This window comes from Pelobates fuscus, chromosome 7, assembly GCF_036172605.1.
Source record: "Pelobates fuscus isolate aPelFus1 chromosome 7, aPelFus1.pri, whole genome shotgun sequence".
Classification (NCBI taxonomy): Eukaryota; Metazoa; Chordata; class Amphibia; order Anura; family Pelobatidae; genus Pelobates; species Pelobates fuscus.
The window spans coordinates 63,679,579-63,923,371 of NC_086323.1; the positions used below are offsets into that span (position 1 = coordinate 63,679,579).

General features: G+C 41.2%; 1 protein-coding gene across 3 annotated transcripts; it reads left to right on the plus strand.

Moving 5' to 3' along the window:
• Positions 1-116,070: 116,070 nt before the first annotated feature.
• Positions 116,071-242,755, plus strand: ARHGAP29 (Rho GTPase activating protein 29). Of its 3 annotated transcripts, XM_063428349.1 has the most exons (24): positions 116,071-116,244; positions 138,233-138,573; positions 185,475-185,618; positions 200,454-200,550; positions 201,612-201,684; positions 212,214-212,277; positions 213,299-213,436; positions 213,605-213,669; positions 218,999-219,109; positions 223,918-223,998; positions 225,819-226,007; positions 227,490-227,627; positions 229,143-229,321; positions 229,930-230,099; positions 230,541-230,669; positions 230,788-230,886; positions 231,007-231,170; positions 231,426-231,614; positions 235,468-235,605; positions 238,905-239,134; positions 239,522-239,816; positions 239,922-240,027; positions 240,268-240,360; positions 240,598-242,755. In XM_063428349.1, exons 2-24 carry the CDS (start codon positions 138,312-138,314, stop codon positions 241,479-241,481), a joined length of 4,038 nt encoding a protein of 1,345 aa, XP_063284419.1. In that variant the 5' UTR covers positions 116,071-116,244; positions 138,233-138,311; the 3' UTR covers positions 241,482-242,755. The 3 variants fall into 3 exon arrangements, with proteins under 3 accessions (XP_063284419.1, XP_063284420.1, XP_063284421.1); XM_063428350.1 differs by lacking the exons at positions 116,071-116,244; positions 138,233-138,573; positions 185,475-185,618 and adding an exon at positions 189,413-189,499; XM_063428351.1 differs by lacking the exons at positions 116,071-116,244; positions 138,233-138,573; positions 185,475-185,618; positions 200,454-200,550; positions 201,612-201,684 and adding an exon at positions 211,392-211,443.
• The last annotated feature ends 1,038 nt before the right edge of the window (positions 242,756-243,793 follow it).

Below are 243,793 nucleotides of genomic sequence, written 5' to 3' on the forward strand. Positions count from 1 at the left end.
TAGAGGATCGCTCAAGGAGGTGCAATGTCCGCTTTCGTGGGATACCAGAGAGTATTTTAAAGGATCAACTTTCAGAATTTGTTACGACACTATGCAGGCTACTGGTCCCAGATCTCGCTGAGACAGATTGGTTTATGGACCGAATTCATCGATTACCAAAACCACAAAGAATGAGCTCTGAGATACCACGGGATGTAATTGCACATTTTTTGCTGTACAAGTCAAAGGAAGCACTGTTTAAAGCGACAAGGAACATACAAAGCTTACCTGATCCATATTCCAGCATACAATTATATGCTGACCTCTCAGCAGCAACTATGATTAAAAGAAGAGAATTCATCAACGTAACTAAGATCCTTAGAAATAATGCTATTCAGTACCGATGGGTGTTTCCAACTAAACTCCTCATTTGGAGAAATGAGAGATCATTCAGAATAAATGAACCGGAGGAAGGTATGAGGCTGCTAAAAGAGTGGGATTTAATCCCTACAGAGATTACGAGCGATATGGCAGGAGCCACTATGAATTCGAACCCCTTGCAAAAAGAATGGCAGACGGTGGGATCATTATCAAGGAGGAAGAAAGAATGAAGTGAAGAAAGAATGAAAAATTTCCGCTATCTACAAAATGGATTGTTGGCTCACTGACCTGGGACATTTGAATAATTTGGGATATATAGAACTCAAACTTCCAGATATCCATGTATCAAGGTCGTGAGTATATAAATGCAGTAACTAAAAGGGAAAAATAAGAAAAAAAAAAAAAAAAAAGGGAAAACTAAATAATTTCAAAAAAAAAAAAAAAATTTACAAATGACTAGGGGGAAAGTGTAAAATGGAATGTGTAAATACGATGTTAAAGTGGGAAAATATGTGAATATATTTAGCCACCTAATTGCCTAGTTTCAGTTCAATAAGTATCCCACAATAAGATGTATAAATATAAAGCATGGTGTGAAAATGCGGTATGGGATGCTGGAAAAATTTAAGTGAGCGTTATAATAAGGTGGATATTTGTAACAGTATGAAGGGAAAAAAGAAGGAAAAAAAAAAGAAAAATATAAAAAATAAAAAATAAATAAATAAATAATTTTAAAAAAAAAAGAAAGAAAGATATAAAAAAAAATAATAATAATAAGGTGTAAATATAGAGATGATTGGGGTAAACATCGGATAAATTAACTGGTACACATATTATATGCATTATAATGTGAATCATAAATTAAATGATTACACAACAATATTAAGTTCCATATATATAAGGTCTAGTGCATTACGAATTGGTTTAAGCAAATAGATTATTGCTATCTGGAATAGTTAATTAGCTGTCAATATAGCAGTGCAATATACTGAAGGAAATACGAATATAATGCTAATAATGACTATAAGGGATAACAAGGAAGTTGGAGATGTTTAGTTGCTGTTAATATAATGCTGTTAATGATTATAAATGGAAACAAGGATGTAGGTGCGGTTTAGTTGTTGCTAAGGATGATAATTAGTGGGAATAAGGCTCGGTTTGTAGATAAATTTGGATTGCAGCCTACTGTAGGCATGGTAGATTTAATACACTATGAATTAACTTAAATGAGAGTGATTATTGCTATTTGGAACAGTTAATTAACAGTATCAGTTAAGCTAAGCTATTAAGAAGTAATGTAATATATGGACGACACTATCAATATGACGCTAATGATGCCTATATGTGGATGATAACTAGTGAAATAAGGTTTGGTTAATAGATTAATTTCAATTGAAGCATTATGTAGCTTATTCGCTTAAGTTACTGCATAAGTTATTAAGCTTAAAAATTGTACAATTATAAAAGTATATATAAAAAAAAAAAAAAAAACACAACCAAAAAGCCGGGCAGTTACTTTGCATAATAAAAGAGGTAGCGGGATAGGGACTTGAAATAATACATAATTAACGGTTACATGTATTTCGATCAGTCAGAAGACACGCCCTTGGATGAGGAACAGGTCGGGAACATTTTGCCCGCTTAGACTTCATTCAGGTAGAGCGCTAGGAAATATGGCGCTGTGTATATACTTGCATATTCTTTTTTTGTTTTTTTATTTTATTTATTTTTTTCTTAAATTTTTTTTTTTTTTTTCTTCCTCACCCTGCCCTTCCCTGGGTCACCACATTGCCTGGAGAACCAACCAAATATTACGTATCCGTATATGTATAAGGGTATAATGGATAATGAGGAATAATTGAATTAGGAATATGGCCAATTATTTAACTATACTTACTCTAAACGTTAAAGGCCTAAACAGCCCTCATAAACGCAGAATGTTAGAGCATTAAATGGTGAAATCAAAAGCTGCAGTGGTATGCCTTCAAGAGACACATTTGTGTCCACCTAAATTTAGAATCCACCTAAATTTAAAATTAAAGACTACCCCCAAAGTTTTCACTCTATGTTTACGACCAAAAGTAAAGGGGTATCAATTTATTTTCATTGTGATTGGGGTTTTATTCCTGATAAACAATATATTAGGAATGATGGGAGATTGCTGATTTTGGTTGGATTACTAAACGGATTACAAGTAACTATAGTGTCACTATATGCACCAAATGATAAGCAAAAATCGTTTCTCACTATGACCTTTCGAAAGATAGAGCAATATAGGGTGGGGCATATATTTATCTGTGGTGATTTTAATTGTGTTCCAGACCCCTCTTTTGATATCAAAAGAGTAGAGGATAAATCACCGAAACAGTCATCAGTCTACCTTGGTAAATACTTAAGGAATTTATTGCATGATTTTGATTACTATGACCTTTGGCGTAATCTTTATCCAAGTGAGAGGGACTTTACTTACTATTCAACTGCACATAAAACTTTTACTAGAATAGACCTATGTCTGTTGGACATTAAAACCTTGCCCTTTGCAATTAGCGCACAAATAGGTTCAATAACGTGGTCAGACCATGCGCCTCTAAGCATTAAGATAAAAGTGCCATTTTCTGTAAGGGGGAAAAGTTCTTGGCGCCTAAATGATAGCTTATTAGATAGTGAAGAATATCTCCCAAAGTTGCAATCTCAGGTAGAAATGTTTTTTTATAAATCATGTTAACTGCCAGACTAATGTCACTACTCAGTGGTTAGCCCATAAGGCAGTTATAAGAGGCATGTTAATACAGCAAGGAGCAAGGGTAAAGAGATTACGGTCACAGGAAATGAGCAAATTAGAATTAGAGTTGACTAAGATTGAGGCCACTCATAAAGCTGCCCCTACTTCACGCTCACATTCACAACTGATGGTGATAAAGTCAGCTGTACAAGATTTACAACTATTAGAGACAGGGAAGCATATGAGACTATTAAACCAATCGCATTATGTTATGGGGAATAAAGCGGGTAGACTTTTAGCTAATAAAGTAAAAAAAAAAAATTACAAGTTAAAATCCCTTATATAGTCTCAAAAAGGAATGATAAATTATATACCATATATACTCGAGTATAAGCCGAGTTTTTCAGCACATTTTTTGTGCTGAAAAACCCCAACTCGGCTTATACTCGAGTCAATAGTCTGTATTATGGCAATTTGCATTGCCATAATACAGACAGGGGCTGGCAGAGAGTTTACTTACCTGTCCTGCAGCTCCTGTCAGCTCTCTCCTCCTCCGCGCCGTCCGTTCAGCACCTCGGTCAGCTCCCAGTGTAAATCTCGCGAGAGCCGCGGCTCTCGCGAGACTTACACTGTGAGCTGGCAGAAGAGCTGAACGGACGGCGCAGAGGAGGAGGGAGCTGACAGGAGCTGCAGGACAGGTAAGTAAACTCTCTGCAGTCCCCCACTGAACTACCAATGCTGGACCACCAGGCAAGGAGAGCCCCCCTCCCTGCCATATATCAAGCAGGGAGGGGGGACGAAAAAATATAATAATACAATTTTAAAAATAATAAAATAATGAAATTAAATAAAAAAATAATAATAAGAAATAATAATAATAAAAAAATATTAACATAATTAAAAAAATAATAATAAAATTGCCTACCCCCCACCAAGGCTCTGCATCACACACACACACACACACACACACACACCACATTCATACACACGCCCTGCATTCATACACACACACTGCACTCATACACACACTGCACTCATACACACACATACTGCATTCATACACACACACTGCACTCATACACACACTGCACACATACACATACTGCACTCATACACACACTGCATTCATACACACACTGCACTCATACACACACACACTGCATTCATACACACACACACACTGCATTCATACACACTGCATTCATACACACACTGCACACATACACACACTGCATTCATACACACACTGCACACATACACACACTACTCATACACACACGCTGCACTCATACACACACGCTGCACTCATACACACACACTGCTTTCATTATACACACACTGCATTCATTATACACACACTGTAAATAAATATTCAATTACTATATTTTTTTTAGGAACTAATTTTATTTAGAAATTTACCAGTAGCTGCTGCATTTCCCACCCTAGTCTTATACTCGAGTCAATACGTTTTCCCAGTTTTTTGGGGTAAAATTAGGGGCCTCGGCTTATATTCGGGTCGGCTTATACTCGAGTATATACGGTAATCCTCAAGATATAGCAAATGAACTGGCAAATTATTATTCAGAGCTCTATCAATTAGAGAGAGATACTAATACATATCAACCAAAGGAGGAGGAGATCAAATTTTTTTTGGAGAAGGCAAATTTACCTAGGTTAACACCACTTCAATGTACCTCCCTTGATAAACCATTTGAGGAAGAAGAGGTAGCAGTTGCAATAAATTCCCTCACTAAACATAAGGCTCCCGGGCCAGATGGGTTTTCAAATTATTATTATATAAAATTAGTAAAACAACTGATCCCTACTCTTACGAAACTTTTTAATTTTATAAAAGATACTGGTGCCATTCCCCAAGAAATGTTGGAAGCAAATATTGTGGCTTTACCGAAACCTAATAAACCGCCTACACAGAGTGAAAATTTAAGACCGATATCCCTACTTAATACGGATATTAAGATCTACGCTAAATTGATAGCTTCACGAATTAAACACCTCCTCCCGGATCTTATCTCAGAGGAACAAGCAGGGTTTATACCTGGAAAACAGATAGGGGATAATACTAGACATTTTGTGAACTTGGTGGAATGGGCAAACACTTCATCACAACAAGGATTCATTTTAGCTTTAGATGCTGAAAAAGCATTCGATCGTTTACATTGGGGGTATATGTCACTTACGCTTATTAAAATGGGTTTTCCATCAAATTTTTTAGCAAGTATATTAGCACTACATCAAAATCCTAGTGCAAGAGTGCTTAATACTGGCTTTTTTTCGGATAAAATAAAAATAAGTAACGGCTCTCGTCAAGGCTGCCCCCTTTCCCCTCTTATTTTTATTATATGTATGGAACCTGTAGTAAGGATTATTAAACAAGATAATAATATTAAAGGGTTGACTACACCAGGGGGTATTAAAAAAATAGCGTTGTTTGCGGACGATATTCTGCTCTTTATTAAAGACCCAGAGTCTTCCTTACCAGTACTGATTAAACTACTAATAGAATATGGGCAGGTATCGTATTATAAAAACAACATAGCTAAAACACAGGCGCTACCTATTAAATTACAACAAACAGTAATAGATAAACTGAAGCTACAATATAAATTTGATTGGCGTACTTCATTTATAAAATATTTGGGAATTAAACTTACTAAAGCAGCTAAAACATTAATTAAAGTAAACCATTACCCAATGCTTCAACAAATTAAAAATACAATGGCAAAGTGGGAAGGTTTGGAGATTTCATGGCTGGGACGCATAAATCTTATTAAAATGATGATACTACCTCAGATACTATACCTTTTTAGAACATTACCCATAGCACTCTCTAACAAATTACTTAAACAGATTCAGAGCACTATAAATGCTCACATTTGGAAGAGGAAACCCCCAAGAGTGGCACGAGGGAGTTCAGGTCTTTCATATGTAAAAGGGGGTCTGGGAATGCCAGACATTAAAATATATTATAGAGCATTCTTTTTAGCAGAAGGGTTTAGATTACTTAGAATGAGAAAAACCTCTCAATACCCAATTTGGCTAACATTTGAAAATGCATGCTTAGATACAAATAACATAACATACTACTTATGGACATGCTCGGTTCCCCAGTCTCCTTTAAAACCTATGTTACAAAGCACAAAACTCTTACTAAGATTATGGAAAAAATGGTGTCCATGTGTAATAAATCTTAATTTGATGTTTAAAGCTGCACCAATAATGGCATTAGCAGCCCTTTCTTTGGACCTTCAGATGAGAAGGTGGCAAGAGAAGGGGGTAAGACAAATAGGCAATTTAATGACCGGGCCGCAAGTAAAATTATTTCCTAATCTTCAAAAAGAATTTAACTTAGATACTAAAGAGATGTTTGTATACTTAAGGATTAAGAATATAATAAAGGCATATGCTATGGATAATGCAGATAATGAGCCAAATATCTTACCCTCACCAGAATTTATTTTGTCACGTAAGTCTATTAAACCATTTTCTTGGTGTTATAATGCACTGATTGAAAGCGAGGCACCAGAAAAATTAAAATATATGAATAAATGGGAGAATGAAATTGGGAAGCAATTTTCAAGGAGAGATTGGCACTTAGCTATGTTCAGCACCAAGCAAGCCTCACGTAGCTTATCGTTATGGGAGGCGTATTGTAAGGTGACAATGAGGTGGTACTTGGTACCGCAAAGATTAGCACATATGTATGCTGACTCATCAAGGTTGTGTTGGAGGTGTGAGAAAGAAGTTGGTTCTATGCTGCATATTTTCTGGGATTGTCTATATTTAAGAGAGTTTTGGAAGCGAATTCAGAATTTAATATATGAAAAAACAAAGCTTATGATTCCATTGCATGCGGAGAAATTCGTACTTCATATTATTCCTGGGATTAATACACATGCTCACAGAAAGGTAATTTTAAATATCCTTACGGCAGCAAAAATAGCCCTAGCAGGCAATTGGAAGCAGAAAGGTATTCCTTCAGATGAGGCAGTATATGCTAAACTGAACAAGATTAGCTCATATGAAAAGATGGCTAGTGAAGTTAATGGTTGTCTTGACAAGTATAAAAAAGAATGGTACAGTTGGATAAAAAGCGACTGAATATGCTCTTTATATAGATATAGAGGGATTAAATAGAGTACATAAAGGTAATGGGTGACTAACCAGGGTTCGGCGGGGTGAATGGTGGTAAGGTGTTTGCAAAATTTCTTTTTTTTTTTTTTTTTCTTTTTTTTTTTTTTTTTGGTTTTTGTTTTTTCCTTTTTTTTGTTTTCTTTGTTGTTGTTTGGTTATGGAAATTAAAAAACTTAAAATTAATTGATACTGCATCAAATTAAAAGGAGTATATTACAATTTTAAGATAGATGAGAAAAAGATAAGATAAACCAGAAAGGAAGGCATTCACTTTTCTCTTCTTTTATATAATAGGAATATAATATGAATATAAATGATTACAATGCTAATGAACGATATAAAGGCAATGTTATAATGTAATGATTACAATATTAATGAATGAGATAAAGGTAATGTTAGAATGTAATGGGGAAAATGTGCTATGCAATTGTGATGTACTGCGTGTTAATACTCTTTTTGGAACTAATAAAAACTAAAATGTAAAAAAAAAAAAAAGATATATATTGTTACTGCTTTTGGCAATATTGGCACCATGGTTATAATCATGGTAATTTCTGACTTGCAAAGCCCAATGTATTTCTTTCTTAGTAACTTGTCTGCCTGTGATCTCTGTTATTCTTCTGTGGTCAACCCAAAATTGCTGCACGATATGTTTTTGCAGAATAAATCCATTTCTTTTATTGGATGTGTACTTCAACTGTATTTTTTTGTATTATTTGCTTGCACTGAAGTTTACATATTGTCGGCAATGGCATATGATCGCTATGTAGCCATATGTCACCCTCTTCTGTTTATAGTAATAATGAACAGGACTAGGTGTATATTTCTTGTTACTGCTTTATATGCTGGTGGATTTCTCACTGCAGCAATTCACACCTCTACTACTATAACTTTGCATTACTGTGGACCTAATATAATCAAACACTTTTATTGTGATACCCCTCCTCTAATGGATCTCGCTTGTTCAGATCCATATATCAACAAGACCATTATTTTTGTTGTTGATTTAGTCCTAGGGTTTGTTTCAGTTATGGTTATCTTGGCTTCCTATACTTACATTTTTTTTACAATTATCAAGATTCAATCCGTTGAAGGCAGACAAAAAGCTTTTCTGACTTGCACTTCCCACCTTTCGTGTGTTTTCTTGTTTTATGGGACAGTTTTCTTCATATACCTTTCTCCAGCCTCCAGTCATTCTGATTTGCAAAACAAGGTGGTCTCTGTTTTCTATACAATGGTAATACCAATGGTAAACCCAATCATCTACAGCTTACGGAACACTGAAGTAAATGTTACTGTTGGAGCTTACATTAATAAACTATTCTCTTAATTGTTTTAATCACTTTATTAATGTATATGATGCGATGGCCACAATGTTGTGCATTATACTTTATAGATACAGTTTGGAATAAGCTACATTTTTATGAATTTTTGAATGAGTGGAAACAAAAGAATACAACTTTCCTAGCTAAACACGGTAGCTCCTCCTTAGCTGTTAGGACAGGAATGATTAGAACTAGGTGATACAAGCCCTCTGCCCCTGAGGTCCTCAGTTTGTTTCTTGCCCTAACTGAAAACCTAAGGATGTCTTATCTCTCTTAGATAGTGTTTTCTTTCTTTGTTTCACCTAATATCTTTAACATGGGTTATTCCATGAGAGTTCAGCCTCTCCTCTCGAAGGAACCAATAAATAAGACTAGGAGATTCAGTTGGTGCTTGATAAGATAAAATTACTTAACCAATCAGCCATTATGTATTAACTTTCCATCATGAGATTTACTGCTTGTTGCGGTTGCCTCCAGGCTGGCTGGAAGTTGGACCGTAGAAAGGATGCTCATAGCGCTCACCAAAGGACCATCAGCACCGTAGACACCATAACTACTGCGTAGACACCATAAGTACTGCAGACTCCACGAACCGCCGCTGCTGGGCTAGTATCTCGCCATCTGCTATCCATCCTGGACCTACGATCAGGCTCCAGGTTCCAGTAGTTGAACCTCTTCTTTTTGTAGAGCGAAGCAGGATCAGGAACAAGAGCTCAGTAGCTAAGGGAGTATGAAGAGCATAGCAATCCCTGTAGTGATTATAGCCGTCCCCTACAAACATGAGTCAAGGCTGCAAGTTAGAGGGTCAAGTCATTCTGTTTTATTGGCACCCAAAGGGCTTTCTTTTATGCAGGCTTCCCTTAGATAGGACCACCCACAGGGTTTTACAGAACAGCCAATAACACACGCACATTACAGAAAACACTCCCAGCAATTACACACAAAATCCTCCCCCTCTGCCTGTAATATAATTATGGTACACAATGCTTAACATAATTATCACAGGCAGGAAAAATACAGTTTTGATACACATACTATAACTTTAAAACCATACATCCAATCTCCATAAAATATTTAGAATCAGCATACTTTAAATATAAACATAACCAAAAATCACACAAATCCCTCCAGTGGATAAAAAGTTAGACGGAAGTCCTTTATGACCGACCGCAAGCACATTTTCCTGCCCAAAACAGTTCCATAGATTTGGGCTGTGCGGCCAGTCAATTTTATGCGGGGCCGTTCGTGCATTTGGCTCAGTATAACAGTGAGTTCAAACTGCCGAACGGGACTTAGTCTCTGTAGCTGAAAACGGAGTGTAGGAGAAGGTAAGGGTCAGCAGTGTTCGTTGAAATGTGTAGCTGATTTCAGTTCCATGAATTTGGCTACACATACCGCTGACCTCGTTCGAATGAACAAAGATGGCCGCCGCCACGTGTTGGTTTGCACGAACTGCGGCCACCCAGCGTTCGGCAATTTACCTCCAGCAGGCTCCTAGTCTGGGAGGTAAATTGCCTGCAGACTTCCACTTCTGTGTGGTACTTGGTTCAGTAAGCCCCATTTACTGAACCAAGTGGGAGAAAGCCAGGAACACAGTATATTAAAGGTTTGGGGACACCGTCTTAAAGGGGCATTGTTCAACAAAGTCACTATGTCTCCAGATGGTTATTAAAGGGCCATACACACCCAATAAAAGTCCATAAGTTTTCAGGGGCACAATCTCCCAGGTGCCATAGTCAGGAGGAAGGAGGCTGGCAAATAGGCTTCTCCACAACCCAGGGAAGCGGGGCAATTTGTCATTTAAAGGGCCAGTTACAAATGGCAGTTTGTAACACTGCTCATAATTACTTAAAAGAGAAATATATATGGATAACATTTGTATAGTAAATGAAGAGACTGGAAAACGGGATTACAGAAAGGTCCTCCCAGTTAACAGTCCCTATACCCGGAAGAGAGCTGTTCATTAATCTAAGGCAGCCAATTGCCAGTATAGAACATAGGTGAAATATATGAAATAATAATACATTTTATTAGTTCCTCTTGAGGAGAATAAAATGAAATAAACAAAGAAATATAGTGACAAAAGTGTATAAAAGGCGCAATGCTGGCGCCAAAACACGCATTGAGCTTTACCATAACCACTAGGTTTTTAACATAGGACGTCTAACTGCTTCGTGTGCACAGGAATAGGAGGGGGTGTCTGGAATACTACTATTAGGCTTTTAGCCTGCATTATGATAAATCATACTCCCAGCCTTTTTTTATAGCAATAATTCGTTACAGACTATAAGACAAAGTTGTATTAGACTTAGTATCTGCTTGATAATCAGATGTGTTTAACCTATCTCCAATCAATCGCTATACTGCTAGATTGGAATACTAGGTCCAACATTTGTATTGGGACTGCAGAAGGGTCCTACTGGCTCATATCCTGACTACTTAGCTAGATCAGATACCATTGCAGCCTCACCTCTGGCGGATCAAGTCTATCGCTACACTGCTATACTGGGGTATTGGGGGGAATTTTTATTAGGACTACAGAAGTGTTCTATTGGCTTATACCTTGACTACACTGTTAGATCAGATACTATTGCAACTTCACTTCTTTATCTCCATTATACACCCCCAACCCCTTGTAAGACTCTGCCTTGCTTCTAAGCATTATACCTTATAGGGACATAAACATCTGTCCTACTTTATTGAGGTCACTGTATTTCTAAGCTCATTCTGTAACTCCTCTTACTCACACCACGGATAAACTGATTAATGAGACATTGTTGCACATATTAGCAACAATCTATATCTATCTCAGTTATCAATTAAAGAGCACACTGGTGTGCTGTACACACTATTTAGATAGCAGGAAACTAGACGGTTCCTATATACTGTATATATTTTTTCACTGTTTATACACTTTTGTCACTATATTTCTTCGTTTATTTCATTTTATTCTCCTCAAGAGGAACTAATAAAATGTATTATTATTTCATATATTTCACCTATGTTCTATACTGGCAATTGGCTGCCTTAGATTAATGAACAGCTCTCTTCCGGGTATAGGGACTGTTAACTGGGAGGACCTTTCTGTAATCCCGTTTTCCAGTCTTTTCATTTTCTATATTATATCCCTTGGGTTATACCCTGCAACCTTACCAACTCCAGTGAAGGATTTTCTTTTCTAACATTGGAAGTTGTCTCTTTTCTTTTAGAACATTTCTATAGTATTTTGAGTAAATCTGATCTTAACAGATGTTTCCTTCAGAATATTAATACTTTCAAAATAAGGAACTTGCCAAACTGCAACTCTTCCTGACCTTTTTGCTTATTTTGCTAAGTTCGAATTTAGGCAATGAACTATTAACAAAACAGGTCTCGAGACATGGTAATATTTGACAATTATCCAAGTTTAAAATAATGTGATGTAATGTGACATGATGAGAGGCCTGTATAATCTGATGTGTTATACCAATAAACTTAGAGTTGATTTGGACCTCACACTCATGTCCATTGTTGGGCTTTGGGTTGTAGGTCGCACCAGATAAGTAAAGAAGCCAGGTTTTGGATTCCAGTCAGCCACACATCAAAACTGTCTGCTGCCAACTTATTTTTCTTCCAGCTGGTTGGTGTTTAATCTGCTATATTTGCATTTTATAATGTTGTTTGCTCTGCCACAGACACCTAATGTTGTCTTCACATAAAAGGGATTTAATATTTTTAGTATGAGCTCACAGGATACTAAGGTTGCATGACCCAACACAAGATAAAGTATCTCACCCCTAATGATGTTCCACTCCAGGGCCGGACTGGGAAAAAAATTCGGCCCGGGCATTTTTCAATCACAGCGGCCCCCTGAGAAAGGGGCGGGGCCAGAGAGGGTGTGTTTTGTCATCACTAATGACAAGCACGCCCCCTCTCAAAGTGAGCATATTAGTGCAATGCGCAGAGCCCCGCTGAGGAGCTCTAGCATTAGAAAAAGGCCCTGTATTTGTTCTGCACAGTGCAAGCAAATTTAATAACAAGCTTGCGCTGTGTTTGCTTTTAACTTGTCTCTGGTGTCTCCATAAGTGGGATACCAGAGGACAAAAGGGCCAGAAAAGCGTATGGTGCATGTGTTTGGAGCCTGCTTGTGGGATTGCGTGTGTGTTGAGTAAGTTGATTGTGGTGTGGTATTGTGTAAATAGGTCAATTTAATTCGTGTTTGTGGTGTAATATGTGGGGCTAGGGGCTGTAGCGAGTGTTTATAGGGGGCATAGTGTGTATAGGGGATGTAGCGAGTGTGTGCATACGGGCTGTAGTGTGTGTAGGGGTTGTAAAGAGTGTGTGTTTAGAGAATGTAGTATGTGTTTGCTTACAAGGAATGTAGTGTGTGCATAGGGGATCCAGAGTTTGTATGTCAGGAATGTAGTGTGTGTAGGTGGTGCAGTGTGTGTAGGGGATCTTGTGTGTAAAGGACCCAGAGTGTGTATAGGAGATTGTGTGTGTGTGTGTGTGTGTTTGTATAGAGGATTCAGAGTGTAAATAGGGTAAGGGATCTAGCATGCATCTGGAGCGTAATGTGTGTAGTGGTGCTGTAGTATATAATATTGTAAAGCGCTACAGAATCTGTTGGTGCTATATAAATGGCAATAATAATAATATTACGCATGCTGCACCCTTCACACATACGCACAGCACACCCAACACACTGCACCCTTCACACAAACAATACGTCCAAACACATATATATATATATATTTGGACGTATTGTACGTGTGAAGGGCGCAGTGTGTTGGGTGTGCTGTGTGTGTGTGTGAGGATTGTAGTGTGTGTGTAAGAGGGGTGCTGTGTGTGTGTGAGGGTGTTCTTATCTACTGTCACATTCTATGTTTCTATTTTTTTGTCTGTTAACTTACTGAGTGTTATTTTATATATTATACATACGTGTGTGTGTTGTATATGTGTGAGAGTGTGCTGTGTGTGAGTGTGTTGTGTGACTGAAGGTGATGTGTGTGTCTGAGGGTGCTGTGTGTGTGTGTCTGAGGGTGCTGTGTGTGTCTGAGGGTGCTGTGTGTGTGTGTGTGTCTGAGGGTGCTGTGTGTGTCTGAGGATGCTGTATATGTCTGAGGGTGCTGTGTGTGTGTGTGCGTCTGAGGGTGCTGTGTGTGTGTATGAGGGTGCTGTGTGTATCTGAGGGTGCTGTGTGTGTGTCTGAGGGTGCTGTGTGTGTGTGTGTGTGTCTGAGGGTGCTGTGTGTGTGTGTGTGTGTCTGAGGGTGCTGTGTGTGTGTGTCTGAGGTTGCTGTGTGTGTGTCTGAGGGTGCTGTGTGTGTGTCTGAGGGTGCGTCTGAGGGTGCTGTGTGTGTCTGAGGGTGCTGTGTGTGTCTGAGGGTGCTGTGTGTATCTGAGGGTGCTGTGTGTATCTGAGGGTGCTGTGTGTGTGTCTGAGGGTGCTGTGTGTGTGTCTGAGGGTGCTGTGTGTGCTGTCTGTGTCTGATGGTGATGTTAGTATGAGTGTGCTGTGTGTGAGTGCTCTTAGTGTGTGTGTGTATAGCACAATTATTGAATAAATATGTTTTTTTATTATTATTATTTATAAAAACTAAAATGATGTCTCCCACCCCCTCCCGTCTTACCTTTAGCCTGGGAGGGGGTGGGAAGCCGGGTTTCCATAGGGGGGTGCCTGGTGTCATGGAGGGTGCCGTTCTGCCTGATCCCTGGTGGTCCAGTGGTGATCTCGCGAGATCTAAGCGTTGCCGCGGTTACCGCGGCAACGCTCAGACCTCGCAAGAGGACCCGGCGGAGCTGCTGGCTAGAGCTCCGCCAGTGTTCTCTCTTCCTGCCTGCCTCACTCCCCAGCACCGGCCACCTGTAACAGTGCCTGTGGGCCGGTGAGGGAGATCTTTGATCTCCCCACCGGCCCATGGAGACACACAGCAGGGCCGGCGCTCGGATAGCGCTGGCCCTGCAGGGGCCGGCAGGGGAGATCCTGTGATCTCCCCTGCCAGCCTCGGCCCCACGGCCATCGCGGCCCACCGGGCATTTGCCCGGTATGCCCGATGGCCAGTCCGGGCCTGTTCCACTCAGTGCAGGTAATACAAGCGCAAGTAATGTCAATCCATCTCCATTTCCAGGTGAAACCCTAAAACAATTTGTAAGTAGAGTTGCAGAAGGTCATTATTCTATTCCTTTTATTGATAATATGTCTAGATGGACTGGGTGTATGGGGCAGACTTTCTCTTTCCCAAGAGATGGAGGTTTTTGCTCCTTTTTAAAGATATGATCAGGGGATTATGTTTGATTTAAATATATTTGAAATTGTAGAGACATATGAAGAAAGTTATAGCCTTTCTGTCTGTATGAGCCAAAGAAGACATATTCACACCTCCCCCCTGCCCTAGCCCAGTGCCACAAAAGTATATCATGCTTCACTATATCTTAGTTGTAATGATGATGATGATATTGTGATTGCTGCAGGATTTAATCCTCCCGGTGATATACTTCACAAAAACTAAGGTGCAATTAGACATCTCCCCATTTGAGCCCTAATGCCTATGTGCAACAAATGCCATATATGTTGGTAGAAGATAAGGTGGTCCTTAAGGTGCCTGATTCTCAACATATTTCATCTATACAAAAAGAGACATATTTAAGTAACAATGGTGCTAATAAACAGACCAAAGAAACATTCAAATGAAGCTGCACCTCACACAGTGTGTAAACCCAAAATGACACTCAGCAATTCTCCTTTCCTCTCGACCCATCACTTGCCTGCTCAATCCTATCCCATCTCACCTTATCAGATCTCTCTCCCCTTGTCTTGCGCCTTCCTATCTTCAACTGCTCTCTCTCTTCTGGCATTGTCCCTGCTGACCTTAAACAGGCCACTGTAGTACCTATCCTGAAAAAAACATCTCTTGACCCGTCCTCAACCCTCTAACTATCGTCCCAAATGCCTGCTCCCTTTCTCCTCAAAGCTTCTGGAAAGACTTGTCTTTACCCATATGTAATTCCAACTCTCTCCTTGACCCACTTAAATCTGGCTTCCACCCTCTACACTCTACTGAGACTGCTCTTATCAAAGTTACTAACGACCTAATGACCGCTAAATCCAAAGGCCCCTACTGCTTACTAATTCTTCTTGACCTCTCTGCTGCCTTTGACACCATTGATCATACTCTCCTTCTTCAAATTCTTCAATCACTCTCTCTGTGACTCTGACCTCTCTTGGTTTTCCTCTTTTCTCTCCCAACGCTCATTCAGCCTCTTATTTTCTTTTTTCTTTTTCAATTCTTTATTTTTGAGTGATCGTCTTAAACATAACATAACAATGTTTCAAGCAATTACAGTATGTAAAGTCTAATTCAACATACAAAGCAGATTGTAAAATGTTATGATTTACATATCAAAGCTATATTGTATGCGACCCTTTCCCTACATATCCCGGTCCATGACTTATCACATTTTGTGGATACAATGCCATGTGTAATTTAAAAACGTATAGAAGCTATAATGTGAGATTGCTTTATCTGACAGTGCTGCAGGTGGCCGATCTTGTGGTTAGATAGGAAATATGTTCCTTACCAGGTGAGGCCTTGAGTAAATAGTGTACAATATGTATTTGAAGGTGATCACCGTTCAACTTCTTCCTATCTAGAGAAGTGAGATACAGAAGAAATGACAGAGGACGAATAGAGCGATTAGGATAGAAAAGAATGGAAAAATGTGGCTATGGTGTGTAGATCTACAAGAAGTCCAGAGTGGCCGGGTGTAAGGGTAAAGGTAGCCCTCCATTGAGTCCCACAGTTTCCATCATCGCATACTATCTCCCCGGGCAGGGTCTTTTAACCTGAGTGCTTTGTGCTCACCCTAGTTTTTATTTTGGGGTGGGGTCCTACTTTAACTTATAATTCAAGATGCCCCAAGCGCTATATCCCTGTTAGTCCGCTAAATTGCAGTTTATCCAGCGTTTCCATATTTTCTCGTTCTTATTTATGTATTTATTTTTTGTGTGGAGCCCCTGACTTGGGCGGTCAAGTTGTCCATTAAATGAGTATTCTTTAACTTGGTCAGTACATCTTGAATGAGGGGGAGTTCAACTTTGAGCCATGATTGGGCCAATGCCCTCCACAAAGGTAACTTTGTGGAGTAATAATTGCTCGTGTCTTGACCATCCCTCCAGTGGTCTGCTCAAGAGGTACATCCATGGGTAGTGATGTCGCAAACACGAAATTTTCGGTTCGCGAACAGCGAACGGGAACTTCCGCAAATGTTCGCGAACCGGCGAACCGGGCGAGCCGCCACTGACTTCAATGGGCAGGCGAATTTTAAAACCCACAGGGATGCCGGAGGGGGATCCATGGCAAAACTCCCATGGAAAATTACACAGTTGATGCAGAGTCTGGTTTTAATCCATAAAGGGCAGAAATCACCTAACATTCCTAAATCACAATGGATATGGATTGACACCTGACATATGACATATTGACACCTTGACATATGGATTGACACCTGTCCTCAGAGACCCTGATACACACTGACACAGAGCAGAATAGGGACTGTTCCTCCTACATAGGGTCACTTGTCAGATATGGATTGACACCTATCCTAAGGATCCCTGATACACACTGACACAGAGCAGAATAGAGACTGTTCCCCCTACATAGGGTCACTTGGCAGATATGGATTGACACCTGTCCACAGGGACCTAATTGTGTAATAATGGTAATACTATTATCTATTATATAATATTGGCAGGGGCAAGGAAATTCCCTCTAAATAGATGGGTATAGGCAGAGAGTATGGAGACCGGAGTGATAAAGTGTCAATAAGGTGATATAAAGTCAAATGTATCACAGACACACAGCCACCCTTTCTCTTAGCTAGTTTCCAGAAATGATGGATAGGTAGAAGGGCTATAAAGACCCAGAGAGGTCTAAGAAGAATCCTCTAAACTAGCCCTAATCTCCTTAAACACCTTCAAGGTTGTTCTAAGCTAAAGCTCAATCTAAACGTTTAGATGACTGCCTGATTTCCCATCACAGATGCTGGCTAGGAATAACAGTGTGCAAGACAAAGAGTGGGTCTAAGTGCCCATAGTGCAGTAAAGTGTCCCTAGTGAAGTGAAAAAGAGAATAACGAGCTGGCGCCCAAGAGAATAAGGAGCTGGCGCCCTATCAGGGGACGTGTATATGACATCGATTTTAGGAACCGGGAGATGGAAAAAAATGCTTGGTCGGTCCTCCTACTTCAAATTTGGGGCACTGCGCGTGCAATCTAATGTGCCACCAGATAGGAGTGGTGTGTTAAGTAGTTCTATTCCTATCAGTTTAATCCCTGTTATGTGCCTTTTTTTTGGTTTGGTTTTTGAAGCCACAGTGCAGCACCAGAGGGCCAAAAAATTAGGCATGTACACATGCCTGAAAAATTAGGTATTGTTGCAGCCGCTGCTGTAGCAGCGGCCATAAAAATTGATGTTTGTTTCCCAGGCAGAAAGTGCCCTAAAACATTGCGGCTTGAACCCTATGTTAAAATACAGCATCGTGTGGACCATTTTTAGCCCAAGGCAGCTCATCTCATCAGGCCTTTTTTAGTCGAATGTATCGCCCAGTGTCAGTCCCTTCGGGATCCATCCCTCATTCATCTTAATAAAGGTGAGGTAATCTAGACTTTTTTGACCTAGGCGACTTCTCTTCTCAGTGACAATACCTCCTGCTGCACTGAAGGTCCTTTCTGACAGGACACTTGAAGCGGGGCAGGCCAGAAGTTCTATCGCAAATTGGGATAGCTCAGGCCACAGGTTAAGCCTGCACACCCAGTAGTCAAGGGGTTCATCGCTCCTCAGAGTGTCGATATCTGCAGTTAAGGTGAGGTAGTCTGCTACCTGTCGGTCGAGTCGTTCTCTGAGGGTGGATCCCGAAGGGCTGTGGCGATGCGTAGGACTTTAAAAGCTCCGCATGTCCTCCATCAACAACACGTCTTTAAAGCGTCCTGTACTTGCCGGCGTGGTCGTGGGAGGAGGAGGATGACTTTCACCTCTTCCCCTGTTAGATTACCGTTGTGCTGTGACATCACCCTTATACGCTGTGTAAAGCATACTTTTTAATTTATTTTGCAAATGCTGCATCCTTTCCGACTTGTTGTAATTCGGTAAAAATTCTGCCACTTTCTGCTTATACCGGGGGTCTAGTAGCGTGGACACCCAGTACAGGTCGTTCTCCTTCAGCCTTTTTATACGAGGGTCCCTCAACAGGCACGACAGCATGAAAGACCCCATTTGCAAAAGGTTGGATGCCGAGCTACTCATCTCCCGTTCCTCCTCCTCAGTGATCTCAATGAAGGTATGTTCTTCCCCCCCAGCCACGTACAACACCACGGGTACCAGATAGGTGACAACGAGCACCCTGGGATGCCATTTGTGGTTGGTCTTCCTCCTCCTCCTCAAAGCCACATTCCTCCTCTGACTCCTCTTCCTCACAATCCTCTTCCAGCATTGCCGCAGGTCCAGCAATGATGCTGATAAGGCTGTTTCTGGTGGTGATGGTGACCACAACTCTTCCTCTTCCTCTTCCTCTTCATGCTCATCTACAGCCTGATCCAGCACTCTTCGCAGGGCATGCTCCAGGAAGAAAACAAATTTTTATGATGTCGCTGATGGTGCCTTCGGTGCGACTGACTAGGTTTGTCACCTCCTCAAAAGGACGCATGAGCCTACAGGCATTGCGCATGAGCGTCCAGTAACGTGGCAAAAAAATTCCCAGCTCCCCAGAGGCTGTCCTAGCACCCCGGTCATACAAATATTCATTAACGTCTTTTTCTTGTTGGAGCAGGCGGTTGAATTCCAATGTGTCGGGCTGTCGCAAAGCAAGCGCCTCACGGGCATGTTGTTTCGCCACTGGATATCTGCAAAGTGCGCCATGGCCGTGTAGGAACGCCTGAAATGGCCACACACCTTCCTGGCCTGCTTCAGGACGTCCTGTAAGCACAAAGCGTTGTACGATCAGATTACACACATGTGCCATGCACGGCACATGTGTCAACTTGCCCAACTTCAATGCCGCCAACAAATATGTTCCGTCTTCACAAACCACTTTGCCGATATCCAGTTGCTGCGGAGTCAGCCACTTTTCCACCTGTGTGTTCAGGGCGGACAGGAGTGCTTGTCCGGTGTGACTCTCTGCTTTCAAGCAAGTCAAACCCAAGACGGCGTGACACTGCCGTATCCGGGATGTGGAATAGTACCTGGGGAGCTGGGGGTGTGCCGTTGATGTGGAGCAAGACGCAGCAGCAGAAGAGGACTCAGCCGAGGAGGTTATGGAAGAGGATGGAGTAGGAGGAGTAGAGGAGGTGGCAGCAGGCCTGCCTGCAAGTCGTGGCAGTGTCACCAACTCCTCTGCAGAGCCACGCATTCCATGCTTGGCAGCCGTCAGCAGGTTTACCCAATGCGCAGTGTAGGTGATATACCTGCCCTGACATGCTTTGCAGACCAGGTATCAGTGGTCAGATGGACCCTTGCCCCAACACTGTGTGCCAGACATGCCATTACTTCCTTTTGCACAATCGAGTACAGGTTGGGGATTGCCTTTTGTGCAAAGAAATTTCGACCGGGTACCTTCCACTGCGGTATCCCAATAGCCACAAATTTTTTGAACGCCTCAGACTCCACCAGCTTGTATGGTAAAAGCTGGCGGGCTAATAGTTCAGGCAAGCCAGCTGTCAGACGCTGGGCAAGGGGGTGACTTTCTGACATTGGCTTCTTACGCTCAAACATGTCCTTGACAGACACCTGACTGTGGGCAGATGAGCGGGAACTGCTCAAGGCGAGAGACGGAGTGGCGGATGGTTGAGAGGGGGCAAGGAGGACAGCAGTGGTTGATGTGGCTGAAGATGCTGGACCAGGAGGAGGATGGTGGCTTTGAGTTTGTGTGCTGCTTGTACTCATGTGTTGATCCCATAGGCGTTTGTGATGTGCGATCATGTGCCTACGCAAAGCAGTTGTACCTAGGTGGGTGTTGGACTTCCCACAACTCCGTTTCTTTTGGCACCGGTTGCAAATGGCATCGCTGTTGTCAGAGGCAGACACACAAAAAAAATGCCGCTCTGCAATGACGGCATTCTGGTGGTGGACACAGCATGCGTTGATTGGCGTGCTGTCGGGCTGACCCCGGGTGCCGATGCATGCTGTCTGACTGTGCCACTAGCTCCTTGCGACGACCTCCCCCTGCTTCCAACTCGTCTCCTCCTCCTTCTCTCTGTCTCCCCTTCTGAACTTTCGTCCTGTTCTTCTTCTTGCCAAGCGGGCACCCACGTGACATCCCATGGACGCATCGTCATCATCAACCGCTTCACTTGTATCTGACAACTCAGCAACGGAAGCAGCAGCAGGTACAACATCATCATCATCATCATCATCACACCGTATGTCCATGTGTGTAATGCTGCCTGCCTGAGACATATCCCTGTTATCTACATCCTCTGGCAATAATGGTTGCGCATCACTCATTTCTTCAAACGGATGTGTAAATAACTCCTCTGACATACCAAGTGAAGCGGCTGTGGTGCTAGTGTTGGCGGTGGTGGCGGGTGAGTGGTATCTTGAGGTGCCCAAACCTAAGCTGGAGGAGGATGGTGCGTCAAGGTTCCTGAAGCGGAAGCTGTAGAAGATTGGGTGTCCTGTGTTAGCCAGTCAACTATGTCCTCAGAACTTTTCAAGTTCAGGGTACGTGGCCTCTGAAAACTGGGCATTATTCTAGGGCAAAAGGGAATCACAGCACCACGACCACGATGGCCCCTGCGGGGTGGCCTGCCTCTGCCTGTCATTTTTTTTTTTGGATTAGTGGTACTATGCGTGCAAGCTACTGTGAGACCAGATATGAGTGGCCTTGTGCACTGGCAGAGGTTGGCAGAGTACACGCTGTAGGCCTGACACCCGCTTGAAGACAACTAACTGCTATTCAATCTATAACAGTGAAAAACTTTTTTTCTTTTTAAATGCACGCTATTGTGACACCAGATATGAGTGGCAAAGTGGACTGGCAGAGGTTGGCACAGTACACGCTGAAGGCCTGACACACCAGCTTGAAGGACACTGACTATTAGCTTACAGTGAAAAACTTTTTTTCTTTTTAAAGGCACGCTATTGTCACACCAGATATGAGTGGCAAAGTGGACTGGCAGAGGTTGGCAGAGTACACGCTGAAGGCCTGACACCCAGACGCTTGCAGACAACTAACTGCTATTCAATCTATTACAGTGAAAAAAATGTTTGGGTTTTTAAATGCAAGCTTAAGCTATTGTGACACCAGATATGAGTGGTGGCACTGGGCAAGTGGGCACAGTATCCACTGTGAGCCTGACACAGAAGCTGGCAGGCAGGCAACTGCAATTACATTACACAGAAAAAAAAAAGCAGACTGATGTTCTAGCCAAAAAAATGGCTTTTTGGGGTGCTGTCCTTACAGCAGAGATCAGATGAGTCCTGCAGGACTGTAGTGGACACTGAATACCCTAGCCTAGCTATCAATTATCCTAATAAATAAGCAGCAGCTACACTTTCCCTCCTCTATCTAAGAATGCAGCTTCAGAATGAATCTAAAATGGATGCTGTACAGGAGGTGGGAGGGTCTGGAAGGGAGGGTCTGCTGCTAATTTGCCGGAATGTGTCTGCTGACAGTGAGGCACAGGGTCAAAGTTTACTCAATGATGACGAATAGGGGACGGATCGAACTGCGCATGTATTCGCCCGCCGTGGCGAACGCAAACACGCTATGTTCGCCAGGAACTATTCGCCACCGAACAGTTCGGTACATCACTATCCATGGGGTATAATCTGGCTTACGTTGGAAGATTTGACCAATCAGGTCCTGTACCATTTTCCAATATTTTTGATCTTGGGGACATTCCCACCACATATGTACATCGGAGAGTTGCTGACCGCAGTCTCTCCAACAAGTATCAGTCAGCGATTTTTTTTTTTCATTCTATATAATTTCACTGGTGTGGTGTACCACCTGAACATTTTTAAATGACTGTTCCTGCAACGTCACACATATGGACACTGCGTTGTTGGCCTCTCATATGTCTTGCCACTCCACTCCTAATGTTTCCCCTAAGTCTGCTTCCCACTGTTCCGTATCGGTGGGGTGAGAGGCTAACAGCGAATTTGGCTAGTTGCTGCTATTTTTAAAGTGTTACAATCAGGGCTGGATTTAGATGAAAAGAGGCCCTAGGCTATTCCAATTATGAGGCCCTTTCACCTCCCATTTTTAAGTTTGTAAATTACATGAGAGACAATAAAATACATAATTACTTTGATATATATCAATATGTTAAATGAAACATGTTGTGATTGGTACTTACCTTTATAAAAAATGTGGCACAGATATTAAATTAAAAAAAAAGTCAAAATTGAGGAGGGGGGGTGATTGTGAGAGGGAGTGGGGGTGATGAGGAGAGGGGGGATGACTAAAAAAATTTCCTTAAATCCCTGGTGGTCCAGTGGGGGCTGCCTGGTGGTCCGGTGGCCCTCATTTCCGGTCTGCAGCTCCGCAGAGCTGCAGACCATGGATCTCGCGAGACCCAATCAGAGCGTTGCCGTGGTAACCCGTGGCAACGCTCTGATTGGGCAGTGCACGCGAGATCCATGGTCTGCAGCTCTGCAAATTGCGGAGCTGCAGACCGCCGGTCTCGGCGATCGTGGCAGGAGGGGCATTGCAGGCTGCGCCAGGCTCCCCCCTAGTAAGTGGCACCTGGGGCGGACCACCCCCCCCCCATCCCCCTCTTAGTACGCCACTGGTCATATCATATGCGTAGAATTTCTCCTTATTTTCGTTTTAGTGTTCACTGTTTTTAGAATAGTGTAATTTTAATTTTGCTAACAATTTGAATGTAGGCCCCTCTTGATCTTGAGGCCCTAGGCTGAAGCCTAGTTAGCCTATAGGAAAATCCGGCCCTGGTTACAATAAAGATTGATTTTTTACCACAACAGGGTCTATAGTGGTATATCCTAAGGATTTACAGTTAGAGCAGGCTCCTCTGCTCTAAACTTGTGAGTGTTCCCTTCTGAAGCTTAAATACCTTTGTTAATTTACTGTGCAATATTGCCCTATGAGGTTGTTGTTTTTTTTCATTTTTTACACGTGTGACTTCTATGTGGAGTCAATTCATACTACTGTGTATTGTGTGTAAGTAAAGTGTCACTTTACACTGCTGCTTAGCACAAGAATTGCAGCACTTTATTGTTATCTATTTATTGCACTGGTGCACATTTATTTTTGCACGTTAAGATATATGCACTTTAGCAAATAACATTTATACAAAGATTTTATATATTTTACAAAGTACACATCTTAAAGACACAGCGCACCCTATTTCTTTTTAATATTTCATCTTTAGCTAAGGAGTGACCTGATCCAGTAAAACACATTGTTGGTACTATACATTATTTGAGAGGGGCTACTACCGGCATGCAATTGAGTGGATCAAATAGTAGATTTTTTTTTTTTCTTAATTGTGTTACTATTACTAAGTGGTAGGATATTGATTGAATGAAAAAAAAGTATATTCTCATCTGGAAGCACAAAATGATAGTGCTGAACACCAGGATAAAATTTGGGGTACATGCAATCACTCATAATGAAATGGGGACTGCATGGCAACATTACTTTGTAAACCAATATAAGAAAACAAACTTAATGTCTAATATGCAAATACAAAAATTGAGAACGTGTTTGTTAAAAGGTTTAAGAAATATTCCCTCAACACCATGTCTGGTATTCCTTAAGCTCAAACGCATCACACTGAGACACCAACTCGATAGATGAGGTTGGGAAGCCTTCACATAGCTCCTCACACTCCTACATAAAGCACTATAGGTCTATGATCACAAATCTGATGAATCTGAAGAGTCACACCATGAAAGACCCATAAAGTCAGCCTGTACATCTATAAAATACACCAAAAAAGTGCTTATTCAAGACTGTCACACAACTGTTGAAACTATGCCTGTTTTTCAAACTGTCTACAACCACTATTGTGGTATTGTAAACATGTACCTATTGATTGCTGCACAAAAAAATAAAGAATAAAAAAATAAAATAAATATTGAGTGAGAGAGTATTGTTGTTTGGGTAATTAGGTGCCAGACATGTTATGGTTCTTTATCTAACACTGCCTTGCTAATATGAAGTCTACTTACAGTCGCAGTGCGCGAGGGAGCTGAAGAGGAAGCACTCAGGGGAGAGTGCTCCCTCGCGCGCCCGCCAGCCTGACTGCCCGCCGGGTGTAAGCAGGGCCAGCCTCGGGGGGCCCGGAGGTGGCCGGCTCCTGGGCCCCCCAGGAGAAGAGGCTGGCCCAGAGCGTACATACCGGGTCGCAGGGGCGGCCGGGCCCCCTGGTGGGCCGGGCCCGGTCGCAGCCGCGACCCCTGCGACCCTGGTATGAACGCCACTGGCTGGAGCATTGCCTTACAACCATACAATTTTTTGTCCCGGCAAACGAAACTAGAAACTTAAAGACTCAGTATTCTCAGATCATCCCCAAGCCGACTCATCTGGATCTGACCGTGTCTGCCGAACTATGGATCAAGGGAGGAGCCATGTGAAGAAACGCCAAAAAACTGGCTTGTGACAGGAGTAATTGATATACTATACTACATACTATGCATTGTTAATTGATAACTTTGCTGACTGAATAGAAATATGTACCTTTATATAATACCAGTATGTAAATTAGGACAACCAAATAAGTAGTTCAATGTATATATTATTGCATACCTAACCTTTCAATCTGTTTTAATCATATAAATTGTGCACGATACTCTAACATTACATATACTTTTCAAGCTTATATAATGCCCTATTGTGGTCATGTTGTTATTCGCTTGTTTCTTTATCAAACGCACACCAAAAATAAAGAATGTCACAAAAAAATTATATATTACCCGAGAGTCTCACCCTCTCCGCCTGCCGAGATCTAAGGCGTTAGCTTGTAATAAATATAATTAGCTCTACAGATAAACGCTAAGATACGCCAAGGGGCTTGACTCTCTGGACCACGAAATTAAACAAATCGTGCAGATAGATGTACCACGTCACTTCACTTTAACCCAGTGGGAACTCACAGAGCAGGGAATAGTGAGGCCTAAGGGCTGGAATGCTACTATAGCTGAGTGGGAGACATAACCTGAGGGAGATATGCCCTCCCGATGGCTAACTGAGGTGGATAAGGACCAGCGAGTCCATTAAGAGTCTGGGCCTGCAGGCCACCATGCTCGCATAGATTATGACACTCCCCCCATGTGCGAACTGACTATATTTTTGTCTACTAAAACTATTATGCTTAAAGAGAACTGTGAGTCTCATTGTTACATCCATATACATAACGCAAGTAAAAAATACATTTTTACAGACTGAATACTACAAGGGACCTGCATGTCCATCTACAATGTGGGCCTGCGAGCCCGGGTGAATACCTACCATTCCTGAAACCAGTTTTCGCACGTGTCTTGCACCTGTTATCGAATTCAATTTGCCCATTAGAGATCTGCGAGTCTCACTGTTATTGTTATTTGATAAATGATACACAAATAAAAATCAGATTTACAAAATATATATATATATATATATTGTTTCTTTTTAGTGTGTTTGAAAATGTTATATGTTTTAAATAGTTCATGTACTAATTATAATTGCTCATTCTCTATTTTCTGTATGTTTGTATTTTAATTGCTTTTCACCACATGTTGAAGGACAAATACCCAAAGGCTCATCCTTGTCCAAACTAAAGCATTGGTGTTAGCTCCTTTTGGAACTGTGTGTCCTGATTGATTTATTCAGGGATCCCAGTAACAGAGTATTCGGACATGTTGGCTTGCTGCTTAATCCCTGTATCCTGTAACAAGTTAAAAAGAGAACTAGGCCTGTAAACCTCAAGCACCATTTAAAGGCAGTAGCTGATCACAGTCTAGGTGTGGTGGAATCTCGGTAAAAATAAATTTAGTAGGCCGAGATTACCACGTGTCATGTGTACGTGCATATACTGGTGTATCGGTCGGTTGGTTGCACGTGGCAAAGATACAATCAGTAGTGTACGAAGCATGTGCGAGAATACAGGATGTAGTATTCCCCTCCTCCATTGTGCTGGGCAAGCCATGTGGTCAAACAGGAAGTTAGTTCTTGTTCGATTGATTGGGTAAGAGTATTTGTGGGTGGAGCTAATTATGGGTGGAGTTACATGCCTATATAAGGAGCCTACACTATTGTCCGGGGCTCAGATCTTGTTGTATTTTGGTGACATTAGTCCCTCTGAGTCCCGTTCGGTGAATCGAATAAAGAATCTCTTCCTTCCTGAAGAAACCTGTGTCCATCTCTCTGTGCTTGGCTTCCGTCAGTTTCTCCGGTATCATTTGGTGCATTGGCCGGGAAGCTCATCGTTCAACGGTAGCTGAGAAGCAGAGGCGTGAGACGGTCTATCTTTGCCCACGTTCTCTACGGCTGCACCCCTGAACTTCTGCGTGGACCTCCCTTCGTCTCGGCGCCACTGATTTGTTGTCCAGGAGATCATCGGCCTCTACGTAGTAAGTGCTGTGGTGTCCCCGTCGATGAGTGTGAACTCAGGTTCAGGAACGAGGAGGTAAGACGACTGTTTTAGACGGCGGACCCACTAGGGGTATTGGATACCGATTGTGCGGTAGGCCCATAAGGGGTTATTTGGAATCTGCCCCCTCCAGTGGAGGGAAGGAGCGAAGGTGCACCGCTCAATTAAACGCCCTGTAGTCAGCCCGTTTCATTTTGGTTTGGAGTCAGGCGGGGTTCTGGTGTAAATAGCCCTAGCCGGACACCGGTGTCTTGTCTAGACTAGCGTTCTAGGGTGTATAGTACGTACGCTAGGTCTGAGGGACCGAGAGACTAAGCGGCGCCTGTGTAAATTCGGTTCGCTAGATCTCAACCTATCTTGGCTAAGTGGGAAGGTGTGTAAATTTGGAACCCACTAGACTATCGATAGAGTAGATAGACTAAGAGGGTACTGTTGTAAATTCCGCCCTCTAGTTCGCTATATGTGTCGCTTGGGCAGTGTGGCTAACCAAAACGTATGTAAATAGTTTTAGGTAGTCCATCAAGGTACGGGCCAATAGATTAGTTGGGAATTGTAAATGTGCTAAAGATTGTTGTAGTAGCGTGTATATCTTGCTAGATAGCGTGAGCTCTGCCGTCTAGCGAGAGTGTGAATAGTGTGTAACTGTATTATAGCGCTGTAACGGACCGTTTCACTTACAAGAGGATAACCCAGTTTAGGCGATATCCCCCTTTCCAGATACACAGGCAGCTCCTGCAAGCACCAATCTCCCGACTGGAAACACACGAACACTGGAATAGCTGAACAAGAAAAGCATACGAACAGCTTACACTCCTGGCAGTCAGCATACACTCCAATTCCCCCCAAGAACGAGACGACACATCGGTTTGAGGGTCAAGCAGAAACTCTGGTCTGGAACACCCAGCCTGCTTTTTATTACAGTTGTGCACATACAGGACACACCCAGGGGGAGGCATAAAACAACCAATCAAGTAACAGTACAACTCACACATCCCCTCCACTCAGATAAGCAATTAACATAATTACTACATACAGTAAAAATACAGTTTCCACACATACTCTGTAACTTTAAAACCATACATCACATTCACATAAAAATACATATCCACAATCAATCCATTCAGGGGAACAACATATTAAAAAATGGCATGAATCAGACCAGGGGTTCAAAAGTTAGTAAAAGTATATTTTGTTCCCCCTGGCTGGTAGTATTTTAATCTGACTCAAACAGTAAAAGTAAAACATCCCCACAATGCATCATGGCTTCCTCCCTTCTGCCCTGGAGATAATTGGAGAAGTAATCCAATTATCTCCCAGGTCAAAGACAAAACTCCATTACACATGTGGGGACCTAAATACAGGATTATGTTTTAAAATGTATAAAGTTACTTTTTATACATTAAACACAGACATGTTACATATTCCCAGATAGCTCAGGTCTGCGTGCACATTATTAGGTGAATGGCACGCAGACCACACAAATACAGTTTAATTGCCATGGAGCCAAAGTCTTTCCCATAGTCTTTCATTATATGAATAGGCTCCATGGCATAGCTATCTGGGGGTATCACTGCTCACACAGGGCAAGTACCGAATGGCCCCACTGTGTTTAAAGGGCCAGAATGAGTGACATGCACTCTGTTAGGGCCGAATACGTTTTGTAAAAGGGCCCAATCTCCCAGGGCCATAGTCCAAAGGCAAGAGGCGGGCAAGCAGCCCCCTCCAAGGACACGTGGTGAGGTCGGTTTTGCCACAAGCGCACGGTACCATAACCATGTATAATTACTGACACTGTAAATAAGTACTAATAACTGTCGTCTATGTTGTATGTTTAACACCATAACCACTACTAATTGAACTGTGACTTTAAATTGTACTCTAACCAATGCTAACCGTACTATAACTACTGTTTGTAAAGACGATGTTACTGGGGTATGTTATAGACGGGTAATTCAGATATAGGGAATTATAGTGTGGGTGACCGTATAGTTTCGCCAAAGGGCACAGTATTAGTTACTTAGTGACTGGTGTAACAGCTGTGTGTACGGGAATTCCCTGAGTGTTTTGTTGTGTGCGTTTCGCGTAGTAACTGTACCACGTGGTGCTGTTGCCGAGGGAACGGGTGTGACCGTTGGAAGTGTGTTTGTTTAGTTTCTGTTGGAGACGACGCTTCATTGTTAAGTATGGGCGCGTCAGATTCAACGATTTTGGATCCCTTAGGATGTATGATAAAAAACTTTAAAAAGGGATATACTGTATGTGATTTTGGGGTAAAGATGTCTCCAGCACGCCTGACTACTTTATGTAGTAGGGAATGGCCTACTTTGGTTGCCGCATGGCCACCATGTGGCAGTTTGGATCCTAATCTGGTATAGCATGTACACGTGGCTGTATCAGGTAGGCCTGAACTTTACGGCCAGTTTCCATATATTGATTGTTGGAGGCAGGCCGTAAATGACTCGCCAAAATGGATCCGAGTATGCCACGAGGAACAATGTCGCCTCATGGTGGCCAGGACTCGCTTGTCCACTAAGGCCATAATCACGCCCATTTTGGACACGCCCCCTGAGTCTGAGATCCCCATGTCGCCCCCTTACTCCTCCTCCACCGGAAGAGGAAGAGGAGGTGCTGTTGGAAACGCTCCTCCCCTTGCCCCGTTGTCCCCACCTACTCCCTCCTCTAGCTCAGAGCCCAGCCCTCTTGTTTCAAACCCTCCCCTTCCGGTACCTACCTCCGTTAACTCTACTTACCCAGATCTGGCGCCATATCTAGTTTCCGGTCAGGCTCCTCCTAGCCCGGCCCGGAATATTCTACTCACCAACCTTCCCCTTAGTAAAGCGTCCCCATCCCCTTGTCTTACTACCCCTCGACCGGAACTCCTAACTGACGCATCTCAACGAAGCCCCATACTAACCCGACAAATGACTGGTACCCTACAACCCCGACATTATCAGATGCCTCTTTGATTGACTCCTGGCCTGACACACAATAACGGTGACGGCCAGATACAATATGCGGATCCAGCCTTCATCTATGTCCCTTTTACAACCACTGATCTATTTAATTGTAAAACCCATAACTCCTCTTACACCGAAAAGCCTCAAGCCATGACGGATTTGTTTACCTCAATAGTCCAGACACACAATCCCACTTGGGCTGATTGCCAGCAATTGTTGATGACATTGTTTAATAATGAGGAAAGGACAAGGATAAATCAAGCGGCAATTAAAGCGCTGGAAGAAGTGGCCCGTACACAAAATCAGGTCAACCCGGCAGCATGGGCCGCAGCCCATTATCCAAACACGGATCCAAATTGGAATGTCAATGGCGCAGACATGGTCCATCTAAAAGCTTACAGGGATGCTATTATTGCTGGCATGAAAGCTGGAGGAAAGAAGGCAATTAACATGTCTAAGACGGCTGAGGTATTACAGAAATGTGATGAATCGCCCTGTGTCTTTTATGACCGATTATTGGAGGCATACCGTTTGTATACCCCCTTTAATCCGGAGGCTCCTGAGAATTCCCGGATGGTTAACTCTGCCTTTGTCAGCCAAGCCTAGGGAGATATAAAGCGCAAGCTACAAAAGTTAGAAGGGTTTGTAGGGATGTCCATAACCCAACTAATGGAGGTAGCAAATAAGGTATTCATGAATAGGGAAACAGAGACAAAGAAGGAGGAAGAGCGTAAGATGCGTAGAAAAGCAGATATGCTAGCGGTAGCCATCGCAGGCGTAGATAGAAGGGAAAAGGAATAGGGAACCCTTGAGTAGGAACCAATGCGCATATTGTAGGGAAGAAGGGCATTGGAGAAGTGAGTGTCCACAAAGTGAGTGAGTGTCCACAAAGGGAACAGTATGAGAGAGACAGGCCTAGGTAATTATAGAGGTAGAGCGAGAGGTAGAGAAGGTCCTGGAGGGAATAGTGGTAACAATAGAGGAAATGTTAGTGGAGACAGGTACTATCCAGCAGCGCAGAGACCCCGCGATAGAGAAGATAGGGACTTTGTGGGGTTGGCTGACACAGTCATGGAGGACTATTGATACCGACCAGGCTCCATCCCCCTTGGCCGAGCGGAGCCTATGGTCGATGTAGCAATAGGGGGAAAAAGGAGTGCTTTCATGATTGATACTGGTGCTGAACATTCGGTGGTGACTGACCTAGTTGCTCCTCCATCTGGAAGAACTATCACCGTAATAGGAACAACTGGAAGGAGTGCTGCTAAACCGGTTCTTAAAAGTCGACTTACATTGGGAGGCCACGTAGTGAAACATCAATTCCTTTATATGCCTGAATGTCCAGTCCAACTGTTAGGACGTGATTTGTTGTCAAAATTACAAGCGCAGATAACGTTTCTACCAAATGGAACAACATCTTTAAAGTTCAATGGACCTTCAGGTATAATGACAATATCTGTACCTAAGGAAGAAGAGTGGCAACTTTATACAGTGTTGACTAGCCAAAACCCTAAGAGTGATGAATCCTTGTTCAATATACCAGGAGTGGGGGCAGAGAACAACCCACCAGGACTTGCTCGCAATATTCCACCAATTCGAATTGAACTGAAACTTGGGGTTTATCCAGTGAGCTTAAGACAATATCATATCCCACAAAAGGCTAAGAAGAACATACAATCATATTTGGATAAGTTCATAAGGTATGGTATCCTAAAATTCTGTACTTCCCCCTGGAACACCCCATTGTTGCCTGTTCAAAAGCCCGGTACAGATGAGTATCGCCCGGTGCAGGACTTGAGAGCAGTCAATGATGCGGTCGTAAGTATACACCCAGTTGTGCCCAATCCATATAACCTGCTTGCTTTAATTCCGGGCGGGGCTACCTATTTTACTGTCCTAGATCTCAAAGATGCCTTCTATTGCCTTCGAATTGCTGCGGAAAGCCAGTGTATCTTCGCATTCCAATGGGAAAATGCTGTAACGGGCTCGAAACGCCAGATGACTTGGACAAGTCTGCCCCGAGGGTTTAAAAATTCACCTACCCTATTTGGATCAGCTTTAAGTCAAGACTTACTGGATTTCAAGTCCATCCCAGGAGAGTGTGTACTATTGCAATACGCAGATGATTTGTTGATAGCGGCAGTTACTAGAGAAATATGTCAGCAAGCAACACATGATTTACTACACATTCTCTGGAAGGCAGGATACAAGGTGTCCAGGAAGAAAACTCAGTTGTGTCAGCCAACTGTCAAGTATCTGGGATTCCATATCTCTGAAGGTCAAAGAATAATGGGGCCAGAGAGAAAAGAAGCTGTATGCCAAATACCAATACCCAAGAATAGAAGACAAGTGCGGGAATTCTTGGGGGCAGCAGGCTTTTGTAGGATATGGATTTCCAGTTATGCGATATTGGCGAAACCTCTTTATGCAGCTATAAAAGGTACAAAGCACGATCCCTTCCTGTGGACCCCTGAACAGCAAAAGGCATTTGAAGATGTGAAGAAGGCTTTGATGAGTGCCCCAGCATTAGGTCTACCTGATCATACACGCCCATTCTACTTATATGTACACGAGCAAAGAAGAATGGCTGTGGGAGTATTGACACAGTACTTGGGATCATGGCAACGACCTGTTGCATATATGTCTAAACAACTGGATGCAGTGGCCAGTGGTCTTCCACCTTGTCTTAGAGCCGTAGCTGCCGCCGCCCTGCTGGTAGCCGAAGCTGATAAACTCACTCTGGGTCAGGAACTCTATGTGCGAGTCCCGCACGCAGTACAAACGTTGCTAGACTATAAAGGCAATCATTGGTTTAGTAACAGCCGCATGACTAAGTATCAAGCTATGTTATGTGAAAACCCAAGAGTGCATCTAGAGACTGTTAACACCTTAAATCCAGCTCCCCTTTTGCCACAACCTACTGAGAGTCAACGTGATTGTCTGGGGGTGATGGATGAAGTGTTCTCAAGTAGACCAGACCTTCGTGACTTTCCCATTCAGAACCCTGATGTCCAGTACTATACGGTCGGCAGTAGTTACGTGAAAGAAGGAATACGCTATGCAGGATATGCAGTAACAACCATAGACAAGGTGATAGAAGCTCGGCCATTGTCAAAAGGAACATCGGCACAGAAGGCAGAACTAATTGCACTCACACAAGCGTTACAATTGGCTGAAGGTTTAAGAGTGAACATCTACACGGACTCCAAGTATGCGTTTTTAACCACTCATGCCCACGGAGCTTTGTATAAAGAAAGAGGACTACTGAATTCAGAGGGTAAAGAAATCAAGTACGCAGCTGAGATAATACAACTACTAGAAGCCCGTGTGGGAACCGAAAGAAGTTGGTATCATACATTGTCGGGCGCATCTGAAAGGTGATGGTGATGTAACTAAAGGAAATCGGATGGCAGATAATGCAGCTAAGCGTGCCGTTGAATCAGGAAGACAGGAGTATGTGGAACATATAGCTGCTCTTATACCGACCCCACTGTCTCAATGGACTCCAGTTTATACAGCTCAAGAAGAAGAGTGGTTAAAGACTGAAGCTGGGAAGTACCTGGAGAACAATTGGTATCAGTTAGAAGATGGAAGAATAGTTATTCCAGCATCACTAGATGTAGAAATTGTCCAGAACTATCATAACGGGACACATTCTGGAAGAGATAGTATGGAAGAATCTCTCAGGAAACATTTCTACATACCAAGATTGTCCAACCTGACTCAAGCCATTGTACGAAGATGTGTGATATGTGCCAAGAATAACGCAAGGCAAGGACCAGTGAAACCACCGGGAGTACAGTATATGGGGGGACTCCCTATGACCGATCTTCAAATAGACTATACGGTAATGCCTAAATCCGGTGGACATCGCTACCTACTAGTAGTTGTGTGTACCTACTCGGGTTGGGTAGAAGCATGTCCTACTCGTACAGAGAAAGCAGGAGAAGTTGTGTGATTCCTGTTGTGAGAAATAATACCCCGATATGGACTACCATGTTCTATAGGATCGGATAATGGTCTAGCCTTTGTTCACCAGTGCCTACAACAACTGACTCATATGCTTGGTATTAAGTGGAAGCTTCATACGGCATATAGACCTCAGAGCTCTGGTGAAGTAGAAAGGATGAACAGAACTATTAAGAACCAATTGGCAAAGATGTGTCAAGAAACTCAGCTTAAGTGGAATGTTCTTTTGCCCATAGCTCTGTTGCGTATTCGTAGTACACCTACCAGAAGGATGGGTCTCTCACATTTTGAAATCATGTATGGGCGTCCACCTCCCGTACTTGGTAACTTAAGGGGGGATTTGAGTCAGTTGGGAGAAGGAATTACTCGGCAGCAGGTTGTAGAGTTGGGTAAAACTATGGAGGAGGTACAGAAATGGGTACAAGATAGATTACCTGTGAATATTTATCCCCCTGTTCATAGTTATCATCCAGGAGATCAAGTATGGATTAAAGAGTGGAACAGTGTACCGTTGGGGCCTAAGTGGAGGGGTCCTTATGTTGTTCTTTTGTCTACCCCTACAGCTATAAAGGTGGCTGAAGTGACTCCGAGGATTCATCACTCCAGGGTTAAACCAGCAGCAGTAGATTCTTGGCAAGCTACAACAGATCCAGAGAATCCCTGCAAGATCCGGTTAAAGCGCACGACTCAGTCGGAGTGACGAGGAGATATCGGGATTTCAAGTGTGTTTAAGAGATCAGCAAGTGAGTGTTTTGACGGCCATAATAAAGCCTGACCACTTACCCACGTGACATAGCCAGAGTGTCTTGAAGGGAGCTCTGTGAAGGGAAGAGAGGACCTGAAGAACTCCATTCCTTGCAGCCCTTACATCCTGGAAGCTGAGGTGCCATCGCACGGACGAAGAATGAGGATGAAGACGTTGAAAGAAATGCACTTGATAATGTATATATTTGTGTTTTTAATTATTCAGGAAGGTAGAGGTACCGACACACCTGGCTGTGAGGTTTGCATTAAGACTACTAAAACAGGTAATCATATTTCCCAGACCCTTATTTGGCATTCACAATATGAGTGTAAAGGATATGTATCTAGGTGTAGATACTTAGGTATAGAGTATAGTGTATGCCATTTAGGAGTAGGAGAACCTAAGTGCTTCAATCCAGAGTATCAACCCTGTATAATTTGGTTGACCCTCCGGAATGGAGACTCACAGGGGACCCTAATAAATAAGACAGTGTTAGAAACCGTACATTCTTCGGGTGTTCTGCTATTTGATGCATGTAAGGCGATATCAAGTGGTAGGAAACCGTGGAATGTATGCGGGGATCTTAAATGGGAAAGAGCGTACGGGTCCAATGATAAGTATATATGTCCCAGTAGTAAAAACAAGTATGTAAATCCAAAATGCCCAGATAGGGATTATAATTATTGTCCATATTGGTCTTGTGTGGGGTGGGCAACTTGGGGACAGACAGTAGATAGGGATATGATTGTTACTAAGTTGCCTACCAAACCATATTGGAAGTCTATGGAGTGTAACCCAGTCCATATACTTATTAATAATCCTGAACAATTTATAGATAAGTTCGGAAACTTATTTGGGTCCCAGATATATGGGACGGGTTTGGATCCTGGGACAATATTATTTATAGGGATCGAGACCGATACCGTAGCATCCAAAACTCATCAGGTCTTCCATTCTTTTTATGAAGAGATGAGTGTAGAAAATAAGATCCCCCATAATGCTAAAAATCTGTTTATTGATCTAGCTGAAAGTATTGCTGGTAGTCTTAATGTGACCAACTGCTATGTGTGTGGAGGTACTAACATGGGAGACCAATGGCCCTGGGAAGCAAAGGAGGTAATGTATTCTGGTTCTGAGACAATTGAACAAATAATATCTTCTCAAGCCGATTATCAAATGAGTGATAGAGGTAAATCTGAGTGGCGATTAAAGACCTCCATTATAGGTTATGTTTGCATAGCAAGGAAAGGAATAATGTTTAATACATCTGTAGGAGAACTGACTTGTCTAGGGCAAAAAGCTTATGATGATAATACAAGGAATACAACTTGGTGGTCGGCTTCAAATGTCTCAGAACCACCTAACCCGTTTGCAAGTTATGCCAATTTAAAGGACGTGTGGTTTGATCTATCTATTACATCTAGTTGGAAAGCCCCAGCAAATTTGTACTGGATCTGTGGTAAGAAAGCCTATTCGGAGTTACCACAGGACTGGGAAGGGGCATGTGTGTTAGGTATGCTCAAACCATCCTTCTTCTTGTTGCCTATTAAGACAGGAGAGACTTTGGGAGTTAAAGTATATGATGTGAATCATAGGAAGAAAAGGGGACCCCTAGAGATAGGTACCTGGGAAGATAATGAATGGCCTCCCCAGCGTATTATAGATTATTATGGGCCAGCTACGTGGGCAGAGGATGGTACTTTTGGAAGTAGAACCCCAATATATATGCTCAACCGTATTATAAGGTTACAGGCAGTGGTTGAGATAATTACCAATGAGACATCGCAAGCGCTCAATCTCCTAGCGAAGCATAATACTAGGATGAGGACAGCCGTTTACCAAAATAGATTAGCTTTGGATTACCTATTGGCAGTAGAGGGAGGTGTATGTGGGAAGTTTAACCTAAGCAATTGCTGTCTTCAAATAGATGATGAAGGGCAAGCAATAGCTGAGCTTACTAGCCATATGGTTAAACTAGCGCATGTGCCTACTCAGGTATGGAAAGGGTATAATCCAAGTAGTTGGTTTGGTAATTGGTATGAGCAGTTTGGAGGACTTAAGGTATTGGTAGGTGGAGTCATACTAATCTTAATGCTGTGTCTTCTTCTACCATGTCTTGTTCCTTTGGTAGTTAGGTCTGTGCAGGGCATTATAGAAAATATAGCAGAGAGAAAGGCTGCTGCACAGATAATGGCCATATATAGATATGAGGCTCTAAATCAGGGAGAACCAGTACAGGAAGAGGAATGTTGAGGGATTCATGTCTTTAGGGAGTCGCAAAGTCTGGTCTGGTTCATGGCAACCTGAGGTATATGCAAACTATGGTTGTGATGCCTCTGGAATTGTGAAAATATCAGAAGCATCAAAGGGGGAATGTGGTGGAATCTCGGTAAAAATAAATTTAGTAGGCCGAGATTACCACGTGGCATGTGTACGTGCATATACTGGTGTATCGGTCGGTTGGTTGCACGTGGCAAAGATACAATCAGTAGTGTACGAAGCATGTGCGAGAATACAGGATGTAGTATTCCCCTCCTCCATTGTGCTGGGCATGCCATGTGGTCAAACAGGAAGTTAGTTCTTGTTCGATTGATTGGGTAAGAGTATGTGTGGGTGGAGCTAATTATCTGTGGAGTTACATGCCGATATAAGGAGCCTACACTATTGTCCGGGGCTCAGATCTTGTTGTATTTTGGTGACATTAGTCCCTCTGAGTCCCATTCGGTGAATCGAATAAAGAATCTCTTCCTTCCTGAAGAAACCTGTGTCCATCTCTCTGTGCTTAGCTTCCGTCAGTTTCTCCGGTATCATAGGCATATATGTATATTCCTGCCTGGGAGAGGAGATGAAGAGGCAACGACAGAGGGGACGATACCTGTCTGCAACAAGAGCCTGGTCAGGTAGAAGAGTTCCTGAGATCGTGAGAAACCCCAGTCAAGCTACAGCGACTGGGGCTGAAGTGTTCCAGGGTCTCTGAAAGTGGCAAGGAAGCGGACTAGGCAGAGGTATTCAGTCGGAGTACAGGATCTCCGTCACAGCAGATAACAGGAAAGAGTGGAGGGCAGCTAACGGGAAAGATCCGATAGCTTGGTCCCTGATTATGCAGAGCATTTTAGGATTGCAGGCCTATCTTGAACAGTGTATGCCGTTTCATTGGTAGTCAGTGCAATCTATGGAGGATAGGCATCAAAAGGCACAACTTTAACTGACCAGTTAGTAGTCTCTCTGCAGTGTTTTGTACCAGCTGAATGTGATAATTGAAAATAGAACTGTAGGAACTATTATACAGTGTGAATCCCCCATGCTTTCCTTCCTCCTCCTACAAGGCATTTCCTTGGTGAGAGGCTGTTTGTTGGCAGATGGGAAGTGATCCCTTCCACTTCCTGTCCGGCCTCACACACACACTGGAAATGCTGGAAAATCACTCAGTTTTACAACCTCTATGACTGTTCATGCAGCTCTGCTATTCAGCATAGGAGGTTGACTGGACTACAGAGGGCACAAGCCAAGGCTCTTGGTATGTATCTCCTTTCATTAGCCTACCTAAGCTACAAAAAGACACTAAGTGCTGTAAATAGGCCCCCCTATAGGGAGATACCTATTCTGCTCAGTGGGAAATCTGGCCTTGGCTGCCTTGCAATATTTTCCACACAGATATTAAATACTGCAGTTCTTTATTATTCTCCATGTTATTCTCTGCCCTCAATATGATGAGAGTATGCCCCGTAAAATGAGTCGGATTGCAACTTTTTATTGAGTAAGTATATTGAATTTTTTGGGTGACAGTGATTATTTAGTACGTGAAACATACTGATTGATCCAGACAGAGTAATCCATGTTCTAGTTAAATACAGGTCAGGACACAGACGTTTAGAAGATTCTTAATATAGTTTCATGTTTTGCTACCAGTAGGTGGCAGCATTATTCCATTTTCTAATTCAATATTAAAAGGACACACTAAGCACCAGAACTGTTAGGTTCCAGAAACACCTGGAGATTGAGCGCATGAGAAAACCTGATGACCTCTACACTAACAGAGAGGTGGGAATATTTTTTTTAAATAAGAAAAAAATATAGCCAGAGTTTAAGAAATATTTATTTGAAGAGTATATTGAGGGTTGTGTAGTTCAGTTCCCCAGAACCCTCTCCCAATAGTTACCAGGGGAGCACCACCATCTTTCCTTAAGTAGCCTGATGGAGCACTATACTAGTAGGCTACTTTAAGAAGCAGCTGACTGTTGTAAAATAAAAAGCACTAATATTCTCTAACCATCTCCACCAACTGTAGAAATCTAGGGCTAAAGAGGGGTCCATCCTCTCACCAGCAGTAAGACCAAAAAGATTTCCCTGCTTGGCCTCCTCACCTGATCGAGGGAGTGTTGTGGTCTGCTCCAATATCAGGCGTAGACCACTTTAACCCCTTAAGACCGCAGCCAAATGCACAAGTTGTGAACGAAACAAAATGTAAACAAAACCTGGCATTTGCGCTATATGTCTGTCCAACCGTAATTCACCTCTTTCATATTAAATGCACCCCCCTTATTATATATCATTTTATTTGGGGGAAACAGGGCTTTCATTTAATATCAAATATTTAGGTATGGAACATAATTTAATATGAAAAAAATGGGAGAAAATAAGATTTCTTTTATATTTTTACTTCTACATGATATTTTAACTGTCAATGTCATAATACTGTTTGCTTTTACTGCAATAAAATACACATATTTGTATTCAGCAAAGTCTCACGTGTAAAACAGTACCCCCTATGTACAGGTTTTATGGTGTTTTGGGAAGTTACAGGGTCAAATATAGCACGTTACATTTGAAATTGAAATTCGCCAGATTGGTTACGTTGCCTTTGAGACTGTATAGTAGCCCAGGAAATAAACATACATCAATAATGGCATACCATTTGCAATAGTAGACGACCCAAGGTATTGCAAATGGGGTATGTCCAGTCTTTTTTAGTAGCCATTTGGTCACAAACACTGGCCAAAGTTAGCGTTAGTATTTGTTTGTGTGTGAAAAATGCAAAAAACGCCAATTTTGGCCAGTGTTTGTGACTAAGTGGCTACTAAAAAAGACTGGACATACCCCATTTGCAATACCTTGGGTTGTCTACTATTGCAAATAGTATGCCATTATAGGGCTACCATAGGGTCATAAAAGCAACGTAAGCAATCTGGCGAATTTTAATGTGAAAAAAATGAAACACAAGCCTTATATTTGACGCTGTAATTTTTGAAAACACCATAAAACCTGTACATGAGGGGTACTGTTGTACTCGGGAGACTTCGCTGAACACAAATATTTGTGTTTCAAAACAGTGAAAAGTATTTCAGCAATAATATCGTCCGTGTAAGTGCTGTTTGTGCGTGAAAAATGCAAAAAACTTCACTTTTACTGGCGATATCATCGTTGTAATACATTTTACTGTTTTAAAACACTAATATTTGTGTTCAGCGAAGTCTCCCGAGTAAAACAGTACCCCCCATGTACAGGTTTTATGGTGTCTTGGAAAGTTATAGGGTTAAATATAGTGCTAGCAAATTAAATTCCCTATACTTTCGGCATGGGTTGTCAGGCAGGTCCCGCTAATTGTAATTAATTAGGATACCTAATTATGTAAAATTATTACATAAATATATGTGTAGAATTAATATATATATACCGTATTTATCGGCGTATAACACACACCTCATTTTCAGAAGGAAATTCCATGAAATTTCCACCCCTCCCATAGTATTCCCCCCCCTCATCCCATAGTGTCCCCCCCCCTTTCCATAGTATTCTCCCCCCCCTCCCATAGTATTCTCCCCCCCTCCCATAGTATTCTCCCCCCCTCCCATAGTGTTCCCCCCTCATCCCATAGTGTCCCCCCCTTCCATAGTGTTCTTCCCCCCCTCCCATAGTATTCTCCACCCCCTCCCATAGTGTCCCCTAGTGCACGTTCCCTTTTGTCCCATATTTACTTACCTGTCTTGAAGCGTGGGCCGGCTTCACAGTGCGCACCGCGGTACTGGAACTTAAATTTCAGGTTCCGGTTTCCGGCGGGACTGAAAGGAAGTGTGCACACAGTGTGCACAAGTATATATATTATTATTTTTTACACTTATTTTTTATTTGATTTCAGCCAGCAGGGGGACTAACTGTCATTACAGTTAGTCCCCCTGCTGGCAATGCACCAGGCAGCTATCCCGGCCATGTGATTGTGAGGTTCTCGCAAGGACCTCACTCTCACATGGCCCGGGGGGGCTGAAGAGGATGGAGGTGCCGCGGGGGGCTCCCTGGGAGTCCCCCCAACCGTGATCGCCGGCGTGGGATCGCCGGCGACCGGGTAAGAAAAAAAAAACGGAGGGCGTACTATTACGTCCTGCAGCGTTTAGAACCGCTTTAAAAAGGACGTAATAGTACGCCCTCCAGGCTTAAGGGGTTAAGAGCAAGGGAGATACTGATACTGGTGTAAACCACAAGGTTCCCACACAAGACCACCAGGGAAAGGTAACAGGTCAGGTAGGGGGCAAACACTCGGAAAATACACACACACACACACTGAGCACCAACATACAGCTCTCAGACTCCTCTATACACACACACACACACATATATATATATATATTGTAGATTGGATTAGCCATATTAGTCCGGTAGATAAGATGCTAAAATACCAGGGTATTGCAGTATGCAATGATAACTTTTTTTTTATTGGGCTAACATAATATTTCAAAAGAGGAAAACTCTCAAAAGCTTCTCTTTGAAATATTATGTCAGTCCAAATAAAAAAAAGTATCATTGCATACTGGTATTTTGGCATTATATATATATAGAGAGAGAGAGCCACCACACACACAACACTCACAGAAACAGAGCCCAGGGCTCTAGGAGGGGGCACCAGTTTGTCAACCAGTATGGGCAACCTTAAACTGGCACTGCTGTCGGGTGTAGTGTGTTTAGGTTAGCTGCAGATCTATAAACTGCCTGCAGGTGGCATTGGCAATGCAGAGTACTACCATTGGCTGTTCTCTACAGTTCATTGCACTTTTTCAAGGTCTCAATCAGACAAAAGTCCATTTATATGTGTTAGTTTAGCTAGCTTTAATCCACATAAACAAAACATCGTAACCTCACACAAAACAAGTTAGTCAATATCTCAGTGCAGTGTCCTATTACAATACCTCTTCTTGAAACACAGTATTAGTCTCAGTACTGGGAGGATGTCTTGGCAGAATGCTGGCTGTTGATACTAACACTTCCTCCAAGCACTTGTAATAATCCCAGGCTTCAAAGTATTTATTACTGCTATGAGGTTAACCAACTCCTTATTGATTAATACATCACTTCCTCAGAGAAATTGGAACCTGGGGCCTTTATCCACTTCAGGAATATGTATGAGGATGTAAAGTGCCCTATCTCTAGCTTCTAAAGTAAACACACTGTGTTTGAAATAATCATTTTAGGCCCTGTCCATTGATTGTATTTTTGTGGTTTTTATGCTTAACCATTATCAATATAAACTCATCCCGCCTGTACAGTAATGATAGGCTGAGAGCATCAGGTATACATCCCTCCCTCCCACCCCCCTACCTACGTAGCTGCTGATATGTACTCGTTATGCTGCTCACAGTCAGTGCCCCTTTAAAAATACTACCTACCTGAAGGTGAACTTGCCATTTCTGTATATTCTTATTCAAGGGTTCACTTAAGTACACTTTGTACTTTCCACCAGGCACTTTAATAGTGATATTGACTTTTCAAATCACTATAAACATGAAGTGTAAGCAAACAATAGGTGATTAAATAGTCTCACAAGTGCAAATCCTGACATTTACCAGTTCATCCTAAAAATACATTTCTTATCTAAAGCACTCCCAGAAACAACAAACCCCAATTAAATAGCACTCGGCACTCTTTTCATCTTTGAATACTGCACTGCCAGAGCCATAAAAGCTGATAGATTTGTTTCATTTACTTAAAAAATGTAAATGGAACTTTACTGACAGTACTGTTGAAATGTTACAAATAACTATGGGTTATGCTGTTTGTTAATGTGAAATATTTGAGTCCAAAAAATAGCAATTCAAACTAGAAACAAGATACAATGCCCTTCATATGAATGTTTCTTAAAATACTTTGGTCATATTTTGTTATTATTTTAAAAAGATTGCTTGGAATATAACATCTGTGTGTGTTTGTAATACACACGAATAAGTAAACATCTATTTTCAGTGCATCTCCTGTTTCTCCTTGTGTTGAGATGGCCTTCAATAAGTATTTAAACGGACACTATTTGTGCAATGTCCCTGTCCTCTTAGCCCTGCAATGCAAAACATGCTTCCCCACATTGATGTCATCATTGGAGGATTTTATATGCAATATTTTATGTTTAACCCCTCTGTGACACACCTTCAGTTTGATTGTATTGTACTTAAAAGGATACTCTAAATTAATATTTATTTTTTAAATCATTGTTAAGTAGATATTTCAGTGTGTCAGTGAGTGTGTTTCAGTGTGTATGTGTGTCTGTCAGTGAGTGTATCTGTCACTGTATGTTTGTGTGTATGTGTGTGTGTCTGTTATTGGGTGTGTATGTGTGTGTGTGTGTGTGTGTGTGTGTGTGTCTTTCAGTGTATGTGAGGGTCTCGTTGAGTGTTTCAAATCAGTGATAGTGTGTGTCAGTGTGTATGTGTATGTTTGTCAGTGAGTGTTTAAAATCAGTGAGAGTGTGTGTCTGTCAGTGAGTATCTGTGTTTGTGTATCAGTTCGTGTGTGTGTGTTTCAGTGTGTATGGGCAGGGCATTGTATGTGCACCCAACTGTACATACAAATAAATTCAACCACAAACACTAAACTCAAGTACACCACCGCTTTTGAATAGCAATAATACATAGACACTTACAATTGCATTCAAATGCACATTCAAACACTACACCCAAGAATTAGCCTTACAACTAGAGGGACAAGCTGGATGGGGTCTAGAGGAGTGGTTTATGGGGGGTGAAACATTTTTTTTTTACCTGGGCGACCGTAACTTTGGTTACGCCACTGAATCCAATGCTCCTCATAAAAAATCATTGGGGACTTCTGATTTGCATACTTTCCTATCAAGTCTTTAATGCTTTCCTATGAGTTGCATTAGGTGAGTTTCACTCAGTTGTTGTAGAAGAGGAAGAGCCTCTAGTGGCTGACATCCTGGTGTGTAAACATTGTACTTTCTACAATTGGGTTGAATTCACTAATTGAGGTACATGAGGTGTTTTAAGAGGAGTTAAAATAGGATTAAACTAAAGGTTTTGTTTCAGTTCAGGCTTTGAGTGCTTAAATGAACATTCCTCTACAACTAGATGTCGTCTGCAGCCTTTGAAAGCCATCCTCTTCTTCTCCAGCCCAGACTTTCTGTAGCTGTCCAATCAGAGATTTCCCAATGCATCTCGATGAGAAGACTTTGCAAGGCAGGTGCTCTGAGCAATTGTCTGCTTCTTGAGTTTAGCTCCATTGAGCTAATCAACCAGGAAGTAACAGAACACACTCTGACAAGTTGAAGTGCTTTAGGTTTCTGGTGTGTCCCTTTATATTTGGGACTAACGAAAATGTTATTTTAGATTTTGTGAGGCATTAAATTTAGGGTTAGAGTGTTGGGGGGGTAAGGGGTATTTAGGAAATGTGGAGATTGAAGGGTTATTTGCAAAGTACTCCCCCTCCTATGTCTTCTGTAGTCCAGTCAGCCTCCTATAATTGATAGTAAAACTGCAGGAGCTGTTATACATTATTCACCACTCAGAGTTTCCCCTGCTCCCTATATGACACTCTCTTAGTGGGCAGATGGGAAGTGATCCATTCCTCTTTCTGTCCAGCCTCACACACAGGCACTGTAGGAGCTGGGACAGCGCTGAGTTTTACACCCCGTATAACTGTTCCTGCAACTCTGCTATTAATCATAAAAGGCTGACTGGATTACAGATAACAGTGGTTCTCATATCAACCCGACTAGCTAGCCTAAGCTCCAAAAAGGCACATAAGTGCTGTAATTAAGCACCACCTACAGAACGTCTGCCTGTTTCTCTGCCTAATTGGAAATCCGGCCCTGTGTGTATGAGTGAATCACAGAGCTCCATCATAAAACTAACAGTAACGTGCAGTATGTTACAGTGAATCACAGAGATTCATAATTAGAAATCTCATAGTAATGTGACGGGCTATTAAGCTATTCTGGCAGAACTGATTTGAAGACACATCAGTTCTTGGTAGCACTTTGCTACAGACAACGAGATTTTTGATAAAGTGCAAAACAAAAGATGACAGTACTTTTGCTCTGTTGTAACGTATGAGCAGGACTAGGCTGTACATCAGGTTAGCTAAGGATTGTCAATGGAAGGATTATCTTGAATATGTGTATCTGGTATGAGTGTCACTCTCCCATAATACTCATTGTCTTTTTGTGGTTTTGCCCATGGGATGCTAGCAGAAATGACTGGGATTCTGTAGAATTGTGGAAAAACTTGTTTTTCCAGATGTGTGCCTTTACAGTTCTACGACATGGGCTTTCTATTGATTTAAATTCCCTTATATTGAATATAGAAAATGACTGTTTCTGTCTCTGACTTGATTATTTACTGAATAAATAATTGAGAAAGGAATAAAATGATCTGCAAATGTTAACTCCTTATGGGTGGGGGTAATTGTTTAAACTGAAACTTACAATTTGAGTTTGTTCCACTGTAATTAAAGGGTTTCTCTTAAAGTGCCCCTATATTCATTATTTATCAAGTTTAAAGGACAGGAAAGGCTTTCCTAATATGTTAGACATATACCTAACACAACATTAAGTATGAATAAAATGTTAAAAACGGGAAACACAGCATTTGTCACAGTTTTGCCTATCCATTTTTTACACATCCAGTGCAATTAAATAAAAAGAACGTAAAATAGACTCACATATCAGTCCTGCTTGTTAAATGCCTAATATGTGTTAGGGTTGGCTAGAGGATCTTCAGCAAGGTGAGAGGCAGCGACCTTACAAAGGCAAGACAGAGGGATAAATGGGCATTTCTCTTTAACTAGATCTCATCTGCAGCCTTTGAAAGCCTTCATCTTCTTCTCCAGCCCAGACTTTCTGTAGCTGTCCAATCAGAGATTTCCTAATGCATCTCAATGAGAAGTGTTTGCAAGGCAGATGCTCTGAGCAATTGTCTGCTTCTTCAGTTTAGCTCCATTGAGCTATGCTAATCAACCAGGAAGTAACAGGTCCGGTTGTCTGATTGACAGCCAGGGGGTGTAACAAGGTTAATGTATAAAATTGCCAGTTTTATTGAAATCTGCACATCTTTGTGCCAAAGGTTGCCTACACTATCCATAGCCCTAAAACCGCATTAACCCTTAGTTTATCCTAATACTAAATACAAGAAAATCCTCTTCTAATATCAGTACTGCCTAGTTAAAACAGAAGTGAGCAATATGTTGTTGCCATCTATTGGCTGTTTTCAGTATTACAGAACGATTTCCCTGTAACACTGAATCAAACATGCTTACTCATTAGTGTTGGGCGGGGCCGGCCTTAGGTCTTTAGGTGCACTGTGTTAAAAATCTTTGCAGCGCCCCCCTCCTCCGGTCATACCTCTTCATCCATGTATATTGTGTAGTGTTTGTATTGGGCATGTAGGAGTGGTTGTAGGGCAGAGGCACTCTAGGAATAGTTGGGGGGCAGGGGCACTTTAAGAGTAGTTGGGGCAGTGGTGCTGTATGAGTAGTTGGGTGCAGGGGCGCTGCACGGGTAGTTGGGGCAGGGGCACTGTAAGAGAAGTTGGGGGCAGGGGCACAGTAGGAATAGATGGGGAGCAGAGGCACTGTACAAGTAGTTGGGGCAGGGCACTGTTGGAGTACATGGGGGCGGGGCACTGTAGGAGTACATGGGGGCGGGGCCCTTAGGAGTACATGGGGGCAGATGCACTGTAGGAGTAGATGGGCGGCAGGAGCACTGTAGGAGTAGTTAGGGGGCAGTGCACTGCAGCAGTAGATGGGGAAGCAGGGACTCCTTCTTGCTTCCCTCTCACTTACCAGGCTGCTCGCTTAGCTCCACCCCGCCATCTTAGCTCTACCCTGCCGACCGCTTAGCTCCGTCCCCACTGCCTTCACTGATAGACCCAGGTAGAGGATAATTAAATCCTCCACTCAGGTGCTGCGCAGCCACGCTACGTAGTGCGACCACACCTGTCATACTGGGGATGTGCAAGCTGTGTTGGCCACATGGCAACGCCTGCTGCCATGGCACCCTGTGCGACCGCACTGCTCGCACACCCCTAAGACCGGCCCTGATGTTGGCCAGTTGGCAAAGCTTAGCACCAATCACAATCAGCTTGAGGACATTCAGGGAGACCCTGTCATGGTATGTTCAGCAGCCTGAACCTTAAAATCAAAGCAGTTGAGCTCTGCATACAGATCATTTGTCACAAAAAAATGGCCCAGCTGACAGAGGGGAGCCCCAGGCATTGATTGACACCTGGGACTCCCTGGTGTGAGCGGGATGTAAGCCTGCTCACACTAAATCTGCAGGACATTCCATTAACAGTGTCAAAGCCCACTCTATAGATGATGGCATGGAATGCCAGGAAGGGGTTAAGCTACAATAGCAAAGCTGGGGGCTGGGCCGGACCGCCATGCTGGCTAGTCGCATGCTCCACGAGCTCCTGCCATAAATCTGCAATAAAACTGTTAAAAAGCATATGTCATACTCACTTTATGCCTAAAAGCGGTCAGCAGAGACAGGAGCAGCTACCGATAGGCCTGTGGAGCTTTGGGCTGGATATTGTGAAGCCTTGCGTGGAGTTTGTGCATCCGGAGCTTGCGGCCTACTCAAGCGAGGGGTGAGGTGGACGGCCGCCGCCTTACCTACCTGCAGATTGCCACAGGACAGCTCCCTGAGGCATCATCTCCTCTGCCCCGTTTTCCCCCCATGGACCGGTGGGGGTTATCCCGGTCCCCACTGGCTCAACGCACATACCTCTGCTGATCCCTGCAACAGAATGCAGATTGAGCATAACAGATGATGACAAGATGGCGGACAAGCTTCTCCCATCGGAGGGCACACCCACGCAGCCTCACAGAAACCTTCATGATATGCTGGTGTGAACACTCAAACGGCTTGACAAAACCTTCCAGTTTCTGGGAAAAGCTGGAGCTGCGACTGTATCAGCCACCGAAACACACAACAAAAGAGGTGAGGAGAGACGGGGACAAGGTGCGGGAACGGCCTCTCTCGGGTGAAGCTCACACTCGGCATCGATTCCCCACACTGATTGCCTTCCTAGGCCGAGGGGATTGACTCGGCGGCATCGACCACACCGCAGGAAGACCGGCCGCAGGCTGCAGAAGAACACCTGGGTCTCATGGAGCCATCTAGTCTGTGGCCTACAGATGCCACCCTCCACACAGGCCTGTGACTGAAGGGGCACCTCAACTTGCCCGCTACGCACCACTGTATTATGCAGCGTATTATGCCCCTGTGGCTCCTCCGCTGAGAATAGGCATTGGCTGAATATGGACAGGCCGATTTGTAAACTCTCTTCGCTCTCAATGAGCAGGTTGTACTTGACTTTGCCACTGTTAGCCCTAAGGGCCGCCATACCAGGGCACTCTGCGTTTACACATGCTTAGGAGATATGATTGCAAAGGGGTGCAGAGTCTCAACACTTCTAAATTCCAGTGGTATACTCAATGACCTAGCAGGTTATGCAGCATTGCTAAGCATAATATTACCCATGTCTACCTAGTTCAGTTTAAGCCACAGAATCTGCTTTGTCCTCAGTTGCGACCTGTTCCTAACTTGTATCACTTAAAAATGTATTAAAGTAATAGACACAAATGCCAAAGCATGCTGTACTCCGCTGTTACTTCTCCTAGCATTTGCTTACATTTAGCCAATACACTTGACATAGATGTTGCTCATGTTTCATGACTTTTCTTTCAAAAAAAAGTGCATGTTTTATTCCAGCCATGATTGTATATTACCATGTACGACTTTAAGCTACTCGATCATGCTGTTGTGGCATTGCGAGTATAATTGTTATCAAGTTATGCACAATAAAATAAAGATTGACAAAAAAAACTAAAACAATAGCTAAGCCCGCAAATGCTGCACAGGAGAGTTTATAAAATTCATTAGGGATGTGCATGGGAAAAATATTCAGTTCAGTTCAGTTCGGCATTCCGAAATTCTGGACTTTGGCACTTCGACACTGTAGTGGTACTTACCCTTCCGGGTGCCGGCCCGGGTTCTCTATTCAAGCCACGCGCGGCTCAGCTGCTGCACGAGCTGCGCGCGGCTCATCCAACGGCTGGAAATGGAGGGTGGGCAGTGACCGCGAGAAGCGGTCATGTGTCCCGCCTGACACTAAGAGCGCGCCGCGAGTCTCGGGCGTGCTCTTAAAGGGACAGTGGGAGCCTAATTAGAAAAGGTCTCCCATTAGTCCCTGTCATGCCACACTCCCCATACAATTACCTTTTGGGGGTGTGGATATGACAGCAACCAATCATAATAGATGTTTGGCTATTTATACTTACCTATTTCCCTTTGTTCCTTGCCCTATCGTGGTTTCTGCTTCAGTTCCCTTTAGCGCTTGTGGTGTTCAGTTGTGTATCTTCGTTTTGACCTTGGCTTTGTTTCTTACTTCGTTATCTCTTTATCCTTATCTGTTCTATTTGCCGGCTTGCTGTTTACTGTGTACCAGACCCCGGCTAGTCCTAGTTTACGCTGTCTCTTAGTGCCCTTGACCTTGGATCGTTCCTGACTCTGTACTTCTCCTATATACGTTGAGTCCGGCCACTCTAAGGACTGGTAGATGTATCTTCCCTCTGTGTTGTCTTCTGTTTAGCTAGATCCTGTGTGTTGGGGTATAATCTCGTTACAGACACTTTGGAACTTCACTTCAGAACTTTGGCACTTCGGAGCTTCAGGTAAGTGTAGGGTTAGGGTAGGGTTAGGGTTGAGGTTAGGGGTAAGGTTAGGGTAGGGTTAAGCATTGGCTTAGGAGTAGAGTTAGGGTAGGGTTAGGGCTAGGGTTGGTTTAGGAGTAGTGTTAGGGTAGGGTTAGGGCTAGGGTTGGTTTAGAAGTAGAGTTAGGGTAAGGTTAGGGGTAGGGTTGGTTTAGGAGTATGTGTTAGGGTAGGGATAGAGTAGGGTTAGGGTTAGGGCTGGGTTAGGAGCAGGGTTAGGAGTAGGGTTATGGTAAGGTTAGGGGTAGGGTTAGGAATAGGGTTAGGGTTACCCTACCCTAACCCTACCCCTAATCCTACTCCAACCACTAACCCTTACCCTACCCCAACCAATAACCCTACCCTAACCCAACCCCTAAACCTACTCCAACCACTAACCCTACCCTAGCCCTACCCCAACCCCTTACCCCAGCCCTCTCTTGTTTTGCCACTTTTCAGAAATCCAAAGCACTGCGGCACTTCGGAAATTCGGCACTTCGGCAATTCAGTTCGGCATTACGAAATTCGGCACTTCGGACATTCGAAAGCGTCCGAATTTCCGAAATTCTTCTGAAGTTGCATTCAGAACAAAACGAATTGCACATGTCTAAAATCCATCTATTTTGATCTAAAATGTAAAATTTCCTTGTCAGATCTTCACAATTCATGGTTAGTGATATATATTTTCTTATATCTGATTGATGTTAGCATTGGAACGACAAACTACGACATAAATGTCCTTGCAGAAATCTATTTTGAGTATACAAAATTAACTTTTTTATTTCTAGTCAGTTTTATTGTCTTATAAATGTATTCACCATACCCTTTAGTAATACTATTCAAAAGTATGCAGGTGTTCTTTATAAAGAAAAAAAAAACGCGTTTAATATTTATTATTCATAAAATTATATAATAATTAAATAATAAAATTATTGTAAAATAACATTGTAAACACATAAAATCAGATTGCCATTTTGGAGTTAGGAAGAAATTTTCATCTTTTTGAAAACAAAATTGTGGATTGCTGGATTTTATCTTTTTAACCCCTTAAGGACCAAACTTCTGGAATAAAAGGGAATCATGACATGTCACACATGTCATGTTTCCTTAAGGGGTTAAAGGATCGACACCAGCAACATGGATGCGTGAAATGTTAAACATGACAGACAGGTCATTTACAGAAGGCAAAGGTTTTTACAGAAGGTACAGTTTTGTGTATATTTTTATTTCCTCTTACACACACAGATAGATTAATACTACATATTTTGTAATATATATGCTGTAACATTTAATATATTAGCATGTTTATGGTAAAATAATATGTTTGTAATACAATGTATACGATGTAGAGTAGATAATTGTTTGAAGTGTGTAACGAAAATATACCCCAACACGCAGGATTCAACTCAACAGAAGAAAACACAGAGGGGAGATACGTCTACCGGACCTTAGAATGGCCGGACTCAACGTATATGAGAGGAGTACAGAGTCAGGAGCGATCCGAGGTCAAGGGCACAAAGAGACAGCGTAAACTAGGACTAGCCAGGGTCTGGTACACCGTAAACAGCAAGCTGGCAAACAGAACAGATAAGGATAAAGAGATAACGTAGTCAGAAACAAAGCCAAGGTCAAGTACGAAGGAACACAACTGAACACAACAAGCGCTAAAGGGAACTGTAACAGAAACCACGATAGGGCAACGAACTAAGGGAAAAAGGTGAGTATATATGCCTTAACATCTATTTTGATTGGTCCCTGTCACATCCACACCCCCAAAAAATGGGGAGTGTGGCATGACAGGGACCAATGGGAGGCCTTTGCCAATTTAGGTTCCCACTGTCCCTTTAAGAGCGCGCCTGAGACTCTTAGAGTCAGGCGGGACACGTGACCACTTCTCGCGGTCACTGCCCGCCCTCCTGTTGCAGCCGTCAGATGAGCCGCGCGCGGCTCGTGCAGCAGCAGGACCGCGCGCGGCTTGAACAGGAGACCCCGGCCGGCCCCTGGAAAGGGTAAGTACCGCTACAGTACCCCCCCCGAGGACACGCCCTCCGGGTGGGGAGGGCCAGGCCTGGCAGGAAAACGAGAATGGAAAGAGCGCACAAGGCAAGGAGCGTGAACAGCGTCAGCGGAAATCCAACTGTACTCCTCAGGCCCATATTCCTTCCAATGCACCAGGTACTGAAGTCGACCTCTAAGGAAACGAGAGTCAAGAACGGCAGAAACCTCAAACTCCTCATGACCCTCCACAGAGACAGCAGGGGCAGGAGGAGTATGCCAGGTATAGCGGTTGCGTACGTAAGGCTTCAACAACGAAGTGTGAAAGACATTAGGAATACGCAGATTCTTAGGAAGACCCAAGGCATATAAAACAGGATTAACCTTATGCAAAATACGATAAGGACCAATAAAGCGGGGAGCCAATTTCATAGAAGGCACCCGGAGGCGAATATTTAGCGTGGAAAGCAAAACCCTGTCCCCCACGACATAAGAAGGAGCCGCCCTGCAATACTTGTCAGCCTGCACCTTCTGGCGAGCAGCGGAATTCACCAAAGAACGCTGAACCTGCTCCCAAGTATTACGCAAACCAGCCAAATGCTCATCCAGAACTGGCATGCCCTGTGAGGAGAAAGCAGCTGGAAGAACAACGGGATGCTGGCCATAGACAACGTAAAAAGGACTTTTGCCAGAAGAATCATGAGTAGCGTTATTCGGAGCAAACTCAGCCCAAGGAAGAAGGTCAGACCAATTGTTCTGATGGTGGGATACGAAACAACGAAGGTACTGCTCCAGAGATTGATTGGCACGTTCAGCAGCTCCATTAGACTGGGGGTGGTATGTGGAAGAAAATGAGAGAGTAATACCCATTTCCGAACAAAAGGCTTTCCAGAATCTGGAAATAAATTGGCTACCCCTATCGGACACAATAGATATGGGAATGCCATGCAACCGAAACACCTCTCTAGCGAAGATAAGTGCCAGTTCCCTAGAAGTGGGCAGCTTGCGAAGAGACACAAAGTGAGCCATCTTGGAAAACCGATCTACTATCATTAGGATAACTGTGTTACCATTCGAAGGGGGTAATTCAACAATAAAAAACATGGACAGGTTAGACCAAGGTCTCTCGGGAACGGATAACGGATGCAACAGCCCACAAGGAACTGTACGAGAAGATTTCATACATGCACAAATAGTACAAGCACCTATATAGTCGGTGACATCTTTGCGTAAGGAATTCCACCAAAAATACAGAGAAACAGCTGACACCGTTTTGGAAATACCAGGATGTCCAGCTGCCACGACAGTGACCCCTTCACACAGATGGTAACCCAGAGATGGACGTATACCGGACCTTAGGGTGGCCGGACTAAACGTCAGAGAATAGTCAACTAGAAAAGCCAAAGATCAGGGGAGTACGGAAACCGGGATGAACGAGAAAGCCAAGCCAAAAGTCAGGGAGCCAGAGAGGAGAATCGTCAGTACGGAAGCCAAGGGTCAAAATACCAGATAGACAGATAAATACATATAAGAGCACCAGAGGGAACAATCAAGAACCACACTAGGGCACTGAGGGGTGGACAGGGATGCCCTTTTATACTGATGTGTGTTTCACTTTAAGGCCACGCCCCCAAAAGGTCCGGGAGCGTGGCCACGTTTGAATATTCGCGGCAAATTCATTATGACGTCGGCGCGCATGCGCCGCATCATAAAAGTGATTTCGCTGCGAGCGGGCAGCGTCCGACAGGCTGCGCCGCCTCCCGGAAGCAGCCAGGGGAACCGCCGTTCTGCGCGGGCTCGGCGGACACAGGTAAGGTATCATCACACCAGCAGTCTTAGTGTCATGATACAACGACAGAATATCCCGTCTCTCGGGAACATCAACGAATAGTTTATCAGTAGGCCTCTCGCTAGGTGCCATGCTTTGTTTCGCTTGTATGGCCTACAAGAGGGACGAGGAAATAGACAAAATAGTAGTAGCTATTATCCTGTCTGGGGGAATGACAGGAGTAACATCAATCTCCTGTTTGTCAGCAGTTTCGAACTGTCTGGACAGAGCGTCTGCTTTAGTGTTGCGATCACCTGGCCTATAGGTGATAATATAATTGAAATGAGACAAAAACAGTGACCACCTAGCCTGCCTAGAAGGCAATCTTTTAGCCTCACTAAGGTAGGATAGGTTCTTGTGATCCGTAAATATGAGGATTGGATCCTTAGTTCCTTCTAACAAATGTCTCCATTCTTTAAGTGCTAAAATAATAGCAAGGAGTTCGCGATTACCCACATCATAATTCTTTTCTGCTTTGGACATTTGTTTGGAAAAGAAGCCACAAAGATGCAATTGCTTTTCAGGCGACTCTCTTTGGGATAAGACAGCACCTACCCCGATATCGGAAGCATCAACTTCAAGAATATAGGGCAGTGAGGGGACAGGATGCTGTAAAATAGGTGCAGAGGCGAACGTAGTCTTAAGAAATTCAAAAGCCTGAAGTGCCTCGGGAGACCAGACACGAGTATTGCCATCCTTTTATGTCATACGGGTGATAGGCGCTACAATAGAGGAAAAACCTTTAATAAAGCGTCTATAATAGTTAGAGAAACCAAGAAAACGCTGTATGGCTTTCAAACCTTGTGGTAGAGGCCATTCTATGACAGCAGAAAGCTTCTGGGGATCCATACGAAAACCTTTAGCGGAAATCAAGTACCCCAAAAACTTGACTCCGTATTGGTCAAATAGACATTTTTCCAGTTTAGAATAAAGACCATTAGCAAGAAGGGTCTTCAGAACTGTTGTAACATGTCTGTGATGAGTGTGTAAATCTGTAGAATATATTAATATGTCATCCAAGTACACAATTACAAATGTGTGAATAAAGTCTCTTAAGACGTCATTAATACATTCTTGAAATACTGCTGGGGCATTACATAGACCAAATGGCATAACAGTATACTCGTAATGGCCAGATCTAGTGTTGAATGCCGTCTTCCATTCGTGGTCTTTCTTAATACGTATTAAATTGTATGCACCTCTAAGATCCAATTTAGTGAATACAGTAGCATGTCTGAGCCTGTCAAATAATTCCGTGATTAAAGGTATAGGGTATGCATTTTTGATGGTGATTTTATTTAGACCTCTATAATCGATACACGGTCTTAAATCACCTTCTTTCTTCTATACAAAGAAGAACCCCGCTCCAGCCAGAGAAGAAGATCTCCTAATAAACCCCTTTTCTAGTGATTCCTTAATATACTCCTCCATGACACGGTTTTCTTGAACACCCTGCCCTTTGGAGGTATAGTGCCAGGCAATAAATCGATAGCACAATCGTAGGGTCTGTGAGGCGGTAATTTGTCAGCCTCCCTTTTATCGAAGACAGTCTTGAGAAATAAGTACTGAGGGGGTATAACAGTAGACAAAGGAGGAGTAGTAGGAACATTAATAGAATTCAAAGGGGTGACTTCAATAGTACAAGACTCGTGGCAGGCTTCGCTCCATGATTTTATTTGCCCTGACTCCCAGTCAAAAATGGGATTGTGAGCACGTAACCATGGGTACCCTAACACGAGGTGTGAAGAGGGAGATGTGATGACCTGGAACCGAATGGTTTCAAAGTGTAAAACCCCTGTATACATGTGTAACGGTACAGTTTCATGAGTAACAACTGGAGAACTTAATGGTCTACTATCTATGGCCTCAATGGCCAAGGGTATCTCCTTCTCTCTGATGGGAATGTTGTTTTTCTTAACAAAACCAGAGTCTATGAAATTTTCAGCTGCCCCGGAGTCAACCAGGGCTTGTATGTGCTCAGCTATGCAACTCTCTCCCATATGCAAAGAAACAGGGAGAAGCAAACGGTTAGGAGGCAATTTAGGAGACTTAGATATCACACCCAAGGCCAGTCCCCTATAAGGTCTTAGGTGCAAGAGTTTTCCGGAAGCAAGGGACATTCTTTTACCATATGGTCTCTCCTACCACAGTATAGGCAGAGTCCGTTGTGAAGAAATGACTATATTATTCGATATTTTGTTGCATAGTTCTTGCTTTTTTGTGTACTTTTCATTCGGCAGATGGGACTGCCGAACAGAGACCACCCCTGGCTCACTTAACTTCAAAGCCGGCATCACTTTCACCCTCTATGTGTGCGGTCAGCGTTCGTACTGTCGAACGCCACGTGGCAGAGAAAACCGCGGCCATCTTTTTTTCGCCAAACAAAGGCAGCGGGACTTGGTCGTCGAGTGTCTGGAACTAAAATCGGACACTCGACTTCCCAATCACCGGTCCCCATCATGCGAACGCTGGAACTAGTGATACCGATTAGCTAGGAGAGCGCTATTCGGTACAAATATGCACACGAATGAGGGGAACAATCGCTGCTAGGAGCCAGGGGAATTCATTCGGTACTTTTATGCATTTCTTCCCTTTTTCTGAAGTGACCGGCAAAACCACACGAACCTCTGGAACTATTTTGGGCAGTCCGCCCCCAGTGGACCGGTCACAAAGGACTTCCATACTTTTTGCGAACCCCTGAACCGATCCGGGTGAAATTTGGATATGTTGGTCACCCGGATCGGGGCTATCAGGGGATATAGTATTTGTGGGGATACCCCAGGTATAAAGGGGTGTTCCAGAAATTGGGGAAAATAGTGAATTTTCAGCCTGGAGATAATTAGGTTGTTACTATATCAGACCTGATTATCTCCAGGACTAGGGGAGGGAACTGCCTGTTTGTATTGGGTGTGTTTTATATTTTTACTGTTCGGGATTGGATAAATGTTACTCCTCCCTGTGGGATGTCCCCTTGCATGGGGACCTGCATAAAAAGCCATGTGTGTGAATAAAAGTTAGTTCTGCTTGTATCCTGAACCTGGACTCTGACTGTTATTTGGAATTCGTATGCTGTAACAAGGGAATTATCTTATGCAGCTGTTATATTCCGTATGGATTTCGTTCCTGTAACTACCGAACCGGACTCTCGCTACTCTAGGCTCTGACCGTCCGGGAGGAAACTACCGAACTCGGTTTGGTTAAACTTGGTTTCCTTACAACTGGTGGCAAGCGGAGGGATTCGAATCCCGAATGGACGTTACAAACCAAGCAAGGGAATGAATGGCTCAGCAGTACCAGCTACTTAAAAGAACCACACTAAAAGATTTACTGGAAGCTCGAGGCAGAGTGGCAAGTAACAAGACAAAAGCCACGTTAATTGCGGAATTAATACAGAGCGATAATACCAGTAATACGGAGATGGATCAAGAGGAAGAAACCGTGATGCAAAAGGACATCCGATGGATGATCAGTCTATTGGGACCCAACCCAACTACAGAGGCGCTTTTGCAGGTCATGGCACAAGCCAGACAAGCGCAAAAAGAACGAGAGGACCGGGATAGGCCGGCACAAGGAGATTTACTGCACTCCCCGGGAAGTACTGGGGAGATACCAAAGAAGGTAAATTATGCAGCCTTTAAATCGTTTAATGACAATGAGATGGAAATTGACAGTTACTTGCAAGACTTTGAACGTCAATGTGCGCTGGAGGGATTAGACTCCACAAAATGGGCTGCAGTCATTAGCAGTAAATTGTCCGGTAGAGCAGCCGAGGCGCTGCGAGCAGTACCTGAGGGGGACATACATAATTATGAAAAAGTAAAAGACATTTTGTTGGCCAGATATGCTGTAACTCCGGAGGCATACCGGAAAAAATTTAGAGAGCTGAGGAAGACTGGGAGAGATTCCCATACGGAATGGGCTTTTCGGCTACAACGGGCGGCCCGCAATTGGATGAAGTGCTGCCAAGCAACCACTCTGGAGGATGCTTTGCAACTTATGTTACTGGAGCAATTTTTTAATCACTCTGCAGAGGACATAAAAGACTGGGTTAAAGATAGAAAACCAAAAACTGTGGAGGAAGCCGCCAGGCTAGCGGATGAGTATCAAGATAATAGGAGGAAGGAGCAAGGGGTGAGCAGACCACCTTTTAAGCCTAACTACCAGGCTCCAACAACCCCTACCCCTCCTAGACCCTCCATGAGTAACCCTTCACCGAACCCAGCAAACACACCACGTCCTCCTGCAGTGTGCCATTATTGCAAGCAACCAGGGCATTACAAGAATCAGTGCCCTCGCTTAAACCGGGGAAGCTGGGAAAGGCAACCCCCACAACAACCCAGGGCAGCTGCTCATTGTGTGCAACAGGAAGGCACAACCGGTGTTCCTAACCAGGAAGAACAGTGGAGTGTATTACACGAGGTCAACCCAGTTCAAGCTGGGGGTGACAACCGGGACCACCACCGCCAATGGATTACCGTAGATGGCGTGGGGGCCCGGGCTCTGAGAGACTCTGGGGCTACTTTGACTGTGGTGCAACCTCACACGATCAGAGCGCAAGCTCGCACCGGACGCACAGTCGCTGTGAGGGTGGCTGGGGGCGCTATTCACAAACTGCCCACCGCTAATATCCTTGTTGATTGGGGTTCCGGGTCCAAACAGCTGGAGGTGGGGATTATGCAAGAACTACCCGCCGAGGTTTTGTTGGGGAATGATGTAGGATGCTTGACCTCCCAACTGGCCCGAGACCCCCCTGCCGAGGCATACCCAGTTACCACCCGAGCTCAAGCCAGACTGGAAGCTCCGCTGCACTCTGAGGAAAACCAGGTAAGAGTCGAAATACCCCCCTTACCCGATCCTACCTTTCCTTTCTGGGATACCCCCCAGGGGTTTGAACAAGAGCAGCGTACCGACCCCACATTAGAGGGTTATAGGAAGGCAGCGGCCGTTACCCCAGGGAACAACCCGCACGAAAAGTTTGAGTGGTATAAGGGGTTACTGTATAGAGTGACCGAGGGGGTGGGACAGGGGGCCACCCAGGTCATCAAAAGACAATTAATTGTACCCCGTAAATTCCGGGCTGAGTTGTTAAAACTCAGTCATGACATTCCCCTAGCAGGACATTTAGGGGTTAAAAAGACAAGAGACAGGTTAACCCAAACCTTCTTCTGGCCCAGGGTCACCCAGGACCTCAAGTATTACTGCAGGACGTGCGACGTCTGCCAAAGGGTGGGAAAAAGGGGAGACCTTCGGAAGGCCAAACTTCACCCATTGCCTATTATAGAACAGCCCTTTCACCGAGTAGCGGTAGATTTAATAGGACCCCTCAGCCGACCCAGCCAGTCGGGCAAAAAGTTCATACTAACCGTGGTCGACTACGCCACTAGGTACCCGGAGGCAGTCGCCCTCACCAATATAGAGGCCGAGACCGTGGCCGAAGCCCTTATTCAGATTTTCACCCGAGTAGGTTTCCCACAAGAGATCCTATCCGATCGGGGAACTCAGTTCACGGCTACCCTGACACAACAATTGTGGCAGAGCTGTGGAGTGAAACCCCTGTTCAGCGCCCCGTACCATCCCCAGACTAACGGGCTCTGTGAACGTTTCAATGGCACTCTAAAACAGATGCTAAAAACCTTTACGGAGTCCCACAAGAACTGGGAAAAATTCCTCCCCCACCTTCTGTTTGCCTACCGTGAGGTGCCCCAGGCCTCCACTGGGTTTTCCCCCTTCGAACTCCTGTATGGGAGAAAAGTTCGGGGCCCACTGGAGCTCGTACGGGAGCACTGGGAGGGCAATACAGACGAGGGGGGAGTCCCTATCGTCCAGTATGTTCTGGAGTTCCGGGACCGTCTGCGGGCGCTCACCGCATCGGTTCGGGAGAACCTGCAGACGGCCCAGGAGGACCAGAGGAAATGGTACGATAGGGGAGCCCAAGATAGAGTACTAGAATTAGGGCAGAAGGTGTTAGCTTTGAGGCCAGTTAAAAAGGATAAGCTACAAGCCGCATGGCAGGGACCCTTTAAGGTAGTAGAACGGGTTAGCGAGACCACCTACATCGTGAGCAAATGCTCAGATGAAAGGCTGACCAAAGCCTTCCATGTGAATATGCTCAAACCATACTTTGAGAGAACAGAGGATGTGGGCGCCGTGTGTGCGCCCGCCACAGAAGATAGTGAGGGACTACCCCTCCCCGATTTACTAGACACCGCTCCCTGTACTATTGACCAAGTAAGCTTGGGCCAAAATTTAAACCCCCTGGAGAAAGGTGAGGCCACGCAACTGCTGCAGAGATACCAAGAGATGTTTTCAGCCACCCCAGGCTATACCTCCGCTGCGGTACACCGCGTGGAAACCCAGGGAGAGACGCCACTGCGGCAACAACCATATCGGATCCCGGAAGCAGTGCGTGAGAGTATGCTCACCGAGTTAAGGGATATGTTACAGTTAGGGGTAATAGAACCCTCGCAAAGTCCTTGGGCCTCCCCGGTAGTACTAGTACCGAAGCGCGACGGTACCACGCGCTTCTGTGTAGACTATCGGAGGCTTAACGATCGTACCATAACAGACGCCTACCCCATGCCCAGAATAGATGAGCTCTTAGACCGTATGGCGGGGGGGAACTACTTGACTACCCTGGACCTGTGCAAAGGTTATTGGCAGATCCCCTTGGAGCCTGCGGCCATCCCCAAGTCGGCATTCGTCACCCCTTTCGGGCTATACCAATTCAAGGTTATGCCCTTTGGGATGAAGAATGCCCCAGCTACCTTTCAGAGGATGGCCGATAGGCTCCTGGAGGGGTTTCAGGACTTCGCATGCGCGTATCTAGACGATATTGCCGTCTACAGCCGCACATGGGGAGACCATCTGGGCCATGTGTCCAGGGTACTCCAACGAATCCACCTCGCAGGGCTCACATTAAAACCCGACAAATGTCACGTAGGTCTGGCCGAGGTACAGTATCTCGGCCACAGGGTGGGCTCCGGTAGACAGCGTCCAGAGCCAGCGAAGGTAGAGGCCATAGCGAACTGGCCCCAACCTAGGACCAAAACCCAGGTACTAGCTTTCTTAGGGACGGCCGGTTATTATAGAAAGTTTGTCCCAGAGTACAGCGCCCTGGCCAAACCCCTCACCGACCTTACCAAAAAGGCCCTCCCCAAACAGGTTTCCTGGACCCCAGAGTGCACGGACGCTTTCCAGAAGCTTAAAGCGGCATTGAGTGAGGCTCCTGTGTTGGCAGCACCCGACTACACTAAACAATTTCTTGTACACACAGATGCCTCCATGTTCGGACTGGGAGCCGTGCTAAGCCAAGTGGGCACAGACGGCATGGAACACCCGGTGGCATACCTCAGCCGTAAACTGTTACCCCGAGAAGTCAGCTATGCCACCGTAGAAAAAGAATGCTTGGCCCTCGTGTGGGCACTCAAGAAGCTACAGCCCTATTTGTATGGGCGGGCATTTACCCTTATGACGGACCACAACCCCCTGGTATGGCTTAACCGGGTAGCTGGAGACAATCCCAGGCTATTACGGTGGAGCCTAGCCCTTCAACCTTATAATTTTACTATGCAGTACCGGCCCGGAAAACAAAATGGTAATGCGGATGGCCTGTCACGCCAGACCGAACTGGACTCCTAAACCGCTACTTTTCTCGGACATCCCCAAGCCAACCCGACAGGGTCTAGGCGGGTATGCCGACCTATGGACTTATAGGGGAGCAGTGTGAAGAAATGACTATATTATTCGATATTTTGTTGCATAGTTCTTGCTTTTTTGTGTACTTTTCATTCGGCAGATGGGACTGCCGAACAGAGACCACCCCTGGCTCACTTAACTTCAAAGCCGGCATCACTTTCACCCTCTATGTGTGCGGTCAGCGTTCGTACTGTCGAACGCCACGTGGCAGAGAAAACCGCGGCCATCTTTTTTTCGCCAAACAAAGGCAGCAGGACTTGGTCGTCGAGTGTCTGGAACTAAAATCGGACACTCGACTTCCCAATCACCGGTCCCCATCATGCGAACGCTGGAACTAGTGATACCGATTAGCTAGGAGAGCGCTATTCGGTACAAATATGCACACGAATGAGGGGAACAATCGCTGCTAGGAGCCAGGGGAATTCATTCGGTACTTTTATGCATTTCTTCCCTTTTTCTGAAGTGACCGGCAAAACCACACGAACCTCTGGAACTATTTTGGGCAGTCCGCCCCCAGTGGACCGGTCACAAAGGACTTCCATACTTTTTGCGAACCCCTGAACCGATCCGGGTGAAATTTGGATATGTTGGTCACCCGGATCGGGGCTATCAGGGGATATAGTATTTGTGGGGATACCCCAGGTATAAAGGGGTGTTCCAGAAATTGGGGAAAATAGTGAATTTTCAGCCTGGAGATAATTAGGTTGTTACTATATCAGACCTGATTATCTCCAGGACTAGGGGAGGGAACTGCCTGTTTGTATTGGGTGTGTTTTATATTTTTACTGTTCGGGATTGGATAAATGTTACTCCTCCCTGTGGGATGTCCCCTTGCATGGGGACCTGCATAAAAAGCCATGTGTGTGAATAAAAGTTAGTTCTGCTTGTATCCTGAACCTGGACTCTGACTGTTATTTGGAATTCGTATGCTGTAACAAGGGAATTATCTTATGCAGCTGTTATATTCCGTATGGATTTCGTTCCTGTAACTACCGAACCGGACTCTCGCTACTCTAGGCTCTGACCGTCCGGGAGGAAACTACCGAACTCGGTTTGGTTAAACTTGGTTTCCTTACATCCGTCCCTTCTCCTATGTAATTCTTCAGTATCAGAGAGTCTGGCAACCCCTAATTGCATGGGTTCCTCCTCAGATACTTTAACACTCTCAGGTTTATCAACTCTGGGGTTAATAGGTGTAACCAAATGTCTATTCCTGTTTTTAGTATAGAGCCTGTCCCGAATCCTATTATCTATAACAATGAGGTAGTCAATAAGGTCCTCTAATGCAATAGGAAGCTCCCTAGCTGCTACCTCATCCAATATAGTGTCAGATAAACCTTCCATGAATGCAGTAGTTAACCCATTGTTGGTTCAATCTACCTGTGAAGCAAGGGTACGAAACTGAATGGCATAGTCAGCCACAGACCTAGAACCCTGTTTAATTCTCATTAATGCTCTGGCGGCATTTTTTGACCTTTTAGTTGTGTCAAAAGTTCTACGAAAAGCTGTAAGGAAACTATTGAAATCATGCACCACAGGTCCATTAGTCTCCCAAATAAGATTTGCCCACTCAAGTGCTTTATCGGTAAGTTGGTGCATAAGGAACCCCACTTTAGACCTATCTGTGGGAAAGGAACGTGGATACATCTCAAAGTGGAATTCTATTTGATTAATGAAACCTCTGCATGTCTTAGAGTCCCCTCTATACTTAGGAGGAGGTGTTAAATGGGCCGAAGTATTAGGCAAAGAAGATACTTCAGGAAGAAGAGGTGTAGGAGGGTTAGATGTGGTTGCTGGAATAGTTCTAGATAAGAGCGTCTGGAGAGACTGGGCTATCTGATCCATACGGTGATCCTGCTCTACAAATCTAGCCTCATGAGAAGCCATCTGCTGAGCTAAATCTGCAGGGTCCATGGCCCTATCGTACTGTAACAAAAATATACCCCAACACGCAGGATTCAACTCAACAGAAGACAACACAGAGGGGAGATACGTCTACTGGACCTTAGAATGGCCGGACTCAACGTATATGAGAGGAGTACAGAGTCAGGAGCGATCCGAGGTCAAGGGCACAAAGAGAAAGCGTAAACTAGGACTAGCCGGGGTCTGGTACACAGTAAACAGCAAGCCGGCAAACAGAACAGATAAGGATAAAGAGATAACGTAGTCAGAAACAAAGCCAAGGTCAAGTACGAAGGAACACAACTGAACACAACAAGCGCTAAAGGGAACTGTAACAGAAACCACGATAGGGCAACGAACTAAGGGAAAAAGGTGAGTATATATGCCTAAACATTTATTTTGATTGGTCCCTGTCACATCCACGCCCCCAAAAGGTAAGTGTATGGGGAGTGTGGCATGACAGGGACCAATGGGAGGCCTTTGCCAATGTAGGCTCCTACTGTCCCTTTAACAGTGCGCCCGAGACCTGCGGCGCGCTCTTAGAGTCAGGCGGGACACGTGACCGCTTCTCGCGGTCACTGCCCGCCCTCCTGTTGCAGCCGTCGGATGAGCCGCGCGCGGCTCGTGCAGCAGCAGGACCGCGCGTGGCTTGAACAGAGGACCCCGGCCGGCCCCTGGAAAGGGTAAGTACCGCTACAAAGTGATATTTAAACAGCAAAGAAAACTTCAAAGCTCAAAAACAAATACACAAAATAAAAACGTTATTGACATTGACAATCCAGATAAGGATCACAATACCGAGTTTAATGGGACACTCCACTGCCCAAACAATCACTGTATGATAGATTGGAAGGCTTGGCCTGAAGTTGTGGGAGGGGCTACGTACCTTTAAAAGGGACTCCCCCCCTTCCCTACATTACCACCCTCCACTCCCTCTATTCAACTCTATCTAAGGTAGGCCCACTTATTTATAGGCCTACCACATACGTCGGTATCGGCACACCTCAAACAACTTTGCTTATTAAAGGTAGATGACTTAATCTCTATTTCATTTCATTACTGAAATGGCCCCGAACACAAATATACCTTAAATGACAGCATGCATGGATTTAATTTTTCATGTTTTCTTTGTGATATATCTAAACATAGCTTGCAAAACCTGTATTTCTCTTGTCTGTAGCCTTTGCAATCCATCCCATACTAACCACACCCAGACTTTCTGTGGCTGTCCAATCACAGATTTCCCAATGTAGCTTAATGAGAAGTCTTTGCAAAGCAGGTGCTCAGGGCAATTCCCTGCTTCATGAGTTTAGCTCCACTGTGCTAACAACCAGGAAGTAACAGGACCTGTTGTCGGATTGAAAGCCATGGAGCTGTAATCAGGTTAATTAATAAAAGCGTCAATTTCTATTCAAAGCTGCACTATTTTCAAAATGAAAAAAGAGGACACACTCTATACATATATAGCTTTTTAACAAGCTAATGTGCTTTAGAGGTCTGGAGTGTACCTTTAAGGGACAAAGATTTTTTTTTTTTTTACAAATGTCAGGTCCATAGATATTTACACAGAGGCTTTGTTGTCTATGTCAATAACTAGCATAAGCTATATCTTTGGCATTCCCTAATGGATTCAATGCCAATTGTTAGCACGCATGCCATCACATAAACTAATATTAAACTAATATGAGAATGAGAATAATACAAATGACCAAAGATTATAATACTGAGGCTATTGCTCAGTATTATATTGTTTAGTGTCACTGATAGTGAATGCTAAGAGGGAAATAGATTTTTCATTAGATAAGTCTTATTTTGGTGTAGGCTTGACAAAGACACAAAATCTCAGGTCATCTTTGGTGGTTTAGATTTATCGGGGAAAATACAAGGGCAATGTCTTTGTCAATACCTGGGCTGGCTGATGTCCTTCTCTATACTCAAAGATATATATATATATATAAGGTTCATCTTTATCAAAAGTAGATTTAAAGAAGAACTTAAAAAAAAAAAAATCAGAAAAAAAACTAAACACTCTTTAGTAGATGTACTTTGATAGAAGGAGTTAGATGTGCAATTTACGGCAGGATTTTAAACATAGTAATGTGTTCCTTCAATATAGCTTTTCAATAAGAATCTCAATAAAGAGGGACATTTTATCAGCATGTCAGCTGTTTCCCATAATGCTATACCAGTCTGCAGGGCCGCCATCAGGGGGTGACAACCGTGACTGTTGTCACGGGCCCGGCGGCCCTGGGGGGCCCGGACTGCTCTGGCAGTCCTGGGCCCCACTTTCCCTCTCTGCACACATAGATAGCGAATATCGCGATCTATGTGTGCAGCCGCGGGCCCCCGGCTCCCTGTTACCGCAGAGGGGGCCCAGGCCTCCAGCCTCTTCTCTTCTCTTCTCCTCCCTGCTAATAACTCTCGCGAGACCCGGTTGCCATGGCAACGCTCCGCGGGTCTCGCGAGAGTTATTGGAGGAGAGAAGAGGAGAAGCTGGAGGCCTGGGCCCCCTCTGCGGTAACAGGGAGCCGGGGGGCCCCACCATGCCACCGGACCACCGGGGATGGAAACTCCCCCCTCCCTAGACACAGGTAAGCAGGGAGGGGGGAGAAACAATTAAATTAATTAAATTTTATTTTATTTATTTTTAAATAATGTTAAAATGACCCCCCCCCCTCCCCCTCCTCATTGCAAATTTACACACACACACTACATACACTGACACAACACACACACACACACACACTGCATACACTGACATAACACACACACACACACTGCATACACTGACACAACACACACACACACACACTACATACACTGACAAAACACACACACACTACATACACTGACAAAACACACTGCATACACTGACACAACACACACACACACTACATACACTGACAAAACACACACACTGCATACACTGACAAAACACACACACTACATACACTGACAAAACACACACACTACATACACTGACAAAACACACACTGCATACACTGACACAACACACACACACACACACTACATACACTGACAAAACACACACACTGCATACACTGACAAAACACACACTACATACACTGAGAAAACACACACACTACATACACTGACAAAACACACACACTGCATACACTGACACAACACACACACACTACATACACTGACAAAACACACACACTGCATACACTGACACAACACACACACACACACACTACATACACTGACACGACACAACACACACACACACACACTACATACACTGACACAACACACACACTTTATACACTAACACAACACACACGCACTGACAAAACACACACTGCATACACTGACACAACACACACACACACTACATACACTAACACAACACACACACACTCTGCATACACTGACACAACACACACACACACTACATACACTAACACAACACACACACACTCTACACACACTAACACAACACACACACACTACATACACTAACACAACACACACACACTACATACACTGACACAACACACACACTGCATACACTAACACAACACACACTGCATACACTAACACAACACACACACTGCATACACTAACACAACACACTCTGCATACACTGACACAACACACACTGCATACACTTACACAACACACTCTGCATACATTGACACAACACACTCACCGCATACACTAACACAACACACACCGCATACACCAACACAACACACACACCGCATACACCGACACAACACACACACCGCATACACCGACACAACACACACACCGCATACACTGACACAACACACACACCGCATACACTAACACAACACACTCTGCATACACTGACACAACACACACTGCATACACAAACACACACACTGCATACACTGACACAACACACTGCATACACTGACACAACACACTGCATACACTGACACAACACACTGCATACACTGACACAACACACTGCATACACTGACACAACACACTCTGCATACACTGACACAACACACTTTGCATACATTGACACAACACACACTGCATACACTTACACAACCCACACTTTGCATACATTGACACAACACACTGCATACACTAACACAACACACACTGCATACACTAACACAACACACACTGCATACACTAACACAACACACACTGCATACACTAACACAACACACACTGCATACACAAACACACACTGCATACACTAATACAACACACACTGCATACACTAACACACACAGTGCATACACTAATACAATACACACACTGCATTCACTAATACAACATGCACTCTGCATACACTACACACTAACACACTCACTGCATCCACTATACTGACACACACTCTGCATTCGCTACACATTACCACACTCTGCATTCACTACACTAACACACACACTGCATCCGCTACACACTAACACACTCTCTGCATTCACTACACATTAACACACTCTCTGCATTCACTACACTAACACACTCTCTGCATTCACTACACTAACACACTCTCTGCATTCACTACACTAACACACTCTCTGCATTCACTACACTAACACACTCTCTGCATTCACTACACTAACACACTCTCTGCATTCACTACACTAACACTCTCTGCATTCACTACACTAACACACTCTCTGCATTCACTACACTAACACACTCTCTGCATTCACTACACTAACACACTCTCTGCATTCACTACACTAACACACTCTCTGCATTCACTACACTAACACACTCTCTGCATTCACTACACTAACACACTCTCTGCATTCACTACACTAACACACTCTCTGCATTCACTACACTAACACACTCTCTGCATTCACTACACTAACACACTCTCTGCATTCACTACACTAACACACTCTCTGCATTCACTACACTAACACACTCTCTGCATTCACTACACTAACACACTCTCTGCATTCACTACACTAACACACTCTCTGCATTCACTACACTAACACACTCTCTGCATTCACTACACTAACACACTCTCTGCATTCACTACACTAACACACTCTCTGCATTCACTACACTAACACACTCTCTGCATTCACTACACTAACACACTCTCTGCATTCACTACACTAACACACTCTCTGCATTCACTACACTAACACACTCTCTGCATTCACTACACTAACACACTCTCTGCATTCACTACACTAACACACTCTCTGCATTCACTACACTAAGACACTCTCTGCATTCACTACACTAAGACACTCTCTGCATTCACTACACTAAGACACTCTCTGCATTCACTACACTAAGACACTCTCTGCATTCACTACACTAAGACACTCTCTGCATTCACTACACTAAGACACTCTCTGCATTCACTACACTAACACACTCTCTGCATTCACTACACTAACACACTCTCTGCATTCACTACACTAACACACTCTCTGCATTCACTACACTAACACACTCTCTGCATTCACTACACTAACACACTCTCTGCATTCACTACACTAACACACTCTGCATTCACTACACTAAGACTCTCTGCATTCACTACACTAAGACACTCTCTGCATTCACTACACTAAGACACTCTCTGCATTCACTACACATTAACACTCTCTGCATTCACTACACATTAACACTCTCTGCATTCACTACACATTAACACACACTCTGCATTCACTACAAATTTACACACACACTACATTCATTACACTGACACACTCTGCATTCACTACACCCTAACACACACTCTGCATTTATTACACACTAACACACACTCTGCATTCACTAAACTATGCACACACTCTGGATTCACTATACTGACACACACTCTGCATTCACTACACTAACATACACTCTGCACCAACTGTACACACAGCATCCACTACACAAACATCCTGTATTCACAGTACACACACTACATCCACCACAAATTGAAACATTCTGCATTCACTATACACAGACACTGTGTCTAATACACACACTACATCCACTACAGACACTGCATCCACTAAACACATTTCATCTAGTACATACAAACACTACATCCACTACTCAAACACTCTCTGCATTCACTACACATTAACACTCTGCATTCACTACACTAACACACACTCTGCATCCGCTACACATTAACACACACTCTGCATCCGCTACACATTAACACAAACTCTGCATTCACTACACATTTACAAACACTCTGCATTCGCTGCACTAACACACACACTACATTCATTACACTGACACACTCTGCATTCACAACACACTAACACACACTCTGCATTCACTACACACTGACACACACTCCGCATTCACTACACACTGACACACTCTGAATTCACTACACACTAACACACTCTGCATTCACTACACACTAACACACTCTGCATTCACTACACACTAACACACTCTGCATTCACTACACACTAACACACACTCTGCATTCACTATACACTAACACACACTCTGCATTCACTAAACTATGCACACACTCTGCATTCACTACACATTTACACACCCTCTGTATTCACTGCAATAACACACACACTACATTCATTACACTGACACACTCTGCATTCACTACACACTAACACACACTCTGCATTCATTACACACTAACACACACTGCATTCACTAAACTATGCACACACTCTGGATTCACTATACGACACACACTCTGCATTAACTGTACACACAGCATCCACTACACAAACATCCTGTATTCACAGTACACACACTACATCCACCACAAATTGAAACACTCTGCATTCACTATACACAGACACTGCGTCTAATACACACACTACATCAACTACAGACACTGCATCCACTAAACACATTTCATCTAGTACATACAAACACTACATCCACTACACAAACACACTCTGCGTTCACTATACACACTGCATTCGCTACACTAACACACTCTGCATTCACTGCACAAACAGTATCTAATACACACAAACACTACATCCATTACACACATTCTAATTCACTTACACTATACACACCACATTCAGTCCCGCATCATTGTCAGCGGACTAGGTAGGGCGTGGGCGGGTCCGGGAGGGAGGGGTCGAGGAGGGGGGGCCAGACCTTGTGCTTTGTCAGGGGCCCCAAAATTTCTGATGGCAGCCCTGCCAGTCTGGAAAAAAAATGATATCTGTGCTTTCAAGGTTGGCTATCACTACTACAAATATCAAACATTTTGTTCTACACCCTGAGTGGTAATGAAACAGTTACCAGCATTCATATATCCCAGCTCCAATGAAAACAACAAGTGTTTGCAACATTCCACATGGCTAAAAGTTCACAGGACCCACAACTAGAAGCACTGCAGCTATGGAGAGGAAATTGCTGACTTGCCATTGGCCACGATATCCCTTTCAGATGTTAGCCCAAACAGTTAAAAACACAGTCCAGCTTATTTCGTTTGAAATACCAGTTTCCATTTTGTATGGAGCCAGCGGTGAAACTAATGCTTTCTTTTCTTGGAGGGTTTACAGCACAGTTGAAACTCAATACCACGTAGCAGGCATGAGACTATTTCTGATTCTCTAGCTGCTGAATTGTACAAAAATCAGGGCCCGGGGTATTTTGTTTAGATGAATCTGCTGATGCAACAAATGACCGCCTACAACAGTGGCTTTGCAGAAGCAGACAATACCATAATCCCTATTTTAATATTAATCAAAGAGTAATGGTTGTGAAAAGAAGTCTCTATGTAGGTACTTGTTTTGCCGCAATAAGTATTGTTTACAATTCCATCGCAATAGTTAAATGGCTGAGAATTATATGCACAGACAGAGACCAGGGACCTTGGGGTAGTTAAATACATATAATCTCTCAGGGGTATAATTAACTTCAGTTATCTCTAGGTAATCACAAACACACACTATCAAAACACACAGATTTATTATCCGACAAGGTGGCTTAAATATTTGATTTAACTCGCTGAAGATGACCTGAAATAACCAGTAGAGCTCTCTCTTTTACCCTCTGTTTGTCTGTTTAAAAAAGGACTGAGGTTTATGGCTCTGGAAGTAAAAAAAAAAAGTGTCAATGTATGTTTGACCCTTGACACAACTTTATACCCATAACTGCAACCTGTCAGAATTCCTGACTTGTATATATAGGGTGAATGGAAAAATTCTTAGGGCCACGCTGACTTGAGCGGTCTGTTTTACAGTCTATGGTGTTTTGATACTGCAGTTTTGTACAATGGGCCAGCACAATATACAAGTCGTTAGTGATGTCACGCGTGTCATAATGTCAGAAGAAAAAGTGATGGGAGAGACCTGCTCACAGGAGTTTGGTGCCTTAAGGAACAAAGGGTAGTCTCGGAATAAAGATTCACAGGAATGCAATCAGTATTCCAGCGTATATGTTATTTATGTAAGTGTTATATTGCTAAACAGATTATTGGTAGTTGCAGTATGGCAGAGTGGGTCATAGGGTTAATTTGTAAAATCCTTGATAGATTGCTTAAGTGTGGCAATTTTCAAAATGTAATTTCAATTATAAACACCTGCTAAATTACATCATAGGAGCAAACTATGCTTTCACATTGCCTTTATAAGGTTTGAAATGTGTACTTTTACATGGTACGCCCATCCTATACAATTCCCCATTAACTCGGCCAAGCTCCATTTATGGGGGAAAAAATGAATAGAGCTATTCAACAAATCAATGGAAGCTGCATAGATTTTACTTGTTGCGGCAGTCAAATTCCTGTCTTTTTATTAATGCAGTTGTTGCCAGTTGCTGAAGTTCATGTCACATCACCCGTGCTATTGTGCTGTTTATGGAGCGTGCTCAGTACTTACATTAAAAACATTAGGAGGCTCATGGATAGTTGAGACAGTTTGGGACATAGGAGGGGTCACTGCAAAATAGGAAAATCCTGGTGATTTGCAGCAAACCCAAGGACTTCAAAAATTAGCATTTAATTAAACTTTTTTTTCCATTATTATTACATATTTATTCGTATTTGTCATTATTTATTTGAAACAGTATTTAAGAATTAACTTCTGTCTGGGCAGCAGTTTAAAGCGGACCTGTCACCGTCTGGGGTCTTAACGGTGATATTGCCAATTGAGTCCAGTGGCCGAGGGACAGGCAAAGTTGAGATATACTTATCTGAACCTGTCTCTTGCGGGCACTGCCATCCTCTTCCTGCTGCTCCTCTTGACCTCCTGGCTCTTCAGCTGCCAGGAGCCTCCATCAGCGCTGTGCTCTTGGGAATACATGAGAGTACAGCATTGAGGTCTATGAAGGATTCGGTGAGACCGTGGGATCCTCCATGGAAAGAGCTAATTTCCCTACAGCCGTCACTGAGGGCAGCTGGGAGAAATGACAAAGTTTGACGGCAGTAGCTCCATCTAGTGTTCCTACTTTGTTTCAGGATTATCCATTGACTGGGTTGGAATTTCAGTAAAATTCCAACACAGTCAATCTGAGTATTCCATCTTTATGAAATACTAATGTTTGGAGACGAAAATATCATTAGATAGGGTGGGTAGGAGCAAATATTATGACAGTGAGAACAGCTCAATAAAGTGAACTCTTTTTATTAACCCCTTAAGGACACATGGCACGTGAGACATGTCATGATTCCCTTTTATTCCTGAAGTTTGCTCCTTAAGGGGTTAATACTTTAAAAGTTACAGACATTAAGAAATAACATGAGAAACTCATACTTATGTCACAAAGAACCAAACAACTGGTATTACCATAACCACTACAGCAGGTGCACACAATGCCCTTTAGCAGAACATTTTTTGTAGCTGATAATGAACACCATTGCTATTGCCAGCTGAGAAAACATGAATGTTAATTCAAGAAAAGCATTACAGCAGTTAGCCCACCCCTAGCTTAGAGTCTCTGTTGTCTCACAGCAGGGAGTGGCCTTATGGGACAGCATAATTTAAGCCCTTCAATGCCAGTCTACTATTGAGACATTGCATAGTCTTCCTGACAACCAAGAGATTTATGATCCTTCAAGTGATGTGTAATTATTAATCCATATGGGTGTGTGGTCTAACAATACCTGCATCATTCGGCACATTAACTCTCATTACAATACAGAGTTTGGTGTTAAGAGCCTGTAAACTAAATCCCCTCTACTTCATTCTCTGCTTGTAAATGTAGTTTCTCCATAGCACATCCATGATAGACATTCTAAACTAAATCTTCCTGCTATGTGAAAATACCATAACTGCTCCTCATTGTAAAATTAAATCATTTTGCAGCTTTGTGTTATGTAATTAGTAATTATGCTTGCCATTTGTTTTTTATAGCACACTCGAGTGATTTTTGTCATGCTGACTGATTTTTTACAATTAATTCCTGTGTATTTGTGGAATGAACTCATATGAGAAAAATAACTAGAATTACCGGTACAAAAATAGAAGCAACAATCAAAATGTAGAAAATTGTAGATTAAATGGATTCTATAGTGCCAGGAAAACAAACCAATTTTCCTGGCATTATAGGCTCCTGCAGTGCCCACCTCCCTCAAACCCTCCCTTCTGCAGTGCTGAAGAGGTTAAAACCCCCTCAGTCACTTACCTGAATCCAGCGCCGATGTCCCTCGGCGCTGGGTCAGGCTCCGTCCACGCTCTTCCCTCGCCAAAATCAAAATCTTTCTGCTCTCCTAAGCATTGCAACCACAGTGCATGCGCTGCATTGCTATGGAAACTCCCTAGCCTTCTAGAGAGTATACAGGGCCCACCCAAGACATTGTGCTACCTGGGTCAAAGAATGAAAGGACATGAGGCTTCAGGAGGGGAAAATTTGACTTTTGGGGCCCCTCTTCACAGGACAAGGTAGCAGTGGGCCCGGAACAGTGCATATATATATATATATATATATATATATATATATATATTCATTCTTACATTCATTTTTACAGTGGGGGCATTTTGCTGCTCCTGTACACTTTAGACTGCCTGCTGTGGGGCGGCAATTGTATAGGAGTGCCAGGCCCCACAGCAGGCAGTCTAAAGTGTACAGGAGCAGCAAAATGCCCCCACTGTAAAAATGCTGCCTGAAACCATGGTCCCACCAGGCCCTGAGAGTATAGAAACAGGGTGATAATGTCACTCCGTTTCGAAGCCAGCACATATAGGGATGCGTCCCCAAGCTGGGCCAATCAAAGAAGAAAGAAGATGGAGCAGAGGACAGCCCAGACTGGGTGTTACACAAAGAGTGGGTGGCTCTGGAACAGAGGAGAGGTGAGTAAATCTCTATATTTTACATTGACTTCATCGTGTATTTTTATGATATCTTGCATTGGCGCTACAGGCAGAATTCAGAATCATGAATGAAAATAAACATTTTCAGCTATCGCAAATTTCAGTTGGCTCGTGATTCAGCTACATTTCGCCTCAGAGTTTGGGAATTCGACCAGTTACCCAATCGGTCCATATTCACACATTAAAAACAAATCTCCAGGTCTAATATGGATTATTTTTAAGTTGGTTTTATAGACATATAACTTGATACATGCAAGCTAATGTGTAAATTATAGAAATGTATTTCTTATCCAAATCTCTTTATATCCCATCTTATGCCCATGCGCTTTATAAACATGGGAAATGTGAATCACAGCTTGATTCCCAGAATGAATATTTAAAATATCATTGATCGTGCTTGTTGTTGATTTGGAAGGTTTATAACATAAAACGTTCATTGTATAAATTCCAAGGACCCCACAGGGCCCATGGTCTTTCTATAGCCTGTCCTCTTTTAATCTAGTACCATAACCAGAGTGTGTTCTAAACTAGGATTAGCAAAGGAGTATGAGTGTTAACACACAGGTCAGAATCCCTTTCATGAATCTGTACAATGGTTATCTATTATTCTAATGCAGTCGTGGCATGTAAAGCAGAATAGATTGAATTGTATTTATTTGTATTTATTTTAGTTATTATCATGGTCACTGTGTTTCATTTTGGTATTCATGTTCATACCAATTAACTGCTAAATATTCTTATTACACAACAAAATCTTAACCAAATTTATTCCAAAATTGTAAAAAAAATCTCCAAGTCAGTTTTTGGGCTATTTTACCCTCAATTTTTAAATTTGCGTGAAATTCTCTTGGAACTCTCTCTGATTTCCTTTCAATTCATACCTTAGCAAATAACCCTGATATCGTTTTTGTGCTGCACACAGCACTATATTAATTACAGAATTACAACATAATTTGTCATTAGCGATTGGGTTAAAACTAAACATTAATGGCTATAACACTGCCCTGCTACCAATTATTTATTTATTTATTATTTATTATTGCCATTTATATAGCGCCAACAGATTCCGTAGCGCTTTACCAATGACAGTGTGCTTAGTCAGCTGTTCCACTGATGTGAAACTTTTATGGTCTAAGGCAGGGGTAGGCAACCTACGGCACTAGTGCCATGCACGGCACTCAAGGTGTCTTTGTACGGCACTCAAGGCTGCTAGAGCCCAACGCACTCTGGCCTATCAGGAGTCCCAGTAAAACTTCAGATATTTGCTAATACGAAGAGGTGGTGAAGGACAATCCTCAATTTATGCATTGCAGCACATAGAGTAACTGATCTCAGATCACTGCCTCCCAGCACTTGTGAATGGGAATCCACACTTTAGTAGAGCAGCCCTCGACAGCTATCGCAGCTCCTGTCCTTGACCTGTACCTGGCCAGCCTGGTCCCCACTGGAACCCAGGGAACCCACCCACACTGCTAGATATACACAGAAATGCAAAATAACCCTCCCCTTATACAAATAATATGAACAGCCCACAAAAAAACACACACAATCCGCACACACCACTAACAATACACATACATGCACACAACCCCACATGCAGCCTCTCACATGCAATACCCCAAACAGCCCCCACACACTATTAAACACACAATGTGACATATCCATCCACACACAATTCCACAAGCAGCCATACACAGCCCACATTCATATGCATCATACACGATACCATAAACTACTAATGAACATATACAATATAATAGCTCATATACGCACAAATGCAACGATACGAAGCAATTACAGTAAAAATAACACAAGCAGAATACGGCAGCATACACACCTTAATTTAAAAAAAATAGGATCGTCACTCTACGGGACATCACAATCCTATATCGGCACAGTGCTGCTAAAAGGTTGCCTACCCCTGGTCTAAGGGATGGAAGCTTCCAACTTGTTGTGTTTGGAATGTGCACAGAATGAAACAAAGCTTACTAGAGTAACGCGAATGATCCATTTTACCCAACAGTCACGAATATGTAATTTTGTAGTTTTAGACTTAGATCAGATAAAATAGCAAATTCATTCTGGGCGAAAAAAAACTGCACTCACTGTAAAATGTGCTTATTCTACAATAATAAAAACATGAAAAGGTCGCATAAACAAACAGAACATCAGTTTTATTCAACAGCTTAGCTATTACACAATCTTATATTAGAGGTTGTTATATTCACAGCTAAACACCAAGGCTCTGGGCATGGAGAGGGTAGCAGGTCCAAAATGGCCATTGGGAAAAGCAGGTAAATGCCCAATGGTTAACTGACTGAAGGCAAACTTGATAAGGGGGATCTCCACACCTGGCCCTGTATAAAATACAAAACATAGCAGCCACTGGATTGTAAATGGCTGGTCACAGTATCATCCTCTTCTTCTCACTGCCTCTTGTTGACTTTGATGAAGGGGAGCTATATAATGATGCCTCTGATAAAGCAGAAGGAAAAAGCTGCCTTGAGGAAAGAACACACCATTAGGTGGGCCTAGGCCAGTGTGGGCATACATGTATTCCTGTCCCAAACTAGTCTTGGTGGTCAGAGATGAAGTATGCCATGTTCACCCTTTTATTAATGAGTACTTAACACGTTCCAGGCATTCACCATCCCTTCACTATTATTTTTATTGACAAAGCACATATACCTCACTGCTATACAGAGAGCAAACAATATATACAAGCAATTGTGATAAAACAAATTCTGTTTGTTCTGTAGACCCAATGAATTCTGCAGTGCTCAACACGGAAAGGGAAATGAATTACAAGACCTGAATTGAAAGAGAGAGATACACTGAATCCCCTGCCTGCAAGCTTATAGCCCAAGGGGAAATTGGACCAGTGAAACAAAGCCCAGAGAAAAGGTTGGGGATGACTAATACTTTAGGTGAAGACAGGAAAACTGTATAGACCAAAGTGTTGATATCATGGAAACATGAGAATTTGGTTAGTGAAGTCACCTGAAAGCCCCTTTAAAGAGATGAATATGCACACAACAGAACAGGCAATTACAGGCAAGATAAAGTGGATATTACACAATAAATGGTTACTGGGAAGCACTGACAAACTAGACGACTAAAGTCATACAGGATACAAGATACTTTGGAACCCTAAAGAAAAATTGTTGCTATAATGCAAAACAGGCCTTTACTCTGTCTGTGTTCTTGTATCCAGTTCCAGTATCATGGGGCAACTTACTTCAATGAATCTGTCAGCTTTGACGTTTTTGTTTAATTTAGTTGACGTTCAGAAACTCGCTATTCACATTACATCACTTCTTTTTCTTTCACTCTAATACTTTTGGAGATATGAGCACGATTACTTCACAACTGTTAAATCTCTGAAAGATTCACCGTTAACACACCTGTTCTCGCTCATTTTTCTGACGCTGGTTAAATAAAAGTTTGAGGAATATTGATGCACCAAAGGTAAAAAAGAAAATGATACTCCTAGAAGAGTGAGAATTTGACAAGGTAACTTCATATTTATGGATAATAAGGTTTATAACTTCTCTCTCCGAACACATCCATATCTATTCTGTTCAGTGGTATGGTACAGTATGCACTCAGCATTTTGTGGTGCAAAAAGTAAGCTCAGCATTTTGTTTTGTATGGTGGAATGAAGGATATTATCAACACTCAGAGGTAAGTAGCTGTCACACACCAGTGAGCTATAGAACCAGCAGAAATTTGGCAAATGTGTTTAAATAAAATTGCTGCCATAAATGTATAAGATTGCCACATCTTTCAATCAATGGGACTAGATTTGTGGCCCCTTTCTATTTCACTGCATACTACCTAATGGGTGGGAGCATTCATTAGAACTTTCATAGGAAAATGTTGGAAATTAAAAGTGAATGTAAAACTTTTGGTCAAATTAGCCAAACTGAAAATAATTTTCAAATTTAGCAATTTTGGACTAAAACGTGAAATTCACTTTGAATTTATTTAGTTACTCTATTGTCATCAAAAAGTAGTTGAAGGACCACTCTGGACACCATAATAACTTCCTTTCATCGAAGTTATTATGGAGCGAGGAAGTCCTGGGTGCTGACTTACCTTATGGGATTAAACCAATAACGAGTTTAACCCGAAACCTTGGAATATTTCACCCTACCTGTCTACAGGGCTACTTCTTTTCTTGGTCTGAGGATTCAATCTAGAAGCCTCCGTCCAAGCGACACAGAATTTTAAACAATTTGCCACTTACTCAGCATTCAGAAAATCAAAACTAGTTTCCCATTCAGCCTATTAACCGTGCCTGGTTGATGGCTAGCTGATTGAAGCCTTAGACAAAGAATGTAAGTAGCAGGGCAGAGTGACCAAGCGCTGTCTGCTTAGGTTTGGGGTTAAACCATTAATTGATGCCTGGGACCTCTTTGCACCAAAACCTCTTCAGTGCAAATAAGTTGTTATGGTGCTGGAATGTCCCTGTAAAGAAATATATTTTTCACTGCCCTCCAAAGTGAGTGCTTTCATGTATGCATGTATTGACAGAGCCGGGCATGCCCAAATACCCTCTAATACAGCGCTCAGGTGTTCACGCTGCCCCTTCAACATTTAGTTCACCCTTACCTGCACTCAAGTGCCAGCATGAAATAGCTCATTGACTGGATGTAATTTAACAAACAAAAAATAGTTTGTTTTTTTTGCAAAGAAATGGTCCTTCTGATGGTTTAATTTTCACAAAATATTTTCGTTTTATTAAAAAATAATCTCCACCCTAACTAAATATGCTGAACCCACCCTAACTAAATGAGTGCTATGATAACCTCAGCCATAGGAGAAAATGTATTAGACACCAAACTGAAGATAACATGTAAGAGAAATGTTAGTCTACTGTGTCCAACCATGAATGTGTCCACAATAGGTTTGGATTCAATGGTCACATCTATTCTCTTCTGGAATCCTCAAGATCATAATAAACTTATCGTAAGCAGCTTCCAATATGGTCCAAGTAACATTAGTAGGCCTTCCAAAAAAAAAAAAATATATATATATATATTTGTGGTCGGTTATTATCGTATAGTGAAGTACCTTGTGATTGGAATTAAGTCGGTGTGGTGTGCCGGAACCGACGTAGAGGGTAGGCCTGAAAAAGAGGGCCCCCTGAATGAATTGTATAAGAGGGAGAGGTGGGTGGGGTGAACAGCGTGCGTACGGCAGGTAGGAAGGGGGGGAGTAGCGTTTATATGGAACGCTTAACTCCTCCCACAAATACAGGCCTTACGGCCTTAAAACTTGTGGTCGGTTATTATCGTATAGTGAAGTACCTTGTGATTGGAATTAAGTCGGTGTGGTGTGCCGGAACCGACGTAGAGGGTAGGCCTGAAAAAGAGGGCAAAAGGAAATGCCAGAAAACACACTTATAGCACTATATAAAATCCATGTCTTGCTACTCCTGTGTTGGGAATGTTCCTGTATAATATATAGCCGATTCCTAGTGCCTCTAATGTTTGTTCCGGCGTACTGCTACTGGATGTCGTTCTTATAGAATGGATGTGAAAATAGCAGCTAGTGGTCCTACTTACTCTAATGACGGAACGTGAACGTAGAATCGTATTTAGAAGTAGATAGGGAGTGATTAGTGGTTAAGTGTCTCGATTGTCTGGTTCGAACGTTGACGTGACGCGGTGTAGTGTTTGTACCTTCTTAAATTTTCCTTGGGGAGACATGACTTACCTGTCTGATTAGTTGACTTACCTGTCTGATTAGTTGTGATCATGGAGTTGTAGGGTTCCCGAACCCTTGTATGGTTGCAGGCACATAGATTTAAGACCTGGTTGTGTGGCGCGAATGCTGTTTTTAGGGAGTCTGATACTGCCCGGTATTCCCATCTGTGTACGTACGTTACTGTGGAGCGATAAACCAATTATCTTTGATGTCTTGTGTAAAAAATGGGGTATGGTTTGAAAGGCTTGTCAGAAACGTGTATGTCAGTTCGGAATAGTGCGATCATGTACGTATGAAGGTTTGAATAAAAGGTGGCAAAAATGTAGAAAAGACTACAGGGTGATCAGTATGCCTGTGGAAGTCATGCTCCACTGATTCTTGGAAGAATGTCACGATTCTGTTATATGTATCTTAGAGCAAACGAATAATGTTCTAGATGATAACTTGTGTCGAGCCCCAACAGCCGAGTGACCGGAAGGGGATGCCAAAATGCGGATTATGCCTGAGAGATGTGAGTTGGGTGAGGTACGAGACTGAGCGACTCTTGGATAGTCGGCCCTAATAGACACGAAAATGCTGCAATCCCTCGTCTGACGTTGTCTTTGTAGGACATCCTGAAAAAGAACATGACAACAACAATGAACTCAAATAACAACAATACGGTTAAGAAAAATAGAACTGGCTGGCTAACTAGTGCCGAAGCGAAAAGCTCACTACCCCGTGACAAGTGAGGCCCTGCTAGTAGCCAAGCGGCTGGTGAGAGGCTCTACCTATGATTTGGGCGTGGGGCTCGAGCCACTAGCGTGGTGGCGGGGTGGTGGCCTCTCGGTGACAGTAAAGATCCAAAAACGTGTGGCCGTGTCAGGTGAGGCCCTAACTATAAACCCGATAGGTGGGTGAATGCGAGGCACTAACTATGATTTGGGCCGAGGGGCGAAAATCTCCGTGTTGAGATCGGGGAGTTGGCCTCGCGGGACCAGCTACGTTGTACAGCTAAGGCCAGCTCCTAACCCTATATAGCCAGTTCTCTGACCCTAGACGGGGGCTTGATAAGGGGGTAACGTAACGTGCTTGGAAACCCAAGTTGTAGTAAATGATAGGTACCCGGATATTCCCAGATAGAGACAGAGGAAAAGAAGGGAGAGAAAGGAGGAAGAAAGAAGAAGGAACTGAAGTCGAGGGAAGGAAAATAACGTGCAGTATAGTGAAGTACTATGGAGATGTAGCTGATAGTGCAGTATCGATAGACCCTGAGGGTGCTGAAGATTCTCGTGATGGTTACTATATAAACCTGAAAGGAGATGAATGAAGGTGTTGTGCCAAGAAAACGTCGTAGCAGCTGACGGAGAGAGGAGGGTGAAATTAGCAAGGTAGTGAGTAACAAAACGATTGTTACGGGTAGCGAGTACGAATGAAGAGTTGTGGAGTGGAGCCGTGGCCTGACGAGGCAAGGCAGGAATCAAGCCCCCGTACCCCAATCATGTAACAACGTGGCCTAGTAGAGGCAGTTGTTTGGAAACACAACGAAACCAAACCTGATAGAAATAGGTGATAAACGTTTAACAAAGGCCAATCGTGTAACAATTGTAGGAAATGTGAACGAAAACACATTTATACCAGATAGAAACAGGCGACAATAGCGAACCAGTAATTGTCTACTGTTAGCAGATGACAAAATGAAACAAATAGTAATTGTGATTGTCGGTTCGATACCCCATCGTGTAACGACGTGGCCTTGTCGAGGCAGTTGTTTGAAGTGAGGATGAAACAAAATTGTACCTGATAGAAATAGGCGATAATAGCGACCTAGTGATTGTCTAATGGTAACAAATGACAGTATGCAACATTAATAGAAATCAGCGGGGAATGTCAAATGGCGGTTACGCCTGAACCTGAGGTAATTCGATACATGTATAACAGGAGTTGCATAAGTGTTAGTGTAATCTGGGAGATAAAACAATCCAACATATACAGTGTTTAGTTAGTTAGATTAACTTGACCCAATAAAACAGTACATGCATAGCGTCAGGCATTTAGTGGTATTACATGGGATGCACCAATAGTAGAAACACCACTAACAACCTGAAAACAGGACGGCAGAGAAGCTACACCTTATACAGAATAAAACAGCAAATACCATCAAACCACTAGGTGGAGATACCAGCCGAATAAACTAGGACTTTGCACTGATACATTAAAACATAATGGAAAGTATGCCCAAAATCTCTAATTTAGAAATATTGCACTGATATATGAAAAACACGATGGAAAGTAGGAGTGAAAATTTTCGTAGCCAATATGTCGTGCATGATATAATAAAATTACTGGCATCCCTTCCTTTACCCTCTCAGTAGAAAAGCATAGCCTCTATAACAACATGAGTCTTAACCCAAGTGGATTAATATATATAACCATAGCAAGATTAACGTTTGGACCGGAAATTAATGAGTCCGTGAAGGGGTGAGGGGGAGGGGGGGGGGGGTGTAGGACCCCGACCCCCCAGACGGGTGATTGAAAGTGACCGCCTAGGTGCTGGCGTGAGGGGAGCATGGGTGGTCCCCGGTAAGATTTATGTGACTACCAAGTAGCAACGAAATTCATAAAATACAACCTAACCTTTTAGCATAGATTAAGATGACAGACTGTTGTCCCAACCAAATGCTGCAATAGGTTAACAGCTTGTTCACTAGAACCGCCATAATGGTAGATAGAGAAACAAGTGAAATACAGCAGTTAACTGTATTATTTAAGTTAAATACGTAGCTTAGTAAATGCGTGTATTTACTTGATCAACACGCATGTAATTTAACCAGATAGGGAAAACGTTTAAGCTGGTTGGTGACGGCAAATTAATGAAACTTACAGCTCTTTGAGGGGTTAACACTTACTGTAGATTACTATCCAAGAGCCAACTTTACATTAACCCTGTAATAACTATGCAGATAGCAAATGCCATCAATGATTTGTAAATCATGTTTGAAAATGATGCTCACATTATTTACCATCTGCGCTATCCTATTCACAAGTGAGATATTATTTAAGCAGTAACATCAATTATGCATGAGACCTTGTTCGGTCAAAGTTGAATACATTTTGTTTGCCGTGTAGTAACCCCAGTAGTAACATTAATAGATTTTTAATACACATGAAAAAAGGTCCTTCAGTGTCTGAAGGTGTTAACTGTACAGAAGTGTAACAGGGGTAAAAGTGGTAGCAGCATTTGTTAGCCACCGGTGTAAACGAATTGAACCGAAAGGGTATGAGTTATGCGAGCTGTTAGCCCGTGCAGGAGAAATGTGAAATAAAAATGTGTGGAACGGCGGGAAACAGCCCGAATGCGGCTATTCCCGCCGATTACCTGGTGTTCGCTTGTTAGCATCCTGTGCGAACGAAAGGAGCAGACTGGCGAGAAATCTGCGAGCCGGAAGAGCAGCAGGGAAGAGACCCGGAAGTTCGGCCGTCATGAGGCGAGGACCGCAAGCACTGTCGAGGACCCGGAAGTTGCTCTGACGAAAAGGAGGCGAGCAGGTCAGGTGAACAGCGTGCGTACGGCAGGTAGGAAGGGGGGGAGTAGCGTTTATATGGAACGCTTAACTCCTCCCACAAATACAGGCCTTACGGCCTTAAAACATATCAGTGTTTTGGTTTCCAAGCAGGCATACCATACTACAATACTGACCTAGGTCAGATCTCAACTGAGTAATGATTCAGCGCAAGTAACGTTAATACATCTGTAACAGCTTTTCCTTAGAACGACTATTATTTGATTATAAGATTTCTTGTTTGCCCCGGGTTCCTGTAAAGACCAATTTGTAATAAATCTTTCTTCAAGCAAGCTGAACAAACATGAGTTACTGTTGCAATATTTCCTAAACGCAAAGCTCAGCAAAACTATCTTATCATTTCAGAGTCATTTGCTACTCTCTTGTGTCATTGTCAGCGTTCCTCCCTGTTATCAACTTACAAAGAACCAATATTTTTAACACAAGGTTCTCATGGATGTGTTATTATCTTGTGCAATAGTTCAACAATGAAACACACTATAAAACATGTAGCAGCACTAAAATATGGGTTAAAGATGTAAATGTCTATTGAAGATTCTGTTTCTTAACTGGCAGATTGTGATGGATTACATATGTGAACTTTGTTAGTTCCAGAGGCTGAAGGATGTTTAAACATACACACAAATTATGTCAAACTAATCCAACTTCTCTGTTATAAAATAAACACATATATATTTCCAGCCACCATTTTTAAGCCTCTCTGGCCAGCTACGCTCAGGGCAGACGATTTGTAGAGTACTTTTGCAGAGTTCTGGTGTGGGCTCACAATACCCTGAGGTTACTCTGTGTGTTTTGACTGATGTGTTCCCTCTACGCTTTCCTGAGACTTTTCTCTGCTGTCCCACAAATGCAAGACACCAGGGAATAATCCTAGGATGAAGGTGAGTACCCTAAAACCAGTACTGCCCTCCCAGATTCGTGGCAATTAGGAGGTACGCATGAGGAGGCACAGAAGGAAATTGTAAGGGGTTAAGGAAAAGGACAATGGAGTACAGGTGGTCCTCGTTTTGCGACCTACCTCTTTTACAATGGCTCACACTTACGACAAGGGGTAAATGCGAGCTGTCCTGGGCATTCCCTGCTCTGGTGCGCTAGTCTATGTTCGGGGAAATTTTCCTGAACATAGACGAACTCACCAGAGCAGGGAATCCCTTAACTCCTCACATATGACCAATTTGTTCTACAACCGGGTTGTAGGAACGGAACCTGGTCGGTAATGGAGGAGTGTCTGTAGTAGAGGGGGGAGAAAAAGACACGAGGGTAGGGGGGTAAAAAACACATATGAAGAGAAGCAAGTGAATAAGCACACAAGGGTGTCTGGAGAGTGGAGAGACACTAAAAGAGTTGGCACAGAAGAATCCTGTCCTGCTGCGCATAACTTTTTTAAATGGATAATGAGGAAGTGAACCTTCTTTGTGATGTACTCCAATTAGAGAGGTTGGGTTCTGTATGCAAAATATTTTTTTTCCAAACCATTTGAAAATGCTTTGACAAAAACAGAGGCACTGCACCCATAGCCTCTTAGCACTATAACAACTATAATTAACTGCTGTGGTTAAAAAGCTTGGATTTAAATGTTTTAAAAACCCCAATGCTTTCCTATGGGGATTTTACTGATGCTGGCACCAAAAGTCACCTAGCAAGCAGAAAGTGCCCCTATTGGCTGTCTGGTAGACAGCCACTAGAGGCTGGCTTAGTGATGGAATGTAAACATTGCAGTTTCACTAAAACTGCAATGTTTTACATTGCAGGACTTAGGGCAATAGGGACACTATGAAGTGGCCTGTGAGCCTATTGTGCCCCTTTAATACTGCCACTACCTACTCCTTCCTAAAACCTGTCCCCACTGGCACTGATATTACAGCTCTTCAATAATGCTAGTCCTAGTCATCCTTTCTGACTACTACCACTTTAATTACCAACACCCAATACTCCATGAAACGCCCTCAGACTTCTAGTAGTCATGGTGCAATGACTCCTCCTCCCTCAGCCATTCACACATATTAAACTCAACTTTGCCACATGTTCCCGTTGTCCAATTTGCTTCCCTTAGTTCTCAAAATGTCCCACTAAATAAGAGATGTCAAAACATTGTCCCCAAAAGTGACTTATGAAGGTTTAAATAAGATTTCTGTGTGCACTGACTGCTGTAATGTCCAAGATCCAAAGTAGCTCTTCTACATCCCTACTTCTATTGTAGAAACTAAACAATAATTAGCAGCATGAAGATCCAACCAAATGCAGGATTATTTATTGAGAGCAGAAAACATCAATGATGCTATAATTATATGTTAAATGATTTAACTGGTTATTTCTTTCGACAGAGCTCACTCAGCATAGTTGCACCCCAATCATCTACTAATTACAAGGATACTATAGTCATCAACTTTTTGTTTATGCAGCCACACCTCCCCTGTCTGTGCCTGCATGAAAAAAATGGGTTCATTTTCATTTAGATGTTAACTTGTTTTAGAAGTTTGTATCTCATATTTTGTAAATTGAACTTTAATTACCCACAGAAGACTTATGCAGGGCCAAGAAGGCTTTTAACAGAGCAGGAGATAAGAAATTCCAACTTCAAGAGACTGTGCAATAATGGACGTTTAAACATTACATCTCTTTACAGAAAGTGTCCAGCAAGGATGCGCAAGTCGCATGCAGGTAGGTGGAACCAATGCTGTATAGACAAAGTGATTTATCTCCTGAAATGCAGAGAATTGAGCAGTGACACTGCAGGGGCATGATTTGTACACCAAAGCTGCATTAAGCTAAAATTGTTTTGGTTCCTATAGTGTCCCTTTAAGGACCTTTGTAGTCAAGCTTGTGCACTCCAAAATTCTTTCTGCATTCAGATTTGATTCTGCTAAATAGTATACATGGTTATTAGCTAAAGTGAGAATTCAAAGTGAATATTACATTTTAAAGCCAGAGTATCCAAACTGAAAGCATAGCTGACTTACAGAATCTTTCCAGTCTGACTATTTTCCAACTTCCTACCTCTCCAAAACGCTGCCCTCTCATCCAGTCCCACATGCAGGGTAGTGGATGCATGGAATAACCTTCCAGCTAAAGTGGTAGAGGTTTACACAGTGAGGGAGTTTAAGCATGCGTGGAATAGGCATAAGGCTATCCTAGACTTAAGATAAGGCCAGGGACTAATTAAAAGTATTTCGAAAAAATTGGGCAGACTCGATGGGCCGAATGGTTCTTATCTGCTGTCACATTCTATGTTTCTATTGAGTTGAGACAATTCTTCCAAATTAGGCAAAGGTGCAGGCCCCTAAGACCCACCAATTAAATATAAGAAGTGCTTTACTGAATCCATTTGTTTGCTTCAGCTGACTCAGGTTTCCATGGCACAAAATCCAATCTCTCCAAAACATACAGGGAGTGCAGAATTATTAGGCAAGTTGTATTTTTGAGGATTAATTTTATTATGGAACAACAACCATGTTCTCAATGAACCCAAAAAACTCATTAATATCAAAGCTGAATATTTTTGGAAGTAGTTTTTAGTTTGTTTTTAGTTATAGCTATTTTAGGGGGATATCTGTGTGTGCAGGTGACTATTACTGTGCATAATTATTAGGCAACTTAACAAAAAACAAATATATACCCATTTCAATTATTTATTTTTCCCTGTGAAAACAATATAACATCTCAACATTCACAAATATACATTTCTGACATTCAAAAACATAACAAAAACAAATCAGTGACCAATATAGCCACCTTTCTTTGCAAGGACACTCAAAAGCCTGCCATCCATGGATTCTGTCAGTGTTTTGATCTGTTCACCATCAACATTGCGTGCAGCAGCAACCACAGCCTCCCAGACACTGTTCAGAGAGGTGTACTGTTTTCCCTCCTTGTAAATCTCACATTTGATGATGGACCACAGGTTCTCAATGGGGTTCAGATCAGGTGAACAAGGAGGCCATGTCATTAGATTTTCTTATTTTATACCCTTTCTTGCCAGCCACGCTGTGGAGTACTTGGACGCGTGTGATGGAGCATTGTCCTGCATGAAAATCATGTTTTTCTTGAAGGATGCAGACTTCTTCCTGTACCACTGTTTGAAGAAGGTGTCTTCCAGAAACTGGCAGTAGGACTGGGAGTTGAGCTTGACTCCATCCTCAACCCGTAAAAGCCCCACAAGCTCATCTTTGATGATACCAGCCCAAACCAGTACTCCACCTCCACCTTGCTGGCGTCTGAGTTGGACTGGAGCTCTCTGCCCTTTACCAATCCAGCCACGGGCCCATCCATCTGGCCCATCAAGACTCACTCTCATTTCATCAGTCCATAAAACCTTAGAAAAATCAGTCTTGAGATATTTCTTGGCCCAGTCTTGACGTTTCAGCTTGTGTGTCTTGTTCAGTGGTGGTCGTCTTTCAGCCTTTCTTACCTTGGCCATGTCTCTGAGTATTGCACACCTTGGGCTTTTGGGCACTCCAGTGATGTTGCAGCTCTGAAATATGGCCAAATTGGTGGCAAGTGGCATCTTGGCAGCTGCACGCTTGACTTTTCTCAGTTCATGGGCAGTTATTTTGCGCCTTGGTTTCTCCACACGCTTCTTGCGACCCTGTTGACTATTTTGAATGAAACGCTTGATTGTTCGATGATCACGCTTCAGAAGCTTTGCAATTTTAAGAGTGCTGCATCCCTCTGCAAGATATCTCACTATTTTTGACTTTTCTGAGCCTGTCAAGTCCTTCTTTTGACCCATTTTGCCAAAGGAAAGGAAGTTGCCTAATAATTATGCACACCTGATATAGGGTGTTGATGTCATTAGACCACACCCCTTCTCATTACAGAGATGCACATCACCTAATATGCTTAATTTGTAGTAGGCTTTCGAGCCTATACAGCTTGGAGTAAGACAACATGCATAAAGAGGATGATGTGGTCAAAATACTCATTTGCCTAATAATTCTGCACTCCCTGTATGCTGGTATGTCTATTTTTGTGATATTCTACATGTTAACACTTTAAGTGTTAAAACTCTCATTCTTACGGAGTATTATTGGTGTAATGTTATAAAATGTCTTAACCCCTTAAGGACGGCGGACGTACTATGCCCTCTTGGGAAACCGATCCTAAACAACGGCGGGCGGCATAGTAGGTCCCTGCCGTCCTGGCCACCTACCTGCCATCTTGGCCACCTACCTGCTCGCAGCTGACACCCTGCCTGGTGATCGCGTTGGGGAGACTTGCCTGGTATCCCAGGCAGTCCCTCTGTGGCTGATCTGGCCCTCCCAGGCCAGGTGATAGCGATGAGGTCGCGTGATACCTGTAGAAAAGTTAAATAAAGTTTAAAAACAGTTTAAAAAGTAAAATATATATACCTAGATCATATATATATATATATATATATATATATATATATATTATCTTTCCACCTCTGTTAAGTTGATCCAGCTTACTAACTTCCTTCCGTGCTGTCTTTATCTTGGCTTCCAGTCGTAGTCTCCATGGTGGGCATTGCTTCTCTTTGAGCCTGATTTTGTAGTCAAGTAGCTGGAGGAGCACTAATGCTGTGGAATATAAGAGCCTGTTGGTTTCTGTGATGGTGCAGGATGGAATTGTGGAAAATATTTCATTAACTGCAGCTAGTATGCTGTCTGGTGGTTGCTTTCCAGATCCTGGCTGCTGCGGAAGTACAAGGATATGCCTATACCGGAGGCGCTGGAAACAGCTAAGCAAAGACTGACAGCACTGGCAACCAGACTGAGCAGATACACCAGAGAAGAAGAGGTCTCTTTACCAAAGAACCATCCAAGGTGTATGCACAGCTACAGGGTAACCACAACATCTCCTCGCAAGACCCACCCAGAGCTGAGACTGAACAGTACTGGAAGAATATATGGGAGAACGAAGCATCTCATAACACCGAGGCCCAGTGGCTACTAGACCTGAAACCAGACCACTGCATGCTGCCAGAACAGGAACCAGTTATCATCACAGTCGAAGATATCCAACAGAGAGCAGCACACATGAAGTGCTGGTCAGCCCCAGGACCTGACATGATCCACAACTACTGGCTAAAGAAGTTAACAGCACTGCATGAATGCCTCGCAACACAAATGAACCAGCTACTAGCAACAGGCTCCCACCCTGACTGGCTAACACAAGGCAGAACAATACTGGTCATAAAGGACCCTCACAAGGGAACAGCCTCATCCAACTACTATATATATATATATATACATATATATATATATATTTAAATTCTACGTATATATGTCTGTAATATTTTTACATAATTAGGTCATTTTATTAATTCAAATTTGAAGGACCTGTCTGACAACCCAGGCAGAAAGTCCACAGAATTTGGTTTGCAAGCCCTATATTTAACCCAGTAACTTTCCTAGACACCCTAAAACCTGTACATGGGGGATGCTGTTTTACTCAGGAGACTTCGCTAAACACAAATATTAGTATTTCAAAAGAGTAAAAAGTATCAATTTAATGTATCAAATTAGTTTTTTGCATTTTTCACACACAAACAAATATGAAGTCTAAATTTGTAAAGTGTTTTTGACTAAGTGGCTACTAAAAAAGACTGGACATACCCCATTTGTAATACCTTGGGTTGTCTACTTTTGCAAATGGTATGCTATCATGGGGGTAATTCTCATTCCTGGGCTACCATACGGTCTCAAAGGCAACATAACCAGTTTGGCAAATTTCAATGTGTATAAACCGAAAAATGTAACGTGCTATATTTGACCCTGTAACTTTCCAAAACCCCATAAAACCTGTACATAGGGGGTACTGTTTTACTCATTAGACATTGCTGAATACAAATATGTGTATTTTATTGTAGTAACAGATAACAGTATAATGACATTCACAGTTAAAATGCCATGGAGAACTAAAGAAATAAAATGTCTTAATTTCTCACATATTTTTTATATTTTATTTATATTAAATTATGTTTCATATATAAATATTTGATAGGAAACGAAAGCCCTGTTCCTCCTGAACAAAATTACATATAATAAGTGTGGGTGCATTTAACCCCTTAAGGACAGAGCTTCAGAAGCTTGTCTTTCACTTAATGACAACGGCATTTTTTGCATTTTTGGCTGTTTGCGTTCAACTGCAATTTGCATTTTACTAATTTATTGCACCAATGCATATTATATACCGTTTTTTAAAGGACAGAAAGGGCTTTAATTTGATGTAACATATATATACATAAATGCTTATTTATTATTAAAAAAATACAGAAAAATGCAAAAAAAATGAAAACATTTTATTTTATTTTACAGTTTTTGCAATAATAATGTGTGCACAATTAGTGCAGGTTAAGGAAAGTAATTAAAAATAAATTCATTTAGTTGTTCTGATTTACAGAATATATAATGTGTCTGGGATTTTCAGTTTTTTTTTGGTAGTTACAGGTCACAAAGCACAAGGAGTAAAATAAACTTTTAATGTGGAGCGATTTTAGAATTTGGTATGTTTGTCTTGTAAGCTTAATAGCCATAAAAGAAAACAAAATTGCCACACAAAAGTATATATTTAAATAAAGTAGACACCACAGGCTATTTACCTAAGGTTGTTTTGACACTTTCTACGTAGCCATTTCACCGCCAACCTCTGCTAAATATTGGAGTAAAATTTTATTTTTGGGGGGTTTTGGCACACAAACTTATAACAAAGAACTTCTCATGTGTATTTTGTAAAGTTGGTGTGTGCTATTCCTGTACAAAGTTTTATTTTGTATTCAGTTACATCTGCTGAGTAAAATGACACCCCCATTGTATGTCTTTGGCACTATTTTGTGAAGCTACAGTGCCATATAGGAGACCTGTCCTTTTCAGTATTCACAGTCGAATTTTGAGAGACGGATTTAATGAGCTTATGCTTCCATTTGGGGTATTATAGTAGTTTGACTGTTCAAAAAAACCCCACAAAGGCCTACCATTTGTAAAAGTAGACACTCCAAGGTATCTCATAAGGTGCATATTGTGCCTTAACATGCCCCCATTATTTCACTAATATATGACAAAGTATGTGGTAAAAAATAATTTTGTGCATTTTTTACATACGGATTGCATTTTTGCTGGGCATTTTGTATATTTCATATGTGCTACTAAGTTCAAACCCCCCAAATTATGCTCAGCTAAGTCTTCTGAGTAAAAGGACACCCACATTGTATGTCTTTGGCACTATTTCGTGAAGCTACAGTGCCATACAGGAGACCTGCCCTTTTCAGTACTCACAGTAGAGTTTAGAGAGACGGATTTAATGAGCCTATGCTTCCATTTGGGGTATTATAACAGTTTGACTGTTCATAAAAACCCCACAAAGGCCTACCATTTGTAAAAGTAGACACTCCAGGGTATCTCATAAGGTGCATATTGTGCCTTAGCATGCCCCCATCTTTCCACCAATATATGCCAAAGTATGTGGTAAACATTTATTTTGGGCATTTTTTTACATACGGATTGCATTTTTGCTGGGCATTTTGTATATTTCATATGTGCCACTAAGTTCAAAACCCCCAAATTATGCTCAGCTAAGTCTTCTGAGTAAAAAGACACCCCCAATGAATGTCTTTGGAACTATTTCATGAAGCTACAGTGCCATATAGGAGACCAAGCCATATCAGTTTTTACTGAACTTTGAATTTTGACGCTGGGCCTATGTGCAATTTCCAAGCATCTTCGCAGGTTTTAAATTCAAACTACCACACAAAGGCCTACCATTTCTTAAAGTAGACACCCCAGGGTATTTCAAAAGGCATATTTTGAACCTTAGCGTGGGATCATTTTTCCACTAGCGTGTACCAAGTGTAGTGGTAATAAGTGTTTTTTTCTGCCTTTTTGACACACAAAGTGAGTTTGCACAGTATATTTTGCAAACCATATGTGTACTACCACTGTATAATACTTCATATGTTGCTCAGCTATATCTGCTGAGTACAAAAATACCCCCGTATGTACCTTTGCCATGTATATGTGGACATCGGAGGGGCACATTTGGGACACAGCCATTCCATTTTTTTTTCAAACTTTAAATTTTTACGCTGTGCCCATGTCCCATTTTAGAGTATTTTACCAGGCTATATAATCCAAATACCCCATAAAGCCATACCATTTCTTAAAGAAGACATCCCAGGGTATTTCAAAAGGCATATTTTGAAGCTTAGCGTGGGATCATTTTTCCGCTAGCTTGTACCAGGTGTAGTGGTAATAAGCGTTTTTTTTGCCTTTTTGACACACAAAGTGAGTTTGCACAGTATATTTTGCAAACCTTATGTGTACTACCACTGTATAATACTTCATATGTTGCTCAGCTATGTCTGCTGAGTACAAAAATACCCCCGTATGTACCTTTGCCATGTATATGTGGACATCGGAGGGGCACATTTGGGACACAGCCATTCCATTTTTTTTTCAAACTTTAAATTTTTACGCTGTGCCCATGTCCCATTTTAGAGTATTTTACCAGGCTATATAAACCAAATACCCCATAAAGCCATACCATTTCTTAAAGAAGACATCCCAGGGTATTTCAAAAGGCATATTTTGAAGCTTAGCGTGGGATCATTTTTCCGCTAGCTTGTACCAGGTGTAGTGGTAATAAGTGTTTTTTCTGCCTTTTTGACACACAAAGTGAGTTTGCACAGTATATTTTGCAAACCTTATGTGTACTACCACTGTATAATACTTCATATGTTGCTCAGCTATGTCTGCTGAGTACAAAAATACCCCCGTATGTACCTTTGCCAGGTATATGTGGACATCGGAGGGGCACATTTGGGACACAGCCATTCCATTTTTTTTCAAACTGAAAATTTTTACGCTGTGCCCATGTCCCATTTTAGAGTATTTTACCAGGCTATATAATCCAAATACCCCATAAAGGCATACCATTTCTTAAAGAAGACATCCCAGGGTATTTCATGAGCGTTATTAAATGTATTTTATAACTTTTGAAAACTTTTTTACTTTTTAAAACTATTTTTTAAACTTTTGTTTTGCTTATTTATTTTTTTAAAGTTTCCTAAACTTTTGTAAAACTTTTTTTTACAGATTTAACATTTTTCTAAGCTTTTTTTTTTACCGTTAACCCCTAACTAGCAGTAAGCAGCACTAACAGTAAATTCCCCATTTTCCCATAACTCCCACCCACCCCAGCTAGCAAAATATTTAATTATACAATATTTAAATTACCGTATATACTCCAGTATAAGCCGAGTTTTTCAGCACATTTTTTGTGCTGAAAAACCCCAACTCGGCTTATACTCGAGTCAATAGTCTGTATTATGGCAATTTGCATTGCCATAATACAGACTGTGGGCTGTGGGGGCTGGCAGAGCTGTAACTTACCTGTCCTGCAGCTCCTGTCAGCTCCCTCCTCCTCCGCGCCGTCAATTCAGCACCTCGGTCAGCTCCCAGTGTAAATCTCGCGGCTCTCGCGAGATTTACACTGGGAGCTGACAGAAGAGCTGCACGGACGGCGCGGAGGAGGAGAGAGCTGACAGGAGCTGCAGGACAGGTAAGTTACAGCTCTGCCAGCCCCCCTCTCCCCCACTGAACTACCAATGCCACTGGACCACCAGGGAAGGAGAGCCCCCCCTCCCTGCCATATATCAAGCAGGGAGGGGGGACGAAAAAAAAAATTAAAAAATGATAATAATAATAAAATAAAAAAATTATTAAATTAAATAAATAATAATAAGAAGAAATAATAAAAAAATATGAAAATAATTAAAAAAAATTATAACATTGCCCACCCCCCACCAAAGCTCTGCAACACACACACACTGCACACATACACATACACACACTGCACACATACACACACACTGCACTCATACACACACACACTGCATTCATATACACACTGCACTCATACACACACTGCACTCATACACACACTGCATTCATATACACACACTGCATTCATACACACACACTGCATTCATACACACACACTGCACTCATACACACACTGCACTCATATACACACTGCACTCATATACACACACTGCATTCATACACACACTGCACTCATACACACACACACTGCACTCATATACACACACTGCACTCATATACACACACTGCATTCATACACACACACTGCATTCATACACACACACTGCATTCATACACACACTGCACTCATACACACACACACTGCACTCATACACACACTGCACTCATACACACACTGCACTCATACACACACTGCACTCATATACACACACTGCATTCATACACACACACTGCACTCATACACACACACTGCACACATACACTCGCTGCACTCATACACACGCTGCACTCATACACACGCTGCACTCATACACACGCTGCACTCATACGCACACACTGCACTCATACGCACACACTGCATTCATTATACACACACTGTAAATAAATATTCAATTAATATATTTTTTAGGATCTAATTTTATTTAGAAATTTACCAGTAGCTGCTGCATTTCCCACCCTAGTCTTATACTCGAGTCAATAAGTTTTCCCAGTTTTTTGGGGTAAAATTAGGGGCCTCGGCTTATATTCGGGTCGGCTTATACTTGAGTATATACGGTAGTTAATTAAATAAATTTAAGCCCTGAGGGTTAAAAAATAAATAAAAGTTAATCGTCAGGGGTTAAAAAAAATTAGATCACAGTATAATACTGTGATCTGTATTTTGATCACTGTAGGCAGTGATCGACTGGCAGGGAAGGGGTTAATTTTTATTTGGACTGGGTAAAGGGTTTATTTTTTTAATTTTTTTGCTTAAACGTTATTAAAACTTTTTTTAACTTAATTTTTTAACTTTTTAAAGCTTATTTTAAAACTTTTTTTTAACGTTAACCCCTAGTTAGCCTAACACTAAATCCCCCAATTCCCCACTAACTTCCACCCTCCCCAGCTAGCTAAATTTATAATTTTAAAATATTTAAATTAATTAATAAAATAAATGTAACCCCTGAGGGTTAAAAAAAAAAAAGAATTAACCCTCAGGGTTAAAAAAAAAAATCAGATCATAGTAAAATGTAATCCCTGCCAATTGATCACTGTAGTCAGTGATCAATTGGCAGGGAAGGGGTTAATTTTTTTATTAAAATGGGTAAAGGGGGGTGGGATTTTAATTTAACTTTGGTTTTTTTTCCACCAGGGGGCAGGATCAGCACTGATCCGTCTCCCTGCACTTCACAGTGAACCCGGAAGTGCAGGGAGGCGGAGGTGAGTATACTGAGCACATGTGCCTGCTCTGACATGCTGTCAGAGCGGGCACATGTACTGGGACAGCCGGATCCGGTGCTCCCGGTCTGCCTCTAATGCAGAGGCAGACCGGAGCACCATTAACCCCGCAATCGCCGCGATTGCGGCGATCTGGGATTAATTTTACCGCGTGACGGACGAGGTCCGTCACTCGTCGTTAAGGGTTTCCCCTGAGTGACGGACCTCGTCCGTCACTTGTCGTTAAGGGGTTAATATAAAAGAGGTGTATTATAGTTGAACAAACATACAGCGCAAATTAAAAGTTTTGTTTACGTTTTGTTTTGATGTGAACTTGTACAACTGCCTCAGTCCTTAAGCGGTTAAAACCTGTCTTAAAACTAAACGTTTGTTTGTTTGTTTGTTTTTATTCTTGTGTGCAAGAATGGTTTTCTAAGCCCCATTTTTAAAAGCCACACATACCAAACCGATATATATATATATATATACATTTAGCATAGCCAATTTCCAGGAAACTCATAAACTGAGAAAAGCTTGCATCTAAATCATTATCACTTGCCCAGCCATTAACCACGCTTGCAGACGAACTCTTTAGTATATTAAAGTGTGTTCCAAAAAGTTTAACTCCAACTATTTTCTTTTGGGAAGAATAAAAAATGACATCAAGTCTTATTTTATGCTTTACGTCTGCAACTGTTACCATCCTGCGTTCTGTATTATTCTCTTCTCTCTTAGACAAATTGTGTGCTTTTCTTTTAAGTTTATGTATAGAGTTTATTTTTTTATTTTTTTTAATTCTTTATTTTTGATATGCAGGTGAGTACAACAGTGCCTGTATGGCCACAACGGCGTCAGCAGGCTACAGTATCATAAGTTTAACCTAACAGTGTTGTGGCATGAGAGACTTGCATACATTTTTTTAAAAAAGATTAACGAGTAACGATTCAAGAGATAAGCGTATGAGTATTTGTGTACACGCTTAGACTATATATCGCTAGGTCAGGCTTAATTGTAGAACTTCACGTACGCTGGTACAGTGTTGAGGCGATTTGCCCTGTCTAGCTAACCATGCGATGAACATTTGGGCTACCAGAACCCAAATACATATATTAAGTTATCAGAATGAGAAACTCCTGTTAAAGGACCACTCTAGGCACCCAGACCACTTCAGCTTAATGAAGTGGTCTGGGTGCCAGGTCCAGCTAGGGTTAACTAATTGTTTTATAAACATAGCAGTTTCAGAGAAACTGCTATGTTTATCAATTAGTTAAGCCTTCCCCTATTTCCTCTAGTGGCTGTCTCATTGACAGCCGCTAGAGGCGCTTGCGTGATTCTCACTGTGAAAATCACAGTGAGAGCACGCAAGCGTCCATAGGAAAGCATTATGAATGCTTTCCTATGTGACCGGCTGAATGCGCGCGCAGCTCTTGCCGCGCGTGCGCATTCAGCCGACAGGGAGGAACGGAGGCGGAGAGGAGGAGGAGAGCTCCCCGCCCAGCGCTGGAAAAAGGTAAGTTTTACCCCTTTTCCCCTTTCCAGAGCCGGGCGGGAGGGGGTCCCTGAGGGTGGGGGCACCCTCAGGGCACTCTAGTGCCAGGAAAACGAGTATGCTTTCCTGGCACTAGAGTGGTCCTTTAAACACAAATGCAATGTATAAGCTGGTATATTTGCCAGAGCAATGCAAAGGCCTGTTAGCAATTCTATTCCCTCGCTATTCTGGTCTCAGCAGCAGGATTCAGGGAGAGTAAAAATATAGACAATAGTAAATTGTGTCCCATTTAGCCCTATAGTTATTGTAGGCTACAGGTAAGAGAAAATTATAATTTTCGAAGGCATTTTGTCACTTAATTACTCAGGGGACAGGCCCGTTCTGATGGTAAAAGGTGAGTGCATAGACATAAACAATTCTAAAGCATTGCATCTCATGGTTCCATATACTGCACAACATGGAGCTCACGATTATTGTAGGTAAGTCCTGGATGTTCAACCGACGCCCGAAGCGTGGAGGGTGTCACTGGAATGGTGGTTGTTATGCTGGTCTCCCGTGATGTCTCCCCGCCAGACCTCCCTTTCACTGGACCCCCATGGGCCAGATACGGTAGCGCGGCTGCGGAGTGTCGCAGACTCACAAGGGCCGCTGGGGTCGGTGTTTCTGTTGTAGGGGTCATCTCTGGCACTTCTCTTCATGATGTGTGGCCTCTGAGCCGCTTGTGTTGCGGCATTGGTCAGGGAGAGGTGCTTGGTGTTGCGCTGGTAGCCGGAATCGGGGTCAGATGCTTTTTTTGTGTGCTTTAAGGTCCCTGTGTTGCTTGTGTGCGGGTGGAAGCGTGTGACTCTCAGGGCTCTCTGGTATCTGAATTGCCTGACGGCCATTTTGGATGCTCGGGGTACCTGCTTATAATATCTGCGTCTCGCCGCTGGTCTTATCCATGAGGCCACCGTTAGGTCAGCTTGTCGGTGGGTTACCCCTCGGCTTAGTAGGGCTTTCCTGAGGCCTGCGCATAGCTGGTCAAACACTGCCAAAGGGGATATATGTGCTTGTGGACGGTTGCTCCGTTTAGTAGATCTCGGCTGGGCGGCCATTTTGGCTGTACTTTGTGGGCCCGTTGTCCCGCCATGTCTTGTGGCTATGTTACACGCTTTCCTTGCTGGTCTGTGTGGCCAGAAGAGACCAGGATATCCCCCACTGATCCGGGGGGAGGAGGGTAGGCTGTGCTGGGAATGCTGGTGGGCTCGTGTGTCGAAGGGAGCGTCCGTCTCCGCCCTGCTTCGGCCCCAGTAGGCCGCAGTTGGAGCTCCGTATTCCCGGCTTCGGCATGCACCGGAGTGGTGTCATCGTGCTCAGCGGGGCATCCCCGACGTGGGTGGCGCACCCTTGAGCAATTTCGAGCTTCATAGCCTCCGTTTTTTGCCGGTTTCTACCTGCCAGGCCGGAGCTCGTGTCAGATGCGTCTGCACGGCTCGGTGGTCAGACTCCGCCCCTATGTATAGAGTTTATGTATAGAGTGTGTGTTTGTGTATGTGCACGCACGCGTGCCTGTATGTGTTTGTTTGTTTTAAAATAGAAACTAACAACCAGAAAGTGATATGTTCTGCAAGGTCTGAAAAAAATTCATATCCTCTCATATGTCTTAACAGGATCCCTCATCTGTCAGCTCATCTGCCATCAGCCATGTGTCGTAAAAATTATCATTTAATTTTAAATCGTCCCAGGTCTCAGCAGACTAACACATACAAATAGGGTTATTCACTAAAGAGAGGATTGTTGGGAATTCAAAGTGAATTTCAAATTTAAAGGGTTATTTCAGGGGTAGGCAACCTTCGGCTCTACAGATGTTTTGGACTACATCTCCCATAATGCTTTTACAGCCATATTGCTGGCAAAGCATCAAGGGAGATGTAGTCCACAACATCTGTAGAGCCGAAGGTTGCCTACCCCATGGTTATTCCAACCACCATGACCACTTCCGTGGCTTGAAGTGGTCATGGTTGTAAGAGCCTGAATGTGCAGTATCTCGACTTAAAAAACTGCACATTCAAAGATTTATATATTTTTTATAATTCTTTATTTTTGTGTTGAAAGATAAGATTTACATTCAATGAACTACAGGTTACGAGAGTTATAACAAACATTCCTGTACAAACAGCAAAGCATGTAAGTAGAGAAGGCACTGCACTGGTTTTATTTTGTTGTGCTAATCAATGCTATGCATGAACCTCTTGATGGTATGTATAATGGTGTGGAGACTAGAGTACACTATATAGGGGGGCCATCGACAGACTTAAGGTTTTTTTTCTTTTCGTCCACCTCAGTCCGTCTATAACTCGTAATCATTATGGGGATATGTGCAGGGCGTGGGATAAGGTGTCGCCTATGTAACTTTGGATTTGTCTTGTTAGACCGTAGAGGTTTTGGCCTGGCTAGTCAGCTTGGTCTATCGAGGCGTTCCCTCCAGTGTTGACTAGGGGGTTAGTGGAGGTTGCGCTGTTATGTCGGTCATGTCTCATCGGGATTTCGTATTGACCCCTAACCAGAGGGGGCCATGGGGGGGTATTAGTTGAAGCTGTGCCCGACTCAACTCTGGTGTGGTTTGTTGCCCAATGGCTAGTAAAAACCCAGTTAGTTGTTTTGCAGACCGTGAGCATGTATGAAGGAGATTAAATGCATAAAATCTAAACTTTAGGTAAACTTATACTAAACTGGAAATGAAAAATTTAAGAAAAAAACTGAGAAAAGGAAAAAAGCATTGTATGCAAGACATTTTGCGTAGATACTATTTCCAGGAAAGTCTCAGGTTATCGCTGCTTTTCTCAGGCCACTTATGGGAACAAACGGTACAGTCCTCTCAGGGTCCCATGCATAGGATGCGGATGACAATGGCGTCAGGAAGGTTGGTGCCTTTGATATTGAGGTGAGCTTTAGGGTGGTATTTTCCCGGACAACCACCAGTGTCCTTGGTATTTACCATCTGTATTCCACCTTTGAGGATCTTGGCTGGGTGGTTACAGGGCTTAGTAACTTTCACCATTGCACAGTTGATTGGGCGATATCTTGGGAAAAGGTAAGCCTCGATGACTCAAAGTCCAGTGGGGTTTTATCATTGAGTGCTGCTGTGAGAAGGCAACGTTTGTCCAGGATGGAGTGACACCTAACAATGGCATCCCATGAGGCTTCTGGCGGTGCTTGTCTGGCTTTGTTGATGCAAAAGTGGTCGCTGAGTACAGCAGTGAGCCTCCTTAGGTAGTGAGGGAGGTCAAAGATATTTTTAATTGTGTGCTGGGGCTTGTTGAACCACTAGTACACGTGATTTGAATGAAAACATCAATCATCGATAAAAATAAGATTATGTTTATTGGTACCTCCAACAAAATGAGTGTTTAAACATTAATAAACATGCTGTACAGCAGAGATTAATTTACACAAATGTTTAGTAGGTAGCAGGCAACTAACATGGACTGCTAAAAATATTAGGAGAGCTTTACGGCTTTAAAAAAATGATGCGCGTTGATTTTGCCTTGCTTATGTACAATTAGTATGACTACGTGGTTTTCTTTAATGTCAAGATTTGTATTCGCAACATCAAGATCGCATGTACAGATAGCAGCTGTAATGAATGTTTTAATAAAGAGGGTCTTAAGGTTCTGAATAAATCTCTTGGAATTAATATACTGAAAAGTTGAAAAAGCTTATGTGGCTCCTTTTCTTGTGGGACCCCCCAGCAACTGCCCACCGTGCCCATGCATTAAGACAGCCCTGGCAAAAGGGCAGGGAGCAATTGTCCATAGGCCATTAGTAATATAGAGATTATTGTAGGTTGCTGCACGACAGCACAATATAAATATTTTGTAACTGTATTAATATTATATTTTAGTGTTGCAGTATAAGTATAAACATTTTATTAGAACTTTAGGGGGTGGAGTTTGCTGATTTTATCTTCAGTCTGGCTATTTCTTTATACTAGTCCTCTAGGCCAGGAGGGCAAGGTTGTGGTTCAGATTTGGGTTACAAATACTTGGAGCCAGTTCAGATATCAGGTTTATAGTGGGATCGCTTGGAGGTGGACTTCATTAGAAAGTAATCCCTACACATCGGATGATGATAAGTGTTCCCATGTCACCAAATGGTCATGGCAATTCTTCACTTTTATTTTCAATAAAAAAAATATCCATATTGCTTTGGATTTGACTTTTACACTTTATAGTATAAATCGTGCTACCTACATAAAGGGAAGTTTAATTTAATACATTTTCTCGTGGTAGTCTGTACACTTCTTCTATCACAAATACACATTGCAAACTAGATGTGTGGTAATAACCATTTCCTGACACTCGTGTTGCAATATTCTGTACTGAAGATGACTCCACAGATTAATTTTTTTTTCTCCCAAGATGAGCAGAACTTTATAATAAATCAAAAAATATTTTTTGAGAATCATTTGGTAACGATACAAAATGATGTATAATGTGATTTAAAAATGAACGGTCACACTTTTTTTTTTTTTTCACCAGTTGGGACCCAGGTAAACTGTCAAACTGTGCCAGGGCACTTCTGGCACCATAAACACTACAGCCGGCTGTAGTGGTTATGGTGCTCAGAGTGTTCCTTTAAACCAGAAGTGTCAGAAGGGATATCTACTTGTTCCATCACCAAGTAAAAGCTACTAAACAATGGGGTAAATAATGCTGCAGAGGTTAGTCAAAATTATACTCAACTTTACGGTACTTAGATGGCAATTCACCCATCTACACAGAAAGCTGGTCAGGTGCTTGCGTGCTCAGGCATTCCTTCAGTTTTGTCCTACATGTGTGCTCTTGCATATATACGCCACTTCATGCCATGTAAATAAAAAAATTAAAACTACTGATAATTCTAGCACAAAACAACATTTAGTTAGCAATTGTACAAAAATATCAGCAACTTTCCCATTTTAAAACCCTATTTTTGCAGAACCCATAGCTAACTAAAGGCTATTTATGAGATGTGCTTAAAAAATTAATCTTTGATGTTTTTGTTTTACTTATTTACATTGTATGCCAAACTCTCCTGGAATGTACAATGTAAATTTTAAATTGCGTACGGCACTATGGTAAGAATTGACAAGCACATATGAGTGTGTCTGGAGCAATACAGGATGACGACTTAAATACATTGTGGTTCCCAAAATACATAAGAAATTTCAACAGAATCTGGCTCACATGTGTTATAGTGTAAAAAGTGTCATGATATTTTAAAATATGATAGACCCACCCCCATCCTTTATGATTTCCATATAACATCTGTAGCACATATTGCCAACCTCTGGTACCAGCTTTTGTGAACTATATTTTCCATGATGTTCAACAAGTAAAAAGTCTACAGGAGCTGCACTAGCAAAAGTTAAAGTAGTAGAGCAGGATTTACCATAAACAAACTTTGGGCAGCTGCCGAGGCTCATGGTTTAGACCAGGGATGCCCAAAAGGTAGAACCCCAGATAATTTAAAACTACAGCTTCCATGATGCTTTGTTATTCTAAAGTTATGCAAAGCATCATGCTGTGGTGGAATCTCGGTAGAAATAAATTTAGTAGGCCGAGATTACCACGTGGCATGTGTACGTGCATATGCTGACGTATCGGTCGGTTGGTTGCACATGGCAAGATACGATCAGTAGTGTACGGAGCATGTGCAAGAATACAGGATGTAGTATTCCCCTCCTCCATTGTGCTGGACAAGCCATGCGGTCAAGCAGGAAGTTAGTTCTTGTTCGTATTGATTGGTTAAGAGAATGTGCGGGTGGAGCTTAATATGGGAGGAGTTATGTGCCTATATAAGGAGACTGCACTATTGTCCGGGGCTCAGAACTTGTTGTATTTTGGTGACATTAGTCCCTCTGAGTCCCGATCGGTGAACCGAATAAAGAATGTCTTCCTTCCTGAAGAAACCTGTGTCCATCTCTCTGTGCTTGGCTTCCGTCAGTTTCTCCGGTATCATTTGGTGCATTGGCCGGGAAGCTCATCGTTCAACGGTAGCTGAGAAGCAGAGGCGTGAGACGGTCTATCTTTGCCCACGTTCTCTACGGCTGCACCCCTGAACTTCTGTGTGGACCTCCCTTCGTCTCGGCGCCACTGGTCTGTTGTCCAGGAGATCATCGGCCTCTACGTAGTAAGTGCTGGGGTGTCCCCGTCGATGAGTGTGAACTCAAGTTCAGGAACGAGGAGGTAAGACGACCGCTGTTTTAGATGGCGGACCCACTAGGGGTATACCGATTGTGCGGTAGGCCCATAAGAGGTTAATCTGTGTATGGAATCTGCCCCCTCTGTCGGAGGGAAGGAGCGAAGGCGCACCGCTCAATCGAACGCTCTTTAGTAAGACCGTTTGATTTGGTTTGGAGTCAGGCGGGGTTCTGTGTAAATAGCCCTAGCCGGACACCGGTGTCTTGTCTAGACTAGCGTTCTAGGGTGTACAATTTGTTCGCTAGGTCGGAGGGACCGGGAGACTAAGCGGCGTCTGTGTAAATTCGGTCCGCTAGCTCTCAACCTATCTTGGCTAAGTGGGAAGGCGTGTAAATTTGGAACCCACTAAACTATTGATAGAGTAGAAAGACTAAAAGGGTTCTGTTGTAAATTCCGCCCTCTAGTTCGCTATATGTGGTGCTTGGGCAGTGTGGCTAACCAAAACGGATGTAGATAGTTTTAGGTAGTCCATCAAGGTACTGGCCAATAGATTAGTTGGGAATTGTATATGTGATAAAGATTGTTTAGTAACGTGTATATCTTGTTAGATAGCGTGAGCTCTGCCGTCTAGCGAGAGTGTTAATAGTGTGTTGCTGTATTATAGTGCACGGTACCATAACCCTGTATATTTACTGACACTGTATATAAGTACTAATAATTGTCGTCTATTGCATGTTTAACACCATAACCACTAATAATTGTATTGTGACCTTAAATTGTACTTTGACCTATGCTAACCGTACTGTAACTGCTGTTTGTAAAGACGATGCTACTGGGGTGTGTTATAGACGGGTAATTCATATATAGAGAATTATAGCGTGGGCATAATTTCGATTACTTAATGACTGGTGTAACAGCTGTGTGTGTACGGGAATACCCTGAGTGTTTTTATTGTGTTATTGTGTACGTTTCACTTGGTAACTGTACCACGTGGTGCTGTTGCCGAAGGAACGGGTGTGACTGTTGAATAGAGTGTGTGTATAGCATTCGTTGTCAACGACGCTCCATTGATAAGTATGGGCGCGTCGGAGTCGACGATTTTGGATCCCTTGGGATGTCTGGTAAAGAATTTTAAAAAGGGATTTACAGTATGTGATTTTGGGGTTAAAATGTCTCCTGCACGTTTGATCACTTTGTGCACTAGGGAATGGCCTACTTTGGTGGCAGTTTGGATCCAAATCTGGTACAGCGTGTACACGAGGCTGTACCAGGTAGGCCTGAACTTTACGGACAGTTTCCATACATTGATTGTTGGAGGCAGGCCGTAAACGACTCGCCAAGATGGGTCAGAATATGCCACGAGGAGCAATGTCGCCTCATGGTGGCCAGGACTTGTTTGTCCACTAGGACCACGGTTAAGCCCATTTTGGACACGCCCCCTGAGTCCGAGATCCCTATGCCGCCCCCTTATTTCTCTGCAAGGGGAAGTGATACAAGTACAGGAAGTTCTACACCACCTCCCCCGTTGTCCCCATCTACTTCCTCCTCCAGCTCAGAATCCACCCCACGCCATACTAAACCTCCCCTTCCGGTACCAGCCCCCGTTAAGCCCACCTATCCCGATTTGGCGCCATTTCAAGCTTCCGGTCAGGCTTCATCTAGCCCGGCTCGGAATATTTTATTCACCGGCCTTCCCTATGATAAGGCTTCTACATCCGCACGTCTTATTACCCCCCGACCGGAACCCCTAACCGACGCCCCTCCACGAAGCCCTATACTAACCTGACAACTGACCGGTACCCAAAAACCTAAACATTACCAGATGCCTCTTCGTTTGAATCCCGGGTCAGCTTACCTTAATGATGTAGGTCAAATGGTGTATGCTGACCCAGTCTTCGTATATGTCCCATTCACGACTACCGATCTCTTGAATTGGAAGACCCACAATTCCTCGTATACTGAAAAGCCCAGTCGGAGTGACGAGGAACCTTGTGGATTACAAATTTTATTGTTTCAGAGATTGGTAAGTGAGTGTTTAGACGGCCATAATAAAGCCTGTCCGCTCACCAACGTGTAATTAAAAAGCCAGGAAAGTCTCGAAGGGACCCCTGTGAAGACGAGCAGAACTCCATTCCCTGCAGCCCTTACATCCTGGAAGCTGAGGTGCCATCGCACGGATGAAGACTGAGGATGCAGCCGACGAAAGATGTATTTGTGATAATGTTTATTTATATGTATTTTTATATTCAGGAAGGTAGAGGTACCGACACTCCTAGCTGTGAGGTATGCATTAAGACTACAAGAACAGGTAACCATATTTCCCAGACCCTAATTTGGCATTCGCAATATGAATGTAAAGGTGATGTGTCTAGGTGTAGATACTTAAATGTAGAGTATAGTGTATGCCATTTAGGGATAGGAGAACCTAAGTGTTTCAATCCAGAGTATCAACCCCGTACAATTTGGTTGACTCTCAGGAATGGAGATCCTCAGGGGACCCTAATAAACAAAACGGTGTTAGAATCCGTACAATCTTCGGGTGTTCTGCTATTTGATGCATGCAAAGCAATCTCAAGTGGTAGAAAGCCGTGGAATGTATGTGGGGATCTTAGATGGGAGAGAACGTATGGGTCTAATGATAAATATATATGTCCCAGTAGTAAAAATAAGTATGTGAGTCCTAGATGCCCAAATAGAGAATATAATTTTTGCCCATATTGGTCTTGTGTGGGGTGGGCAACTTGGGGACAGACAGCAGACAAGGACATGATTGTGACTAAGTTGCCTACCAATCCATACTGTAAGTCTATGGAATGCAATCCAGTCCATATTCTTATAAATAATCCTGACCAATTCTTAGATAGATATGGTAATTTATTTGGGTTTCAAATATACGGGACGGGTTTAGACCCTGGGACAGTATTGTTTATAGGGATAGAGACCGATACGGTAACCTCCCAAACTCATCAGGTATTCCATTCATTTTATGAAGAGATGAGTATAGATAATAGGATCCCCCATAACGCTAAAAACCTGTTCATAGATTTCGCTGAAAGTATTGCCGGTAGTCTTAATGTAACCAACTGCTATGTGTGTGGAGGTACTAACATGGGAGACCAATGGCCTTGGGAAGCAAAGGAGGTAATGTCTGGTTCTGAGGCAGTTGAACAATTAATATCCTCACAAGCCGATTATCAGATGAGTGTTAGAGGTAAATCTTAGTGGAGATTAAAGACCTCCATCATAGGTTATGTTTGCATAGCAAGGAAAGGAATAATGTTTAATACTTCTGTAGGAGAGTTAACTTGTCTAGGGCAAAAAGCTTATGATGATGATACAAAGAATACAACTTGGTGGTCGGCTTCAAATGTCTCAGAACCATCTAACCCGTTTGCAAGATATGCCAATTTAAAGGACGTATGGTTTGATTTATCTATCACATCTAGTTGGAAAGCCCCAGCAAATTTGTACTGGATCTGTGGTAAGAAGGCCTATTCGGAGTTGCCACAGGACTGGGAAGGGGCATGTGTGTTGGGTATGCTCAAACCATCCTTCTTCTTGTTACCTATTGAAACAGGTGAGACTTTGGGTGTTAAAGTGTATGATGTGAATCATAGGAAGAAAAGGGGACCCATAGAGATAGGCGCCTGGGAAGATGATGAATGGCCCCCCCAGCGTATTATAGATTATTATGGGCCAGCCACATGGGCAGAGGATGGTACTTTCGGATATAGAACCCCAATTTATATGCTCAACCGCATTATAAGGTTACAGGCGGTGGTTGAGATAATTACTAATGAGACCTCACAAGCGCTCAATCTTCTAGCGAAGCATAATACCAGGATGAGGACAGCAGTGTACCAAAATAGATTAGCCTTGGATTACCTATTGGCAGTAGAGGGAGGTGTATGTGGGAAGTTTAACCTGAGCAATTGCTGTCTTCAAATAGATGACGAAGGGCAAGCAATAGCTGAGCTTACTAGCCATATGGTTAAACTAGCGCATGTGCCTACTCAGGTATGGAAAGGGTACAATCCAAGTAGTTGGTTTGGTAGCTGGTATGAGTGGTTTGGAGGGCTTAAGGCAGTGGTAGGCGGAGTCATACTGATTTTAATGTTGTGTCTGCTCCTGCCTTGTCTTATTCCCTTAGTAGTTAGGTCTGTGCAAAGCCTGATAGAAAATATAGCAGAAAGGAAGGCTGCAGCACAGATAATGGCTATATATAAATATGAGGCTCTAGATCAGGGAGAACCAATACAGGAAGAGGATTGTTGAGGGATTCACATCATAGGAAAAGTCTGGTCTGGTTCGTGGTAACCTGAGGTGTATGCAAACCAAGGTTAAGTGATGCCTCAAGTAATTGTGAAATATCAAGAGGCATCAAAGGGGGGAATGTGGTGGAATCTCGGTAGAAATAAATTTAGTAGGCCGAGATTACCACGTGGCATGTGTACGTGCATATGCTGACGTATCGGTCGGTTGGTTGCACGTGGCAAGATACGATCAGTAGTGTACGGAGCATGTGCAAGAATACAGGATGTAGTATTCCCCTCCTCCATTGTGCTGGACAAGCCATGCGGTCAAGCAGGAAGTTAGTTCTTGTTCGTATTGATTGGTTAAGAGAATGTGCGGGTGGAGCTTAATATGGGAGTTATGTGCCTATATAAGGAGCCTGCACTATTGTCCGGGGCTCAGAACTTGTTGTATTTTGGTGACATTAGTCCCTCTGAGTCCCGATCAGTGAACCGAATAAAGAATCTCTTCCTTCATGAAGAAACCTGTGTCCATCTCTCTGTGCTTGGCTTCCGTCAGTTTCTCCGGTATCAATGGAAGTTGTAGTTCTACAACATCTATAACAGAATAAAAGGGGGGTGAGGGCAAACAGGTGACCTGCCCAGGGCCTTATGAGATATAATACAATATAGTAATAGTGGGGGGAAATTCATACCACTTAAGGAACAAAGCATTATTAAAAAGTGCAGGGGCACCTATCTATGGGTAATAATTGTTGCAAGGTATTACATTCTCATTTGGCAATTTCAAAGTATGACAATTAAAATTCAAAGTTCATAAAAGAAACAAAATCAAAATGATAAAAATGTTCCACCACATTAGACAGTGGGGCCAACAACAGGCTTGAGAGGTCCCTCAGCAGGAACAAATGGGTTATATTAGCTACATCCTACTGACGTTTGGTGGTGCGGACAGGCTTATGAACTCCAGCTGGAAAAATACCCAGTGCTGTGAAGAAAATAGTCAGCAACATTAAATAATTGGTGCACATGCTGATCTTTAGTCATCTGCAGGGTTCTTGTTCTACCCAAACGAAAAGGCATATCTTTGACCTTCAAGACACTGGTAACAGGGTGAAGAGGCTTCCTCCATAACAAGGTTGACATAGACAAGTCTAACTCAAATGACAAAGAGCAGTATTCAGATTCTATTGTCGGTCGCCAAGACTGCCATGTGAGCCAAGTGAGCCCTGGAACCCCCAATTGTAAATAGTCGAATTGTTTTAGAATACTCTGCTTCCCAACACTACCTCAGCCACAGACCTGGGAGGTCTAGCTTGGGTGCTTCTGTTTGCTCTCCTGAGCTAAGCGCTACAATGCAGTGTTAGCTCATTTTCTGAGAGACTCAGCCAGCGTGCTAAGCAATGTAGTGCAGAGCGTAGTTCAGACAGAGAGCAAATTTGCTTCCAAATTAAAACACAATATTGTGTATTTTAACCCCTTAAGGACCAAACTTCTGGAATAAAAGGGAATCATGACATGTCACACATGTCATGTGTCCTTAACCCCTTAAGGACACATGACGTGTGTGACACGTCATGATTCCCTTTTATTCCAGAAGTTTGGTCCTTAAGGGGTTAAGGGGTTAAATAAAAAAACAGCTAACTGAGGAAGCTCACAGATGAGTGAAACGCGTTTTGGCTGACTTTGGACTTTGTAAATTACATTTCCATTTTTATTATTCTTTTTATTTAAAATCCACAATATTGTGTTTTAATTTGGAAGCAATAAATTAACTTTTTATACCATTTAAGTCCTTGAAGCCTCCAGGAATTCTTTGTGGGAATTGCCATCTCAGAAATTGGCATACTGCTGAACACCCTCAGAGCCAGGACCTTAAAGCTAATAATAAGGTGAGCACAAGACTTACCACAAGTATATATACCGCTTTTTTTCCACAGTACTACTCATCTGGTCTATTTCCCTTCTCTCCTGATTCTTTGGAGGAATAACATAGAGGAAAGGGGTGTGTTTCTGCCCAAAGAGCATCAAGGCTTATTTTATGGAGCCAATAACATATAGGTTCCAGACCATGTGAGAGTGGTTCTAGTTATTCCACCGTCATCACCTATTAGTATATAAGACCATCTGCACTATATATTTCTTTGTTTTTCTTTTACATGCATTTTCAAGTGTGTATCCTTAAATGTGTTAATACACAAAATTGATGGGGTAAGTGAGCCCCTTTATCACTTTAAATTCTAATTTACAAAGCGCTCCACTAATTGGTGTACATTGTATACCATACCTTTCAACATTGTAAATTGATCGTGGAAATAAGGGTATTCCACTTCATGTGTTTGAGCTGCTTTTTTGTCTAGGCACTATAGAGTATCACTTACTATCTCTGCAAAGAGATTGTGCTATGTAGAACAAATACAGAGACTTTTTTTCATGTGAGAGCTCTGCGCTTTGAACCAACATGCTCACTTTGATAGGGGGCGTGCTTGTCATTGGGGATGACAAAACACCCCCCCCCCCCTGACCCCGCCCCTTTTTCTGTGGGCCGCTGTGATTAAAAAATGCCCGGGCCGAATTTTTTTCCTAGTCCGGCCCTGTCTGTGATTGTATGTGTATGTCGGTGTGTGTACGTCTGTGATTATGTGTGTGTGTGTGTGTGTGTATATGTATATACATGTGTATGTGTTTAGTAGATAGCTCCCTAGGTTGCTATCCTTAAATATGGCTATCCCACATAAGGATAACAAATAAGTGAGTTACGTAGAAACAAAATTTAAGAAAAGGGCTTTTAAAGCTTTAATACAGGGGCGGACTGAGCACTCGGGCAAATCGGTCATGGACCGAGGGCCCGAGGCTCTGGGGGGCCCGCCCGCTCTGCAGTGAAGTAACAGCTGGGCTGGAGAGTTAATCATCTCCCCAGCCAGCCTGTACACAGCAAGGGTCCCGCACGGCACTCCGCGGGCCCCTGTTACAAAATACAAGGATATCATGGCACTAGAAAAAGTGCAGAGGCGGGCTACAAAATTAATAAAAGGAATGGAACATATCAGCTATGAAGAAAGGTTAACAAATTTAAACCTATTTAGTTTAGAAAAACGTCGCCTGAGAGGGTATATGATAACATTATACAAATATATTCGGGGCCAATACAAACCATTGTGTGGAAATCTATTCACAAACCGGACTTTACATAGGACACGAGGCCATGCGTTTAGACTGGAAGAAAGAAGATTTCGTCTAAGGCAAAGGAAAGGTTTTTTTACTGTAAGAACAATCAGGATGTGGAATTCTCTGCCTGAAGAAGTGGTTTTATCAGAGTCCATACAGATGTTCAAACAGCTACTAGATGCATACTTGCAAAGACAGAATATTCAAGGATATAATCTTTCAATGTAGGGTAATATGTGCTTGATTCAAGGATAAATCTGACTGCCATTCTGGGGTCAAGAAGGAATTTTTTGTCCTAGCTTGTTGCAAAATTGTGCTTCAAACTGGTTTTTTTTTTTGTTTTTTTTGCCTTTTGGATCAACAGCAAAAAACAGGTGTGAGGAAGGCTGAACTTGATGGACGCAAGTCTCTTTTCAGCTATCTAACTATGTAACTATGTAACAATCTCCCCTTTGCCGGTCCCAGCAGGGCACACCGAGAGACAGCTAATGGGGTCTTTCCAAAGACCCCAATAGGCTGCTTCTCAGTGTGCCTGAAAGATAAACAGCATGAGAGCTGTCTGTAACAGATCAGGCAGCTCCGTGCTGCTCATTAAGCAGGAAATGACATCATGTGTCATAAGTTCACTGAGCTGTGCGGAGCTGCCTGAGCACTGTTACAGACAACAAGCAGTATGGGATACAGCATGCCACAGGTAAGGGAAGGGAAAGATAAACAGATTAATATAATCAACCCCTGTCCCCTTCTACCCCCTGCAGCCCTCCTACCCCCTGCAGCCCCTATTATCCCTCTATCACCTGTAGCCCACCTACCCCCTGGACCCATTCTAATCCCTGCAGCCCCAATAACCCCTCTATCCCCTGTAGCCCACCTACCCCCTGGACCCATTCTAACCCCTGCAGCCCCTATAATCCCTCTATCCCCTGTAGCCCACCTACCCCCTGGACTCATTCTAACCCCTGCAGCCCCTATTATCCATCTATCCCCTGTAGCCCACCTACCCCCTGGACCCATTCTAACCCCTGCACCCCCTATTATCCCTCTATCACCTGTAGCCCACCTACCCCCTGGACCCATTCTAATCCCTGCAGCCCCTATAACCCCTCTATTCCCTGTAGCCCACCTACCCCCTGGACCCATTCTAATCCCTGCAGCCCCTATTATCCCTCTATCACCTGTAGCCCACCTACCCCCTGGACCCATTCTAACCCCTGCAGCCCCTATTATCCCTCTATCACCTGTAGCCCACCTACCCCCTGGACCCATTCTAATCCCTGCAGCCCCAATAACCCCTCTATCCCCTGTAGCCCACCTACCCCCTGGACCCATTCTAATCCCTGCAGCCCCTATTATCCCTCTATCACCTGTAGCCCACCTACCCCCTGGACCCATTCTAACCCCTGCAGCCCCTATTATCCCTCTATCCCCTGTAGCCCACCTACCCCCTGGACCCATTCTAATCCCTGCAGCCCCTATAACCCCTCTATCCCCTGTAGCCCACCTACCCCCTGGACTCATTCTAACCCCTGCAGCCCCTATAACCCCTCTATCCCCTGTAGCCCACCTACCCCCTGGACTCATTCTAACCTCTGCAGCCCCTATAACCCCTCTATCCCCTGTAGCCCACCTACCCCCTGGACTCATTCTAACCCCTGCAGCCCCTATAACCCCTGTATCCCCTGTAGCCCACCTACCCCCTGGACTCATTCTAACCTCTGCAGCCCCTATAACCCCTCTATCCCCTGTAGCCCATCTACCCCCTGGACTCATTCTAACCTCTGCAGCCCCTATAACCCCTCTATCCCCTGTAGCCCACCTACCCCCTGGACTCATTCTAACCCCTGCAGCCCCTATAACCCCTCTATCCCCTGTAGCCCACCTACCCCCTGGACTCATTCTAACCTCTGCAGCCCCTATAACCCCTCTATCCCCTGTAGCCCACCTACCCCCTGGACCCATTCTAACCCCTGCAGCCCCTATAACCCCTCTATCCTCTGTAGCCCACCTACTCCCTGGACCCATTCTAACACCTGCAGCCCATATAACTCCTCTATCCCCTGTAGCCCACCTACCCCCTGGACCCATTCTAGCCCCTGCAGCCCCTATAACCCCTCTATCCCCTGTAGCCCATTCTAGCCCCCATAACCCCTCTATCCCCTGTAGCCCACCTACCCCCTGGACCCATTCTAACCCCTGCAGCCCCCATAACCCCTCTATCCCCTGTAGCCCACCTACCCCCTGGACCCATTCTAACCCCTGCAGCCCCTATAACCCCTCTATCCCCTGTAGCCCACCTACCCCCTGGACCCATTCTAACCCCTGCAGCCCCTATAACCCCTCTATCCCCTGTAGCCCACCTACCCCTTGGACCCATTCTAACCCCTGCAGCCGCTATAACCCCTCTATTCCCTGTAGCGCCCCTGAACCCATTCTAAGCACTGCAGCCCCTATAACCCCTCTACCCACTACAGCCCTTCTACCGCCTGCAGCTCCTCTACACCCTGCAGCCCCTATAACTCCTCAACCCCCTGCACCCTCTTACCCCCTGCAGCCCTTCTATCCCCTGCAGTCATACTAAACCCTGCAGCCCTTCTAACCACTGCAGCCCCCCTACAGTCTATAAACCTCCTACAGCCTCTCTACTCTCTAGAGCCCTTAAAATACCTGCACCTCTTACAGCCCTTAAAATATCTGCATCCCCTGCCTACCCCCCGCAGCCCCTCTATCCCCTACAGCCCTTCTGCCCCTTCAGCATCCCTACACGCTGCAGCCCCTAAAATCCCCGCACACCCTACAACTGTTATATTCCCTACAGCCCCTATATTCCCTGCATCAACTAAAGCCCAATGAACCCCATGCACAAACTACAGACCATTTCCCCTACACCCACTACTGCATCTATTGATCTCTGCACTTACCACAGCCCCTATCCCTCCCCTACATCCACAATAGCCCCTATTACCCCTACCCCCACATCCACAATAGCCCCTATTACCCCTACCCCCACTATATGCTCTATCACTCCCTGTCCCCACTAAAGTCCCTATAAACACTACAGCTTCTATGCCCCTGGCATCCACTGCAGCGTCTTTTTTATCCATTTAAATATATTTAAATGAACACTATAGACATCCAGACCATTTCAGCTCATTGAAGTGGTCTGAGTGCAGTTTCCCAGGTTCCTTAAACCTGCAATGGCAATTTTTGCAGTTTTTGAGAAACTACAATAATTACCTTTCAGGGTTAACTCCATCTCTAGTGGCTGTCTTAGAGACACTTGCTTCGCTAGGCAACTTTTGGTCACCTAAGTGACACTGGACGTCCTTACGCTATGCATGAGGACATCTAGCTTCATACAAAACCCCATAGGAAAGCTTTATACAATGCTTTACTATGTGGGAAGTCCTAATGCGAGTGCAGCGCCTGAACCAGCACCGAGAGACATCAGCGCTGGATTCAGGTAAGTGACAGAAGGTTTTTTTTTTATCTGTGGGTAACTATTGTGCCAGGAAAACAACTTGTTTTCCTAGCACTATAGTTTCCCTTTAAATAAACTCTAATTCCACATATCCTGACATGACACACAAAGACATACATATATAATTACACCAGGGTTCACAGTGCATGTACACACAGAAGCATACATTCACGTTACATGCACATACAATCAAATAAATGGTACATCTACACCAGCACATACATTGATCTGCAGGGGGCCCGGATCCTAATTTTGCCCGGGGGCCCAAACCACTGTCAGTCCGTCCCTGCTTTAATATATCAATTAATTATATTTTAGCTTTTTTGTGCTGCCCAAGACAATTCCTCTGCGTTCAATGCGGCCCAGGGAAGCCAAAAGGTTGGACACCAACAGCAACATTACTATAGCACTGCTCTCTGCACCTGAAGACTGCCTTCCCCCAGCTGCATTGATTATGCAAAATATACACCAATTGTGTCAATTTCCTCCAGCCTTGATGGCACTGAGAGGCTGAGAACAGCTATTTCAGCTAGTTTAGCATAAAATTTTAATTTCCTGGTCATTACTCAACAACTTACAGTTTTATGTAATATATAGCTCACAAATTTATAGTTCTATACTAAACAGTGAAACAGGAAGAATAAAAAAAATGTATATTTTTTGCAGAGTTCTAATGCCCACATTATTAGTCATATTATTTTTAACTGTAGGATATTTTTAATTTTTTTTTTATTTTATTTGCAAAGTGTAGACAAGCAATAATAACAGTTTGACTCAGAACGTTCAGTTTGTATTCAGTGTTACTATTTATTCAGTGTTCAAATTCCTAGAGGTGATTTCTTTAATTTCAAACTCATTTTGTTTATTTTCACATAATGGTAAATTGTTTTAAATGTGACCCATACTTTACTTCCAGAGACACCCACATGGGATTTTTCCCAGTTAAATGGGCAGATTTTCTCATAATATTGTAATGTGAGTTTTCATTTTTCAGCTTGACATATCTGAATGGATTCAGTGTTTAGTGAATAAATCAATTTGTGATGCTATATAATACAAATAAAATGATTTTATTTTTGCTCCTGTGGTTGCCATTTTCCTTTCCTCTGTAGGAATGTGCTTTCCTTCTCCTGACCTCAGTAACATTCCTCCACACAGCACCAGACTCCACACTGACTGCAGAGCCAGCCATGACAAGAGGCCACCTGTTGTGCTCTGCTTCTCATAGTGGGCGGAGCAAAACGCCCTCAACGGGGGGGCGGAGCTTTTCACCTCCCATGATTTTGCAAGGAACGTGAGGAATGCGGAGGGCGTGGCAAACCCGCTTTTGCCAATAGCCAACGTGAGCCCTCGCGCCAAAGCAGCACGCCGTGTGTGCACTGAAAAGTTTTGATGGGGGGCGGGTTTTCCAAGACGTGAGGGCGTGGTCTCTTCTCTGTGTGGGTGTTGTGAATGTGGCTGGTGGTGGAGAGGAGGGCGTGGTTATCGCTGGCGAGCGGGGGGCGTGGCTATCGCTGGATGCTGGAGAGCTGGGGGCGTGACTATCCCTGGCTGCTGCCGAGCGGGGGGCGTGGCTATCGCTGGCTGTGGCTCGCAGTGTGTGGAGTTAGTCAGTCAGGCTGGAGAGGCGCTGCGCGGAGAGTCGCGGATGTGGCGCTGTGGGGTGTCTCGCGCGTTGAACCGTTACCGGAGCTGTGCTGTGTCTGTGGGGGGCAGTGAGGAGCTGTGAGCTGCAGGACGGGGTCGGTGGGACCCCTGGAGGGATGCTGCGGTTGTGCTGTCCAGGTAATGGCTCCCGTTACTCAGTGAAGGAGAGTGGTTGGCCTGGGCTGTGGGGGGAGCACACTGGACCATGGGGCTGGGGGTGTCTGTGAGCACTGAGGGTCCTACTGATGGCATGTCTGCTCACAGGGTTACCAGGTCCACGGTCTACTGGGCACATATACTACTGTATCATTAAGGAGGAGGCAATGCATGAAAAGTGCTGCTAGTGCTGTATGTAGCATTCAAATTCTGCAGGAATCTGGTTTATTAAAAAAAAAAGGCAGCTCTGTTCATAAACTGCCTGTCAGCAAGAAGCATTGATGCCTCCAATAAAATATATATGGTGGATCTGGCAGCCATAGATTATTTTGGGTAGATGTGGGTCTCGAAAGAAAACCCCATTTATTTAAAACTTTTTTAAATTTGTTTTTAAACCTAGTTTATATGAGAGCAGTTGTGTTTAAAGTGACAATCCAGGAACCATAACCACAGCACTATTATTATGGATTCCAGGCTTCACTGGGTTCACCCTTCTGATTTTTGTTGAGCAGTTATCCAGTAAAAGCAAAAAAAAACTGTGAGTATTCACTGACGTCGCACATCTTTTCACTTTGGGGTGTCATATAAGGAAGTTTCACATTATTATGAAGCTGATATACTTATGGCTAAGTGGGGACTCAGATGTCCAAATTATTTTGAACTGGTGAATTGACACAGTCTCTATAGATTGGCCTGTGGTTACTGGGAGTACTCAAATCACACTTACCTGTAGAAATATTTTGAACACATTATAAGTAAGGTGAAACTTGCACAATGTCCCAAGCTGATGGGGTGGTCTTTGGGTGCCAGTCAGTGATCCCTTTTTTGTCCTACTGCTTGAAAACTGAATGACAAAAACCTAGTTATAGAGTCTATGCACTATAATCTCTGTAATTTGTCTAGTGGTTGTGGTACTTGAAATGCCAATATAGTGGTAATATCCATCTGTATGGGGCAGGGTTTCTCAACCTGTTGGATATGTGTAAAGCGCTACGGAATCTGTTGGCGCTATATAAATGGCAATAATAATAATAATGTCCCTTTGGCTACATCTGGCAGAGCTAAAGGCTCGTCAGTGCCTCTTTACTTTCAGATTTTAATATTTGGTATGAACCATTTGCTGTTGGGATATTTATAATTGTAAAGGTTAATGTCCAGCTGCTTTAGACACTCTGGTGTAAGCTGACAGTTAAACTTTTTCAGCTGTTATATTGGTAATATAGTCCGCAAGCCTCTGGATGCCTGAGCCTTGTAAACACTAGCCCTGATTGTTTTGATGTGATGGTCGCAGTGTCTGGTGGCCTAATGGGGTCATTTTATGTGTTTACCGTGCTCCATATTTATGAAGCAAGTATTTCGTTAAAAACAAAACTGTTGTGTTTTTTAGTAAGTCCTGCTAAATAGTTTTTATTATTTATAGAGCAGCAGAATGTATAGTACAATGTTTATACCTGTACAACCAAATTTATCATATGTGACTCCTAAGTTAAACAGAAACCATAGATGAAAGAGACCATGATCAAATGAGCTTGCAATCTAGAGGAAGTTGCGTCAGGTTTTCCATTATAAATATTTCATAATATGTTTTGCACTATTGTACATAATGTTTATGACGGTGGTAGGTGATAATGAAGTTATTTATGATGAAACATGCTCTGTTGGATGGTATCGGTGATAAGTGTTAATGAAGAGTGTATTTAAATGTTTGTTGTGCTTTTTTGGGGGGTTTCTGAAAGATTGTGTATGAAAGATTGCACTGTTTAGCTACTAGTCTGCATTGAATTTATGGTCTTTTGTGTTGTGGCATGAAATTTTCTTGGCAGAGTACCGATGGTATGAAAGAGTGGGCTTTAAACTGATGGTCCCTGGGATATCAGAGTTATTTGTATTGTCTACTGCCATCCACAAAGTGGCAGACGTTCTGTTTAAAAACCACATAGCTGAATATAGCTTGGTTTTATGTTTGGTTTTACAAGATCTTGGATAGTTTTAGAAGATATATTTGCAAATATCATGTTCTTATCACTATTCGAGATTTATTCAATATTGTAAATATTTTTTTAAATGTGTGCATTTTTGTAACTAAATATTTACAAATATTGTGTACTGGTCATTGCAGCTTATGTACTGTACATATTACTTTTTTATATATATACTATGCAGAACACTAGTAATGTGTTGTTAAGCCTTTCTAATATTTTTATCACTCAAGTTTTTAAAAAAAAATTTTTTTATATTTTGCGTTGAAAACAGAGGTTTAAACCAAGCAGAGTTTGATTTGTCCTCATACTAGAATTGTACTGCTCCTTAATCCTTTGTTTTATATACATTTTAGAGATAGTGGATGAGATTTGTCTAAGTGGTTTTATAATTTTGGTTTCTAATTGTTTCGATGTGTAAAATTCTTTTTAAAATGGACTAAGAGGTGTCAATTTTTCTTTACCTAAATTTCAGAAATGTAAAAAATTCAATTTCAGAGAAAACAGACACATTTTCTCGCAGAAAAGGTGTCTGAAACAATGGGAAAATTCATTGTGACACAGAAAAATGTCTTACATTCAGAAATTACGCAATGCAAAAGAAGCAACAGTCAATAAACTCAAACATTTTAATAAATTGAGACAAAAAAACAAACTTCCATACTCTCTGCCACACTCTGATCAATTTCCTCCGTATATCTAACATTAATGTGCACTGCACTATAGTTTCTATATGAATAAGGTTATCTTGAGTCATTTTGAAATGTTACCATCTGACTTAAAAAAAAAAAAAAAATGTACGCAACTTACTTTTTGAGTCAAGTTGATTAGTCATCTTTTAATTAAGTAGGTATAAACTGGAAACATATTGAGCAGAGCAGTACAGTTGGGGAGGACAGGCAGTAAACCTTAGGCATAACAAGAGAAAAAGACCTGTAAGTTAGAATATTGTATTTACAGTTCTTTTACAATACACAATGCTTTTGCACGGTGGCTCTTGAGTTTATAATGAAATCTTAACTCGTTGTCAACAGACTAGAAGAGTGCAGGGTTACTTTGCATGTCCAGTATTTTGGTTCTTACTCCCTTTCATTACTAGCACATTAAAAAAAAATAAAAATAAATAAAGGGAAAAGGAAGTTCTAGATCAGGGATAGGCAACCTTTGGCACTCCAGATGTTGTGGACTACATCTCCCACAATGCTCTTACAGCCATAATGTTGGCAAAACATCTGCAGTGCCAAAGGCTGCCTATCTCTGCTCTAGGTTAACAAGATCGCCTAGCATTACTGTTTTTATTTACCAAATAGTTTCTTTCCTTATAGCAGATGAATTAGTTGGAGTTTTATTTTTGTTGTATTTTTACAATTGAAACCTTTTTGAGTCGCGCTGGCAAAGCATTCCACTTAATCTTATTTAATAAGAAAATAAAGGTTAAATATTTTAAAGTAGTAGAGTTGCCCATTTGCAAAGAAAAGGCCCCTCCATGTTGATATGCAGCAGCCCAGAGGTGTGACCTAAATAAGGCTCACCTGATGTAACACCGCCATCTTTCTTGCCTTCATATACTTTGTCACTCTTGTAGTCTTGTGCATGTGCAAGAATACTACCCTGCGGGTACTGACAAAAAATGCCTTTTACCCACCACTATGGCTGCAGGGAATTGACAAAACTTAACAGTTGAGGCTCAGTGTTTTGTCAACCTCTGCTTGACCCATAAGACAAAGTATTACCTGTTATTACCATGATATCTGGTTGATTGCATTGGAATGTCAGTAAAATTCCAACACAGGCAATATAAGTATTTCATAATGATTTAACTTTCTGAATTGAGTCTAGTAAGTTCAGCTGGTATTATCATTTGAACACTTTCCCGCTCTTTTCAGTGTGGAGGTGGCCATTTTGAAATTGCATCAGGTTTTCCAACTAGTGACAAATACTGATGTATAACCATAGTTGCAAAGACATTGTGGTCACTGGCCAATCAGATTCCATGACTTGTCACTTAACGTCCTTGATTGTGCATAAACTTTGAAGTCCAGGACCTGTGGCCCTCCAGATGTTGCTGAACTACAAATCCCATGATTCTCTGGCTATCTATGTAATTCAAATAATCATGGGAATTGTAGTTCAGCAACAACTGAGGGGGGGGGGGGCACAGTTTGAGGGGACACCTGCTTTAAAATGTAGGTGCCACCAGTGTATGTAAATGGTAAACATCAAGCAACTTCAGTTTAGCTTCCAATAAGTGTTTGTAGTCTTTTACTGTGAAGTAGCTGCAGTGAGTTGTTTACTGCACATTCTCAAGTAGCTTTAGTAAGTTTAAGAACTGGGCCCAGCTCTCTCAGCCTGTCATTACTGTCCAAGGGTTGGTGGCTAGTTTCTGCATTACCCCGAGGGATTGCGAAAGGCCCTTTTTAAAAAACAGTTTGACACAAACCTAGTGTTTTGCACCATAACTACTACAATAATCTATTGTTGTTATGGTGCTTAGTGTGACCTTTTTAAATGGTGTGAAATTCATACATGTCTCAGAGACATGACGGAAGACAGTGGGACTCTTGTGCAGCTCTGAGTGGAGACCGTAATACCTCTTCGTCTTGAATCTAATTTCCAAACTGTTTTCCTGAGATTCTGAAGCCTGGAACATCTGCTTTGCACCAGCAGAGAACACTATAGTGCTTCTGAGACCCTTCTTACTGCATGTGAGCAAAATTTCCCATCTCGGTATAAGCAATATATAATCGCATTAAAGAGAGAGGGATATTAACCCCTTAAGGACACATGACATGTGTGACATGTCATGATTCCCTTTTATTTCAGAAGTTTGGTCCTTAAGGGGTTAAATACCCTGACACTGTGTCTGGCCTTACATAAAGAAACCTTTTGAAACTGCTTAGTGATTTAAACTTACCTTATCATACTTATGCCTTGTTTCCACTGAGCGGTTCGGGTCGGTACAGTTTGGAAGGTTTAGAATGGACCAGCCCATTCTGGTGAGTGTTTCCACTGCAAGTCAGACCTTCAGGGCCATGCGGGGTTTAGAAAAAATGCTCTTCCTGTCCACCAATCAATGAATTGTATAGTAGCTCTGCCCTAACCGAGCCATTCCATTTTCTATGGCCCTATATCTGAAGCAGGACCCTGAATGGATCGGTATGGTTCGCTTATATGGACCACTTTCATAATGGAAACACCCAAAATAGCGAACCGTACCGAACCGATCTGCTCAGTGGAAACGAGGCCTTAGACCAGTGATGGCGAACCTATGGCACGCGTGCCACAGGTGGCACGCCGTGCCACAGGTGGCACGCCGGGCCCTCTCTGTGGGCACGCGGCATAGCTTTGCCATCACTGCAGAGTAGGCGCCTGCCTGCCCAAAACGGCAGGCCCCTACTCTGCTTCCGTGTCGGCAGGACCGGAAGCAGGGGGGAGGGATCGAGGAAGCAGCTCTCCCGTCATCCCGCGAGCTGTGTGGAGCGTTGCCGCGCGTTACCATGGCAACGCTCCACACAGCATCGCGCGGGAGGACAGGAGAGCTGCAGGACCTGTCCTCCTGTCCTGCATACCACCACCAGACCACCAGGGATGGCTGTGTCCCCCCCCTCCCCTTCACCAAAGGTAACAAGAAGGGAAGGGGGGGGGATACTGATTTAATAACTTACCCCCAGCACCCCTACTCCCACTACCCCCAGCACCCCTACTCCTTCTACTCCCACTACCGCCAGCACCCCTACTCCTTCTACTCCCACTACCCCCAGCACCCCTACTCCTTCTACTCCCACTACCCCCAGCACCCCTACTCCCAGCACCCCTACTCCTTCTACTCCCCCTACTCCCACTACCCCCAGCACCCCTACTCCTTCTACTCCCACTACCCCCAGCACCCCTACTCCTTCTACTCCCACTACCCCCAGCACCCCTACTCCTTCTACTCCCACTACTCCCAGCACCCCTACTCCTTCTACTCCCACTACCCCCAGCACCCCTACTCCCACTACCCCCAGCACCCCTACTCCCACTACCCCCAGCACCCCTACTCCTTCTACTCCCACTACCCCAGCACCCCTACTCCCAGCACCCCTACTCCCACTACCCACAGCACCCCTACTCCCACTACCCCCAGCACCCCTACTCCTTCTACTCCCAGCACCCCTACTCCCACTACCCACAGCACCCCTACTCCCAGCACCCCTACTCCCACTACCCACAGCACCCCTACTCCCACTACCCCAGCACCCCTACTCCTTCTACTCCCCCTACTCCCAGCACCCCTACTCCCACTACCCCCAGCACCCCTACTCCTTCTACTCCCACTACCCCCAGCACCCCTACTCCCAGCACCCCTACTCCCACTACCCACAGCACCCCTACTCCTTCTACTCCCCCTACTCCCAGCACCCCTACTCCCACTACCCACAGCACCCCTACTCCCACTACCCACAGCACCCCTACTCCCACTACCCCAGCACCCCTACTCCTTCTACTCCCCCTACTCCCAGCACCCCTACTCCCACTACCCACAGCACCCCTACTCCCAGCACCCCTACTCCCACTACCCACAGCACCCCTACTCCCACTACCCCCTACTCCCAGCACCCCTACTCCCACTACCCACAGCACCCCTACTCCCAGCACCCCTACTCCCACTACCCACAGCACCCCTACTCCCAGCACCCCTACTCCCACTACCCCCACCCCCAGCACCCCTACCCCCACTACCCACAGCACCCCTACCCCAAGGACACCTACCCCCCTTACCCACAGCAACCTTACCCCCAGCACCCCTACCCCCTTACCCACAGCACCCCTACCCCCTTTACCCACAGCACCCCTACCCCCAGCATCCCTACTCCCACTACTCCCAGCACCCCTACTCCCACTACCCACAGCACCCCTACCCCCCTTACCCACAGCACCCTTACCCACAGCACCCTTACCCACAGCACCCCTACCCACAGCACCCCTACCCACAGCACCCCTACCCACAGCACCCCTACCCACAGCACCCCTACCCACAGCACCCCTACCCACAGCACCCCTACCCACAGCACCCCTACCCACAGCACCCCTACCCACAGCACCCCTACCCACAGCACCCCTACCCACAGCACCCCTACCCACAGCACCCCTACCCACAGCACCCCTACCCACAGCACCCCTACCCACAGCACCCCGCACCCACAGCACCCCTATCCCCCTACACACAGCACCCCTATCCACAGCACCCCTACCCCCCTACACACAGCACCCCTACCCCCCACACACACAGCACCCCTACCCCCCCACACACTTCACCCCTACCCCCCCCACACACTGCACCCCTACCCCCCCACACACAGCACCCCTACCCCCCACACACAGCACCCCTACCCCCCACACACAGCACCCCTACCCCCCCACACTCACAGCACCCCTACCCCCCCACACTCACAGCACCCCTACCCCCCCACACTCACAGCACCCCTACCCCCCCACACTCACAGCACCCCTACCCCCCCACACTCACAGCACCCCTACCCCCCCACACTCACAGCACCCCTACCCCCCCACACTCACAGCACCCTTTCCCGCCCACACTCACAGCACCCTTTCCCCCCCACACTCACAGCACCCTTTCCCCCCCACACTCACAGCACCCTTTCCCCCCCACACTCACAGCACCCTTTCCCCCCCACACTCACAGCACCCTTTCCCCCCCACACTCACAGCACCCTTTCCCCCCCACACTCACAGCACCCTTTCCCCCCCACACTCACAGCACCCTTTCCCCCCCACACTCACAGCACCCTTTCCCCCCCACACTCACAGCATCCTTTCCCCCCCACACTCACAGCACCCTTTCCCCCCCACACTCACAGCACCCTTTCCTCCCCACACTCACAGCACCCTTTCCCCCCCACACTCACAGCACCCTTTCCCCCCCACACTCACAGCACCCTTCCCCCCCCCCACACTCACAGCACCCTTCCCCCCCCCCCACACTCACAGCACCCTTCCCCCCCCCCACACTCACAGCACCCTTCCCCCCCCCACACTCACAGCACCCTTTTCCTCCCACACTCACAGCACCCTTTTCCTCCCACACTCACAGCACCCTTTTCCTCCCACACTCACAGCACCCTTTTCCTCCCACACTCACAGCACCCTTTTCCCCAAACACACACAGCACCCTTTTCCCCAAACACACACAGCACCCTTTTCCCCAAACACACACAGCACCCTTTTCCCCAAACACACACAGCACCCTTTTCCCCAAACACACACAGCACCCTTTTCCCCAAACACACACAGCACCCTTTTCCCCAAACACACACAGCACCCTTTTCCCCCAAACACACACAGCACCCTTTTCCCCCAAACACACACAGCACCCTTTTCCCCCAAACACACACAGCACCCTTTTCCCCCAAACACACACAGCACCCTTTCCCCCAAACACACACAGCACCCTTTCCCCCAAACACACACAGCACCCTTTCCCCCAAACACACACAGCACCCTTTCCCCCAAACACACACAGCACCCTTTCCCCCAAACACACACAGCACCCTTTCCCCCAAACACACACAGCACCCTTTCCCCCAAACACACACGGCACCCTTTCCCCCAAACACACACGGCACCCTTTCCCCCAAACACACACGGCACCCTTTCCCCCAAACACACACGGCACCCTTTCCCCCAAACACACACGGCACCCTTTCCCCCAAACACACACGGCACCCTTTCCCCCAAACACACACGGCACCCTTTCCCCCAAACACACACGGCACCCTTTTCCCCAAACACACACGGCACCCTTTTCCCCAAACACACACGGCACCCTTTTCCCCAAACACACACGGCACCCTTTTCCCCAAACACACACGGCACCCTTTTCCCCAAACACACACGGCACCCTTTTCCCCAAACACACACGGCACCCTTTTCCCCAAACACACACGGCACCCTTTTCCCCAAACACACACGGCACCCTTTTCCCCAAACACACACGGCACCCTTTTCCCCAAACACACACGGCACCCTTTTCCCCAAACACACACGGCACCCTTTTCCCCAAACACACACGGCACCCTTTTCCCCAAACACACACGGCACCCTTTTCCCCAAACACACACGGCACCCTTTTCCCCAAACACACACGGCACCCTTTTCCCCAAACACACACGGCACCCTTTCCCCCAAACACACACGGCACCCTTTCCCCCAAACACACACGGCACCCTTTCCCCCAAACACACACGGCACCCTTTCCCCCAAACACACACGGCACCCTTTCCCCCAAACACACACGGCACCCTTTCCCCCAAACACACACGGCACCCTTTCCCCCAAACACACACGGCACCCTTTCCCCCAAACACACACGGCACCCTTTCCCCCAAACACACACGGCACCCTTTCCCCCAAACACACACGGCACCCTTTCCCCCAAACACACACGGCACCCTTTCCCCCAAACACACACGGCACCCTTTCCCCCAAACACACACGGCACCCTTTCCCCCAAACACACACGGCACCCTTTCCCCCAAACACACACGGCACCCTTTCCCCCAAACACACACGGCACCCTTTCCCCCAAACACACACGGCACCCTTTCCCCCAAACACACACGGCACCCTTTCCCCCAAACACACACGGCACCCTTTCCCCCAAACACACACGGCACCCTTTCCCCCAAACACACACGGCACCCTTTCCCCCAAACACACACGGCACCCTTTCCCCCAAACACACACGGCACCCTTTCCCCCAAACACACACGGCACCCTTTCCCCCAAACACACACGGCACCCTTTCCCCCAAACACACACGGCACCCTTTCCCCCAAACACACACGGCACCCTTTCCCCCAAACACACACGGCACCCTTTCCCCCAAACACACACGGCACCCTTTCCCCCAAACACACACGGCACCCTTTCCCCCAAACACACACGGCACCCTTTCCCCCAAACACACACGGCACCCTTTCCCCCAAACACACACGGCACCCTTTCCCCCAAACACACACGGCACCCTTTCCCCCAAACACACACGGCACCCTTTCCCCCAAACACACACGGCACCCTTTCCCCCAAACACACACGGCACCCTTTCCCCCAAACACACACGGCACCCTTTCCCCCAAACACACACGGCACCCTTTCCCCCAAACACACACGGCACCCTTTCCCCCAAACACACAGCACCCTACCCCCCCACACAAAGCACCCCACACACAGCACCCCACCCCCCCACACAACATTACACACATACACTGCACCCCTCAATGCAGTATATGTGTGTGTGTTCAGCAGTCTTTATGTATTCAGCAGTGTGTGTGTGTGTATTCAGCAGACTGCGTGCGTGTATTCAGCAGACTGCGTACTCAGCAGTGTGCGTGTATTTAGCGGACTGTGTGTGTATTTAGCAGTCTGTCTGTGTCTCGGTGTGTGTATGTATTAAGCAGTTGGTGTGTGAATGTGTTCAGCAGTCTGTGTGTATGTATTGCATTTGTTGGAGATACTAATATAAGCTTAATTTATATCATTATTTAAATTTTTTTATAATTTAACTCTCTGTTGTGTTCTTTTAAAACAAAAGTTGTTAACTGTACGAGTAGTTTTTTTCTAAACGTAAACCTCAGTATTCAGGTTTAATTGCCATGTTGGCACTTTGAGGGAAAAAAAGTTGGCATGTATTGCGGTTTGGGCACTCGGGCTCAAAAAGGTTTGCCATCACTGCCTTAGACTGACTGTTGTAATTCCCTGTTCTTGTATAATTTCACATAACTACAGTGAAATGGCTCAAATTGATATGTAATTACATCTGTTACTCAGCGATCTTCTTCAAAGAGCTGTTTTTTGTCGTTTATTTTATTTTATAAATATATAATTTATTACTGTTGTGATTGTTCCTCTTTGAGTTTTATGTTAGTCATTATAAATATGTCCTGCTGTTCTCCATACCTCTGTGTTGAGTGATTCATGTGGATGACATAATAAATTGTGCCTGACTTAGTGCCATGCCATAAGCATGTTTCACAGGAGTATGATGTAATCACTACTGGGATTACTTAAAAAAAACAAACAAAAAAAAACCACCTTTGTTGTGGTTATTCATCTAGCTGATTAATTTAGGTCAGTTTTGTCACTGTCAGCAGGTGTTCTAGTAGTAAAGTGGAGGTTGGGAGTTGCCTAACTTCCTTAACTGACTTTACAAAGTAGGTCTGTAGCAAGGACAGTTACAATCTGATTTCCTCCTGCTACCACTAAATGGTGATATAGCCTGAACATTTCTGTGTACAAGCGTCTTAATAGAACATTGCTGACGTACTAAGAATCTCTCTAATGCTAGAACATATATTTTCTACGTGTGTCCCTCCCCTAGCCAATTTAGGCTGTGTTAGGCTATTGCTTTTTGTTAACCATTTCTTCACTTCTGGTCTTGCTTTTTCCTCTGCATTCCTACACAATAGTGCTTCCATGTATCTCAGTTGTAATAATTTTTGTTCTTTCTCTTGGCTTTGCCAGTTTTCCTTCTACTGAATGCAGGATGGTTATCAGGTTGGGCTCTCGTCTGTCTGCGTTTGTGTTTTCCTGTTAGTGAGTGCTATCGATTGTATTTAAATACTCCAGAGAACGTGCGTTTTGGCAGCTGATCACATTCAGGCTTTTCATTCTGGGCCCTCTGCTTCAAAGTCCTGGGAATTTGAGCCATTCTGCAATAGTGGTGGGGGTGGAGCAGGAGGTCAGTTTGCTCTGTATTACCGAACCTCCTTCATCAAGGAATCTGGAAATTGACAAGTATTGGGGCAAGTGGATGTTTGTGTAATAATCTTGGTGTATGTTTCCTGCTATATTGTAATGTCAATGCCATTATAAGACTAAATGCTAATTTGTAGTAAAAAACTTTAACGAAAATGTAAAGAAAGTATGACTCCAAGCAGTCTAAGACTGGTGGAGCATTCCACAATAGCCTCCCGTGCATCCAGTGCCACGGTCACAAAGCTAGAAACGTTTGCTGCATTTACTTTAGGAAAAATGGGGCTGAACAAGGATTTTGGGCACCTTGTTGAACCTGTGATAACCGTCTACAGGTTAATCTCTCAATACTGCTCACTTCTAAAATGACTGATTAAATGATTGCCTTAGTGCACTGCTTAGTAAGTATCTAGTGAGAAGGTGAGACGTACTGTCATTAAAGAGTCATTCATGATTTGAAAGCTAACTTAGTAAAAGTTAAAGGAAAGCTTGGAGGCCGGAAGGTTATATATATATACCCCGCTATGTCGATTCAGTACTTCTCATAGAGAAGCTTTAGCAACGTTTGGAGTCATAGTGCTATGTGTGTTGATGCCAGCTATAAAGGCAGATCTCAGTTGTGACTTACATTGTACAGATTCTATTTCCAATTCAGTGTTCTTCATTAGGTTATTCTTTTGACCCAGTGGCATTCCTTGTTGTCTTTCCAATCTGGATTCGTATATGGCTCTGCTGTCACTGTAGTGCAACCCACAATTTCCAAAAAGTAATGAAAAACCAGGTAGCTGGTCCTCTAGAGGTTAATTAAAAGTATATTTGTGGGCTGTGTGGCTCTGGTTTTGCTGTTGTGAAGTTGTTATAATATGAAATTAAAGCTGTGTTGCTTAACATTCCGGGCATCCAGGCATGGTGTGAAAATATCTCCTAAACATACACAGAGTAGAGATCCTTAAATTCCCATGCAGGGTCTTTTGCTGAGAGAGCAAATTATCAGAATATCTGGATATTTTCTGTTCAGCCTTTGCCTGCAGGTGGGACAAGTGCTTTTCAACAAAAATAACTCCCTCAGAAAGTAAAACATTTAATTTTCTTCAAATTATTTATTTTTTCTACAATTTGGATTACATAAAGCAGTGTTGGCAGAAAGGTAGATCCCCAGCTGTTATAGAGCTACAAACTTACATGATTCCTAAAGGCTGATAAAACATCGGGGGAGTTGAAATTCAACAGCTGAAAATCTGTCTTCTGACTTCCAGAAACACCAATGTCTCCACGGTACTGATCTTCCATCTTTTTCTATTTCTTTAAGGAATTTCAGGAATTTGCCATTACAATTTCTATACTTAATCTGAGTGACCCTGTGCCACTTTCTGCTTTAAACCTGTATTTCAAGCTTCATGTCTCCTGTACTTTTTATCTCCACCTCACAAATCCCTGCAACTATCGCGGGTGACGACTGTAGGGATTGATACTTAGGCTCCACCTTGTGTCATAGAAAGTCAGGTGGAGGAGAAATACAGAGACGAAGGAGTCTCTACTTACTCTCTGTATATCTTTTGACTGGATTGAAATTTCTGTGAAATTCCAACAGTTCAAATGCGTATTTCATTATTCAGTTTTATAAGTGACTGCAAAAAAATATTCTTCAAAATAAATTCTCTACTTCATTAGAATAGGCAGTTACTGGGCACTTAACGGAGGCCTTAGTTATGATGTTAAGACCAGAGGGTCACTAGGATGTCACAAAGAGGTTTATATAGCACATGAAATTCTAGGGCAAAGTTCTAAAAGTGTAGTAGTCACCACGGAAACCATTTTAATTGTCCTTGTTCAGAATTACTCTTTATACATAACCCCAAAATTATCATGTGCCTTGTTCCTGCAGCCCCGTAAGACCTTGATTATTTCCAACTGTCTGGAAATGCAAGTGTTGTAGTGTGCCACTTAGTGTTTCAATATGAACCCGGTGTGTCCCTGTTACTGAATCAGTGTGAGTGCTGTGTGTCCCTGTCTGTGTGAGTGCAAGTACAGAGTGTATTGGTGTGACTGCAGTCTGCCCCTGTCAATTTATTAGTGAGAGTGTAGTGTGCCCCTGTCATCGTATGATGAGAGGGTAGTATGTATTAGTGTGACTGCACCGTGTTAGTATGAGTGCAGTCCATTGAGCCAGATTCATATAAACTAGTGAAAGGTAAGAGGGAAATGTAGAGAACATCTCGTAAGAGTAACCTGTATACATGAAATGGCACTTGCCATTTTTGCACTGGGAGAGATAGTGAGGATAAACTGAGCTAAAGGTTGCTCCATGTGGGCGCTGAATTATTTTATTATAGAGGGCAAAGAACTCTGTGTAATGCTGTGTGAGGAACAAGACCCTGTCTGCACAGAGCAATATCTACTGCCCTCCTCATATACCCCTTCTTCTCTCCACCTAAAATCTGTTTGTACTGCCCACACTAACCTGCCAACAAATTAAATGATTTAAGCAGAAGAAATAAGTGGAAAAACACATGCTGACAAACAATCTATATGATTGTGGCCCGATCTAATGATCAGGAAGGCACTGCCTCCTTTCTGATCATCAGATCAGTATTACACCATAAATATACATATATGATTTGTAAAAATGTGTTCGAGACAACTTTATGTCACCCAAAAGAGGTGGCAGGAAGTTACAATTAAATGCTACTGTGAAAGCGCGCTGTCCATCTGAATTTCCTACCTATATATTCTGTAACGGGGCAGAGAGGCCAATCAGACAGGCCAGCATGGGACATGGAGAAAAATGAAACTGGCACCAAAAGCTTGTAGCATGGTAAGCATGTAAGTTCTCTACCTCGTGGGTGCTGTTTTCACTTGTCATTACATACTTCACTATATATTATTTATTATCCTTTAGATTTGTTCAAGATCTTGTCCTGTTATAAAGGTTGTATTCTTGTTTGCACCTGTTATACTGTATGTGCTATCCCACCTTTGAGCTCCTATAGCCTTTTGTAGCTATATCAGCCAATCTGTTGTTTCTTTATCCATTTCAATTTGAGTGAGGTACACTCTTGGTGATAGCACATCTTCACTTCTCAGGTTACGTTATAGTACATTTTTTTTTATATATTCCTTGTAGCATGGTGCCTGTCTGCCTTAGTGGGGGTGGAAGCGAAATAGAAATACACAAGGCGCTAAAGGATGGTGCTACCTGCATACTGTGTGAAGAGGTGTTCTGGAGGGCAATACAGACAGGCATTAAAATTTTTAATAGTACCTGCAGCTTATCTTAATAATGTCAGGCTTGGGAGGCTGGCAGGCATCAGATGAGGACGGCAGCTTGGAGGAATCCGAGCCAACACGGCAGAAGGAAAATGGTGGCGACACCAGGGGAATTAGAGGTTGTCTGACATTCACCCTCCCCCAGTGTCCTTAGCCATTTGCTGCTCCCGAAGACAGGCCAATACACAGGCACATTTTTTGGGGTGTGTTCAAAGTGCTCCCCTGAAAGGTGCTGTTAGTTGGTTCCAAACAGCCAATCCGAGTAAATAAAGCTTTTTCTATTCAGAATTCTGGGCAGATTTTAAAAACGCCCCAAATTCTGGGCATGCTTATTTTTTTTTATTTTTTTTTACGCTCTCCAGCAGTATGAAGTAATGGAGAGGGGAGTTTGGGGTAACTGCAGAAATAATTATGAAAGAAACAATTTAAGCCTTTTTGTTTTTCAAACATACATCAGAAAAGTGTAAATAAAATGTCCTTCTGAAAAAAAGGCTTTTTTTTTTTTTTTTTTTTTTTTACTTTTCATTTTTATAGTAACAAACTGGTGGAGCACGGACCACTTTCCCATATAAATGGAACCTCCCCTGCCCAATGCTTTATGCATGCCTATAAAAGTTACTGGGGACTTAAATGCTGTGCACAGAATTACTTATACTGGCAGAAGGAAATTGTTTTATGAACATTGAGATAACTTGCTGGTTAAATGGTCTTGCCAAAGTGTCTGCCACACTTTCTGAACTGCAGGTTCAGGATTTCATATTTATCAGAGTCCCTTAGAATTGATGCCGTTCAGTGTCTTTCTTCGTGGAAATTGACAAAAGTGAAATATACCTTCAATTTTATGCCACTGAATACATGCTAATGGGCAGTGGTGTTTCTTGCCTCCTGATACATACATGGAGCACAGATAGTGATGGTACTTAGAATGTCCCTTTAAGGATTTATTTGTAATTACTGTGTATCAAAAACAGTTGTTTTTTCTTCTAATCAATTTCACAATACAATGAAGCACAGTATGAAATATCTTAACATCCTAAATTAAAGTAGAGAGAAGTAGGAGATGAGAAAATCACTTTAAGGCTTTTAAGGGAATCTAATATCCCTTTGTCTTCCTATATCTGACAGGTTAATATTTGGTATTTTAGGAAAAGAGGCAGTTTCGACAGACTTTGTGCCTTTACAGATTAATATATTTCTTTTTAAAGATAATGTGTAACAGCAGTTCTCACTATTGAAATAATTACTCATTAACCTTAAAACACAAAAATCAAGCTACAGATCTCACTATGCAAACAAATTACTCAAGTCAAATCATTTTAGGAAAGTTTTTAGTGAAATGCCCATTTCTTAAAGTATGACTTCATTGTCACACATTAGTTTACCTTTGTGCTTCTGTAAAAAGTAGCATTATCGCAGTTAAACAAAACCCATTATAGCTGATCGGTTATTTGCTTGAGGTGTGCATTTTAGATTGTCACAAGAATAGGAATAAGTGAATAAATAGACACCCACGCAAATCTGAAAAATCTTGGGTAAAAGGCAGTGCAGGCTAAAGTAAAGTGGGTAGAGGTGCTTACTAATTTTATAATTGTTGAAGTGAGTTTTTTTCTCTTGCTTTTTGAATTGGCGCCATGTTCATATACAGTAGTGCAAGTTCTTACACGTTTCGCTATACATGGGCACTCAGCTGTAACATTCTGTTTTTTGCTCTAGAGCAGTTGTCTGTATTTGGCTTGAAACTGCCCAATTTGCCCACACTTTATGCAGAAACATGAAAATGAACTGTGTGCAATTTTAAGACTTCAACTATTGTAATTTCTGTCATTTACTCTGTTGGACTTCTTGGAAATATAGTCCAGTAAAACAGTTATATGACCAAGGTAAGACAACATGGAGTTAATTATCTAGTGTTAATGGGAAATTTTGCCGAAGTGCTTCCAATTCAGTGGTGTAAGGTAAGTGAGCCATCAAGCTTTGCTAGCCTTTAAGAAGTAGGAGAGATTTAGTTTGCTGTGTCATGGAATCCTCTCCGTTTAAAACTTGTGTGCATAATTTCACATTACATTGATCTGCTAGGCCTCGCCACATTCATGGCATCTGCAGATTAGTTGGTTCAGTTTATATTGGCTGAGCTAATCATTCAATATCCTATGGTTAGGTAACACCACAATTTGGCAAGCTGGCCCAATGTGTGCGCTTCTGAAGCCTCTAGTTCTAGCTCCTTAATTGAGTCTAAGCCCATGTGGGTCCAAGAAATAGGGGATTAGGGCAAATCCTCCCCAGATAATCTAGTTGTGTGATAAGATTGATAAATTCAGTCTCCAATCATCATGTTGTAGTTTATAAAATCATGTTTTACTGTTTTAGATTAGAAAAACAAAGCCTATTTAAATTCTCCCCTTAGTTTTTTAAAAGAAGTTCAGTTGAATAAATCACAGACTCTTTAGTGGAAAGACTGAAATATTCAACATACATTTTAAAAATGTCTATTCCTATTAAAATTATTCAATTTATTTTATTTTAGATATTGCGCAGTTTGATATACCAAAAGTAGAGTTCAGGGTCTTAAATAGGTCTATATCCTATTCTCCTGTTAGCCCCCCCAGTGATGGTATATCATTTTGGCTGTACAAAACTGCGTGGTTTAATTAAATATTGTCTCTAATCTAGGCACTGGGTTGTTTATGAAAGGTTATCTAACTCATTTTCTTCCTATGCCAATGTGACTGCGATACTTTAAACAAAATATACCCTTATTTTAAACTTGTGCAGGCATGCCTGTTTATGAGGCAAACTGCTTAAATTAAATAGTTCATTTGGTTAATGCATCAGTTGGATAACATGTTTTTAAACCTTATAATCACAGGTTATGATTTCAGCATAGTTATCTTAGAATTTCATCCAAAGTCCATAAAATAAGTATCATTGAGCTGGGGTGTAACCGCTATACCACAATACATACTTGAAATTGGAGGAATGCTGATGCCCCCTCATAGTAAAACGCTATGTGGGAGCAATATCAAGGCAAAACACCTTTTATTTTTTGTACAAAGTGTTAAATATTGAGAGGCATTCTAGTGGCTTATATGGTGATTGCAGTACCACTTGAACCCCAGAACCGCACCTGCTTTCCAGATTACGTTTATATTTTGTCAAAATAATCCCACATAGAAACCCAACATACACCTTTTTGTTATCTACCTGGACTGTGTTTGATGTGAGTAGCATGAATGTCTTGCTTAACTGTGTAAATTCTGTGTTTCTTGGTGATTCCTGGCTCCCTGTCAGCCAACAGTTAATCCCATTGTATGGTAATTACAATAAAGATGTGTTGTGTACATAAGGAAACAATTTTAACTGCAAGCTTACACTCTATGCAAATCTCAATCTGTGCTTCTGGTATGCTTCTTGTGGTTTCCTTAATATGGAACATAAACATTCACAATCAAGCTTCTTGTTCCCCAAAGGGATGCATGCTTTGACTAGCAATTTTGTAGATTTTTTTTTTCTTTTTCTCAAAATAATGATGGCCTAGCATTTGTTTCTGTACGATTTCACTGCTGATTGTTTCATTGACTATTTAGAGCTGTGGTATCCTCATGGCCTTACAACCGGTTCAAAAACCCGTCTGACCACTTCACCAGTAAGTGTCCCTGAGAGAGAGGCCTAATGAAATGTATCAGCCTACCTCAAATCCTCGTAGATTGTGGGCTCATTTGAGCAGGACCTTCTTCACCTCTTGTCTCTGTTAGTATTCTGTATGTATTGTATATCTGATTTTTCTAGAGCAGCGGACACCTGTACCATTACAGCATTTTATTATTGCCGCGTTTATAGTGCACAGAGCATCTGGCACCTGCTGTAAATGCTGAGTGGCTTGCAATTGCAGTGATTTGAAAAATTGCTGAAGCTTTAAGACTGCCTCCAGAGCTGTCAGTTAGGGCAGCAGGAATTATGTGTCTTGGGAATTGTGTCCCTGGCAGGGTTAATTCCTCCTCTAGTGGCTGTCTGAATAATGCTTTCCTACGGGGAGGTCTAGTGCGCACACATTAGGTCTCCCCGTCGGCGGGGGAGAAGATTAGGCGGAGCCTGACCCAGCGTCGAGGGACATCGGCGCTGTATTCAGATAAGTCACTGAAGGTGTTTTAACCCCTTCAGCAACATGGTATGGGGTGTGGGAGGGAGGGGAAAATGGATTTGTTTTCCTGGCACTGGGGAGAGTCCCTTTGACATCCACTTAGAGGTACTTCCTCTGCTATAACATGGTAAAACCTGGTTATAGATCAAATGCTGCTTCTAGAGCAGGATTTGGTTGGTGCAGCATGGGGTTTTGCCACGCATGTGCACTAGCCTCACAATGCTTCCCTATGAGGAAGCTTTGGATTGGCTAAGATCAGCCAATGAGGGGTGCAACATGGTGAGTAGGGAAATATCTATTGATATACACGCAGGGCCAGCGCATCCATATTGCGGCACAGTCGACAGTCTTGGGGTGCACCGCCTCTGGGGACGCAAGAATCGCGTGACCGGCAGGAAGGAAGCACAGAGCGCTCCCCCCTACCAATCACTCCGTCAAGCGGGGTTGAGCACTTTCTGTCAGTCTGGCTGGGTACAGGAAACGAAAGCTCCTGTATCGCGGTCCGCTGCGCTGGGCCATGCTACAAGAGAGATAATGAGGCACACCAGGGAGCGAGCACACACACACTAAGGGGAGAGGGGAGGGGAGGGGAGAGGTACACTAAGATAGTAGATGGGAAGGGAAACAAAAAAATCTGACTGGCATGTATATTTTTTGCATTTACAACTTAATAAAAAAAAAAAGATTTGCTAAAAAAAATATTCAATAAACATATTCAGTAAACAGTAGATTTGTGTAGAAATGTAAAATTTTTCAAAACGGTAAGTGTACAAAGTATTGGTAAGTTATCGGCTATCTGTCTAAAAGTTCACAAATTATCGTTATTGGCTCTAATGGTGAAGGCTAAAAGGTAAGTAGTACTCCCCTTTCAAGCCCTTACACGGAGGAGTGGGACACCTACATAGGTCTCAGAACAAAAATTGTTAGGAATACTTATTTGTATAGTGTTCCTTTAAGTTTGTCCAAGGTGCGCTTGTGACTGCATGTCACAGACGAAATATGTACTCCACTCTCTCCCAGAGAGGGTATTCATGTGAGTTCAGTGGATGTGCTAATTGTTTCATGTGCCCACCGTCTGGTTTGTATATATACTAATAGCAGTCATGAAATGTCTATCACAAATGATGAGTAGAAATGCTGTTGGGGTGGAACCACTGCTGGACAGGTGTTTGTGAGATGAAAGCAGACCCGATAGACCAGTATGAGAGGCTTCTGAATGGTGGAGCTTTTTGCTTGAGTGAAGAGTCTGCCTAAAACAGCTGAGCAGTTTCTGGATATTGGAAAATGCTTTTTATTTTGTTGCTTTAGTTTTTACCATTCTTTATAATACACTATAAGAGGGCCTTATTTTTACCCAATTGTTTCCCTTTTCTTTGTTGTGAATACAGCCAACATTTTAAAGTGAAACTTGGCAGAGTACTTTTTTAGTTTCCTTATACCCTTTCATTCCAACCTTGCTTACTAATACTACATCCCAGATTCCAAGTGATTGTTTGCATGCCAACCTCTAATCTATTCGTCTTTCCCTCATAATGATGCTTGGCTTTTTTCAGCTACATAGGAGTGATTCACAAGAATCATGAAGTCTTTTATTGATTATAGAGAGAAAGTGGGCTGAGGGGGGTGTTTTAGTTACGTAGCCTTATTAGGGCAAAACAAAAAGTTTGGACAAAAGGAAGGTCTCTGTGAATACTGTATAGAATAGTGTGTCTTTTCAGATCATTTGGCGGCTTTCTTTTGGAGTTCCTGTTGAGATTAAAATAATTCACTAGACATTTTTAAGTAAGATTCTCAACTGAATATATGGAGTTGTTAACCAGTGCATGACATTTTGTTTTTGGACTGCAGTTAGAGGAACACTATAGAGTTAGGAATACAAACTGTAATTCTAAAGCTATAGTATCCCTCTGCCTCCATCCTCCCCCCCCCCCCCCCCCCCTTCCGGTGACAAAAATAATTAAAACTCCTTTTTTCATTTACCTTAATTTAAGCACCAGTCCCTCTGCACTCGATCAGTCTCCTTCTCCCGCAGCATCACAGCACTGGGTGGAACTTAATGCACATGCACCGCAAGTGCAGCGTGAATCAGACTTTTCTATGGGGATTTTGATGACAATGAACAAAGCTCCTTTACAAATTGAGCAGATGTACATTTTAACATTTGAAGGGAGTACTTTTCTAGTGTTTGTTATTACTTAAAATTCTGCAGCAATAACCCAAAAAATTGCAAATTTTAGGAGAATGTTAACGAAGTTGAAAACAAAATGATTCAATGCTGCTTTTTTCCAGCTTGGCTATTTTGGGCTAACATTTTCTATTCGTGGGTCAGTTCCTGACTATTCCCTGTATGTACAATTCATACCTGTAATTTCATGTAGAAACTCTTTTCACATTATTTACTCGTGCTGGGGATATTTATGGCACAGTTATAGATTAAATGTATGCCTTTATCAACAGGTGGAGTCAATTTAATGTGATTCATTTCTATTATGCTGTCAGCATTGGTGTAAATGTCTAGCTAGTAGGGTTTACAACCTTTTAGTTACCAACGTTGTTCTAAGAAAATATAACCACATTTTATATACATATTCACTCCCTAAAGGCATTTGAATTGTGAGCAGTTAAATGAGCAGAATTAGAGTTGGCTCTAAGTTGGATTTTATTTCCCAACTTTCTTTTTATGACCTAAATAGCACAGCTCATTTGTCAACCCTTCATACCATTGTTTTCCGTGAATACACCTTGTAATTCGGTGCATCAGCATATACATTTGTGGGATAAGTGAACGTTATTTCATTGGTTTATTCATGTATTTATTTTTTATTGTTGAAAGGTTTGGATATTTCGCCGGAAGGCAGAAAGTCACACTGAATGTCAACTGAGCCGTTTTCAAAAGCACGGCAGCAGCTGGGATGTTGCGTCAGAACGGAGGAAGTAACAAGCGTGGTTTGGGATTTGCCCGGTTCTCAACTTCGAACTTCTTCAATATCTCAAGTTCTGCCAGTTGGGGAATGGGAAGAAGCACCAAAAGCAACTCGCTAAGCAGCATTAGCACCAATTCGGATTGCTATGATGGTACCATAGTTGATCCAGAGTACATCATGCAGTTGGTAAATGATGTCAGGAAGTTTGCCGACATTCTCCTTTACCTGAAGGAAGCCCTTCTGTTGACAGGTGAGCAATACTCAAAGATCCTTGAACATAATGCAGACAGATATCTGTGCATCACTGTTTCACAATATATAGGGATGTCATTTTAATTTGTGGCGTAATAGCCTCTTGATCCAAATTTAAATCTGACTGCCATTCTGGGGCCAAGAATGACATTTTTCCTAGCTTGTTGCAAAATTGGAAGTGCTTCAAACTGAGTTTTTTTTGTTTTGTTTCTTTTTAACTTCTTTTGGATCAACAGCAAAAACGGATGTGAGAGGCTGAACTTTATAGACACGTCTCTTTTCAGCCTATGTAACTATGTAACAGTCGTTGCAAATATTGTGGTTTTAAAGTAAATTTTGTATAATTTGATTGGGATTTTATTTTTGTTTGGACAGGTCCTCTAATATTTTCGGAGAATATCACCTGGAAGTAAAATTGGCACTTCCATAAACCTAATTTTTCATATTCAGATGGTGTTATTCAAACCAGTACCACATTGAACTAGATTTGCTCCACTGTCAGATTTTTAGATCTTTGTGGGAATTCACCACCAGAGCAGCTAGCTCTCTGCCACCTAGCTTCCAGTTTCATTACATGAATGATTTGTGCACGGAAAGTGTGTATTCCCAGTGCATTCTCCATAACATTGTTACACATTCTACACAAAACATTTACTAAACCAATGTTATGGAAGACTTTAGAAAGATATGTGTGGTGGAGGCAGACCCAGTACATGTAGGGAGTTTACTTTATTGAATCATGCGGTTTGCTTGTCTTCTGAATTGAGTTATGTAGTTGCAAGTTGAAAAAACCAATTGTTTATATGTTTTCACATTACTTTAATTGTATTGTTTAATCATACATATTTGTATCTATTTATTTACCCCTATAAAGATTTTGTTTTCTCTCATTTTCAAGTATAACCTGAAACTGGGGCTGATGTGCTTAATTTGTAAATCGCTCTACAACTGATTGTCTCAAGACCACTTTAAAGTGAACCTGTCATGACAAGTTCACTTTAGCTGCAAATCCTCCCTTAAGCAATGGACATATCATTTTGTCATAAAACCAAACATCTCCTTGCTTTCTGAGCTGTTACTCAAATAAACTCTCTCATGCAGTACAGTGCTGATATTATGCTGGGTTCTTGGATGTAACACTAAACAAATACCTGCCCCTGCACCTGCCTTTTTCCCACCATTCTCCTACGTGATAGGCACTTTTTGGGAACAACATGACCTTTGCCAGCATGTCGGCAACAGAACTGAGTGACCTTTTGTTCCTTTGCTCCTTTTGCCCCCAAAGTATAAAATTCACTTGCCAGAGACATGGTCACAGTGTCTGTGACTGTGACAAGTAGAATCACCTATCAGAGGGTTCACTTGCTTTGCAGTCAGTATGCGTTTGGAATAAATGCCGTCCTCGCTGCTCAGTAGCTGCTTGACAGGTGATTGTAGGATCTATTTGTTTACATAAAAGAGAACATGTACGGCCTAATCATATCCTTCCAAACAGTCTGTCATAACTGGTATTGAGATGTTTTCTGGTTGTTTTTCCTGCACATGATTAACTAGGTGTTAACCTTCGTAGTAAGCTCTGTTCAGTAATAACTGGTGCTCTGTGCTGTGGAAGTACATTTATTTGTAGGTCTTAAATCCTCACAGCTCCATGGTTTTCTGTCAAGTGTTGCCTTCATTAAAGAGCAAAGTTCATAGATGTTGGAATGGTTATAAACGTACTAAAGTGGTTATTGTGTTTAGTATCTCTTTAATTGTATTCAACAGTCAGCAATTGATTAATTGGCGTAAGCAATAGATTAGTAGTAATTTCATTCATTATCAAAGTGTTGACGCTTTTACTTTTATTATTATTTTTAATGTAATTAAAAAAAATTCTGAGATTTGATAAAGCGCAGTTTTGAGTTGTTTGAAGGTGTCAGAGCATTGTAAAAGTTGCCACAGGAACATGAGGTGAAGAGGAACAAACACAAGTAATAGAGCGAATAATGTGTTCTGAGTTTGTTCTGAGTTTGTTGACAGCACAGTTTGAGAGACTCATGATGAACAGATCTCTGTCAGTTTGCAGCCTAAGAAACACCACAGCAAACACAGAACGCACAAGCTTTTGATAGCGGGTAAGTTTCTTTTGAAGTTGTGTTGGGACAGAACAAAATTAGGATAACTGTAATAGCTTAATAAAGGTTCATAAAACTCTGCATAGGAAAGATTCCTTTCATAGGACTGAAAGACTGGTGCAATCTTTGATGTTAAAGCATAACATCTTGGTGTGAAACGATTAGTGCAATAGTCTTTTCGACTTGTCCAGGACTCTTTGTAATGGAAATGCTGAGACAGGGCAAGAATGCATTTCTCCCTGTTTCTTTCTTAGACGTGGTAAATGAGTGGGCTATTGTGTTCATTAGCTGCTTCTGCGGGAAAGTGAGTTTTTCCTTTTTTATTTATTTATTGTATCTTTTATTGGCTCTCTAATTTAGGAAAGGGATGTATGTGGATGCCCAGAACATTAAATTGCCTCTACAGTGGTTCCCAACCCAGTCCTCAAGTACCCCCTATCCCCTGACAGTCCAGGGTTTAGGAATTACCCAGTTGTGTCTAAGGTGTTTTTAGAATGAAAAACAAAAGTGAAACATTTTAGACACAATAGGGTAATGCAAAAAAATCCTGAACTGTTAAGGGGATACTTGAGGACTGGGTTGGGGACCCCTGCTCTAGAGAAAAACATGTGGATTGTTATATTAAGGTAATTAAATGTATTTAGACATTTTCACACAGCAATATCTGGTGACCTTTTTATAGCAGGCAGAATTCTGCAAGATCTTGGACAGGCTCCCGCTTGTGTATATAAACGCTTATTGTTTTCTGTTTATTATATTCTACATTGCTTGTGTATAGGCAGCATTATACATTCATGTATATAGGCAGCAATTTTGTTCACTCTGACATTGCATGTTTTAATGGCGTTACAATGTTTTGTTTTATATTCTATCTGTCTTTAGACTACCACTGCAATCTGTGAAGTTATTTTCCCATTTATTCATTTATATGTGTGCTGAAATATGAAACATTCAATGCTTCACATACTTTTCTCACTGCGGCAAATGCACAAAACAAGAATCACTCAGTCACACACAGTAAAGCCCCATGACCTGTATATCAGGCTGTTCACATTTAAGGAATGTGTGTAGCTTCTGCCCAGAGGTTTATTGGGAAACTAGGGTTACCCATAATAATTTGGTCCCTTTATAGTTGGTCTTCATGGGAGAAAGATCAAAGCATGCTGACAATATCTATAATCGAACTTTCAAATGTTTATGCCCCCTCCAAGCCATGTTTCATTCCCACCTTGATCTCTTATGAAAATATATAATTGATGCATTGTAAAGCGCTACAGAATTTGTTGGCGCTATGTAGTAATAATAATGTAAGATATTCTATTGACTCTGGTGCTTACAATATGTAGGTTGCTACTAGAAATTAACCTAATATTGTACTTCAAACCTAATCGCCAAAACCTTTTAATTTACTCTGAAGTGAGATGACAACTACATTGCAAACTTGACCAGTTTGAAAATAATCAACATAGCTGTAGTTCACAGAAAAAAAAAATAAAGATAATGGAGTACTATTTAAATGCTTTGTTTTTTTTCCTGACTAGATGATCCTGCACCCTAGAGTTTATTTGGCCCTTTATGCTGTTGTATACACTCTGGTTGAGCACTTTGGAAGGGGAGGGGGCAGGACTAGTCCAACCTGTTTCATTGTCCTTGAACTGACTAGTTACCTAGAGACGCACAAACTTCCGTTCTGCTAATATTTTTGTCTGTTACAGAGTTGGACTTAAGAATTTTTTAATGTCTTGTTAATGCATACATGATGGAGAGGTTTACTAACCGCAGACTTGACACCAACTCCTGCTTAGTTGGTTGGTCTTTATTTATTTATTTACATGTTATTCTTTATTTTTGAAGTGCAGAAAAATACATATAGACTTGTCATGCCTCAACTGCAATTAAAAAGTCAAGATATATAGCTTACACGCAGTAAGGCATTTTGAAAAAACATGCACATTTTTAAAAGCTATAACAGGATTACAACATGCTTAGTGAGTCGGTCTAGATTGTAGTGTAGGCTTTCATATTACTGGTAGGTAATATAACTAGACACGACTTTGAGTTTTTTTTTAATGCCACTGGTTTAGTAAAAGCAAAAGAGGAAAAGAACATTATGCTATTTAAACTGACGTGATAAAATTATGCTATGCAGTGTATTCTGTGGCATATCAGAAACTGATTCTTAGAGCATTTAGCCTATGCCAGGCACATGGTGAGTATTGCTCCGGCAGCAGCACAGTCCCAATTCTCTCCTAACAGTACTGCTTCTGCCCCGGGCTGTAACACAGGTCAATGCGTTGGACTCATATGTCTCCTTACTAGTTGTGGACCAGGGTTTGGACCCGAGGCCCTCTAGCCGGCTGATTCGTGTGATAAGGGAGCTTCCGAGCTTGTGACTGTTGGGCTGGGGAGTGTTCCACTTTGGGCAAGGGTCCAGGAGAGTGGCGGCAGAGCTACCGGTGTTGAGGCTTTCTGCAAGGCTTTCTTTGCCATCTGCTCTGCGTCATGCAAGTTTCTGCTTGGTGGAAAAGCTACTGCCTCAGACAGATTCAACCCACCTCTCTCATAAGGTCTCCATATTTTAAGTCAGATGCAAGTGTGTGTGTGTGTGTGTGTGTGTGTGTGTGCGTGCGTTATCTGTGGTTTCCTATTGGACTGTTGCATTGTTTATGGAGCAGAGAATACTTTCAACAAAATAATTTTTATGCAGCTCATCTGAATCAATAGCTATGAGATAACATGGTTCCATGCCAGTTACAGATCTGTTTATCATTACTTGAGGGAGCAGTCTATGCAATGGAAACATTTTGCTTCTTCAAAGCTCTTTCAAACCGAGCTGTCTCGGATAGTGCCAGATAGAACTCTCATGATGTCCACCACATACAAACTCTTCACAATCAACAGCCCAATTTTGTCAGCATTCACACATTACAGTTTGGATATAAGTTGTTCTAGTGAATACAGTGTTCCTATAATGTATACTTTTACTGCATAATTTTGCAGATACAATATATTGTATATTTTACCTGAAGTAGATTCACCATCCATTCATTGTGTCAAATAGTCCTCGATTTTTGTTTAAAGGACTTCATAAATTGTATTACAAATAATGCAATGCTATGTCTTGGCTTTTATATCTTTATTCTAAACCTGACTCTCTTGCTGTCGCATGTTTAGCACTTCACAAAAGACCTGGAAAATAAATATGGATGCAAAGTCACAAACCACAATTCTTCCTTCTATGAGACAAAAGCCATTGTTTCCAATACAGGAATGCTCCTGGATTTGCTACACACTGTACATGGCAGCACTTAATTACCAGTCCACCAGAGCACACAGGGGGATGTGAGAAGAAACTACATACAACTAATGCTTCTACGTGATCATACACAATAGTTAGAAACTATTGCAATCAATATATGATAGTAGGTACTACTGTCAAATTTGAAAGTTCCACTTTAGTTGTACATCGGGTAAACAACAATATGTAAAGGTGAATGTCTGTCTGCAAAGGTGAAAAAAAACAATGTATTTGAAAGGGGGAATAGAGTGACAGGTTCACTATCTGTATCTATTAAAACATTTCACACTGTTTAAACTGTAATTTAAGAAATTGGACACACGGTATAGCACATCAAGGGACATGGGTTGTTTGAACAGCTATGTCTCTGTGCAGTAAGAATCACATGTTGTTAGCCTAAACTAGATCTTGGCAAATGTAAAATGTAAGGGAGAGCATGCCATACCAGTGAAGCGGGACTAGAGGATTCCTGTAGGCAAGAGGTCAGGGTGCAAACCCAGGCTGTCCAAAAATATTTTGGATCTCTCTAAAATACCCAAACAGTTTGCACCTACATTGCAATCTTTGCGACCTATGGTCCCATGACTACTGGGGCTTTTCATACTCTGGCCTAAGACTACTATTTAAACAGCAATTAGCTGTATTTCTACCTTGTCAAAGAATTCCCCTAGTTTGTTCTCGGAGTATTTGTAGATTTTTTTTTTCTGTATGGAGGATGTTGATAGAATGCTGTCTGAATTCCTTCTGTTGAAATCTTTCATTTTCTAAGGATTGAAAGGCTTTAGTGTTGGGATTTAGAAGGAATTTGAGGTAAATATTGTTTTGAAACGAAGCAATATAAAATATGGCACATCAAAGAGCTGCTATTTACCTTTGTGATTTGTACCCTAGGTATATGTGAATCGGCCATACACGCCAAGTAAATTCATGAAAGACCTGAGGAGACAATCTGCATAGCCGTATGTGTAAATGTGCCATTACTGTGAAATAAAATACAATAGCAGCACATTAACATTTATTTAATGAGAATATAAATTTTCTTTCATTAAAAGAACACTAAAGCATTGGGAATACAAACATGTCCCTAGTAAAATACAGCATACAACAAAATCTTGCGAAGTGAAGTCTTCCTTTTTAAGATAGTTACAAATGTATAGTTTCCCAGTCTTGCCGCAATCTTTAAATTTGTGTCTCCCTGAATACTATAAAAATGCATTTTAAAAAACCCACGCAAGAGAAGTACAATAAATTGTAAAACCTGTACACTATTTGCATATATATGAGATGTAAACTTGTAAGTTGGCAGCATTTTTTTTTTTTTTAAACCTCGTGTAAACACTGAATATAAGATGTCTAGCTAAACTTTGTTTCCCTTTGGCACAGTACGGACTCTGCACCAGCAGGAAGTTAAAACGACTTTTTTTTTTCTTCCATGATTAGTAGAATGTTGGTGACTTTTCAGCAAATCAGATTCTAATAGGCTTGTGACATGACAAGCCCTCTACGTAACTTTGTTAATAGGTTGCTGTCATATGTTTGATAATTGTGCTGCAAGTGCGTGACTACTTTCCCATCAGATATCGCCAAATGTACCATAGCAAGGGTAGCTTAAAATAATATTAATGTGTTGGAATATTTTTTTTTAATTTATGGAAAGAAAATCCCAGTAACATTACCAGTGTAACAGATATTGATGGCAAATAAATCTCAGCTAATCTGTGTAGTCCACCTATTCCCTGAAAGAACAGGGTTTATGCTTGTTTTTTGGGGGGGTGTTTTTTCGTGACAGCAGTGCGTACCCTTCACAACACTGTTCTCTATGTATTAGAAAGCTGCTCCACACATTAATTATTTTCAGTAAAGAAATAAATGTTCCCCCATCACCTTAGGGCCTCTGTTCTAGATACTATCTTTTTACAGAACATGTTATACTTTTGTACTTTGTTTAATTCCTCAAGATATTTGGAAGTGATATCCTTGTCTAACCTGTTCCTTCTACGTTTTTATAATGAGACAGAAAGTAATACTGTTGGAATAGGTTAATGATACACTGATGTCGCAGCGTGGTAAATAAACTAACCTGTTACTGTGTACTTTTTGCAGTCTGCTGTGAGCACTAGTTGATTAATCAGTTTTTAGGATCATTACTTACCAGCCTGTTACCAAGTACGTCTTACCAGTCCTTTGTGAGCAGGTTGATTAATCAGACTTTAAATACTTTTAATACATTCGGGAAGAGTCACTGTGCTTGTGGGATGAGATCCTGCATCCGTGCACTGTCTGTAAACTGAATGCAGAGCGTTGGGACATGCAGCTGAAACTTGGTTATGCTGTAAAGCACTTGAAATATACATTGTTCTTTAGATCTGCGGGTAGAAACATAGAAACATAAAATGTGACGGCAGATAAGAACCATTAGGCCCATCTAGTCTGCCCAATTTTCTAAATACTTCCATTAGTACCTGGCCTTATCTTATAGTTAGGATAGCCTTATGCCTATCCCACACATGCTTTTAAACTCCTTTACTGTCTTAACCTCTACCACTTCAGCTGGAAGGCTGTTCCATGCATCCACTACCCTCTCAGTAAAGTAATACTTCCTGATATTTTTAAACCTTTGCCCCTCTAATTTAAGACTGTCCTCTTGTTGTGGTAGTTTTTCTTCGTTTCAATATAGTCTCCTCCTTTACTGTGTTGATTCCCTTTATGTATTTAAATGTTTCTATCATATCCCCCCATCTTGTCTTTCCTCCAAGCTATACATGTTAAGATCCTTTAACCTTTCCTGGTAAGTTTTTTATCCTGCAATCCACGAACCAGTTTAGTAGCCCTTCTCTGAACTCTCTCTAAGGTTTCAATATCCTTCTGAAGATACGGTCTCCAGTATTGCGTACAATACTCCAAGTGAGGTCTCACCAGTGTTCTGTACAACGGCATGAGCACTTCCATCTTTCTACTGCCAATACCTCTGTACAACCAAGCATTCTGCTAGCATTTCCTGCTGCTCTATTACATTGTCTGCCTACCTTTAAGTCCTCAGAAATAATCACCCCTAAATCCCTTTCCTCAGATGTTGAGGTTAGGACTCTTTATCAAATATTCTGTACTCTGCCCTTGGGTTTTTACGTCTAAGATGCATTATCTTGCACTTGGCCTCAAATCGAATATAGATAAAATCAAAATGGTGTATTCTGTTAAGTTTCTTTTTATCCACAACCTTTGTGTCTAGATATATTGTAGTGAAATCTATTCTTCCTAAACACACATTTTATTTCTGAATGGACTCACATTTGAAAGTGTTCTTCTGTTTTGGTATATGAAAACCCATGCTCAATCTACCGTATATACTCGAGTATAAGCCGAGTTTTTTAGCACATTTTTTGTGCTAAAAAAAGCCAACTCGGCTTATACTCGAGTCAATAGTCTGTATTATGGCAATTTGCATTGCCATAATACAGACTGGGGGAGAGGGGGGGCTGGCAGAGCTGTAACTTACCTGTCCTGCAGCTCCTGTCAGCTCTCTCCTCCTCCGCGCCGTCCGTTCAGCACCTCGGTCAGCTCCCACTGTAAGTCTCGCGAGAGCCGCGGCTCTCGCGAGACTTACACTGGGAGCTGACAGAGGGAGCTGCACGGACGGCGCGGAGGAGGAGAGAGCTGACAGGAGCTGCAGGACAGGTAAGTTACAGCTCTGCCAGCCCCCCCTTCGCCCCCACTGAACTACCAATGCTGGACCACCAGGGAAGGAGAGCCCCCCTCCCTGCCATGTATCAAGCAGGGAGGGGGGACGAAAAAATAATAATTAATAATAATAAAAATATAATAATAACTCAATAATAAATAATAATACAAAAATAATAATTAAATTAAATACATAAAAATAATAATAAATAATAATAAAACAAAAATTAAAATAATAAAAAAAAATAATAAAAAAAATTGCCCACCCCCCACCAAGGCTCTGCACCACACACACACACACACACACACTGCATTCATACACACACACTGCACTCATACACTCACACTGCACTCATACACTCACACTGCATTCATACATACACACACACTGCATTCATACACACACACACACTGCATTCATACATACACACACACTGCATTCATACACACACACTGCATTCATTATACACACACTGTAAATAAATATTCAATCAATATATTTTTTTTAGGATCTAATTTTATTTAGAAATGTACCAGTAGCTGCTGCATTTCTCACCCTAGTCTTATACTCGAGTCAATAAGTTTTCCCAGTTTTTTGGGGTAAAATTAGGGGCTTATATTCGGGTCGGCTTATACTCGAGTATATACGGTAATTTCACTGACAAGGTGCCTGGGGCTGTAAACATTGTCCTTGTCATTTTAGGGTACCATAGGCTGGAGTATTGGAGCTTACAAAAACAAATTGTCACCATGTACTATATTACTCAGCTTTTGTGTTCAACATGTTTTATGCCACTGGTTAGTTTTCTAGAAAAGGCATTCTAGAAAACTGGACTAAATGAACTGCTGTTTCCTGCTAGCTTTGGTTTATGTAAATGTCCTTTTATGGACCTGCAAAAATACTGTATTTAAAACTGATTAAGCATCATTGGTAAGTACATTATTGACAAGAGCAGAGATATCCGCCAACAACCTTTTTTTTTTCTTTCTTTTTTTTTCTTCTTCCTAACCCTTTTGATTCCTGATTGATTTGACTCAAAACTTCATATTTCTCCTTATATCTCCAGTTCAGTGTAGATGAAAATAAAGCATGTAACAGGAGTATAATGTTTCTCTTCTAATGTAAATTGAACCCATTGTACAGTGCTGTTGAATATGTTGGAGCTACATAAATATATTGTATCAAAATGATTTTTCCAGTTTGCAAATAAATATTTTACTTTTTTTGTTTGTTTGTTTAATAGATGTTGTTTTCTGAGAGCTGACATGGCAAGATCTCTTTAATTTCCTGTCGTCTTATTTTTCCTTTTCCAGAAAACTTGCTCAGTCTTTGAAATGGATTTTTCTTTTATCGCATTCCTTATTACGCAGAGGATAATTTTGAGAGAGTTCTAAAGATGAAAGCCCACCATAGGAATTTGTGGGTTAGTTGAGTGGCCTGCACTTCTCAGCTGTACCTCCTCCCCCACTCACATACCCTGCATTCTTCCTGAACAAACCTCTACTTGTTGCTATAGTGTCTAAGATCAACAGTCATTAGGTGTGTGATGTTTTTCCTATCTGCCATATTATCAAATTAAGTTCAGCCTACTAATAAAGTGCACCATTATTGAGATGTCGGGAGAGTGCAGTGACCACCATTGAGCCTGTCCTTGGACTTTTCCTTTCATCATTTCTTTATTCATTGAAGATTATATCACAAAGTGATATGAAATAGCAGAATTATTTGTGTGTCAATTTTTTCCCCCCTCGATGGTCAGATTTTGCTAGACGAACACACATCTCATTTTATTTTCTATTGCAAAATAAAGCATCCACAAACATTACCTACCATACTTGCATTTGCTGTGTATCATTCCAATAAAGGAAGGTGTTGGAATTTTTTTGCAACTACATTTATGAATGAAGATCTCTCCAGCTTAGAGTTCATGTATGAACTTGCTGTTTTGGCCTTGCGCTTAGCACATGTAGATGTTTGTTTTTAGATATTTGAGTTTTTTGTTTGTGGTTGATGTAAAGTAGCATTTTTTTTTTCTTGCTTCGTTTTATCTCTGACATTACTTGTGTTAACCAAATTTTTATGTAAAATCTATATATCCACATCAAAGCAAAAAACAAACATGTTTTGTTGAATATGAGAGATATATCAAACAGAAAATATATTTATTTTTAATACCTTTTGTAATTATTTGCGTATATATATGAATGGTGTTTTATTTCCCATACTAAAAAAACAGTTCCCGCCCCTCCCCCCCCCTCCTCTACTGTTAAAGGGACACCATAGTCACCAGAACAACTACAGCTTATTGAATTTGTTCTGGTGAGTAGAATCATTACCTTCAGGCTTTTTCAGAGAAAATGCAGTGTTTACATTACAGCCTAGTGATAACTTCAGTGGCCACTCCTCAAATAGCTATTAGTGATCCTTCCTGGGTCATGGCTGCCTAAAACATCCAAACATTCAGTATCTCCTCCCTCTGCGTGCAGACACTGAACTTTCCCCATAGAGATGCATTGATTCAATTCATCTCTATGCGGAGATGCTGATTGGCCAGGGCTGTGTTTGAATCATGCTGGCTCTGCCCCTGATCTTTGTCAGTCTCAGCCAATCCTATGGGGAAGCATTGTGATTGGATCAGGCTACCACTTTTGCAGGCAATGGGCAGGTCAAAAGGAAACTGTAACCAAGCCAGCAGCTTCAGGCTTGAATAAGATTTACTATATTTAGGGAGGCATGAGGGGACCAGGGTGGCTAGATGGTGGTTTTAACCCTATAGGGTTAGGAATACATGTTTGTGTTCCTGACCATATAGTGCTCTTTTAAGTCTTAAAACTTTGTAATGATTTAAGAGACGGAGCTATTTTTTCAGCTTCTCGTTTTGATGACATCAGTTGCTATTGTTTAAAGACACTATAGTTACCAGAACAACTACAGCTTAATTTATATGAATAGTTTGTCCCGGCAGCCTTTTCCAGAGAAAAACCTCTAGTGACAGTAACTCAGACAGCCATCAGAGGTGCTTCCTGGGTCAGTGCTGCACAAGGTGCTGCACTGATGTTCAGAGTCTCCACGTTCTGCAGGGAGGTTCTGAACGTTCTTCATTCAATTCATCTCTATAAGGAGATGTTGATTTTGTGCAGGGGATGTGGGGGGGGGGGGGGGGTGCTAAATAGCACTAGTAGAACTATATTGACACTATAAAGATTTCCTTTAAACCAAGCATGTCTCACATTATATCTTTGTGTTTCATAAGTAGGGCACATGTGTGACAGTTTAGAACTGTAGGATACATAAGTGATTGATTGTTTCCTTTCCACAAATCTGTGTCCATGGAACTTCCAGGTAGAATATTGTCCTAGCTGTGTTGATAAAGCTCTTTTTTTTTTAAAAAATTCTTTAAGAATAGAGGATGAATAGAACATCAACATTTAGACAATTTGAAGAGCACAATTATTGTACATCATAAATACTGCTGACGATGCAACAGTGGTGACCTTACAATTTGGATAGTCAGATAAAACAATGACATTCATATGAAAAACAATAATACAATGCAGGTTAGAGCTTTTAGATAAAATGAAGTCAGATATATCTATTTGGTCTTTTGCAAGTTCTCTTTTTAAACAATATGTCTCATGATATGTGACAGTGCGTTAGATGTTCCCCTATGATGCAATTTTATTGATGGGAATCTTCTTGTACATGTCCCATGAATTTACAGTTTGTTGCAGATTGTAAGAAAAGATCCGATTTATGCAAGTCAGTATAGAAATTCATTTTAAGAGTGCATTGTATTGGTTATTTAATTTCTCACTTAGAAACAGTTTTTAAACTTTAAATTGATTATTATTTTGAAATAAACTTTTTTTTTCCAGCAATTTAGAAGCATCTGTGCTAGTCCTGTGTTATGTTTTAAAGGAACACTATAGGGTCTGGAACACAAATGTCTATTCCTTACCCTATATTGGTAAAAACACTATTTAGGTCCCTTGCCCTCCTTAAAAGGGTAATAAACCTACCTTTATTCCAGCACCACACGGGTCCACCAGCGCTGGCTTCGTCCCCGATTCGCCTCCTTGGCTGTGATTGTCAAATTTGACGTTCTCAGCCAATCAAATTGTTTCCTATGGGAAAGCACTGATCTCAGCCAAGGAGGCGGGGCAGAAGGCGGAGCCAAATACCACTGGCCCATCAGCATCTCCTCATAGACATGCATTGAATCAATGCATCTCTATGAAGAAAGTTCAGCGTGGAGACGCTGTGAACGTACTGACCCAGGAAGCACCTCTAATAGCCGTCTGAGTGACTGCCACCTGAGGTGTCCCTAGCAATGTAAATACAGTGTTTACATGAAATAGCCTCCTCTCTTTACTCACCAGAACACCTACATTAAAGTGACACTCCTGGCACCCAGACCACTTCTGCCCATTGGAGTGGTCTGGGTGCCAACTCCTACTACCCTTAACCCTGCAAGTGTAATTATTGCAGTTTTTTTAAATAAATAATTACCTGGCAGGGTTAACTCCACTTCTAGTGGCTGTCTACTAGACAGCCAACAGAGGGCACTTCCGTGTCTCTAGCACAGATTTTCTGTGCTAGAGCGTTGCTGGACGTCCTCACGCTGTGTGAGGACCTCCAGCGTCGCTCAATTCCCCGTAGGAATGCATTGAAAAGCATTTTCAATGCTTTCCTATGGGGAGCTCTAATGTGCATGCATTAGGTCTCCCCGGCCGGTGGGCGGGATCGGTCTCGCCCACCGGCCGACGTAATACAGTGGAGGAGTTGCGGTGGAGGAAGAAGCAGCGACGTGGGACATGTCGCTGCCTCTCGTAAGTGACTGAAGGGGTTTTGACCCCTTCAGCAACCGGGGATTGGGAGGTGGGAGGGAGAGGGGACCTGCAGTGCTAGGAAAGCGGATTGTTTTCCTGGCACTGGAGTTTCCCTTTAACCCCTTAAGGACACATGACGTGTGTGACACGTCATTATTCCATTTTATTCCAGAAGTTTGGTCCTTAAGGGGTTAAGCTGTTGTTGTTCTGGTGACTATAGTGTCCCTTTAATATTGCTAAGTGGATTAAATGTAATCGTAATGTTACAGTCCACATGTACAATGCTTGGAGATACAATAACATATAATATTATGGTTCATTCAACTAGCAGAGTAAAAAGTCATCCTGAAAGCACCTTTTTCCCCTCTATTCATTAAACAACAAGCCTATTATAATCCTTTAATCTGCTTATTTTATTTTTTTTCTAAATGAGCACAGTAAACGTTTAGCTTTTGAGTTAACTGTTGCCAGGTGTTGTGAGAATGGTTTATGTTTGAAATTAATTTACTAGTGAAAAATTCAAGAATATTGGCTTTATTGTGATTTAAATTCTAGTGAAAGCAGCTATGTATAGAATGTTAATAGATTACCATATTTTATTACACCCATAATTATTGCATGATTTTCTGTCTCTATGGGCAAATGTTTTTTGAAAGTGTTATCTTTTCGTTGTATGATACATTCTATGGCATACGGCAATTGCGAATTGTGTACGGATTGCATGAGCTCAGAGTTTTTTTTGGACAGGACCATCAATTTATCGGGGGAGTTTCAGTACATTTCATGGTGTCCTCCTAGCCCAAACCACACAAGCATGGCTTAATTTGCTTGTGACAACTCTTAAAGAAAAACTGCAGGGGGTGTCCAAAAGGGAGATATAATGTCCTTTTTAGTTTAAGAGGCAATTTCCCCTCATTGCTGCTTTTGTGTGGCCTATATCCTTTGAGTCCCAAATCAGATGGCATTCCAAAAAACTTCTTTGGCTTTGGTCCTGGAGCTGCAGTTTCTTTAACCCCTTAAGGACACATGACATGTGTGACATGTCATGATTCCCTTTTATTCCAGAAGTTTGGTCCTTAAGGGGTTAAAGCCTCATGATAAGTGAGCTCTATATAACAAGAGCATTAGATTAAAGGCAATACTGGCACTTTAATCAGCCCTACCCTGTATAACTCCTCATTGGTTTAGTAACACATGAACATTTTTAAATCTATTCTGCTGGGAATGTAACTATGCAAAAACAATCATTTTATAGAGCCAATAGATGTGATGGCTCTTAACAGACAGTATTAATTTTAGATCACAGACCACAAATACACAGAGAAACTATAGATGTTAGTATTTTGCTACTTTGGGGTCAGTGAGTGAAATACAAAGTATCAAAGAAATGTATGCTTCCCTACACATCCTTGGATATACATATATCTCCAAGGATGTGTAGGGAAGCTTTTTGGTAGATTGAAAAACAGTTCTTTCTGTTCATTGATTATTTTACGTCACTGAAATCAGAATATTTAAAGTATATCAGAATGTTTAAAGTATATATTTTTTCAAACAGTGGAAATGTGGGAGGGATGAATTTGCAGTAGTTGCTGCATGTGTGCGACAAACGGCTGCAGGTGGTCTGGAACTACCCAATTGTAATTCCTGTAAGTCAGCCAATATGCCATAGGGCTGTTATCATCTGCAAATGTATGCACAGGAAAAGGGCGACCTAGCAAATGTATTGATAGTTGGTTCCGTTGGGTGTTTAGAGAAACAGAACTCATGCAGCAACATCTATGCTAAAACTGTGGGAATATTGGTTATTCTGTTTGCCCATGTTATATAGGAAAACCATTGCTTGCTCCCATGATGCACTTCTGTCTGTTGGCAGTTAATCCACATAGATCCATACGGTCAGTTTTATCAACCACACGGACGTACAGTTTATATTATTGCATTTTGACTCAAAGTACCCACTTTGCTAGCATGATACAGTTTAGTAGTTTGTTTTAGACATTGGTTGTTTAGTCTCTTTAGATCTGAATAAGCTTGTTTATTTCCACAGCTCATCGGGCACCAGCTTTCTGTTTTCCAGCATACAAAAATGTAAAATTTAATAAATTGTTTGGGGGATCGTGGTATGGGATGAAATGATTGCTAAACACAATGGAGCGATTAAATACCTGTGAGTTGTCAAACCTTACTAAAACAGTATGACTTCTTACAGTGAGACAGCATCAACTGTAGTAGTTATGGTGCTTGTAGTCTTTCTTTAATTCTTGTGATGGTCCTTCATATTTGTGAAGCCTTAAGCATATTATGGTGGCAAAAATAAGCATGTTCTAGATTCTACAGTAAACTGTTTCTTTATTTTGTAATTCATTTATTTTTATAATCTTTTCGCCACATAATTGATACAGGTTAAAAGCTGGTACATTTATATTTACCATTTACATTACGCTTGGTTACTTGTCTTGAGAAAATCCTTAGAGAATGTTTGTTGCAGTCATCTAACTTACAGTTGTTAATTTTTAGAGCTCTATATATGATAGCCGAGGCTAGGCCTTGACAGCATACATTGATCGTTATAACAGTAAACCTAACTTAATTGTGCTTTTTATTTTACTCATCATTATTAATGCTGTACTGAAATTTAAATTCTGTTATGAATCTTTGAGTTGGAGAGAAGTAGATATTGGTTTGTACAGCTTTGCAGATTAAGCTGTTCCACAGTCTTATGTGGAGTAAATAACTTTGTGGGGGTGACGAATGCGTCATTATTCTGTCAGCAAGTTTTCACAGTGGCAATGTTCTAATTACCAGAGGTCACTATTGTGGCCACCTTAAGATTGTTATTCTTCTCACTGTGTAATAGATTTGAAGGGTCAGCAAAGGCATCACCCAGAGCAGTCATTAAGTTAATTTACTCCTTGAGACAGCTGTTATCTGTAGACGGCTACAAGAGATTTTATTCACTTGCTGTTTTTTTGTTTTTGGATTTTTTGTGTGACTTTTTGTAAACTCACATACCTAAGTCATTTATTTATCAGTTTTTATACAGCTCTCTTATTCATGTAATCATTGGTGTTCATTGTTGCAAATTTATATCCGTTTTCTAGAAGTCCATTTTTAAAAATCTTTTTATTTTCATTTGTGTGTGTGTGTGTGTGTGTGTATTTTTAAGATGGTATGATCCTTTTATTTTAGTCATAACCATTATTGTGTCTTTGTGTTTATAAGCCATGTCTGCATGTGACGTTATGTGAATAGACCGTAAAGTAGCAGGATAAACAATAAATGTAGATGAAGTTTAAGTAGCAGGCTGGTTATTTGATAACCTAGTGGAGAGCATGCCTGGCGGTGGTAAGGCATGGAATGACTTTGTCTCTTTCAACAGACTTATTACATTCTACCTAAATAAAAAAAAATCAAAATAGCCATGGGCCAAAGTGAGGTAATGCTCACTTCAAAGACATTGGCAGAGGCTTAACTGATCTCATCCTTGACTAAAGATTACTCTGATGCAGCAATTCTTTAAAATATATGGTGTTCCCTGCTTCTCTTGCCTTTCTCTTTTGGTCTGGGCAACATATTAATACTCATGTCCTTGGTTCCTAAGGGCAGTGTACACGATTTTCTTACATACTTTGTGCTACAACTTGCTAAGTTGGTTTATGTCAGAGTCAAGAAGAATTTTACCAGCTATTTTAATTCATGTGTAGATGATGTTTAACATGAAATCCTTAATATCTGTAAGATTAAGGAATGGTCTTTTAACTCCCCTCATCCCCCCCCCCCCCAACCCCCCCAAAAAAAAAAAACTAAAAAACTTTTACAATAGGGTACTTGAGGATTTCTGGATTGAAACTATTTCAACACTTATTAGATAAACAAGATATTCCACTTACGTCAAGGTGACACTCTAAAAAAATAAGAAAAAATATTGTGCATCTTCAGCGAGGAATTGGTTCAGCCAATCAGGATGCAATGAGAGTTAAGCAGATCTCATAGATGTGTGCCCACTGTCTTTTGCAAGCAGTGCACTTATTTAAAAGGTGCGCAAGGGTCTTCCTTGCAACTTAACCTAAGCAGTGAGCTTGGTGTATACTAAAGAAAAAAGAAAATTTAAACCTAAAACACATGTGAGGTTTGCAGTCCTTGCAGGTGAATTCCTCACTATTTTGGGCCCAATTCCCTCTGTCCCTCTTTATCCTAATGTACCTCTTTTTTGAAGAGCTACATACTGTTCATACGGTTTATGTTCAATGATACACATAGTACTGTGCCTTTAAGCTACAACAATTCTGCTTAGAAATCAGTTTGTGTAATAAGATACATTGTTCTTGTTGTAAAATACATTTCACATGTATACCGTATTATAAATGTGTCACCTATACTTCTTTACATATTTGTAAAACGTTGCCTTAAATTTAAACTAGAAGTCAAGAAAAACGATTCTAAAACCGTTGAAGTGTTTTTATGGCTGGGAAGTAATATTTTTTTTTTTGGGAAGCCTTGGCGTCTGGGCTTTTGTAAATCCCCTTAACATTCCCTCAAAGACTTTCTATGCACAGTAATAGTGCTATCGGCTCAGCCGGAACACGCCTGCAGATAACGAGCACTGGTCACTGAAATCATAGGGTCATCACAAAACCATTTATCACTGTGCTCTTTAGTTGTGTGCCTTCAGGTGTGTTGTAGAAACAAAAAATTGGGAGGTGCAATTAGTTTTTTTTTTTTTCCTTTCTTCAAAGTTAACATACCAGAAAACCATTTCACCTGTCCTCCAAACTGCAGTAAAACGTATATAGGAGTTCACCCATAAACCTGAAAATAGCTGAAGTCATAACTGTCAGGGATAACACTTTGTTTTTGTCAAGTCAAAATTGCCTAGCTGGAAACATTTTTTTTTCTGTTTGTTCCTTTTTCAATTCCCCAATAATTTACTGTTTGAATAATTATTTTTATATTGATTGCATAGGGCATGGTGCAGGAATTCTTTCTCGTTGCATTCTTACACTTATTAATGCAGTCACAGCATCGATAAACACCTCTTCTCCTTGATATGTTTTCATAGCTCAGAATTTCAGTCATCCTGCCCCCAATGACATGTGCATCTGACAATTCTTAGCCTGCGGGCGCACACTTAACGCTAGTTATGTGACTGGTGGCAAGAGAAAGGAGGATAAGTGAGGCTTAACCCCTTAAGGACACATGACGTGTGTGACATGTCATGATTCCCTTTTATTCCAGAAGTTTGGTCCTTAAGGGGTTAAAGAAACATCTGTGCTTCAAAATAATGTCATTTATGAAGTGACTGGGGGGCATAGATGTTGCCCCTGCAACTCTGCATATCAGAACTGTGCAGTTTCTGAGAAGCTTCAGCCCCCCCAAAAATCCATTTAATGGTACACTCACCAATGCCCAGTGGAAAGGTGGACAGTTTGAAATCCGGAGTCAATGAAAACCTATGCAGTTGCTGCAATTAGTTCCATGTATGAAATAATGACATTCACAATCCCTTGTTTTACCTCCTCATACTTTGAAGGGTATTTATTTAATCTATGTGGCATGCATCCAAGAATTTCCATTTTCCGTAATCATATCTCACAGGAAAAGCAAAGAAAGGAAAGTGCTTTGTGGTGTTTTGATCATAATGCTTTGTGGTTTACGCAACGATCAATATTTATACTATTGCATTCCACTGCAGTCTCAAAGGTATCCACATGCCATTAAATGTATACACAGAGCCTCCCACGCTCAGGACATGGTCTTGTCTCCGTATAACATAGTTCATAGTTAAACCACATGAAGCGTCTGGAACCATAGAGGTGTAATTACAAGGAAAATGAAGGGTTGCGTGGAGTTTTGTGGATAGACTGCTATACTACAGTCTGTTAAAGAACTCTGTAATTTAAATACAATGAAACTGTAAGTTGCAAATGTATAGCCCACTTACTTGGATTTAAAGTGCACACTAGGAACTCTTGGGTGGGACTAATGGCTGATGTTTTAATCTATGATTATACATATTTCTGATAATACAACCAAAGCAGTTGAAATGCATTGTTCAAATAGGGTTTATTTATATTGTAATAGAGCAGCTTGCATCTTTTACACTTGTATTATGATGTCAGATATGATAAATGTTTACTTGGCTGAGTCCTCTTCTCATTTGCTGACGTTATTTCTATACCCAACACCCCCAAATTATTTATGGATTCTTTCAATCTAATGTCCACTGGTCTCACCCTTTAACAAGTAAATCCAAGGGGGGATTGCAGTTATAACGTTTTAGTCTTCAACAATGTTTTTGATAACTTGCTTCTTGCTTTGTTTTTTTCGTTACTTTGGTCAGTTTTTTCTAAAAATAAGACTGTTCTCTGCTCTAGGCTCTCTACATCTTTACAGTATGCTTGATATTAAAAGAATTTTGTTCTATATGGGGTTTCATATGTTAGGCATCCCATGCATACATGTTTTTGCATGACCCCATTTGACTTCAAAAGCCTTTAGGATCTAATGTTACTAGAATCTGTTATCCCTGCCTACCCCAGCCCCTCACCCCAAATGCAATCTAAAACTTCTGATTGATAATTGAGCCTCTACATTAAAAAATAATAATAATAAAACAGCAGCATATCTGATAGTTTGTCTTGTGGAAGTGTTTGCTTTGCTGCTCCCCAAAACCTGCAGGCACAGTGTAAGTCGACAATGCAGTTTCATTTTTATTGGCCACCTTTTTATTCCTAGTCTAGTAAAGCTGGTTGTTGGCAGCAGTATAAAGTCTACCAGATGAAAAAACTAAACTATTTGGCACGCTTGATAACTGCCTAAACCCTCAGAAACCGGCTCGTCATGTAAAACGATGTTTAATTGAATTAAGTCATAAAGCAAATAAAGTGGAGTCAGGTGACAGGTTGTCAGAAGCTAAAATAAGCTTCGAGATAGGTATGCACATACCACACCTAAGTTATAGCACTGCAAAAATTTTACATTAAATCGGTTATTTAACCAGCGTTGCTGGCTTGTCTGTTTATTTTATTATGTCATGATATACGTTTAATGTCTACTCTAGGTGATATCATGTTGCTGTAAACTGATTGCCAGGGAATTTCTGGGGCATTAATGATCTTATTTGAAAAAAAAACATGTGTGTCTCTCAAACTCCTGGCATTTTTGACCTTGTAGCAGGACAACTGACCTTAGAGTTCCTATGTTGCTATTTTGGCTGTGCTAGCAATAACTTAAATTTGCAATTTACCTAATGGCCATTTTTCCTCTTTTGTCATGCACTTTCTTGACCACCTTCTAAGTATACCTTTCCCTTGTTCTGTTTTTTTGTTTTTTTTTCTCATCATCATACTCATACTGGTAAACAAACAACTTGCAACTAGTTTTCTGTAGCAAACTCTTAAAGGAATTGTATATATTTATTTGTGTGTATGTATGTGTATATATTCAGAAAACGCAATGATTTACATTGCAGGACTAAGTGGGACTAGGGCACTGCGCCCAGACCACTGCAAAGAGATGAAGTGATCTGGGTAACTATACTGTCAAGTTAATACCCTACATAAAATGTTAAAATTTTAAATATTTTATATATTCACATTGCACATCTGGATGTTTCAGATCTATTTTTTGTGAATTCTCTAGATTATATTACATTTACGTGTATTTAAAAATAATATATCTATCCATCTTTGGATTGTGAAGAGTGCTTTGCAATGTAATGGAATTTATTATTTATTTATTTATTTAATTGTGTCTGGAAAGCTTTGGGTGATATCTTTTTAAAGTGTCCTTATGTCTTTACCATGTTGTCTCACCAGAAACAAACCCTATATGTTTCATGGAACCTATTATCTTTTTTTTTTTTTTTTTTAAAGCTCTTTTCCTTACAAAATAGTGGTGTCCTGCTTGTTCAGACAGGAGTTTTCGTGTTTTCTAGTTTGAACAGCTTTCCTGGGTCTGGAATTCAACCCCTAAGGGTCAATATTATTAAATGCCATCATCAGTCTTGTCATTATACCAACTTATTTAGTGTATGCAGATCCATAAAGCAGGGATACCCTTACATGAATGGAACGTTCTATTTCAGAATAGGATCTTTAAAGATCTGATTGTTATTTAACCTGTTAAGGAATCTGAAGGAAATTTCCTGTCATGCTGGCCTTTTATTTCTGAAGCTGTGTCCTTAAGGGGTTAAGCTTGACTGCAACAATTTTTTTTTATCCTTGCAGGGTTACGAATTTGTGCAGCTCTGTGATTCATTTACACTTTTATGAAATTGCCATATTTTGCTATTTACAATTTTTTTTTAAACTTCTGTATAATGTATTCAATAAGACGTGTGTTTAACATCTTTCATCTAACTTAGTGTGCAATCCTGTGGTCACTGTTCATTGCAATAGAGGGTTTATGTTCTATTTAAAATCAATTTGATCATGATATAAATATAGCTGACAAACTTTGTTAGAAACAGCATCTGTTACTGGCATTTGTATTGTTAGAAATTCTAATACTATTTTGTAGAATTTTTAGGGTAATGTTAATCTATATAATAAATAGCAATCATCTGCATCTGTTTTTTAAATGGTTATTTCAGACACTGACCATTTTAGTAATTTTTAAAGTCTAGGTTTATATGTTGTATTGATCATTTGTAATATTACAGTATTTTTTTTCTTTAGCGCAACCTTCCTTTGTATATTTATTTTGAGTTCAAGGTTAGTCTGACTGGCAGGAGAACAGTTAATGAACAGAACATTTAATACAGAATATAAAAAGATTGAGTTACTTCCCTGCATATATTTGTAGTGTTTTTTGTTGTTTTTTTTGTATTCTCTCCACCATATACCCAATCTTAAAACACAAAGGCTAATGCGACACAGGTCCTATTACTGAATGCAGTGATGCTAATTGTATCGTCTTTTTTTTTTTTCTTTTTCTTTTTCTTTTTCTTTTTTGTAAGGTCTTTTCTCATCTTCAGTAGCCAGGACCCTTTTAAAGCTTTGTGTTTCGCTTTTGATGGTAGGTAGAAAGTTAAATCACTCCTAGACACAATTAAGGGTAATTGTATCGGAATGGTTCAGCAGTTTTATTCCAAGTGCTGTCTGCTTCTTAAATGTTTTTCTAATTTAATGTGCTCCGAGGCATCATCCAGAATCCAATACAATCCTTTAACCTTTTGAATTTATAAATAAACACAGATTGTGGATCTTGCATAGATCTTTGATCTCATTGTGGGGATTTTCTCTGTGGTTCTTTGGCCACTGAGTAAAGTTTCTTACTTTTTGTTAATGAGAAAACTAAAATGGAATTTTTATTTTTAATTTTTTTTGAGAAACCGGTGTCTGTATTAGCATTATCCATAATCCCGTAGATTATAATTTAAGTCTCAGCTCTGTGAAGTACTAGGAAACAAGTAGCTGATGCTTTTTTCTAAGGTGCAAAGATGAAGCTATCCACATGGATGAAAAAAAAAAAAATGTAAGGCCTCTCATAAAATTTAATCTGCTTATTGTGCCATCACAATATATATTCTTAAACTATATATTTAATTTCTGATATGGCCTTCATACAAACCAGCATCAAGCGAAACCTAGTGTATGGCTGTCCCCTAACTAGCAATGGGAAAGTTAAAGGAACACTCCAAGTGCCAATACCACTATAGCGCACTGTAATGGTTGTATTGCCAGGCCCCAGTCACTTTGCCCTTTTTGTCACACAGTAACTAACAGATTTGTTCTTCATGGTTTCTAGGATGTATTGACCGATAGGCTTCCCTTTAGGTTTCCAGTTCATCACTAGGTCAAGACCTTTTGAAGCTCATGTTGGGGTCTGCTCCAGCTTCTAGTCATGGGAATTCTAACTTTCCAGGCCTATTTTAAGGCTTTGATTGCTGACCTGGCTACCATTATGACTCCAAAATGCGACTGTGACGGAGTCCTGCTGGCTGTGCTGGTGATGTGCCTTGCTCCCATACTTTGCCTTAATTGGTCAAGGATGGATGCTGCTCATTCCCAGCTTAGCATTCTGCATGATGACTTTTTAGATCCAAGCACTTGTTCTGAGTTTGCAAATCAGATGCTTGGTGCGCTCCTTGCGTGTATTTTCATGTAAGTTTTATAGTTTCAATGTTTTGCATTCATTTACACTTTTTTGACCAGAAGGTACGGTACCCTACATGTTGTGGTGGCTTCGTGTCCTGCTGTACTTGAGTATAAGTTTCCATATACCATGGCTCATTTGCTCTCACTATACAAGAAAGGACAATGCAAAATGTGTTACTTGACAATTAATTTGCTCCTAGATGGCGAGAGCCCATGAGGTACATTTTTCATTGGGCCATGTCTCCTCTGCTTGTAAATAAATGCCCTGTTTGCTTTGTTTCATTTTGCATTTCCTCCTCCTTTGCAGAATATTTAACTGAAGATTATAGTAGAGAGTGGGATAGCGAGGGAAGAATTTGCTCAAGTTTTGCATTTTGGGTGTTTCTAACCTCTTCCATTGGGAGATGCTTCGTCACAACGCATGTCACAATGCACAAAGTCTTGCTATCCTGAAGGAAATTAATTTGTCAGGGAAGGCTTTTTGTTTGGTGGTGAGAATAAAGCACATACCATTTTATTTAGTTCAGCTGTGATACACTTGTCATCACGGTAACTCATATCAATTAATAAATTTACTATATTTGTGTTTAATGTTCTATAAATATTTCTTACAAAACATGTTTTTAGAAGTCTTTGACTTTATATGAAGATACTGCCTCTCAAATATGGATATCTAGCTTGCCCCCCTCCCCCACCACTGTCTCTGAAATTCATATTGTATTCACTTAGTTGTCTGATCATCTTTCAGACATGGTATAAGCCATTCTTGCCCTCAGGCCTTACTGGCTCCCAGCCTACTAACATATTGCACTCACTGGCCACAATATGCTACACACGAGGCAAATGATACCGGTGATAATAAATCTTTGCTGGTTTTCTAGTCCATTTTTTAATACAGCCAGTGGCATACACAGCACTTTAAAAGAGCCTCAGACTAGGTCTGATACTATACCAGCCCAGGCATAAATGACCTTTTCTCCAAACTGTATGGGCTATTGTTTTTAACATTTAGTAAAATAGTTGAGTTTGTGATAATTTATGCTGGAGATTAAAATGCATGAGCGAGCACATCTAGGTTGGATGGGATCGGAATCTGCAGGCTAATAAATGGAAAAAGTTAGAGGAATGCGGCATACATAATATCGAAATGGAATGATGAAAAGATGCTTTGTGGTGTGTTCCTTTCTCCTGGTGGGGGAGGGAGCTAATCTATGAATTTCAATGTAGAATTGGTGCTGAAGCAGCGATTAAAAGCAGGATATCAAGTGACTAATCTGTTAGTTCAATAAAATATTTTGCTGCATTTACCTTTAATTAAATGTAATCAAAGAAGAGGAGTAAACCACATGTTTTCCCTGTACTGTGGACAAATTGATCGTGTGTATGATCCATTACATATTTATTTATAAAATATTTTACCAGGATGGATACATTGAGATGGTTTTCAAGTATGTCCTGGGTCTTTGTCCACAAAACATTGCATTGTTACAATAGTATACAATATTACAAAAATACAATAAACAAACACATATATAAATTTAATACATAACATATGTACTTACCATAAGATTGACCATTTTGGTGTCAACGGTACACAAGACCAGAGTCCATCTGCCAGTACATTATGCTTTGAACGTTCCCTGCTTAATTCTTGAGTTTGTAGTTTATTAATGCGTGTTTCCAGCAATGAAAGAAAAAAAGACAGATTCTTCTCTAACATTTTACATAACATGTGTTATATGTCAAACTTACTCCATAGCACTGAACAGTCAGTATATGAGTAACAGGTTTATTTGTAAGTTGGTTTTTTTTGCCATTGGGATTTAAAGAATACGCCCCAGTAATTATCTACATGCAAACTGTTTTATCCCCAGACTAGATACGGTCTGCTTTAAGTATAAAGCAGACTGGGAGCTGTCCAGTAAATCTTTCTAGAAATCTATTGGGGGGATATTCTTTACAGATCTATCAAGAAACTGAGCTTCCATCCCTTACCAAGTGAAATCTCCACCGACTTATCAGATGTGATCTGTGCTGGGCAGAGGCAAGCCATGGGAATGTTACTTGTCCAGCATTTACTTTATATTGAACATAACTTTACTTCCATAAAGGATAGCCTTTCTAGACATTTGGATGCACACTATTTTAGCTTTTATTGCAAAATTGCATCTACTTTTGTTTTTCTGTCTTTTCATTGCTGATTTTGGTTCGGGACGTGTGATTTGGGTAGTTGGGTGCTTTGCAATAACCGCTTTTTAAACAATGCTTATAATATTTAATGGCCTGTAAATTGGCAAATTTGGAAAAGATTAGACACACGCATAGACAGCAACCTTCTGATGTGAGTACAGAGCAGGAACGATAATCTATTTGTCACTCTTTTCTGTATTCAGACACATTAGTCAAGTTCCCTTTACTTGTAGTTTTTATAAGGGTATTGAAAAAAGCAATTATTGGAGTGTCTGGCCCCCTTTTGCCTTTTTTCCCATGTTTTTTCTTAAATATAATGTGTTTTATTTTATTTATTTAACATATTTATTTGATCTGCTTTCAGACAGACTGGGAATTGGATGGGGCAAAAAAGTAAAGTCATTCTCAATCCTGCTGTACTTTAGCTTTTTCTCTTCCATTGTTCCTTTGAAACCATTGTAGGTGCAAAGGCATGTTTCCTTATCACCTGTAAATCAATTGAGGTTGGTGTGTGTGTGTTTTTTTTTATGTGATTGTAAAGGGTGAGAAACCTTGTAACCTCAGGTCACAGGCCTTAAAAGACCTACACATTTGTCTTTTGGAAAAGCTGTGAACAGAGCTGCCTTGGAAACATCTGGCTTTGCTTTCTCAAAGGGTCTTTCTGGCATAGAAGAGATCTTAATTTATGGTGTGTCGATTCCTGGTGCAGTGACAATCACTCTAGTCAGCTGGGATCTGCTATGCTATGTTTATCAACTGGTTTATTAGTGGAATGTTTACAATGTTTTATCCACAACTCCAGCCAAATATTGGCAACACTGGTTCTTACACTATGCCAGTGGTTTATAGCAGGGGTTGGCAAAAGATAGTAGGATTACAACTACCATAATGCTTTGACGGCATAAATCCACAAAGCCAGATGTCAACCTTTTTGGGAACACCTAGTCTATAGCTAAAAAAATCCTTGTCCATAAACAGGTAAGAAAACTAATTTGACCAGCTATACCATGACCATACATAAATAGATTTGCTCTTGGCAATTGAATTCCATAGAACCAAAATTTACCATTTCAGTCAAACCACTTTTGAGCTATTTGACAAAAAACATGCCCCTCTCCTTGATACCCATAGCCTCTACACGTCTGAAGTTGACTGATAATGCGGAAATTACACTTCTGCCTTATCTGTAAACATCCATCCAACCTTGTACAGAAATGGCAAATATAAGTTCTGGGTATGGATTTGCCAGAAAACCAAGGAATTATAGCACCTGTGTACTCATAGCATCTTAACCACTGCAATGAGCTGTTGTGCTTACACTACTGCCTAATGCCACTTCTAGTGTTGCTCAGACACCAACTAGAGAGACTTCCTAGGTTCGGTCCTGCAAAGAGTACAGGACCCACATGCAGCATCTCTACGCTCTACATGGAGATCTTTCTTTAAAGTAAGTGTTTAGGTGGGCTGTACAGGTCACATGTGGGTAGGTGTGGCTAGGGCCTCATGGTTGGCCTCCTACACACAGGACCATGCAAGAGAGCACTTCTGAAGCGCTCTTTGCCAGGTCCTATTGCTTTCTGCACAGGGAGAGCATGCTCTGCCCCTGGGGGGTTCCTTTGAGTATCCAAATGTGGATGCCACAGAACTAAATTGGGATTATCCCACCAAAAGCAGGACTGTTGGGATATGTCTGAATTTCATCTATGCTTTCTCTTCTTTTTATTGAAATGCTGTATTATCTAGAGGGAGAGTTATGAAGTAAAGTCGCAATATCTTACCAATTTCCACAAGTGCTCATACTTGTTCAATTACGCACATATTTTATTTATCTGATTTCGCAGCATGCAAGGGGTTAAGTCATGAGGTAGGACTTGGTAAAATTGTTGAAAAAAAAATGAATGTTCTTTTGATTGCCAAGAGACTGTCTGAAAATGCAACAATTAGTTTGAGATGGAGATCATTTTGAACTGGTCTTTCTTGTCTACAGAATAATAATGTTTTGACTCCAACCTAGCTGCTGTTTTAGGCTAAAATGTATTCTGCTGGTGTGGATAAACAAGACGGATTATCACACTATGGAAGCCTGAAAATCTTGCCTTTGCATTCTACGTTCAAAGGTGTGTTTGTGGGGATGATTGCCTCCTCACGTATAGTGATTTTATTCTTAACCCCTTGCAGACAAAAGATGGGATGTGCAGTCCTGCTATACTGTGGAAAATCTTTCTTATGTGACAGTAGCTCTGCAGAGCCCTAAGGTAACTTATTAAGACAGTCTTTTATAGTGCCTTTAATTACCGGACTATTTTGACAACAGAGGCTGTCAATGATACTTTATTGGTTTATGGTTTAGCTCAACACTTTTTTTTTTTTCCCCCCTAACCAATTGTATAATGGTGTAAATATATTTTGCTTCAATTTCAAATCTCTATGAAGTCAGAGATGCTTGTAGAGACTTCCGGTCGTACTTATTTATCCTGACTTCGTAGTTCATTGGGTGGAGATCTGTTAATAATGGGTTACCTCAACTACCATGACCACTTCTGCTTTTAGAAGTGGCCAGGGTAGTAGCAGTCTGTATGTGCAGCGTTTCTGCTAGAAACTCTGCACATCGAGATATTTGCGTGTTTGTGCTAGGGGCTAATTGCACCCCAGGCACATGTGACTTAGGCAACCCAGATCTCTTTACTGGGTTGCCTAATGTTAAATGTGTGTTAATTATGACTGTCATTTGCATGCACAGCTGGCATAATGAGCTTTTCCCTTGTAGGCAGTGTTTGCATGTGGAAGCGTGTATGTCCCCTCCATCTTTTTAAAGCCTTCTCTGCTGTCCCTGCCTCCCTATAACATTAAAGTTGTGTTTTTTGTTTTTTTTTTTATAATTTTTTTTTTGGTGGTAACTTTACGGTTGACCAAGTATGGCATCTGTGTCCAGTATTTATGTCTCATCAGTAGTGCGGTTTCTTTTCATTTATATATATATATATATATATATATATATATATATATATGCTAATGGTTAAGGTCAATGAATAAGCTTACAGTTAAAGTTGGTGGCCGTTGGTGGGCATGGTTTCGTGATATCTGTCTGGTCAAGTGCTGATGGCATATGTCCCAGGTCGGATGCCTATATTTTAGTGTGTAGACAGTCATTTATCTAACTGGTGTATCTATCCTCGTAATGTGGTATCGGGAATTTCAGCAGCTGGTCTGTATCAATTAGGGGGTAATATAACACAGCTTTGTATACAACTCTTAAGTGTAAAAAAATAAAAGAATAAAAGGGGAGCAAGTGTTCAAAACCGTGTGGGACAAAAGTTCACCACTATTGCGTTCCCCTGTTTCAGTCACAGGGTATACGCTGGTTTAACATGGGCCCATAGGACCTTGTGCAGGAAAGTCACTTATCTGTAACTTGCGTTTCCCAATCGGGGGTCACCTTCATCTGTACCGCCGCTGGCAATCTTGCAGTGTTCTCTGTGTCTGTCATCTGTATGTTCCATTCTGCCAGGGCCTTTTTCCCATCTTCCGGGTTGAGAATATGCTTTTCAATTCCGTTTCTTCTAATTATGAGATGTGTCAGGAAGCCTCACTTGTAGGGCAGGTCTGCCGCTCTCAGAGCCGTAGTTATAGGTAGAAAGCTTCTTCGTGCATTGAGCGTGGTTGCGGAGAGGTCAGTGTATAGCTGGATTTTGCTATATGCCTCTGGCAGGTTAGGATGTTTCCTAGATGCGGACATTATAGCTGCCTTAGTAGTGTAGTAGTGAATTCTTGTTATGGTGTCTCTTGGTGATGATGTTGGGAGATGTCTGGGTCTTGGTAGCCTGTGGGTTCTGTCCAGTATCAATGCTGAGTCTGGGAGATCAGGTACCAGAAGATGGAAAAGTGTTGTGACATATTTACCCAGGTCGTTGGGGCCGATATCTTCTGGGATTCCGCGCAGGCGCACGTTGTTTCGCCGGTCTCTTTCCTCATGGTCGGCAAGTTTAGTGGCAATAGAGGATAATTTGGCTTCTATATTTTCGTAGGCTGTAGCCACGTTATTATGTGCAGTAATGAGCTCTTCAGTTTTGTGATCGAGGTAATCCGTCCTGTCCCCCAGCGCTTTAACATTCAGCTCTTATTTCCCTCGCCAATTTGGCAAAGTCTGCCTGTAGAGATGACTGCAGGCCATTCAGCATTTTTTGAATTGCTGATTCAGTGGCTGGAGTTTCTCTGTGTGAGACGGAGGTGAAATCACTCCTGCCGGAGCTTGAGGTTGGTGAGCCTGTTCCGTCGGCGCCATCTTGTGCGCGGCGTGGTGGTGAGGCCATAGCCGCAACTTGCAGTGATGGTGTTTCTCTCGTCTTTTTTGTTGTAGAGCGTTGTGCCATGGCATCCTGGCGGTATCCTGGTGTGGCTAGCCTGCAGGTTATGGGTAGTCTGCTCTGTAGTCGCTATTATTTTCGCTGATTTAGGGAACTCTCTTCCGGAGCCGAGCGCTCACACGTCCGTCCTCATGAGCGGTCAGGCCACGCCCCCTTATTTTATTTTTTTAATAGCTGACCACTACTCTTTCTTTTTACTGGCTCATAGCACACTCATGTGATCTGAGCCGGTGAATGGTCATATGAAATGCTTCTATATGAAGCATTTGATTGGACCTCGCAAGGACACTGATGACGATGAATAGGGCATAGAATACAGCGAGGGGACCTTCGCCTGGTTTTAGGTAAGTTATTGCTTTTCTGTGTTTTTTTGTTTGTTTTTTAAAGATTTTTAATTACATTTGTGGACAGGTATACATAATAGGGGTGCAATATGCTTTATGAATTTAAAAAAAAAAAAGCTTAGTTGCAAAAAGGATAACTGTTATCCTTGAATATGCTTCTGGATGGGTGTAGCACTATACCGGTTTTAAGAGGACTCTCTGTATGCTCCAAGCCCTTCATACTCTTTAGATTGCTTGTAGAAGGGCAGATATAAATATAACAGCAATGTGTCCATATTTCATGGAATAAGTATAAGTGTTAATGCTGTTTATCAAGGTTTTGGTTGGTCAAACTGATGTCTTGGTGTTGTCAAATCGGTGGCTAAAAACTGTGAGAAACCTATTCTCCAACAGCTACGTGCCCAAGTCTAGCCATCACGAACATATTGAGTATGCAGACATCTTTTGGTTTTCCCCACCAACTCTTGTTTGCATATATTCCTGTTTTTGGGCATTGGTGCATTTTAAAATATAATCTTTTGTTATTCCTCTTCTAGATCCTTCTCAACTTCATCCTTCCCCCAGAATTCCTGAATTAATGAAGTCCTTGTTGTTCAAAATAATTTGCATATTCAAATGCTGCCCCATCTATCTTTTTCATATAAATATAAACAAATCAGACCTTTGGGATTGCCTTTTCTTTCAATATTGGCCTAAAGGGATTGCAAGCAGTATTTATGTACCTTGCGATACTTGCTTTATGTTACATAGCAGAGTTTTCGACTCCCAGAATGCTTTTATTTTGGCTTGTGCCATGTAGAAACCACCCCAAATCTTCTAGGACCAATGATTTTACTGATTCCAAACAAAATGAAAACCTGTATGACCTGACACTAAACTGTGAGGAAAAATAGCTTGTACCTCATTTGCATACATTTAGTTTATTTTCCTGCCGAAACCTGCACGTTTTCCTCTGAATGAAAGCAAACCTAGAATCCTGTCTTTAACAGTCAATTTTCCCACTGAGAGACAGCTGGTTTCACATGAAACTTACTGTGATGGGATCACTTCCACTGTCATTTGTTTTTGTTTTTTTTAAATTTCCTGTCCATAATGTATATTGGCTTCTGTAACAATAGTAGACGTTAACATTTTAGTTAGCACAATATATAGATGAACTTGATAAAAGATTGAAAGAGGGCAGAGTCCGATATGTGTATGGTGAAGAACTTAATATAGCCTTTTTTTTGTGGAGCAATACCGGTATATCTTATTTATGGAAATATTTTTTGTTAGTGACACTTGGCACTGTAAATTAGACCCAAAGCATATTCAAAACTTGTGTTTGTATGAACTCTCTCCTACCTGTTAATTAAGGCTGATTTTAATCACATTTTTTCAAGCCCGTTATATACTATATACATATACACTTAAACATGCATATTCAATGTACCACTCTAAACTAGCTTGTGCTTAGAATCAGAGTCCCATAGATACATTGATCTTTTAAACACCAATCATTAATACAATTTATTATATAATTAGTTTAAATAGATTATGTGCAAAATTTAAAGGGTAATTTCTATAAAATAGGAAGAACAGAGATGCTGATCAAATTAGTTACATCTACCAAATCTAGGCGATCTAAATGAAAGTCTTTATGCCACCACCCTAAACCTCGCAGTGTAGCTCTGATAAAAAATATTTATGCAAGGTGTGAAATCAGTTTGATACGCTGTTTCCAATACAACCCCCTCAAGTTTATTAGATGTTTGTTGCTTGAACTTTGCTCATGGCTTGTCTTATGATGTTGCTGAAATGCAGGTAGTGTAGTAGATGTAGGACAAGTGGTGATAGCTTCTGGAGGTTTGTTGGAAGGCCAACACCTGCACCCACTCACTTGTCCATGCAAATGGTGTCAAAGATGGGCTTTCCTTTCAGATAGCAAGAAAATTGGACTAAACTCTTTAGTTGCCATGACTAAGGAGGCGGTTTTATCTTACTGACTCTCTGATTGTTCAATATCTGATTGTATCTCTCTCAGCCAAATGCCCCCCCCCCCCCCCGCCCCCCATGTTCTCCCCTCCTTTCTACTCAAAACATCCTTCGACTATATGGATTGGTATGCTTCCACTTCATTGAACCCATTACACTACAACAGTATATTCGAGACAGTGCAGCCTTACCAATTCGGAGTTAAACTCTGGTGCGAAAAAGCAGACACACTCTCCTCCTTTTTCTAAAAAAAAAGTCTTGATTATTGTTTAATCTGTAAATTTATATTTCCTGTCCATCATCAAAAACTAATAGTTTAAAATAATTAAAAACAATTTGTCTAATTCTCTTCTTTATTCTGTCATAAATGTGCTATATTTTGTTCATTAATGGTAGCAGAATGGACGTTAAGCCCCATCTTAATACCAGTAGTGGCAAATTTTGTGTTTTAGAAATATTTCTTTGTAAAATGTGAAAAATATAATTAATTGTAGAAAAAAAAAAAATCTCTACCATATAACTTTATACACCTTAGCGCCTGTCAGTCATTGCTATGGGTCTTTTGAACTGGACGGTCGGCATAGAGAAAGCATACAGAGAAGAGGAGAAATGGAGGGATGTTTCTATTTCTAGTCCTCATGATTGCCGGGATTGAACTGGATGTGATGTGTTTTGGTAAATCTTTAATAAAAAATTTAAAGTAAACACGGTACAGGGTGCAGCAGAACCGATTGAGCAGCTTTCTTCAGTAGTGACGAGGCATATTTTCATCTCCGTGGAGCTGTGAATAAGCAAAATTTCCGCTGCCGGGCTCAAAATAACACCTGAATGACTTGTGAAAGACCGCTACATTCCCATAAACTAATGGTGTGGAGTGCCGTATCACAATTTGGAGTGATAGGCGCATACTTTTTTGAGGAGGAAGGCATGACCATGAATTCTGAGCGTTATGTCTCACTGTTGGAAAATTTTCTGCAGTCCAGAATGGAAGAGATTGTTGAAGAGGAATTGGGGGAGTTCTGGTTCCAACAGGATGGGGCTACAGCCCGAAATTCACTCAATGTTTTGAAAGAGATGCTTCCTGGACGCCTGGTCTATCAGAGGGGTGATGTAGGGTGGCCGGCGCGTGGTCACCAGGTTTTGAGCATTTGTGACTATGTGAAAAAATGTTTTTTCCCTTTTGGGGATATCTGAAGGAAAATGTGTTTAAACATCTCCCTCACACCCTACCAGAGCTAAGGGAGCAGATTATTGAAGAAGTTACCACCATACCCCGCGATATGTGTGAACGAGCTATACAAAACTTCAGAGATCATCTCCAACAGTTAGTGATGTCCCGAACAGTTCGCCGGCGAACATAGCGTGTTCGGTCCACCCCCTATTCGTCATCATTGAGTAAACTTTGACCCTGTACCTCACAGTCAGCAGACACATTCCAGCCAATCAGCAGCAGACCCTCCCTCCTAGACCCTCCCTCCTAGACCCTCCCACCTCCATGACGAATAGGGGGCGGACCAAACATCGCGCGTGTCCGCGAACACGCTATGTTCGCCGGCGAACTGTTCGGGACATCACTAGCAACAGTGTGTTGCTGCTAATGGCCGCCTTCTCGAGGACATTATTTTCAAAACCTAATGAATATTAAATGGGTTTTTCAGCTATATTAGGAAATAAAAAAGTTTTTCTCTACATACCGCAGTTAATTTTTTAGAACCCCTCAAAACATGTATAAGTTATGCTGCACCCTGTATCATTGTGGTGGGAGGGTTAAGCAAATTATAGGTTATCTACAGTTTTTGTTTGTGTTTTTTTTTTTTTTTTTTTTTTAATGGTGTAATATCCAGAAAAGTAACATTTCCCCTTTAATGCAATACACTTCTTAATAAGCAGTGTGGATTTTCTCCATATTCGTTTCAGGCTAAGTTTCCACACCAAGGAGCATATCGGTTCTGGCACAGAAAAGAGCTTTCCCAGTTTCCGTTAACCAGCTTGTTATCGCACTGGGTGAAGAGATTATGTATGCCTCTGAATAAGTGGACTATGCTGTCAGGTTATAGAAAGCCTAGCCATTATCACTCTGAAACAAACAGGGTGCATTGTGCATTGTTTTTGTTATCTGTGCTGTAGATGGGGTTTTCTACAAATTGATACTAGCACAAGAGACATCCTGTACCAGCTAGATCAGATGTGCTGAGTTCAGTGCTACTGTAGAGTGCAAGGGCATCCTTTCAGTGATCAGTGCTAGCCAAACAAAACCTTTGTTTACTTACTCCCGCCCCATTCAATTGCTGGATTGAAATAAGTTCTTTAGATGTTCTTTGTTAATAAATACATTGGAACTGAATCATACACAACATGCGGCTGAACTTGTTAAGTTCTACCTTTGTCTTTTTGGCATAGGCGTACAACTTATCTGTTCTACGTCTTACCTCTAGCTTCTCACACATACCCTGCGTTACATTTGTTTGACTGATGTGGTATTTATATATTTTTCTTGCATCAAATTTTTAATCGTATCCATTCCGTTTATATGTGAGGTTATTGTACACCCAAATAGCTAAAAATAAATACAAAATAAACTATGGTTGGTGAGATTTAAAATAATAAAAAAAAATATTGCTTTTTTATATGCATGTGTAAATGTGTATTAACTCCCACAGTGCTGCATGCAAGGTGCATACTTGTGTGCAGCAATTTTAAGGGAATGCCAAGCACACATGTTCTCGTAAGCAATATCCCTGACTGTGCCTGAGGCATCATGAGTTGGCAACGTCACCCAAAATGTGGAAGTGCAGCAGACATAGGTTTTTACTTACTTCCACTTCATTATTCACTCCTTAAAAATGCTTAAATGGAGAAATAAGTTTGTTTTAACACTCTTTGTTGTCTACACTCCCTTGCTTTAAGTTGAAGTACTAGCTGTGGTATTTGCGGTGTTTACAGTCCTGATAGTAGGTTAATATACTGTATATAATGTATTTGTTTATATTAGAGACTGAATGAGCTACATGTATTATTTATATGTAACTGTTATGGTCCAGCTACCATGGAAACTAATGGCATTTCTATCTATGCATAAAGCCTTTTCTTTGTGGATATGGGTGCTTGGGTAAATGCTGGATTTCTTTCAATGTTGTTACATTTTTCAAATGAGAAATCGCTCATAATTAGATGGATTAATGTTAAGTTAGTTTGTCATCTGGTTTCTTTGTAAGGGGCTTGTCATAGCTGTGTTACATTGACATTCCAGACTGCAGGTGACATTCATTAAAAAAAATAATTTTAGAAAAATATCAGTACAACATCTGCAGTGAACTTTGGTTCAGAGCAGGAAGTGGAGTGTTACTGTGCTCCCAGTTTTAAAATGGATCAGAGCTTATCTTACTCCCCCACTCCCTCCCACCCCCAACATCTGTAGCAGCAGGGGTTTATGGGACATGTAATTAAGCATATGGTAACTGTTGCATTCATCACATAGGATGAATAGTGTTTTGCTGTCAAATTCTGTTGCGCATGTCCAAAACAATGAACCAGACTCCCTTCATTATATGCTAAGCAGGAGACTCCCAGGAGGTTGAAATGTACATATTGTGGGCATTGGATTGGCCCTTCAAATATTAATGGCTATGGCTGTTCCAAAGCACATGTTGTTTTTTGTTTCTTAAATAGGATTTACATAATAAACTGACCAAGATATGTTAACCCCTTTGTGAGAGAATGCTTGCAATGCACAGTTTGTTACATGTGTAGCACGGTATGCCCGGTTGGGATTCCCAATGATTTTGGCAAGCACTGCCAGGAAGTCCATATTTGGCCATAATGTCTTGGCTATACAAACATCACTTAATACCCTACTTTGTCGGGGGCTGGGACGACTTTCTACTTGACAGTGGCTAGTGACAAGTGGGATATTATGAGGTGTTATATAAAGCAGGGCTCACTTTTCCACTCCCAACTACCCATTGGCAAGTAAAAATTTAGTATTGTTGATTGTGACATGAACATTTCAGGCTTGCAGTAGCTAGTAACTTAGTGCCAACATATTCCACAACACTTTAATAGTATAGCATGAGTCAAACCAGATGGCGAACATAGTCTTTTTGGGTTACGTTAGAATTTGGTAATCACACAGTAACTCGTGTAGGTGTGATTTATAGGCCCCCAGGACAAATTAAAGAGTTAGATAATCTACTAGTTGAAGAAATAGCTAAAATGACAATGAAGGGGGAAGTTATCATCATGGGTGACTTTAATCTTCCTGATGTGAATTGGAAAACAAAAATAGCTACTTGTGCCAGGAGCACACATATTCTAAACTCCCTACTGGGATTGTCTCTAAAACAAGTCGTTGAGGAGCCAACTCGTAAAGAGGCCATACTAGATTTAGTGTTAACAAATGGAGATTTGGTATCAGATATTACTGTAGGTGAAAGTTTAGGATCCAGTGATCATCAGTCAGTGTGGTTTAATATAAGAAAAGTGACTGAGTCACACCACACAAAAACAAAAGTTTTAGACTTTATAAAAACAGACTTTTCTAAAATTAGAATATGTGTAAAAGAGTCATTATTAGACTGGATCAATTTAAATGGAGTCCAAAAGAAATGGGATTATTTAAAAGTTGCACTACTGAAGGCAACAGAAAATTGCATTAGGCTTGTCAGTAAAAGCAAAAAATTCAAGAAACCACTGTGGTACTCCGCAGATGTGGCCAAAATAGTAAAAAACAAGAAGTTAGCATTTAGTAATTATAAAAAAAAACAGAGTGAGGAAGACAGAATGACCTATAAGATTAGGCAGAAAGAGGCTAAGTAAGTTATAAGGGCTTCCAAAGCACACACAGAAGAGAAAATAGCACAGTCAGTAAAAAAGGGGGACAAAACTTTTTTTAGATACATAAATGAGAAAAGAAAAGTAAAACAAGGATTAGTTAGATTAAAAACAAAAGAAGGAAGGTATGTAGATGAGGATAAAGGTCTAGCTGACTGCCTCAATGAATATTTTTGTTCGGTATTTACAGATGAAAATGAAGGAAAGGGACCTCAGTTAAGAAAAAGGATAAATGAGTCATTTATTACACGTGAGTTTACAGAGGAAGAGGTTCTATTTCAACTCTCAAAAGTAAAGACAAATAAGTCAATGGGACCTGATGGAATACACCCAAAGCTATTAAAAGAGCTTAGTGGTGTACTAGCAAAACCAATAACAGATTTATTTAACCAATCATTGATAACAGGAGTAGTCCCAGAAGATTGGAAGTTAGCGAATGTTGTGCCCATTCACAAGAAAGGTAATAGGGAGGAGTCGGGCAACTATAGGCCAGTAAGCCTTACTTCAGTAGTGGGGAAAGTGATGGAAACCATGTTAAAGGATAGGATTGTTGAACATCTAAAAACGCATGGATTTCAAGATCAGAGGCAACATTGGTTTACTTCAGGGAGATCATGCCAAACTAATCTTATTGATTTTTTTGATTGGGTAACTAAAATTATAGATCAGGGTGGTGCAGTAGACATTGCTTACCTAGATTTCAGTAAGGCTTTTGACACTGTTGCACATAGAAGGCTTATCAATAAACTACAATCTTTGAGTTTGGATTCCAATATTGTTGAATGGGTAATGCAGTGGCTGAGTGACAGACAACAGAGGGTTGTAGTCAATGGAGTATATTTGAAGCTTGGGCTTGTCACCAGTGGGGTACCTCGGGGATCTGTACTTGGACCCATTCTCTTTAATATTTTTATTAGTGATATTGCAGAAGGTCTTGATGGTAAGGTGTGTCTTTTTGCGGATGATACTAAGATATGTAACAGGGTTGATGTTCCAGGAGGGATAAGCCAAATGGAAAATGATTTAGGTAAACTAGAAAAATGGTCAGAGTTGTGGCAACTGACATTTAATGTGGATAAGTGCAAGATAATGCATCTTGGACGTAAAAACCCAAGGACAGAGTACAGAATATTTGATAGAGTCCTAACCTCAACATCTGAGGAAGGGGATTTAGGGGTGATTATTTCTGATGACTTAAAGGTAGGCAGACAATGTAATAGAGCAGCAGGAAATGCTAGCAGAATGCTTGGTTGTATAGGGAGAGGTATTGGCAGTAGAAAGAGGGAAGTGCTCATGCCATTGTACAGAACACTGGTGAGACCTCACTTGGAGTATTGTACCTAGTACTGGAGACCGTATCTTCAGAAGGATATTGATACCTTAGAGAGAGTTCAAAGAAGGGCTACTAAACTGGTTCATGGATTGCAGGATAAAACTTACCAGGAAAGGTTAAAGGAACTTAACATGTATAGCTTGGAGGAAAGACGAGACGGGGGGATATGATAGAAACATTTAAATACATAAAGGGAATCAACACAGTAAAGGAGGATACTATATTTAAAAGAAGAAAAACTACCACAACAAGAGGACATAGTCTTAAATTAGAGGGACCAAGGTTTAAAAATAATATCAGGAAGTATTACTTTACTGAGAGGGTAGTGGATGCATGGAATAGCCTTCCAGCTGAAGTGGTAGAGGTTAACACAGTAAAGGAGTTTAAGCATGCGTGGGATAGGCATAAGGCTATCCTAACTATAAGATAAGGCCCGGGACTAATGAAAGTATTTAGAAAACTGGGCAGACTAGATGGGCCGAATGGTTCTTATCTGCCGTCACATTCTATGTTTCTATGTTATAAACGGCAAACCTATATCCGTCATGACATGTTCACTTAAAGAAATACTGTTTTTAGCTAGAGTAACTCTAACTATTCTGAACCTAACACCCCCAAAAAGAAGAAAAAAACAAAACATGCAGCTAAAATCCCCATTCATTCCACTGCTTCCTCAACCCAATCCCTTGGCTGATGTCACTCTCCCTTGCTGGAGCAATGTAGGGGAGGACATGGGTAAAATTGCCACCATGGCTATCTGTCGCCATCATACTATGCTTGCTGTCAACACATGCCAAATAATCACAGAACTGACATTAACCAACCATGAACTCTTGTTCCCGGGTGGCTAATGATGCCCCAGAGTTAATCTCTGTATTTACAGTATTTCATATTGAAACGCTGGACATGTAGACTCCATGCACCATGACTACTTTAAATCATTTAAGTGGTCATGGTGTTTGGAGGAACCGTTTAATGTTCTGGCAAAAGAAACTCCCATCAGTTTTGTGGTTATATTACTGCATCGGTACATAGTCTTTTAAATTTTGTAACAAGACTGCAAACACTCAGTTTGTTCCTGTTTCTGTGATTTGAATTTCATGATACATATTTAGTTTGCCACTATGGGAAGCAGTGGTTTGTTTTCCTGTGTTTGTGATATTTCTTGTACACGCAGAAAAAGGGAAAAAAAGAAGCTGAAACTCAGATCAGGCACTTTGAAATTGCAGTCAAAATAAACCACAGTGAACACTAAACATGATTTGCAAATGCAAGTAGCACTTTGCATGGTTTGGAAGCTAATTAGATGGTTTACATTGGACCTTGCCAATCAATTGTGTTACTACCCTTGGTTATTCACTGTAGATCTGTCTGTGTTACAGAGATATAGCTTATTTATATCCTAGAATTTCAGGTTAGTGTAAAAATATGCTTTAAAAAAAAAGTATTCCTGCACAGACTGAACAAGCAGAATTGCACTTCCACAACAACTCGTGCAAACAGAATTGTAGACATTTGAAAACAATATTATGGCATCACTAACATTGCACTTTTTTTAAATAATAGTGTTGAAGTTAAACTACACATTTGTATAAAAGAAAACGATAACATGGTTAACATCGGGTGAGCAATTGTGTCTAGGGAGAGCGATTTACGCCGTCATCAGTATGCTAAAAAGATTATAGTGCTGTGATGGGTGGCTAAATTAAAGTATAGGTGTTCAGGCTAGGCACACATGTTGTACAGAGGTCCTAAGGTTAGCATGTATGTTATTACAGCACTCCTGACATATATGGGAAGTTAATTATAATTATAACCAAGGTGGCACTGCGTTTAAAAACAGTGAGAGAAAAACCTGCTGCAAAAACTCAGCTCCAGTAGGTAAAGATTGAGTGTAGTTACTACAAAGAAAACTATAGAGCTGGGTGTCACAGTAAAAGGTAAATCAAACATGAAATAACAGCAGAGTTATGAAATCACTGGGTGCTGCTATTATAATAAAGTATGCAAGCATGGGTCCCCGTTTTTCACTACAATATAATTACTACTATGGTTGGCGTAGAGATCACGGAGTATGGGTATTGAAATCATAAAGTGTAAGGCAACAGGCCAAAATAAAAATAAAACTATCGTGAGTGTAGATTTGTTGGCCTCCATCATTTTTGAGTCCCCTTTTATCTGATCCCTAATGGTGGTAAGCTTCCAGAATTTGTTGCTGGGTCATTGTTGTCCTGTCGTCCCAGGGTATGTGCGGTCTTCTGTGTAAGGGGTCCCCTCTCTGCTTTGCCCGGAGGGTATGTTGATCAGCAGCCACGCGGCCTGAGATTTTTCTCTTCTGTGCTAGATGAGAGTGGGTCCGATGGCGCTCTGCATGTCGGGAGCCCCCCGTGTGCCAGTTTTGTTGCTTGGGGGTTTCTTTAAGTGGGACCCTGGTCTAGGACAAGGTTGGGTGTTCGTTGTAGCCTTTAGCCTACCTGATTCGGCAGGGATTTATTGTCGGTGATAGACGCGTCTCCAGAACTGTTGGCAGAGAGCAGCAAAATGCTCTTCAAAACGCTCCCTCCTTGTCTTGAGTACTATACAGTCCTTAGGATGAGGAGCGGCAGCTATTTTAGGTTTGCCACAGGGCTGGTGGTGCTGCGGGGGACCATATAGCTTGAGTGAGGCGAGTTGTCCCAGCGGGGACCGGGATAACCCCCGCCGTTCCAAAGGGGGAGGGAGCAGGGCGACAGACGAGCCACCGATCACAGCGGGCCCAGTTTTCGGAGATCGGCCGCCTCCACCGTTCACCAGTCCGCTAATCATACTAGGCCTCGTGTTCGGACAGCGGATTTCCACAATGCTTATCAAGGTAAAGGACACCCTCGAGTGCCCACTTGTTTTAGTAGTATTCCACCATCTGCTCCAGGCTGAGTGTCAATTTTAGTAGTGAGAGCGTAGGTTTAACTCAGATGTGCAGGAGCTGGTCAAAACATGCTTTTTGTATCTGTGTACAAGCACTGATACAATTACAAAGCAGAAATTGCATTCATTAGAAGGCTTTATTTGGGAATTTGTAAATCGATGAGTTTTGCTATTTTGGGAATTCATAAAGAAGAAAGGATATTGTATGGATTATTTTGCCGTGTTTATTAAAAAAAAAAAAAAGATATTTTGTTTCTTTTTGTATGTCAGTTGAGATCTCACATCACACCTAGAGCCTCTTTTCTTGACATGTAGTTAAAGCTTTTGAGCTACAAAAAAAAAATATTTTGTTTACTTTTTAAACAGTGTATTTGCCTTATACACATATTTTTGTACAGGAACAATGGCAGATTTGCTATCATTCACAGTTCGACATATTGAAAACAAGATCTGCTATATCTTTTAAAAATGTATCTCCGTTAAGCTAACTTATTTACTCTATTCTACATTTTTATTATTATTTTGCAGTGAGTGAGATGTCACGAGTTTTGTTGTCTTGGGCTGGGATAACTTGCCCTTTTAGTTCATATTGTTAAATGGTGCTCAAGACGCAACTTATCAGTTTCTTGTCAAATATTGTCCGCTTGGTCGTAAGACTGTGGTAGGGTGCCACGACACAATACCAACCCCATTTCACCCCAAGTGTCCAACAAAATGATCTATAGGCATGAAGCTTGCACGTCAGCCCTCTGGAACCTCAAGTAATTGGTATGTTCCTTTAACATATTTTCAACACAAGCTTTTATAAATAATACAATGTTTCTAGCAAGTTTGGCATTGAGAAAGTACATCATATTCTCTCAATTTTATTACAATTTCAACATTTTTGTCCAAATAATTAACAAGTAAGTGAATGTAAAGCATGCTTTGTGTGTGCACTTTGGCTCTTGCATGTCTGTTTTTGTTGTAAATACCGCACACAGACTGCTCTGTAGCACACCGGAAGGTCCTGTGGTTTTAGTCTCTCGAAATGTGCAGAAACCAAACTTAAAGTGAACTTTCTAAGCTTGTGCAAGAAAATATTACCAACTCGACGTCTGAAAATTTATTTTCATTTTCAATTATGACTATTTAACCAAATGTAGCAATCTGATTGTTTTATGTATGAGTGTTCTATATTACAAGGTACTGGAAGCCTAAAATGGTTGCCATCCCAAATAAATGAAATGTCGCACCTTAGAGCTGAACCCCTGTTCACTCATTACACAGGAAATGAGGTTGCTAATCCATCTGATTTATTAATGCAAAAAACTAATATCAATGTAGCGTTTGTAGCTACTTGGTGAAATAGACTGCAGATATGGAAATTAAAATGATCAGACCACTGGGGTAATTTCTTATTGAGCATTTAAATTTATGGTGTTATGTGACATGCCGGTTCAATGGAAGGAGTCACAGCAGCTCATTCAATTAATAAAACTAAAATATTGTGAACCCGTTGTGAGTAAAAGTCTGGAAGGTTCTCTTCTTTGAGCCAATAAATAGTTTTTTTGTTTTTCTTCCCCCATATACAAGTTATTTGGCATGTGTGCTACAGGTTTCTCTATTTTTATTTGTAATAGGAAAATGCTTCACATCTTAATATGACCATAAATGATAATGAACTGCACTATAAAAAAAATATATCTAAACTGTGTTCCCAGCTTCGAGGTAGTTGACAATTTTAAACAGCACACAATATAATCACAAACAATAGATAGTATAATAGGACTACCATTGCATTACTTCTTGTTCTGAAAGATTAGGGACGTGTAGTTATTGTGCAGTTTTGTGGAAGCCCCCCAACCTACACATCATGCAAATAAAGTATTTTATTACATGATCGATTCTTTCACTTCATTAAACAATAAAGATACAAAGCCAAACATTGTCAATGCACTATAACACTTCTTTTTCAGAGACATATTAAACATTATCAATTGTATGGTGTTTTTTTATTTTCTTGCACAAGTTGTTTTACAGGTTAAATACCTAGCTTTTCTTTTCTTTTTTTTTTTCCTTCAAGTTTGTGAAAGAATCCATTCAACGTTACTTCTATTTTTACTTATTAAAGTAATGAAAGTGGCATTAAAGTCTAAAGTATGAGACGTAAAGAAGAAAAGGGAATAGAACTTAAAATGAAAAAAGACAATAAAATAGAAAGTAATGCCAGAAGTCTCAAAAATCTGAATTTCTGGGTGCAATGGATCCAGAATATATGGGATTTATATCAGAATAGAGGTCCATTTAGATCAGGCCAATCACCATCACTCTGAACATCAGAACAGTAAGGGAATTGCATATGAATATTTTTGTTCAAGTCAGTGGATTTGACCACTGGGGGGCAGAGTTGTCGTATGCTGTGCCTGCTGTCTTTTGCTCCCCAAAACCACTGATTTGTAAGGGGACTACAGAATATTGTGTGTTTTCCCTATCTGCACAACACACAGAAATGCCTTCGTATAAACCATCAGGGTTCCTTTAATGGGTGAATAATTCTAAGGCCAGTCATTGCAGCAGGAACATTTCAAATTTTCTATGAAATGACCATGATCTAATTGGTGATGTCCATTTCCTTTCAAAGCTCTAATGCAACTGCATAACTAAATAAAGTGCCTGCAGAGGAAGTTATTTTGTGGCCCTGGCTTCTTTGTACGTGTGTTTTGCAGATCATGTGTGTCCTGTGCTTTTTCTAATTGCAGCTGCTTAACAATCCTTCAAATGACAGCCACATACAATTGTATGTGTTTGAGTATATGTATATACACTTTTTTTATGTGGCACATTTAATGTTTAATCCTAACTGCCATAAATAAGTGATTGTCTTTGAAGTGACTAAACCACTTTTAGCAAAACCATTTCTTTATGATTGAGAAATTTTAATGAATGCAAAGGAACGGTTCTATGTTGCAGACATCTGTACATATACATATACCTGTTAACTATGCAATATCACAGGCATCAGTTGTGATTTATCCAATACTGATTCACTAAGGGACTAATGAAACCTCACAAATCATGTCTGTAAAGTATTCCAATCTCATTTTCCTATTGCCAATTGTTGTGAATGGTAAAATTAGTAAAAATGTGTATATCATCCTAGTTGATAAAAATCATTTTGGGCTTGTTTTGACTTTTTCAAAAAAATGTTTTATAGTATCTAGCCCTGGTGAGTAAAAATGTACCCATTGTAGATATGACATGGACTGATTAGTAGAACATAACTTGACATTTTAAGCCCTGTAGGGCATTCATGAAAATACCCACTAGGCTGTTTACTAAAGTGAAAAACATTGGGCATTCAAATTAAATTCTAAATTCAAGGCCGCAATAGTCAAACTGGGAACATTCTCTAAGTCAGCTATGCTTCCAGTTCAGCTACTTTGGCCTTAAAGGACAGCACTATAGTGCCAGGAAAACATACTCGTTTTCCTGGCACTATAGTGCCCTCAGGGTCCCCTTCCAGCCGGGCTCTAGGGGGAGGAAAGGGTTAAACTTACCTCTTCCTCCAGCGCCGGGCGGGGGACTCTCCTCCTCCTCGGCTGAATGCGCATGCGCGGCAGGAGCCGCGCGCGCATTCAGCCAGTCCATAGGAAAGCATTCACAATGCTTTCCTATGGACGCTGGCGTCTTCTCTGTGAAAATCACAGTGAGAAGCGCGGAAGCCCTCTAGCGGCTGTCAATGAGACAGCCACTAGAGGCTGGATTAACCCTATTATAAACATAGCAGTTTCTCTGAAACTGCTATGTTTATAGAAAAAAGGGTTAAACCTAGCTGGACCTGGCACCCAGACCACTTCATTAAGCTGAAGTGGTCTGGGTGCCTATAGTGGTCCTTTAAATTCACTCTGAATCCCCAACAATTCTGACTTCAGTGAATAACCCTGATTGTATACCATCGATGGCTAGCCTTGATATTGCAGATGACTGTAATTTTCTGTCACGTGTTTAGTTATCACTGTGACGGGTTTGTGCTGTCTGTAAAAAAAAAAAAAGTTGGTTTTTTTTAAGGTTATTCAAGGTGTTTGTGCAGAGGTACTTACAAACCAACACACTGCCTCTGTATGCCTAATTATCTTCTGTCTCAAGGTCATCTTAGTAAGACCAATAAAAGGAAATATGCCCACACTGTTGCACACACTGCAGCCCTTATTTCCTTCCACAGGTCAGACCGGCTTATTTCTAGAATATTTTTGTTTATCTGTAATGCATGCCATTTCAATCGCGCCGACTTTTTCTTCTTTTTTTTTATAAAAATAACAGTGCTGTATTCCATTAAATATTCCTTTATAGCATGTTTTTGTTTATACTTGTTTAGTATCTGATAACACTTGATACGGTTATACTAATGTTAAATATTTGTTGAGAACTTTTAATAAAATATTTCCACAATGACTGTTCCTGTTCAAAGTCACTTCATAATCAATACTTTATTGGCAAAAAATAGCTTTCCTAGAAATACAGCCAGTGCAAAGAACTAAATAGAATTTTGGAAAGGTGGTCCCCTCTCTGTGTCTAGCATGATTTTCAAAGATTACAGTATTACTCAATCATGTATTTGTATTTCTTGAAGACTGGTTTGGAAAGCTGAGCTTTTGAGTGTAGGTGTCAAACTACATACACGAACCATTCCTTTCTGGATTCTCTACATTTAGCTATAAACTACATGATGTATGTCTGTCAGAGGAAAGCGCTCACACTATGATATAGCATATGATGCACTATGAAATTGATAAACCTCATGCTGTAGCCATTAGCTCAGATTTGTGTGTCATGATTCTTTGATGCCCATTGATAGCCATCTGGCATGTGGTTGCAAACCACTGAAATCATAGAAGCTTCCATTTCAGTGATTCCTATCATTTACATTTTTTTTCCTGTTGTCCCCTTTCCTCCAGAAAATCAGGAATGTTTACATCAGGTGGTCCACGAACGACTAGGGGACCTTCTTCGTGTCCTGAAAGGAGTGATAAGCAAACACCATACCTTGAATTCTGTTGATATTCTAGGAGCCGCTGGAACAGTGATTGCGAAAGTTAAAGGTGAGTAACATTCTGTTCATTTGCAGAAATAACTCTGAGTTGCTTGGATGACAGCAATTATGACTCGCATTTCCCAATTGCTAAATTTTTCCTGTTTTTTTATCCCATCTGTGAAAGACTAAAAATGCAGTATTTCTTTTCAATGCTAGGTTTTTCATGTGTAACAAAACGTGTTTTATTCCTACTTCTGTAAAAGGCTTCTTTTTAAATGATGAATTTTTAAGCCAAAATGCACCATAACTTTTTTCTTTTTTTGTACCAGATTTTCCCTGGCTCCTGCTCATTGTCTGCTTGCTGATTTTCAACAGCAAATTGTCATGTCATACATCCTGTAATTTTGTGGTTGTTTTAGCAGTCGGACATACTTGAAATAGCTGAGACAGACACATAAAGCATAACTTTTTCAGAGAGATTAAAGGTGACTGACAGACGTTTCTTTTGACACATGGATAGCGAGGAAGGTGTTTGTAGCTCTTGACTTTACACCTTTGAGTATTTGTGTATCACAAGTTGTTTGTACTGTCTTGTTGGAGTAAAGATAAGCATAAAACATGTTAATTAAATTACACTATGTAAAATGAAATTACACTATGTTCATGCTAAGTGAAGGCATTGCTGCTATAAAGTCTAAATTCTCAACAATCTCCGTTTATTTTTTTAACCCCCAAAAAATGATTGTAAGGTGCTATTTTTTATTGTGGTTGCTGGAAAAAAATTCCGGTTCAGTTAATCGTCCAACTGTTTTTGCATTTTTTTTTTTTTTTTGGTCTTTCATTTTAAATTTCAATTTTCTGTTCACATTAATTCACAGCATAGTGAGTAAAATCTATTCATTTGTATGGCCATCGCCGGGTATATTTTCTTAATACGACAAACAGGTTGTTGTTTTATGATTGGTAATTAAGTTTCAGAACATGGATAGGATACTGGCCAGAATTTATGATCAGATTTAGATTTGTGATCTCAAGTACAAGGTTTTAGAACTTAATAGTGATTGTGAAAACTTGGAATTGCTGAGATCAATCTCTTAAAATAAAATAGAAATATACCACAAAAAAAGTAGACTGCTTTTAACAATTTACCAAAGGGTGGCTGCAGGTCTCCAAACTCCATACCTACTGCAACACACTGTAGTGGTTATAGAAGTTAGAGCTTTTAACAATTTACCGAAGGGTGGCTGCAGGTCTCCAAACTCCATAACTACTGCAACACCCTGTAGTGGTTATAGAACTTACAGTGCCCATTTAAATTAAAGTGCAGTGTTTGGAGTAACCCTTTAAAAACCAAATACCATGACCACTTCAGTGATTTAGAGTAGTCATGGTGCCTGAAGTCTCTATGTGCAGCTATGAAATGCTGCACATGCAGAGTTTAACTACTCCGCTGCGGGAAGTGTAACTCTACCTGTAGCAATGCCACATTTGCCATGTCGTCATTGGGGGCAGGACTTCAGGCTGCTGGGGGACTGAGCATCTTTGAACAGTGAGTAATTCGTTTAGGACTGATGTAGATCTTAGTGCCTCTGGACTTCAAGCACCATAACCACTTTGATCATTTGAAGTGGCTATGGCGCCTACAGTGGCTCTTTAATAGGTTCATGTAATATTCAGTTTGTCATTCTTGTAATAAAGATTTTATCACAAGTTCCAAAATAATATTTAAAAAAAGTCTTTTAAGATGGCACTCCATGCTGGGATTGGGCTGTTCTGCAATAAATTGCACATGAAAATGCTACATTTGCAGTCTTGCAGTGTGCTCTTTCCAGATTAGGAATGTAACAGCCCCCCCTGAGTATTTCACAATGATAGAATTTAGGGATCGACCGATTATCAGTCTGGCAGATATTCTGTATTTTCAGCCATATCGGTATAGGTCAATAAAGATACCAATATTGCCAATAATGCTGACAAGGGTCCTGGGGGGTCCAGCACACTCTTACTTACCTTTCCAGCAGCTCCCTTCAGGTCCCTTGTCTAACTCTCGTGAGTCCAGCGGCCGTCAAAAAGTTGCCACGGGTTACCATGGCAATGCACCGCGCGGCACGCAAGCTGCAAGAGTTAGACAGGGGAGCTGCTGGGAAGGAAAGTAAGAGTGTGCTGGGCCCCTCAGAGAGTATGTATGTATGTATGTATGTATGTATGTATGTATGTATGTATGTATGTATGTATGTATGTATGTATGTATGTATGTATGTATGTATGTATGTATGTATGTATGTATGTATGTATGTATGTATGTATGTATGTATGTATGTATGTATGTATGTATGTATGTATGTATGTATGTATGTATGTATGTATGTATGTATGTATGAAGTTAAACAAATAAAAATGCCCCCCTCCCCATTTTACACACATTACATACCTGCACAAACACTCACTGCATTCACTATACACACACTCTGCATTCATTATATACACACTGCACAAACACACACACTGTATCCACTAGACAAACATTCACTGCATCCACTACACAAACACATATTCTTGTAAATATAAAAAATTCTGACTGGCATGTATATATTGTGCATTTACCTTAATAAAAACAAGATTTGCCAAAAAAAATAAATAAATAATAAACATGTTCGGTTAACAGTAGATTTGTGTAGAAATAGTTTATTTTTTCAAAATGGTAAATGTACAGAATATTGGTATCGGTAAATTATCGGCCTGAAAGTTCACAGATTATCGGTATCTGCACTAAAATATCAATATCGGTCGATCCCTAAAAGAGTTTGTATGAAATACTCATATAGACAGTGTTGAAATTTCACTTAAATTTCAACTCAGTCAAAAGATATATCAATATTATTCATACACTTTACACTTCTTGACACTTGGTTCTATCTATGGAGAATCCATCTATGGAGGTCTCATGGGATCCTCACTGCAGTATGCACGCATGCGTGAGAGTACAGCAGTGATGGAGTCCCCTGGCAGCTGCATCAACAGTAGCCAGAAGAGAAGAAAAATGAAGACACGTAAGTAAATTTCAACATTGCATGCCCTCCGATCACAGGACCCCCAGCAGTGATGTCACCATCAGTTTCTGCACATCTTGCCCTATATTCACACTTGGTGTAAATTAGTAGTATATGCATACTTGCTAGTTCTGTGTTTGTTTCTGGCTTCAAAACTTTTTTTTTGTTTGTTTGTTTGTAAACAAAGTATTACTGCTTTTTTATGATTTTTTTTAATTTTAATATTGTAAGTGGTGCAATAGCTGATAGTAAGAGGCATTTCTCATTCTGTGAATTGAGACTCTCTGGCCATTGTTGCTTGTACCCATTGTGTACAGCCAGGATGTCCTGGGGAAAGAGTGTGTATTTTAAAGTGCACCACATAAACTTTGCAGCATAAGATGGTGTACAAACACTGTCCAAGCCAGCTTGCATGGACTTTTTTTTTTTTTTTTTTACACAGCCTGAAAAGGAAGACGGGTGCTTTGTGCTATGACTGTGCTGCATTCAGATTTAACTTGGGACCTCTCCATTAGCACTCTTTCCAAATGTAATGTTTTTCCCTGACACTCAGCAGTTCAAAGGCCTAACACAACTGTGACGACAAAACCTTCCTGCAACAGGAAAAACTATTCAGGGCAGATAAATTCTTCATTTCAGAGGAGGATTTCTCTTTAGCTATTCTATTCCTCCCAGTCTTCTTGAGGGAAGGGCACTAGCATTTTACAAAGCGATTTACCCCCTTTAATATGACGCTGTAATTAACATTTTTCCTTTGAATAAGTAAGTTTTGAAAATTTATACAAAGTTTTTAGAACTGGTATGAATATTTTATTTGTTTTATACATCTACAAACGGATATGTCTTTCATCTAACCTCCGTTAAAATAATTCGTGTCATGGATGTGAGCTTGGTCTAGGTAAGCACGCAGACTTTTTGATTGTATATACGGTTTTATTTTTAGCCGTTTTACAGTTTGTTCTGGTTAATATGTGTGTCTGCTTTTTTTTGGGTTCATTTCACTATTTCATATTGTTGAGATTTTCTATATTCTTTGAGTATAATGGTTGTGTATAATGTATTTTTCTGTGTGTGTATGATAGACAGCTCCTTTAAGAACGTTTATTGAATGTATATTCCACAAAGTTGTGTGCGTGTTTTAAAGCATTGTAAGCAGCAGTTATTTCCAGACGTAAATCATGCTTTCTAGATAAAACTGCACATTCTTGTGAACTGACTACATCCTTTCAGTAAAGCCTCTGTGGGAATAAGGGCATACACGCTCTCCTGTAATCTGTGACTGACTCTTATACCAGTTGCAGAAGCATGTTGAAACCAGAAAATAACTCTGTACCTTAGCAATGTCTGAGAAGAAATTGTTAGTTTGGAAGCCCTGTACTAATGTTGACATTACGAGCTACTGATATATGTCACTTTGTAGGATTTTCTTCTGCACTGGTAGAATAATCGTTAGAATTGACTAGCTAGCAGCATTACATGAATTGGTTCTCGGTGCAGAATTATCGTTAACATGTGTTCTTTTTAAACATGGCCATGATGTAAAAAACAAGACGTTTTATTTTCTGGCTCTGGAGTTACTATGTCCTGCCATCTTTGTTTTTTTTGTTTTTTTTTTTTACAGTACAAATTTAGTATCATTCACAAGGCTTCCACAGGTTCGCACAAGTTTGAGCAGATGGCAGTTTGTATTTACGAGGATAAATATGCTTTTGGGTTGACATAGAGCACTCTGGCAGCCATAGCCCATGTCCCTTGTGTTATCTCCCAACAGTAAAACAAAAAAAATGAAAGAAATGAAGTATAGACCTTGGACCCCTTCTTTCAATGGTACAGAACTATTCCTTGTCTTGCAGGATTCCATGCCATCAACAAATGCAGTGATATATTTGGGCACCAACTTTAACATGGCTTCTGTTTTATTCTGTTGGTACCAAATAGAAAGAGAAAGCACACACCCAAATTATCACAATACTCTAGATGGATTTCAGTTTTAATCTTGCTTATATGCTGTTAGTATGTGACCACACACTGGTACAACTTCTGTTGGTGTTTGTACAGCGACTGCGACTCATAAACCACCAGTATCTGTGGGTAGCGTATCTTGGTTTAAAACACTTTCCTTAGGGCAGAGGGACATAAAATGGGGTTTATCACTCTTTTAAAGGTGAATTGAATTATAGGTTACTGGCGTTGAAAGCACAATGTCTCGTGATTATTTGCTCTGGCAATTAAAGATTGTTTTCCAATAATCTTCAAGGGTTAGGCCTATCGGTGATAATCCAATCCCACCTCTTCTTGTATGACTCTTGTGCTTGTGAGTCTTTAGGCGTATCAGCTCATTTAGGATTATATTGTATTAAGTAGTAATTGAACCCCCAGTTCACCCCTACCCGGTTAAAAGGATAATGTACACCAATCAGTCAGATTGGACATGGGATACATTTGTGAACTGTATGTGCTCAGCAGCTAGCAACAGCAACACTACCATGAACAACGCGACAGTGTTAAGAAACCGGCTTTAATTGATGTACCACCATGTCATGATCTGTATGTAAGCCTAAATATGCACCTTTGAAAATAAAGAATTTATAAAAAAAAAAGTAGTAATTGAACAGATGCCTGAATATTTTAAATTCAGATCCACATCTGTTCTACTTAAGCAACGGTAAGATAGTGATTGGACATTTTGTTTCCTGAATTGGCCAGGTTTCTTATGTGAAGGCAAATTGTGCAGACATACTAATGGTTAAATGTTTACTGCATAATTAGTAGATATTTTAATAAGTACTCAGAGTAGTAGTAGTGCTTATTTTGCATGAAAACTATGGATTTGTATCTTTAGTTTCATCGATCTTGAAATATTCTACTCCGTGTTATTAATGTTTATTTTCCATTAATAGAAAAAGGTCACTTCACCGGAGATCTCACAAATCAATAAAATGTTGAAAATGTACATATTACTCGAGACTGTAAGCTCATTGGGCAGGGCCTTCATCTACCTATTGTTCCTGTCGTTGTGTAATTGTCTCATTTATTGTACATTTTCCCCCCTTTCATAACATTGTAAAGCGCGGTTTTATTAGTTGCCGCTACATAAATACCAATAATAATAACTTTTTTCATGCTCCATTTTACTTTAAATGTATATTAATGAATTTCTTTAATGTGGGTAACAAATATATGTAACCGTAAAAGATCCTTAGAAGTTCCCCTTTAAATCAACAGACTAGCTGGATATTGCACAAAGCAACCAAAGTTCCAGACAGACCAAATGGTCTTTGAAATGTCACTGTTTTATTAGACATGAACCGTTTTGCACCTCACAGGAATGAAAAAAAAACACCTGTGGGGAAAAAAATGGCTCTCACACAACTGTATGCCAGGGATTGTTTGAAAAGCTTAAGCAGAAGAACTATACTGAAGGTAGTTCACCTGCTTAGGTTAATAGAAACTACAGTGTTGATGCCATGCTTGATTTTGTTGTCCAGGTTTTCCCTGATACCTCAGAAGTCTTTGGCTTAACAGGAGGACCATATGAATGGAGTAAATTACATCCTCACTGTGTTCACAGCCTAATGTGCTGGCAGTAAAGACACCGTGAGATTGCATTATTTTTGTTAGTTTAGTGATGTCGATACTATAGCACAGGTACCATAGCAGACACTCAGTGCCTGTCTGCAAGATGGGGCATCAGTCCCAATGATAAATTCTATATTTGATACCAAATTGAATTGTTATCAAAAGGTAACCTATCGCGCCTTATGTTGATATCAGTGCACATTGTGGTGGAGAAAAGCATATTGACTTATAAAAAAAAAAAACAGGCCTGAAATAAACAATTAAATATTGCAAATCAAAAGAAAATTGGTAAGTGGGAAACATAGAATTGAGAGTGTATGATAATATGGAGAGAATTAGATTCAGGTGTTAGTGGAGGACAAAGATACAGGAAGTGAACAAAGGGAAATTTAGATGAGTAGAATTGAGGTTGGATTTAAATTAATGTGCACAAAGCAACAAGGTGAAGAAGAGACTGAAATTAGGTACGAGTGCATAAATCAAGTCACAGATTTTTTTTTGTTTAACCCCTTAAGGACCAAACTTCTGGAATAAAAGGGAATCATGACATGTCACACATGTCATGTGTCCTTAATGGGTTAAAGGAACACTATAGTCACCTAAATTACTTTAGCTAAATAAAGCAGTTTTAATGTATAGATCATTCCCCTGCAATTTCACTGCTAAATACACTGTAATTTAGGAGTTAAATCACTTTGTTTCTGTTTATGCAGCCCTAGCCACACATCCCCTGGCTATGATTGACAGAGCCTGCATGAAAAAAACTGGTTTCACTTTCAAACAGATGTAATGTACCTTAAATAATTGTATCTCAATCTCTAAATTGAACTTTAATCACATACAGGAGGCTCTTGCAGGGTCTAGCAAGCTATTAACATAGCAGGGGATAAGAAAATCTTAATTAAACAGAACTTGTAATAAAGAAAGCCTAAATAGGGCTCTCTTTACAGGAAGTGTTAATGGAAGGCTGTGCAAGTCACATGCAGGGAGGTGTGACTAGGGTTCATAAACAAAGGGATTTAACTCATAAATGGCAGAGGATTGAGCAGTGAGGCTGCAGGGGCATGTTCTATACACCAAAACCGCTTCATTAAGCTAAAGTTGTTCAGGTAACTATAGTGTCCCTTTAAATAAAAATGTAGCACTGCTATCTGTCATCTTAAATTGATGGGAAACCTACATTTACTAAGGGTGGATAGACCAAGTTTTTAGCGAATTAATAACCACAGAATATTTCTGTAGTTAACAGTTGTTTTAACGATTCCCCATTGTACCACCATTTGCTATGTATGGTTGTATCCGATTCTCTAATTTAATTCAGTATGAAAACATTCATTATTTTGTAATGTTTGTTGGATGGTGCTAGTACTTGTGTAAGTGTTGTCAAAGGGTCATCTTACCTTGGTAAAACTAGCTATATGAGCCAGTTTGATGTGACCCAACAGAATCTGTTCAGACCTCAGTCTGAGCTAACTGATTCTGTGCCCAGTATAAGTTCTACTACTTAATGTATTGCCACAGATGTTTAGTGGCAATATGTAGCCTTGTTAGCCTTGGAGGCAAGTATGTAGTGAACAAGAAGGAAACGTGTTAGTCCGATGCCACACTGAATTACCTTGTTTGCCAACACTGGCATTGAGAATGGAAACGTACTACAGTAATAGTACACACAAATCTTATCAAACTTTGAAATTAAATTAATTTGACTGCTTACATAAACATCTAGCCAGTTTAGTTAAAGATTTAACAGCACTGGGTATACATCATCATTTATTAAACCATGTGCAAGATTATGTATTAAGCCATGTTTCCTTTAACACAGTGTAAGGAATCCTACCTCCCATTTATCTGTGACTTTTTAGAAAACTAAATAAATGTTTGGGCTTAACGAGAACGGAAGCCGTCCCGCTTGAAGCACTACAGTTTCTAATGTTAGAAAATATGACAAAAATAAATGTACGTACATTGCATCACCAGAGGCTAAGGTAAAGTAGGTCTGTGTAGATTTTTGTTGATAAATGGCAACTTGGCTGCTACATTGACAGCGTGACTTACTTGGGTTTAATTTCCTCCGCAGAAGGTCTTGTATTCTTACCATAGTGAGGGGGTTATTACTTACTTTGCTGTTATACATATTTATCCACTTCTGAGCTGATTTGTTATGAACGTATAAAAGCTAGAAAAAAAACTAATTGCCATGTCTTGCCTTTCTGTGTTTGTTTTTGTCACTACCCAAGTTGCCATTGTGATAACAAAATGTGGCTTCCTAAAGATTATACTAGCTTGTGGATGAAACACAAAGGATGTTTTGCTTTAATTGATCTAAGCAATATGGTAATTTCTAATTATTTAATTTTGTGTGTCAAGTTTAAAAAAAAAAAAAAAAAAGTTAAATAAAAAAAAATAAAGGTCTGGTGCAGTGTTTATTTAAATATAGTGTTTCTTCAACAACCAATAGGCTGTTGTTCTCCCTAGCAATGCACCAATGCCCAATCTAAAATGAGTCACCTGTGCTAAAGTTTGGATATCCTGATACTCTGGGTCAGTCAGGGTTGTTGGGAGAAACAATAATCTCAGTGCACGCATGTGAGATGTGGTGGATTGGAATATGTAAACATAGTTATTAACCAAGTTATTTTTCAGATCTGATCAGGGAATTTCACATTTTAAGCCAAAATAGCAACGGGAATTTCTTCACTTTAGCTAGTTTGGTTTAACTGTTTCAAAATGCCCTTTTTAATGAGTAAGTCATACAGTAGTCTAAAATATTGAATATTGTGAGCATGTTTTTATTTAGCTAATCAGGAACAATGTTGCAATGTTTTTTCTGCATGTATTCAGTGTGACTCCTTAAGAAAGCTTTCTGAGTGGATGTACACTAACAACTAATTACTGCATGTTCCCTCTGTGTTTGCTGAGCGTCTATTTCCTGTTGGAAGCCACATTGTAGAAGTAAGAAATGAGCACATTAGTAAAGGGTCTGTGCGAATGAATGAAATGCTGTTTTAGCTCATTCATTGTTTTCTTTACTGTTATGCGAAGTAAAAAAAAAAAAATAGAATGGAGCTTAGAATGACTAACGTTTATTCTTTCTGAAGTTTGTTTAGCAATTGATGTGGATTTTTGAAAATAAAGAAAATCAGAACACAATACATGTGTGTAATGTCTTTAGGAATGTTTAGTCTTTAACAGTGTCACTGCACAAGGCTGTATTGGATTGGTATTTCAGATTTGAGCTATACACACCCCTGTCTCTCCAGAATAAGGAACACTCGAAGTGCCAAGACAGTGTATGCTCTTTGCCTAAGTTATGGTCCAGTGAAATCTCCTGCCCCTCCTATATACTAATTTTGGTTTATAAAGGTAGTAATTTAACAGAAAAAAACTGAAGCTTCAGCTCCCACAAGCTGTACAAAATACTTGTATGTACTCTAATGCATCAAACAGGTGGGATTATAATTTCATGGTCATTTGACTCTGTCATTACAAGTAGTAGTACCGGTTATGGAATAGGTCATTGAGTAAAGCAGAAATAACAGGGCTCTTCCTCACCACTGAAATGTGTCATACTTTGTGCTCAGACCATTATATTGCTATACTTGGTTACACATAGGTTTTATGTGTTTGTGTATATTTTCAGAATTTAGAACCCAGGCAGGTAATGCCAGCGCGATTTGTTTGGCAGACCATGAAGTGACATGTTAATAAACACTTGGAGTAACATTATAAGTAGCCTTGGACCCATTATTCGAATTTACTTTTGTGGGCTATGATATTAAAAGGGACATTGATGCATTTAAGCTGAGCTTGGTAATTGCTTGAACCCCCTACACTTTGACCCCTCTGTTTTTTCCAAAACCTTTAAAAGCCATTTGTCTTCTCCAAACATGTAGACTGTTTGCTTGTGGTGGATTTTCCCTGTGCTGTGTCCTGAGTCCACACTGAATTTAATAGACTCTTGTGATGTTTGTGTTGTAATGTACTCAAAGATACTTATCTGTGAGATAATTAAATGCTGGTTACCTAATTTACCCAGTGCATAATTAGTTTCTGCCTGTACCATGTTGAAAACAGAGCTTGTACTCCAAGTCATAGAATGCATGTGGCTAAAAAAGATCCATTAAACTTTATTTTAAAAGTATACACCAAAAGGGAAGGGCTAAAAAGAAATGGCTAGTCACTCTTCTGGACTCGTATTCAGGGGTACATATTAATAATATTCAGTTTTTTTTGTATTTTTTTTGGAATAAAAGATCTTACTATGGCTGATTATGGCTGATTGTGCATTCCTAAACCACCTTCTCTATCACTTTTATTACTTTATTATCATGCCAAAAAAATTATAATTAAAAAAATGGATTGTAATGTTTTTCACTGGGAATGCATTCATTTCTACCTATCTAATCCTGTGCCATGATCTTTTTAGGACAAGAAAGTATTTTGGTTACTTTCACAGCCTTTATTATGAAGTTGATTAGTGTTGATCACCACCATTTGTTTGTAGATGTTTTACTTCCCTTGTTACCCTAATTCCCTGATGCACATCCTCGGCACTTACACCCACACCACCGGCCTTCCTACTAACACACACATGCACATATCTTTCTCTTTTTACCACAACAAGCTGGAACTCCAGCAATACAATTAGCACGAGCACTAAACACAAATGTAAAACTCGCCAGAGATGACTTTCTTACCACTCCCTCCATTCTTCCAGGGTATATTTAGGTGCATCTGTCCTGTTTATTCTGAGACAGTCTGAGCACCGCCCTGGTAAATACAGAATCTGAATACAATGGAGACGAAAACAGATGTGAGTACAGGAAAGGGAGAGAGGCTGTTTTTGTTTTTTCGTTTGAGTGAGCGAGCACTGTGTTTTGTGTAACTGCTTGTGGCAAACTTTTCCAGAAAATAGCACAGTTTATTAGATTAGTATTAATGTTGTGGTAATTTTACAGCCAATGTAAAGAACACTCACTGCTAGCATTATAAAGATGCTTGATAACCTCTGTTTCTCTGTTTTGATGAAAGTACTGAGAAACCCAGAGGGAAAAAAACATTGTGAGTCAAGGCAAAGATTCTCCCAAAACTGTAAGAGAGGTGCCCATAGTGACATAGGGATACAAACAAAAGATGAAGCGGGGGACAGAAACTGAAAAACAGAGGCCTCTCTTAAAGCCTTTACTGACTATTACAGCTTGGTTACAAACCCACTGTGCTTTTAGCAGCATAAACAGACTGTATACTAGAGCATATATTTTAATTAATCCTTGATAATACGATCTAATTTACATCTAGGTTTTCCTGTTTAGTAACTTGTGATTTTCCAGAGCACGGTGACCAAAATATCAATTCCCAATTGTTGTAAAACAGCAACTCCCCTTATGCCTGTCCAGCATTTGACAACCTTAATTCAAATAGTATTTTTGAACGTTTTAGTGTCTGGTCCTGTTCATTCCTTATTAAAATATCTCATAATTCTAATGGAACACAAATAAAAGTGTTCATAAAACAAAAATATCCGAAAGGATGCAGTAGAAGTCATCTCAACAGATTTTATTTTCTTGCCACTACAAACATATATACAGTCTGAATAAAGCCAAATGTGTTTCAAAGTACTGGTGTTAAAATGGGTGCACATACACCTGTTTTCCTGGCTCCTAAGTATACCACATGCCTCTTAAAGTCTACATCCATGTGGGCTCTCACTGTTATTCATTCAAGTGTGAATTGCCATTCATTCAAAGAGAATTTCAAATTGTGAACTGAACATATAAGTGACTTTGAGATTTTTCGTCTTCTAGCTCTGCTATTTTAAATTCACTTTAAATTCCCAGCAAGTTACCCTTAAAGGTAACTAAAATTGTTTTTAGTTTTTTGGAACTGCAGTTTCCCTTCTTTTACTGTGTCCATTGTCTGCCAACTTTACTTATGAAATCAAAAATTGCATTAAATGTACCCATTCAAACCTAGAGCCAAGACTCCTCTGCTTCAGCTGTTCACTCTGTCTCTGCAGAAGTTTATATGCCTGCTGATGTTTAACACAATCTCGTCCAATCCAGTGTGTCTCTTAAAGGACCACTCTAGGCACCCAGACCACTTCAGTTTAATGAAGTGGTCTGGGTGCCAGGTCCAGCTAGCTTTTACCCTTTTTTTTTATAAACATAGCAGTTTCAGAGAAACTGCTATGTTTATTCTGAGGGTTAAGCCAGCCTCCAGAGCCTCTAGTGGCTGTCTCATTGACAGCCGCTAGAGGCGCTTGCGTGCTTCTCACTGTGAAAATCACAGTGAGAGCATTCAAGCGTCCATAGGAAAGCATTATGAATGCTTTCCTATGCGACCGGCTGAATGCGAGCGTGGCTCCTGCCGCGCATGCGCATTCAGCCGATGACATCGCGAGGAAGAAGAGGAGGAGGAGGAAAGCTCCCCGCCCGGCGCTGGAGAAAGAGGTAAGTTTAACCCCTTCCTCCCCCCAGAGCCCGGCGGGAGTGGGTCCCTGAGGGTGGGGGCACCCTCAGGGCACTCTAGTGCCAGGAAAACGAGTATGTTTTCCTGGTACTAGAGTGGTCCTTTAAAGAGGCATTGGTGGACAAGGCATGCATGCGCAGGCAAACGCTGCCATGCTCCAATCAAATGATGCTGTGAGCAGTGTTTGGTTGGATGACGAATTATGACTTTGTTCTGGAGCAGTAAGTGACTCTCTACAAAATGCCAATGCTTTACATTACAGTGTTTAAACTAAAGGATTACTGCACCTAAATCATTGAGATGAAATGGTCTGGGTGACTTATAGTGGTCCTTTAAGATAAGGTTGTTTTTTTCTTTCTACCCCCACCTCCCTCCCCCCCACCCGGGTGCCTGATTTTCTTTAATCTTTAGTAAGAGGCAGAGTATTCCAACTTAAATTTTGTAACATTATTTTAATTGTGTAACACAATATCAAACTTGGCATTTAACAGAATTATAAAGAACGAGTATTACAGAATAATTCTAATTAATAAAAAAATTCTCGAGTTTAGCCAGTGCTAAACCCAGTTATCGCTGCCCTCATATTATATGTTTAGTGATGGTTGGTTAACCTGTGCCCGCCACGATAGCTGTGTTTGATTGGATTGCTTTCCAAGATACAGCTTTGTTTTCTGTGCGGGCCTAACCATATAAATTAAAGGTTCATTATCCCAGGGCAGCAAACCTGCGTATCAAATTGAATTACTTAACAAATACTTGTTATTGCTCTAGCATGAAAAGTGGGTGGTGAATTTAGGCATTTTCAAAGGCAGAATGTCTGACCTATGGTCTCTAATACAATGGCAAGGGCACTTCTTTAAAGAGGAACCTTTACAAATCAACATCGGTTAATGATGCATGTTTGGTGGGAAGGTTAGCAACCTATTGTAACAAGGCATGAGTCAGTTTTACAGGGTTTTAGAAGCTGGTCCTTAAAAATAATACATAAGATCTATACTTGTGCCCTGATTTGATTAACTAGTTATGAGCTAAGTTACTAAAATAATGCGTTCTATTGCTGGGTTGGATGAACAGAAGCCTTAGGAATAATTAACTTTATAAAAATAATAGTCCACTTCTAACCAGAAGTATATTGGAAAAAATATATTTTTGATGTTTGCAATAATTATATCTTGTTGGAAAAATTAAAAAGGTGAACAAAGTGTGTGTGTGTGTGTGTGTGTGTACACACACATACATACATACATACTTTGTCCTTTTACCATGGACTGGCATTTATTGGAACTGATTCTGACCTTCAGCAAGTGCCCACATGGAAACTTTCAATGTGATAACCACCATTCTGGAGTTGTTTAACGATAAGACATGGCAATATGTGTTCTATGTTCCAAAAGGAAGTCTCCTGCTTCTAACACACACAAGCCTGCATATTTGTATATTCAGCTGAAAAATGTAGCTCACATATTTTCGTATTTGCACGTTTTGATTTTCACAAAGGAGAAATGCTGTATTTGTTTTACTTGTTTATTTTGTTGTTAACCTTGAAACAATTGTATTCATTTTATCCAAGATTTTGTAGGTAAAATTAGTAACTTATTGTAACAATTTAAGATCTGTTTACTGTACAGTGGATTTTAATGTTGTTAACTTTGTCACATATTTTGCCATCACTGTGGATCCAAATAATCACTTTGCGTTTGTTTTGTTTTGTTTGCTTTTTCAAGTTATATCTGATGTTATGAGAGTCTCTGAATAAATAAGAAATTCTAATATTAATCCATATATTTGTTTTATGTTTTTTTCAGCTGTGAATTTTAAAAACGTTAATGAAGACAACAGGAGAGAACATTTCAGTGAAATCTTTTCATCCATCGACAATTTAGCTTTTACCTTCGGAAACGTGTAAGTAGGATTGTGAGTGGGTGTTAAAGGAAGACTATTAGCACCTTAACTTCTACAGCTTTTTGTAGTGATTATGCTGCAAAGCACCTTTGGGTGCCTTCTCCTGTATTCTGTTGAACCAATTTCAAAAAATGCAACTCTCACAAATCTGACACTCCGATAATGCCGTGTTTTAATTTCAGCATTATTTGTACAAAGTTCATCTAACCTTGTATGAGCATGTAAGGTTGCAACTTAAAGCACTGTCTGAGTGACAAGCACTGGGCTTGGCTTTGGATGCTGGGAGAGCTTGTATTTTTATATTAAACAGCTGTAATGAATAAAAGGTGTGAAAACCACAATTGAACTGCTTCAGGCTAATGTGTCTCTGTAGATTTTGAAAATTATTAGCAGCTAATGTTACCAGTACACTTACTCATCAATTAACTGGGTGCTGCTAATGCAGATCATACTTGGGTTTTGCCCTACAACTGTCAAATTTGAGGTCTTGGAGATCATTGTGTTTTCACAAGAGCGTTTGTATACATGCCACTGAATGTGTACCACCGATAAGCTTTGTTACATCACATACTTAACATGCATTCTTCACAACTACCACAAATGTATTCATCTCTTGGAACATGGTACAGATAGGGGGGGGGGGGGGGGGGGGAGGAGGAGAGTGGCATCTTTGTATGCAGTTATGTATTTAGACTTTTGGCTGTCTTAGGCTTAGGCTTGTATCCTTATAAGCATTATTTCCCCACAACTAGCAATTCATTATAGCCTACCTCATACAAAGACACAGTCTTATACATGCATAGATACACACATTAACACACAGTCACATGCATACGATGATGCACACCTGCACAATTAATTTCTTGTGCTTCTCTCTATCTCTGTCTGTCTATGTATCTCTATATAGACCTATTAATAAGGTTACTTTACATTCTAATGCTTTACTGTGTAAAAAAAAAAGTTACCTTATTGTTGAGATGCTAGTCATTTATTTTAATGGGGGAGAGAGAATTAGACCACATAGTATGTGCCATTGATTATTTTATCTTGTTTCTTTTCAGTGTATCAGACTTCCTTATGGGAGATGTAGACAGTGGGTCAACATTGGGACTTCTTTCATCACGTCGAAGTCGGGTTTGTGTTAAACTCCTTCATTTCACTACATAAGTTTAATTTCCTTTAAAAACCAAGATTTGATTACTTTGCATGGGAACGTCAAGTTTAGCAACATAAGGTTTGCTTTACTGGGGGGAACAGTGTTTTCCAAGCAGGAATAAAGGATGATTGCCTTATACGCATATCACACCTTTCTAGCAGTAGATGCAATTTCATGGTCACATAGAGACAAATACATTTTTATTTTAGGGTTATTCAGAGTTTTCCCAGTAAATTTATCTCTAAAATAGAAAAATGTATCTGCAAGAACACTATTAGTTCACAGGTTCACCTTCATTGTTCACATAGAACACAAAGTCTTCGCTGATTCTTTTGATTGGTAAATGCTCCATGACAAGAACTTGTCTCTAGAAATCCTTGTTGACTTACGTATACATGTGCAAGCACTTCTCATTCAGTACGTGTGCCACAATGTATATTCCCATACAATGTCTGCAACGCATATCACATTAAACCTTAATGCTCAACAGGAATTCCTGGGATCCTTATAGTGCTGCCATTCAAATTTAGGGAAGACGAGCTTTGGCTGAGAGATCTCAACCAATTCCTGATCCTTGCAGACATCTCTAGTCATCTGCAATTTCTGTGGATTTTACACAAATACATTCAATCCCTCAAAATGGGATCAGAAATGGATGGTTCAACTCCAGCCTGTACCTTTTAATTAAAAAAAATAACTATATAGTGTATTTCGATTGCTTCATTTCCTGCTAAACATCATTGCCGATTGATGTTAGATTCTTGGATATGTGAATTAGCTCATTTTTATCTGCCATCCAGGTCATTTCCTGTTCAAGAAATTGGTTGTCTCATATGTACAGTGGAATGTTTTAGTATTGATTTTCTGCCCACAAACAAATGTCAGTGACACTAAACCTTGACCTTGCTATTTACCCAATAAAGGAAACTGGAAAAGAATAATTTCATTTCCGGAATTCTTATGGCGGAGAAAAATGTCTTACTGTGTCAAAGTACAAAATGATACACTGCCTCTCTGTAAAAAAAAAACAAAAAACAAAGAATGGAAAATATAAATTTCCAGTTTTAATAAGATTTATTTTTAAATAATAAAACCTATGCGTATAATCAGTCCTTGTCAATGTCGTACAGACACTCTCTTGTGATATTGTGGGTGGCATGGGGCTTATAACTGTGGTCCTATATGCTAATCTCTCCTGCCATAAGGGACTGAATCGGTCCCTGCAATATAACCGCAGAAAGAGCATGTGTCTTTTTCAAGTCGTTTTCAGCATAGAAGGCTTTGTTGATCGAATAGCATATATGCTGCGCATTGACTTAATAGGATAGTGGAAAAACATTCAGGATGCATAATTAATAAGCACCCCACAAAAAAATTCTGATCTTATATCCTCGCATGTTAAGTAAAAATCAGTGAGATATTTATTTAACATGCTTCTAGCAGATATTAGTTAGAATTCTGGAAACTAATGAAAACCTAATTATCTGTTTTACAATGGCAAATGAGCCAAATCCATTACAAATTGCCAGTGTTTTTAAAGAATAATGTTTTATCAGAAGCATGTTTGCTTTAGCGTTTTATATTCGATAAAAACTATTTTATGTGTGAGCCAAATGTAACTGCTCCTGGATCCTGTGGCCTTGCTGTTGCTAAGAATGTCTACTTTGCCTTTGCATGTAATTGTATGAGTTGAATGTTAAAGTGCACCATAATGACAGTCCACTGTTGTAGTTGCGGAATTCGTTATGGTGCCAGAATTGCCATTGTGCCCTCCAACAATAATCTGTCAAACCAGTTTAGAAAGATTTGTCGACTTACTTGGATACTATGGGTGCATGCACCTCCTGCAGGAGAAGCTTCGCTAAGGAGGTGTGATACAGGACCTCACTAGTTGTCAAATAGTTCTAAAACATTTTGACAAATTACTGTGGGCGGGTGCCAGGCCATTCCTGGCACCATAAATTATACTGCAGTCTGTAGTGTGCACGGTGCTTGGAGTAGCAATGTAATAAGTAGCTCTAAAATAATGTTTTTTTGATGTCTCAAAAATCTAATTAACACTATAGTGTTAGGAATGCAAACCTCTATGACTAAACGCTATAGTTCACCTGTCTGTAGTCATATACAGCAACCGCCTTCCCTTTTGCCCAATAAATAATTAAAAAAAATATATATATATATATGTTTCTACTCGCCTTTTTCCATGCTGCTGGCCTCTTCGCCTCCTGCATCCTCATCTAGGAGGCATGGCATCCTCTGGCAATGGTCCAATCCCATTCTTCTTATAGAGAAGCATTGGGGATCTAATGTGCATGTGCATCAAAGGAAAGCATTAAATCCAATGCTTTCCTATGAGCTGCATCGTCATGTGACCGTTTTACTCTACCGTTTTGCACAGAAGCACCTCTAGTGGCTCTCAGTAGGACAGACACTAGAGGTGTGTTTAACGTTCTGCAAATGGCACTTTAACCATGAAGGGTTAAACATACCGCACAATTGCGCTCAGACTGCTTCAGTAACATAAAGTTGTCTAGGTTACTTTAGTGGTTCCTTGTTTTGCTCTCAACAAAGAAAAAACAGTCACATACCAAGAAGGTGCCTAATTTCACATAACATTTTAAAGCAGAGCTATCACTTCCCAGGAAATGTAATTATGTTTACCTATCCCCGTTATCTAATAAGACTTGTGTAAAGTTCTATTAAATGTGCTAATCAACACTTCTTATCCTACAACTGAGTGCCTCTATTTTAACTCCCTGTCAATGTTCTGAGTTCTGTGCTTTGCACCTGGCAGTCGGCACAGAGAACGCATGCAGTAAAGATAATAAATTAAACAATCAGGGTTATTCTGTTAATGGCCTGAAAATGAACCTGTAAAAAGTTACTTGGGTTAAATTGACTCCAAATACATTGAATACATCCTGTATCACATAAAATAAATGATGTATTCAATGTAAACTATCGAGATCATCTTCCCTCGTATCCGTTCCAGCACCATCATGTTTTTGTGGGTGTTACCTTTGTGTAACACCCACCTCCAGCCACTCTTCTGCTTTTCCTCTGGGCTTCCTTGATTGACACTGCTTAAGATTCTTTTGTTACTAGCATGCTTGCATCTGATTAGAGTGACCTCGGTCACTCTGTTCCTGTATTTCCTAGCCATCAACTAGGAGTGTCGACTAGGATTTTCCATAGCAACCACTGCACATGCAATATTTTCTGCTCTCCCTTGGCAGAACAAATTCTCGGCATAGTCTACGACAAAGATGTATATTTAAATGTTTTTCTCCCAATCTATAAAATTAATAGCAAATCTTCAAGCATAATGTATAGATAACATTTTAGTCTCTTTCTAAAGAGCAAAAATACCAAGGAGGAAGATCTAGAGAGAGATAGGGTACTCCTAATCTCTACTCCAGATCGACCAAGGCTGGAAACCCCTTCCTAGCTGTAATGCTAAAACTTAACCTTTAATAGGATAGAATAAAACAATGTGAACACTTCTAGAAAAAATAATAATAATAATATTAACAGTGAAAAAAAAAAAAAATAATAAATAAAAAATAATGAGTGGTGCCTTTATAACTGTGGTAATGGACAATAGCACAAATAGAATAAATCAACTCGTTGTCCTTGACAACCACCTAAAGGTCGAGATCTAAAGTCCAAACTAGTCACTGATCAGGGATGGTAACGGGAGAAAACCAGAGTGATACTTCACATGCCCTCAAAAAGGTACCTATATAGGAGGGCTAAAAAGTATTGAAAACAAGTGCTCACAAGCAACAATGTTGCACAGATAGCAAGTAACACTGTGGGATAAGTCTTGTAGCAAAAACATATATACGCCAAAACTCCCATTCAGTAAAAATACAGGAATCCCCCCCCACATCCAGCAGGGTAAATGGTCTAAATAGGCTGCATAAAACGCCAAATGATAGATCCTAACTCCAGTAATCCCTCCTAATAAACCTCCAAGAACTATCAAGAACTCTGGATCAGTGCATATAAACTAGACTGACTAAAGTCACGAAATCTGGAACCACTCCTGACTAGACTACCTAACACGCGTTTCAGCGCTTCTAAATGCGCCTTCGTCAGAGGTAAAGCGTCTACTAAAGAGCATATGTAGCTTGAGGCATGACAGGTACCTGTTTAATTTGCAATTATTTTGAATTTTCAGGGTTATTTTTCTGTCATATGGTGGCAGTCACATATGGGCTTTGCTCCTCCCTGTGGACAAGACTTTTAACAAGTTATTTAAAAAAGGATCCTCCCCCTTTGGGTATAAATGCTCAGACCGCAAAACCTACCCCAGTCTTCTTTCTTGTCCCCATAGGGATGGACAGGACTTCGTCGTTTGGTGAGACACACAGGATGTTGTCTGGGGGTTCCGGTCCGAGAGCTGCCCGGGTGGTAAGCTGAGTGGCCCATGCTCCGGTTTTTTTCACGTTACGGAGCATACAGAGGTCTGTAATTTATGCCGAGAAGGTTTCCGGCAAATACTTCCGGGAGGCGGAGCTCGCTCTGAGCAAGCGCACAGCGGTGGAACGCACGCCCGGGTGGTGTTTGCGTTCCACCTAAGCTTCCAGGTGCGCAAAGACGCATGCGCAAACGGAAGCTTAGAGATATACATCGAAAAAAAAATAAAAAAAAAAACGCGAAAATCTGAATTTAAAAGCTGTGCTGGTACCCACTGACAGCATGATGCAGATCAGAAGAGGTACGCCGTGTCACCTGCCCCCCCCCCCCCACCGCACACGGCTCAGAGGTATTTTGAGGTAAGATTTACAGAAATAGATCTTTACTTTGAAATACTTTCTGAAGAAGAAAATACATTCTAAGAGCCTCCGTTTAATTTCACAGATATGTCTAGTCCACCTGAGATGGATAAGGAGAAACCAACCCCCGCGCCTAGAAAGGCTACGGTGAAGTCCAAGCATATTGTTTGCAGCGAATGTGCAACTCCTCTCCCAGACGGGTCTAGGAAGAAAATATGCAGTCTGTGTACTGCAAACTCGTTGGAAAGAGAGAAGCAAAAGGATATGCAATCTTTCCTATCCTGGTTCCAGGAGAGTTTGTCCCAGACCTTGGACACGATTAAGGAGTCTAAAAGGGTAGAAGCCCCAGTCAACAAAAGATCAATAAAAGAAAAAGAAATTCTTCATCTGGATCATCTTCAGGAGAATGTTCTTCTTCTGTCGAATCAGAGGATTCAGGTTCCTCATCCAGTGAACCAGTGGGGTTTCCTTTAGAAGCAATCCGTAAATTTATTAAGGAAGTGAATCTGACCATCCTACCTCAGGGATCAGAAAATCCTAAGAGAGGTTTTTTTGCGCAACAGAGCCTAGTTGATTCTATTTTTAGGGAATGGAAAAACCCGGAAAAACGTGCCTTTATTTACAGACACTTCAAGGATATCTTTAGGCTGGCTAGCGACGTTATGTGGGAAGATCTCCCAAAAGTTGATGTTCCGGTGGCACAGATTGCCAAGAGAACCACTATCCCTATAGGGGAAACTGCAGCTTTAAAAAATCCCATGGATAAGCGAGCTGAAACCTCGTGTAGGCGAGCTTATCAGACAGACGGTTTCCAATGTAAAGCCCTACTGGCAGGGGCAGCAGTAGCCAGAGCGAATGAAGTTTGGCTAAATCTAGTACAAGAAAATTTTTCGTCTGGCCAGGTTGATGATCTTAGTCACATGTTTCAGAACATGCATTTAGCAAATGAATTCCTTTTGGATATGTCAGTAGAAGTGATGAAATTAGCCTCCAGGATCATGGGTTTGACTTCGGTGGCAAGACGTGCCCTATGGTTGAGGTCCTGGTCGGCAGATACAGCGTCCAAGGCAGTCCTTTGTGAACTTCCTCTGGAAAAAGCTAAATTGTTCGGCGCTCCCTTAGAGGAAATCATACGTCAAATGTCTGAAACCAAGAAGGCACTTCCTCAAAATCGAAAATTCTCCTGGAGACCAGGCTACAGGAATTATCAATCCAGGGGTAGGCGACCCTTTCAGGAAAGACCACACTACTTTCAAAGAAAGGAAAAAAACTGAAAATTTGAACAGAGTAATGAGGTCAAAAGAACCTTCAGAGACAAAGGGAAACGTTTTTGACGCCAGAGGTGTAGGAGGACGACTCCAATACTTTTTCCCGGTGTGGGAACAGACTGCAAAGGATCCTTGGGTTCTAAAGATTATCCGAAAGGGACACAAGATTGTTTTTCGGGAAAAGCCAAGATCAAGGTTTCTACTATCATCCTACCAGTCCACAAAGAAATCTCGAGCTCTAGATTGTCAGACCAGGTTGCTTCTTCACAAAGGGGTTATAGAAAGAGTGCCACAGAAACAGGAATTTCGAGGAGTCTATTCAAGACTGTTTCTCGTTCCAAAACCGGACCACTCATTTCGGCCCATTCTGGATTTGAAGAGGATAAATCAGTTTATCCCTTATCACAGATTCCGTATGGAATCAATCGCATCAATTTTTCCCCTATTGCAAAAAGGAGACGTTATGGTAAAAATAGACTTAAAGGATGCGTATCTACATGTTCCGATAGCCACCGCTTCAAGGAAATATCTAAGATTTGCAATAAGAAGAAGAAGTCACACCGTTCATTTCCAGTTCAGGGCACTACCATTTGGTCTGTCCTCCGCTCCAAGGATCTTTACCAAAATCCTGTCTCCTCTAACTGCTCATTTAAGAGAAAAGGGTGTTTCAATTGTCCCATATTTAGACGACTGGCTGCTAGTGGCACATACCGAAGGTCAACTGCACGAGGATCTGCGGATCACTATAAGGTTTCTTCAGGACCATGGTTGGATTTTGAATCTAAAAAAATCAGTTTGCGTTCCAACAAGAGTGATAGAGTTTCTCTGTTTCAAGATCGATTCAGCCTCCATGTCGATATTTCTGCCCAGACGGAAAAGAATAAAGATCCGAAAATCGATTTCCAACCTCCAAAGGATGAAAAATTGTTCCTTCAGAGAGGCCATGAGTGTTTTAGGGCTTCTTACGGCCACTTTTCCGGCAGTCAAATGGGCAAGATCAAAGGTCAGACCTTTACAGTGGAACATCCTGACTTCTTGGTCAAAGAAGGAGGAAGATCTAGACAGAAGATTCCTACTGTCCCCTCTGGTAAAAAAGCAGCTAGATTGGTGGATAACCTCAGAGTGCCTTTTAAAAGGCTTGTCCTTTCTACCAAAGGTTTGGCTTATAGTCACCACAGACGCTTCAAACGCAGGTTGGGGAGCCCACTTAGGCTCCACCATGTTCCAAGGAAAATGGTCTTCCAGAGAAGCAGAGGAATCGACAAATTTCAAAGAATTGTTGGCGGTTCTGTATGCTCTTCATCACCTCAGACCTTGGTTACTTCAAAGAGCAGTCAAGATACAGTCAGACAATCGCACGGTAGTCTCGTATATCAATCGACAGGGGGGAACCAGAGCAAGAAGGCTTTACAGTCTTTGTACAGAAGTTATGGAATGGGCGCAGAGAAATCTGGAAGACATTGCGGCAGTCTACATAAGAGGCAGCGACAATGTAATAGCCGACGATTTGAGCAGGGGAAAGTGGGACCAGAAGGAATGGTCTCTAAACCCGGATGTTTTCAGAATCTTGACTGGGAAATTCGGAGTACCAGAAGTAGATCTGATGGCAAGAGAATCAAACAAGAAGGTTTACCACTTCGCCTCCCTATTCAGAACAGATCAACCCAGTTGGATAGACGCTCTATCAATAGGGTGGGATTTTCAGCTGGCTTACATCTTCCCACCTCTGCCCCTGATCCCAAAGGTCCTCCTCAAGATAAGAACGGACAGGGCGAGGATATTGGCGATAATCCCTTATTGGCCAAACAGAGTCTGGTTTGCGGCCCTAAAAAAGATGACTATCAGCTATTGGGAACTTCCCATTTCAGTTCATCTCATTGTGAACAGGAACCTACCCTTGAATGTACTAGAGATGTTCAGGTTGACGGCTTGGCTACTGCAAGGCTGATCCTTCGAAACAAGGGATTCCAAGATGAGAGAATAACGGTCTTACTCCGCGCCACTAGAGTATCAACTTCTAAGATATATTTTAGAATTTGGTCCAAGTTTCTGCACTGGTGTAGGGATCACCGGTTCCCGATATTACAACCATCAATTGATAACATTCTTCAGTTTTTGCAAGAAGGCTTTGTCGCTGGCCTGGGAGTCTCAACTCTCAAGGTTCAAATATCAGCTTTGAATTTTTTTCTTCTTAAGGATTTGGCAGCAAATGTTTTTGTCAGAAGGTTTTTTAGGTCCATCAGCCTCAAGAGGCCTCCTAAATGATCAGTGTTTCCATCATGGGACTTGGCCCTAGTCCTCCAAGCCCTTACTGCTACCCCGTTTGAACCTTTGGAGGAAGTTCCTTTAAAGATTTTATCTCTAAAGGTTTTGTTTTTGGTGGCCATCACCTCAGCCAAAAGAGTGGGAGAACTTCACGCCCTATCCTCCTCAGACGAATTCACCATTTTTCATGAGGACAAGGTGGTTCTTTACCCGAGACCATCATTTCTTCCTAAGGTTTTATCTTCAAAGAATGTGAACCAACCTATTATTTTACCTTCTTTTTTTAGTGCACCCTCATCTCTTCAAGAACACAGATGGCAAAAGCTGGACGTCAGAAGAGCGTTGCGTATATATTTACACAGAACTAAGGAATTCAGAGTTTCGGATCACCTGTTTGTTAATTTTCAGGGTAACTTAAAGGGTAAGGTGGCTTCCCGTGGTACTTTATCTCGTTGGCTTATTCAGGCTATCGATTTGGCATATTCTTCCTCAGGTCTTCAGTCTCCTGCTGCAATCAAGGCCCATTCTACTCGAGCTATGGCTACCTCATGGGCAGAAAGAGCACTTGCTTCTCCAGAAGTCATTTGCAAGGCAGCATGTTGGTCATCTTACAACACCTTTATCAAGCACTACCGGCTAGACATTTTCTCTGCCTCTGAAGCTGCCTTTGGGCGTAAGGTGTTACAAGCCGTCGTGGCATAGGTCCCGCCCAGAGGGATTCTTGCTATATCCCATATGTGACTGCCACCATATGACAGAAAAAACAGAAATTTTTACTTACCGTAAATTCTTTTTTTCTTAATATGGTGGCAGTATTATTACCCTCCCTCTTTATTAAATAATTTTTGCATTGGATATTTGCTTGGTCTGGTTTTTTTACTTGTCACGTACTGGGGTAGGTTTTGCGGTCTGAGCCTTTATACCCAAAGGGGGAGGATCCTTTTTAAATAACTTGTTAAAAGTCTTGTCCACAGGGAGGAGCAAAACCCATATGTGACTGCCACCATATTAAGAAAAAAAAGAATTTACGGTAAGTAAATATTTCTGTTTTTTCTAAAGTGAGAATTGAAAGTGAATGCAAAGGTTAAAGGGGCACTATAGCACCAAAACAAATTTAGCTTAATGAAGCAGCTTTGGTGTGTAGATCATGCCCCACGCGGTCTCACTGATCAGTTCTCTGCCATGTAAGAGTTAAATAACTTGGTTTATACAGCCCAAGTCACAACTCCCTGCATGTGACTTACACAGCCTTCCTAAACATTTCCTATAAAGAGCCATCTAATGTTTACCTTCCTTTATTGCAAGTTCTGTTTTATTTAGAATATCTTATCGCCTGCTCTGCTAAAAGCTTGCTAGACCCTGCATTAGCCTCCTGAATGTAATTCAAGCTTGATTTACAGAGCAGGAGATGCAACATTTTAAAGTAAGTTACATTTCATTGAAGCTGAAACCATTTTGTTTTCATGCAGGCTGTGTTAGTCACGGCCAGGGGAAGTGTGGCTAGGGCTGCAGAAACAGAATCAAATGTGATTTAACTCCAAAATGGCAGTACATTTAGCAGTGAAACTTCAGAGGCATGATCTATAGACAGAAAATGCTCCATTAAGCTCAAGTTGTTTTGGTGAGTGTAACGTCCCTTTAAAATAGCTGGACTGCAAAATTGTCTGTCTGTTATGCTTTCAGCTTGGCTACTCTGGTCGTAGTACAAGATTCAGGTTTAATATACTTTAGTGCATAGCCCTGTTAATAATTATTTTTATCCTCCTCATTTGAAATGTTCTTGTTTGTCCTGCCTGAACTGAATTATGTTATTTGCTAACTTTTTAATACAAATTTTAAAGAAAATATGCATCACATAATAAAAATGTTAACAAGTTATAGGTGATTTTCAGTGTAGTAATCATCAATGGTGCAATTTCCTGAGAAGTGACGGTTCCCCTTTTAATGCTATGGAATTTTTTTAAAGCAGAATAATGTTCTACATGTGACATAGAGTTTGTTCCCTAAGTATCGAAATGGCAGCTACCTTGTGAAATTTTTTTGGAAATTGATTCCCCCCCCCCACTAACTTGGCTTGTTTGAATTTTCAACTCACTCTTCAAATAAATCCCAAGATATATAAAGCTGTTGTTTCTCATAGAGGCAGCTTGCGAGTGTCTCCTCTAATTTGCTTAATTTTCTTTTACATGCAAGTCCTTTGAAAATCTCTCTGTGGATGAAACAGCAGGATCATTTCACGAACGAGATGAGCTACAAGGTAATAAACAAAAATTTTAAAAAAAATAACAAAATAGTGATACTTGTTTCTGGATTGCCTTCCAATACAAACAAGGCCAAACCTTGAAATGCTGTTATGAGGCATTCAGTAAACTGGTAACATTATTTATTAAATGCATATTTTTTGTCTTTTTTTTGATGGTTAAGTTTAAAAACACTGAAGCTGTATTACCAATTGAATGTGATTTTATGCAGATCCACTCGCCTTGCCTCACTTACCTTACACTCTAAACCTCTATACAGTATGATGTCCCAGCACAAAAAAAGTTGAAACAAGGTGTTGTGATTCCTGTAAAAAAATAAAAATAAAATCGTATTTTTGCATGATCATCCAGTGAGCAGATGAATTCTTGCACATTTTGTACCTGGCACACCTGACATGTCTGTTCATGGAGACACCAGATGTTATGGTTTGTTTTATATCTGCCATAATCTACATTTTTGTAATTGCCAACATTTGGAAAAGTTGGTGCCATACTGATAATATCTGCTACTCCTCCCTGTGGGCAGTGTTTTAAAGGGACACTTTAAGCTCTGTACTGGGACAGCTAGCTTTTACAAAGCTTTACGTTATTTTTCAAATGCTGGTTGTTTTTTGTTTTCTTGCATATTTAATATCAACTGTCAGAATCCTGGCTGTTTTGAAAACTGCTATTGCCAACTGTAGTATTTATTACTTTTTTTTTTTTCTGTTTTCTTTTTCCACTTTTTTATTTATTTTTTGTTTGGGAAATTTTTTCACACAGAAATAGGGTCATTAAGGTGCACAAACGTTCTAGTAGTCATATGGCAGACGACACGCTCATCTTCGTTGCTGGTGATTCTGACCCTTTCTTTTTCAAATCCCTGTCAATACTATTTAGTGTCAACCGGCATTAAAGAACAACTCAAGATCACAGTTACTTTAGCATTCACCGTTGGCTGACACTGCTTTCAGAAACAGCGTGGCGCTTTCCATAGAATTCTGTTCACGCCTCCCTGTTTTTTGTTTTTTTTTGCAGGCAACCTTCGTGCAGAAGATCTTGATAACATGCTACTACAGAATGACAGTGGCATCGAATCTGCATTATCTTATGCTAAAGCTTGGTCGAAATACACCAAGGATATACTGGCCTGGGTAGAAAAAAGGCTTAATATGGGTGAGTGGCTTCTCTTGGTCTTTAATGAGCTTTGGAATTAAATATGTGGCTTGGCATGTGCCTCAGACTGTCAGTAATGGGATTTCTAAATAACTAGATGTTTTCCTGCAGCATTTAGGATTGTGTTGTCGTTCATTTCATATTGCTCAATTCACTTTTTACCCTTAGAAGCTGAAACTGCTCGCAATCTGATGAAAATGGCTGAAGCTGCAAAATCCATAGTTGCTCCCCAGGTAAGGGTCTGCAACATTTTTCAGTCTGATGAGAGATATACAAATTGTGAAACCAGCTTGGCCAGATATCAACTTTAAAAAAAACAAACAAAAAACATTTTTTTTTTAAATACAATATTGTGAAAAGCAAATGACTATTCATAAACTGTGGCGAGTTGATGGTGACAATGTTTTTGATATCCTCGGAAGTTGTGTGTATGCATGCACACTTGTAAACTATAATATTTCAGTACACTTGCAGCCAAGTTATTTGGTAATATATAATATAGAATTAGGTTTATTGCTTAAAGAGAATCTGTAGTCAACATTTTGTTTAAATATAAGTTCATAGAAACCTTAAGTGCATAATTTATGTATACTTTATAGAGTAAAAATACTAATTTAAAAGGCCAAGTGTTCATATAAAGCATTGATAGGCTATTGGTTGACACCAACCATTCTAGTTCTTTGTGCATTTTATTTGTACCTTAAAGGAACACTATCGCGCTAGCTTACTATAAAAATGTAAAAAAAATAAATTACTTGCCTATCTCCAGCAGACTGTCTCAGCACTGCTCAACTCTGTACCTCCTGCAACGTCATGGAGGAGGCATTGCCTCCTCTGGCGTTTTCCGAAACAATACTCCTCATAGATGAGCTTTGGGTACCTAATATGAATGCTTTCCTTTAGAGTTTTACTAAGTCAGTGCGGCAAAAGTACCTCTAGTGACTCTCCGTATAAAGCCTACAAATATTTCATTAGTATATACCCTACCAAAAGTCAGTGTCTCAAGATTTGCGTTCTTTGCTGCCATCTTCTCTGCAGAACTCTTCACAGCGCTGCTGTTAACTCCTATGGAATTGTTTTCTTGTGCATACAGAACTATACAAACCTGGTGTGTGAAAGATCACACAAGATGGCTGCCATCTGCAAGATCTTACTGTAGGTGCATTCAATGTAAAATGTAATCAGTTACCTATGACACGGTAACTTTATTAGCATCTATGCTGGTTGTGCCCACTGACTTTTTACTTTATTTTACATATTCTATTTAGGAGAAATAAACAATTGCAACATTTTAATTGGTAATAAATTAACGTGGAACTTTAAATTCTTTAATTTTATTTTGCTATTTTTAATCATGTGACTTGCTGTCTTGGCAAATCACATTTATTTAACCCCCACGATAACAGGTTTTGTAATGACACATGTCTGCCTGTAGCAATAAATAGGAAAGTCACTTTTAATGGGTGCCAAAGTATCACAATGCTCACACACAAGTCTTGTGAAGATGAAGTAAGTTTGTTACTTGCATTTGTTGCCCTTCTCTTATTATTATGTTATTATTTATATAGCCCTTTACAGTGGGTGGACGAACAAACATGTAGTTGTAACCACACAAGTTGAACACACAGGAACAGAGTGGTTGAGAGCCCTGCTCAATGAGCTAGAGTGAGTGGGGTAAAGTGACACAAAAGGTAAGGATAGTATTAGACTAGTGACAGTTGCAAGAGATGAATCAGTCGGGAGCAATTAAACAGTTTAATTGATAAGCTTTTATGAGGAAGTTGGTTTTTAATGTTTTTTTTAAAGGAGTGGAGACTAGGTGAGCATCTAACGGAGGAGGGAAGTGAGTTCCACAGGAATGGTGCAGCCCTCGAAGTCTTGAAGGCGAGCATCAGAGGTGGGAGTACGGACAGAAGATAGACGTAAGTCTTCAGCAGAGCGTAAGGGCCTAGATGGGACATACTTGTGTATTAGGGAGGATAGTTTGGTGGGAGCAGCATTATGTAGAGATTTGAAAGCAAGAACCAGAATTTAAATGGTGCCCTATACAGGAAGCCAATGTAGGGACTGACAGAAGGGTGAGGTGTTGACGGACAGGAAGATGAGCCTCGCCACCCCATTATGGACTGTAACGGCACAAGTTGGGAGCATGTAAGACCACGGAGAAATAGATTACAGTAGTCAAGGCGAGAAAGGACAGTGGAATGGACCAGCATTAGGATAGAGTAGTGACCACAAGATTTTGCAGCGAATAGATCATTGGATACTTTGGTCAGTGCCATTTCCACAGAGTGCTTAGCGCAGAAACCAGACTGAAGCGGGTCTAGCAGAAAGTTGGACTCGAGGAAATCTGTCAATCTCGCATACACAACTCTTTCAAGGATCTTAGATGCAAAAGGCAGTAGCGAGACAGGACGGTATTTGGATAAAGTTGGGGTCAAGGTTGCGATTCTTTAGAATTGGGGTTATAGTTGCATATTTGAAGGATGATGGAAATTTGCCAGAGGAGAGAGAGAGAGAGATTGAGAATTTTAGTGAGAGGTAGAGAAAGAGAAGAAGACAGAGTACGGATATGATGCAAGGGAATTGGATCTAGGGAGCACGTGGTGGGGCGGGAGGACTGGAGCAGCGCAGAAACCTCTTCCGCTGTAGCGGGTGCGAATGAACATAGAACTGCAGAGGGAGTGAGGTTAGGGGAAGTGTTGTAAGGGGAAGATGAGAGATCTCTTCCCTGATTGTAGAGATCTTGTCAGTGAAGTGAGTTGTAAAGTCTGAGGCGGTCAAGTTAGTAGGTGGAGGTGGAACAATAGGGCGAAGAGGAGAGTTAAATGTGTGAAATAGTCATCTGGGTTTGCAGGAGAGTGTGGTTATGAGGGTATTGAAGTAATTTACTTTTGCAGAGGAAAGAGCCAAGCTGAGCGCAGCAGAAATTTATAGTGGAGAAAGTCAGATGCACAGGGAGACTTTCTCCTACAGTGTTCAGCAGTTCTGGAGCATTTTTGGAAATATTGAGTCAGCTTGGCTTGGTGTGCCAAGGTTGTTGTTGGGGGCGCTTGCTGCGTTTAAATGTAGGAGGTGCCATGATGTCTAGTTGAGAAGAGAGGGTGGAATTATAGAAGGAAGTTGCAGAGCCAGGACAGGTGAGGTTTGAGATAGGTAAAAGGAGAGTTTGGAGATTAGTGGACAAATGCTCTAGGTCAGGGGTAGGCAACCTTCGGCTCTACAGATGTTTTGGACTACATCTCCCATAATGCTTTTACAGCCATATTGCTGGCAAAGCATCAAGGGAGATGTAGTCCACAACATCTGTAGAGCCGAAGGTTGCCTACCCCTGCTCTAGGTCAAGACATTGGAGGTTTCTGTGAGATTGATGTTCAGATGGTGGTGTCAATTGGGTCTTAGGTATGCTGATGTCAAAAGTCACCAGCTGCTGGTCAGATAGAGGAAAAGGAATATTGGAGAGATTAGAGGCGGTACAGAGATTGGTCAAGGCGAGATCAAGAGTGTTTCCCTCTGTATTGGTTGCTAAATTGGACCATTGTGTAAGGCCAAAGGAGGAGGTTACAGAGAGCAGACGAGAGGCATCAGTGCAGTTGTGGTTGTTGATTGGGATATTGAAATCCCCAAGTATAAGGGAAGAAGTGCTAGATGAGAGGAATTTGGGAAGCCAGGAAGAAAAGTGCTCAATGAATGACCTAGGATGACCGGGGGGCGGTAGATGATAGCAATTCTTAAAGGAGTGGGTTGCGTGCTAGCACTCCTGCTACTCCTCCACAGCAAGGTCCTGGAGGGTAAGTAAAACTAGTTTTACACTTTCATTATAGTTAGTGCATTCACTAAGCTTAGGCACACGGGACATTTAGGGTTAAGTGAGGGTTCAAATTAGGGTTGTGGAGGAGTAGCAGGAGTGCTAGCATGCATGTGCAGCACAGGATCCAGCTGATTCCCCTCACTGGAAGTGACGAGGGTAGGGGATTTTCACGGGTAGGGAAATTTGATAGAACACCTGCCCTTCGGTGGGTCCCCGCTCAGAACTCAAGCTGGTTTTAGCTCATCTTGTGCCATTACAGAGAGAACATATCTGAAGCATATCAAACTGGTCCCACCTATACGGGCAGTCCAGATCTGAAATGCCAGCAAGTTCCCTCTGCACAAGAGACACAGCAACCCCAGACGATCGTTTCAGCCTTGTTAGGCATCATCAGTGAGGCATAGCTGATATCTCTCTAGGCCAGGGGTAGGCAACCTATGGCACTAGTGCCATGCACGGCACTCAAGGTGTCTTTACACGGCACTCAAGGCTGCTACAGCCAAACAGGCTCTGGCCTATCAGGAGTCCCAGTGAAACTTCAGATATCTGCTAATATGAAAAGGTGGTGAAGGTCAATCCTCAATTTATGCATTGCAGGATATAGAGTAAGTGATCTCAGATCACTTTCTCCCAGCACTTGTGAATGGGAATCCACACTGTGGTAGAGCAGCCCACAGCGGATATTGCAGCTCCTGCCCATCACCTGTACCTGGCCATCCTGGTCCCCACTGGAAGCCAGGGAAGCCACCCACACTACTAGATATACACAGTAATGCACATTAACCCTCCCCTCATACAAATAATACGAACATCCCACAAACAAACATAAATACAATCCGCACAAACGTAACCCGCTAACAATCCACATACATGCACATAACCCCGCAGCCTCTCACATGCAATGCACAAAACAGCCCCCACACATACACACACACTGCCAAACACACAATGTGGCATATCCATCCACACACACAATTCCACAAGCAGCCCCCATACACGGCCCACATTCATATGTATCATACACGATACCACAAACTACTCCTGAACATATACAATATAATAGCTCATATATGCACAAATACAATGATACAAAGCAATTACAGTATAAATAACACAAGCAGAATACGGCAGAATACACACCTCAATTTAAAAAAATAGGACCGGCACGCTACGGGACATCACAATCCTATATCGGCACAGTGCTGCTAAAAGGTTGCCTACCCCTGCTCTAGGCACCCAAGTTAGCTTATTAGACATTCTAGACCTCCTAATGGCCTTTCTTGTTTTTTTTAGTCCCTTGTTATGATCGACATTAAAGTCCCATTATGTTTACTGTATAATGGTCTTGAGGAAGGCTGCGGAAATGGTGGCCTGCAGTTTCTTTTGCCTAACGGAATGTTATTCACAAATGCCTGAGTGACATTCTGCTTTAGAACATGTCTGTATGTTATGTTAGTGAAGTGAAGGATTTTGTGAGGTCTGCCTAATTTGGAAGAAGCCCTTTCCTGCTGTAATATAACCTAAAGAATGATTTGTTTACAACGGCTAGTGCTCTGTACTATGGCAGACCCGTTTAACAGACTATATTATAGAATATAATACAATTGCCAGCAGAAAACCTTTTAGGAACTTTACAATTTATATATCTTAATTCTTTCCCTGCTTAGTTTATTATTATTTTCAGATCCTGTATCTGTAGTTGACTTGCCGCAATTCAAATTAATAACATAACCCTTTGTACTCTATTGTAGGATTTTATGCCATTCCAGTCCATTTTCTCTGCAGCGTTCCAAAATGACATTGAATGCAGCCAAGTTTGTCTTCAAACGATAGCGTCTCTGCAGAGTAACAAATTCATGCAGGTAAGAAACCGGGCACAGTCTGCTGATACAGAAATGCCAAGCTGGGGAAAGACTGATTATGGACACAGTAGGGTACTGTGATAGATAGGCACCATGTACAGTTCTTGATGTTTTAGGAAGTGATAGCAGACATATTGCTGAGGTTTTCTCATTTCTGGCATGTATTCTAGCTTCTCCTAAGAAAGTGTTTTTTTTTTAACTTATTTTTTATACATAAGGTTGTTTAGGGTACTAGTCTTTTTTTATTATTTTATTCTTTATTTTGTAAATTTTACAATTTTATAAAGACAATTTGCAATTTTGAGATGCTTCAGGTAGAGAATACGGTGAATGTGGTAACATAAATAAAAGAAATTTCAGCAGTAATTGTGTCAGTATTTACATTTTTCACATTCTGTCTATATGTTGGTTACATTTGTAGCCTGATCATTATTTGCATTGCAGACACAATTCGTAGAATAACAATGAGAACGTGGGTTGGGTGAATGGGAAGGCAGGGAAGGGGTGGTTCCTGGGAGCTCAGTGGGTGATGGTTGGTTAGTAGGGTGGTTACATTGTAAGTCATGTCTTTTGTGGCATGTCTCAAGGGGGTTTGTTGTAATTTTGTGTAAGGTCAGTAGAATGCCGTTGTTGGAATACAGCCTGGACCTGCCAGTGTCTTGTTTCCCTTGTCTGATGTTTATTCTTGTTGTTGCATGCCCCAGTTGTGGGGTCAGTGTTTTCAAAGTGGTGAGGGGAGGAGACATAAAGGCGGTGAGGGGAAGGACATGGTGAGAAGAGGAAGAGAGAGGTGTATATAGAGGAAGGAATGAAAGGGGTGGGGGCTGGGAAACCAGATCCGTGGGTTGCTGGGGCCGAGCCCCCCTTAGGAAGGTATTGGGTGTTCAAAGATCCAGGGGTCCCAGATCTTGTTGCATTGTTTTGTGATGTCGTGGATCAGGGCTGAGAGTTTGTCCATTTTCATGGCGTCTTCAACTTTGTCTATGGAGGGAATGTCTGGGCAACCCCATTTCTCTGCCACCGCACGTCTGATCGCCAGTGCTAGCTTAGCTATCAGTTTGTTTTGCGCCCTGGGGGTGTCTTCGTATGATTTGGAGAGGAGCCATATCCATGGTTATTGCTGCGTGTGTAGGATTCTGGGCACTAATTGAGAGATTTGGAGCCATATTTGTTGTATATGGGTGCATTCCCACTATAGGTGTTTGTATGTGCCTTTGACCCTGCATCCCTTCCAGCAAATGTCATTGTCCGATATGCCCATTTGTTTCAGTCTGAGGGGGGTAAGGGTTTTTGTATGCTTGCTCTTTGTGATTGACACAAATGGAGATCATGGCTGTGGCGTCCCATATGTCTCCCCAGTCCGTTGTAATTTCATGGGGGCCTAAGTCCTTTTCTCAGGCCTTTTGATAGGATGCCTCTGTTGAGGTCTGAGTGATCTGCGAATATATCATTTAAAATTGTCCTTTTTGAATGGGTCATTTTATACACATTTTTTCAAATGGTGTGAGGCGGGTTGTGCCTGCCAGTTTATTGGTGGGAGTGTTTAAGAAGCTTTTGAATTGGAAATATCGAAAGCAGTCGAATGTTGTAAGTGGGATAGTCCTGGGTAGGTCGTTTAATGGTATGATCTGTTGGTTTTGGTAGAAGTGGTGGGGTCTGAACAGTTTGTATTCAAATTGCCTGGGGTGAATAGGGTGTTGTGTAGGATTTGCATTAATGGTAAGGGGTCCGACATGAGAGAGCATTTGGGGGCCATTTTGTCCCATATTTTGATAGAACTGGGGAGGTAGGGGGAATAGGCAGTCGTGCCAATTTTGGTACCCATATGTATAGTGAGGGGAGGTCTCTACCTAGGATGTCATTTCGAGGTCTACCCATAGTTTAGTTTCCACTGGTGCATGTAGGTTTTAAATTTGGGTTTAGTGTGCTGCGTGTAAATAGTGGATGAAGTGCGGTAGGCCTAATCCCCCTAGTCTGTTTGGGATATAGAGAGTCGATCACTTTATTCAGGCTCTCTTATTGGCCTATGTAAATGTATCGATTTGTGTTTGTAGCTGTTTGAATAGGGTACTAGTTTTAATATGTTGAAAAATAGTAGTAAATAGTTAAAACATAACTGTGCCTTCAAGGGCACCTACCTCTAATAGAAAAGCTAAACTAGCTAGCTGTCAGATATACAAGAACCCTGATAAGTGAAAAATAAATCTAAGCGCCCTGATAAGTGTGATGTAAACTTATAATTTCAGTGTACTGTGCGCAATTGCCGAAATTTGCAAGCACAGATAGAAAATTAAAAATACCCCGGCCCAGAAAACCTTAGATTGGAGAGTAACTAAATAATGCTGGTTAAGTCCCACCAGAGAATACAAAAACCGATGGATTAAGGCTAAGGTAATTAGAGAGAGAGATCTCCCAAACCCAACATCAGTCTGTATCTTTGGTTGTTACATTTTTGAAGTGTCCAAACCTGACTCTATAGTTACAATATACTTGATTTAAACTTGGACATTCTTTACTAATCACTACCACTTATCTGTCTACCTTATAATTTTATATTTTTTTCTCTCTAATTTTATCTCTCTATATTCCCTTTTGGTATATTGAGGTCTCTTGAGAGTAATTAGATTATTTTTATATTAATATCACATTTTGATTGTTTCACTATTAAAAGTTATGTTTTAACTATTTACTACTATTTTTTCACGGAAGTGCTTTTCCTTCTTTCATTATATTCTGTTCTATTTAGGGTTAACCCCTTCATTGCCTTATAAATTTACCATATACTTGGCTTCCACTTTTTTCTGGTTTCTAATAATTTTAATATGTGTTGATTGTAAATGTGGTTGGTGATGATCATATTTCATGTTATCACTTTTTCGATCTAAAAGGATAATATCTGATGATGTAAATATTTGTAACACTGTTTTAATGTAATTGTGTTGGCGTTAGCTGGAGTTTATTGTACAGCACCTATCTAGAAAGATATGTACAGCAATTCTAGAAAGAGATGGTTATGGATATACTAAATAATCATAAAATGGCCTTCCCAATCACTGGACTGCAATGTTATCATATCTAATATTTAAACTGAAAAATCGCCATGCAGTTTGAAAGTATTGCGGTATTTGTGTGGGTTAGAAGTGATTACAAACACCCCAGTAAAATTAATCTTAATAATGTTGGTATCATTATTGTGACAGCCAATAGATGTAGGTACACATTGTGCACACTGCTTGGATAGAAACATTTATCTTGATTGTATTCGCTAGAAAACCTGTTAAAACACTTATTTGCACAGTGTAGTCCGTGTTTAAAATAAAGAAACTAAATTTGATTTTGTTAAGCATATTCGAGGTAAACGATTTCTTGTTGTATAGAGAGCTAAAAAAATAAATGTGTTCTTGCTCATATGTATTTGCTGCTCACTAAATTTGTCTCTGTATCTTAGGTAAATATAATATATATACCTTAATGATGCATTCGATACGTGAGCAATAGATTACACACACACACTCACTCTCTCTCAATCTTTTACTATATTTCCTCGCTGACTTCATATTCTGTACATATACATTTAGTTAGGATGTTGTTATAAAAATCTGTTTTATAAGCTCCACACCAGCTGTATTCATCACGCAGAATGAACTCTGTACCCACAGCATTAACCCAAAATGTCCAGCATTAAACTTGCTCACACTACTTTACAACCCATTAAAGTCACACTATTACATATTGCGTAATTCCCCAACTAACAACTCCCTACTGGCAGTATACATTAGGCTTTATGAGCTAAACAGTAATTTGCGTTGAATTTAAAATAATTTTGGAGGCACCATATCTGCACTAATCTTTGACATTTGGTATTTTTACGTACCCTGTTCCCACACTTTGCGCCCATGATATACATTTCAGAACATGTCCGTTTAAGGGAGACATGGTTTTGATTTCCCTAGGGGTAAAACTGCTCATTGGGTAAAATCTGCTCAAAGCCAAGAATACACATAGCTCTGTTGTGATATCTGTTATAAATGCCTGTTTTCTATCGAACTGTTTGTATAACCGGTTTTATCATTGGTATCTTTACTGATTTCCATATTGCCCTTATTTTTATTTATTTTTTTTCAATAAAAATCGACACCTTAAAAATTATTTTGATTAAATTAGCCAAGCTGTGGGAGACTGTGTGATCTGGCATAAATTTTGTAGTTTCATTTACAGTTCACTATAATGCATGTTTTAGTGAATAAATCTGTTTTAATTAATGTAATGTTTTTCCCAGTAATGTTTTTTTTTTATAAACCTACCTGCCTCCCATAACCCATCCACTCTCCAATCTGTGTTTTGTGCTTCACTGCATTCCCAAATACTCCCCATAATCATAATCCACTACATAGTGCATACACCCAGCCTAGTTCCTCTTAATAAAGTTCTGCTTTAGGAAAGAAGTTGCGGTTTCCTGGAGTAGACTTTTAACTCTGGTAGTCCAGCAAGGTTGTCAGCAGACAAACACATCTCATTCATTCACTGAATTATCAAGCCACAGATGTAGAATAGAAAGCCAAAACTAAACATTTCTGACACTCCATATTACAGGTTAGTATGATTAATTCCAGGTTCCAGATGTTTTTTTTAATTTAATTTTATTTTGGTTTTGTAAAAATTCTCCGTATCACAGCTAATGTACTAATATTTGTAGTATGTTTTATTTAGCATTCTGTCATCTGTTTTGTGAGATGTTGTACTTGGCATTTTGTGATGTGCATGATTAGCAGAATGGCCTATCTTATTGCCTCCATCTCCATTTCTAGCCCCTCCAGACTAGACGATCAGAGCTTGACAGGCTAAGGAAGGAACTAAAAGATCTTTGGCAGAGAGAACAGAAGAAAATGGTTGGTTTGAAACTTCTATTCATATCAAAAGTATTTTCACTTCTCTTTACAGCTGCTTCTGTACCCATTTCTAACTGTATATTCATGGAGGAATGTAAAGTGTGTATGTATATGCACACACACACACACACACATTATATGTATTTGAAAACTAATTGTGGCTTGCCATTAGTTTAAAAAAAATAATGTATTTCAATTTCACTTTTTGGGGGAGTTTTGCATTTTCTGATTGAAATACAGACACATGTGTGTATATAGTGTATTTATATAGCGCTAACATTCCACTGCACTATATAAGTATTGTGAGGATATTACAGTGCATAAGGGCCCTGCTTGAACACGATTTCTATCAAGAGAAGGTGTAATATTAGTGATTAATATGTATTTTTTTTTTCCCAAGAAGTGCTGCACTTTTTTTTTATTTTATAAAGAAAACAAGCTTATTCGCAGTAAGCCAATATAGTGAGGTTATAAAGACATGCAAATTGCCAATAGATTAAACTAGAAGTAAATAAAAGTAAACATGCTGAGCCTATGTGCAACTTAACCTAGCTTTTGTGACAATTCCACTGGGTATGAATTCAAACGAGCATAAGATAAAGAAACAACACAGGTAGCCGGCTTTAAGCTGCATAGCATTATCCCCAGGCTTGGCCCCTGCCCTTCATGGTTTGTGAGGTGTTAGAGTGTGCACTATAGACATAAGTCCTACACACTGTCTATGATATGACCTGCTGATCATGAAAGTAGTGAGTAGAAGCATGGTACCAATGAGTAACATCTAATATAACCGTAACTATTCTCAAATACCATGCAGGATGTGTAAGTAGTTGTTTAAACCACTGATAACATGCTTAACATTTCACAACTTATTGGGTCGTGAGAGGGGAGAGATATGTGCCCCTGCATAAAAGATAACGCATTGGAGCATATCGTGTGTGAGTTAACCGATCCCCTTTTGTGTCCGGTATGGCCTGGAACCTGGAGAGTCCAGATGAATATAGCTCCAGTAATGTTGAGGGTTTGAGTCCTGCTTATCCACACCTCTCCAGCCCCTTACCGAGTCCTGAGTACCAAACACCCTTGCGAGACACTACCAGGTCTCCAGGCCGTTTGGCATGCAGCCTTCCTACTTGTGGGGTGAAGGCCTTCCAAGGGAGTGAGGGTCTGGGGGACTGTCTCAGTCCGGACCGCGGAACACAAGGATGGCGGTGCTTTGTGGGTCTGAGTGATTAATATGTTTTATATTACAACTTATTTGATCCAAAAAGCTCCCTGTCCTTTTATCCACTTTTTCTATTCATTGTAACTATAGTATTCTATAAGGGAACCACTTGGGTTTATGGAATGTGCATGGATATCCCATTGAAAGCAATTGGAGAATCGAACCATGATTATCTTTAAAGCAAAAACCAAACAAACCAAAAAAAAAACAACACTTTCTGATTGTGGGTTTTTTTTTCTGTGATGCATAAAAAAGGGTTGGGAGTCTACTTCAGCCCAAAGTTTCCTATTATACCACCTCTTTTATCTCACAGCCTTTAATTATTTCTATGTGTTACCCTTTTACTGGTGCTAACATAGGGATTATCTATTAGACTCTGTTAGATGACCTAACTTTTAAAAGTTCCAAATTTCACTCGTAAATTAGTAAAGTTGACTTTAGACCCAACGCTGTTTATCCAGAAAGTGGTATGTTAGAGCTTTCAGAGAGGTACAAATAATGTGATTTTATTTTTTTTATTAATATTTTTTTTTTTCTCGTTAGTGAGAATGTTTTACCATGGATTGTTTAACTTGTCTGTTTTGTTTGTTTGTAGCAAGAGCTGGAGACTGCCTTACGCAAAGCTAAATTACTGAATGTCCAAAGACAAGATGAACATGAAAAAGCCAAGTGCAGCACAATACGTGCAGAGGAGGAGCAGCTCAGTATGAGTGGAGGCCTTACGAAGGATGGCAGCAAGCAGGTGGAGAAAAGGAGACGGCTTGAAGAGGAGGCTTTACAAAAGGTCACTACTGTTGAACATTGCACCCATGTAGAGACATTTACGTTTTCAGTCACTTTCGTTAGGGTACAAATCGTCATTTTGAAACGGTCAATTATAAAGTACTTGCAAAGAAAATGGAACATTGGAGCCAAGATGATACTTTTATTTTGTACTTTTTTAATCAGTGAATAATGATTTAACATTTTTATTATCCTGTGCAAAAAGGCCCACATTTTAAATGTAAAAGTCAGAGAAACACAGAAATTATTACATTAATGTTGTCATACAATAACTTATGCTTTGTCAGACGTTACAGGGATCATACCAAAACAATTTAGTAAGGTTGCCAGATCCTTAATATGTTCTAGTCACATATTACGTCTTCGTGCCTGTGGATATCATGTGAAAATCACTATCCTGTTTGTAGAATTCATATGCTGCTACAGGAAAGACTCCGTCTTGCTTATTGAATTTTTCTCCTTCCTGAAGTACGGCATATGAATTATACATGCTGCAAAGTAACTTTTCATCTGTTGCCCATGGAAGTGGAAACATAGGGGACAACTATCAGGGCTGCATTGCGAACTTTTAGATTTTATTTGGATAAAAATGTTTTAAGTTTGATGGATTCAAAGCAATAGTATCTGACAGTCATTGATAAGTCATCAATAGATTGGCTTATAAGAGAGTCTGATGAGAATGCATTGCTATACATTTTTATTGTCTTTTTTTATCTTACTATTTTATGAATTTGAATGTAGTTGTGTCAATGAAAAACCAATAATTTCCCCCGTAATTTGTTTTACTACATTTTAGTTGAACTTTATGTTGAGTTTTTAAACTTGATGCAGATGAATGTTGATTTTGAATATGCACCCATATTATCCCTATGTAAGTGCAGGTACCCAGGCAGTTTTTAAGTACAATAAAGGGGCACTTTTAGCACCATAACTACTACAGCAGGTTGTAGTGATTATGGTGATGCCTGTCTGTGGCTGTGTCCCACTTGTTTAGTAATTTGCTGCTTGAAATGTATCCCTGGTCTTGCAAATGTTTTGGGTTTTTTCTACACCGTTCTTGGAAAAGAGTAGGTTTACAAGTGAAGTTTAGATGGCAAGACTTTTAGATCTTGGACTGGCTTCACATAGCAATAAGTAGAAACATAATTTTTTTAAATCTTTTTGGTTACATTTTCTTTAAAAGATGTGGCGACGTATAGTAGTTTAAGACTGCGTTAAGTTTATCTTGAATGTGGTGGTTATGAAATGCTTTGTTTTGATTGGGTATTGTATTCTGTTCGTGCAGTCTCTATCCGAGACATGTACATCTTCTTATTGCTGGGTGGTCTTTTGATACAGCTGGGTTAAGGTGTTTTCTATTGCTATAATGTGTGCCAAACAGTCAAAAATATTCCTAGCTGTTTTATGTTTTCTCGTGGTCTCTTTATTTTCCTTTTATACTTTTTAATGTTTTCTTTTGTTCTGTTTTGTTTACTTCCATCAGGCTGAAGAAGCGAAAGAGAATTATAAATCATGTGTAGCAGATGTTGAAGAGAAAAGGAATGATATGGAGAACTTCAAAAGTGACATTTTAACACAGATTCGAGAACTAGTCTACCAGTGTGATCTTACTCTTAAAGCGGTAAATTAACATTTCATTTAATGTAGAACTGTTATTAGATGTGTTTTACTATCAATACAGTCTATATCGTGTGGTTTTCATCCACCCCCTGATCTCAAATCTCAATAAGCCACAGTTAGTTGACAGCTGTTGTACAGCTCTAACTCCCATGATGCTTTGCCAGCCTTGGGTGCTGCAACAACTTGGCCACATTTTAACTATTTGGCAAAAGTTGTTGAAATTTAGAACCTGAATGATTTGAACCATTTTGGCCAGGTTTAAACTTGCATTTCTTTAATTGAGAAATATCTAAAGCCCTTTTAAATATGATCACTATTTATTTGCTGTGAATCTGGGAATTTACATTTTGGTGGCTAACCCCTGAGCAATAATATACAAATGAGTTGAAATGAAGCAGCAAGTTAATCTGCCCTTCAGGGGGTGCATGAAGTGGCAGTTTGCCAAATTATTCAGATTTTGCTCTGTGAAGACGTCACAGTTAACTTGCCAGAGTGGTCTTACTATGATTGTTGTACAAATTAAGGTTTTGGCATCGACGGAGAATTTTCCTTGTGTTTTGAGGATTCTGAATAATACGTTTCATTAAATTGATTTGTCTTCATTCCTACACTTAGTAGAGTTGAGCTGAAAGAGAAGACAGCTATTTCCTTTCTGAAGTCTTCCAGTGACTTAAGCCCCCTTTGCTACCAGTGTCACCATGCATTGTATAAAGCTCCCCCTTCAGCGCTGAAGGGTTTGTACAACAAAGTTTCTTGTGTGCTTGTGAGCTCTGACTGTTGAACCAGTGTTCTTGAATTGTAATAAGTTAATTATTTCACTGAATGACTCTATTATCACTTGGTTGGCAGTCTGTTAATCCTTGAGTGCATTTCTCCTAAAATGTAAGTACTCCAAGTCTAGTCCTTCTCGATAGGACACAGGTTAGATTTTAAATAATGCTCTTACCATTCTTTCGCACAAAGCCAGCCTTCCATAGAGCCCTTTCGTTATTTGGCAGGGCTGATGAAATAGCCATGGCTGGTGGTGTCTGCTTCTTGAAGGGATTCTTTGAAACGATTTCTAAAATTAAATATTAAATAAAAATAAACAAGCTGTTTAACACTTTAAACACCAGAATCAGTCCAGTTTAAGTAGACCAGGAGTAGCTCAAAAAGTATATAAATAAAGAAAAATTGAAAAAATAAATGGTTATTTTATTTCACCTACCCTGTTGGTTTGAGTTGACTCTTGGACAGGAAGCTTCTTCTACACACGGGTCTAGGACCAATCCAGTTGCACACATGATGTTTCTGAACCCCAAATTCGATAATCAGTTCTCTAATCTTCTGATTAGGTGTTATTGCAAAATAAAGTTCATACAATATAAATATTGTTGTTCACGGGAATTCTCATGAATTTAATCTAAATAATGATACCCATTGGCATGGTACCATAAAGGAAATTTTCACATAAGGTTTTCTAGTCACAGTCTATTGAAAAAAAAAACTAATGCAAAGGTTAATTGTTTGTCAACAGGCCACCGTGAACTTGTTTCAGATGCAGCATGCCCAAGTCGTATCCCTTCCTGTGAACTGCCAGTACCTTTGTGAGAATGCCAAGCTTTACGAACCAGGGCAGCAGTACTCAGAATTTGTAAAGAGCTTGCCCAAGGACAGTGGTCGCATGGCAGCAAGGGCTAGTACTCAAACTGGAGGGTAAGTCAATGTTATTGTTTGTAGCACTTTCCTCTTGCCCTATAAACTCATCTAAAAACAGGTGCAAATTATAAATGTAGTCCCAGTCTGCACCTGTAACATAGTTTTAGGATATAAGAATACTCCAAACTAGCAGCAGGTTTTGGCTGTTTTGTTTTTTTGTTTTTTTTTGGATTTTCTGTTGATTTTCCCTCTAAAACTGATATTCTGTTCTTGACCTTATATCCAAAATGAAGGAAAACAAAAACAAACGTAGCTTAAAAGCCACTGTTACATACCTTCTGTGTTTTTTGTGTGACCGAGAGAGAGGGCCTTTTGCGTTAAAATTGGGGATATGGCTGCGGCGCGCATAATCAAACCACTTTTAAGTGAATTTGTGACTTGGTTGCCATGTATTTAAATCAAAGTTATGTTGTACAAATTGTAAACACATGCACTATAATCTAAAGATCAATTACATTCCAACACACGAAAAGGTCTCAAGAAAAGGGAAACTTGGGATGTATGCTTTAGAGTCATTTCAATTCTCTCATATATTTAAAAACATGTTTTCGTTATATTGTTTGCACTGGTTTAATAACTCTGCCTGTGTTGATTTTATTCTCAAGACCGCGTCTGTCAACAGAACAAGGGGACAGCAACCACGCATTACATGGAAACCTGACTCAAGGTTCATCTGAATTCCCTATTCCATCTCCTGCAGACATTGGTAGTCCAGTGTATGGCCGCTCTCACAAATTAGGGCAGAAGAGATCTAGCAGCAGCACAGACATTCAAGGTACCTTTTTTGATCTAGGTTAACAATGACCTGTGATTTGTTTATTCTTATTTAGTTACGTATTTATCTGGCACAGTAGAATTGTTCTGTTAAAATTAGGCTCTTACTGTCCTTTCCTGTGTGTAAAGAAGTCACTCATTTGGGAACAAAAGTGCCAAACGGGTCAGATTTGGTTTAGAGACTATGACAATTCTACTATAATTATGAAATCTGTGTAAATGAGTGAGATCAGTGAGATGTGGGGAACTAGGTACCAGGCCTTAACATGTTTGCCAGACAATTTGATTAAATGAAACACCCAACTCTTCTTCGCTTTTTATACTTAACTTTACTTATATGCTATATTTATATGGTTCTATAAGAAAGTGCCTTTACGTGTATAATTAAGACATATCAACTTATTATTACTTACCATTAATGAGCTCTGTTGGTTTCATCAAGGTGTAAGAGGTCCACCACCTTCCAGATCTTGGTCTGTAGGCAATCAGAATGGTGGAATGTGCAGTGATTCAGAGAGTGCCGGAGGCAGCAGTGAGTCACGTTCCATGGATTCTCCATCTGCAAGTCCAGGTACAATTGGCAACAATTCAGTTTTTTTTTTGTTTTTTTTTACTTGTATAAATGGGTCATAGTAAGAGTAAATAAAAGGTATTTCATTACACTAAATGCTATGGTCCTTGTTTCTCAGGTGACTTTAAGAGGCGTCTTCCCAGGACTCCCTCTGATGGCACCATGTCTTCAGTAGATGATCTTGATGAAAGGGAACCTCCATCTCCTTCAGATAATGGTAACTCGAGAGCTTAATTACATGTTCTAGCATGTTCTAATCTTAAGTTAATCACTGATTGATTATAGCTATAAGGTTAATTTGATTTTTTCCACATTTAATATGACTTTTCTTTTGCAGGTTTAAATGACTTGGTTTCGGAGATTGCCAATTCCCCCGGACCCTTCAGAAATACTGTCATGTCCAAGGCAGCCCAGACACACAAACTCCGAAAATTAAGAGCCCCATCTAAGTGCAGGGAATGTGATAGCTTAGTTGTTTTTCATGGAGCAGAATGTGAGGAGGTAAGAAATACTGCAGATCTATTACTGATCTTTAGATTTGATTGTGTCAGTAAAATCAACAATACTTATTTACTAAAATGCGATGGCAGACACTTATTGAATGGCTTTTACAACATATTCAATACAGTTTTGCTGTGCCCTTCCTTTCCAACCTTGACTTATTTCCAGTGTTGTTTTAAGTCCGTAATTACACAATTGTTATTGCCAGTGGCTTAGAGAAAACAACATTTCATTTACAGAGTTCCTTTATTGCAGTGTTCTCTTGCTTGCCACAAGAAGTGTCTGGAAACGCTGGCCATTCAATGTGGACACAAAAAGCTTCATGGAAGACTTCATCTGTTTGGAGTGGAATTTACTCAAGCTGCTAAGAACACTCCTGATGGCATTCCTTTTATTATCAAGAAGTGTACCTCCGAAATACAAAGCAGGGCACTAACATTAAAGGTAGGTGCATTCCAAAAACCAACAAACCAATGACTTTTGTGATTTGCAGCCATTCAAAACAAATTCATTGTGGCTTGTGCAGTTGGTTTAAGTTATAATAAATTATTATTGGATCAAGCAATTCTATGTAGATTAAAAATGACATTAATTACCAATTTCTATTGTTTTATCAATACTGATAAGTTACATTTAAGGTTTTCTGTCTCGTTTGTGTCCATTTTCTAAGTTTTTAAATTGTGTACATTATGGTTAAAACCCCCTTTTCTCTTTTGGTGGTTAAAATTGTTGACTAAGTTCACCACTTCTAACCTGCCATTCATTAAATTAATCCCAAAACATGTGTGACCGCAAACAAAGTGGCATGCGTTCACCACTTTAGTCCAATTTAGATTTATTTTTTTCTTCTTCCTCAGATCTGTTACAGTCACACTTACTACTTACAGGGTTATTCACTAAAGTGAGAATTCAAATTTAATTCAGAACGAATTTCCAATTTAAGGTCACAATAGCCAAACTGGAACCATTCTGGCTTGAATCTTGAATCCACATTAAATTCTCTATTCAGTAAATAACCTTGCTAGTTTAAATGTCAAACAATAATGAATATCACTGAATTTATAGTGTTCCTTTATAGTTTCAGCTTTAAAATAATACGTTTACCAGGATTGATTCTAAGCCTGTTTAATATTTAAATTACAAAGCAAGCCTGCTTATTTTGTCATCCTTAGTCCCTTATTTATTCTGATGTGTGTGTGGTCGTGTTTTTACATTTATAAGAGCTTTCCTTGTTGGCACGGATTTAAAGACTCATTTAATTAGAGAATGCCTTTAATCTTTTTTTATTATTATTATATATATGAGTACCTGATGTGGGATTTGTGCATACTTCCACACTTTCCTTATGCTTAATTCTAAAATTCCTTGTCCACTTCTAAATAAAATAAATGTTGGGGAGAGCAGACCCTGTTTCTTTGCCACAAGCTTAAGTTCTTAGCAAGACTCTGCTCCTTCCTGAGGGTCTACAGCAAATGAAGTAGCAGAGTTTACATGCTTTGAATCCCTAAATGCAGAAGGTAAGACAGATCATTGAGCAGATGAATTGCCTGTCTTTAAAGGTAAACTAAATAACAAACAATTGATAAAATATTTCAGGGAAGAAGAAATCAGAAGCAGCAGATAGAGAATTGTTAGAGCAACACCATGTTCTGGAAAACAGAGGCAAGAGGACAAAATCACAATTTATCAGAAACAAATGCATTTTCAGTGAGCTGAAACAACTAAAAACATTGAGGGCTCTCCTGCGGTGCTGTAGTACATGCAGTAAAGAGTTGGCACAGAATTCTTAGAAAGTGTAAATTGGAGCCTAATAACAAATGGGGCACCTCCTATTTTAGACACGCTTCTTGACACAATTGTCTAACTCCATGACCACGTTCAGATTGGATGTGGCTTCCAAGTGGACTGCCAAGTGGATGAGGTTTTCAGTTCAGTTTTTTATGAAGTCATTTTGTCAGTAAGAAGGAATTTGCCCATTCTTTGTATGCATTGTCTGGAGGAAAGCAATCTCTAGAGCTTTTCCTAAATTCTGTATAGCTCTGTGTGTTAGCTCTATAACTATTCTTATAGACCCCAGTTTTGTTCGGCATCCCTGTGTCTAAAAAGTGCATAAAATCACTAGAATTAATTGGAATAATAAAACCCCATCAGAACAACCATCATTGGACATTTGACATAAATATGTAGCTTTCATCATGCAGATATGTTAAAGTACACTTTTTCCTGAACATGATCTTTTTCCTCCAGAATGTTTCAAAATTATTTAACCAAAGTAAAAAAAAAATCTATTGTGGGAGGGGAAGGGGAGGGCCTAGCCAGGGCCCGATGGAGCAAGACGCACATCGCAGCAGCTCCGTGCTTTTACCCTAAACTACACGGCATTACTGCAGAATTGGCTTCTGCATTGGGACCCGGAGGGGATATGCAAGCATTCCACACTATGGGGAAGAAAAACAAGAAACAACGGGCAGATCCTGGCTCGGGCTTCAGAGATATTGGGGTTTTTCTGCGCACAATCCTGCGGCCTGAAGCATCCAAGATGAGGCCTACACCACCTCTTCGTCGGATGACTGATTCACGGCTGACAGACCAGCCCTATCTTGGGCATGACCTGTGCCACAGACAGCTCTGGAGCTGGGAGAATCTGCTTTCTCCATCAAGGCCGACCTCAAGGCATTAATGTTGGACATTAAGGCTATGTTCAGTACAGAAATGGCAGTGGTCAGAGATGAGTCTCTGCACTTACCAATCGAGTGGTGGCAGTGGAGGAAGGTATGGCGGGCACCAGACTGGCGCAAACAGCCACTGATGCTGCACTGGGAGCACTGAAAAAGCAATGTGTAGACCAACAAGCACAAATAGCCAGCATGGAGGACAGGGCTAGGGCACACAACCTGAGATTTCGCGGAGTGCCCAGGTCAGTCTGCGTTAATAAACTACCCCACTACTGCTAAAGGCTTATTGCAACTTTACTGCCACCTAAACAGGCAAGACAGTTGGTGATCGACTCCTCCTTCCGCCTCACTAGGGCCATGAAAGCACCGTAAGACACAACAAGGGATGTTCTGCTTAAACTCGTAAGGGACTCGGACCGCGGGGTCCTTATGGGGGCCGCAAGAGGGTCTCCCACAGTGTTCTTTGAAGAGACGCACCTCACACTATTCCAGGCATACACTGGTGTGGTGGAGGTCCTTCCGACAACTTACTCAGCTTTTCCGTGAGCATTCCATCCCCTATAAATGGGGCCTGCGCTGATTAATGGAAGACTAGGCCGGCAAGACCCACCTGATATCACACCTCTGAGGCTCCAGCTTTCCTCCAATCTCTGGGTCTGCCGGCAAACGTGGCACTAACCCCAAGGCAACGAAGGCTTCCCATCTGTCACCCGTTAACCTATACGTGCCTTAAGTAAGCCTCAAAACTTGGCACCGTGCAATTGAGCCTATGTGCACACAACACTCCTTACCTGCACCCTCCAATTAATGACTTTTATTTCTTCAGATTTAATGGGAGGAAAGTTGTTACATATATCACAAAAATTGGTAAATGCTAGCTACTTGTATAATCTGTCAATACTAATTTCACTATTTCTTTATGTACTCGATTATCCACATATTGTGTTGTAATATCTGCAATAACCTGCAAAAATAAAGAATATAAACATGAAAAATAAAACAAAAATCTATTATATCACCACTCATAATAAAGTTGAGACCTCAGGGAGCAATTAAAGAGACACTGTAAGCATTAAAACAGTTTTATCTTAATGAAGCTGTTTTGGTGTATAGCGCAAGTTCAATTCTCCATTTAGGAGTTAAATCACTTTATTTATACAATCCTAATCACACCGTCCTGCATGTCACTTGCATAGCCGTCCAGTAAAGAGGCCTCTAATGTGTAAACTTCCTTTATTTCACATCCTTAGGAATGTATCTCCTACTCTGTTAATAGCCTTCTAGATTAGAGTTCAATTTACACAGCTGGAGATGAAAACTTGTAAAGCAAGTTAATATCTGATTAAAAATGAAAAAAAGTTTCACATGCAAGCTGTGTGAGTCGCAGCCAGAAGAGGTGTGGCTAGGGCTACATAAATCGGAAACCAGTGATCTAACTCCTAAATGGCAGAGAATTGTGAAGTGAGACTGCAGCGGAGGATATATACACCAAAACGGCTTCGTTAAGCTAAAGTAGATTTGCTGCTTATAGTATCCCTTTAAACTATCACAAGCTAAACACTCTCACTACATAGTTTGATAAAGTTTCTAATCCTGCTGGTTTTTTTTTTTTTTTTTTTTAGGGCATCTATCGGGTTAATGGAGCAAAGTCCAGAGTTGAAAAGCTGTGCCAGGCTTTTGAAAATGGAAAAGACTTGGTGGAGCTCTCAGACCTCTATGCACATGACATTAGCAATGTCCTTAAACTGTACCTCCGACAGGTATATCATGAAATGTTTTCCCACATTTTTTGTACCGATATTTGTTTTCTTCATTGTGATAGGAATGTCCTGTTCAGTGATGTGTGTCTAGGGTAAACTATTATTATTCTATTAATGCATAATAGTAGACAGTGGCGTACATACCGGGGTCGCAGGGGTCGCGGCTGCGACCGGGCCCGGCCCACCAGGGGGCCCGGCCGCCCTGCGACCCCGGTATGTATGTCCCTGGGCCAGCCTCTTCTCCTGGGGGGCCCAAGAGCCGGCCACCTCAGGGCCCCCCGAGGCTGGCCCTGTTGTCACCCGGCTGGCCGGTCCTGCAGGCGCGCGAGGGAGCACTGTCTCCTGTGTGCTTCCTCTTCAGCTCCCTCGCGCACCGCACTGATGCCGGAGCCGGAAGATGACGTCATCTTCCGGCTCCGGTATCAGTGCGGCGCGCGAGGGAGCTGAAGAGGAAGCACACAGGAGACAGTGCTCCCTCGCGCGCCCGCAGGACCGGCCAGCCTGACTGCTCGCCGGGTGACCGGCCCCCCAGGAGCCCAGCAGCACCACTGGACCCCAGGGAATCCCCTCAGCTCTCCCACAGGTAAGGAGGCTGGGGGGGATTTAAAAAAAATGTGTTTGTGAGTGTTAGTGTATGTTAGTGTTAGTGAGTGTGTGTATGTTAGTGTGTGTTTGTGAGTGTGAGTGTATGTTAGTGTGTGTGAGTGTATGTTAGTGTGTGTGTGAGTGTATGTTAGTGTGTTAGTGAGTGTGTTAGTGTGTGTGAGTGTGTGTTTGTGAGTGTGAGTGTGTGAGTGTGAGTGTGTGTTTGTGAGTGTATGTTAGTGTGTGTGAGTGTATGTTAGTGTGTGTGAGTGTATGTTAGTGTGTGTGAGTGTATGTTAGTGTGTGTGAGTGTATGTTAGTGTGTGTGAGTGTGTGTTAGTGAGTGTGTTAGTGTGTGTGAGTGTATGTTAGTGTGTGTTTGTGAGTGTGAGTGTATGTTTGTGAGTGTGAGTGTGTGTGAGTGTATGTTAGTGTGTGTTTGTATGTTAGTGTGTGTTTGTGAGTGTTAGTGTGTGTGAGTGTATGTTAGTGTGTGTGAGTGTGTTATAGTGTGAGTGTGTTATAGTGTGAGTGTGTTATAGTGTGAGTGTGTTATAGTGTGAGTGTGTTATAGTGTGAGTGTGTTAGTGTGTGAGTGTGTTAGTGTGTGAGTGTGTGTTAGTGTTAGATTGTGTGTGTTAGTGTGTGTGTTAGTGTGTTAGTCTTAGAGTGTGTGTGTGAGTGTATGTGTGAGTGTATGTGTGAGTGTATGTTAATGTGTGTGTGTGTGTTAGAGTGTGTGTCTGTTACTGAGTATGTTTGTGTGCATCTGTTAGTGAGTGTGTATGTATGTCTGTCACTGAGTGTGTGTCTGTCAGTAAATGTGTGCGTCTGTTCATGAGAGTGTGTGTGTCTTAAGCACTTACCTTTCTCCAGCGCCGGACTCCCTTGGCGCTGGGAATCTCTCCGCCCCGATCCGCCTCTCAGCTCCAAATGCGCATGCGTGGCAAGAGCCACGCGCTCATTCAAACCGCCCATAGGAAAGCATTATTCAATGCTTTCCTATGGACGTTCAGCGTCTTCTCACTGTGATTTTCACAGTGAGAATCGCAGAAAATCCTCTAGCGGCTGTCAATGAGACAGCCGCTAGAGGCTGGATTAACCCTCAGTGAAACATAGCTGTTTCTCTGAAACGGCTATGTTTTCAGCTGCAGGGTTAAAACTAGAGACCTGGCACCCAGACCACTTCATTGAGCTGATGTGATCTGGGTGTCTGTAGTGGTCCTTTAAGTGTATGTGTTTATGCATGCACTGGCGTACATACCGCGGTCACACAGGTCGCAGCCCTGCGACCCGGTGCCTGCCGCCATGTGTTGCGGCCCCAGCCCGCACAGAGTAAGCGCGCGGGGGGGCCCACGGATCAGTTTTCGCACCGGGGTCCCATGGGTTGTGTGTACGCCACTGATAGTAGAGTAGAGGCAAATCGAAATATTCCCCAACTCAATATCTGAAGCTGCATAGTTATATTAAAACACCCCAGTGAAAACATGAGTAATTTGCCAAAGGATGTTTAAATTTTTGTAAATCCATCTTTTTTATGTGTAAAGGGAAATAAAAAAAAAAAATCATCATTCACTTACCATTGCTGGACTGGTCTATTTTTTTTTTTTTCATTGATATTTTGGGGGACTGGTGTGCCTTTAAAATTAAAAATTGAACATGAGGCATTAATATTAATGTACCTGATGAACATGATGTATGTAGATATATATAGATACCGGTATGTGTGTAATAAATGTATAATGTAAATATATGGAATATGAACGTATACGTAATATACACAATCTGCATGTCTGTTTCAATGCACTTTTTCAGCTTAAGGTATAAAATAGATTAAATACTCCCGTATAACAAAAAAGGGGCTTTGTCGCTGAAGCATTTTGGTCACTGATACTGTATTGGGCTACCCCTAGTGGCTAATAATGTTATTGTTAGCGTGTGTGTGTATATATCTCAAATAGAAGTAAGGGGCACTCAAAAGGTCTCCAAAATCTTCAAAGTTTTTTTTTATTTGTGTACAGACCTTTTGAGTGCCCCTTACTTTTATATGATCTATATCTACATGCCAAGGGAGCACCAAGGCAAGATTTTTTGTTTGATATACTTATAAGGGTGAGTGCCAAGATTAATTTTTGTGTATATATATATATCGCAAACGTATTCTGCAGCTTTTTGGAGGTGAAGAAGGCCCTGCTCAAAGGAGCTTACAACGTCTGAGGATTTGAGAAAGGTGTATATACATTGTTTAACTCTCACTTACTGGTGAGCTAGTCTGACCGGGATTTGACCCTGTCTCTTCCAGTTCTAAGTCGGTGACATAACAGCCAATTTTCACAAACATAAGCTCTGAGGCAGGTAGTGTCTGGATTAGTATATAGATATAATAAACGGGTTAAAGGGAAGGATGTTTTAGGCAAGCACTAGGCTGTACATGTTCTAATGCCACCTGAAATTAGTGAAGTTACAGTGCAGGCTGCAGCTGTTGCTTGAGAGTGTAACTCCCACTGACCAGGCAGTCTGACTCAGGCAGTCTGTGACATGTTCATTACAGGGAATAAATATAAAACAAATATACATCTATATCATTTTGTTGTAATTATCATGATATAATATACAACGAGCTTATTAAGAAACATGTAACTTTGACTAAAATACTTTGGTCCTGACTTAATATTATTGTAAAGTGTTTTTTTTTTTTTTTTTCTTTTATCTAGCTTCCTGAGCCTTTGATTGTGTTTCGCCTTTACCATGAGTTGATTGGACTAGCAAAAGAAAGTCAACATGCTCATGAAGAGGTTGATGTAAAGCCAACTAGTCCGACGTTACGGAGACATCCATCAGGAGTTGAGCTGAACAGAGTCATTCTTAAAATACGAGACTTACTCAAACAACTGCCATTACCCAACTACAATACATTACAGTATTTAATTGGGCACCTCTACAGGTAAATTGTCATTATTATTCTGGCTTTCTCTTCCCTAAACCTTCATTTAGAGCATAGAATTTTACGTTATACATCTGGGGTTGTTGTTTTCTCATTTTTTTCTTTTTATATGATATCTCCAGGTGTGTCTTAATATAAAAACTTAGACAACATACATCCATTTGATAAATTAAGCAGGAAATAGTTATTTTGAAATCTGATAAATGTGGTTATTGTACAAAGAGTTTTTTGTTAATTTAGAACTGTTGTTTGAAGACAATGTCATTTTGTTTCTCTTCACCCAACAATGTTGTTCAAGTTCAGAAAAGGCTGACTGTTTTATTTTTAAAAAGAAAACATTAAAATGTGAAAGCAGTTAAATGATTCTACCTTTGTTCACGTTTATAGGGTCACAGAAGAAGTCGAAGAAAATAAAATGTCTGCCAGCAACCTTGGAATTATATTTGGGCCTACTCTTATTAGACCACGTCAGACTGATGCAGCAATTTCACTCTCCTCTCTTGTGGACTATCCATATCAGGCTAGAATTGTGGAGCTTCTCATAACATACTATGATAAGGTCTTTGATGTCTCTCTCGAGTTGCTCAGCAGTGAGGAAATTCCCTCTGAGAAAGCCATATTAACAGAGGAACGGGAATCACAGCAGATAAGGAAGTCACAGTCACTGCCATTTGGGAATGAAGTAAGAACATGTTTTAATTAAGACATATATATATATATATTTATATTAAGTGATACATTTCTTTGCACTTGTTTTTACAATTTTTTTGATCTTTGCTTTTAATAGAGTGTTGTGTCATCCAAGCGAACTAATTCTCTAGATGAAAACTCGTTGCAATTTCAAGGCACAGAAGACAACAAAAATCTAAATGAAGATGTTACAGAAGAAAATGGTAAGTAATTAGTTCTATTTTAAAGACTCTCACCTGAAAGCCAACCTTATGGCAATAAAGTGTTTCTGCAGTTTAATTTCTTCCTTATTTGTACTACAGCGAGTATATAACAATAGATTATGGGAATAAACTTCTTTTACTCAGCTTCATAAGTTTTAATTTTAATGTCTGAGATGTGTACAAGGCTTTAACAGAAGTAAAAATAAAATAAAACTAAATGTTTCTATATCTTTCTTACAGAGCAAAATTCATGTCTGTTAGGGGACCATTCAAGAAGTGATTCTTCAGAGGCTTTAACCCCATTGTCACATGAGTCCGCTTGTGATGATCTAGGTGAGCACATTGTTCCGTTTGCGTGATATAGCCGTAAACCATTTAAAGGAGTCAGAGAGAGAATGAGTTAAATATACTTGAAGTACATTTTGTGTTAACACAATGGGTGTTAAGTATCCATCAGTTTGGGGATAACATTCTAGATATCAACGGCTGGAACATTCTTTTTGTTTGTTTTAACTGCAATGTACACAATACAAAAGTAGTTGAAATTAATCTGTCATATTTTCCATTTAGAATGTCCTATGGATACAATTTCAGAGAATGAAGTTTGTCAAACAAAAGGGAGCACTGAAGATGTTTCTAAAACAAACTCACCATTAACTGTAAAATCTTATAGACCAATAACCAAAGTCCAGTTGAGGGCTGCGAGGTCCAAGCCCTTGGTTCGCCCTGTAAGTTTACCTGTTGATCGGCTTCTTCCACCCCCTTTGCTTAATGAGAAGAATTCAATAAACACTGGCGTTTCTACATCAGATAAACTTGTCAAGAATCCCACTATAGAAGAAGTTTCAGAGGCCAAATCTTTACCTATCCGTTCATGCCACAGATATTCTTGTTACGAGACACAGGGCAGTCGAAGACCTTGGGACAGGCAGTACAAACAGTATGACATCACCCCTAGGACTGCAATGATTATGACAAATGTTCCACAGGAGATTAGAGCGCATGAAAGTGGACCTGCAGGCACAGTCATGCCATCTAACACACAAATACCTACCATACTTTCAAAATCGCCTTCTTCAAGCCATACCAGTGTGACGAAAAGTGAAGGAAATACTGCAGAGTTTAATCTGCTTGCTGCTCTAAGGGCACCAAGAACTTTGCAGCCCCCACCAGGGACCTTTTATAAACCGCCTTCATTTCAGGCAAAGCAAGCCGAAGAGACTCCTCAGAGCAGTATGGCATCTGCAAATACCAATAAAGCATGCAGTCAAGTTAACAATAACAATGTGAATTTAGTTGCAGACTCAGATCTGGTATCTGACATGCATGGACCTAACACAAATACAAAACCTGTCCCGGAGGATCCCCAGCTAATAGATGTAAAGCAAACATATCAGAGACTCAGGCCAAAACGTCTACAGGAACTGGAACACAGAGAGGCACATTTTGTGTAAAAACAGGACTCATGTCTGGTAGCTAGCAGAGATGGAGGCAGCACTGCTAGTCACTGGATTCGAGGGGTGGGTGTTTAAGTGCCATTTTACAATTTATAATGTAAACTATTTTTTAACTGGAAAAAAAAACCTGAAGAAATACTTTGAAATTTCGCAATTTGTATGCTAATTTTCCCCTCTTCTTCTTCTTCCAATGAAATGCTTATGCATTCATCAATTTAGAAGCAGTTTATAAGGTGCACTTAGTAAAGTATGATATATTAAAATGATTATTTATAATAAACAGTATTCACACGTGGGACAATGGAACAAACCATTTTGGAGTGTATATTTTGTGTATTAAGGGAAAAATGAAATGTTACATCTCAAAAGACAGCAGCAAAGCAGGCGGACTTTGCTGGATGAAAGCATCTATCTGTGCAATTAAAATGTGCTTCTATATAGATAATTTAAAAAACTTTCACTGCATATTTTATCATTACTGTATGTATATTTTATACGTGTGTCTTCATCCATTGCCATTTTTATGTGTTGTCACTTTACTATTTTTACAGAGATGATGCACTTACTGAGATTAATGATTTAATAAAAAAAAAGGTATAAAATGTAAATTAATGGTAGAAATGACCAGAGGACACATATGGAGGCCGGAAAGGTTATTTGCAAGACTTTTCACTTACTTGCTTTTCTGGTCGCATGTCTATATCAGGTTTGGAAGTTTTGGGCACAGAAGTGCATTCTTGGATGTATAATCCCATCTAGTTTTGAAGCCCATCCCTGGTTTAAATCAGAGAACAGTGTCCCATATACCATTTATTTCATTTTCAATTTAATGGAGTAAGCCTCCCTGCTGTTTGTTAGGAATGTTGTCAAGTTACACATTATTGGAGTTGCCTAAATTATAAATTAAAATGTGATAAGTTGACCTTTACAACCAAATAACTACCAAAAATGTTTGTGCATCCAGTGTTGCCAATTTGTATTAAAAAAATAATAAAAATCTTTTTTTTTTATGTATACACATCTGTTACGTACAGTCAAATGAATATATTAACTTTTTTTTTTAACATATTTCAGAGTTGGTGGGTTATATATAATCTTGTTTTTTTTAACTTATTAAAAATTAGATTAGCCATTCTTGGCTACGTTTAATGCTTGAGTTACCAGAATGTTATATAAGCATACTACAAATCTGAAATGAAAAGCATTTTCTGCACAACTGTATATTGTAATGCAGTTTTTCATATTAAAATATAAGGTATTTTATTACTCTAGCATGAGGCTCTTTTTTTAAGAGATCAACCAGCAATAAAATCTTAATTTGTTTTTTTTATTTTCCTTGCCTTTTCATGCCATCATGCAATTTTAATTTTATTTCCTTTAAGTGATATCTTTTCTGTGTGTGTGTGTGTGTGTGTGTGTGTGTGTGTGTGTGTGTGTGTGTGTGTATATATATATATATATATATATATATATATATATATATATATATATATATATTGTTTTTTAATTTTTTGTTATTTTTTTAAAGCTATTTTGGTACAATATTTGTGGGATTTTTTTAATTTTTTTTTTTTTTTTACACATTTTATAGTCTGTAGAAATCTTTCCATTCATAGAAGTGAACTCATTCCAAAGACCGGTAGGAACATTTTGCCTCTTACTATGTTAAAGTACTTTACACCAGTGTTTTTCAGCCAGTGCAGATCATGCCATCTCAGTGTGCCACAAACTTTTGCACCTTATACTGAATGCAGTCTTCAAAACTCACTTTTAAATAATTGGAATCTGACAATTAGATTAAGCTAATAATCCAACCCTGCTTCTAGTCAGATTGACTTAATATATGGATGGGGGTAGCCACACCTCCAGTCCCATGTTATAAAATAGACCCATGCTGCAGAAATGTAAATGGATTTTAAACTGCAGTAAATATATTTTTTTTGTCCAGATTAGAGGCAGCGCAAAACTGGAATATCCTCTAGTCTGGACAGGAAAACACTGGCAGACATCTAAAAATGTAACAGGCGTATCTCCATGCCTCTCCCTTAAGTATAACTTGGCCAGCTCTTGGAAAGTTATCTGCCTGCCTTTGACACTATAGCAGGCACTCACATTATTTGCAGGATAAGGTGAGTTGGTTGAGGCCAAAGAGGGCTCTGACCGAGTAGAATGGGAAGACACTGTGCGGGCCTGGTTGCGATGCATTACACCGGGAAATCGAAGTGCGCATGTGCAAATTGATCTCTGATTTTTGGTGCCAGATTTGAAATTTTCCAGGACCCATGCAGGTCTTTAAAAACCCAACAACT

What these genes read in the sequence shown, in the direction of transcription:
- ARHGAP29 (XM_063428349.1), top strand. Translation starts at nt 138,312, where the DNA reads ATGTTGCGTCAGAACGGAGGAAGTAACAAGCGTGGTTTGGGATTTGCC. An exon ending in AGAGAGAACAGAAGAAAATG is followed by an intron (nt 223,999 to 225,818) that starts GTTGGTTTGAAA and finishes GTTTGTTTGTAG; the next exon opens with CAAGAGCTGGAGACTGCCTT. An exon ending in CACTGCCATTTGGGAATGAA is followed by an intron (nt 239,817 to 239,921) that starts GTAAGAACATGT and finishes TGCTTTTAATAG; the next exon opens with AGTGTTGTGTCATCCAAGCG.